Consider the following 288358-nt stretch of genomic DNA (forward strand, 5'->3'; position numbering starts at 1 on the left):
TTGTATGTCTTCCATTTTCTAATTATTGCTCCCACTGTTGATTTCTTCACTCCAAGCTGGTTGGCTATTGCAGATTCAGTCTTCCCAGCCTGGTGCAGGGCTACAATTTTGTTTCTGGTGTCCTTTGACAGCTCTTTGGTCTTCACCATAGTGGAGTTTGGAGTCAGACTGTTTGAGGGTGTGCACAGGTGTCTTTTTATACTGATAACAAGTTTAAACAGGTGCCATTACTACAGGTAATGAGTGGAGGAAAGAGGAGACTCTTAAAGAAGAAGTTACAGGTCTGTGAGAGCCAGAAATCTTGATTGTTTGTTTCTGACCAAATACTTATTTTCCACCATAATATGCAAATAAAATGTTAAAAAAACAGACAATGTGATTTTCTGGATTTTTTTTTCTCAGTTTGTCTCCCATAGTTGAGGTCTACCTATGATGTAAATGACAGACGCCTCTCATCTTTTTAAGTGGTGGAACTTGCACTATTGCTGATTGACTAAATACTTTTTTGCCCCACTGTATGTGTTTTTTTTTTTGTTCCACAGGCCCATTGACTTTCATTTTGGTGAGCTTGATCCATAACACAAATTAACATGTTTTAGTCTCTTCTTTTTTCTCAGACAATTGGTCAAACAAAAAAAACAGTCATGAAAAGGCTCATTCATTGTAATGGGTCCTTGAGCTATCCTCAAAAATAACAGAAAGCACATATAAAATAAAAACTGATGTGTGAAAGAGCCCTTAGAATAGTTGATGCATTCAATTGCAAGGTTCTACAGAAACAAGCAAAGTTTAAAGAAATCGTCTGGCTCAATAAAAGATACTCAAGAGGGGTCCTCTGCTAGTGACCCCCTTTCATGAGTTCTAACTCTTTCCTAACAATCACTTTACTAATATACTTTCTGTATGAGCCACATAATTCTTGCCATGTAGCCACTGTTTACTGCTCAGTTACTTCCGATCTGGTTACCAGAAAAGGACAAAATGACAGGAGGACACAACTGTTGGGTGTGGGCAGAGCTGCCTTTCAATGATTGACAGGAATTTGAGCACGCATGCTCAGGTCACAGACTTCACTGTCCTCCTTTGCACTGACCCTGCTGGTGCTTCGGACACATGACAAGCACTGTGATAAGCTGCTTGTCATGAAAAAGTATATCACAGCACTTGTCAGCTGAAAGGGTCAGCACTCCAAAGCATCAGCAGGGTCCATGCAAAGGAGGACAGTGAAGCATGATCTGAGCTTGGCGATGCGTGGTACATGATGCTTTGGTGCGCCTAATATGTTGTTTTTTTTATTTTGAAAGGGGAAAAATGAGGATAGTTTTAATTTTAATTTACTTTTCATTTTTTTTTAAATTTTTTTTAACTTTTCTTTTTTACTTTTCCTCTATTTTATTTTAGTTCCCTTAGGAATTGAACCTGCCATTGTCTGATCACTTATCTGTTATGCTGCAATGCCAACAGTAGAGCAGTATATAGCTAAACTTATGATCTCCTCTAAAGACCATTCAGCAGCTCAACTATAGAAGTCATGGGAGCCTTCATCAGGACCTCAACTGTCATGGCTTCTCACAACTACCATGAAGGTGTGGAGGGATGGGTGTCTGAAACAGCACCCCTTCAATGCCACTGTTGTAGAATGTCAGTGGCATTTAAGGGTTAACAGTACTGATTAATGTTCAGTTTAGCTCTATTCTCTACCGTAATAAACGCATGCCTCATCTGCTGGGTATGGCATGGGCTAAGCTCCTGAGGCCTTTTCATATTATGTACATTGGGGGAAATCATGGCGTACATGGTACAATGCCAAATACCAATATATCATGCAGTGGTTTAAGAAAAACTGCAGCATACCATAAAATCCACGCAGTGAAAAGAGGATGTTAGGGTTGGTGGAAAGCACCGAGTTCCGCCGGGGTCCACCGTGAAGGAGTGGAACCTGCTGCTAGTTAATGGCGGTACTACGCCAGAATAGACACGGGTTCTGTCACCCAGTCTGTATAGGAGCGAACTCTATTGCTTCACAGAGTCACAGGGAATTAAGGTAACTCTGTGCCCTGTTAGCAGTCACAGGGTGCAGCAAATGGATACTAGTGGGATCCCTGCAATTCACCCCCACTGTGCTGGTGATTGATCCCCCTCTGACCCTGGGTGGCTTTTGAGCCCGCGCCTGAGAACGCCCTGAGTCAGATGCTGGGATCAAGCGGGAGTTCTACACTGATGGATTGTCAGGAGAAACTGGAGATAGCCACACAGAGTGGGTACAGCACCACACTGGCGGTCAGTGCTGGTTAGACGCAGTATAGATTGTGCCTGGTGCTGGGTGGCACTATCTGGCGCTGGACAGCTCCAACATTCACGAACATTCATCAACTCTAGGGATGGGAATGATTCGGAGCTTTCACCAGAACAGGCATACATCCACACACACACTATTACTGATTTATACTAGCGCATGGCCGTGTGGCCATGCAAACCTTTTATAGAGGAAGCTCTCCGGGACCTTCCTAGAGGTCCAATAGGAGCAGCTACAGGACCTAAGCTCGTGACCCCGACCTCCAATGAGAGGTCGTCCCTTGGGCATGCTCAGTAGAAGAAAAGCAGGACTTAGTTCCAGGAGCGTCTGCTCGCCGCTGATCAGTGCTGGTTACAATGGCTGAGCCTGGAAGATCAGTAGTAACCAAGCACACAGTATCTGCCTGAGCTAGACGCTGGGACCGAGCAGGTTCCACTGTGGCTGGAGAAGAATGGGAGACCACAGAGGAGATGGTTTGAGATTCCCCCTGTGCAGCGGTGGGAACTCGGCAACTAACACAGGATTTCTTAAAATGTTAACACGGCCTAAAGGGACCTGTACTGGCGTCAGGTTCCTTTAAAAAGGTTTACATCAAGAAATATTGAGTGAAATCTTAATAAAAAGAATAAGACAGAGAAATCTGTAATTTCATGATTTGATTTTACACCTAGTGCTACACTTCCAGCTTTCAATTTCTCCAGTGACAATACCAGTGACCCCACCTATCTGTGGGTAACCCAACTGATGACCTCGGTGAAAAGTCAGCGAAGATACAGAACTTATAGAAAATGTGCATGAAACTAGCAAGCGTGAGCTGCAATATCCATGTTTGTGACTATGAATATATTTCCTGACAGAATAGGCAAGCATTGACTGAACCTCGGTCTACGCTGTCGTCTTCAGGATTAAATTAGCCGAGTGCTGCCGGTACTCCAGCTTGCATTTCAAGAGTAGGGAAAAGAGACGTGTCACTTTGGATTCAGACATAGTCACAGTCGCTTTATTTTTCATCAATATTATATATATTTTACACAATTTTTTTTTGTTCACATGGCTTGTCAGAGGAAGATGAATTGTCTGTACCCTGCAGCATTAATTCCAGCAGCAGAAGCCAACAGACTGTTGCGTTTAACCCTTGCCCCTGTTTGCTCCAGCTTCCTCGTTGCCAGTATACACTGAGGGTAGGCATGCAAAAAAATGGGATCCAAGGAACATCTCAGTTGGATTGTGGCAGCTGTGCAGAGACCTGTAGGATTGTTCTGCGACAGCACAACAGCTGTGGAACAATACTATTAATATCTCCAGTGGAAGAGGGGTCTACAAAACATTGCCAATTTGTATTCACAAGGACAAGGCTGGCGGTTCAGGGAGCCGCTGCTGATGTCTCCTACATGGAAATCTCTTCACTGCGTACAACCTTAATCTGAATTAATTTGGTATATTGTTCTTTCTTTGACAAATATCTAGGAATAAGACAACACTCAAGTAGCACCCATAGTGCCGGCTCTGATTCATTGTGATACCGATATGTCACACTTTACCCAGAGAGCCTCATTTGGAAACACATAGAACATCTGATAGATAATGCTTCTTTGCCTTGCACATAGCTTCACACCTTTTTTTCATATGTAGTTCCCAGGAAAGCCTTTCTGCATCTACTCTGCAGATTATGGATTAGATTAGTAATACATAGTCTGTAAGGAACAAAAATATCACAAACAGAAAGTCTGCCTCAGTAATACAGAAAAGCTCCTTCAACTGCGTCGTCAATTGGAATTACTTAATACTCAAATAAGCAATAAAAATAAGATTTTTAAATATTGTTTCCCTGTATAAGAAGAGAGAATGAAATGTTTGCTTTATGAATTGAATAGGGCCAATTCCATGCAAGAATAAATGTTTTAAAAATAGTGTGATATTCGGGCTCAGATTAAAAGGGACCAGACAAGTAAAAAACACTATTAGGCCACAATCACACGTTCAGTATCTGGTCAGTATTTTACATCAGTAATTGTAAGCCAAAACCAGGAGTGGGGCAATCAAAAGAAAATTGTAATAGAAACATGTCACCACGTCTGTATTTATCACCCACTCCTGGTTTTGGCTTATAAGTACTGATGTAAATTACTGACCAAATACTGAACGTGTGACCGTGGCCTTAAACTGCAGATATGGGGTTCATTTTCAGGTTAATAGTGCTTTAAAGCGGTGTGGCGGCTGCACTAAAAACCCGGCTACCAGGAGGAAATTAACATTATTCCTCCCACAGCCTTCATCTATGAGTCATAAATGCGGGTCTAGTGCAGCTTCTGCCACCAATTTCAGTAATTTGGAACCTAAAGAGACCATCTAACTTGCCATAAGTATGTAAATGTAATATTTTGGTTTATTAATAAGTATGTTTTACCCTGATGTAAATGTTGGCATTCTCGCGAATTTGACAGTGTTTATTTTATGTTCCTATGCCACTCCAGTCCACCTGGCTAGAAGGATAATATTTATATGCCAGTACTGTAAGAGAGGACCAAATGTTAGTAACAGAGACACAGAAACAAAAGAAAACACAAGTCGCAGGTGTGCCTGCACGATCACCGCTGAAGCTTGGCTTAAGTGATAGCCGACCAGTGTTTGTCACAGCCAGGGCTGCCTCGACTCTGTAGCCCTCAAAATGCCTCGATCAATAGTGATCCCAGCATTTAGAATACTGAGTCATCATGGGCTGTAATTCCTAAATTTCTGTTTTTTGCTCATTCCACCTCCCAAAAATCAGAATAGAAAGTGATCAAAAAATATTATGCGCTCGAAAATGGTACCAATAAAAACGTCAACTCGTTCACAAAAATCAAGCCCTCTCATGATTCTGGCGGCAAAAACTCAGACAAATTTTGTATCTGAAAATATGGCAGTGCAAAAGCTTTTCTTTGTAAAAATAAAGTGTTTTTTTTAGTGTGTGCGAGTAGCCAAATATATAAAACCGATATAAATCTAGTATCACTGTAATCACACTGACCCGAAGACGTTGTCTAATCACTTATACCACACGGCAATCGGCATATAAATAAAAAGAGAAAATTCTTGACTTGCCGTTGATTGGTGTATTCTGCCTACAAAATCTCACATTTAACCTGTACGTTACACTGAGCGCTTAAGTTTTTGTGCAAATCTCTGAAATATGTGATTCAGACTAAACCCCTGGGGGAAGATTCCCTATAATGAAGCATATGGAGACACTGTGGACTCTGACTGGCTAATGAGCCAGTGGTGTCCGTCTTTTTAAGTATGTATAAAAGCTGTTGGCCACAGTGTTGGCATCTCTGAAAAGGATACCACTGAACAGAGGCCAGATAGAGTCGAGAGTAGGGTTGAGCGACTTTTACTTTTATAGGATCGGGTCGGGTTTCACGAAACCCGACTTTTTCAAAAGTCAGGTCGAGTGAAATCGGCCGATCCTATAAAAAAGTCGGGGTCGGCCGAAACTCGAAACCCAATGCAGTGCATTGGGTTTCCAATGGTTCCCAGGGTCTGAAGGAGAGGAAACTCTCCTTCAGGCCCTGCGATCCATATTTAAGTGTAAAATAAAGAATTAAAATAAAAAATATCGCTATACTCACCCTCGGACGCGCCCTGGTACTAACCGAGAACCTTCCTTTCTTCGAATCAGCGCTTGCAGGACCTTGCGGTGACGTCGTGGCTTGTGATTGGTCGCGTGACCACCCATGTGACCGCTCGCGCGACCAATCACAAGCTGCGATGTCACCGCAAGGTCCTGCAAGCGCTGATTCTTAGGAAGGAAGGCTGCCGGAAAGAAGCAGGGCGCGTCCGAGGGTGAGTATATTCCTATTAGGTATATACTCACCCTCGGACGCTCCCTGCTTCTTTCTGGCAGCCTTCCTTCCTAAGAATCAGCGCTTGCAGGACCTTGCGGTGACGTCGCGGCTTGTGATTGGTCGCGCGAGCGGTCACATGGGTTGTCGCGCGACCAATCACAAGCCGCAACGTCACCGCAAGGTCCTGCAAGCACTGATTCGAAGGAAGAAAGGCTGCCGGTTAGTACCAGGGCACGACAGAGGGTGAGTATAGCGATATTTTTTATTTTAATTCTTTATTTTACACTTAAATATGGATTCCGATACCGATTTCCGATATTGCAAGCATATCGGAACTCGGGATCGGAATTCCGATACCAGATTCAGAAGATCGCCGACTTCATGGCCGACCCCACACAGGGGTCGGGTCGGGTTTCATGAAACCCGACTTTGCCAAAAGTCGGCGACTTCTGAAAATGGCCGACCCGTTTCGCTCAACCCTAGTCGAGAGTAACTCTTCTGCTTCATAATTAATGTATCCATCAGGAGTTTCATCTGAGCCATGTCATTTGGAGATTTAGATTTAGAAAATCCAATGTAAATGCTCAGCATAGAGAACAGACTATATGTGATCCAAAATGTTATGTAAAATATTCCCCCAAAAAAGCTTCAACTCAATCCACAAAAAAAGAAAGTCATCACTCATGTCCATCATCTGTCAATGGGAAAATAGGGGTTTCCACATTACTGGCAGTACAAAGGCTCTGGAAAAGCCCTATGGTTGCTCACCCCACAAAAAGAAAATCAAATTCTGCTCTCCCAAATCAATCCAATTGCCCCTCTCCCCTCTGGGCCCCTCTGTGCTTAAACCACATTTAGCATTCATGCTTGGCATTTCTATAGCGATGAGAGCCCACTTAATTTATGAGTGTGTGTCTCCAAAATCATTAGGTGGGCACTACAACGTACTGGATACTACAACGCACTGGGCACTACAATGTCAGTGTCACTGCACCTGTAGATTAATTCCCAGTGGGGTATCATTTACAAAATATGGTCACTTGAGAGTGCATATGCTCTTCTTGCAAAAAAGGGCTATGTATAAGGCCGGCTTCACACTCAGCGTATGAAAATACAGTCCGTATATTACGGCCGTAATACGCTGAAATGTCCCGAAAATAGTGGTCCGTAGCTCCTCCGTAGGCAGGGTGTGTCAGCGTTTTTTGCGCATGGCATCCTCCGTATGTAATCCGTATGTAATCCGTATGGCATCCGTACTGCGTGGTTTTCTCGCAGGCTTGCAAAACCAACATACCGCTATAGAAATGATCCATGTGTCCCAAAAAGAAAAAAATATATATATATACTGTCTATATATATATATATATATATATATATATATATATATATATATATATGTCATTAGACACATATATGTATATATATTAATATTTTTTCCAGCGCTATACAGCTTGAAAGCCGGTAATTCAATTACCGGCTTTTTCTTTCTCCTTCCTAAAACCCGACATGATTTGAGACATGGTTTACATACAGTAAACCATGTCTTCTCTCCATTTTTTTTTGCAGATTTCACACTACTAATGTCAGTAGTGTGTATCTGCAAAATTTGGCCGTTCTAGCTCTTAAAATAAAGGGTTAAATGGCGGAAAAAATTGGCGTGGGCTCCCGCGCAATTTTCTCCGCCAGAGTAGTAAAGCCAGTGACTGAGGGCAGATATTAATAGCCTGGAGAGGGTCCATGGTTATTGGCCCCCCCCTGGCTACAAATATCTGCCCCCAGCCACCCCAGAAAAGGCACATCTGGAAGATGCGCCTATTCTGGCACTTGGCCACTCTCTTCCCATTCCCGTGTAGCGGTGGGATATGGGGTAATGAAGGGTTAATGCCACCTTGCTATTGTAAGGTGACATTAAGCCTAATTAATAATGGAGAGGCGTCAATTATGACACCTATCCATTATTAATCCAATTGTAGTAAAGGGTTAAATAAAACACAAACACATTATTTAAAATTATTTTAATGAAATAAAAACAATGGTTGTTGGAGTATTTTATTCTACGCCCAATCCAGTCACTGAAGACCCTCGTTCTGTGAAAGAAAAAACATAATAAACCAACAATATACTTACCCTCCGCAGATCTGTAACGTCCAACGATGTAAATCCTTCTGAAGGGGTTAAAACATTTTGCAGCAAGGAGCTTTGCTAATGCAATGCTACTCCTCGCTGCAAAACCCCGGGGAATGAGTCTAAATATAGATCAATGAGCTATATTTAGCTTCATTTGCGGTGAGGCGCCCTCTGCTGGCTGTTCATAGATCGTGGGAACTTTCCTAGATCTAGGTAAGTTCCCACGATCTATGAACAGCCAGCAGAGGGCGCCTCACCGCAAATGAAGCTAAATATAGCTCATTGATCTATATTTAGACTCATTCCCCGGGGTTTTGCAGCGAGGAGTAGCATTGCATTAGCAAAGCTCCTTGCTGCAAAATGTTTTAACCCCTTCAGAAGGATTTACATCGTTGGACGTTACAGATCTGCGGAGGGTAAGTATATTGTTGGTTTATTATGTTTTTTCTTTCACAGAACGAGGGTCTTCAGTGACTGGATTGGGCGTAGAATAAAATACTCCAACAACCATTGTTTTTATTTCATTAAAATAATTTTAAATAATGTGTTTGTGTTTTATTTAACCCTTTACTACAATTGGATTAATAATGGATAGGTGTCATAATTGACGCCTCTCCATTATTAATTAGGCTTAATGTCACCTTACAATAGCAAGGTGGCATTAACCCTTCATTACCCCATATCCCACCGCTACACGGGAATGGGAAGAGAGTGGCCAAGTGCCAGAATAGGCGCATCTTCCAGATGTGCCTTTTCTGGGGTGGCTGTGGGCAGATATTTGTAGTCAGGAGGGCGCCAATAATCATGGACCCTCTCCAGGCTATTAATATCTGCCCTCAGTCACTGGCTTTACTACTCTGGCGGAGAAAATTGCGCGGGAGCCCACGCCAATTTTTTCCGCCATTTAACCCTTTATTTTAAGAGCTAGAACAGCCAAATTTTGCAGATACACTCTACTGACATTAGTAGTGTGAAATCTGCAAAAAAAATGGAGAGAAGACATGGTTTACTGTATGTAAAACATGTCTCAAATCATGTCGGGTTTTAGGAAGGAGAAAGAAAAAGCCGGTAATTGAATTACCGGCTTTTTGCTATATCGCGGCTGTATAAAGTAAGAATATATATACATATATGTGTCTCACTTACATATATATATATATATACCTATTCTATGTGTACATATTTATTCTACCTATTCTAATGTCAGCTGTCAGTGTGATTTTACTGTACACCGCACTGAATTGCCGGCTTTTCTCTCTAACACCGCTGCGTATTCCTCGCAAGTCACACTGCTGGTCCGTGTGTAATCCGTATTTTTGGGGCTTCCATAGACTTTCATTGGCGTTTTATTTGCGCAATACGGTGACAAACGCAGCATGCTGCGATTTTCTACGGCCGTAGAAAGCCGTATAATACTGATCAGTTTAATACGGCAGATAGGAGCAGGGGCATAGAGAATAATTGTGCCGTATTTTTTGCGAGTTTTACGGACGTAGTTTCTGCGCTCTTACGTCCGTAAAACTCGCAAGTGTGAAGCCGGCCTAAGGAGACCGCAAACTATTATACGAAAATTTGTTCTCGAAGAATCAAGTAGCATGTGGTAAATGTTATTTATTATCAATTTTGTAGGGTATAACTAATTTACAAATTTAAAATTGTTGGTCAAATTTTCCATATTTTCATAAATTATATAAACCAATATTTACTACTAACGTGAAGTACAGCATGTCACGTAAAACAATCTAAGAATCACTGGGATATATTGAAGTATTCCCAAGTTTTTACCTCATAAAGTGGTGGTCAGAATTGTAAAATTTTTCCTGCTCAAAAAGATAAAAACATGTTTTGTTTTGTTTTGCAAAATCTCGCTTTTCATCGCCATATTTTGAGAGCTATAATTCTTTTTGATGGCTTGTTTTTTTGCACGACAACTTGTAATATTTATTGGTGCTATTTTCGAGCACAAAACAATTTTTCATCGATTTTTATTCTGATTCTTGAATGGCAAAATAAACAAAAAACAGCAATTTGTGTGTGCGTGTGGAAAAATTGAAAAGACAGCTTTATTCTTCGAGTCATTATGATTACTGAGATACCACATTACTATCATTTTTTTTTGTTTTGGCGCTTTTACACAATAAAAATTTTTTTTATAGAAAAAAGAATTATTTTTGCATCACTGTGTTCTGAGAACTATAACTTTTTTATTTTTCCACTGGAGCTGTACGGCAGCTTAATTTTTGCATTTGTCCTTTTAATCATGTTTTATTCCACTTTTTGTTTGGCCTTATGATGAAAAAGCATCACTTCTTGCCTTGTTTTTTTATGGGATTCACTGAAGGGGTTAACTAGGGTGACAGTTTTATAGGGAGGGTTAATTATTATTATTATTATTATTAGGTACAATAAATTTTTCTTTTTTATCATTTAATGATTTAAAAAAAACGTTTTACAATTTTTTTTTATTTTTTTAATTAGTTCTCCTATGGGACTTTCACTTTTAGCCATCTGATCGTGATTATAATGCATTGTAATTAGTGATGAGCGAGTATACTTGTTGCTTGTGTTTTCCCGAGCACGCTCGGGTGGTCTCCGAGTATTTATGAGTGCTTGGAGATTTAGTTTTCATCGCAGCAGCTGAATGATTTACAGCTTCTAGCCAGCCTAAGTACATGTGGGGATTGCCTGGTTGGTAAGGAATCCCCACATGTAATCAAGCTGTCTAGTAGCTGTAAATCATTCAGCTGCTGCAATGAAAACTAAATCTCCAAGCACTCATAAATACTCGGAGACCCCCCTGAGCGTGCTCGGGAAAACACGAGCTACGAGTATATTCGCTCATCTCTAATTGTAATTCACTAGCATTGCCGTGCATTATAACTGTCAGTCCTGTTCTCACACAGGCTTGTTAGACCATGCTCTGTGCATGGTCTGACAAGCTTGATAGAACCTGGTGACTCGGATGTCGTTATGATGACCTCGATTCACCATGGCAATGATCGTACCCTCGCGATGACGTCTTGAGGGCACCGATCGGACTGGCCAAGAGCTCCCTTTTCCTGCCTTCGAAATGCTGCTATAGAAATCGATTGCAGCATTTAGTGGGTTAAACTGCAGGGAGTGTTGCTGACACCTCTCCTGGCAGTGAGAGACAGGTGTCAAGTGGGATGTTCGCTGAGCACCTGGTGGCGATCGAGCTCTCACAGCTTCTGTGCGCGCAAAACTGCCAGGACATATCAATACATCCAAGGTCTGTGAAGTCCTTCCCAACAGGACGTATGGATACGTCTAAGATTGAGAAGTGGTTAAATGAAAAAAAAATAAAAGTTATTGTGCATCTTTTCCTACAAAACTAGATATTCACCTGCCCACCTCACCAGTTCTATAATATGCCACCCACAAGGCACCATTTTCAATATGACAGGTTCCCTTTAAAAGAAAGACCTCTTGCCTTCCATCTTCAGATAGAATTATTTAGTTTTTGCTCCACTAATTACTTAATTATATTTTACTAAACCATTTCCCCGAATTAAAGTTTATTGCAGCTTTGTTCTAGTTTCAATTAGTCAACTCATGACGGTAATTGGAGAAAAAAATCTATCAGTATTACATTTTTGACTGTCATAGTCTATTTTTTTTCATAGTTATGAACTGACTAAAAGTTCTTTTCCAGACAATGTAAATTAGCTGCATATGTAAATCTGTATTACTGGCACAATGAAAAAAGAAATCCAGCATGGCAGTGGAAGATGAATATTCCAAACTTTACTTCCACATGAATAATCACATCCACTTGAGCTAAAAGGTTATTTTGTTTCAAATGTGTAATACTTGCATAGCTTTAACAATCTTTGCTTTCTTTCCACCATATGCAGTTGTTAGGAAAAGGAAAGGGTCCAACCGTTACCTATGTTTTGACTAACATGAAAGTACTCATAAACCTGACAGTAAAGAAGCAAATGGAAGCCGAAAAGAAAAAAAGATATAAAGAAAGGGGACATATGATCACGTGTCCGGGCAGCTGTTGTTGGTTGTGTTATATTGCTATGGCTGTTACTCGCTCTACTTTTATTTTCTGATATAGAAGTAATTATGATGGATAAAAGTTTGTTACCATGTTTACACGCTGCCCCACATTTCCTAATGTTGTCTCATAATTTGACGGCATAAATATAGTCCTGGAAGCCTGAAGATAAGCCATATATGTAATAGTGTTGCAAACTTCTAGCAGATCTAGCATATCTTGCTAGAAGTTAGAATCTTTCCTTTAAGTTATACCTAGTGTTGAGCATTCCGATACCGCAAGTATCGGGTATCGGCCGATACTTGCGGTATCGGAATTCCGATACCGATTTCCGATACTTCCCGCGTATCGGATACCGGAATCGGAAGTTCCCAGAATTCAAACTGAACGCAGCAGCCAATGAGGAATGAATGGAAGTGTGGGCACATCCTGTTTAGCATGGTGGGCATGTAAGTACTGGCAAGGCTTGGATTGGCTGCTGAAATGATGTCACTCTGCACTATAAAAAACGCTGCCGCCATTTTGCGCGCACTCTGCTGTGATTTCAGTTAGGGACAGGACGCTGTGTTCTAACTGAGGGCCAGTTGAGATAGCTAATTGCTTTATTTTCCTTTCCCAAGGCTAATTTAGCAAAACGCTGTGTGTTCTTCACTGTTCACCTTGCTCTTGCCTTGCAGCGCTGTTTTGACAGCGTTCTGCAAGGTCTTTGTGTGTGTGTGTGTGTGCAGCTCACTCTGTAGTCTGTGTGCAGCCATATACCCGGTTGTATTCAGCTCAGGGGGGGTTCACACTGCCTCACACAGTTGTCCTTTTTTGCTCATAGTGCAGCCTGCTGCACATTTTTCCTCAAATTTCCTATTAGTGTTTTTCCACCCGTCTCCAGCTAAATTGTGGAAAAACACTACATAGGATAACCTAGAGGGGTTTTTTTGGGCCTTGCAGCGCCGTTTACGGCTGTCTGCACGGTCTCTGTGTGAGCGCAGCTCGCCCTGTAGTCTGTGTGCAGCCATAGCCGGTTGGATTCAGCTCAGGGTGCGTTACTGCCTCATACCTTGAAAAAAAATTTCCTTTTTTTCAAATAGTGCAGCCTGTTTAAAATTTAAAAAAAAAAATTCCTATTAGTGTCTTTCCACCCGTCTCCAGCTAAATAGTGGAAAAACACTACATAGGATAACCTAGAGGAGGGTTTTTGGGCCTTGCAGCGCCGTTTACGGCTGTCTGCACGGTCCCCGTGTGAGTTAAACTTGCTCTGTAGTCCGATCTGCAGAAAAAAAAAAAAGGAAAGTTCACCAAACACAACTTAACACTTGTGTAGGCCACATTTGAAAAATAATAAAGTTTAGTCCACACTTTACAACATTAGTGTTTCTTACACCTGTTAGGAGGAGCATTTCAGGAATAAGCACACTAAGGCCTTAGTACTTTTCTGCTTATCTTTATCTGTCAACCAAGATGAAGAGGGCAGGGAGTAAGGCACGTGGGCGTGGGCGCGGAGCAGGGAGAGGAGCAGGGAGAGGACGTGGTGATTCTGTGCCTGCTGCGGGCACCGGTGACTCGTCGTCACTCAGTTTCAGCAGGGAACAGTCCTTCATGCGCAGCTTTGTCAGAGAGCGCCGTGCACCGCTGCTGCGTGAAGACCAAATTGAAGCCGTTGTCGGGTGGATGGCAGCTAACGCCTCGGCATCGACTTCAGTTAGTGCCACATCCTCTCAGGCACAGAGCACTGGAGAGCAGCCATCTGTCTCTTCACCACCTGCCAAATTGGCCAGGCAGTCAGAGAGCCCAGGACAGGAGCCGTCTCTACTTCTGTTCTCTGAATCTCTTGGCTTGGAAACAGGGGGCCAGCCAAGCAGCATTGGAGAAATGGAAGAAGAGGCAGTGTGCAGTGATGCCCAACAGCTTTGTCTCTCTGACTCTGAAGAGGCGGGTGGGCCAGTGCCTCCGGTGACCACAGCGCAGTACGCATCTGATGATGGAACTCAGGTGACGCTTTCTGGTGCGTACTGTGCTGCCGAGACTACCCAGGAGGAGCAGTTGGTGGCAGAGGGTAGTGGAGATGATGAGGTCGTTGACCCATCGTGGCGTGAGGAACAGGAAGGTGGTGGGAGCAGCTCTGAGGAAGAGATTCCCCTTACGGGCCAAAGAGGGAGAGGGAGGGGGAAGACTGCGGAGCCTGTAGCCTCCACTTTGGCACCCGTTAGGAGCCTGTCTCTTTCCAAAGCCAAAAAGGGCGCTCCCAAGACTTGCAGTGCCTGGTCCTTTTTTGACACAGTTGCAGATGACATTTGTTTTGTCAAATGCAAGCTGTGTCATCAGAAAGTAAAAAGAGGGAAAAATGTCAGCAACCTCAATACCACAAATATGTGGAAACATGTGCGGACCAGGCACGCGGTGGAGTTACAGAAACACACTGAAGATGTAGGCCAACCAACAGCGGCAGCTACCACCTCTTCAGCTCGTGTTGCCTCTTCCTCCAGCTCACGCACAGCTGGTTTGGCTTCCTCCCAGGATCGCCATGGAAGAACCTCTGGCACTGTTGTCCAGAGACCTTGTGTAATTCCACCCACAGCACCACCTTCCCAGTCATCCTCACACTCCCAGTCTACTCTACAGCCATCGGTAGTACAGGCATGGGAGAAAAGGCGGGCATTCTCGGCCAACCACCCCCGAACACAGGCTCTGAATGCAGGCATTGCCAAACTGTTGTCCCTGGAAATGCTCTCATTCAGGCTGGTGGAGACTGACAGCTTCCGTGACTTGATGGCATTGGCAGTCCAACAGTACAAGGTGCCCAGCCGCTTTTACTTCAGCAGGCAAGCTGTCCCTGCCCTGCACAGGCATGTTGAGGGAAACATAAAACATGCACTACTGAACGCCGTCAGTAGCAAGGTCCACCTCACCACTGATGCGTGGACCAGTCAGCATGGACAGGGGCGATACGTTTCCCTCACTGCCCATTGGGTTAATGTTGTTGAGCCAGGTACAGATCGTGCGAGTGGTGCAGGACGTGTCCTGCCCACTCCAAGGATTGCAGGAATCCAGTCTGTATGCATTGACTCCTCCTCTTACACAAGTTCCTCAGAATCATCTCTGCAGGATCCGTCACAGTCCACCTCCACATGGACCCGTGAACGTTTACCTATGACCGACATGAGCACAGCCGTGGCCAAACGTCAGCAGGCCGTCTTGAAACTAGTTTCATTGGGGAATCGAAGCCACACAGCGCAGGAGCTCTGGAATGCCATCAAGCAGGAGAGCGATGTGTGGTTACTGCCAGTGAATCTCCAGCCAGGCATGGTAGTGTGTGACAATGGCCGAAATCTGGTGGCAGCTTTGGCCCTTGGCAACCTCACTCACATCCCATGTCTGGCACATGTGCTTAATTTGGTTGTGCAGAGTTTTCTGAGGGACTATCCGGATCTTGATGCCCTGCTGCACAAGGTCCGCCTAGAGTGTGCTCACTTGCGGCGTTCCAGCTTGGCAAGATCCCGCATTGCTGCTCTGCAGCGCCGATTCCACCTTCCGGAACACCGCATCATATGTGACCTACCTACCCGGTGGAATTCCACGTTTCATATGTTGGAGCGGTTGTGTGAGCAGCAGCAAGCAGTTATGGAGTACCAGCTGCATCAGGCGCAAAGAAGTCGCAGTCAGCGCCGATCAGACTTCACAACCACAGAGTGGGCCACTATGAAGGATGTCTGCCAGGTTTTGCGTCCTTTTGATTATTTCTCGCGGATGGCAAGTGCAGATGATGCACTAGTCAGCATGTCTGTCCCCCTTATCTGCCTGCTTCAGCAAACTTTGCAAGGGTTAAGGGATGATGTTGTGGAAGAGGTGGAGGATGAGGAGTCACCTTTTCCATCAGCTTCTGGAGAGTCAGTGCCACGTGGTTCCTCACAAAGGGGTACGCAGGGGCCACTTTGTGAGGAGGATGAGGAGGAGTCAATGGAGGAGAAAGAGATCCGTCCAGAGGAGGGAGCGACACAATTGTCCAGTGGTCAGTGTGTACAGCGAGGGTGGGGTGATGACGAGCGGGCAGAGATCATGTCTCAAGCAGGGGACAGCGTTTCTGGGCCAGTTGGCAGTCTGCAGCACATGGTGGATTTCATGCTGCAGTGCCTGAGAAACGACCGCCGCATCGACCACATTCTCAACATGCCTGATTATTGGGTGTTCACCCTCCTCGATCCTCGCTACCGGGACAACGTCCAAAACCTCATCCCAGCGTTGACCCGGGAGCGTAAATTGCGGGAGTACCACGACACACTGGTGAATTCCATCATCTTCTCCAGTCCAACTGAGAGGAGTGCTGCTAGTGCTTTACAAAGCAGCTCAGTGCGTCGAGGCAGTGGGGGAGGCTCTGCACAAAGAGGGAGCAGAAGCAGTGCCTCTGCCCAAGGCAAGCCCAGTATGGCACAACTGTGGCAAACTTTTGTGTGCCCGCCCCAAATGTCTACACCATCACCGGCGGCTCCAGTCAGCAGGAAGCAACGGTTCCGTCAGATGGTGACAGACTACATGGCTTGCCCTCTTACTGTACTCCCAGACGGCTCTTCCCCGTTCAAGTTTTGGGTCTCTAAGCTGGATACATGGCCAGAGCTAAGCCAGTATGCATTGGAGGTGCTGGCTTGCCCTGCGGCTAGTGTCTTATCGGAACGTGTCTTTAGTGCCGCAGGTGGTGTACTAACAGACCGTCGCATGCGACTATCCTCCGATAACGTTGACCGGCTTACTTTCCTGAAAATGAACCAGGCCTGGATCTCGCAGGAATTTGCCACTCCTCTGCCTGATTAAGTAATTGGGTGTCATCCAGGTCTCCTGATGTGTTCATCTTTCTACCACCTGAACTGCTATTCCTGGGCTCCAACACCGCCAGTTGCGGCTCAGAAGTGCAGGCTGCACAGTAAAAACATACGAACCAGTGTTATTGGGTTTCAGTAACGTCTGCTGATCCCCAGCTGTGTAGCCGGCAATGTGTCCTGCGACCGCTACGCTGGCACAACAACCTAAATGTAAGGGAACCTGTCCCCCCCCCCCCCACCGGCGTTTGTTACTGAAAGAGCCATCTTGTGCAGCAGTAATGCTGCACAAGGAAAAGGTAGCTCTTTTATTTTAGCTCCTTGCACACGCAGAACTTAACACTTATAAAATGTGTTCACTGATACCGTTATACCGTCCCGGAGCTGGGACTTTCCTTCGTAATGTGACGCAGCACAGCCGTCATTCCTACGCCCTTGGTGCCAAGCGCTGCCTCCTCAGCGTTGTTTTAAGCTGTCACGGAGCCTGCACTGTTCTGTTATCCCTTGGGCATGCCCTATTTGCGCTGCCTGTCTTCTGACATAATTTGGTGTCAGGCTGGCTGCGCCTGTGCGGTCGCGCTGCCCGAGATCCCGCCTCGCAGTGTCTTCTGATTGAATCACACTGCGGGCCTTGGATCCATGGGCATGCGCAGTGCATATCTTCCCTCGGGCTCTCGCTCATCTCCCTCCGCCTTCTTTAGACTGTGCGCCGTCAGCTGATCCCTAATAGCATACCACGGCCGTGACACCGCACAGTCTGAAGAAGAGGGAAGGAGGGGAGTGAGAGTCGAGGATATGCACTGTGCATGCCCATGGATCAAAGGCTCGCAGTGGGATTACGTTAGACGACACTGCGGGGTGGGATCTGGAGCAGCGTGGACGCACAGGCACTCACAGCCTGACACCAAATTATGTCAGAAGACAGGCAGCGCTAATTGGGCATGGCCAAGGGATAACAGAACAGCGCAGGCTCCATGACAGCTTAAAACAACGCTGAGGAGGCAGCGCACGGCACCAAGGAGATAGGAATGACAGCTGTGCTGTGTCCCATTACGAAGGAAATTTGCACCTCCGTGACGGTTTTACGGTATAAGAGGACACATTTTTAGTGTTTACTTCTGTGTTTGCAAGGAGCATAATTAAAAGAGCAACCTTTTCCTTTTGCATCCTTAGTGCTGCACAAGATGGCTCTTATGGAAACAGGAACACAAGGGCTACTTGCACAGTGAACAAGTCTGTATGATCATGTTCACACACCACCAAGAAACCTGAAGACACAAAAGAGAATAGTAAAACCAAAAACACTCAGTTTGAAAAAATGTTGCAGTAATCCGCAAGTGCTAGTAAAAGATGTAAAAAACAGGGTATTTGGTTGATACGTTTTTTGCAAGAAATGTATACTAAGCTGCTCTACCAATCTTCACGGTATACCCTTATCAGAGCAGTCCTAACTAATGTATGCAATCCCTATCTGATGTATTTAAAAACCTGATGGCTCTTTCAGCTACAAACGTCTTGGGGGGGTTAAAGGTTCCCTTTCAACTTGCTCCAATCAGGCTTCGGCCTACACTCTGTTCCTCTGCTCCTCCTGCTGTCCCTGGGCTCTAACACCGCCAGTTGGTGCCTGGAAGTGCTGTCTGCACAGTCAACAGTCGCTCCTCTGTTATTGGGGTTCAGTAACGTCAGCTGATCCCCAGCTGTGTGTGCGGCAATACCTCCAATCTGCTCCTCCTGCTGTCCCTGGGCTCTAACACCGCCAGTTGGTGCCTGGAAGTGCTGTCTGCACAGTCAACAGTCGCTCCTCTGTTATTGGGGTTCAGTAACGTCAGCTGATCCCCAGCTGTGTGTGCGGTAATACCTCCAATCTGCTCCTCCTGCTGTCCCTGGGCTCTAACACCGCCAGTTGGTGCCTGGAAGTGCTGTCTGCACAGTCAACAGTCGCTCCTCTGTTATTGGGGTTCAGTAACGTCAGCTGATCCCCAGCTGTGTGTGCAGCAATACCTCCAATCTGCTCCTCCTGCTGTCCCTGGGCTCTAACACCGCCAGTTGGTGCCTGGAAGTGCTGTCTGCACAGTCAACAGTCGCTCCTCTGTTATTGGGGTTCAGTAACGTCAGCTGATCCCCAGCTGTGTATCCGGCAACGTGTCATGCGACCGCCACGCTGGCACAACTAAAATGTAAGGGGACCTGTCCCCCCCCCCCCTAGGTGTTTGTTACTGAAAGAGCCACCTTGTGCAGCACTAATACTGCACAAGGAAAAGGTCGCTCTTGAAATTATGCTCCTTGCAAACGCTGAACTACACACTCATGTAACGTGTCCCCTCACACCGTCAAACTGTCCCTGAGGTGGGACTTTCCTTTGTAATGTGACGCAGCACAGCCGTCATTGCTACCCCCTTGGCACCGTGCGCTGCCTCCTTAGCGTTGTTTGATTCCGTCCTGGACCCTGCGCTGTTATGTTATCCCTTGGCCATGCACAGTTTGCGCTGCCCGTCCTCTGACATCATTTGTTGTCGTCCTGGCTGCGCCTGTGCGTCCACGCTGCCCGAAATCCCACCTCGCAGTGTCGTCTAATGTGATCCCACAGTGGGCCTGGTATCCATGGCCATGCGCAGTTCATATACTAGCCTCTCACTCCCCTTCTTCACGCTTCTTCAGACTAGGTGGCGTCAGCTGATCCCTAATAGCATGCCACGGCCGTGACGCCGCACAGTCTGAAGAAGCAGGAAGGAGGTGAGTGAGAGGCGATGATATGCACTGCGCATGCCCATGGATCCCTGGCCCGCAGTGGGATTACATTAGATGACACTGCGAGGTTGGATCTCGGGCAGCTTGGACGCACATTCACTGCCAGCCTGACACCTAAATGATGTCAGAAGACGGGCACCGCTAACTGTGCATGGCCAAGGGATAACATTACAGCGCGGGCTCCGTGACAAAACCAAACAACGTTGAGGAGGTGGCGCACGGCACCAAGGGGGTTGGAATGACGGCTGTGCTGTGTCACATTACAAAGGAAAGTCCCACTTCCGGGACGGTTTGACGGTGTGAGGGGACACATTATATGAGTGTGTACTTCAGCGTTTGCAAGGAGCATAATTTTCGGAGCCACCATTTTCCATGTGCAGTATTACTGCTGTACAAGATGGCTCTTTCAGCAACAAATGCCTGGGGGGGGGGGTTAAAGGTTCCCTTTCAACTTGCTCCACTGCAGGCTTCGGAATAAACTCTGCTCCTCTTTGATTCCCTGGGTTTCAACACTGTCAGTTGCCACCTGGAAGTGTTGTCTACACAGAAAAAACACTAGCTGATGTGTCAGTGGGGTTCAGCACCGCCAGCTGTTCCCCTGCTGTGTAGTCGGCAACGTGTCCAGCACAAGCCACGCTGACACAACAGAACAAAAGCTGCCACCAGTGCAGGCTTCGGCCTATACTATGCTCCTCTCCTCCTCCTGCTGACCCTGGGCTCTAACACCACCAGTTGGGGCCCGGAAGTGCTAGCTGCACAGAGAAAAACACCAGCCAATGTGTTAGTGGGGTTCAGCACCGCCAGCTGTTCCCCTGCTGTGTAGCCGGCAATGTGACCTGCAAACGCCACGCAGGCACATGAAATGAAATTAAAGGGACCCTGCCACCCACTCCAAGGTGTTTCTATGTATAACAGCTACCTTGTACAGCAGTAATGCTGTATTTGTACAAGGTGGCTGACTTTTTCTCATTGCCAACGTGGAACTTAACACGTACAAAATGTGTCTCATTGAGACCATTCCACTGTCCCTGAGGTGTGACTTTCCTTTCTAATGGTACGCAGCACCACCCTTGGTAGCGCTGCCCGTCTTCTGACATCATTGGTTGGCTGCCTGTGCCTGTGCGTCCGCCCTGCCCGACACAACCCCCCTCGTTGTCTCATATATTTTGGCTGCGAGGGTGTGATTGATGGGCATGTGCAGTGCATATGTTCGCCTGTCTTAACTCATCTCCTTCCGCCTTCTTCAGACTGTGCGGCCTCATGGCCGTGGTAGGCGATAAGGGATCAGCTGAGGCCACCCAGTCTGAAGCAGGTGTAAGGACATGTGTGAGTGGCAAACATATTTACTGCACAAGGGCACAAATCCCAGCCACGCAGTGTGGTTTTTTGAAAACACACTGCGGGTCTGGGATTCATGGCCATTGCTAACCGCACCGGCCAACATGAAATGAGGTGAGAAGACAGGCAGCGCTCACAGCGCATGGCCAAGGGATCACAATAGCGCAGACTCCTGTACAGCAAATAACAACGCTCAGGAGGCTGCGCCCAGCACCAAGGCGTTATTTATGTGCACCTGTGCTGCGTCTCCTTAAAAAGACAAGTCACGCCTCCAATACAGTTCTACTGTTCAATGGGCTAAATTGTGTACGTCTTTCATTCAGCGTGTGCAATGAGCAAAACTTAAAGAGCAACCTTTAACTTGTGTAGTTTTACTGCTGCACAAGGTGTGGCTCTTCAACATTGTAACACCTGAGGGTGGGTTAAAGGTTACCTTTGAAATAGGTTCAATTAGGCTTCGGCCTACACTCTGCTCCTCCTGCAGACCCTGGGCTCTAACTACGCCAGTTGGGGCCCGGAAGTGCTGGCTGCACAGAGAAAAACACCCACCATTGTGTCAGTGGGGTTCAGCACCGCCAGCTGTTCCCCTGCTGTGTGTCCAGCACAAGCCATGCTGGCACAACAGACCAAAAGCTGCCACCAGTGCAGGCTTCGGCCTACACTCTGCTCCTCTCCTCCTCCTGCTGACCCTGGGCTATAACACCGCCAGTTGTAGCCTGGAAGTGCTAGCTGCACAAAGAAAAACACCCGCCAATGTGTTAGTGGGGTTCAGCACCGCCAGCTGTTCCCCTGCTGTGTAGCCGGCATCGTGTCCAGCACAAGCCACGCTGGCACAACAGACCAAAAGCTGCCACCAGTGCAGGCTTCGGCCTACACTTTGCTCCTCTCCTCCTCCTGCTGACCCTGGGCTCTAACACCGCCAGTTTTTGCCCGGACATGCTAGCTGCACAGAGAAAAACACCAGTCAATGTGTCAGTGGGGTTCAGCACCGCCAGCTGTTCCCCTGCTGTGTAGCTGGCAACGTGACCTGCAAACGCCATGCAGGCACCTGAACTGAAATTAAAGGGAACCAGCCCCCACCCCCCAGGTGTTTCTATGTATAACAGCCACCCTGTACAGCAGTAATGCTGCATTTGTACAAGGTGGCTGACTTTTTCTACTTGCCCACGTGGAACTCAACACGTACAAAATGTGTCTCATTGAGACCATTCCACTGTCCCTGAGGTGTGACTTTCCTTTCTAATGATACGCAGCACCCCCCTTGGTAGCGCTTCCCGTCTTCTGACATCATTGGTTGGCTTGTTGCGCCTGTGCGTCCGCCCTGCCTGAAACAATGCTCCTCGTTGTCTTACTTATTTTGACTGCGAGGGTGTGATTGATGGGCACGAGCAGTGCATATCTTCGCCTGTCTTAACTCATCTCCTTCCGCCTTCTTCAGACTGTCCGGCCTCATGGCCGCGGCAAGCGAGAAGGGATCAGTTGAGGCCGCCCAGTCTGATGCAGGTGTAAGGACATGAGTGACAGGCGAAAAAATTTACTGCGCAAGGTCACGAATCCCAGCCCCGTAGTGTGACTTAAAGAAAAGACACTGCGGGTCTGGGTTTCATGGCCATCGCTAACCGCACCGGCCAACATGAAATGAGGTCAGAAGACAGGCAGCGCTCACAGCGCATGGCCAAGGGATAACAAGAGCGCAGACTCCTGTACAGCAAATACCAACGCTCAGGAAGCTGCGCCCATGCACCAAGGTGTTATTTTGGACACCTGTGCTGCGTCTCCTTAAAAAGACAAGTCACGCCTCCACTACTGTTTGACAGTATAATGGGCTAAATAGTGTATGTGTTTTATTCAGCGTGTGCAAGGAGCAAAATAAATAGAGCAACCTTTTACTTGTGCAGCATTAATGCTGCACAAGGTGTGGCTCTTGTACCTTGCAACACCTGAGGGGGGGTTAAAGGTTACCTTTGAAATTGGTTCAACTAGGCTTCGGCCTACACTCTGCTCCTCTCCTCCTCCTGCTGACCCTGGGCTCTAACACCGCTAGTTTTTGCCCGGAAATGCGCGCTGCACAGAGAAAAACACCCGCCAATGTGTTAGTGGGGTTCAGCACCGCCAGCTGTTCCCCTGCTGTGTAGCCGGCATCGTGTCCAGCACAAGCCACGCTGGCACAACCGACCAAAAGCTGCCACCAGTGCAGGCTTCGGCCTACACTCTGCTCCTCTCCTCCTCCTGCTGCCCCTGGGCTCAAACACCGCTAGTTTTTGCCCGGAAATGCGCGCTGCACAGAGAAAAACACCCGCCAATGTGTTAGTGGGGTTCAGCACCGCCAGCTGTTCCCCTGCAGTGTAGCCGGCATCGTGTCCAGCACAAGCCACGCTGGCACAACCGACCAAAAGCTGCCACCAGTGCAGGCTTCGGCCTACACTTTGCTCCTCTCCTCCTCCTGCTGACCCTGGGCTCAAACACCGCTAGTTTTTGCCCGGAAGTGCTAGCTGCACAGAGAAAAACACCAGAAAAAGTGTTAGTGGGGTTCAGCACCGCCAGCTGTTCCCCTGCTGTGTAGCCGGCAATGTGACCTGCAAACGCCACGCAGGCACATGAACTGAAATTGAAGGGAGCCTGCCCCCCACCCCCAGGTGTTTCTATGTATAACAGCCACCTTGTACAGCAGTACTGCTGCATTTGTACAAGGTGGCTGACTTTTTCTCCTTGCCCACGTGGAACTCAACACGTACAAAATGTGTCTCATTAGAGACCATTACAATGTCCCTGAGGTGTGACTTTCCTTTTTAATGACACGCAGCCCCCCCATTGTTAGCGCTGCCCGTCTTCTGACACCATTGGTTGGCTGGCTGTGCCTGTGCGTCCGCCCTGCCCGACACAACGCCCCTCGTTGTCTCATATATTTTGACTGCGAGGGTGTGATTGATGGGCACGAGCAGTGCATATGTTCGCCTGTCTTCACTCCCCTCCTTCCGCCTTATTCAGACTGTGCGGCCTCATGGCCGTGGCAGGCGATAAGGGATCAGCTGAGGCCGCCCAGTCTGAAGCAGGTGTAAGGACATGTGTGAGCGGCCAAAATATTTACTGCTCAAGGCCACGAATCCCAGCACCGCAGTGTGACTTTATGAAAAGGCACTGTGGGTCTGGGATTTATGGCCATCGTTAACCGCATCGGCCAACATGAAATGAGGTCATAAGACGGGCAGCGCTAACAGGGCATTGCCAAGGGATAACACAAGAGCGCAGACTCCTGTACAGCAAATAACAACGCTCAGGAAGCTGCGCCAAGCACCAAGGCGTTATTTGGGACACCTGTGCTGCGTCTCCTTAAAAAGCCAAGTCACGCATCCACTACAGATTGACTGTAGAATGGGCTAAATTGTGTACGTCTTTCATTCAGCATGTGCAAGTAGACAAATTAATAGAGCAACCTTTCACTTGTGCAGCATTAATACTGCACAAGGTGTGTCTCTTGTACTTTGTAACACCTGAGGGGGGGGTTAAAGGTTTCCTTTGAAATTGGTTCAACTAGGCTTCGGCCTACACTCTGCTCCTCTCCTCCTCCTCCTGCTTCACCACGGGCTCTAACATCGCTAGTTTTTGCCCGCAAGTGCTAGCTGCACAGAGAAAAACACCCGCCATTGTGTTAGTGGGGTTCAGCAACGCCAGCTGTTCCCCCACTGTGTAGCCGGCAAAGTGTCCTGCAAACGCAACGCAGACACAAAGCTGCATCCAGTGCAGGCTTCGGCCTACACTCTGCTCCCCCTGCTTACCCTTTGCTCCAGCACCGCTAGTTGGGACTCTAGGAAGACAATCTTTAATAGGCAACGCATCTGGGTTCCAGCACCGCCAGCTGGTTCTCGGCAGTGTTTTTGTCACGGGTACTCCCTCGTGCCCAGCCTGGTTCCAGCACCGTCAGCTGTTTCCGGGTTGTGTCAAGTTCACTGAGACGCCTATGCTTGCCCCGTCGTGTTGCGGTCAGGTTAGCCAACTCCAGGGTGCCTCCAGTTTAGGAGCTTCCTATGTGGGCTGCATGAATTGGTAGTCAAGGCTGGTTCTGTAGTGCCAGTAGGCCCAGCTCCCCCTGTAGGACTGTTGGGGTTCGGTAACTGCGGCTGCCTCGCGGCCTAGCTGTTCTCTCCTCTCCTGTGGGCCTTCGGGTCCACCACCTGGTTCCAGCACCGTCAGCTGGTTCCGGGCCGAGCCTTTGGCTTAGGTGCCTCCTCCTGGGTATCCGAGTTCCGCCAACGCCTGGCGGTCCTCGGTAGTGCTTTTAAGCGCGGGCACCTACAGTTTAGTAACCGGGTTCCAGCACCGTCAGCTGGTCCTCTGTCGTGCCATTGGCTCTTGCACACTGGGGCAACGCATCCGGGTTCCAGCACCGCCAGCTGGTTCTCGGCAGTGTTTTTGTCACAGGTACTCCCTCATGCCAAACCTGATTTCAGCACCGTCAGCTGTTTCCGGGTTGTGTCAAACTCGCTGAGACGCCTATGCTTGCCCCGTCGTGTTGCGGTCGGGTTAGCCAACTCCAGGGTGCCTCCAGTTTAGGAGCTTCCTATGTGGGCTGCATGAATAGTCAAGGCTGGTTCTGTAGTGCCAGTAGGCCCAGCTCCCCCTGTAGGACTGTTGGGGTTCGGTAACTGCGGCTGCCTCGCGGCCTAGCTGTTCTCTCCTGTGGGCCTTCGGGTCCACCACCTGGTTCCAGCACCGTCAGCTGGTTCTCGGCAGTGTTTTTTGCTCTTGCACCTTCTGCTCCCCATCCTGGTTCCAGTACCGTCAGCTGGTTCCGGGCAGAGCCTTTGGCTTAGGTGCCTCCTTCTGGGTATCCAAGTTCCACCAACGTCAGGTGGTCCTTGGTAGTGCTTTCAGGCACGGGTACCTCCTGCTTAGTAACCGGGTTCCAGTAACGTCAGCTGGTCCTCGGTAGTTCCATTGGCTCTTGGACCTTCGGCTACCCATCCGGGTTCCAGTACCGTCAGCTGGTTCTCGGCAGTGTCTTTTGCTCTTGTACCTTCTGCTCCCCATCCTGGTTCCAGTACCGTCAGCTGGTTCCGGGCAGAGCCTTTGGCTTAGGTGCCTCCTTCTGGGTATCCGAGTTCCGCCAACGTCAGGCGGTCCTTGGTAGTGCTTTTTAGCATGGGTACCTCCTGCTTAGTAACCGGGTTCCAGTAACGTCAGCTGGTCCTCGGTAGTTCCATAGGCTCTTGAACCTTCGGGTAGCCATCCGAGTTCCAGTTCCATCAGCTGGTTCTTGGCATTTTCTCAGCCTTCTTGTACCTTCTGCTACATTTCCAAGTTGAAGACCCTAACGTCGACGACCAGAAAGACCACCCCGATGACGACGACGACGGCGGAGACGACGACACTGGAGACGACGACCCTGGAGACGACGACATGGAAGACCGAGAAGCAGAAGAACAAGAGGCTGCAGAACAAAGAGCAGAAGAACATTAAGCATAACACTTAATATCATAGCAAAAGATATTATCTAAATTATATGCAGAAGAAGACTAAGCAGTGTATGGGGGTGAGTCCGTTCCTCCTCGTGGTGCCCCTGGATAAAGCCTGATGCTGCAGGCCAAACTGAACGCGGACAAATGTAACTTTTGTGACTGGCAGAACGGAAGGTGTAATCTTCCAACTTTTATAGATAACAACTACGGGAATGCCTGTCACAAATGAGAATATGATGAAGAAGTAGAATAGGAAGAATAATAACAGTTGAATAAAATGAATATGTAGAATAGGAAGAATAATAATAGTTGAATAAAATGAATATGAAGAATGTAATAAAAAAAAAAAATAGGTAAAGGATGAAGAAGAAGATGAATAAGGTGAAGAAGAAGTTGATGTCAAAGATGCTGATGATGATGAAGATGAAAGTGTGGGAAAAGTAAAAAAAAAAGAAGGGGAAGGGCGTGGAATAGTGAAACATCAATATCTGACAAAATAAAAAAAAAATTTACATAGTCAATATCTTTGTCACTCCGAACGTCTTTAAAAAAAAAAAAAAAACATGCTATTCTATTTGATTGGGCTAAACCTCTATGACTTTAATGTCTCCGCCACCTCCCCAAATACATCCTGCATTATTCTTAGTTGTTTTCCTTCAAGTAGAATGAACTTACAAGGAAAGAAAGGGTTTATTTTAATTCCGATATTTTGGTCCCATTGACTTGCATTGGGATCGGGTATCGGTATCGGCGATATCCGATATTTTTTGAATATCGGCCGATCCTATCCGATACCGATACTTTCCGATATCGGAAGGTATCGCTCAACACTAGTTATACCATCTCTAACTTGGCTACTTATAGCCAATTCAATAAACTGGCAAAAGCCAAGGTTGCTAACTTGACTTTTTATTTTTCTGGGCAACTTATCAAAACATTATGGACTAACAATATTTTTTTATGGACACATTGGAAAAGCATAATCAATCATTATGATTTTAAGCGATATGTGTCTACATTCCTTAATTTTGATATGAAGACATTGGTTCTATTCACTGGAAATTGTAAAATTATGACAACTACAATAATCTGTATAAGTTTCTTCAGCTTCATAAAAATTATGGCAGTCATAAAAAAATGTTATGGGCAAGGCAAAGTAGTGCCCTATTTTATTATGGACTATCTTGGAATTTCTGCACAGTTGAAAACTAGTGATTAATGAGTACTATGGTCACTAATTGTTACTCGTGAAAGGAGGAAAGACGGCCGCGGCATGCCTTTTCCGGAACGAGTCCAGAACCATCGGTGCTGTCACCCGTGGTGCAGGGTGGTGAGTTTAGTTCCCCAGACAGACTTCTGAACTTGAGACCAGGGGACGCGGAGAACATAAAAGGGCAACAATACGAACCATATACAGTAAGTTTGGGCAGGAAGCATTAGTATGCGGGAACAGAGCGTGAGCCTTCCTGCACAGCACGGTCAAGACAAAGTAGGCCTAAGCCAGAGGGGCCTACGCCAGCTTACCAGAGACCACATGCGCAGATGCTTCCAGAAACCTCTGACCGTCCTGACTCCCGTAGCGTTACCGACTGTGAGTAATTCCTCCATTCAACAAGACCATAGAGGGCGCACTCCCATCTACTACTGGGTGCTTTTTTAAGTATGTTTGGGGTCATTGTCCTGCTGGAAGATCCATGATGACCTAAAATACATACAAAGCTTTCAAACCACAGGCACTACTTTGTAAACCAAAATCCTTTGGGAATCTTCACATTTCTTTAGACCTTGAGAGGGCAGGTAGCAGGATGCAGTAACGGAAGGAGTCAGAGCAAGGGTTAACGTTAATCTTTCCTTGAACAGGGGAATACTCCACATAGGGAGTAGAAAGGGGATACAAGAGTATGGCAGATGATATGAGCACAATAGGTGTGCTGAGGGAGGTAAAAATGGCAACAAGTATAGCAACTGTTCATTAAGGGTTAACTTATCAGTCCAACAGCTTCCTGACTGCAGAGTACTAGGTACAAACGATGGTGCCAATGCTGTTAGCACGCAATGATTCTGGTATTGTCCTGTAGGCGTTCATGATCCGATTTCTGGCGGAGACGGTGAGTCTTCAACGGCTTGTGTGGGGTCCTGGGTCCAGGGTTCGGGATGCCAAGTGAAGTGCAGTCTCTAACACTGCCAGAGTGTGACAAAGCTTAGCAGAAGTATGCGGGTGAGAAAGGGAACAGTTTTCGGTGAGTCACCCGGTCTTTCTTAGACAGCATGCGCATGGTATTTACTGACCTGTAGCGTTGGGTACCTTCAGCAGCGGGAGCCAACGAGCAAAAGGCAGTTCTCCGGTCACAGTCTCTGTAAGTGGCAGCAGGAATACTATAGGGCCTGCGTTGTCACGGTGCTCAGAAGACGGAGCACCAAACTTCCCCTGCTGCGCGCTGCGTTCTCTCGCCAAGTCTGTTTGCTTTTTCGAGCACTCTGTCCTTTTTAGCCTAGCTACGCTGTCGACTGCTGTCGAGTGCAAAGGTCAGTCCAGGTTTCTAAGCTTTGCCCCAGTCAATAAAGGTGACAGCCCCAACAGTTCCGGATCTGGAGCAAGAGAGGTAACCCCGGGCCTTCTTCTTACACTTGCACACAGTCAAGGCACCGAGGGCCAGAGGCAGGAAAACAACACTAATATTTCTTTGAACCACCTCCATGTTTGACTGAAACTACTGTGTTCTTTTATTTTAGGCCTCATTCCTTTTACAGTAAACAGTAGAAATATGTGTTTTACAAAAAAAACTCTATTTTGGTCTCTTTTGTCCACAAGACATCTGCTGGTCCTCTAAATATAGTGGGGGCTGCCTTCTGTCCCTCTATAAATTGTGAGGGCTTTCTTCTGGATTTCCAAGTTTCAAACTTTACAATATTAATATAAAAAAAACATTTGCCAACTTCAGATGGATAAATTATATTGCAGTAGCAATATACAGCTATGCAAAGCAAAAATGCTTAGTGAGGGCTGGCTGCTGGAACTTTAAAATTAGAGTGAGGGCCACTTGATGGCCCTCAACAAAGAGTGATGGCCACCTAATGGCCCTGAAAAACAAAAAAAAACGTGCAAAAATACAGCAAAAGCACCAGGTGTGAACATAGCCCAAAAGTGTGTAGGAGCTTTTTTTTCTCTCTTATTTATTTAAACTTATATGCAAGTTGTTATCCTGGAAAGAATGTTTCTTAACATTTTTTACAGTCACATCCACTCTAACTGCGGTTTTGTATGTTTTATTGTCCGTAAAAGTGGCATAATACTCTAGCCACATTGTTCCCAGCAGAGACCTGGGATTCGGAGATGCTTCCAGGGGTCTTCCTTATGCTGTTACCGTGCCATTTCAGTGGTGTTTCCATTATTTTCAGCAATTTTTAGACCTCCTACAGACTTAGGCTGCCTTCACACTAGCAGTATTTGGTCAGTATTTTACATCAGTATTTGTAAGCCAAAACCAGGAGTGGGTGATAAATCCAGAAGTGGTGCATATGTTTCTGTTATACTTTTCCTCTATTTGTTCCACTCCTGGTTTTGGCTTACAAATACTGATGTAAAATACTGACCAAATACTGCTAGTGTGACGGCAGCCTTACAGGGAGTTGCCGCAGGAAAAATGCTTGAGTATCTCATTGACTTCTATTCTACTCGTTACTGGGTTCAAGTACACAAGCACTGCAATTTGCTCGACTAAAGTACCTGAGCATTTTAGTGCTTTCTTATGACTGTTGAAAACCCTAAGTATAAGCAAATTAGATTAACACGGTCTGTATGAAATTGGGGCAATGCTCCACCACAATGCAGATATATTCACAACCACAGGTGTATAGCCTGGGGAAGGAGAGTTTCGATTGCATGGTTTGTTAAAAAATTGAATTTATAATTAATGAGTAAAATGTTAAAATAATAGTGAAAAAATTAGCAAATTGTCTCTTCAGAGAGGAAGAGGACTAGACTTGATTGGGCGTTGATCCAGGGAACCAGTCTGATTGCCGTATGTGGAGTCGGGAAGGATTTTTTTTCCCCAATGTGGAGCTTACTGTTTGCCACATGTTTTTTTTTTGCCTTCCCCTGGATCAACATGTTAGGGAATGCTAGGTTAAGCTATGGGTTGAAAAAGATGGACTTAAAGTCTTCCGTCATCCTATGCTACTATTTAGAACTCTAGTGCCGCCTATTGGAAGTAGCAATCCAAGAAGTCAATGGCGACCCTTTAACGAGCCTTGTCACATAACTTAGGAAAAATCTAAAACCAGAATCTAAATTTGCAGACACTGTGTTTCTGGGTATTGTCCCTCGTCAATGCAAAGTGTGAGACCTGGTTTGGCTGTGTAAGAGGCGTCTGAGTGGGATCTATATATCCTAGAGGAGCATTGTAGCTTTAAAGTGTGCTCATCTTGGCATGCTTGACATGCTGATGCATGGTGTTTGATCCACAGATAGCATGCGTTAGGTACTGGCTGCATGATTTCACCCATATACCGTATATAAATTCTGAAACGTTGCAGTATTACAGAGTAAAACATGGTAGAATAGCCTCTGTGGACCAAGCTATACAGAAGACTAATTGAACAGGCAGGTCCCCTGTGAATTCTTCCCACCTTAGAGTGACAAGTTTCTAAGCAAATGCATAGATATCTATAGTATAACGCTGGGAGCGTCACTCTGTCCGAAGCCTTTATAGACTGCGCAAGCACAAGCGCCGGCGCAGTCTGGACCCCACAGAGTGACGCAGCCCAAGAGATCGCGGTATGTGTAAGCACTGAACGCACACCGCGATCTCCAACGGAGAAGCAGGGACGTGCCAGGAGAGTGAGTATGCTATAGTCACCTGTCCCCGTTCCACCGCTGCGCGCCACTCCCGTCTTCCGGGTTCTCTGCCTGTGACGTTCAGAGGGCGCGATGACGCGCTTAATGCACGCTGCCCTCTGACTGAACAGTCACAGTCAGAGGACCCGGAAGATGGAGCGGCACGCAGCACTGGATCAGGGTCAGGTGACTATAGCAAGTGTCGGAGGCCTGAGCTAGCGGCGACTCCGGCACCTGACCCCCACAGCGCGCCGGTGTCCCCGCCTGCTCAGGCCCCCCAGCACTCGGCGCCCAGCGACGATAGGTGAGTATGTTATTTTTTTATATATATCGCAGCAGCATATGGGGCATATAATACCATGGAGCATTTTATTGGGGCCATCAACATTTATGGAGCAGCATACGGGGCATATACTATGGAGCATCTTATGGGGGCCATCAACCATAATGGAGCAGCATATGGGGCATATACTATGGAGCATGTTATGGGGGACCATAAACCTTTATGGAGCAGCATACGGGGCATATACTATGGAGCATCTTATGGGGGCCATCAACATTTATGGAGCAGCATACGGGGCATATACTATGGAGCATCTTATGGGGGCCATCAAAATTTATGGAGCAGTATACGGGGCATATACTATGGAGCATCTTATGGGGGCCATCAACATTTATGGAGCAGCATAAGGGGCATATACTATGGAGCATCTTATGGGGGCCATCAATATTTATGGAGCAGCATACGGGGCATATACTATGGAGCATCTTATTGGGGCCATCAACCTTTATGGAGCAGCGTATGGGGCATATGGATGGGAGCAGCAAATTACAGAATGGTGGCGCAGGATGGGAGCAGCACATGACAGAATAGGGCAGCACATGACAGAACGGGGGCGCAGGATGGCAGCAGCACATGACAGAACGGGGGTGCAGGATGGAAGCAGCACATGACAGAACGGGGGCGCTGGATGGGAGCAGCACATGACAGGATGGGGGCGCAGGATGGGAGCAGCAAATGACAGAATGGAGGCGCAGGATGGGTGCAGCACATGTCAGAATGGGGGCAGCACATGACAGGATGGGGGAGCAGGATGGGAGCAACAAATGACAGAATGGGGGAGCAAGATGGGAGCAGCACATGTCAGAGTGGAGGCGCAGGATGGGAGCAGCTCATGACAGGATGGGGAGCAGGATGGGAGCAGCAAATGACAGAACTGGGGTGTAGGATGGGAGCAGTACATGACAGAATGGGGGCTCAAGATGGGAGCAGCACATGACAGCATAGGGGCACAGGATGGGGCTGCACATGACAGGATGGGGGCGCAAGATGGAAGCAACACATACCAGGATGGAGACCATATACCAATATAAATGCTCGCCACCTGGGCATAGAACGGGTTCAATAGCTACTATATATATATGCATATATATGCACATATATATCTACTATATAATTGTCTAAGGGTCACTTCCGTCTGTCTGTCTGTCTTTCAGTCTGTCTTTGTTTTTGTCACGGATATTCATTGGTCGCAGCCTCTGTCTGTCATGGAAATCCAAGTCGCTAATTGGTCATGGCAAAACGCCCATGACCATTGCCACGACCATCAGCGATAGGCATAGTCCGGCGGCAAAATGGCAGCTCTTTCATCCCCGCAGTCAGTGTCCGCTCCATACTCCCCTCCAGTCAGCCCTCACACAGGGTATATGGCAGCGTTAATGGACCGCGTTATGCTGCTGTGTATCGCACTCCATTAACGCAGCTATTAACACTGTCTGACCAACTTTTTACTATTGATGATGAGTATGCAGCATCAATAGTAAAAAGATCTATGCGCGGTGTCCTCGGCAGTGCAAGCGGCAGGCTCCGGTGCCAAGGATGCTATGCGAGAAGGACCTTCCATGACGTCATGGTCATATGACCGTGACGTCATCACAGGTCCTGCACTCATACCAACCCTGGGACCAGAAGCTGCCGCGTGCACCGCACAAAAGCCCCAGGACTACAAGGGGCCCCACGGAAGGTGAGTATATGTTTATTTTTTATTTTAAGTCTTTTTTAACCTGTTACATACGTGTCTGGGCAATATAGTACGTGGCTGGGCAATATACTACGTGACTGGGCAATATACTACTTGACTGTGCAACATACTATGTGGCTGGGCAATATACTACGTCACTGGGCAATATACTACGTAGATGGGCAATATACTACGTCACTGGGCAATATACTACGTAGCTGGACAATATACTACGTGACTGGACAATGTACTACGTCACTGGGCAATATACTACGTAGCTGGGCAATATAGTACGTGACTGAGCAATATAGTACGTGACTGGGCAATATACTACATGACTGGGTAATATACTACGTGGCTGGGCAATATGCTACGTGACTGGACAATATACTACGTCACTGGGCAATATACTACGTAGCTGGGCAATATAGTACGTGAATGGGCAATATAGTATGTGACTGGGCAATTTACTACGAGACTGGGTAATATACTACGTGGCTGGGCAAGGGCAATATGCTACGTGGCTGGGCAATATACTACGTGGTTGGGCAATGTACTATGTGGGCTGTGCAATATACTACGTTGACATGCATATTCTAGAATACCCGATGTGTTAGAATCGGGCCACCATCTAGTATATATTTAGGGAAAGACCTATCACCCAAGTGGAGCAGGTGAGGACAATCCACCAAGAATCCGCCTATCCAACTAGTCTCCTATGCGTCTCGTTCACTTGCCAAGTTTTTCTCTGAAATACTGCAGCCTGCAAGTTGTCAGAGCTGAATATATATGGCTGAAATCATGCAGCCAGTATCTGATACATATCAGGTCCCCTTTAAGCATGTGCCACAACATTGTTCTTTTTGGTCTAAAACATTAAAAAATTTGCCAAAAAAGCGATGCATCTCAGTGTTGGTGCAAGGTACTCTAGAGAAAAGGTACAACAACCCTCAATGTGTATTATTGTCCAAATAGGAAATAATGCTATGAATTAGAGTAATAGAGTCCAGCTGCATCAGTCTGTGGAAGTAAACCAATGTGAATAGAGGAAAGATACAATTTTAGCTGGTTAGAAAATTGCATTTAAGAAAAGCAAATACCATATACCGGTACTGCAAAAAAAAAGTGTACATTGACTTGCAGTAAGCAGAATACAGTACTCCTTTTGTAAAAGCTTGCCACAGTAATCCATCTACCCTTGGACATTACACTGAAGGAGTGCTCCTATTTAATATAATATATGTGTTGTACAGCTTTTTTTATTGAATAAATCCAAGCTTCTTCAATATCTGTAGGATGTTTTCATAAAATGTATGGGCTTGTAATGTGAAGCAGGCATTTTGCAATTCATCATCGCAGTGCAGGCTCTTGGTGGAATACTTGAATTAGAGATATATGTTTGATATTTTGCTTCACCTCCAGAAAGCGATATGAATTTGTTCATTTAAATTAAAAATGACCAAGAAAAAGTTGTATCTGGATAATAAGTACACTAAACATATAAAAAAGTGCAACTTTTACAGTATGTAACATTAACGGAAAAAGAACTGTTAAAGAAAAAATTCCCATCTTAGGCATTGGTGGCATATCCACCTCTGAAACCTTCACCTACCGGAAGATTGAGGAGTTGCGCTTACCATTCGCTACTCCCTCCATACTCATTAAATAAAGTTTATGAGACTAGCCCTCTCTATTACTGTAAGTTGAAGATGTAGAATGTGCCATGCATGATGGGATTACACTAGTAAGATAAAAATGCACAAATGGACATTTGCTTAACATAAGACTTTAGGTTCACTATTCGCCTACAACGATGTAGCTACTACTACAGGGGTATGAGAGTAATGATTAATCACTAAAGAGTAACTGTCTTCCTCTAAAGTCTACTTTTACAATGTAAGAGTTAAGCTTTAAGTTAGGTTACCCTCCACAAAAGTATGTGTTATTTTCTGTTATTTTCAAAAAGATCCCAAACCTAGTTCAACAATTCTTGTGATTAGCGCAGCCTCTGCTGTGTCAGAGGAAAGTGACCATAGGCATGGAGTAGAGATGAACAGATATTTTGAAATTTGAATTTGCCAGCTTTGCTGAATTTTTTCACAGACATTTGATTTGTAGAGAATAAATATCTGCACATCTCAGTATTGGAAAGACACACGAGAAAGAATCTACCTGACCAAAAGATATTGCACTCTGTAAGAGAGATAGGACCCCGTTGACCATAAGAGAAAAGCCTTTACAGAAGAGAGTGCAAAATGACCACACTGACCATAAGATCTTAAACTCTACAGGAGAGAGACTTTGTCACAATTCTGTTGTCTGATAACCTGGGACCAGGGGCTCCTACCCTGTCCCTAATGCAAGATTAACACTGATGGTTAAGATACTGAGGCCACGTGGCTTCCTGTACTCCTGATTAAGCCCTTATCTGTCCCCTCTCCCACTTAGGGAAGTGGGGAGGAATAGTGTATGTAAATACACAACACAGAATAACAAGGAGGGACATACAGGGATAAATGAATATACCAATCATACAAAATATGAACTCACAGACAACATAGGGAAACACCTGAGATATTAGGAAGGTAAACAAAATAGGAACAACTCTCCAATATGCCTCTACCAAACACCAAATTCTCTACTCATCACAGGCAGTACAAGACTAAACACTGGCAATTCAGATTGCCAGAGGTGAAAATATATGGAAGAGGGGCCTGGCTGATACTGCACAGCTGATATGCTCCACATAGGAACTACAATGACTCCAAGATGTGTAGATTAACCCCTGCACTGCTGAAAGAAACCTGCTCTATTAAATATGAGAGAAAAGTGCTTCTACTCATACTCAGAGCAGGAGTAGATGAACTTAGATGCTGTGGTCTTCTGGCTCCTGTCTGTCATGGCAAACCTGTGACAGACTTACTCAGTGACTTTGGAGATTGACTCTGCCATACAAACAGTGTGTCATGTCCCAACAGGGGTCGGTACAGCGGGCAGCACAACATGCACAGTGAAATAGAAAAAGGGAGAGGAAGGCCCTAACAATAGGGAACGAAGGAGGGGGCACCTCTTGAAAAACAACCTGCGCCTATCCCTAAGTTCCCCTAATGCCCTATGGGGATCCTTTTTCCTGCCATCATCACGTGCCTAGTCTCTAGCTGTCACCTCACTATACCCTGGCTATTGCACTGGTCGGCAAGGATGCTGGCCTCACCACTGAAGATGGTACCAACACAGGGGGTTGTGACAAGCACGAGATAGACACAGAAAGGAACAATGAAAAACTAAGCTCAAGCTTTCACTGCAATTTCCACACAGCAGAAGATACGGAACCAGGACCTCAAGCAGCTGATACACTGATGGTACCAGAGAGCACGCAACTCCTCCGCTGGTGTCCAGAGAAAAACACTATTGCCAACAGTTAGCTGATGCATCATGTGGGTATTTAAAGGATAGTGGGAGTGGTTACCACACATAAGCTGGCCTACAACACAGCAGATGCCAGCAAGGAAACTAACATTAACCCTTGCTGGTCCAAAAGTAAGAACTACGTTTAAATTAAAGCAGAACCAGAGCTGTCATGACACCTAAAAATGAGTTGTGAAACTGGGCTCCACTGGGAACAGCTAACTTGTGATGATACAGGTGCTGACCACCACAGTACAAGGTATGATAATCCGATATATCTCACAGCTGCAGGACATTATGGAGAAGACCATGTGACCAAGCAAAAAGACATACAGTAGCCCACTCGCAGAAACTTTTATTATACCCTTAGAAGTAAAAGCTGCTACAGTTGTAGTTACAGGTTGAACAAGAAATGAATTATTGTTTGGGAAATGTACGGCACAGTGCAGAGAATAATGGCATGTGCACAAAAACTTTGGCAGTGCTTGATGGGGTGCAATATGAGACTGTACCTTTGTAATAAATGGAGCAAACATAGTAGGTGGCGGGTCATGCTACATCTTTTGCACTGAAGACCAGAAGCTTCAAGTTATACCTCTGTTGCCACTGTGGTCAGGGAAAAGTGCCACTTGCAGGCTTCCCATTAACAGAAAACAAGCAATTACTGGAAACTTTTGGCCTAACTATTGATGAGGGAATCCATTGAAAGGTTAGTTAAATGAACTCCGGTTCTTTTATTAATGTATAGTGCAGAGACAATTAACCAGTATTCCTATAATCTACAGCTTTTTAAGACTTTATACTGCTTTTTTGAGATGATATGACTAGTGATGGGCAAACCCCTGGATGTGTGGGTCTGGCTGAACATTTAAAAAAAGTTTGGTTCGGGTATCAGAACAGTACCCGAATCCAGACCCCATTCAAATAAATTGATGGCCTGAACATACGTTGTTTGCCACATTATCATCCGCATAACACTGCCTAATAGATGCGCCTTTTCTGGGGTGGCCGAGGGCTGCTATTTTTAGGCTGGGGGGGCAAAACCCATGGCCCCTTATCAGCCTGAAAATACTAGTCCCCAGTTGCCAGCTTTAGCTTGGCTGGTTATCAAAAATAGGGGTCCCATGCTGTTTCTTTAAACTATTTATTTAAATAATTAAAAAAAACGATGTGGGGACCCCTCTATTCTTGATGACCAGCCATGAGGCTTGTAGACCTCAGCTGTCGGTTATCAAAAATAGAACATACCTCATGTCATTTTTTAAAATATATTTATTTATATCACAGGTGCCAGATGATGAACACCCCCATCAGCCATGCGTGCACTCATTGTAATTAGCGGCAGCAGGCATAGGCTGATGGGAGAAGTAATCACGATGCTCTGTGATGGGAGGTAAAATTTTTACCGCTGGTCACAGCTGCTGACTGTGAACTAATGAACTGCAGCTCTTTGACTGGCAGTAATAATATTATCGCCAATCAGAGCCGGCCTTGTTTCTCACACTGTCATAACAGAGTGGGAAACACACGATATTTGGGGTGCTGAACCTGAAGAGTAACGAGGACTTCCTATAGAAGACTGTGCTCAGGGCCTGTGCCTAAAAAGTAGGTGTTCGGTACAGACCCCGCACTTTACTGTTCATGTTCGCCCATCACTAGATATGACTACTAGTGCTATATTTCTCCTCATTTACACACAATATATTTGCTTCATTTGAGGGCTTTTGTTTTGTTCATATTATTTAAAGCTGACAATTTTATACTGAAAATATGATATTATTTTACTATGTGTAAAACTGTGGTATACTGTTTGCTCCTTATTTTATGGTAGTAAGTGCTGTTAGTGACAACACCTACTGCAGCAAATCTAAAGCATAGTTTATGAGCTCTATATACTAAGTGGGTTCTACTGGTTTCTAAAAGCACATTTACTAGTACGAAGAAATAATAGATAAAAGGATCAAATCATCTGAATATCACAGAAGCTGGCTATATAGAAACAAAAATGGTGCAGCACTTTCTAAGAGAATGAAGCAAATGTGAACAGGTGAAAGCTGCAAAGAATACAGTTGCTCAAAAGGTGCACCCATATAAATGCAAATATTAAATATATGCATTTTAAATGGTTTTACTGCCATATAGAATATACTTGAGGTAAATAGCACACAAATTATCCAATGCATGCATGCCTAACAGCCACAATAAGGTGTACTTATTCCCTTCTAGCACTCTGGCACCACTCCAATCCATCCTAAACTCTGCTGCCCGACTAATCCACCTGTCTCCCCATTATTCCCCAGCCTCTCCTCTCTGCCAGGCCCTTCACTGGCTTCCTATTGCCCAGAGGCTACAGTTCAAAACACTAATAATGACATACAAAGCCATTCACAATCTGACTCCTCCATACATCTGTGACATGGTCTCCCGCTACCTACCTACACGCAACCTTCGATCATCTCATGATCTCCTACTCTACTCCTCTCTCATTTCTTCCTCCCACAACCGCATCCAAGACTTCTCCCGTGCTTCCCCCATACTCTGGAACTCTCTATCCCAACACATCAGGCTCTCACCTACCACGGAAACCTTCAAAAGGAACCTGAAGACCCAACTCTTCCAACAAGCGTACAACCTGCAGTGATCCCCAGTCTACTGAAGCGCCACATGACCAGCTCTACCCTCACCTAGTGTATCCTCACCCATCCCCTGTAGACTGTGAGCCCTCGCGGGCAGGGTCCTCTCTCCTCCTGTACTTGTGTGTGCCTTGTTTTACTCATGTTTATTGTACCTGTCTATATTTGCCCCATTCACATGTAAAGCGCCATGGAATAAATGGCGCTATAAAAATGAATAATAATAATAATAATACCTTTTTTTTTAATGAAGTCCTAACTTTTCTATCAAGCATATCCTTCTAAGCCAAAAGCTCAGGTATGAGCAGAAACTGCCCATAGTTATTTAGGTAAGCGATAATGCTTTATAGGCAAAGTTATACGAGTGCAATATGGTAGCATCTATGGTATAATCAACTAATTTTACCCAAAATGTTATTTTCTACAAATCGCAATATGAAAAGCCTCCAAATGCCATTAATAGAAATTAGTAATACTCGTAGGACTGTATCCACCCTTTCAAGCATTTTAACACAAACACAACCTTAGCCGCTTAACCCCAAGGGTGGTTTGCATGTTAATGACCGGGCCAATTTTTGCAATTCTGACCACTGTCCTTTTATGAGGTTATAACTCTGGAACGCTTGTATGGATCCCGGTGATTCTAACATGGTTTTCTCATGACATATTGTACTTCATGATAGTCATAAAATTTCCTCAACATTAATTGTGTTTATTTGTTTAAAAAAAATGGAAATTTGGCAAAAATTTAGAAAATTTTGCAATTTTCCAACTTTGAATTTTCATTCCCTTAAGTCACAGAGATATGTCACACAAAATACTTAATAGATAACATTTCCCACATGTCTACTTTACATCAGCACAATTCTGGAACCAAATTTTTTTTAGTTAGGAAGTTATAAGGGTTAAAATTTGATCAGCAATTTCTCATTTTTACAACACAATTTTTTTTAGGGACCACATCACATTTGAAGTCACTTTGAGGGGTCTATATGATAGAAAATACCCAAAAGTGACACGATTCTAAAAACTGCACCCCTCAAGGTGATCAAAACCACATTCAAGAAGTTTATTAACCCTTCAGGTGCTTCACAGGAATTTTTGGAATGCTTAAAAAAATAATATTTAACTTTTTTCACAAAAAAATTACTTCAGATCTAATTTTTTTTTTTTACCAAGGGTAACAGGAGAAATTGGACTCCAAAAGTTGTTGAACAATTTGTCCTGAGTACGCAGATACCCCATATAAGACGCCATGTCGTGTTTGGAGAGCCCCTAATTTGCCTAAACAGTGGAAACCCCCACAAGTGACACCATTTTGGAAAGTAGACCCCCTAAGAAACTTATGTAGATGTGTGGTGAGCACTTTGACCCACCAAGTGCTTCGCAGAAGTTTATAATGTAGAGCCGTAAAAATAAAAAATCATATTTTTTCACAAAAATTATTTTTTAGCACCCGCATTTTTATTTTCCCAAGGGTAACAGGAGAAAATGGACCCCAAAAGTTGCTGTCCAATTTGTCCTGAGTATGCTAATACCCCAAATGTGGAGGGGAACCACCGTTTTGGAGCATGGCAAAGCTCGGAAGGGAAGGAGCATTGTTTTAGAATGCAGACTTAGATGGAATGGTCTGCGGGCATCACGTTGTGTTTGCAGAGCCCGTGATGTACCTAAACAGTAGAAACCCCCCATAAGTGACACCATAGTAGAAACTAGACCCCCAATGAACTTATCTAGATGTGTTGTGAGAACTTTGAATCCCAAATGTTTCACTACAGTCCTCCCACAAAAATGATTTTTAGCCCCCCCAATTTTTAGTTTCCCAAGGGAGAAATTGGACCCCAAAAGTTGTTGTCCTATTTGTCCTGAGTACGCTGATACCCCATATGTGGGGGTAAACTCCTATTTGGGTGCACGGGAGACCTCGGAAGGGAAGGAGCACTGTTTTACTTTTTCAATGCAGAATTGGCTGGAATTGAGATCGGACGCCATGTCGCATTTGGAGAGCCCATGATGTGCCTAAAGAGTGGAAACCCCCCAATTCTAACTCCATCCCTAACCTGAACATACCCCTAACTCTAATCCCAACCCTAACCATAACACTAACCACACCACTAACCCAAACATGCCCCTAACCCTAATCCGAACACTAACCACACTCCTAACCCCAACAGACTCCTAACCACAACAGACCACTAACCCTAATTCCAACCATGACCCTAACCAGACCCCTAACCCTGACAAACCCCTAACCCTAATCCCAACCCTAATGCCAACCATAAATGTAATCCAAACTCTAACCCTAACTTAAGCCCTAACTTTAGCCCCAACCATAACCCTAACTTTAGCAGCAATCCTAACCCTAACTTTAGCGCCAACCCTAACCCTTACGTTAGCCCTAACCCTAAAGGGAAAATAAAAATAAATACATTTTTTTAATTTATTATATTTTCCTAAGGGGGTGATGAAGGGGGGTTGGTCTACTATTCATAGAGGGTTTCCATAGCAGGTTTTTGTTTGGCAGCTGTCACACACTAAAAGATGCTTTTTATTGCAAAAAAATAGTTTTTGCATCACCACATTTTGAGAGCTATAATTTTTCCATGTTTTGGTCCACAGTGTCATGTGAGGTCTTGTTTTTTGTGGGATGAATTGATGTTTTTATTGGTAAAATTTTCAGGCGCATGACATTTTTTGATCGCTTTTTATTACGATTTTTGGGAGGCAGAAAAAAGCAAAAAACAGCAATTCATGAATTTCTTTTGGGGGAGGCGTTAATACCGTTCTTCATGTGATAAAATTTATAAAGCAGTTTTATTCTTTGGGTTAGTACAATTACAGCGATTCCTCATTTATATTATTTTTTTATCCTTTGGCGCTTTTATACAATAAAAACTATTTTATATAAAAAATAATAAATTTTGCATCACTTTATTCTGAGTGCTATAACTTTTTTACCTTTTTGCTGATGACAATGTATGGTGGCTGTTTTTTGCAAGACAAGATGACGTTTTCAGCAGTACCATGTTCATTTATATCCGTCTTTTTGACCGCTTGTTATCCTAATTTTTGTTTGGCGGTATGATTATAAAGCATTGCTTTTTGCCTCTTTTTTTTACGGTGTCCACTGAAGGGGTTAACTAGTGGGATTGTTTTATAGGTCAGGTCGTAACGGATTCGACGATACTAAATATGTGTATTTTTATTGTTTTTTAATTTGCATAAAGAAATGTATTTTTTTGGAAAAATGATTCTTTATTTTTTTCTTTATTTAGGAATTTATTAAAAAATATTTTTACACATGTTAATTTTAGTTTTTTACTTTTTTACATTGTCCCAGGGTGTGACACTATATGGTCTGATCGACGTGTTCCGGGGGTTAAAGTGTTGGGAGCGGTCTGTGACCACTCCTGGCACATAGTGCCAGATGTCAGATAATCAGCTGACACCAGGACGCAATCCGCTGCGCTCCCCCCTGTGAGCGAGGCTGCTTGTGTATGACATACTATCCCATCCGTAGGAATTAAGTCCCAGGTCACATGGATGGGATAGTACGTCCAATGGCAGAAAGGGGTTAATAATGTCATAATGACCTGGCAGTAACCAACAGCCCATTTCATAACACAGTGCACTGACAGACATTTCAAACTTGTAAATGGTAAATTTTGGCTAGTAAAAATATGCAAAAAAATTGTTTGCAAGGCATATTTTGTTCATTAGACAGTTGAAGTTAAATCTGTGGATTTTGGTGAATTTATTTTTGCATTTTGTAAAAACAGTTATTCCTCCACTCACAAAAAGGGCTGCATGAGAAATGCAAAGGCATGGTAAGGAAACGCCTCAGATCTTAATCCTATTGAGTAACTATTATTCCTCAAATAGCAGGAGGTGTTATGGTTGGTGGAACGCACCAAATATATATTTATTAGAAGAAGTTGGTGCGTTCGCAACCCGGGATCCACCGTGCAGGAAAGCACCTGCTGCTAAATATGGCGGAACAAAAAGCAGTATAAACAGACTCTGTTACTTCACAGAGTCTGTTAGCAAAGATAACGCTGTGCCCTGTTTGGCTCACAGAGGAACACTGCTACTTAGTAGAGCAGATGGTGGTCATGCAGTCAAATGCAAATATGAAACTCCTCGCCGGAGGTGCCAGCATTCTAGGGGCTTATTTCAGCCGGGTCTCTGAATACACACACAAAACTCCTCGCCGGAGGTGCCAGCATTCTAGGGGCTTATTTCAGCTGGGTCCCTGACTGCATACAAACATGACCACACTGGCACTGAGCTCATACATAAATTGATACTAGCGCATGGCCGTGCAGCCATGTGAACCTTATGTAGCTGCAGCACATACAGGACCTTCCTAGAAGGACCAATGAGGGGCTGCCACAGAGCCTGAGGAACTTCAGGACCTTCCTGGAGAACCAATGGGTCTTGCTGCAGTATCTGAGCATGTGACCCTCGATCTCCAATGAGAGATCTTACCCTGGGCATGCTCAGAAGGGGAAAAGCAGGACTTAGTCCCAAAAGCGTCTGCTCGCCGCTGCCCAACACTGGCTTCAATGGCAGAAGCTGGAAAAGCAGCAGTAACCCTTTGCACAGAGTCAGACTGAGCAAAATGCTGGGACCGACATCTCCGCTGAGCAGGCTCCACCGCGGCAGGAGAAGAATGGGAGACCGCAGCGGAGATGACCCGAGATTATCCCCATGCAGAGGCGGGAACTCGACCCCTAACAGGAGGACAAACAGAAACACAGAAATTGTGATAAACTTCAAGCACCAATTAAATGTGAATGGGTTGCCATCATTCAGGATTTGGCCCAGAAGCTCATATCCAGCTGATGAAATCGAACTATAAAGTCATGAAAATTAAGAGTCAACACCGTCAATACTGAATCTTTACCTAAACTTGATTTGTCAGTGAAAGTGTAAAATGCTGATATTGCACTTCTGTAATCATAGAAACGTGGCTAAAATAACTAAAAACAATAGAGAAGCAAATTTTGTGAAAATCTAAATTTTTGTAAGTCGCAAAACTGTTGCCTAGTGTTGAGCGATACCGTCCGATACTTGAAAGTATCGGTATCGGATAGTATCGGCCGATACCCGAAAAGTATCGGATATCGCCGATACCGATATCCGATACCAATACAAGTCAATGGGACATCAAGTATCGGAAGGTATCCTGATGGATCCCAGGGTCTGAAGGAGAGGAAACTCTCCTTCAGGCCCTGGGATCCATAGTGAGGTGTAAAATAAAGAATTAAAATAAAAAATATTGTTATATTCACCTCTCCGGCGGCCCCTGGAACATCACCGCGAGGAACCGGCGTCCGGCAGGCTTCTTTGTTCAAAATGAGCGCCTTTAGGACCTGCGGAATGACGTCACGGCTTCTGATTGGTCGCGTGCCGCCCATGTGACCACCACGTGACCAATCAGAAGCCGCGACGTCATTCCACAGGTCCTAAAGGCGCTCATTCTAGGAATTTATCTGAGGAATGACGCCGCGGCTTCTGATTGGTCGCGTGGCGGTCACATGGGCGGCACGCGACCAATCAGAAGCCGCGACGTCATTCCGCAGGTCCTAAAGGCGCTCATTTTGAACAAAGAAGCCTGCCGGACGCCGGTGACTCGCGGTGATGTTCCAGGGGCCGCCGGAGAGGTGAATATAACAATATTTTTTATTTTAATTCTTTATTTTACACCTCCGATACCGATACCCGATACCACAAAAATATCGGATCTCGGTATCGGAATTCCGATACCGCAAGTATCGGCCGATACCCGATACTTGCGGTATCGGAATGCTCAACACTACTGTTGACCAAAACTGTAGTGCATTAGGAATAAAGAAAAAATGTGTCTTTGTAATTGAAATGTAGCAGTACAGCTGACAAGTACACCATATCAGTGACCAGGAACAATAAGTCTGACACTAGTGCAGCTAATATTTCTACTAGTTCTCTGTGCTATTCAAAGACTACTGCACTCATGTTCTTGAGTCCTGTAGTTGTACAACTCATTACTGTCAGGAATATTTGCCCATTATTTTAGGGTTATCTTCCAATCTCTATTGCTGAGCTGTGAGCTTTGATCATCGTAAATCCACCTGAAATGGCTGCTCTTTTCCCTGCCTCAGCTTTTATTGAATCTATGATAGTTCCTTCTAAATGGCTACACTATATCATTGATGTGATAACTGCAAAAGAAATTATGAAGAAGTCTAGGCAGCCTAGGTATGGTCACATCAGCCTTTTGCGCACTATCTAAAAAAAAGGGATAGGGAACTTTTTTAGCTATTGGTGACCCTCGCAAATTTCGAGAATTGCAAACTTCTTAAAATTCAATGCATATTTGATTAGCATTGACTTGATTTGCTCACCTATATTTTTTTACTACTAATACACAGATTAAACTTCTAAAGCCATATATTCATACAGTTGCATGCAATGCATCATGCCAGCTTAGAACCTATTAGTGACACCCAAACTATTAAATTAAATAATGTGCCTAATTCTTTATTTTTTTCTAAGAGTATCACACAAAGCACTGCCAACCCATTGTCATCAACATCATCATCATCATCAAGTCCAAACTATCTTCCATAAAATAATTCTTATGCAGCGTTAGCTGATATTTTGACCAAAAAATGCAAGCTCACAGCACATGTAATGGGCTCTCATAGTCTTGCAGGTCCCTTCACTGTCATTACAAAACAAATAACAGTAATAGGGATCAAATATACTTACAATGACTTGCAAAAGTATTCACCCCTTGACATGTTTCGTGTTTTACTGCCTCATAACCTGGAATTTCACTGTTTTTTTATGAGGGTTTGCATCAGTTCATGTAAAGAACATGCCCACAGCTGTGAACATTTGGTTTTCTTTTGATTGTGAAGCAAACAGCAAATAGAGCAAAATAATTGAAAACTTCTGCGTGCATAACTATTCACCCCCCCTAAAGTGAGTAATTTGTAAATCATCCTTTTACGGCAATTTCAGCTGCAAGTTGCTTTGCAAAAGTCTCTATGAGCTTTCCACATCTTGCCACTGGAATTTTGCCCACTCCTCCAGGCAAAACTGCTCCATCTCCTTCAAGTTAGAAGATTTCTTCTGGTGATAGGCAACCTTCAAGTCTGATCGCAGATTCTCAATTGGATTGAAGTCTGGGCTTTGACTAGGCCACTCCAGAACATTTACACGTTTCCCCTTAAACTACTTGAGTGTTGTTTTAGCAGTATGCTTTGGGTCACCGTCTTGAAGGTGAACCTCAGTCCCCTTATGCACATGTAAAGTATCAGTGTTCAACCTGCAAGTTTTGTGTCTCTGTACTTTTCATTAACAGCAAAGTGGGACATAATTATTGATATGGACAATATCTAGCTAGGATGGGATGAATAGTGTAATAGAAAAGTGTGTGAGAGACACAAAAGCTCTGCTGTACCAAGACAGCAGCAGAGTGTGATAGAGACATATAGTCACTAGTGTTGAGCGATACCGTCCGATATTTGAAAGTATCGGTATCGGATGGTATCGGCCGATATCCGAAAAATATCGGATATCGCCGATACCGATATCCAATACCAATACAAGTCAATGGGACACAAATATCGGAAGGTATCCGTAATGGTTCCCAGGGTCTGAAGGAGAGGAAACTCTCCTTCAGGCCCTGAGATCCATACTAATGTGTAAAATAAAGAATAAAAATAAAAAATATTGATGTACTTACCCTCGGACGGGCCCTGGTTGTCACCGCTGCAATCGCCATGCTTTTCTTCCTAAGAATGAGCGCTTTAATGACCTTCGATGACGTCGCGGCTTGTGATTGGTCGCTGAGCGGTCACATGACCGCTCAGCGACCAATCACAAGCCGCGACGTCATCGAAGGTACTTAACAAGCTCATTCATAGGAAGGAAAACATGGCGATTGCAGCGGTGACAACCAGGGCCCGTCCGAGGGTAAGTATATCAATATTTTTTTTTATTCTTTATTTTACACATTGATCTAAATCCCGATACCGATTCCCGATATCACAAAAATATCGGAACTCGGTATCGGAATTCCGATACCGCAAATATCGGCCGATACCCGATACTTGCGGTATCGGAATGCTCAACACTAATAGTCACCCAATATTCCCTAAAACACCCTATGTTCTAACTCCATAAGTAGGTTGCGAATGTGGGGCTCTCTAGACACCATTTCTATGGATGTCTGTATGAACCAGTACTCACACACAAAAAATTTCATAAGATAGCTTTACTCAACTTCAGAGGAACGTATGAAGATTCCAGAAGGTTTATTTGCCTGCTGAATTCTTATACTTATGCACAATTTCAGTAGGTAAAAAGACTATTCTATACCAGAGCTGTATAAATATTAACTTATCTGACATACACTATCTGAGGAAGAAGAAGAGAGGGGCCACCTACATTAGAGCTACAAGGAGAGAGGGAGGACAGACTTCTAAAAAGCAAACTGATTACAGAGAAGAGTAACAATACAATGACAATAAAGTACTGTATGATTTCCAATTTATTGACCATGACAACCTACAGAAATACAATGGGGAATAGGATGGAGTGTCATTGCAAACCATTGTCATACTTCATAGCCAGAAGGAATGTTAAGACCAGCATCATGCTGAGAGTTTTAGCCTAAAAGTAGAGTGGCATGAGGGCACCATAGAACACCAGAAGGGCAGCATCAGATCAAATAATAAAAATGGAAACGAGTGTAACGTAATGTTCATCGGTTCAAACACTAGTTGACAGTAAGATGCAGACAAACAACATACTATAAAAAATGTTTAAATGTAACATTTGGGAGGTGACTCATGAGTAGGGTTGAGCGAAACGGGTCGGCCATTTTCAGAAGTCGCCGACCTTTGGCAAAGTCGGGTTTCATGAAACCCGACCTGATCCCTGTGTGGGGTCGGCCATGAGGTCGGCGATCTTCGTGCAAAAGTCGCGTTTCATTCCGATACCGCAAGTATCGGATATCGGCCGATATTTGCGGTATCGAAATCCATATTTATGTGTAAAATAAAGAATAAAAATAAAAAATAGGGATATACTCACCCTCGGACGCGCCCTGGTACTAACCGCTGTAACCGGCAGCTTCCATTCCTAAGAATGAGCGCGTGAAGGACCTTCGATGACGTCGCGGCTTGTGATTGGTCACGTGAGCGGTCACATGAGTGGTCACGCGACCAATCACGAGCCGCGACGTCATTGAAGGTCCTTCACGCGCTCATTCTTAGGAAGGAAGGCTGCCGGTTAGTACCAGGGCGCGTCCGAGGGTGAGTATATCAATATTTTTTATTTTTATTCTTTATTTTAAACATAAATATGGATCCCAGGGCCTGAAGGAGAGTTTCCTCTCCTTCAAACCCTGGGAACCATTAGTATCCCATTACACTGCATTGGGTTTCGTGTTTCGGCCAACCCCGACCCCGACTTTTAAAAGGATCGACCGATTTCACTTGACCCGACTTTTGAGATAGTCGGGTTTCGTGAAACCCGACCCTAAAAAAACAAAAGTCGCTCAACCCTACTCATGAGCAATGTATTATGAACAGTTGGTCACCCGCATTTCATTCATTATACTTTTCACAGTAGCATAAAGCCACGTCTACATGTAATATGGTAGCAATTTATCATCCTTACTAGATGGTGGCCCGATTCTAACGCATCGGGTATTCTAGAATATGTATGTAGTTTATTTATGAAGTTTTCAGAATAGTGCAATTCATACACAGGATTCGGCCGGCCGGGCGCGACCAATTAGCAAAGTGTGGTTCAAATTCCAATCCAATTCACGGCCGGACTGCGCCTGTTGCTGATTGGTCACAACCGGCCGCGAACAATCAGTGAAGCCAGGGCCTGCTCCAGGTTTTTGAGGGCCCCGGGCGAAAGAGTCTCAGTGGTCCCCCTCTTTAACACATACCACGATTTATGATGCACAGATACAGCAGAGAAATATAGCACAGCCAAGTAGCATATAACACAGCCCACGTAGTATATAACACAGCCCACATAGTATATAACACAGCCCACATAGTATATAGCACAACCGCCATAGTATATAGCACAGCCCACGTGGTGTATAACACAGCCCACGTAGTATACAGCACAGCCCACGTGGTATATTGCCCAGTCATGTAGTATATAGCACAGCCCCCGTAGTATATAGCACAGACATGTAGTATATTGCCCAGCCATGTAATATATTGCACAGCCACGTAATATATTACACAGCGTATATAGCACAGCCACGTAGTATATAGCACAGAGATGTAGTATATAACACAGCCCATGCAGTATATAACAAAGGCCACGTAGTATAGAGCACAGCGATGTAGTATATTTCCCAGCAACGTAATATATACCACAGCCACGTAGTAAATAGCACAGAGAGGTAGTATATAACACAGCCCACGCAGTATATAACACAGCTCACGCAGTATATAACATAGCCCACGTAGTATATTGCCCAGCCACGTAATATATTGCACAGCCACGTAGTGTATAGCACAGCCACGTAGTATATAGCACAGAGACGAAGTATATAACACAGCCCATGCAGTATATAACACAGGCAATGTAGTATAGAGCACAGTGATGTAGTATATTGCCCAGCCACGTAATATATACCACAGCCACTTAGTATTTAGCACAGAGACGTAGTATCTAGCACAGCCCACATAGTATATAGCAATGTGGGCACCATATCCCTGTTCAAAAAAGAATAAAAAAATTAAAATAAAAAATAGTTATATACTCACCTTCCGTCGGCCCCCGCATCCAGCCCAGGCGTTTACCGTTGCTCCTCGCGACGCTCCGGTCCCAAGAATGCATTGCGGTCTCGCGAGATGATGACGTAGCTGTCTCGTGAGACCGCTATGTCATCATCTCGCAAGACCGCAATGCTTGGACTGGAGCATTGCGTGGAGCAGCGGGATGGGCGACGGAAGGTGAGAATATAATGATTTTTTATTTTTTTTATTATTTTTAACATTAGATCTTTTTACTATTGATGCTGTATAGGCAGCATCAATAGAAAAAAGTTGGTCACACAGGGTTAATAGCAACATTAATGGACTGCCTTACACCGTGGCATAACGCGGTGTAACGCAGCCATGAACCCTGTGTGAGCTCTGACTGGAGGGGGCACTGACAGAGAGTAGGAAGGGGCAAATTCGCAGCCTGACGGCCGCGACCAGTCAGCAACGCGGGATTTCCGTGACAAACAGACAGACGGAAGTACCCCTTAGACGATTATAAATATAGATTATGCCTGCAGAAATCTATCACATAGTCAAAATTTTACTTCAGATGCAGAATTAATTTCTCCATGGCCGCATCTGTATTTGCATAAATACTATACTGTACTAATTATTGTAATTAAACTTTATTCATTCCCCATAACTTGTGTGAAGTACAGCACAAAAAAACAAACACGGGCTGGTAGAAATGCAGCCCAGGATCCCTCCGCTAATAAAAATGTGCTATTGACAGACAATTACCAAGCTTCTTTGTTGCTTGATTATTGCGTTGGATACTTGTTGGATGGTGAACAAGACAATTTCATGTCAGAAAAGGAATTAGAGAGTAGGATGCAGGAATAATAATAATTTGCAACTTTTACCTACTTGTAGCACCAAAGTGCAGAATAAAAGCCCAAACATGAAATCATGGCCACATTAACGTCATTATTCCGTTCTAAAAATGTTTTCCAGCACAATACTCTATATTATTGTCATAAATGAAACCTTTTAAGGGCTCCGTGGCACTGCACTTATGGAATACAAACTAGTATGCCTGTTGGCATCAAGTCGGGCATATTCTGTCACGAAATCATCACTTATCATGAGATAAATTTCGGGCGCTGAGTCATTGAGGGAGGGAATTAGCTTGAATAGCCTTTGTTAGTGCCAATAAGGGACAAGTTCCCTGTAAGATCTGTAGATGGGCCTCTGGTTTAGCTAATTTTCCTGGTCATGTCGCAAGGTTTGTTATAGAGTCTCATATTGAATTATGATCTAGCACTAGCCTTCAATAGCTAATACTAATAAGATAATGCTATTTACAAGATGACTACAAAGAATTGAAACCAAGAGTGGGTCAAGCTGTCATGATGCCCTATGGTGGTTTTCAGAATGCTCAACCTTCTTCCATTCCTTATTCAATTTAGTTGCCCTCTGTTCCCCACCTTTCCCTAGAGTTCTCACTATACCCATCATCCAATGCTTGCACTAATGTTGGGTTATCAATACAATTCCAGCTGGGCATTAGTTGGGTCTGCTAAATCCTGCTGCTCTTGTTCCTCTCTTGTCAGTCACTTTCGATATGTAGAAAAATATTTAGAATTGAGAATCCTCAGTGGTTGACACCTTTTAATATGTAATTTTGATATGTAGGTCACCCAAACCTCCTTTACTTTTTCCAATAACTTTTCTATATTTAACAATGTAGAAAAAACGGCAGCACTCACCAGTCTTCACAAACAGGTACTTTATTGTGGAATGTCTTCACGGCATGGGGGTGCGTATAAAACAGATAGTGGCAGCCGAACGACGGCCGTTTCGCGCCCACCTGTTGAAGCGCCAGGTGGGCGCGAAACGGCCATCGTTCGGCTGCCACTATCTGTTTTATATGCACCCCCGTGCCGTGAAGACATGCCACAATAAAGTACCTGTTTGTGAAGACTGGTGAGTGCTGCCGTTTTTTCTACATTGCTATATCGAGGATGGTCGCTTCTCTGGCTTAGCACCCGAGGTCTGCCGGCTAGCTGCAGTTTGAGAGTCTGACGTGTTCTTGGTCCGGTGGAGCGGTGGTGCGGTCAGCTGTTTTCTACCCCGTGTTTTGTATATATAAATTGCATTCTTCTGATAATGGAAGAAAAACTATAGGGGAACCAGAGTGCACAAAACCATCAAGTGATACCCTTTTGGGTAATAGGAAAGTAAAAGGAAGGTGTTCACCAGAGCAGATTGTGTGTAGGCACAGCTCCTATGAACACCTGAAAATATCAGCTGGCTGATGGATGATCTCCTCCGGGATAGTTGACCAATTGGATGATGACATGATATCAGGCTACACTGCTGTAGTGAAGAATCCTTAGACCAAGATGAGTTGAATGTTTTTATTTCCACAACGCGTTTCAGACTAGAGTCTTTTTCAAGCAAAAAAAAACAATTGCAACTTTTTTTTGCAATTGGTTATTTCATTTGAAATAGACTCTAGTCCAGCGTTGAAACACATTGTGGAAATAAAAGCTGTTCAAATCCTTCTGATAATGGTACCCTAGAATGCCGCCTACTCTTTTTTCTTTTTTCCAAATGCAGAACATCCCCTGTACCGCCCCTGGCCAAAATTGTTTTTGGAAAAGGTCACATTCAACTGGCAGACGTCTCCTTAATGGTGGTTTTTCCAAGGCCCAATTTGTCCTTAATTATAATTGAGACCTTCCATCCAAATAATTGGTCAAGCTTCCCAGCTTTAAAGGGAATCTGTCTGCAGGTTTCTGCTGCCCCTGCCCACACAAGGCTCTGTATATAATGTCTAAAGATTGCGAGCTACTTATCATAGCAGAAGAAAGAGTTGGATTTGCGAGTGCGCCAGATAGTCACTGCAATGATAATGTCCTAGTAATAACAGCACACATGTTTGGTGATACATCGCTAAATTCTGTGTTCTAACCCCTTCCTCATGCTGTCCTCAGATTACATAGCAAAAACCTGCTGACATATTCTCTTTAAATCCATTCATCGCCATCCTTTCCACGGTCAGTCTACATACTACATTTCCACCTTGGATACTATAGAAATTGATGAATAGTGCATGGCATTAATTTTAGTCCAGGTTTTATCATTCCTTCCTGAGAGCCCTGGGGGTGGGGGATAGGGTTGAGCGAAACGGGTCGTTCATTTTCAAAAGTCGCCGACTTTTGGCAAAGTCGGGTTTCATGAAACCCGATCCGACCCCTGTGCGGGGTCGGCCATGCGGTACGCGACTTTCGCGCCAAAGTCGCGTTTCAATGACGCGAAAAGCGCCATTTCTCAGCCAATGAAGGTAAACGCAGAGTGTGGGCAGCGTGATGACATAGGTCCTGGTCCCCACCATCTTAGAGAAGGGCATTGCAGTGATTGGCTTGCTGTCCGCGGCGTCACAGGGGCTATAAAGGGGCGTTCCCGCCGACCGCCATGTTACTGCTGCTGATCTGAGCTTAAGGAGAGGTTGCTGCCGCTTCGTCAGAAGCAGGGATAGCGTTAGGCAGGGTCCATTAACCACCAAACCGCTTGTGCTGTAGCGATTTCCACAGCCCAACACCACCTTCGGTGTGCAGGGACAGTGGAAGCTACATTTTTTTTTTTTCCTCAGCGCTGTAGCTCATTGGGCTGCCCTAGAAGGCTCCCTGATAGCTGCATTGCTGTGTGTACGCCGCTGTGCAAACCAACTGCTTTTTTCAAAGCGCAAATCCTCTTGTTCCTTCCTTTCTGCACAGCTATCTTGTTTGTTTGTCCACACTTTTTATTTAATTTCTGCATCAGTCCACTCCTTATTGCTGCCTGCCATACCTGGCTGAGATTACTGCAGGGAGATAGTAATTGAAGGACAGTTCCTTTTTTTTTTTTTTTTTTTTTTTTTTTTGTGGGAGATTAAGATTGGCATTTCTGCTAGAGTGCCATCCCTGTCTGTGTCATCTCTCACTCAGTGGGCCATAGAAAGCCTATTTATTTTTTTGCTTGATTTGGGTTCTAAAATCTACCTGAAAAAATCACTACATCAATCAGTGGGAGAAAAATATTGGCCTCAGGGCTTGTGTGCCACTCCTTACTCCTGTGTGTGCCATCTCTCACTCAGTGGGCCATAGAAAGCCTATTTATTTTTTTGCTTGATTTGGGTTCCAAAATCTACCTGAAAAAATCACAACATCAATCAGTGGGAGAAAAATATTGGCCTCAGGGCTTGTGTGCCACTCCTGACTCCTGTGTGTGCCATCTCTCACTCAGTGGGCCATAGAAAGCCTATTAATTTTTTTGCTTGATTTGGGTTCTAAATTCTACCTGAAAAAATCAATAAATCAATCAGTGGGAGATTAATATTGGCCTTTGGGCTTGTGTGCCAGTCCTAAGCGTGCCATCTCTCTCTCTCAGATAGTGGGCCATAGAAAGCCTATTTATTATTTTTTTTATTGGGTTTATAAATTTTCCCTGGAAAAAAAAAAAAAAAGTGGGAGATTAATATTGGCCTCTGGGCTTGTGTGCCAGTCCTGAGTGTGCCATCTCTCTCACAAATAGTGGGCCATAGAAAGCCTATTTATTTTTTTGGTTGATTTGGGTTCTAAATTCTACCTGAAAAAATCAATAAATCAATCAGTGGGAGATAAATATTGGCCTCTGGGCTTGTGTGCCACTCCTGACTCCTGTGTGCGTCCTCTCTCACTCAGTGGGCCCTACAAAGCCTATTTTTTTTAAATTTGTTTTCTAAATTCTCCCTGAAACAATCATTTTATTTTATTTTGTTTCTAAATTCTTCCTGAAAAATTCATTTTTTTGTATTTTTTTTTCTAAAGTCTCCCTGAAAAAAAAAAAATAAATCAAATCAGTGGGAGATTAATATTGCCCTTTCTGCTTGTGTGCCAGTCTTGACTCCTGGGTGTGCCATCTCTCTCTCTCTCTCCAATTGTGGGCCATAGAAAGCCTATTTTTTTTTTTGCTTGATTTGGGTTCCAAAATCTACCTGAAAAAATCACTAAATCAATCAGTGGGAGATAAATATTGGCCTCTGGGCTTGTGTGCCACTCCTGACTCCTGTGTGCGTCCTCTCTCACTCAGTGGGCCCTAGAAAGCCTATTTTTTGTTTTATTTGTTTTCTAAATTCTCCCTGAAAAAATCATTTTATTTTATTTGGTTTCTAAATTATTCCTGAAAAAATCATTTTTTTTGTATTTTTTTTTCTCTAAAGTCTCCCTGAAAAAAAAGAAAAAAAATCAAATCAGTGGGAGATTAATATTGCCCTTTCTGCTTGTGTGCCAGTCTTGACTCCTGGGTGTGCCATCTCTCTCTCTCCAATTGTGGGCCATAGAAAGCCTATTAATTTTTTTGCTTGATTTGGGTTCCAAAATCTACCTGAAAAAATCACTAAATCAATCAGTGGGAGATAAAAATTGGCCTCTGGGCTTGTGTGCCACTCCTGATTCCTGTGTGCGTCCTCTCTCACTCAGTGGGCCCTACAAAGCCTATTTTTGTTTTATTTGTTTTCTAAATTCTCCCTGAAACAATCATTTTATTTTATTTTGTTTCTAAATTCTTCCTGAAACATTCATTTTTTTGTATTTTTTTTTCTAAAGTCTCCCTGAAAAAAAAAAAAAAATCAAATCAGTGGGAGATTAATATTGCCCTTTCTGCTTGTGTGCCAGTCTTGACTCCTGGGTGTGCCATCTCTCTCTCTCTCTCCAATTGTGGGCCATAGAAAGCCTATTTTTTTTTTTTTGCGTGATTTGGGTTCCAAAATCTACCTGAAAAAATCACTAAATCAATCAGTGGAAGATAAATATTGGCCTCTGGGCTTGTGTGCCACTCCTGACTCCTGTGTGCGTCATCTCTCACTCAATGGGCCATAGAAAGCCTATTTTTTTTTTATTTGTTTTCTAAATTCTCCCTGAAACAATCATTTCATTTTATTTGGTTTATAAATTCTTCCTTAAAAAATCATTTTTTTTTATTATTTTTTTTTCCTAAAGTCTCCCTTTTAAAAAAACAAAAACAAATCAGTGGGAGATTAATATTTACATTTGCGCTTCAGTGACAGTCCTGCGTGTGTGGCATCTCTCTCATTTGTTGCCACCAACAACAGAGTGTGTAACATTGTGCCTGATTTTCGTTGTGGTCTCACCCACCTGTAAAGGCGTAGCTAAATCATACTGAAGTTATAGCTCACCGTGTAAGTTGTGTGACAGCAACAAATACCGTTAGTTTGGTAACGGTTTTAAAACAATGAGGAAGACTGGTGGAAGAGGTCGTGGCCGGGGGCGTTCATTGTCAGCTGGTAATGAGGGTAGTGGTAGTGGTGGAGCATCAGGTGGTCGTGGGAAAAAAAATATTGCACCTAAGTCTGGAGCTGTGGAGCCAGGTTCGTCGTCTGGCTACACAAGGCCTCGAACGCTCCCTTTTCTGGGAGTAGGAAAACCGCTTTTAAAGCCGGAGCAGCAAGAGCAAGTTTTGGCTTATCTTGCTGACTCAGCCTCTAGCTCTTTTGCCTCCTCTCGTGAAACTGGTAAAAGTAAAAGCAGCGCGTCGTTAGTGGATGTTCACGGTCAGGGACAAGTCGCTTCCTTGTCCTCTTCAGCAAAAACAACAACAGAGAAGAATGCAGCAGGCGACACAACGGGTTACTCCATGGAGCTCTTTACACATACCGTCCCTGGCTTAGAAAGTGAAGCAGTTAACAGTCCATGCCCATTACAAGTTGAATCTGACATGGAGTGCACTGATGCACAGCCACAGCCAGACTACTATGCTGGTCCTTTGACTCAGACCACAACATTGCCCTCGCAGGGTGCTGATCAAGAATCAGACCCTGATGAGACTATGTTGCCCCATCACGAACGCTATACCACCGACCGACACGGTGACACAGACGAAGTTGCACACGAGCTACAAGAAGAGGTAATAGATGACCCAGTTCTTGACCCCGATTGGCAGCCATTGGGGGAACAGGGTGCAGGCGGCAGCAGTTCTGAAGCGGAGGAGGAGGGGCCGCAGCAGGCATCAACATCGCAACAGGTTCCATCTGCCGGGCCCGCATCTTGCCCAAAATGCGTGGCAAAGTCAAAACCTGTTGGATGACAGCGTGGCCATCCGGTTAAAGCTCAGTCTGCAATGCCTGAAAAGGTATCCGATGCTAGAAAGAGTGCAGTCTGGCATTTTTTTAAACAACATCCAATTGATCAGCGCAAAGTCATCTGTCAAAAATGTTCAACTACCTTAAGCAGAGGGCAGAATCTGAAAAGTCTCAATACAAGTTGCATGCATAGACATTTAACCACCATGCATTTGCAAGCTTGGACTAACTACCAAACGTCCCTTAAGGTTGTAGCACCCTCGGCCAATGAAGCTAGTCATCAACGCAACATCCCTTCCGGCAGTGTAGGACCACCATTTTCTGCACCACCTGCAGTATCTGTGCAGGTTTCTTTGCCAGGCCAAAGCAGTCAGGGTCAGGGAATCACCAGTTTCGTAGTAGGAAACACTGCATCTAGGGCACCGGCGGCAACAATACCATCTCCCACCGTCTCTCAGTCTGCCATGTCCACCGGCACCCCCGCTAGTTCCACGATCTCCAGCTCTCCAGTCCAGCTCACCCTACATGAGACTATGGTTAGAAAAAGGAAGTACTTAGCCTCGCATCCGCGTACACAGGGTTTGAACGCCCACATAGCTAGACTAATCTCGTTAGAGATGATGCCCTACCGGTTAGTTGAAAGCGAAGCTTTCAAAGCCCTGATGGACTACGCTGTACCACGCTACGAGCTACCCAGTCGACACTTTTTTTCCAGAAAAGCCATCCCAGCCCTCCACCAGCATGTTAAAGAGCGCATCGTCCATGCACTCAGGCAATCTGTGAGCACAAAGGTGCACCTGACAACAGATGCATGGACCAGTAGGCATGGCCAGGGACGTTACGTGTCCATCACGGCACATTGGGTAAATGTGGTGGATGCAGGGTCCACAGGGGACAGCAAGTTTAGGACAGTTCTGCCTAGCCCACGGTCTAGGAAACAGTTGGCTGTAGCCGTTCGCACCCCCTCCTCCTCCTCCTCGTCCTCCTGCAGAAGCGAGACCTCGTCCACAGACCGCAGTCGCACAACCACTCCATCCGCAGCTGCTACTGTTGCACACCAGGTCTCCCATTATGGGGCAGCTACTGGCAAACGTCAGCAGGCTGTATTGGCTATGAAGTGTTTGGGCGACAACAGACACACCGCTGAAGTTCTGTCCGAGTTCTTGCAGAAAGAGACGCAGTCGTGGCTGGGCACTGTAGATCTTGAGGCAGGCAATGTAGTGAGTGATAACGGAAGGAATTTCATGGCTGCCATCTCCCTTTCCCAACTGAAACACATTCCTTGCCTGGCTCACACCTTAAACCTGGTGGTGCAGTGCTTCCTGAAAAGTTATCCGGGGTTATCCGACCTGCTCCTCAAAGTGCGTGGACTTTGCTCACATATCCGCCGTTCGCCCGTACACTCCAGCCGTATGCAGACCTATCAGCGTTCTTTGAACCTTCCCCAGCATCGCCTAATCATAGACGTTGCAACAAGGTGGAACTCAACACTGCACATGCTTCAGAGACTGTGTGAACAGAGGCGGGCTGTTATGTTTTTGTGGGAGGATACACATACACGGGCAGGCAGTAGGATGGCAGACATGGAGTTGTCAGGTGTGCAGTGGTCGAAGATTCAAGACATGTGTCAAGTCCTTCAGTGTTTTGAGGAATGCACATGGCTGGTTAGTGCAGACAATGCCATAATAAGCATGAGGATCCCCCTAATGCGTCTGCTGATGCAAAGTTTGACGCACATAAAGGACCAGGCGTCTGCAGCTGAGGAAGAGGAAAGCCTTGATGACAGTCAGCCATTGTCTGGCCAGGGCAGTGTACAGGACGAGGTAGCGGGCGAACAGGAGGAGGAGGACGAGGAGGATGATGGGGATGATTATATTTTTAATGAGGAAGCTTTTCTGGGGCCAGTGGAAATTGTTGGCGCTGCAAGGCCGGGTTCTGGTTTTTGGAGGGACACAAGTGACATGGATTTGCCTGAAACTGCCCCTCAACCAAGCACAACCACAGATTTGAGAACTGGAACTTTGGGCCACATGGCAGATTATGCCTTACGTATCCTCAAAAGGGACACACGCATAACAAAAATGATGAACGATGACGATTACTGGTTGGCCTGCCTCCTTGATCCTCGCTATAAAGGCAAATTGCAAAATATAATGCCACATGAGAACTTGGAACTAATATTAGCAACCAAACAATCAACTCTTGTTGACCGTTTGCTTCTGGCATTCCCTGCACACAGCGCCCGTGATCGTTCTAACACGAGCTGCAGGGGCCAGCAGACCAGAGGTGTTAGAGGGGCAGAAATCAGAAGTGGCGTTGGCCAGAGGGGTTTTCTGACCAGGTTGTGGAGTGATTTTGCTATGACCGCAGACAGGACAGGTACTGCAGCATCAATTCAAAGTGACAGGAGACAACATTTGTCCAGTATGGTTACTAACTATTTTTCATCCCTTATCGACGTTCTCCCTCAACCGTCATTCCCATTTGATTACTGGGCATCAAAATTAGACACCTGGCCAGAATTGGCAGAATATGCATTGCAGGAGCTTGCTTGCCCGGCAGCTAGTGTCCTATCAGAAAGAGTATTCAGTAGTGTTGAGCATTCCGATACCGCAAGTATCGGGTATCGGCCGATATTTGCGGTATCGGAATTCCGATACCGAGATCCGATACTTTTGTGGTATCGGGTATCGGTATCGGATACATAGAGATGTGTAAAATAAAGAATTAAAATAAAAAATATTGATATATTTACCTCTCCGGCGGCCCCTGCACTCAGCGCGGGTAACCGGCAGGCTTCGTTGTTCAAAATCAGCGCTTTTAGGACCTGAGAATCACGTCCCGGCTTCTGATTGGTCGCGGGCCGCCCATGTGACCGCCACGCGACCAATCACAAGCCGCGACGTCACCGCAAGCTATTAACGCGCTCATTTTTAAAAATGAGCGCGTTAATGGCTTTCAAAGACGTAGCGGCTTGTGATTGGTCGCGGCCACGCGACCAATCACAAGCCGCGACGTCACCGCAAGCTATTAACGCGCTCATTTTTAAAAATGAGCGCGTTAATGGCTTTCAAAGACGTAGCGGCTTGTGATTGGTCGCGGCCACGCGACCAATCACAAGCCGCTACGTCTTTGAAAGTCATTAACGCGCTCATTTTTAAAAATGAGCGCGTTAATAGCTTGCGGTGACGTCGCGGCTTGTGATTGGTCGCGTGGCCGCGACCAATCACAAGCCGCTACGTCTTTGAAAGCCATTAACGCGCTCATTTTTAAAAATGAGCGCGTTAATAGCTTGCGGTGACGTCGCGGCTTGTGATTGGTCGCGTGGCGGTCACATGGGCGGCCCGCGACCAATCAGAAGCCGGGACGTGATTCTCAGGTCCTAAAAGCGCTGATTTTGAACAACGAAGCCTGCCGGTTACCCGCGCTGAGTTCAGGGGCCGCCGGAGAGGTAAATATATCAATATTTTTTATTTTAATTCTTTATTTTACACATCCCTATGGATCCCAGGGCCTGAAGGAGAGTTTCCTCTCCTTCAGACCCTGGGAACCATGAGAATACCTTCCGATACTTGATGTCCCATTGACTTGTATTGGTATCGGATATCGGTATCGGCGATATCCGATATTTTTCGGGTATCGGCCGATACTATCCGATACCGATACTTTCAAGTATCGGACGGTATCGCTCAACACTAGTATTCAGTGCTGCAGGTTCAATACTAACAGAAAAAAGGACTCATCTGGCTACCCAAAATGTAGATGATCTAACCTTCATTAAAATGAACCACTACTGGATTTCGAAATCTTTTGCCCCACCTTGCCCGGCTGACACCTAGCTTTCCTATGTAAAGGTCTTGCCTGTGGACTATTCTGAACGACTTTTCCAATCTCGTAATTTGCAGCACCTGATTGTCCAGCATCCGACATGTTAACACCTCCCTAAATGGCCAAAGTCCCCACACGGGGCCGTGGTATCGCCACTTGGCGCCAGCACCCGTGAGAGTACTGTTTGTCTGAGGAGGTGGGTGTGCCCACTTTTGGTCGACGGCACTGCCACTAGGTCCCTCATAGTACAATAAAGTGTCTGGCGGTGGTGGTGCGCACCCAACGTCAGACACACCGTTGTAATATGAGGGGCCCTGGGCCTGTACCGCCGGCCACAAGACAGTCCCCCCCCCAGCTCAAACAGTGCTCTACCACTTGCAAAATTTTCTCTCACAGCTCCACCAATGTTTAGTCTATGCGCTGACATCCTTCAATGCCTGGCACTGTCAATACCATTGTATTGACATTATTCTTATGTTAGGCCTTCGAAGCCTGTCTGCGGTCACTCCTTCCACTAGGCCTCCACTGACCTGTCTACTGCTGCCCGTGTTCCCCTGGAACCAATTTTAAATTGCCTACAGCCCAATTTTTGTTATGTTAGGCCTTCGAAGCCTGTCTGCGGCCCGTTCTTTCCACTACTACTACACTGACCAGGCCACTGCTGCCCGTGTTCCCCTGGAACCAATTTTAAATTGCCTACAGCCAGCCCAATTTATTATGTTAGGCCTTCGAAGCCTGTCTGCGGTCCCTCCTTCCACGAGGCCTCCACTGACCTGTCTACTGCTGCCCGTGTTCCCCTGGAACCAATTTTAAATTGCCTACAGCCCAATTTTTGTTATGTTAGGCCTTCGAAGCCTGTCTGCGGCCCGTTCTTTCCACTACTACTACACTGACCTGGCTACTGCCGCCCGTGTTCCCCTGGAACCAATTTAAAATTGCCAACAGCAAGCCCAATTTATTATGTTAGGGCTTCGAAGCCTGTCTGCGGTCCCTCCTTCCACTAGGCCTCCACTGACCTGTCTACTGCTGCCCGTGTTCCCCTGGAACCAATTTTAAATTGCCTACAGCCCAATTTTTGTTATGTTAGGCCTTCGAAGCCTGTCTGCGGCCCGTTCTTTCCACTACTACTACACTGACCTGGCTACTGCCGCCCGTGTTCCCCTGGAACCAATTTAAAATTGCCGACAGCAAGCCCAATTTATTATGTTAGGGCTTCGAAGCCTGTCTGCGGTCCCTCCTTCCACTAGGCCTCCACTGACCTGTCTACTGCTGCCCGTGTACCCCTTGAACCAACATCAGAAAATATAAAAATAAGTATTTTGCTTATAAAAAAGAAAATACTGGAGAGATATCAAATGCAGACATTTTAACATTAAAAATAAACACATACAACAAAAATCTGGTACAGTACTAAAAATGGCCACCAGCTACAATAACTTTCTCCTGCAAGTAGTTAACTGAAAGTTTTTTTCAATTTAAAACACAGATATGGCATCCACCGAGTGTTGTCCTGTCGCGTCTTCTTTATATTATTGCCAAGAAGATGCAAAACAATGAAAATAATAAAATCATTATTTACCAAAAAAATAGAGTAAGTCAAAACCACATTGCAAATAAACATTCATTACAAATAAAGAAGCAGGGCGCGTCCGAGGGTGAGTATATACCTAATAAGAATATAATCACCCTCGGACGCGCCCTGCGTCTTTCCGACAGCCTTCCTTCCTAAGAATCAGCCCTTCCGTGGTGTAGAGAGAGGGTGTGTTACACTCCAAGGTGTTCCCCAGGTTGCCTTTCCTGAGCTTCGATCTTCATGCTCTCGATTAGTAGTTGTCGGAAAGTAGGCTGCATTAGGCCTACAAATTGGGTATGGGGTGGAGAGAGATGGTGTGTTACACTACAAGGTGTTCCCCAGGTTTCCTTGCCATTGCTTCGGTCTTCCGACTCTCGTTTAGTAGTTGTAGAAAACTACACTGCATTAGGCCTACAAAATGGGTATCGGGTGGAGAGAGATGGTGTGTTACACTCCAAGGTGTTCCCCAGGTTTCCTTGCCATTGCTTCGGTCTTCCGACTCTCGTTTAGTAGTTGTAGAAAACTACACTGCATTAGGCCTACAAAATGGGTATCGGGTGGAGAGAGACGGTGTGTTACACTCCAAGGTGTTCCCCAGGTTTCCTTGCCATTGCTTCGGTCTTCAGACTCTCGTTTAGTAGTTGTAGAAAACTACACTGCATTAGGCCTACAAAATGGGTATCGGGTGGAGAGAGATGGTGTGTTACACTCCAAGGTGTTCCCCAGGTTTCCTTGCCATTGCTTCGGTCTTCCGACTCTCGTTTAGTAGTTGTACAAAACTACACTGCATTAGGCCTACAAAATGGGTATCGGGTGGAGAGAGATGGTGTGTTACACTCCAAGGTGTTCCCCAGGTTTCCTTGCCATTGCTTCGGTCTTCCGACTCTCGTTTAGTAGTTGTAGAAAACTACACTGCATTAGGCCTACAAAATGGGTATCGGGTGGAGAGAGATGGTGTGTTACACTCCAAGGTGTTCCCCAGGTTTCCTTGCCATTGCTTCGGTCTTCCGACTCTCGTTTAGTAGTTGTAGAAAACTACACTGCATTAGGCCTACAAAATGGGTATCGGGTGGAGAGAGATGGTGTGTTACACTCCAAGGTGTTCCCCAGGTTTCCTTGCCATTGCTTCGGTCTTCAGACTCTCGTTTAGTAGTTGTAGAAAACTACACTGCATTAGGCCTACAAAATGGGTATCGGGTGGAGAGAGATGGTGTGTTACACTCCAAGGTGTTCCCCAGGTTTCCTTGCCATTGCTTCGGTCTTCCGACTCTCGTTTAGTAGTTGTACAAAACTACACTGCATTAGGCCTACAAAATGGGTATCGGGTGGAGAGAGATGGTGTGTTACACTCCAAGGTGTTCCCCAGGTTTCCTTGCCATTGCTTCGGTCTTCCGACTCTCGTTTAGTAGTTGTAGAAAACTACACTGCATTAGGCCTACAAAATGGGTATCGGGTGGAGAGAGATGGTGTGTTACACTCCAAGGTGTTCCCCAGGTTTCCTTGCCATTGCTTCGGTCTTCCGACTCTCGTTTAGTAGTTGTAGAAAACTACACTGCACTAGGCCTACAAAATGGGTATCGGGTGGAGAGAGATGGTGTGTTACACTCCAAGGTGTTCCCCAGGTTTCCTTGCCATTGCTTCGGTCTTCAGACTCTCGTTTAGTAGTTGTAGAAAACTACACTGCATTAGGCCTACAAAATGGGTATCGGGTGGAGAGAGATGGTGTGTTACACTCCAAGGTGTTCCCCAGGTTTCCTTGCCATTGCTTCAGTCTTCCGACTCTCGTTTAGTAGTTGTACAAAACTACACTGCATTAGGCCTACAAAATGGGTATCGGGTGGAGAGAGATGGTGTGTTACACTCCAAGGTGTTCCCCAGGTTTCCTTGCCATTGCTTCGGTCTTCAGACTCTCGTTTAGTAGTTGTAGAAAACTACACTGCATTAGGCCTACAAAATGGGTATCGGGTGGAGAGAGATGGTGTGTTACACTCCAAGGTGTTCACCAGGTTTCCTTGCCATTGCTTCGGTCTTCAGACTCTCGTTTAGTAGTTGTAGAAAACTACACTGCATTAGGCCTACAAAATGGGTATCGGGTGGAGAGAGATGGTGTGTTACACTCCAAGGTGTTCCCCAGGTTTCCTTGCCACTGCTTCGGTCTTCCGACTCTCGTTTAGTAGTTGTAGAAAACTACACTGCATTAGGCCTACAAAATGGGTATCGGGTGGAGAGAGATGGTGTGTTACACTCCAAGGTGTTCCCCAGGTTTCCTTGCCATTGCTTCGGTCTTCCGACTCTCGTTTAGTAGTTGTAGAAAACTACACTGCATTAGGCCTACAAAATGGGTATCGGGTGGAGAGAGATGGTGTGTTATACTCCAAGGTTTTCACCAGGTTTCCTTGCCATTGCTTCGGTCTTCAGACTCTCGTTTAGTAGTTGTAGAAAACTACACTGCATTAGGCCTACAAAATGGGTATCGGGTGGAGAGAGATGGTGTGTTACACTCCAAGGTGTTCCCCAGGTTTCCTTGCCATTGCTTCGGTCTTCCGACTCTCGTTTAGTAGTTGTAGAAAACTGCACTGCATTAGGCCTACAAAATGGGTATCGGGTGGAGAGAGATGGTGTGTTACACTCCAAGGTGTTCCCCAGGTTTCCTTGCCATTGCTTCGGTCTTCCGACTCTCGTTTAGTAGTTGTAGAAAACTACACTGCATTAGGCCTACAAAATGGGTATCGGGTGGAGAGAGATGGTGTGTTACACTCCAAGGTGTTCCCCAGGTTTCCTTGCCATTGCTTCGGTCTTCCGACTCTCGTTTAGTAGTTGTACAAAACTACACTGCATTAGGCCTACAAAATGGGTATCGGGTGGAGAGAGATGGTGTGTTACACTCCAAGGTGTTCCCCAGGTTTCCTTGCCATTGCTTCGGTCTTCCGACTCTCGTTTAGTAGTTGTACAAAACTACACTGCATTAGGCCTACAAAATGGGTATCAGGTGGAGAGAGATGGTGTGTTGCACTCCAAGGTGTTCCCCAGGTTTCCTTGCCATTGCTTCGGTCTTCCGACTCTCGTTTAGTAGTTGTAGAAAACTACACTGCATTAGGCCTACAAAATGGGTATCGGGTGGAGAGAGATGGTGTGTTACACTCCAAGGTGTTCACCAGGTTTCCTTGCCATTGCTTCGGTCTTCAGACTTTCGCTTAGTAGTTGTAGAAAACTACACTGCATTAGGCCTACAAAATGGGTATCGGGTGGAGAGAGATGGTGTGTTACACTCCAAGGTGTTCCCCAGGTTTCCTTGCCATTGCTTCGGTCTTCCGACTCTCGTTTAGTAGTTGTAGAAAACTACACTGCATTAGGCCTACAAAATGGGTATCGGGTGGAGAGAGATGGTGTGTTACACTCCAAGGTGTTCCCCAGGTTTCCTTGCCATTGCTTCGGTCTTCCGACTCTCGTTTAGTAGTTGTAGAAAACTACACTGCATTCGGCCTACAAAATGGGTATCGGGTGGAGAGAGACGGTGTGTTACACTCCAAGGTGTTCCCCAGGTTTCCTTGCCATTGCTTCGGTCTTCAGACTCTCGTTTAGTAGTTGTAGAAAACTACACTGCATTAGGCCTACAAAATGGGTATCGGGTGGAGAGAGATGGTGTGTTACACTCCAAGGTGTTCCCCAGGTTTCCTTGCCATTGCTTCGGTCTTCCGACTCTCGTTTAGTAGTTGTACAAAACTACACTGCATTAGGCCTACAAAATGGGTATCGGGTGGAGAGAGATGGTGTGTTACACTCCAAGGTGTTCCCCAGGTTTCCTTGCCATTGCTTCGGTCTTCAAACTCTCGTTTAGTAGTTGTAGAAAACTACACTGCATTAGGCCTACAAAATGGGTATCGGGTGGAGAGAGATGGTGTGTTACACTCCAAGGTGTTCCCCAGGTTTCCTTGCCATTGCTTCGGTCTTCCGACTCTCGTTTAGTAGTTGTAGAAAACTACACTGCATTAGGCCTACAAAATGGGTATCGGGTGGAGAGAGATGGTGTGTTACACTCCAAGGTGTTCCCCAGGTTTCCTTGCCATTGCTTCGGTCTTCAGACTCTCGTTTAGTAGTTGTAGAAAACTACACTGCATTAGGCCTACAAAATGGGTATCGGGTGGAGAGAGATGGTGTGTTACACTCCAAGGTGTTCCCCAGGTTTCCTTGCCATTGCTTCAGTCTTCCGACTCTCGTTTAGTAGTTGTACAAAACTACACTGCATTAGGCCTACAAAATGGGTATCGGGTGGAGAGAGATGGTGTGTTACACTCCAAGGTGTTCCCCAGGTTTCCTTGCCATTGCTTCGGTCTTCCGACTCTCGTTTAGTAGTTGTAGAAAACTACACTGCATTAGGCCTACAAAATGGGAATCGGGTGGAGAGAGATGGTGTGTTACACTCCAAGGTGTTTACCAGGTTTCCTTGCCATTGCTTCGGTCTTCAGACTCTCGTTTAGTAGTTGTAGAAAACTACACTGCATTAGGCCTACAAAATGGGTATCGGGTGGAGAGAGATGGTGTGTTACACTCCAAGGTGTTCCCCAGGTTTCCTTGCCATTGCTTCGGTCTTCCGACTCTCGTTTAGTAGTTGTAGAAAACTACACTGCATTAGGCCTACAAAATGGGTATCGGGTGGAGAGAGATGGTGTGTTACACTCCAAGGTGTTCCCCAGGTTTCCTTGCCATTGCTTCGGTCTTCCGACTCTCGTTTAGTAGTTGTAGAAAACTACACTGCATTAGGCCTACAAAATGGGTATCGGGTGGAGAGAGATGGTGTGTTACACTCCAAGGTTTTCACCAGGTTTCCTTGCCATTGCTTCGGTCTTCAGACTCTCGTTTAGTAGTTGTAGAAAACTACACTGCATTAGGCCTACAAAATGGGTATCGGGTGGAGAGAGATGGTGTGTTACACTCCAAGGTGTTCCCCAGGTTTCCTTGCCATTGCTTCGGTCTTCCGACTCTCGTTTAGTAGTTGTAGAAAACTACACTGCATTAGGCCTACAAAATGGGTATCGGGTGGAGAGAGATGGTGTGTTACACTCCAAGGTGTTCCCCAGGTTTCCTTGCCATTGCTTCGGTCTTCCGACTCTCGTTTAGTAGTTGTAGAAAACTACACTGCATTAGGCCTACAAAATGGGTATCGGGTGGAGAGAGATGGTGTGTTACACTCCAAGGTGTTCCCCAGGTTTCCTTGCCATTGCTTCGATCTTCCGACTCTCGTTTAGTAGTTGTAGAAAACTACACTGCATTAGGCCTACAAAATGGGTATCAGGTGGAGAGAGATGGTGTGTTACACTCCAAGGTGTTCCCCAGGTTTCCTTGCCATTGCTTCGGTCTTCCGACTCTCGTTTAGTAGTTGTACAAAACTACACTGCATTAGGCCTACAAAATGGGTATCGGGTGGAGAGAGATGGTGTGTTACACTCCAAGGTGTTCCCCAGGTTTCCTTGCCATTGCTTCGGTCTTCCGATTCTCGTTTAGTAGTTGTAGAAAACTACACTGCATTAGGCCTACAAAATGGGTATCGGGTGGAGAGAGATGGTGTGTTACACTCCAAGGTGTTCCCCAGGTTTCCTTGCCATTGCTTCGGCCTTCCGACTCTCGTTTAGTAGTTGTAGAAAACTACACTGCATTAGGCCTACAAAATGGGTATCGGGTGGAGAGAGATGGTGTGTTACACTCCAAGGTGTTCCCCAGGTTTCCTTGCCATTGCTTCGGTCTTCCGACTCTCGTTTAGTAGTTGTAGAAAACTACACTGCATTAGGCCTACAAAATGGGTATCAGGTGGAGAGAGATGGTGTGTTGCACTCCAAGGTGTTCCCCAGGTTTCCTTGCCATTGCTTCGGTCTTCCGACTCTCGTTTAGTAGTTGTAGAAAACTACACTGCATTAGGCCTACAAAATGGTATCGGGTGGAGAGAGATGGTGTGTTACACTCCAAGGTGTTCACCAGGTTTCCTTGCCATTGCTTCGGTCTTCAGACTCTCGCTTAGTAGTTGTAGAAAACTACACTGCATTAGGCCTACAAAATGGGTATCGGGTGGAGAGAGATGGTGTGTTACACTCCAAGGTGTTCCCCAGGTTTCCTTGCCATTGCTTCGGTCTTCCGACTCTCGTTTAGTAGTTGTACAAAACTACACTGCATTAGGCCTACAAAATGGGTATCGGGTGGAGAGAGATGGTGTGTTACACTCCAAGGTGTTCCCCAGGTTTCCTTGCCATTGCTTCGGTCTTCCGACTCTCGTTTAGTAGTTATAGAAAACTACACTGCATTAGGCCTACAAAATGGGTATCCGGTGGAGAGAGATGGTGTGTTACACTCCAAGGTGTTCCCCAGGTTTCCTTGCCATTGCTTCGGTCTTCAGACTCTCGTTTAGTAGTTGTAGAAAACTACACTGCATTAGGCCTACAAAATGGGTATCGGGTGGAGAGAGATGGTGTGTTACACTCCAAGGTGTTCCCCAGGTTTCCTTGCCATTGCTTCGGTCTTCCGACTCTCGTTTAGTAGTTGTAGAAAACTACACTGCATTAGGCCTACAAAATGGGTATCGGGTGGAGAGAGATGGTGTGTTACACTCCAAGGTGTTCCCCAGGTTTCCTTGCCATTGCTTCGGTCTTCAGACTCTCGTTTAGTAGTTGTAGAAAACTACACTGCATTAGGCCTACAAAATGGGTATCGGGTGGAGAGAGATGGTGTGTTACACTCCAAGGTGTTCCCCAGGTTTCCTTGCCATTGCTTCGGTCTTCCAAATCTCGTTTAGTAGTTGTAGAAAACTACACTGCATTAGGCCTACAAAATGGGTATCGGGTGGAGAGAGATGGTGTGTTACACTCCAAGGTGTTCCCCAGGTTTCCTTGCCATTGCTTCGGTCTTCCGACTCTCGTTTAGTAGTTGTAGAAAACTACACTGCATTAGGCCTACAAAATGGGTATCGGGTGGAGAGAGATGGTGTGTTACACTCCAAGGTGTTCCCCAGGTTTCCTTGCCATTGCTTCGGTCTTCCGACTCTCATTCAGTAGTTGTAGAAAACTACACTGCATTAGGCCTACAAAATGGGTATCGGGTGGAGAGAGATGGTGTGTTACACTCCAAGGTGTTCCCCAGGTTTCCTTGCCATTGCTTCGGTCTTCCGACTCTCGTTTAGTAGTTGTAGAAAACTACACTGCATTAGGCCTACAAAATGGGTATCGGGTGGAGAGAGATGGTGTGTTACACTCCAAGGTGTTCCCCAGGTTTCCTTGCCATTGCTTCGGTCTTCCGACTCTCGTTCAGTAGTTGTAGAAAACTACACTGCATTAGGCCTACAAAATGGGTATCGGGTGGAGAGAGATGGTGTGTTACACTCCAAGGTGTTCTCCAGGTTGCCTTTCCAGAGCTTCGATCTTAATGCTCTCGTTTAGTAGTTGTTGGAAACTACACTGCATTAGGCCTCCAAATTGGCTATGGGGTGGAGAGAGATGGTGTGTTACACTCCAAGGTGTTCACCAGGTTTCCTTGCCATTGCTTCGGTCTTCAGACTTTCGCTTAGTAGTTGTAGAAAACTACACTGCATTAGGCCTACAAAATGGGTATCGGGTGGAGAGAGATGGTGTGTTACACTCCAAGGTGTTCCCCAGGTTTCCTTGCCATTGCTTCGGTCTTCCGACTCTCGTTTAGTAGTTGTAGAAAACTACACTGCATTAGGCCTACAAAATGGGTATCGGGTGGAGAGAGATGGTGTGTTACACTCCAAGGTGTTCCCCAGGTTTCCTTGCCATTGCTTCGGTCTTCCGACTCTCGTTTAGTAGTTGTAGAAAACTACACTGCATTCGGCCTACAAAATGGGTATCGGGTGGAGAGAGACGGTGTGTTACACTCCAAGGTGTTCCCCAGGTTTCCTTGCCATTGCTTCGGTCTTCAGACTCTCGTTTAGTAGTTGTAGAAAACTACACTGCATTAGGCCTACAAAATGGGTATCGGGTGGAGAGAGATGGTGTGTTACACTCCAAGGTGTTCCCCAGGTTTCCTTGCCATTGCTTCGGTCTTCCGACTCTCGTTTAGTAGTTGTACAAAACTACACTGCATTAGGCCTACAAAATGGGTATCGGGTGGAGAGAGATGGTGTGTTACACTCCAAGGTGTTCCCCAGGTTTCCTTGCCATTGCTTCGGTCTTCCGACTCTCGTTTAGTAGTTGTAGAAAACTACACTGCATTAGGCCTACAAAATGGGTATCGGGTGGAGAGAGATGGTGTGTTACACTCCAAGGTGTTCCCCAGGTTTCCCTGCCATTGCTTCGGTCTTCCGACTCTCGTTTAGTAGTTGTAGAAAACTACACTGCATTAGGCCTACAAAATGGGTATCGGGTGGAGAGAGATGGTGTGTTACACTCCAAGGTGTTCCCCAGGTTTCCTTGCCATTGCTTCGGTCTTCAGACTCTCGTTTAGTAGTTGTAGAAAACTACACTGCATTAGGCCTACAAAATGGGTATCGGGTGGAGAGAGATGGTGTGTTACACTCCAAGGTGTTCCCCAGGTTTCCTTGCCATTGCTTCAGTCTTCCGACTCTCGTTTAGTAGTTGTACAAAACTACACTGCATTAGGCCTACAAAATGGGTATCGGGTGGAGAGAGATGGTGTGTTACACTCCAAGGTGTTCCCCAGGTTTCCTTGCCATTGCTTCGGTCTTCCGACTCTCGTTTAGTAGTTGTAGAAAACTACACTGCATTAGGCCTACAAAATGGGTATCGGGTGGAGAGAGATGGTGTGTTACACTCCAAGGTGTTTACCAGGTTTCCTTGCCATTGCTTCGGTCTTCAGACTCTCGTTTAGTAGTTGTAGAAAACTACACTGCATTAGGCCTACAAAATGGGTATCGGGTGGAGAGAGATGGTGTGTTACACTCCAAGGTGTTCCCCAGGTTTCCTTGCCATTGCTTCGGTCTTCCGACTCTCGTTTAGTAGTTGTAGAAAACTACACTGCATTAGGCCTACAAAATGGGTATCGGGTGGAGAGAGATGGTGTGTTACACTCCAAGGTGTTCCCCAGGTTTCCTTGCCATTGCTTCGGTCTTCCGACTCTCGTTTAGTAGTTGTAGAAAACTACACTGCATTAGGCCTACAAAATGGGTATCGGGTGGAGAGAGATGGTGTGTTACACTCCAAGGTTTTCACCAGGTTTCCTTGCCATTGCTTCGGTCTTCAGACTCTCGTTTAGTAGTTGTAGAAAACTACACTGCATTAGGCCTACAAAATGGGTATCGGGTGGAGAGAGATGGTGTGTTACACTCCAAGGTGTTCCCCAGGTTTCCTTGCCATTGCTTCGGTCTTCCGACTCTCGTTTAGTAGTTGTAGAAAACTACACTGCATTAGGCCTACAAAATGGGTATCGGGTGGAGAGAGATGGTGTGTTACACTCCAAGGTGTTCCCCAGGTTTCCTTGCCATTGCTTCGGTCTTCCGACTCTCGTTTAGTAGTTGTAGAAAACTACACTGCATTAGGCCTACAAAATGGGTATCGGGTGGAGAGAGATGGTGTGTTACACTCCAAGGTGTTCCCCAGGTTTCCTTGCCATTGCTTCGATCTTCCGACTCTCGTTTAGTAGTTGTAGAAAACTACACTGCATTAGGCCTACAAAATGGGTATCAGGTGGAGAGAGATGGTGTGTTACACTCCAAGGTGTTCCCCAGGTTTCCTTGCCATTGCTTCGGTCTTCCGACTCTCGTTTAGTAGTTGTACAAAACTACACTGCATTAGGCCTACAAAATGGGTATCGGGTGGAGAGAGATGGTGTGTTACACTCCAAGGTGTTCCCCAGGTTTCCTTGCCATTGCTTCGGTCTTCCGATTCTCGTTTAGTAGTTGTAGAAAACTACACTGCATTAGGCCTACAAAATGGGTATCGGGTGGAGAGAGATGGTGTGTTACACTCCAAGGTGTTCCCCAGGTTTCCTTGCCATTGCTTCAGCCTTCCGACTCTCGTTTAGTAGTTGTAGAAAACTACACTGCATTAGGCCTACAAAATGGGTATCGGGTGGAGAGAGATGGTGTGTTACACTCCAAGGTGTTCCCCAGGTATCCTTGCCATTGCTTCGGTCTTCCGACTCTCGTTTAGTAGTTGTAGAAAACTACACTGCATTAGGCCTACAAAATGGGTATCAGGTGGAGAGAGATGGTGTGTTGCACTCCAAGGTGTTCCCCAGGTTTCCTTGCCATTGCTTCGGTCTTCCGACTCTCGTTTAGTAGTTGTAGAAAACTACACTGCATTAGGCCTACAAAATGGTATCGGGTGGAGAGAGATGGTGTGTTACACTCCAAGGTGTTCACCAGGTTTCCTTGCCATTGCTTCGGTCTTCAGACTCTCGCTTAGTAGTTGTAGAAAACTACACTGCATTAGGCCTACAAAATGGGTATCGGGTGGAGAGAGATGGTGTGTTACACTCCAAGGTGTTCCCCAGGTTTCCTTGCCATTGCTTCGGTCTTCCGACTCTCGTTTAGTAGTTGTACAAAACTACACTGCATTAGGCCTACAAAATGGGTATCGGGTGGAGAGAGATGGTGTGTTACACTCCAAGGTGTTCCCCAGGTTTCCTTGCCATTGCTTCGGTCTTCCGACTCTCGTTTAGTAGTTATAGAAAACTACACTGCATTAGGCCTACAAAATGGGTATCCGGTGGAGAGAGATGGTGTGTTACACTCCAAGGTGTTCCCCAGGTTTCCTTGCCATTGCTTCGGTCTTCAGACTCTCGTTTAGTAGTTGTAGAAAACTACACTGCATTAGGCCTACAAAATGGGTATCGGGTGGAGAGAGATGGTGTGTTACACTCCAAGGTGTTCCCCAGGTTTCCTTGCCATTGCTTCGGTCTTCCGACTCTCGTTTAGTAGTTGTAGAAAACTACACTGCATTAGGCCTACAAAATGGGTATCGGGTGGAGAGAGATGGTGTGTTACACTCCAAGGTGTTCCCCAGGTTTCCTTGCCATTGCTTCGGTCTTCAGACTCTCGTTTAGTAGTTGTAGAAAACTACACTGCATTAGGCCTACAAAATGGGTATCGGGTGGAGAGAGATGGTGTGTTACACTCCAAGGTGTTCCCCAGGTTTCCTTGCCATTGCTTCGGTCTTCCGACTCTCGTTCAGTAGTTGTAGAAAACTACACTGCATTAGGCCTACAAAATGGGTATCGGGTGGAGAGAGATGGTGTGTTACACTCCAAGGTGTTCTCCAGGTTGCCTTTCCAGAGCTTCGATCTTAATGCTCTCGTTTAGTAGTTGTTGGAAACTACACTGCATTAGGCCTCCAAATTGGCTATGGGGTGGAGAGAGATGGTGTGTTACACTCCAAGGTGTTCTCCAGGTTTCCTCGCCATTGCTTCGATCTTCCGACTCTCGTTTAGTAGTTGTAGAAAACTACACTGCATTAGGCCTACAAAATGGGTATCGGGTGGAGAGAGATGGTGTGTTACACTCCAAGGTGTTCCCCAGGTTTCCTTGCCATTGCTTCGGTCTTCCGACTCTCGTTTAGTAGTTGTAGAAAACTACACTGCATTAGGCCTACAAAATGGGTATGGGGTGGAGAGAGATGGTGTGTTCCACTCCAAGGTGTTCTCCAGGTTGCCTTTCCTGAGCTTCTATCTTCAGGCTCTCGTTAAATTGTGGTTAAATGGAACAACTGCATTTGGCGTACTAGTTGGTTTGGGGCCTACTAACAGTGTCTGCCGCTCCTTGCTGTTCTCCTGGTTTCCTGTCCTGAAATTCCATTTTCAGGCTCTTGTTAAGTAGTTGTTAATGTTAGACTGCATTTGGCCTACTAGTTGGGTTGGGGCCTACTATCGGTGTCTGCCACTCCTTGCTGTTCTCCTCCACTGAACAAAGCTGTGCCGCCTGTTTACGACGGTTGCCAATTTTGAACTGCATTTCGACTACTTACTGATTTGGGCCTACTCTCTGTGTCAGCCTCTCATTCCAGTTGTCCTCCACTGCAATGCCCCCTGGTTATTCCTGTGTTACCAATTTTGAACTGCATTTAGCCAACTTTATTCTTTGGGCCTATATCTGTGTTTCCTCCTCATCCTGCCCATTGCCCAGCCAGTGATAGATGAGTCTGCTGGTACATTGACCCATAACACAACATTCCCCGTGCACGCTACACAACAACATTGTGACCCTGCTGAAAGTCAGGTTGCTCTTCCCGCATACCATACCACCTTACACGGGGACAAAGAGGAAGGTGCAGATGAAAGTGCAGGTTCCTTCATCAGGTGGGGGGAGGAATACTAGTTGGCGACGTCACTGGCACAGGGCCTCTCATAGTACGCAAAAGTGTTGCTGCCGGTGGGAGGCGCCCCCGCCGTGCAAACACACCGCTGTACTTTGAGGGGCCCTGTGCCAGTGCCAATGCCAACGAGTGGGCCCCCCCTGCTTGCTCAGGTTCACAGCACTTGCAAAGTTGAAATACTTACCTCTCCCTGCTCCACTGCCGTGACGTGGTCCAGATTTCCTGGGCCGCTAATTACTTGAACCAGCCCTACCCACCACAACTTTAGCCAAATGACCCCCAATTTCAAATGCCTTCCAATTATTATAAGGTAAATTACGCTTGACAAGCTTCATTAAGAAGAATGGATGGTTTTGACATTAAAATGAGCACTCTAGGTGTTTTCCTGGCCCCCACTTACTGCCGACTATGCTGCCCCATTGACTTGCATTGGGTTTCGTGTTTCGGTCGATCCCGACTTTACGTCATAATCGGCCGATTTCACTCGACCCGACTTTTGAGATAGTCGGGTTTCGCGAAACCCGGCTCGACTCTAAAAAGGTCAAGGTCGCTCAACTCTAGTGGGGGATAGTCAGCTATTTTAACCCTTGAAGCTTTGACTCCCACTGCTAGTCAATAGCATTGCTGTCCAGATTTATACTGATGTGCCCTTGTTTGCTTGTTTTGATCATTGACCTCAGCATGATTTTTAATCATCCTTTTGTTTTAAGATTCTGTTCCCATAGTGACCACTTGGCTTTGACCCTGCTTGGCGACCCTACCTGCCTCTCGTTCTCTTCTTCCGTCATCAGCCCATCCATGGAAATAATCCAGGGGACACAATTGTAAGGCCAGATCCCTGTACAGGGATTAAAGGGTGAAGATTGGAGCCCCTCCAAAATCTGTCACACAGCCTCTGATAGTAGCGACACAGTCTATAATACAAACAGTACTTTTACTGATGGAGAGAAAACAAGGCAAACAATACATCTTTGGTTACTTCACCTGTTTCTTCACGTTTACCGGTCTCATTCAACAGTAGGACATTCTTCTTATCAGGTCCTCTGCCTTCCTTGGACTAACTTCTGACACGGTGAAGACAGTGTGACTGTAGTCCTACACTGCCCAGGGTCACAGACACACCTCAGTTTAGGTCTTGCAGCAATGTATTCTCATTACTGGTCTCTTCTGCTAGGCCTCTCTGGGTGGGTCACATCCTCATCTCACACAGGTGGCACCGTCTTCACCTTTCAGACCGTCTCGCTTCAAATAGCAAACCTCATGTCTCTCTTCAGGTAAAAACTACTCATCTTCATTCCGCTGTCATTTTTCCTCTCTCACAAATATGTGGTATTTCCATCTCTGATCCATACAGGTGGGCTAGTCTCCTTACACCAAAGACATCACGGTGGCTCAGTGGTTAGCACTGCAGTCTTGCAGCGCTGGAGTCCTGGGTTCAAATCTCTCCCTGGACAACATCTGCAAGGAGTTTGTATGTTCTCCCTGTGTTTGCGTGGGTTTCCTCCAGGTTATTCGGTTTCCCCCCACATTCCAAAGACATACAGATAGGGAATTTAGATTATGAGCCCCATCGGGGACAGTGATGATAATGTGTGCAAAACTGTAAAGCGCTGCGGAATATGTTAGCGCTATATAAAAAATAAAGATTATTGTCACATAGGTACGTCACTTTCACGCACGCACATTCTGGCACCTTCATATCTCTTTCTAACCTTGAGTGTGGACTATACCCTACATTCCTTCACGCAAGCTTATTGTAGACACTAGGTGGCTCCTGCCCTCTCATCTGTCTGCTGCCTACTCCCTATTAGGCCGGAATCACACATACGCGAGATACGGCCGAGTCTCGCAGGTGAAAACCAAGCTCTGGCGCTGGCACTTCAGAGGGGAGCGTGCAGCTCCATGTATTGCTGAGTGGCTGCACGCTCCGCTCCAGAGTGCAGGCGCCATAGCTGGGTTTTCACCTGCGAGACTCGGCCGTATCTCGCGTATGTGTGATCCCGGCCTAACTTGCAGGAAATCACGCCTGGGTATTTTTGCTAATGCTGGCCCTTGAGGTATGATACCTTCTCAATTCTTTACATTTATTATTTTAATTGCTTCAACAGTACCATTTTAATAATTTTTTTTTTCAATTTCACAGAACCGGAAATAAAAAGACTTACAGAGATATTACAGTTCACATACATTTGCAGAAAAAAAATAATAAGTGTTATGGCACAATTACAAACCTTAATTGTATTTAACATCTTTAAATTCCACAGTGAGCACATTAATGCATCATTCTACTGTTTTTTCACATTTTAACATATTTAGTAATCATGCCTAGGTTTATTTCTATTTTACAATGCATCACCTGTTTCACCACTTGGAGGCAATAGTATTGTTGTGTGACTTGAGCATAAATAAATAACTTTTTGCTTCCAGTTGCACTTGCGCAAGTTTTCTCGTAACAGTACACAATGTGGCCAATTTAGGTACTGCAAGCAAAAAAAGTTCTTAATGAGTTATATAATTACGTGAGCTGTAAATCTGCAAACTGACAAAATTGTAAACTCCTCAATGACAATTTTAAGTCTACTATTTACGTACTTAGGACTTGTCTTACTTTGCAGTATGTCAGATTAACTTTATAGTCAATATCTCAATTTACTATTCCTTAGCTGTTTACTCAGCAAGTGTTTCTAATGTTTGGCCTGAGCTAGGAAGAAATTAGCAATTCCAAGAGCTGCAATGACATTAATTCTCCATCATCTTCTGTATATCCAAAAGGCTTTGGAAACATATGGCTGTATTTTAACATTGATTATAACGTAGAAGGGGAATGGAAGTCAGGAGAACACGATTTGTGAAATTGTCGGCCCCGGTAATAGAGGCGATTCTGCCATTGTAATGCTATATTACAACCATTATGACCCTGGCCAGAAACCTCACTTTGCCAACTTCCCAGTTCAATCAGATACAAAATGGGGTTTTCAATCTTTTTCATATGCCCATAAAACCATTTTTGGAAGGAGAACACTACTTTTGAAAATAAACTGAGGAGTTAAAAATGAAAAAAAATATCACTCACTCCCTACTCTGGCTCGCATCCTCCTTAGGCCGGCGTCACACTTAGCGTAGGGAAATACGGTCCATTTTTTTACGGCCATAATACGCAGAAAAGCTCCTGAACACTGATCCGTATTCAATGCGAGGATGCGATTTTTTTCTCCAAAAATTATCCGTGTGTCATCCGTATGGCATCCGTATGGCGAGATTTTCTCGCCAGCTTGCAAAATGGACATAGAATGGATCCATGGGCTCAAATATTCGTGAAATTAGCCCCCCGACTAAAAACATCTGCCCTCCCCAGAAAAGGCACATCTGTAAGATGCGCCTATTCTCTGACACTTAGCCACTCTCTTCCCACTCCCATGTAGCAGTGGGATATGGGGTAATAAAGGGTTAATGTCACCTTGCCATTGTAAGGTGACATTAAGCCTGTTTAATAATGGAGAGGTGTCAATAAGACACGTATCCATTATTAATCCAATATGGATAAAGTGTTAAAAAAAACACACATTTGGAAAAAAGTATTTTAATGAAATAAGTGCACATAGTGTTGTAATATATTTATTATACGCTCAATCCAATTGAAGACCCTTGTCACCTGAAACAAAGTTAAAATAAAAAACAACAATATCCCATATCTCTCCGGCGACCAGTCATGTCCCACGCTGTAAATCCATCTGAAGGGGTTAAATAATTTTACAAGCAGGAGCCTGCTAATGCAGCTGTTGCCCCTGCCAGTAAAAACTTGGGAATGAATGAAATGCAGGGGAATGTAGCATTGTATACTTGCGGTGCTGCGCCCTCTGCTGGTCCCTCTCTAGGATATTAATATCTACCCTCAGTCACTGGCTTTCCCACTATGGCGGAGAAAATTGCGCCAGAGCCCACGCCAATTTTTTTCCGTGATTTAACCCTTTATTTTAACAGCTAGAGCCATAAAATTTTACACACAGACACTTCTAACATTAGTAGTGTGGAATATGCAAAAAAAAAAGGGATATGAGATGGTTTACTGTATGTAATCCATGTCTCATATCCTGTCGGGTTTGGGAATGAAATAGCAAAAGCCGGCAATTGAATTACTGGCTTTTCTGCTATCTAGCGCTATATGAAATATAAGTAAATATACATATATATATATATATATGCCTCAATGATACATATATATATATATATATATATATATATATAAATATATATACCTATACCTATTCTATGTGTAGACATTTATTTTAGCTATTCTATTCTAACCTGTCAGTGTGATTTTACTGTACATGAAAAAAGAGAAGAGAAAAGCAGCGCAAATAGAGTGCACACACAACCTATATAGCAACCTGACGAAGCTACCTGGAGTAGCGATACGCGTTGGGAGCCAACATGCTCTACCATTCCTAGTGAGTATTATTGTTTATGTATTTAAATATGTGTTATATGAGCTGTGCACTGTGGGACATGACTCCGGTGAGGGGCATCCCCATTAGCATTTTGTAGAGTTATTGTTCAGCGTCGACTATCGAGGGTCAGCGCTGTATAATTTACCTGCTTTATATGGCATGATTGAGTACCTTGCTTGTTTATGAGAGATACTGCAGTAGGCCAGTTTCACACGTCAGTGTCTCCGGTACGTGAGGTGACAGTTTCCTCACGTACCGGAGCCACTGACACACGTAGACACATAAAAATCAATGCATCTGTGCAGATGTCATTGATTTTTTGCGGACCGTGTCTCCGTGTGCCAAACACGGAGACATGTCAGTGTTCGTGGGAGCGCACGTATTACATGGACCCATTAAAGTCAATGGGTCCGTGTAAAACACGTACCGTCCGTGTGCCGTGCAGGAGACAGCGCTACATTAAGCGCTGTCCCCCCCACTGAAGCCGCGATTCATATCTTCCCTGCAGCAGCGTTTGCTGTAGAGAAGATATGAATAATAGTGTTTAAAATAAAGATCTATGTGCCCCCGCCCTCCCACCCCCTGTGCGCTACCCCACCCCCTGTGCGCCCCCCCCCCCCCCCGTTCTGAAAATACTCACCAAGCTCCATCGTTGGCTGTCGCTGCTTCCTGTTCTGGCCGCATCTTCTCCTGTATGCGGTCACGTGGGGCCGCTCATTTACAGTAATGAATATGCGGCTCCACCTCCCATAGGGGTGGAGCCGCATATTCATTACTGTAATCGGCGGCCCTACGTGACCGCATACAGGAGAAGATGCGGCCAGAACAGGAAGCAGCGACAGTTTTTGCGCCTCTTATACATCCGTAAAACTCTCTAGTGTGATGCTGGCCTTACAGTTTCAGTGTTCTCTTCTATTTTCAGTCTTCTTCACTCTTGGTGCTTCTCATACTGACAAGATCACAGGCATCATGATGATGTGAGTCGCCCCACGGAATCCTTATCAATCATAATCAAGGCCTAACTAGCAAAAAGACCAGCATCGGAGAGAGAATGTGAGTCAGTGGGGGATTTGGCTAGAAGATAGAGATTTTGAGGTGAGTTATGAGGAGAGAATTAAGTTGCTGTTTTTCCTTATTTCTTTAAAATTTACCTGAAATGATGACAATTTTTTTAAATATTCGGAATAACTTGTTTAGTGTAAAGGACCCTTCATGGCAAAGTTTGCTTTACGGTTTTTAGTTGCCCACCAGGGCATGGGGGTACTCGGTACCGAGTCTGTTTGCAATTAAAGGGGTTGTCATGGTGGCATCGACCCGGTCCGTGGCCCAGGACTCCCAAGTAAAAGGGGAAAGGTCTTTTAAGGGAGTTGTAGGAATAAAGGTTGTATTCGTGACGCCACCTATGGTTCTCGATCAGAGGGGACCGACGCTGCTTAAAGGTGTCCTCTGGGGTGATGTTACTGCAGCAAAGATGGTTACGCTTCCCAAAGGAGAAGCGGGGTCCCCAAAGCTCCCGGTGTGTTTGGAAGGGATGATGATTGCCAGAAAATAAATGGAGGACACAGGGTTGCAGTCTTTAGCTGGTTTTGCTGATGTTGTACAGCCTCAGTCCAGGGTACTGGCAAGAGGTGTTGATGGAGTCCAGGCAGCCTGAAGACAAGAGGAAATCCATTTGCCTGGTCAGTTTGGGAGCCTTCCGCTTTGCGTTAATTACTAGGGTTGAGCGAAATGGGTCGGCCAGATTCAGAAGTCGCCGACTTTTGGCAAAGTCGGGTTTCATGAAACCCGACCCGACCCCTGTGTGGGGTCGGCCATGAGGTCGGCGATCTTCTGATCTGGAATCGGAATTCCGATACCGAGTTCCGATATGTTTAAGATATCGGGAATCGGTATCGGAATTCATATTTATGTGTAAAATAAAGAATAAAAATGAAAAAATATTGATATACTCACCCTCGGACGCGCCCTGGTTCTCACCGGCAGCCTTCCTTCCTAAGAATGAGCACCTGAAGGGCCTTCGATGACATCGTGGCTTGTGATTGGTCGCGTGAGCGGTCACATGGGCGGTCACGCGACCAATCACAAGCCGCGACGTCATCTAAGGTCCTTCAGGTGCTAATTCTTAGGAAGGAAGCGTCCGAGGGAGCGTCCGAGGGTGAGTATATTCCTAATTGGTATATACTCACCCTCGGATGCGCCCTGGTTCTAACCCGCAGCCTTCCTTCCTAAGAATCAGCGCCTGAAGGACCTTAGATAACGTTGCGGCTTGTGATTGGTCGCGTGACGCCCATGTGACCGCTCACGCGACCAATCACAAGCCGCGACGTCATCGAAGGTCCTTCAGGCGCTCATTCTTAGGAAGGAAGGCTGCCGGTGAGAACCAGGGCGCATCCGAGGGTAAGTATATCAATATTTTTTATTTTGATTCTTTATTTTACACTTAAATATGGATCCCAGGGCCTGAAGGAGAGTTTCCTCTCCTTCAGACCCTGGGAACCATTAGAAACCCAATGCACTGCATTGGGTTTCGTGTTTCGGCCGACCCCGACCCCGACTTTTCTATCGGATCGGCCGATTTCACTCGACCCGACTTTTGAAAAAGTCGGGTTTCGTGAAACCCGACCCGATCCTATAAAAAGAAAAGTCGCTCAACCCTACTAATTACTAGTTCCTTGCTGCCTGTAGTGTCCTGACAAGGTCCTCGGTTACTCTCTGTCCTGGAATAGTCCCAGCATGGTAAGCAACTTGAGTCGTTCACTTGGGGTCTCTATACACGGAGACTCAGGGCTCTGGATGTTTCTGTACCTCAGATATGTAGGTAAGTCACTTTTAGCTTCCAGCCCTCTGGTTCTACTGTGGGACTGGCAGTTCCACATAGCCTCAGGCTCCCAGTGCCCGCTTTCTGCGCTCCGCTTAGAGGGGCCCAGTTGCAGCCCTCCTCTAGCTCTTAGGTCCTTAGGTGCCCCTTCACTGTCTGCTACCAACTGACTAACTCCTCCTCCAGACCAGGATGTATATAGGGAAGTTCCCCTTAACCCGGGTTTAGAGCTCCCTTTTCTGGAGTGGAATCAGAAAGTTTTGCATGTAAGATTACCTGCCAAATGGATCCCTCCTGTCTCCAGGCATGGCATCACACTCCCCAAGAGGTCAGAATGTGAAAAATCTAAATACAAGTTACATTCCTTCCCTCACTGTAAGCCCACCGTTTACCACACCACCTGCAGCAAATGTGGAGGTTTCATCGCAAGGCCAAAGCAGTCAGGGAATCACCAGGTTCATGGTAGGAAACACTGTATGTAAGCCAACTGCAAGAATACCATCATCACCAACCCTCTCTCAGTCTGCCATGTCCACCATCACCCCCGCTAGTTCCACCATATGCAGCACTCCAGTCCAGCTCACCCTAAAAGAGACTCTCCTTAGGAAAAGGATGTACTCATCCTCTCATGCACGTACACAGGGTTTGAACGCCCACATTGCTAGACTAATCTCGTTAGTAGTGTTGAGCATTCCGATACCGCAAGTATCGGGTATCGGCCGATACTTGCGGTATCGGAATTCCGATACCGAGATCCGATACTTTTGTGGTATCGGGTATCGGTATCGGATACATAGAGATGTGTAAAATAAAGAATTAAAATAAAAAATATTGATATATTTACCTCTCCGGCGGCCCCTGGACTCAGCGCGGGTAACCGGCAGGCTTCGTTGTTCAAAATCAGCGCTTTTAGGACCTGAGAATCACGTCCCGGCTTCTGATTGGTCGTGGGCCGCCCATGTGACCGCCACGCGACCAATCACAAGCCGCGACGTCACCGCAAGCTATTAACGCGCTCATTTTTGAAAAATGAACGCGTTAATGACTTTCAAAGACGTAGCGGCTTGTGATTGGTCGCGGCCACGCGACCAATCACAAGCCGCGACATCACCGCAAGCTATTAACGCGCTCATTTTTAAAAATGAGCGCGTTAATGGCTTTCAAAGACGTAGCGGCTTGTGATTGGTCGCGTGGCCGCGACCAATCACAAGCCGCGACTTCACTGCAAGCTATTAACGCGCTCATTTTTAAAAATGAGCGCGTTAATGACTTTCAAAGACGTAGCGGCTTGTGATTGGTCGCGGCCACGCGACCAATCACAAGCCGCTACGTCTTTGAAAGTCATTAACGCGCTCATTTTTAAAAATGAGCGCGTTAATAGCTTGCGGTGACGTCGCGGCTTGTGATTGGTCGCGTGGCGGTCACATGGGCGGCCCTCGACCAATCAGAAGCCGGGACGTGATTCTCAGGTCCTAAAAGCGCTGATTTTGAACAAAGAAGCCTGCCGGTTACCCGCGCTGAGTTCAGGGGCCGCCGGAGAGGTAAATATATCAATATTTTTTATTTTAATTCTTTATTTTACACATCCCTATGGATCCCAGGGCCTGAAGGAGAGTTTCCTCTCCTTCAGACCCTGGGAACCATGAGAATACCTTCCGATACTTGATGTCCCATTGACTTGTATTGGTATCGGATATCGGTATCGGCGATATCCGATATTTTTCGGGTATCGGCCGATACTATCCGATACCGATACTTTCAAGTATCGGACGGTATCGCTCAACACTACTCGTTAGAGATGATGCCCTACCGGTTAGTTGAAAGCAAAGCTTTCAAAGCCCTGATTGCCTACACTGTACCACGCTACGACCTACCCAGTCGACACTTCTTTGCGAGAAAAGCCATCCCAGCCCTCCACCAGCATGTAAAAGACCACATTGTCCATGCACTCCGGCAATCTGTCAGTAGAAAGGTGCACCTCACAACAGATGCATGGACCAGTAGGCATGGCCAAGGACGTTACGTGTCCATCACGGCACACTGGGTTAATGTGGTGGATGAAGGGTCCACAGGGGACAGTCAGATTGGGACAGTTCTGCCTAGTCCATGGTGTAGGAAACAGTTGGCTGTAGGCGTTGCCCCCCCTCCTCCTCCTCTTCGTCCTCCAGCAGAAGCGAGAGCTCGCCAACAGACCGCAGTTGCACGACCTCTCCATCCGCAGCTGCCACTGTTGCACCTGAGGTGTCCCATTATGGAACAGCGAGTGGCAAGCGTCAGCAGACTGTGTCGGAAATGAAGTGTTTGGGCGACAACAGACACATCACGGAAGTTCTGTCCGAGTTCTTGCAGCAAGAAACTCAGTCATGGCTGGGCAGTGTACATCTTGAGGCAGGCAAGGTAGTCAGTGATAACGGAAGGAATTTTATGGCTGCCATAGCCCTTTCACAACTGAATCACATTCCTTGCCTGGCTCACACCTTGAACCTGGTGGTGCAGTGCTTCCTGAAAAGTTATCCGGGGTTACCCAACCTGCTCCTGAAGGTGCGCAGACTTTGCTCGCAAATCTGCCATTTACCCGTACAATCCAGCCATATGCAGAACCATCAGCGATCTTTGAAGCTTCCCCAGCACCGCCTAATCATCGACGTTGCAACAAGGTGGAACTCCACACTGCACATGCTTCAGAGGCTGTGCGAACAGAGGCGTGCTGTTATGTATTTGTGGGAGGATACACATACACGGGCAGGCAGTTGGATGGCAGACATGGAGTTGTCAGGTGTGCAGTGGTCGGAGCTACAAGACCTGTGTCAAGTCCTTCAGTGTTTTGAGGAATGCACAAGCCTGGTTAGTGCAGATGATGCCATTATAAGCATGAGCATCCCCCTAATGCGTCTGCTGATGCAAAGTTTGACGCACATAAAGGAGCAGGCGTCTGCAGCCGAGGAAGAGGGAAGCCTTGATGACAGTCAGCCATTGTCTGCTCAGGGAACTCTACTGGACGAGGTGGCGGGCGAAGAGGAGGAGGACGAGGAGGATGATGGGGATGAATACTTTTTTGATGAGGAAGCTTCTCAGGGGGCAATAGAAACTGGTGGCGTTGCAAGGACAGGTTCAGGGTTTTTGAGGGAGACAAGTGACGTTGATTTGCCAGAAAGTGCTCCTCAACCCAGCACAAGCAATGAATTGACAACTGGAACATTGGCCCACATGGCGGATTATGCCTTGCATACCCTAAAAAGGGACCCCCGTATTATAAAAATGATGACCAATGACGTTTACTGGTTGGCCTGCCTCCTGGATCCACGCTATAAAGGGAAATTGCAAAATATCATGCCACATGAGAACCTTGAACAAATATTGGCAACAAAACAAGCAACTCTTGTTGACCGTTTGGTTCAGGCATTCCCAGCACACAGCGGCGGTGATGGTTCTCACACGAGCTGCAGGGGGCAACATGGCAGAGGTGTTAGAGGTGCAGCACGGTAGCGCAGTGGTTAGCACTGCAGCCTTGCAGCGCTGGGGTCCTGGGTTCTAATCCCACCCAAGGACAACATCTGCAAAGAGTTTGTATGTTCTCTCCGTGTTTGCGTGGGTTTTCTCCGGGCACTCCGGTTTCCTCCCACATTCCAAAGACATACTGACAGGGATTCTAGATTGTGAGCCCCATTGGGGACAGTGATGATAATGTGTGCAAAACTGTAAAGTGCTGTGGAATATGTTAGCGCTATATAAAAAATAAAGATTAAAGATTAAATCAGAAGTGGCGTTGGACAGAGGTGTTTTCTGACCAGGTTGTGGAGTGATTTCGCAATGACCGCAGACAGGACAGGTACTGCAGCATCATTTCAAAGTGACAGGAGACAACATTTGTCCAGTATGGTTACAAACTATTTTTCCTCCCTTATCGATGTTCTCCCTCACCCATCATTCCCATTTGATTACTGGGCATGCAAAATAGACACCTGGCCTGAATTGGCAGAATATGCATTGCAGGAGCTTGCTTGTCCAGCAGCTAGTGTGCTATCAGAAAGAGTATAAAGTGCTGCTGGTTCAATACTGACTGAAAAAAGGACTCATCTGGCTACCCAAAATGTTGGTGATCTAACCTTCATTAAAATGAACCAATCATGGATTTCTAATTATTTTGCCCCACCTTTCCCGGCTGACACCTAGCTTTCCTGTAAAAAGTTCTTGCTTTTGGACTGGTCTTACTGACTGTTCCAATTTCTCAATTTGCAGCTGCTGTATGTCCAGCATATGACATTTTTAAACCTCCTAAATGGGCCGACTCCCCCCATGGGGCCATGGTAAGCCACCACTTGGCACAAGCACCCATGAGAGTGCTGTTTGTCTGAAGAGGTGGGTGTGCCCACTTTTCAGCGACGGCACTGGCACAGGGTCCCTCATAGTACAATGAAGTGTCTCTGGCGGTGGTGGTGTGCACCCAACGTCAGACACACCGTTGTAACATGAGGGGCCCTGGACCAGTACCGCCACCAACGAGAGAGTGTTCCCCCCCAGCTCAAACAGTGCTCTACCACTTGCAAAATTATCTCTCACTGCTCCACCACTGTTTAGTCTATGCAGTTAAATCCTTCAATGGCACTTCCAATAACAATTTGTTAACATGTATGATGCTAGTAAAAATATTCAGGGGCCCTATCCTACATTTACACCAGTTAATACTTTGCACCAAAAACCAATGCCTGCAAGTCAGCAGAGGAGCCCAACCCTGTACCTAGGTATGCCACCTGTTTATTTATTATTATTTTTTTTGGCGAGACATTAACATGTATTTATTATTTTGGAGTACTAACTGTGTCAGGCACTCATTCCAATTGTCCTCCGCTGACCACACCAATGCTGCCTGTGTACCCCTGCAACATAATTAACCCTTTAATCCCATATGACGTACTATTCCGTCGAGATGGGGTGGGCCTTAATTCCCACCGACGGGATAGTACGTCATAGCGATCGGCCACGCTCACGGGGGGAGCGCGGCCGATCGCGGCCGGGTGTCAACTGACTATCGCAGCTGACATCCGGCACTATGTGCCAGGAGCGGTCACGGAACGCTCCCAGCACATTAACCCCGGCACACCGCGATCAAACATGATTGCGGTGTGCCGGCGGTACAGGGAAGCATCGCGCAGGGAGGGGGCTTCCTGCATGCTTCCCTGAGATGATCGGGACAAGGTGATGTGCTCACCTTGTACCGAGCGTCTTCTCCCTGCAGTCCCCGGATCCAAAATGGCCGCGGGGCTGCATCTGGGTCCTGCAGGGAGTACTTCCGGGTCAACTGCAGGTGCTGGTAAGCCTGCAGCGATGTGAGTGAGATCGCCGATCTTACAGAGTGCTATGTAAACTGTAAGATCGGCGATCTGTGATGTCCCCCCCCTGGGACAAAGTAAAAAAGTTAAAGGGAAGGTGCCATCAAAGAAATTTTTTTTTCAGAAATTGTAAAAATGTAAAGAATTAATGATTACATTTTCTTAAAAAATATTATCATTTGTTTATAATTTAGTAAAATATGAAAAATAATTTGAAAAGTTTTGGAATTTCCACTTTTAAACACTAGGGGGAGCAGCTGCTGAAATTTCAGAAAAACCTAGTGTACAACTAGCTCACATTACTGCACTGCAGTAATTATGGGCGGAGTCTGCTGACGTGTGTGATGTCTCCTCTCCTCCCCTTCTGGGTGTTTGCTAAGGGATTAGAGAGGATGATATTCAGGAACCCAGTGAGCAGCCATTTTGTTGGTGACTGCAGAGTATGGCTGCCGTCACACTATCAGTATTTGGTCAGTATTTTATCTCAGTATTTGTAAGCCAAAACCAGGAGTGGAACAATTAGAGGAAAAGTCTAATAGAAACATATGCACCACTTCTGCATTTATCACCCACTCCTGGTTTTGGCTACAAATACTGAGGTAAAATACAAACCAAATACTGATAGTGTGAAGGCAGCCTTATACTGACAAGTAGACAGTCACCGAGGATGGCAGGAAGCAAGGATTCTAGGAGATATGTGGTGGAGGGAGCAGGGTGACAGCAGCACAGAGTATTTCAGGAGAGCAGTGTGCTGGTCTATGGGGGCCCCCTGTTCGGTGCGCAGAGCAGCCAGGGATTGTACATAGAGCGCTGTCTTTTATACACATGGATGGACAGTCTGCTCCACAGAAATCTAGGAAACATTTCTGCGGACTGATGGCCTGGTCTGATCCAGACTTTGCATGCAGACCCCATTACCCTCCTCAGATCCTGTCTTCTCCATCCTGTCCTGGCGATGTGTGAAAGCGAGGTGACAGGCGAAGTACAGGGTGACGCTGGGAAGGAAATGTAGCCATATAGTAACGATAAAAATGAGACCCCTCTCTTCAGCTGCCTCACCAGCCTTCCCCTGACTGCACCTAACTGGAGGTCACGCTGTCCCCTCTATTACCCCAGACCCGCGTGCAGGTGCTCAGCCAGAACCACCATAGAATGGGTCCGCTTTCTGAAGATAATACTGCCATAGTGTTCTCACATAATACCGCCATATAGATCACACATAATACCGCCAGTGTTCTCACATACCACCATATAGATCACACATAATACCGCCAGTGTTCTCACATACCACCATATGCTTCTCACATAATACCGCCATATAGATCACCCATAATGCCGCCACATAGATCTCACATGTATTGTAAATAAAGACTCGGCCAGAATAAAGTCCTTTATTAATCTTTTTTATACCATACCGAACGCATAATCCTCGACTCCCTCATCTCCCACAACAAAAATAATAAACCACAATGGGGAAAGACACGCAGGGGGGAGAGGAGTGCATAGGAGAGGATTAGATACTGACTGCTGAGCCGTGTATCTAATCCTGTCCTGTGTGATACTGTGCTGCGCCGTGTATCTAATCCTATCTTGTGTGATACTGTACACAGGACAGGATTAGCTACACAGGACAGAGGTAGCAGTGGTAGATGGTATATAGAGGCAGGCAGCAGTGGTAGATCGTATATAGAGGCAGGCAGCAGTGGTAGATGGTATATAGAGGCAGGCAGCAGTGGTAGATGGTATATACAGGCAGGCAGCAGTGGTAGGTGGTATACAGAGGCAGGTGGCGGTGCTATACAGAGGCAGGTAGCGGTGCTATACAGAGGCAGGTAGCGGTGCTATACAGAGGCAGGCAGCAGTGGTAGATGGTATATAGAGGCAGGTAGCAGTGTTAGGTAGCATACAGAGGCAGGTAGCGGTGGTATACAGAGGTAGGCAGCAGTAGTAGATGGTATATAGAGGCAGGCAGCAGTGGTAGGTGGTATACAGAGGCAGGTAGCGGTGGTATACAGAGGCAGGTAGCGGTGGTATACAGAGGCAGGTAGCGGTGGTATACAGAGGCAGGTAGCAGTGGTATACAGAGGAAGGTAGCGGTGGTAGGTGGTATATAGAGGCTGGTAGCAGTGGTAGGTGGTATATAGGGGCTGGTAGCAGTGGTAGGTGGTATATAGGGGCTTGTAGCAGTGGTATATAGGGGCTGGTAGCAGTGGTATATAGGATCAGGTAGAAGTGGTATATAGGGACAGGTAGCAGTGGTATATAGGGGCAGGTAGCAGTGGTATATAGGGGCAGGTAGCAGTGGTATATAGGAGCAGGTAGCAGTGGTATATAGGAGCAGGTAGCAGTGGTATATAGGGGCAGGTAGCAGTGGTATATAGGGGCAGGTAGCAGTGGTATATAAGGGCAGGTAGCAGTGGTATATAGGGGCAGGTAGCAGTGGTATATAGGGGCAGGTAGCAGTGGTATATAGGGGCTAGTAGCAGTGGTATATAGGGGCTAGTAGCAGTGGTATATAGGGGCAGGTAGCAGTGGTATATAGGGGCAGGTAGCAGTGGTATATAGGAGCAGGTAGCAGTGGTATATAGGAGCAGGTAGCAGTGGTATATAGGAGCAGGTAGCAGTGGTATATAGGAGCAGGTAGCAGTGGTATATAGGAGCAGGTAGCAGTGGTATATAGGGGCTGGTAGCAGTGGTATATAAGGGCTGGTAGCAGTGGTATATAGGGACAGGTAGCAGTGGTATATAGGGGCAGGTAGCAGTGGTATATAGGGGCAGGTAGCAGTGGTATATAGGAGCAGGTAGCAGTGGTATATAGGAGCAGGTAGCAGTGGTATATAGGGGCAGGTAGCAGTGGTATATAGGAGCAGGTAGCAGTGGTATATAGGAGCAGGTAGCAGTGGTATATAGGGGCTAGTAGCAGTGGTATATAGGGGCTAGTAGCAGTGGTACATAGGAGCAGGTAGCAGTGGTATATAGGGGCAGGTAGCAGTGGTATATAGGAGCAGGTTGCAGTGGTATATAGGGGCTAGTAGCAGTGGTATATAGGGGCTGGTAGCAGTGGTATATAAGGGCTGGTAGCAGTGGTATATAGGGACAGGTAGCAGTGGTATATAGGGGCAGGTAGCAGTGGTATATAGGGGCAGGTAGCAGTGGTATATAGGAGCAGGTAGCAGTGGTATATAGGAGCAGGTAGCAGTGGTATATAGGGGCAGGTAGCAGTGGTATATAGGAGCAGGTAGCAGTGGTATATAGGAGCAGGTAGCAGTGGTATATAGGGGCTAGTAGCAGTGGTATATAGGGGCTAGTAGCAGTGGTACATAGGAGCAGGTAGCAGTGGTATATAGGGGCAGGTAGCAGTGGTATATAGGAGCAGGTTGCAGTGGTATATAGGGGCTAGTAGCAGTGGTATATAGGGGCTAGTAGCAGTGGTATATAGGGGCTAGTAGCAGTGGTATATAGGGGCAGGTAGCAGTGGTATATAAGGGCTGGTAGCAGTGGTATATAGGGGCAGGTAGCAGTGGTATATAGGGGCAGGTAGCAGTGGTATATAGGGGCAGGTAGCAGTGGTATATAGGGGCAGGTAGCAGTGGTATATAGGGGCAGGTAACAGTGGTATATAGGGGCAGGTAGCAGTGGTATATAGGAGCAGGTAGCAGTGGTATATAGGGGCAGGTAGCAGTGGTATATAGGGGCAGGTAGCAGTGGTATATAGGGGCAGGTAGCAGTGGTATATAGGGGCTAGTAGCAGTGGTATATAGGGGCAGGTAGCAGTGGTATATAGGGGCTAGTAGCAGTGGTATATAGGGGCTAGTAGCAGTGGTATATAGGGGCTAGTAGCAGTGGTATATAGGAGCAGGTAGCCGTGGTATATAGGGGCAGGTAGCAGTGGTATATAGGGGCTAGTAGCAGTGGTATATAGGAGCAGGTAGCAGTGGTATATAGGAGCAGGTAGCAGTGGTATATAGGGGCTAGTAGCAGTGGTATATAGGGGCTAGTAGCAGTGGTATATAGGGGCTGGTAGCAGTGGTAGATGCATAAGAAAATAAAAACTCTGTACTTACCTTCAGTCCTCTCCCAGGAAGTGCTGAGTCATGTTCAGGGCAGAGCAGTGTGACGATCTCCCTGCTCTGCTCTGAACAGGTCGGCAGTGAGCAGTGATTGCAGCCTGTGCTGTAATACTAAGTACAGACTGCAATCACAGCTCCTGGCTGCAGATACTCACCCCGAACCTCGCTCCCAGCAGCAGCTTCTCCCTGGCAGCTCCTGCTATGATCGCACACACTGAGCTGTGTGTGCGATGACAGAGGAAACAAACAAAATGGCCACGATCTCCTCTCACAGCTGTGACGTAGCAGCCCAGGGGGCGTGCCCAAGTCACAGCTGAGAGGCAGAAGGAGCGGTCGGAGCCTGACTGTTGGCTCCTATGCCCATGGCTGCCGTAAGTGAGGTGTGCAAGTGTCGTGCCCAGACACTTACACCCACACTAATGAAAATGGCGGCCTCCAGTGGCAAAAGTAAAAATGAATAAATAAAAAAGTATTAAAGTACTACATTTACTTTTGTATTAAAAATAATTGATTATATAATCAATAATTATTAATACAAAAACTAAAATCACGGCACCCTCCCTTTAAAAAAAAAAACTCTACATGTGTAAAAAAAAAATTAAAAAAAAATTACTAAATAAATAAATAAGTAAAAAATATTATTCCCATAAATACATTTCTTTATCTTAAAAAAAAAACAATAAAAGTACACATAATTAGTATCGCCGCGTCCGTAACGACCCAACCTATAAAACTGTCCCACTAGTTAACCCCTTTCAATGAACACCGTAAGAAAAAAAAAACAAAAAAACGAGCCAAAAAACAACGCTTTACTATCATACTGCCAAACAAAAAGTGGAATAACACGCGATCAAAAGACGGATATAAATAACCATGGTACCGCTAAACACGTCATCTTGTCGCACAAAAAACGAGCCGCCTAAAAGCATCATAAGCAAAAAAATAAAAAAGTTATAGTCCTCAGAATAAAGCGATGCCAAAATAATTATTTTTTCTATAAAATAGTTTTTATCGTATAAAAGCGCCAAAACATAAAAAAAATGATATAAATGAGGTATCGCTGTAATTATACTGACCCGACGAATACAACTGTTTTATCCATTTTCCAAACGTGGAACGGTATAAACGCCTCCCCCAAAAGAAATTCATGAATAGCTGGTTTTTGGTAATTCTGCCTCACAAAAATCGGAATAAAAAGTGATCAAAAACTGTCACGTGTCCAAAATTGTTACCAATAAAAACGTCAGCTCGTCCCGCAAAAAACAAGACCTCAGATGACTCTGTGGACCAAAATATTGAAAAACTATAGGTCTCAAAATGTGGAGACGCAAAAACTTTTTTGCTATAAAAAAGCGTCTTTTAGTGTGTGACAGCTGCCAATCATAAAAATCCGCTAAAAAAAACGCTATAAAAGTAAATCAAACCCCCCTTCATCACCCCTTAGTTAGGGAAAAATAATACAATTAAAAAAATGTATTTATTTCCATTTTCCCATTAGGGCTAGGGTTAGGGTTAGGGCTAGGGTTAGGGCTAGGGTTATGGCTAGGGTTAGGGCTAGGGTTGTGACTAGGGTTGGGGCTAGGGTTGGGGCTAGGGTTAGGGCTAGGGTTAGGGTTAGGGCTAGGGTTGGGGCTAGGGTTAGGGCTAGGGTAAGGGTTAGGGCTAGGGTTGGGGCTAGGGTTGGGGCTAGGGGTAGGGCTAGGGCTAGGGTTAGGGCTAGGGTTGGGGCTAGGGTTAGGGCTAGGGTTAGGGTTAGGGTTGGGGCTAGGGTTAGGGCTAGGGATAGGGTTGGGGTTGGGGCTGGGGTTGGAGCTAAAGTTAGGGTTAGGTTTGGGGCTAAAGTTAGGGTTAGGGTTGGGGCTAAAGTTAGGGTTAGGGTTGGGGCTAAAGTTAGGGTTAGGGTTTGGATTACATTTAGGGTTGGGATTAGGGTTGGGATTAGAATTAGGGGTGTGTCAGGGTTAGGGGTGTGGTTAGGGTTACCATTGGGATTAGGGTTAGGGGTGTTGTTTGATTAGGGTTTCAGGTAGAATTGGGAAGTTTCCACTGTTCAGGCACATCAGGGGCTATCTAAATGCGACATGGCGTCTGATCTCAATTCCAGCCAATTCTGCGTTGAAAAAGTAAAACAGTGCTCCTTCCCTTCCGAGCTTTCCAGTGCGCCCAAACAGGGGTTTACCCCAACATATGGGGTATCAGCGTACTCGGGACAAATTGGACAACAACTTTTGGGGTCCAAGTTCTCTTGTAATTCTTGGGAAAATAAAAATTTGAGGGGCTAAAAATCATTTTTGTGGGAAAAATAAGATTTTTTTATTTTCACGGCTCTGCGTTGTAAACTGCAGTGAAAGACTTGGGGGTTCAAAGTTCTCACAACACATCTAGATAAGTTACATGGGAGGTCTAGTTTCCAATATGGGGTCACTTGTGGGGGGTTTGTACTGTTTGAGTACATCAGGGGCTCTGCAAATGCAACGTGATGCCTGCAGACCAATCCATCTAAGTCTGTATTCCAAATGGCGCTCCTTCCCTTGCGAGCTCTGCCATGTGCCCAAACAGTGGTTCCTCCCCACATATGGGGTATCAGCGTACTCAGGACAAATTGGACAACAACTTTTGGGGTCCAATTTATCCTGTTACCCTTGTGAAAATACAAAACTGGGGGCTAAAAAATCATTTTTGTGAAAAAAATGAATTTTTATTTTCACGGCTCTGTGTTATAAACTGTAGTGAAACATTTGGGGGTTCAAAGCTCTCAAAACACATCTAGATAAGTTCCATAGGGGGTCTGCTTTCCAAAATGGTGTCACTTGTGGGTGGTTTCAATGTTTAGGCACATCAGGGGCTCTCCAAACGCAACATGGCGTCCCATCTCAATTCCAGTCAATTTTGCATTGAAAAGTCAAATGGCGCTCCTTCCTTTCCGAGCTCTGCCATGCGCCCAAACAATGGTTTACACCCACATATGGGGTATCACCGTACTCAGGACAAATTGCACAACAACTTTTGTGGTCTAATTTCTTCTGTTACCCTTGGGAAAATAAAAATTGGGGGCAAAATTATCATTTTTGTGAAAAAATATGATTTTTTATTTTTATGGCTCTGCATTATAAACTTCTATGAAGCACTTGTTGGGTCAAAGTGCTCACCACACATCTAGATAAGTTCCTCAAGGGGTCTACTTTCCAAAATGGTGTCACTTGTGGGGGGTTTCAATGTTTAGGCACATCAGGGGCTCTCCAAACGCAACATGGCGTCCCATCTCAATTCCAGTCAATTTTGCATTGAAAAGTCAAATGGCGCTCCTTCCTTTCCGAGCTCTGCCATGCGCCCAAACAATGGTTTACACCCACATATGGGGTATCACCGTACTCAGGACAAATTGCACAACAACTTTTGTGGTCTAATTTCTTCTCTTACCCTTGGGAAAATAAAAAATTGGGGGCAAAATTATCATTTTTGTGAAAAAATATGATTTTTTATTTTTATGGCTCTGCATTATAAACTTCTATGAAGCACTTGTTGGGTCAAAGTGCTCACCACACATCTAGATAAGTTCCTCAAGGGGTCTACTTTCCAAAATGGTGTCACTTGTGGGGGGTTTCAATGTTTAGGCACATCAGGGGCTCTCCAAACGCAACATGGCGTCCCATCTCAATTCCAGTCAATTTTGCATTGAAAAGTCAAATGGCGCTCCTTCCTTTCCGAGCTCTGCCATGCGCCCAAACAATGGTTTACACCCACATATGGGGTATCACCGTACTCAGGACAAATTGCACAACAACTTTTGTGGTCTAATTTCTTCTCTTACCCTTGAGAAAATAAAAAATTGGGGGCAAAATTATCATTTTTGTGAAAAAATATGATTTTTTATTTTTATGGCTCTGCATTATAAACTTCTATGAAGCACTTGTTGGGTCAAAGTGCTCACCACACACCTAGATAAGTTCCTCAAGGGGTCTACTTTCCAAAATGGTGTCACTTGTGGGGGGTTTCAATGTTTAGGCACATCAGGGGCTCTCCAAACGCAACATGGCGTCCCATCTCAATTCCAGTCAATTTTGCATTGAAAAGTCAAATGGCGCTCCTTCCTTTCCGAGCTCTGCCATGCGCCCAAACAATGGTTTACACCCACATATGGGGTATCACCGTACTCAGGACAAATTGCACAACAACTTTTGTGGTCTAATTTCTTCTCTTACCCTTGGGAAAATAAAAAATTGGGGGCAAAATTATCATTTTTGTGAAAAAATATGATTTTTTATTTTAATGGCTCTGCATTATAAACTTCTATGAAGCACTTGTTGGGTCAAAGTGCTCACCACACATCTAGATAAGTTCCTCAAGGGGTCTACTTTCCAAAATGGTGTCACTTGTGGGGGGTTTCAATGTTTAGGCACATCAGGGGCCCTCCAAACGCAACATGGCGTCCCATCTCAATTCCAGTCATTTTGCATTGAAAAGTCAAACGGCGCTCCTTTCCTTCCGAGCTCTGCCATGCGCCCAAAAAGTGGTTTACCCCCACATATGGGGTATCACCATACTCAGGACGAATTGGACAACAACTTTTGTTGTCTAATTTCTTCTGTTACCCTTGGGAAAGTAAAAAATTGGGGGCAAAAAATCATTTTTGTGAAAAAATATGATTTTTTATTTTTACGGCTCTGCATTATAAACTTCTATGAAGCACTTGGTGGGTCAAAGTGCTCACCACACATGTAGATAAGTTCCTTAAGGGGTCTACTTTCCAAAATGGTGTCACTTGTGGGGGGTTTCAATGTTTAGGCACATCAGGGGCTCTCCAAACACAAAATGGCGTCCCATCTCAATTCCAGTCAATTTTGCATTGAAAAGTCAAATGGCGCTCCTTTCCTTCCGAGCTCTGTCATGCGCCCAAACAGTGGTTTACCCCAACATATGGGGTATCAACGTGCTCATGACAAATTGTACAACAACTTTCGGGGTCCATTTTCTCCTGTTTCCCTTGGTAAATTAAAACAAATTGGAGCTGAAATATATTTTGCGTGAAAAAAAGTTAAATGTTCATTTTTATTTAAACATTCCAAAAATTCCTGTAAAACACCTGAAGGGTTAATAAACTTCTTGAATGTGGTTTTGAGCACCTTGAGGGGTACAGTTTTTAGAATGGTGTCACACTTGGGTATTTTCTATCATATAGACCCCTCAAAATTACTTCAAATGAGATGTGGTCCCTAAAAAAAATGGTGTTGTAAATATGAGAAATTGCTGGTCAACTTTTAACCCTTATAACTCCCTAACAAAAAAAAAATTTGGTTCCAAAATTGTGCTGATGTAAAGTAGACGTGGGAAATGTTACTTATTAAGTATTTTGCATGACATATCTCTGTGATTTAAGGGCATAAAAATTCAAAGTTGGAAAATTGCGAAATTTTCCAAATTTTCGCCAAATTTCCATTTTTTTCTCAAATAAACGCAAGTTATATCAAATAAATTTTACCACTATCATGAAGTACAATATCTCACGATAAAACAATGTCAGAATCGCCAAGATCCATTGAAGCGTTCCAGAGTTATAACCTCATAAAGGGACAGTGGTCAGAATTGTAAAAATTGGCCCGGTCATTAATGTGCAAACCACCTTCGAGGCTGAAGGGGTTAAACCTGCATTGAGCCTAATTTTTTATTTTAGGCCTACTAAGTCTGTCTGCGGTCCCTCCATCCAATTGTCCTCCGCTGACCACACCAACGCTGCCTGTGCACCCCTGCAACCTAATTAAACCTGCATTGAGCCTAATTTTTTTTTATTTTAAGCCTACTAAGTCTGTCTGCGGTCCCTCCTTCCAATTGTCCTCCGCTGACCACAACAATGCTGCCTGTGCACCCCTGCAACATAATTAAACCTGCATTGAGCCTAATTTTTTTTATTTTAGGCCTACTAAGTCTGTCTGTGGTCCCTCCTTCCAATTGTCCTCCGCTGACCACACCAATGCTGCCTGTGCACCCCTGCAACCTAATTAAACCTGCATTGAGCCTAATTTCTTTGTTATTTTAGGCCTAGTAAGTCTGTCTGTGGTCACTCCTTCCAATTGTCTTCCGCTGACCACAGCAATGCTGCCTGTGTACCCCTGTAACCTAATAAAACCTTCATGGAGCCAACTTTTTTAATTTAATGCCTAGTAAGTCTGTCTGCGGTCCCTCCTGCCAATTGTCCTCCGCTGACCACACCAATGCTGCCCGTGTACCCCTGTAACCTTTTTTAAACTTGCATCGAGCCAACTTTGTGGTGTAAGGCCTACTACCAGTGTCTGTCTGCGCCACTCAATACAGCTGTCCTCCTCTTAAAAAAGCTGAGCTGCAATTGTCAGGTTCTACAAATGGTGTCTGCCGCTCCAAGGTGTTCTCCAGGTTTACTTTCCCTTCAATGTTCAGGCTCTCATTAAGTAGTTGTTAATATAACACTGCATTAGGCCTACTAGTTTGGTTGGGGCCTACAAACGGTGTCTGCCGCTCCAAGGTGTTCTTCAGGTTTACTTTCCGAGCTTCAATCTTCAGGCTCTCATTAAGTAGTTGTTAATATAACACTGCATTAGGCCTACTAGTTTGGTTGGGGCCTGCTAAAGGTGTCTGCCGCTCCAAGGTGTTCTCCAGGTTTACTTTCCCGAGCTTCAATCTTCAGGCTCTCATTAAGTAGTTGTTAATATAACACTGCATTAGGCCTCCTAGTTTGGTTGGGGCCTACTAATGGTGTCTGCCTCTCCAAGGTGTTCTCCAGGTTTACTTTCCTGAGCCTCAATCTTCAGGCTCTCATTAAGTAGTTGTTAATATAACACTGCATTAGGCCTACTAGTTTGGTTGGGGCCTACTAACGGTGTCTGCCTCTCCAAAGTGTTCTCCAGGTTTACTTTCCTGAGCCTCAATCTTCAGGCTCTCATTAAGTAGTTGTTAATATAACACTGCATTTGGCCTACTAGTTTGGTTGGGGCCTACAAACGGTGTCTGCCGCTCCAAGGTGTTCTTCAGGTTCACTTTCCGAGCTTCAATCTTCAGGCTCTCATTAAGTAGTTGTTAATATAACACTGCATTAGGCCTACTAGTTTGGTTGGGGCCTGCTAAAGGTGTCTGCCGCTCCAAGGTGTTCTCCAGGTTTACTTTCCCGAGCTTCAATCTTCAGGCTCTCATTAAGTAGTTGTTAATATAACACTGCATTAGGCCTACTAGTTTGGTTGGGGCCTACTAACGGTGTCTGCCTCTCCAAGGTGTTCTCCAGGTTTACTTTCCTGAGCCTCAATCTTCAGGCTCTCATTAAGTAGTTGTTAATATAACACTGCATTTGGCCTACTAGTTTAGTTGGGGCCTACTAACGGTGTCTGCCGCTCCAAGGTGTTCTCCAGGTTTACTTTCATGTGCTTCAATCTTCAGGCTCTCATAAAGTAGTGGTTAATATAACACTGCATTTGGCCTACTAGTTTGGTTGGGGCCTACTAACGGTGTCTGCCGCTCCAAGGTGTTCTCCAGGTTTATTTTCATGTGCTTCAATCTTCAGGCTCTCATTAAGTAGTTGTTAATATAACACGGCATTTGGCCTACTAGTTTGATTGGGGCCTACTAACGGTGTCTGCTGCTCCAAGGTGTTCTCCAGGTTTACTTTCCCGAGCTTCAATCTTCAGGCTCTCATTAAGTAGTTGTTAATATAACACTGAATTTGGCCTACTAGTTTGGTTGGGGCCTACTAAAGGTGTCTGCCGCTCCTAGGTGTTCTCCTGGTTTAATTTCCTGAGCTTCTATCTTCAGGCTTTCGGCCTATATTAGATATTTAACTGCATTTGGCCTACTAGTTTGGTTGGGGCCTACTAACGGTGTCTGCCGCTCCAAGGTGTTCTCCAGGTTTACTTTCCCGAGCTTCAATCTTCAGGCTCTCATTCAGTAGTTGTTAATATAACACTGCATTTGGCCTACTAGTTTGGTTGGGGCCTACTAACTGTGTCTGCCGCTCCAAGGTGTTCTCCAGGTTTACTTGCCTTAGCTTCAATCTTCAGGCTCTCATTAAGTAGTTGTTAATATAACACTGCAGTTGGCCTACTAGTTTGGTTGGGGCCTACTAACGGTGTCTGCCGCTCCAAGGTGTTCTCCAGGTTTACTTGCCTTAGCTTCTATCTTCAGGCTTTTATTAAGTAGTTTTAAAATTACACTGCATTTGGCCTAATAGTTTTGTTTGCCCTACTAAGGGTGTCTGCCGCTCTTTGCTGTTCTCCTCCACAGAACAAAGCAGTGAAACCTGTTTACTACTGTTACCAATTTTGAACTGCATTTAGCCTACTTACTGATTTGGGCCTACTCACTGTGTCAGCCTCTCATTACAGTTATCCTCCACTGAACAAAGCAATGCCGCCTGATTAGTCCTGTTACCAATTTTGAACTGCATTTAGCCCACTTTATTCTTTGGGCCTGTATCTGTGTTTCCTCCTCATCCTGCCCATTGCCCAGCCAGTGCTAGATGAGTTTGCTGGTACATTGACCCAGACCGCTACATTCCCCTTGCACGCTACACAGCCAGAATCTGACCCTGCTGAAAGTCAGGTTACCCTTCCCGCATACTTTACCACCTTACACGGGGACAAAGAGGAAGGTGCAGATGAAAGTGCAGGTTCCTTCATCAGGTGGAGGGGGCATACTCGTTGGTGATGTCACTGGCACAGGGCCCCTCATAGTACACAAAAGTGTTGCTGCCGGAGGGAGGTTCCCCCGCCGTGCAAACACACCGCCGTACTTTGAGGGGCTCTGTGCCAGTGCCAATGCGAATGAGTGCCCCCCCCCGCTTGCTCAGGATCACAGCACTTGCAAAGTTGAAATACTTACCTCTCCCTACTCCACTGCCGTTACGTGGTCCACGTTTCCTGGGCCCACTAAATACTTGAACCAGCCATACACCCCACAACTTTAGCCAAATTACCACCAATTTCCAATGCCTAACTATTATTATAAGGTAAATTAAGATTGACAAGCTTCAGTAACAAGAATGGATGTTTTTGCCATTAAAATGGGCACTGTAGGTGTTTTCCTGGCCTCCACTCACTGCCGACTATGCTTCCCCATTGACTTGCATTGGGTTTCGTGTTTCGGTCGATCCCTGACTTTTCGCGATAATCGGCCGATTTCACTCGACTTGACTTTTGAGATAGTCGGGTTTCGCGAATCCCGACTTGACCCTAAAAAAGTAAAAGTCGCTCAACTCTAGTTAGGACTACATGTCTGTGTATCTTTTGCCATTGCAAGAACACCGCTCTATTTTTCTCATGCGCAAAAGCAAGCAAATTGAGGTTTCTCAATCATCTCCTAGCATCTTGTTATGCAAGTAGCACACTCACACAAGGGTAAAGGAAGTATGGAAGACTTCGTATAGAGAGAAGCCGCACAGGCACCCAATTGGCCACTGTACAGACTAGTCAATCCATAGCTGTACAACTTAAAACACGGCCTCGACCCTGACTCACTTAAATGCAGTGGCTTCTCGTGCCTCCTGAGGAACAAGAGAGGAGGCCGCAACACACTGTCAACGAGGGCATAGGAAGGTGTACAGGTGGAGACGAAGACACAGAATGAGAAACTAAAAGCACATTCAGAACAGGAGAGAGAGGGAATAGTAGGGAGAAAAAAAATTAAATTAAACTAGAATAACATAAAAGTGGTAAAAGAAAAAGGTGCTGGTAAAGTATAAAACTGACACACCTGTAGCATATAAGCAGTGAAGGTCTAGCAGGGTAAAAGCCTTCGCTAAAGTCCTGAAACTCCTTAGCATAAATTCACCTTTAAGTATAGCCAGCAAGGAAGTACGGTGAAGGGATAATATATAAAACCCCACCAAGAAATGATAGGGCAAACCAAAATGGGAAAATGGAAGACACATGAAAAGAGGAAACTATGAAGGGAGAAAAAAGACAATAGGAACAATCAGCATTTGAGCTGGGAAGGAAAAGAGCAATAACTCAACAGACAGAAGAACCAACCACAAAGCAACAGGTCACCAGATCAAATCCCCAATCAAAGCCATGACACATTCAATTTGTTTATGCTATTTTCCATGGACACATTCACCTAAATTTGAGTTCTGTAGGCACAAAGGAAAAGAGCAAGACATGTCCCCATATTCACTTGAATAAGAGCTGAGCTGGAGTGAGAACAATTACTACACCATGAAAGGATCTGCACAATTTAGGCTGCATATACTGTTGTTACATTTCTTTGCTGCAGAAGCTGTCAATGGCTGATCAATGTGAGTGCTTGGTGTTAGACCCCACCTGTCTTATATTGATGACCTTTCCTAAGGATTAGTCATCGACATAGTAAGAATGGAAATCCCCTTTAAGCTCCATCCAAGACACATCTACAAATTCCTTGAACTGTGAGAGGGTTTGCAGCAGCTCTATCATTTTGTCTTCTTCTTGCATGGTAAATGAGTATTTGCTTTATTTATCTATGTATTTATTTATTTTTATAACATTATTTATCTTTAAAAGCATAACTTCTCCTTGCTGAAGATATTAATATACAGTGTGTCAGTAAAGTCATGGTGCACTTTTGACAAGTCACTGGAAAGCAACAAAAAATGTTAGAAATGTGAAATCTGCTCCAAATAAAAGAAAAACTCTCCCAGTTTCATACCTATCACCTTATCATGCATCAGACCACACCACAAGTTCACTTTAGGGGTGTTACATTCTTACTCAACGTAGGCATATGGATGGTCAGCAGCCCATATTTGGACGTTATGGCGATGAACATGTCCACTGATATGGAAGGTTGCCTCATCACTAAACAATTCTGTTTTTTCTGGCTCTTGAGCTTTAAAGGGGTCTAGAGTATATATTTTTTGTTGGTTTTCTCTCATCACTAAACACAATCTTCTGCAAAAATCTTGCATCATTGTCAATCTCATGAAGCATATCTGTGGCAAACGCACATCGTTAGAGTCTATACGCTGGTTTGCTGGCATGCAACAGCCGCAATTTATACCCCGTAAAACAGAGATGTTTCTTTAACACCTTATGAACTGTAGTCTTGCTTAGGTGTAATTGTTGAGCATACGCACAGATATTTTAGGGCTCCTTAGGTAGCTCTTCCGTAAAGCCTCTAGAGATTCGTCACTGACTGATGGCCTACAAGAACAGGGTTTCTCCACCAAACTGCCAGTTTCCTTCAACTGCTTATCCCACCGAGTAATGTTATTCCTATGTGGTGGTGCTTCGTTATAAACGTGCCCATATTCATGTAGCACTGTGGCCACGGATTCGAATTTAGCGAGCCACAGAATACACTGAACTTTCCTCTGTACCATCCACATCTCAACTGGCATAGAAAACCTTACAGCTGGCATAAGCCTGTGGTTGCATGATGTCACAGACCTGGCAGTGTATTAATCAGAGATCAGTTTATCAGGGGTTAATCTAACAGGGGGCTTAGCAACAGCTTAAATGAGTTTGTGTTGTTTGATTGGTTCTTGTTATCTCTCCTCATGAGCAGGTCTGATATGATTGGGCCAGAGAAAGGGCACCAAAATGTAAACTATAAAAGTGTGCCATGACTTTACAGACACACTGTATAAAGGTACCTTCACACTAAACGACGCTGCAGCGATCCAGACAACGATCCGGATCGCTGCAGCGTCGCTATTTGGTCGCTGGAGAGCTGTCACACAGACAGCTCTCCAGCGACCAACGATGCCGGTAACCAGGGTAAACATCGGGTTACTAAGCGCAGGGCCGCGCTTAGTAACCCAATGTTTACCCTGGACACCATCCTAAAAGTAAAAAAAAACAAACGCTTCATACTTACCTTCCGCTGTCTGTCCCCGGCACTCTGCTTCTCTGTACTGGCTGTGAGCACAGCGGCCGGAAAGCAGAGCGGTGACGTCACCGCTCTGCTTTCCGGCCACTGTGCTCACAGTGAGTGCAGGAAAGCACAGCGCCGGGGACAGACAGCCGAAGGTAAGTATGAAGCATTTGTTTTTTTTTTACTTTTAGGATGGTAACCAGGGTAAACATCGGGTTACTAAGCGCGGCCCTGCGCTTAGTTACCCGATGTTTACCCTGGTTACCAGTGAAGACATCGCTGAATCGGCGTCACACACGCCGATTCAGCGATGTCAGCGGGAGAGCCAGCAACCAAAGAAAGTTCTGGCCCTCTAGCCCCGACCAACGACATCACAGCAGGATTCTGATCGCTGCTGCGTGTCAAACTGAACGATATCGCTAGCGAGGACGCTGCAACGTCACGGATCGCTAGCGATATCGTTTAGTGTGAAGGTACCTTAATATATAATAAAATAATATATAATTTATAATACATACAATATTGGAATAGGGCATTATCATTTAGGGCAGCAGGGTGGCTCAATGGTTAACATTACAGCACTGGGATCCTGGGCTCAAATCCCACCAAGGACAACTGCAAGGAATTTGTATGTTCTCCCCGTGTTTTAGATTGTGAGCCCCAATAGGGACAGTGATGAAAATGTCTGTAAAGCGCTGTGGAATATGATTGTGCTATATAAGCAAAGCATAATAAATAAATACATTTTGGAAATGTATGGAATATCTTCAGGAAGAAAGAATTAAAACCTCAGGGATCCTCCTCCCATCAACAAATCCCAGGACCGGGACCTACAGATCATTACAAGTCTCACGTCTGGGACCCACAGATCTATAGAACAGTTGTTGCCCAACTACTTTACTGCTTGAGGTCAGGGGCACTGGAAATGAATTGATGGCTGTTGTGGGAAGGTTGAGAAACCTCTATGCACATCAGATTGTTTTTTCCAGGATTGATTATCAATTGCAAGGTCTGTAATAAACTTTAGGTTAATTATTATGAAAGTCCTTTTCTAAATTACAGAGGTATTCCGGGCTCTAGTACTAGGACTACTGGGCATTAGTTCGGTTTTTTGTGTTCTTTTTCTTTCGTACTAGGACTACTGGTATAGTCATTTTGACTACTTGCACTTTTTATTTCTCTTCTGTGACTACATTTTTCGGAATTCCGGCTTGAGACTCGATGACTTTTCCTCAAATAGGATGTGAAAAAAGATTTTGTGACAATAAATAATTTTGGTGAAAAAATTGTGCATTTATCTTTAACTACTAAAGGTAGTTATTTTGACTACCTACTATATTTTGCTGTCCTTTTGTCACTAAATGTTGCTGTAAAGTTTTAGCATAATTTTTTCACTGTATCTTATTTACCCTGATGTTCATATAGATGTAGTTCAATTCAGATGTCAACTTTTCACATTTTCCTTGTGTTACCTGGTTCTATTACTGTGTAATGCTGAACTGAAAAGAGCTTGTTTGTAATACTGTAGGCTCTTATCTTATGCTAAAGAAGGGTGTTGTTTTTCTCTGGTCCTAGCAGTAGACAGTAGTCTGGATAGTAAGTTTACTTTCAGTTCAGCTGAAGAGACAAAGAGAACACATGCTGACATAAGAGCTCAAAAACTCATACAAGTATATAGCAGATACAACATTTTATTGTCATATTATTCGATTATTTTGTACTGTATAGTGTTGAGCAGCAATTTTTTTGGGGGAAAAACTATTTGCATACAGCTTAATGTTATTAGTTATAGTTTACTGCTAGAAAGAATATTTTTTTTATCTGCAAATGGGCAATATGCATGAATATAGCCATAATGCAATGTAATTATTATTATTATTATTTATTGTTATAGCGCCATTTATTCCATGGCGCTTTACATGTGAGGAGGGGTATAATTAATAAAAACAAGTACAATAATCTTAAACAATACAAGTCATAACTGGTACAGGAGGAGTGAGGACCCAGCCCGCGAAGGCTCACAATCTACAAGGGATGGGTGAGGATACAGTAGGTGAGGATAGAGCTGGTCATGCAGCGGTTTGGTCGATCGGTGGTTACTGCAGGTTGTAGGCTTGTCGGAACAGGTGGGTCTTCAGGTTCTTTTTGAAGGTTTCGATGGTAGGCGAGAGTCTGATGTGTTGTGGTAGAGGGTTCCAGAATAGCGGTGATACGCGAGAGAAATCTTGTATACGATTGTGGGAAGAGGAGATAAGAGGGGAGTAGAGTAGGAGATCTTGTGAGGATCGGAGGTTGCATGTAGGTAAGTACCGGGAGACGAGGTCACAGATGTATGGAGGAGACATGTTGTGGATGGCTTTGTACGTCATGTTTAGGGTTTTGTACTGGAGTCTCTGGGCAATGGGGAGCCAGTGAAGGGATTGACAGAGGGGAGAGGCCGGGGAATAGCGGGGGGACAGGTGGATTAGTCGGGCAGCAGCGTTTAGAATAGATTGGAGGGGTGCGAGAGTGTTAGAGGGGAGGCCACAGAGCAGGAGGTTGCAGTAGTCAAGGCGAGAGATGATTAGGGCATGGACTAGGGTTTTTGCAGACTCATGGTTGAGGAATGAACTGATTCGTGAAATATTTTTGAGTTGAAGTCGGCAGGAAGTGGAAAGGGCTTGGATATGTGGTTTGAAGGAGAGATCAGCGTCAAGGATTACCCCGAGGCAGCGAGCTTGTGGGACTGGGGAAAGTGGGCAGCCATTTACTGTAATGGATAGGTTCGTTGGGGGGGTTGCTTGAGATGGGGGAAAGATGATGAATTCTGTTTTGTCCATGTTAAGTTTCAGAAATCTAGCAGAGAAGAAGGATGAAATAGTGGACAGACATTGAGGGATTCTGGTTAGAAGGGAGGTGATATCTGGTCCAGAGATGTAGATCTGTGTGTCATCAGCATAGAGGTGATACTGAAAGCCATGAAATTCTATGAGCTGTCCCAGGCCAAAGGTGTAAATGGAGAAGAGCAGGGGCCCAAGAAATGAACCTTGTGGGACTCCGACAGATAGAGGGCGAGGTGAGGAGGTGGTGTGTGAGTGGGAGACACTGAATGTCCAGTCTGTTAGGTATGATGAGATCCAGGATAGGGCCAAGTCTGTGATGCCAAGGGATGAGAGGGTCTGTAATAATAGGGAATGGTCCACTGTGTCAAAGGCAGCCGACGGGTCGAGGAGGAGGAGGACAGAGTAGTGTCGCTTGCTCTTGGCGGTTAAGAGGTCATTGGTGACTTTAGTTAGGGCAGTTTCAGTGGAATGGTGTGACCGGAAGCCAGATTGTAGGCGGTCGAAGAGGGAGCAAGAAGAGAGATGGGAGGACAGTTCAAGGTAAACGTGTTGTTCCAGTAGTTTGGAGGCATAGGGGAGAAGTGATATAGGGCAATAGCTAGATACAGAGGATGGGTCAAGAGAAGGCTTTTTGAAGATAGGTGTGATGGAGGCATGTTTAAAGCTTGAGGGGAAAACACCAGTTGTTAGTGATAGGTTGAAGAGATGGGTTAGGGTTGGGATGAAGACTGTGGTGAGGTTTGGGATGAGGTGGGATGGGAGCGGGTCAAGTGCACAGGTGGTGAGATGCGATCTTGAGAGTAGAGTGGAGAGTTGATCTTCTGTAATGGTGGAGAATTTGGTTTTGGAGGTGGAGGGCTGGGAAGTCGGGAGGAAGTGCTCTGGGGGTTGTTGACCAAAACTGTCTCTAATGCTATCAATCTTCTGCTTGAAAAATGAGGCAAAGTCTTCAGCGGAGATAAGTGGGGAGGGAGGAGGTGCTGGGGGACAGAGGAGAGAATTGAAGGTGTTGAATAACTGTTTAGGGTTGTGAGACAGAGAGGATATGAGAGATGAGAAGTAGGTTTGTTTATCTGTGGTGAGTGTGGTCTTGAAAGTAGTGAGGGACTGTTTGAATGCGATGAAGTGCTCGTTAGAGTGGGATCTTTTACATCTGCGCTCAGCAGCCCTGGAAGCTCGCCTCAGTTCTTTGGTCAGGCTGGTGTGCCAGGGCTGTCTGTTGATTTTGCGAGCTTTGGTATGTGTAAGTAGGGCAGCAGATTCCAAATCTACAGCTATTGTGGTGTTATATAGAGTGGCAGCATCATCTGCATTGTGTAGGGAACTTATGTCTGTGAGAGGGAGGAGGGATTCAGAGAATGAATGTAGGTCAAGATGTTTAAGATTTCTGCGAGGGTGTGAAAGTTTGTGGGGTGGGGATTGTAGACATGGAGTGGAGAGAGATGAGAATGTGAGAAGGTTGTGGTCAGAGAGTGGAAGAGGTGAGTTAGAGAGGTTAGATAGAGAGCAGAGGCGGGTGAAGATGAGGTCCAGTATGTGATCGTCTTTGTGAGTGGCTGCAGAAGACCATTGAGTGAGGCCGAAGGAGGAAGTGAGAGATAGAAGTTTAGTGGCAGCTGAGAGGGAAGTGTCAATGGGGATGTTGAAGTCGCCCATGATGATAGTGGGGATGTCCGCAGAAAGGAAATGAAGTAGCCAGGTGGTGAAGTGGTCAAAGAAGGTGGTGGCTGCCCCTGGGGGGCGGTAGATGACAGCCAGTTGGAAGATGGAGGGGGAGTAGATGCGCACAGAGTGCACCTCAAAGGAAGGGAGGGTAACAGAGGGTGGCAGTGGGATTGGGGTGAAGGAGCAGTTATCTGACAGGAGAAAACCAACTCCTCCGCCATGTTTGCTGCTGGGGCGGGGTGTGTGGGAAAGGTGGAAGCCACCGTAAGAGAGTGCAGCAGGGGAGGCTGTGTCAGAAGGGGTGAGCCAGGTTTCGGTGATGGCAAGGAAGGAAAGTTTGGTAGTAACAAAAAGATCATGGACGTAGGAAAGCTTGTTGCAGACAGAGCGAGCATTCCACAGAGCTCCTGTTAGTGGGACTGGGGAGGCGGGGGCTGGGCGAATGTAATGGTTTATAACGCGAAAACGATAAAAATTACGTGGTTTTTTTTTTCATTTTTCTTTTATTTATGATCAAACATGTTCACATGCAGTATAATTCTGCGAAAAAATGTATAAATTAGCTAAAACATCAAAACTTTTATAGGTCCAGTCAAAAATGAACGAACATTATACTTGTATAGTGGTAGCGAACAGAACAGCAGGGATATGTTACCTGTGATTCTCATTGTATGCTGTGTTATATGAATATATATTGTATATATGTCCAGTACTGCTATTTTCTGTTGTAGTTTTACAATGATCCTAGCAATAAAAGTTGTAAAGGACCCCCTGCATCTACCTCAATGAATTGTTAGGAAAGAGTTTAGCTGTCTGTCAACTGATTCAGCCCACCTACGTTTGAAGGTGGCAGAACTGTTATTATTTCTTTTAGTTTTCATTTAATTTCTATTTTTTAGCAGTGAACCAGTGAACTCTCGAGTGGAATTTGTGAAGAATACGGCTGCAATTTCTCCAATTGCTAATATGGCTAGAAGACGTGCGCTAAAGCCTCAAGATATTCTGGCTATTTTGCATTCCATTCCGGAGGATGATTGTGAATCCGAATCTCGGGAAAATCAAATTGATACTGACAGTGATGAAGATTTCAATCCTCAAAACATTTCTAGTGAATATGAAGACTCAGAAGGATCAAATCCAGAAGGTAAGTAGATATGTGTATTTATTTCTTCTTCCACACACTGAGTTACAAAACAAAAATTCTAAATATTCATCAACTTTTTTCCAGATGTTGCAAGCTCATCAACTGGGGATCAGGCTCATGCGGTGATGTTGCCTCACGACCATCCTCCCGGTCGTGGACAGAAAAAATCTGCAAAACGTCCCAGAAATGTATCCACAACAGATAACGATGGCGGCGAAGGCGATGCAGCAACCAACACCACAGAAGGCGAATCTCCAGGAATACTTGTTTCAGCTGATGGTATTCAATGGAAACCTCTTGAGATTGGAGAAAACTTACCTGGTAGGCGTGCAAACCAAAACATTCTTAGAGAAGCACCTGGCCCTACAGGATACGCCAGAAGGAATATAATTAGTGATAGTCCTTTGAGTGCATGGCGATTATTTTTTGATTAATTTATCTTGACTCACATAAAGAACTGAACAATTGCAGAAGCACACGGGGACAATAATGAAGAGTTTACTCTTTCTAATGAGGAGCTAGATGCATTTATTGCCATATTTTATTCTCGTGGAATATCGGGCACGAGCCAGCACTCTATTGCCAGTATTTGGTCAAATGACTGGGGAATGCCATTTTGCAAAGCGACAATGTCTAGGGACCGTATTGTACAAATTTTGCATTTTCTCAGATTTGATGAGAAGTCCAATCGATCGCAGAGACTGCAAACCGACAAGTTTGCTCTCTTTTCTATTGTGTGGGACAGGTTTATTTATAATTGCATTGCTTGTTACAAACCTGGCCCATATATGAGTGGTCCTTATGTTATATCTAGGGGAAAGGGTGGCATGTCCCAAGTTGCTACATCTTCAGATGTGATGCTTCAAAAAAAATGTTGCCAGATAAAAGAAAAATGCAAAAATAATAGATCTGTTGGCTATTGTATGACTTGCCGTAAGTCTTTGTGTGGGCAATGTACCGCCGTAAATGAAAGACGATGCCTGAAATGCGAATCAACAAATGTTTAGAAGGTCAATTATGCCGTACTTTTTAGGGGGAGAAGGAAAATGTAGAATTGGAGCTGAATCTCAATAAAACGTTATTATGAAGTACAACCGGTATCGACCCAACGGCCTTCTTCAGGTACTGAGGAGAAGGAGCACTGACTGACCTAGTAGTCATTTTCTCTGCTTGTTGTTCTTGAGTTGTTGATTATATGTGTGCACTTTAATAATAAATGATTGTAAAACGTCTATTATTATTGTTTTACTTAGTTTACTTTTGTTATTTCCTGTAGAAAAATATGAAAAATCAGAAAGAAAAAAGCATTACTGTTGGTTCTCACAATAATAATACATTAACAAATATAATTATTAATACATTATTATTATTATTTATTTATATAGCACCATTGGCTCCATGGTGCTGTACATGAGAAGGGGTTACATAGAAATTACAGATATCAATTACAGTAAACAAACTAACAATGACAGACTGATACAGAGGGGCGAGGACCCTGCCCTTGTGGTCTTACATTCTACAGGATTATGGGGAAGGAGTCAGTAGGTTGAGGGGTGCAGGAGCTCCGGTGTTGGTGAGGCGGTAGCTTCGGTAGTGATGAGGTGGCAGTGGGGCCAGGGCAGGCTGTAGGCTTTCCTGAAGAGATGGGTTTTCAGGTTCCGTCTGAAGGATCCGAATGTGGTTCATAGTCGGATGTGTTGGGGCAAAGAATTCCAGAGGATGGGGGATATTCGAGAGAAGTTTTGGAGGCGGTTGGATGAGGAGCGAATAAGTGTGGAGGAGAGAAGGAGGTAACCACAAATGAAACTCTAAAAATAAACGAAAACAAGTCAGTAGTCAGAATGACTACATTCAGTAGTTCTAGTCGGGGTCACGAGTCCAGTAGTCCGAGTGCTAGACAAATCTTTGCAGTTAATCTATCTATGCTATTGAAGATTGTTACAGCATATAATGTACACACTGCCATGATTTCTTTATATTCCCAGTGTGACTAGTGATCTTGCGGTTCTATTTAGAGAAGTGAATGAGAATCTAGTCAGTACATCACCTCAAGTCTGAAGATCACATATATGAGAACATGTGACTGCTCGCTCTGCAGACACATTACAATCATGACAGTGTGCTCATTTCACATTGTTATGATTTTGCAACATGCGGTCAAATACACTGACCACGGAGATTTGTTTAGAAGCCAGAAAACATTTGTAAAGGGGTTGTCTGGCCTCAGGTTACAAGTCTGCTGTCACTATATCGGGTGCACTGTGCATTATGAGAATTCTACAGTGCCAGCGTAGCTATGTGATTTGTATACATTTGTTAATTAATGTGCCGACTAGACATGCATGGCCTTGCTCTATGCAAATGTATTGAGGGAGGTCGTGAACATCTAGTCGGAATGTGGCCGGTAGTATACATATTATTTACATGCAGTCACGCGACTGTCCACTCTCAATGCCGGCACCGGAGTATCCTCAGAGCGCGCAATGTGCGCAATGTAAAGATTCTCAAATCTGAATTCATATACAGTGACCACAGACTTATACCCAAAGCCGGACAAACCCTTTAAGTGTAAAGTTCCAGTCCTGTCATACTGGAAACAGAAAACTGGTAATCCCATCAGGGAACTCACTTCATATTGAATTTTTATGATCCACTTGAATTACTCTGCTTTCTAAGATACAATATTTTCTAAAATTTTCCATATCTTGAATATATGCCCCTGAGATAAGGGAATATGATTGAAAGCTCCATTGGAGACTATGACCAATGTGAATAAATAGATTCTGCTCAGCGCTGCAGGATGTAAAATAATTTACTGCTGTCAAAAATAAGTGTTTGGTGACTTTTTTGCTCCTGTTTTTCTGTGCAGTCAAAACAGCGGGGCAGGCTGAGATTATTTTAAGATATTTGGGGTCAAATAGTAAATTATTGATATGTTCCTGTCATTTCACATTTTCCAGTTCTTGAGTTGTTGCTGTTTTGTGCAATGCAAGTTAACAATACAAAAAAAAATCATGTATTCATTTAAAAATACATTTTTTATTACCATTTTCTTACTATTTTACTATCAGCGGAAAATGGAGCTGCTACAAAAATTAGAATGTAAAATAACTCAATATCCTACTAAAACATAAAACTGCACTAGTCTTAGTAGAGGGGCTGATAAAACATCAATGCACATCCAAAAACATTAATTCCACGGAGATCAAGGCTACTTTCTTGCATTTTCAATCCAACCAACCATCCACAAAGGAGATTGGAGCCAGTCAACCAGTCTGGAACCTTCTCCTGCTTTGTTTGACGGTTTGTTTATACTTTTATATCACTGAAAAGATGTATCCATTTATGAAAAGGGTGTTTGACTATCCATCTAGGTTACCTTGCAATTATGGATAACAGTGTAGCATTAGCCTTCTAGCTTATCACTTATGTCCAGAGGCATAGCTAAAGGTACCTTCACACTGAGCGACTTTAGAACGATAACGATAGCGATCCGTGACGTTGCAGCATCCTGGATAGCGATATCATTGTATTTGACACACAGCAGCGATCAGGATACTGCTGTGAGATCGCTGGTCGGAGCTAGAAGGCCAGAACTTTATTTCGTCGCTGGATCACCCGCTGACATCGCTGAATCGGCGTGTGTGACGCCGATTCAGCGATGTCTTCACTTGTAACCAGGGTAAACATCGGGTTACTAAGCGCAGGGCCGCGCTTAGTAACCCGATATTTATCCTGGTTACCATTGTAAATGTAAAAAAAAAACACTACATACTTACATTTCGGTGTCTGTCGCGTCCCCCGGCGTCCGCTTCCCTGCACTCCTCCTGCATCCTGTGTCAGCGCCGGCCGGCCGTAAAGCAGAGCACAGCGGTGACATCACCGCTCTGCTTTACGGACGGCGCTTACACAGTGCAGGGAAGCTGAAGGCGGGGGACGCGACAGACAGCGGTAGGTAAGTATGTACTGTTTTTTTTTTTTTTACATTTACAATGGTAACCAGGGTAAACATCAGGTTACTAAGCACGGCCCTGCGCTTAGTAACCCGATGTTTACCCTGGTTACCCGGGGACTTTGGCATCGTTGGTCGCTGGAGAGCTGTCTGTGTGACAGCTCTCCAGCGACCACACAACGACGAAACAGCGATGCTGCAGCGATCGACATCATTGTCTATATCGCTGCAGCGTCGCTTAATGTGACGGTACCTTAAGGGCTCAACTCGGAGGGAGGAAAATATCTGAGTGAGCCCCTAACCAGTAATCCTGATCGTGGCACACTGATATTACCGCCATATGGTGACATAGAGGTAGAGACCAGTCCTGCAGAACATACAAGTGGATTACAGTACAGTTATATATAGTAACTTACAGCAGACATTCATTCTGATGGAATTGTTCCCTTTTCCCGTCTTTACCACCTGGCCCAGACCGACATAACAACTACTCCAGTCATGACTCGGCTGCAGAGATTTTAACAAAGACACATCTGACTTCTAACATTTCTAGCACCATCCCCATCTATTCCCAACCTGCACAAAAGCCTCACCATGCTGATACCCCAATGCTGAGCCGCTTATGTCGTATGTGTCCCTATATCTGCCCCTGCTGTTTGGTACAATAACTGCCCCATAAAATAATGCCACCACTGTGCCCCTTACATAGTAATAATGCCCCCTTTGTGTCTTCTAGATGGTAAAATTTACCACTAGAAAATATTAATGACCTGTGCAAATGTCTCAAAAATTTGACGGCCACAATACTCTGAGTGCCCTTATAGCAAAAATGCTTCTTACATGCCCACTTAACATTTAATAATATTCACTGAGTCCCCCATTGTACGTCTCCTCTATACACACTATGGTTGGCCCATAGCTCCTTTATGCAGAGTTTGAAGTCCCTACAGCTCCCCTATACACAGTATGATGGGACCGCAGCTCCTTTTTATAGAGTTTGAAGTCCCTACAGCCTCCCTATACACAGTATGATGGGATCACAGCTACTTTATACAGAGCTTGATGTCCCCACAGATCCCCTATATACAGTATGGTGGGCCCACAGCTGCTTTATATAGAGTATGATGTCTTCACAGCTCTTTTATACAGAGTTTGAAGTCCCCACAGCTCACCTATACACAGTATGGTGGGCCCACGACTCTTTTATATAGAGCATTATGTCCCCACAGCTGCCCCACACACACAGTATGGTGGGCTCAAAGCTCACAGTATGAGGGTCCCATAGCTCACTTATACACAGTATGGTGGGCCCATGACTCCGCTATACACAATATAGTGGGTCCACAACTCCTTTATATAGAGTATGATATCATCACTACTTCCCTATGCACAGTATGATGTCCCCACAGCTAATCTATACAAAGTGTGGTGGGCTGATAGCTCCTATTTATAGAGCATGATATCCCCACTACTCCTCTATACACAGTTTGGTGAGCCCACAGCTCCTTTATGCAGGAGTTTGATGTCCCCACAGCTCCCCTATACAAAGTATGAAGTCCCCACAGCTACTTTATACAGGAGTTTGATGCCTCCACTGCTCCCCTATGCACAGTATGCTGGGCCCACATCTACTTTATGCAGGAGTTTAATGTCCTCACTGCTTCCCTATACACAGTATGGTGGGTCCACAGATTCTTTATACAGAGTATGATGTCCCCACAGCTCCTCTATGCACAGTATGGTGGGCCCACATCTCCTTTATGTCGGAGTTTGATGTCCTCACAGCTCCCCTATACACAGTATGGTGGGCCCACATATCCTTGAGATAGACTATGATGTCACCACTAGGGTTGAGCGACCTTCACTTTTATAGGATCGGGTCGGGTTTCACGAAACCCGACTTTTGGAAAAGTCGGGTCGAGTGAAATCAGCCGATCCTATAAAAAAGTCGGGGTCGGCCGAAACTCGAAACCCAATGCAGTGCATTGGGTTTCCATGGTTCCCAGGGTCTGAAGGAGCGGAAACTCTCCTTCAGGCCCTGGGATCCATATTTAAGTGTAAAATATAGAATTAAAATAAAAAATATCCTTATACTTACCCTCTGATGCGCCCTGGTACTAACCGGGAACCTTCCTTCCTTAGAATCAGCCTTCCAGGACCTTCGGTGACGTCGCGGGTGACGTCGCGGCTTGTGATTGGCCGCGCGGCCAATATATTAGGCCAATATATTAGGTATATACTCACCCTCGGAAGCGCCCTGCTTCCTTCCGACAGCCTTCCTTCCTAAGAATCAGCCCTTCCAGGACCTTCGGTGACGTCGCGGGTGACGTCGCGGCTTGTGATTGGCTGTCACATGGGCGGCCGCGCGGCCAATCACAAGCCGCGACGTCACCGCGACGTCACGGCAAGGTCCTAGAAGCGCGGATTCGAAGGAGGAAGGCTGCTGGTTAGTACCAGGGCGCGTCAGAGGGTAAGTATTGCAATATATTTTATTTTAATTCCACCCAGGAAAACATACTCAGAAGGGAGGTAAGAACATTTCTAAAACAATCCACAGTGAGGAGATTGGAACAAAACAAAATCCTCTGAACTGCATGCTCGCAAACGCCAGAAGCCTGACAAACAAGATGGAAGAACTAGAAGCAGAAATATCTACAGGTAACTTTGACATAGTGGGAATAACCGAGACATGGTTAGATGAAAGCTATGACTGGGCAGTTAACTTACAGGGTTACAGTCTGTTTAGAAAGGATCGTAAAAATCGGAGAGGAGGAGGGGTTTGTCTCTATGTAAAGTCTTGTCTAAAGTCCACTTTAAGGGAGGATATTAGCGAAGGGAATGAGGATGTCGAGTCCATATGGGTTGAAATTCATGGAGGGAAAAATGGTAACAAAATTCTCATTGGGGTCTGTTACAAACCCCCAAATATAACAGAAAGCATGGAAAGTCTACTTCTAAAGCAGATAGATGAAGCTGCAACCCATAATGAGGTCCTGGTTATGGGGGACTTTAACTACCCGGATATTAACTGGGAAACAGAAACCTGTGAAACCCATAAAGGCAACAGGTTTCTGCTAATAACCAAGAAAAATTATCTTTCACAATTGGTGCAGAATCCAACCAGAGGAGCAGCACTTTTAGACCTAATACTATCTAATAGACCTGACAGAATAACAAATCTGCAGGTGGTTGGGCATTTAGGAAATAGCGACCACAATATTGTGCAGTTTCACCTGTCTTTCACTAGGGGGACTTGTCAGGGAGTCACAAAAACATTGAACTTTAGGAAGGCAAAGTTTGAACAGCTTAGAGATGCCCTTAATCTGGTAGACTGGGACAATATCCTCAGAAATGAGAATACAGATAATAAATGGGAAATGTTTAAGAACATCCTAAATAGGCAGTGTAAGCGGTTTATACCTTGTGGGAATAAAAGGACTAGAAATAGGAAAAACCCAATGTGGCTAAACAAAGAAGTAAGACAGGCAATTAACAGTAAAAAGAAAGCATTTGCACTACTAAAGCAGGATGGCACCATTGAAGCTCTAAAAAACTATAGGGAGAAAAATACTTTATCTAAAAAACTAATTAAAGCTGCCAAAAAGGAAACAGAGAAGCACATTGCTAAGGAGAGTAAAACTAATCCCAAACTGTTCTTCAACTATATCAATAGTAAAAGAATAAAAACTGAAAATGTAGGCCCCTTAAAAAATAGTGAGGAAAGAATGGTTGTAGATGACGAGGAAAAAGCTAACATATTAAACACCTTCTTCTCCACGGTATTCACGGTGGAAAATGAAATGCTAGGTGAAATCCCAAGAAACAATGAAAACCCTATATTTAGGGTCACCAATCTAACCCAAGAAGAGGTGCGAAACCGGCTAAATAAGATTAAAATAGATAAATCTCCGGGTCCGGATGGCATACACCCACGAGTACTAAGAGAACTAAGTAATGTAATAGATAAACCATTATTTCTTATTTTTAGTGACTCTATAGCGACAGGGTCTGTTCCGCAGGACTGGCGCATAGCAAATGTGGTGCCAATATTCAAAAAGGGCTCTAAAAGTGAACCTGGAAATTATAGGCCAGTAAGTCTAACCTCTATTGTTGGTAAAATATTTGAAGGGTTTCTGAGGGATGTTATTCTGGATTATCTCAATGAGAATAACTGTTTAACTCCATATCAGCATGGGTTTATGAGAAATCGCTCCTGTCAAACCAATCTAATCAGTTTTTATGAAGAGGTAAGCTATAGGCTGGACCACGGTGAGTCATTGGACGTGGTATATCTCGATTTTTCCAAAGCGTTTGATACCGTGCCGCACAAGAGGTTGGTACACAAAATGAGAATGCTTGGTCTGGGGGAAAATGTGTGTAAATGGGTTAGTAACTGGCTTAGTGATAGAAAGCAGAGGGTGGTTATAAATGGTATAGTCTCTAACTGGGTCGCTGTGACCAGTGGGGTACCGCAGGGGTCAGTATTGGGACCTGTTCTCTTCAACATATTCATTAATGATCTGGTAGAAGGTTTACACAGTAAAATATCGATATTTGCAGATGATACAAAACTATGTAAAGCAGTTAATACAAGAGAAGATAGTATTCTGCTACAGATGGATCTGGATAAGTTGGAAACTTGGGCTGAAAGGTGGCAGATGAGGTTTAACAATGATAAATGTAAGGTTATACACATGGGAAGAGGGAATCAATATCACCATTACACACTGAACGGGAAACCACTGGGTAAATCTGACAGGGAGAAGGACTTGGGGATCCTAGTTAATGATAAACTTACCTGGAGCAGCCAGTGCCAGGCAGCAGCTGCCAAGGCAAACAGGATCATGGGGTGCATTAAAAGAGGTCTGGATACACATGATGAGAGCATTATACTGCCTCTGTACAAATCCCTAGTTAGACCGCATATGGAGTACTGTGTCCAGTTTTGGGCACCGGTGCTCAGGAAGGATATAATGGAACTAGAGAGAGTACAAAGGAGGGCAACAAAATTAATAAAGGGGATGGGAGAACTACAATACCCAGATAGATTAGCGAAATTAGGATTATTTAGTCTAGAAAAAAGACGACTGAGGGGCGATCTAATAACCATGTATAAGTATATAAGGGGACAATACAAATATCTCGCTGAGGATCTGTTTATACCAAGGAAGGTGACGGGCACAAGGGGGCATTCTTTGCGTCTGGAGGAGAGAAGGTTTTTCCACCAACATAGAAGAGGATTCTTTACTGTTAGGGCAGTGAGAATCTGGAATTGCTTGCCTGAGGAGGTGGTGATGGCGAACTCAGTCGAGGGGTTCAAGAGAGGCCTGGATGTCTTCCTGGAGCAGAACAATATTGTATCATACAATTATTAGGTTCTGTAGAAGGACGTAGATCTGGGTATTTATTATAATGGAATATAGGCTGAACTGGATGGACAAATGTCTTTTTTCGGCCTTACTAACTATGTTACTATGTTACTATGTTACTATATTTTACACTTTAATCTGAATTCCGATACCAATTCCCGATATCTTAAACATATCGGGAATCGGGATCGGAATTCCGATTCCAGATTCAAAAGATCGCCGACTTCATGGCCGACCCCCCACTGGGGTCGGGTCGGGTTTCATGAAACCCGACCTTGCCAAAAGTCGGCGACTTTTGAACAATTTCGACCCGTTTCGCTCAACCCTAGTCACCACTGCTCCCCTATACACAGTATGGTGGGTCAACAGCTCCTTTATACAGAGTTGGATGTCCCCACATCTCCCCAATGATGGGCCACAGCTTCTTTATATGGAGTATGAGGTCCTCACCGCTCCCCTACACAAAGTGTGGTGGGTCCACAGCTGCTTTATATAGAGTATTATGTCATCACAGATCCTTTATACAGGCATTTGATGTCCCCACTGTTCCCTTATACATATTATGGTGGGCTCACAGCTCCTTTATGCAGAGTTTGAAGTCCCTACAGTTCCCTTATACACAGCATTATGGACCCATAGCTCCTTTAAATAGAGTATCATGTCCCCACAGCTCCTCTATGCACAGGATGGTGGGCCCACAGCTCCATTACACAGGAGTTTGATGTCCCCACTGCTTTGCTATAGACAGAATGGGGGTCCACAGCTCCTTTTTATAGAGTATGGTGCCCCCACATCTCTCCTATATGTAGTATTGTGGATTCACAGCTTCTTTGTACAGAATTTCATTTTCCCACAGCTCCCCTATACACAGTATAGTATGCCCACAGCTCCTTTATATAGAATATGAGGTCCCAAATTCTCCCCTATACACAACATGGTGGGTCCAGAGCTCCTTTATATAGAGTTTGAAATCCCTAAAGCTTCCACATACACAGTATGGTGGGACCACAGCTTCTTTATATAGAGTATGATTGTCGCGATATATATATAACGACCCCACAGGGGGCCGGTCAGCGGATGGCTTGACACACTCAAAGGGATGGTATAGGGGCGAGGATGGCCCTACCGATAGGGAATGAGGGATGATCACCACCTGAACTCAAACCTGAGCCTGTCCCTGCGCTCCCCTAATGCCCTAAGGGGGTCCTTCACCTCACTGCTGTCAGGAACTTCGTCCCTCGCTGTCACCTCACACTGCCCTGGCTAGTGCACTGCCCGGCAAGAGTGCTAGTCTCACCACTGCAAATGATAAGAAACACAGGGGACAGTGACAAACAAGAGAGGGACAAGGGTTAAACACAACACTTAGCTTCCAGACTCCGCTGCCAGATAACACATAAACAGGGCTCAAAACCTCCAGAAATAGCTGACACCAGAGAGCTGAAACTGCATGTCTGGTCTTCACATACACAGTATGGTGGGTCCACAACTTCTTTATACAGAATTTGATGTCCCCACAGATCTGCTATTCACAGTATGATGGGCCCTCAGCTCCCTTATACACATTGTGGTGACCCACAGCTTACTTGCTGACATGAGAATACCCAATAAAAGGATACATTTCTAAATTACCAACTTCGATGCTATGATCTAAATTGACGGTGGCATCTAAGGTGTAAAAAGTCCAAATTCTGCTGTAAATCTTGTATAGAATAACCATATTATTTTGTTCTGCTGCAGTTACAGTCATTTACAGGTTTCTTATTGTTTCACCTACTCTGGCAGTCTACAGTACAGTGACGCTCTTGTAATTATTGTGGTTGATGTGGCTCATCATTACCAAGAGTTGCACACTTTGTCTCGTCCTAGAACCCCCATTGCCCACTCCACTCTTCGGTGCTCCCTGTGCTGCCAGCTCTGCCTTGAAAGAAAAATAGCTTGTCACTCATAATAAACAATAATTTAGAGCAGCTCGCGTTACATCTAACGATCGGGTCTCACAATGGAAGGCTGTAATTTTATTCATACAAATAACCCTGCCCTGACTTTCACATGTCACTGTTGCTGATATTTCTGCTTCAGCTTAACCTGCTGTGTTCGAATGAAATAGTAGTTTTGTTAACAGGCAAAACAAATTGTGGCTCTGCCGTGGTGATGTAATATTTAAGAAAGAAGTTACATGGTGAAATACATGATCTTTTGTACATCAATGGAAGATCAAGGCATTCTGCTAAGTAGTGGTAGGTTGCAGCTGTTAGGGGATGTTCACATGGAGCTTTCTCATGTGGATTTTTCTGGCTAAAAAAATTCACATCTAAATACCGCTACTTAAAACACGTGGTGTTGAGCGCAGGAAACAGATTTGAATACATTTATCAGGCAGCAGACGATTCTGCCCTGTAAATTTAAGGGCTCATGCAGACAAGCGTATTAATCGGTTGTGTGTTGTCCAATTTTCATTCAGATAGCACACGGACAGCACAATAACCCATGATATTCTACAGTGCAATTCAGATGAACAATATTTTTCTCAGTCCCACTGTCCATGAGAAAAAAATATTGCAACTTGCACTACTTTCTTCTTTGGGGGTTTACAAAAACGGATCCCACACAGAACATCTGAGTTTTAAGACATATCTACTATATAATTGTCTAAGGGTCACTTCCGTCTTTCCGTCTGTCTGTCCTTCTATCTGTCACGGATATTCATTGATCGCGGCCTCTGTCTGTCAAGGAAAACCAAGTCGCTGATTGGTCATGGCAAAACAGCCATGACCAATCAGCGATGGGTACAGTCCGGGAGAAAATGGCCGCTCCTTACTCCCCGCAGTCACTGCCCGGTGCCCGCATACTCCCCTCCGGCCCTTGCTCACAGGGTTAATGCCGGCGGTATTGGACCGCGTTATGCCGCGGGTAACTCACTCCATTACCGCCGCCATTAACCCTGTGTGACCAAGTTTTTACTATTGATGCTGCCTATGCAGCGTCAATAGTAAAAACATCTAATTAAAAATAATTAAAAAAAATAAAAAATCATTATATACTCACCTTTTGCGATGCTGCGGTGATCGCTCCATGCAAGCGGCAGGTTCCGGTGCCAAGGATAAGGATGTCATCACAGGCCCTGCACGAGAAGGACCTGCCATGATGTCACGGTCATGTGACCGCGACGTCATCACAGGTCCTGTGCGAGAAGGACCTGCCATGACGTCACGGTCATGTGACCGACCTAAAAGGGGCCCTCGGAAGGTGAGTATATGTTTATTTTTTATTTTTTAACCTGTGACATATGTGGCTGGGCAATATAATACGTAGCTGGGCAATATACTACATGACTGGCCAATATACTACGTGGCTGGGCAATATACTACGTGGCTCTGTGCTGTATACTACGTCACTGTGCAATATACCACATGGCTCTGTGCTGTATACTACATCACTGGGCAATATACTACGTAACTGGGCAATATACTACGTGGCTGGGCAATATACTACGTAGCTGGGCAATATAGTACGTGGGTGGACAATATACTATGTCACTGGGCAATATACTATGTGGCTGGGCAATATATTACATGGCTCTGTGCTGCATACTACGTCACTGGGCAATATACTACGTGGCTGGGCAATATACTAAGTCACTGGGCAATACACTATATACTACGTGGCTGTGCAATATACTATGTGACTGGGCAATATACTACGTGGCTGGGCAATATACTACGTGGCTGGGCAATATTCTACGTGGCTGGGCAATATACTACGTGGCTGGGCAATATACTATGCGACTGGGCAATATACTACGTGGCTGGGCAATATACTACGTGACTGGGCAATATTCTACGTGACTGGGCAATATACTACGTGGCTGGGCAATATACTACGTGACTGGGCAATATACTACATGGCTGGGCAATATACTACATGACTGGGCAATATACTACGTGGCTGGGCAATATACTACGTGGCTGGTCAATATACTACGTGGCTGGGCAATATACTACGTGGCTGGGCAATATACTACGTGGCTGGGCAATATACTAAGTCACTGGGCAATACACTATATACTACGTGGCTGTGCAATATACTATGTGACTGGGCAATATACTACGTGGCTGGGCAATATACTATGTGGCTGGGCAATATACTACGTGGCTGGGCAATATACTACGTGGCTGGGCAATATACTATGCGACTGGGCAATATACTACGTGGCTGGGCAATATACTACGTGACTGGGCAATATTCTACGTGACTGGGCAATATACTACGTGGCTGGTCAATATACTACGTGGCTGGGCAATATACTACATGACTGGGCAATATACTACGTGGCTGGGCAATATACTACGTGACTGGGCAATATACTACGTGGCTGGGCAATATACTACATGACTGGGCAATATACTACGTGGCTGGGCAATATACTACGTTACTGGGCAATATACTATGTGGCTTGGCAATATACTACGTGGACATGCATATTCTAGAATACCCGATGCGTTAGAATCAGGCCACCATCTAGTTTTTATTATAAACCTAGAAAACTGTACTTGATAGTGTACATCTTAGTGTAGGTGTATGAAAACAGAACGCACACAGAAAGCATATCAACATCCCATGGATGTCAGTCACACAGACGAAATCAATTGATACACTGATGGCACAGGAATGAAAATTGGTTGAAACTATAAAAAAACTGACCATGTTTTCTGGATGAAACTCAGGCAATTTTTCATGCACTAGTCTACAGCCAGCCTAAGATCCACACACTTTTTACAAGGACTCGTTCAAATGAGCATATAATGTAGACGAGTGCTGTCCGAGTAAAAATTGGGCAGCACATTGAGCAATGTTATTTAATATGGCTGTTCAGATGTGTCCATAGCAGGATATTGCTTCTCTTCCTAGTTTCATACAAAACTTGCCCATTCAAGTCTATTGGTGTGTATCATGTGTGTTGACATACTGTATATGCAAGATGACCAGTTTACAAAAATAATAGTGTAATTTCTCGATACTTTGCTAGGAAATGTTTATGCTATGTATGTCTATGTGTGGCGGTCCAACCTGTGAAGTATTTTGTTGGTATGTCACAATAATGTATTATATTTGTATCAAGATAAATTGGAGTCCTTAGGCTATGTTCGTATTACACCTTACCCTCAAATCATTGGCTCCATATAGACATATACGGTATCTGCACAATTGTTAAAATGGGGTTTAGGGCATAAGCACTGACGGAACCATTAACTGAAATCATGCAGACATCAGTGACATCCCTGTATGCTGTTGAATATCATTTTCGACAATATCCACTTATGTGATGTGGACACCTGCAAACAGTCGACCACGTCAGGATGCCCATCTCAAATAGACAGATACCGCCAAAAATCATGTCCAACAAAGCACTCAGTGAATCTGTCTGCATCATTACAGTCAATGGCCCCACATCAGCACATACGCCTGAATTACGTGTTCCAGGACTTCAGATGCAAGACCTGACGGAGAACAAATGCAATATGAACATAGCCTTAGCAAAATTTACAGATAGGCAACAATGACAACATGTGTATCTAGATTAGAAGTTTTGTCCTGTGTAAACTTAGTGTACACATTTAACAGAAAGAGCCGTGTAAGTCCCCACTCACATGTGCATTTTAAAAATCACAGCTGGCATCAAGCCCTTGCGTTAGTAATGAAGACATGTTTACCAGACACCCCCATTACTAACGCTGTAATAAAAAAACACACACAAAAAATACTTTATTTGAATAAACACTTCCTCACACTTTCCCTGGATAGGCAATTAATAAAAAAAAAAACACTCAAGCCCTATGTAGTCCTAAGTCCGACGTAATCCGACGTAGGCTACTAATGGAAATGTGAAACAACATGAAAAGAGAGAAATAAAAACAATACACTGTCACCAACTTGTGTTCCCACACAAGGTCCAATGCAGTCCAGGGAGGACGTACTGGGCCACAGACCTTCAAAGGGAGGACGACATGACAGGGTTGAGAGGACATACAGGGAGTGGAACAGGGAATAAAGGGGGCGTGTTAGTATGGGCTAAGGGGATTTGAATAGCAGGATAGGGATTGGTCTGTTGAATAGGTAAGGGGGCAAGGGGTGGAGTTGTAGGGGCCGTTATAAAAGAGAATTGCCACCTTAGTGGGGCAACCATTTTAGGTGCCCCTTCAGAGTTTAAACAAGCTATAGGGTGCATGTGCGATGGAGGTTGAGGTAATTTTACAGCAGCTGAGGGATGCCACTGCTTCAAGCGCGGTATCTGACCTCGGACGTACTATCCCATCCGAGGTCAGAAAGAGGTTAATAAATTGATGAACCAGAAAAAAATGTGGGGAAGTCTTTATTCAAATAAAGTATTTTTCAGTGCGTCTGAATTTTTTTCTGCTGAGTTAGTAATGGGGGTGTCTAATAGACACCTCTCCATTGCTAACACCAGGGCTTGATGCTAGCTGTGATTTTGGACAAATCATAACTGGCTTCAAACCTAAGCTCCAATGCCCCAGGGCAATCAAGAAGATGAAGCACCAGAATTCGGGTGCATCTAATGTAATGCATCACTTCTGGGGCAGCAGCCGGCTGGTATTTTTTGCCTGGGAAGGACCCATAACTATGTTCACTTCTTCATGAATCGGGGCTTCTGACTTTGGCAAGTCCCCATCAAGACTGGCATGAATGCATCTCCCTTCTTTATTTTTATGTGGACGGTGTCATAATTGTTGCTTTATTACATTTGGAGGGGACACTCATTGATCCTTATTTTTTAAGTGGGCACTAAAGGGACAATAATATTTTTTAAAGGAGGCACTCAGATGGTAACATAGTAACATAGTAACATAGTAACATAGTTAGTAAGGCCGAAAAAAGACATTTGTCCATCCAGTTCAGCCTATATTCCATCATAATAAATCCCCAGATCTACGTCCTTCTACAGAACCTAATAATTGTATGATACAATATTGTTCTGCTCCAGGAAGACATCCAGGCCTCTCTTGAACCCCTCGACTGAGTTCGCCATCACCACCTCCTCAGGCAAGCAATTCCAGATTCTCACTGCCCTAACAGTAAAGAATCCTCTTCTATGTTGGTGGAAAAACCTTCTCTCCTCCAGACGCAAAGAATGCCCCCTTGTGCCCGTCACCTTCCTTGGTATAAACAGATCCTCAGCGATAGTAGATGGTGTTATTTGTTTTATCAGGAATCGGATTTTGCTATTTACCCTGAGAGCAGTATAATGTAGAGGCAAAGACCCTGATGCCAGTCATGTGTCACATACTGGTCTGCTTGCTGCTATTTCAATAAATCAGTGTTTTATTAGCAGGAGATGATTAGTAGAGGACTAGTTGTCTCGGGTCATGTAGTCCTCCTTCTCCACGTTTCCTCACCACTACCACTGATAAGCAACTTTCTTCAATGTACAGTATACAAAGAAAGCTGCTAATCAGTGATGTGGGAAGGCTTATGTAAAAGCTCAGCATTCAGAGCACTGCTAGATATGCCTATTTTTTTCAATGGTGAGTTCTCCTTCAATGGAAGTCTTGAAACAGAGACTGTCTGATATTGCTTAGCGAATCCTGCATTGAGCAGAGGGTTGGACACGACAAGCTTGGAGGTCCCTTCCAATTCTAACATTCTAGGATTCTGGATCTGCAGCAAAAAAAAACTGTGATTTTATCTAAACTACAAAGCAACCCTGTAAGTGACACATTGCTGGAATCAGGGTCTCTGCCCCTACATCATGCTACTCCCAGATAACTCAGCACAAACCTTGTGACAGATTCACTTTAGGGGGGCACATAGGAGACCTGGGGCACTGACAACGTACTATACACCACTGGATTATTGTGCTGTTTGCAAGAAGAAAAGAGCAGAGCGCTACTAAACTGGGTGGAGAAGGTGGCAGTATAATATGTACTCAACGGCTCCACAGAGACTAATGAAGGATCTGCATATGGAAGTTATGTTTTCATGGAAGGAGATCATTACTGAATGTGAGCAGAGCAATATAATAAATAATATATGTCATATTCCATATACTGCACAGGATGGAAAGGCTTAAAACAATAAGGAAGAGGACGAATACATCAGCGTCATATAAGTTTTATTGTTTGCAGACTTTAGATGTTTTTTAATAGACGGCAGATTCTCCATTTAGAGAACCATCACCCAAAAGACAGGTAATATGAAAGGCATCGAGTATAAGAGACGCCCGGTTTCTGTGTAGTCCTTGAGTGAACAGACTGTGGGTGGTGTAGTATAGCGCTCCGGAGTGAGGCGCGGGGTTATTCGAGTCGCCCCCGCCAAATGATGAACCGCTTATGTTATATGCACCGCCATACAAATTTTCCTTTCATAAATTATTAAGTTGATTTCGCCTCCGATAGCTTTAGGCGTCATTTGTGGAAGCATAAATGAGATTAGGAAATCACAAAACGCGTGAATCGAGGTGCGTGCCGCACGTGCATGCAAACACGAGCCCTGCGCTATGTATCGTATCCCTCGAATGGAGCGTCCCTTTGCCATTGAAGAGGTTAAAGCACCGATAGCTTGCAGTGGGCCCTGCGTCGCCATGGAAACTAAGGGCCCTCCGCGAAATACAGTTAAAGCAGCAGCCAGTGGGTAATAAATTCTGTTTAAAAAGTGATTTTTTTCTGTCACCTCATCTGCTGATGTAAACATCATTAAAAACAAATGACGGCAGCGCAATGAGGTCCCTACTCCTCCTGGCGAAAAAGGAAATTATTGGAGAGAAATATAAAAAAAAAAGGCTGCAAAACCTGGGCCTGATCCAGATAGCTGCTAAATTATTTACTAAGGCAAAGCTTAAAAAATGCATTAAATGCGCTGAAACTGAGGCAATTCACAGTGCGTGTTATTACCTATGGCTCTTTAGCATGAGAGAGGGTCAGCTGCAGGGGGCAGTATAGGAGATCATGATCTACAAGACCCAAATGTGATAAGATGTGTGATAAGGGGGAAGGCAGAGTAGGCACTTGGCTAAGGCGCCATTGTACGGAGCAGAACAAATTATGGTCCCCCCAAAAAAATGTGTAGTAGATTTATTAAGACTGATTTAGGCAGATTTTCAGCACCATTTCCTCACCTATTGGCTAAATTAGGTAACTTGCATTTTTGTCACTGTGTTACATAGTTTCTGTAGGTCTTTTTTCAACCAAGGTCCATCAAGTTCAACCTTTCTCGACCAATTGCTATTTTTTTGTCACAGCCTGACTGCTCTAACTGTAAAGAACCCTTTCCTATTTAGGTGCCAAAATCGATTACTTCCACCCATAATGAATGCCCCCTGGTCCTTAGTATGGTCCTTGGAAGGAATAAGTCATGGGCCAATCCTTTATACTGACCACACCTATATTTATACATATGAATACTATCCCCTCTGAGGGGTCTTTTTTCTAAACTAAACAAGTTCAATTTTTTTCAATCTCTCATCATACGAAAGGCCTTGCATCCCTTGTAATAATCTAGTTGCCTGTCTTTGAAACTGACTCTAATTTCTAAATGTTCTTTTTTAAATGTGGGACCCAAAACTGGATCCCATATTCTAGATGTGGCCTCACAAGCGATTTATAAAGGGGTATCAAATAGGCTAGTTTCACATTAGCGTTTACCTGATCTTCCCCGGGCTGCGGACTTCCTCCGTGAAGCCCCGCCCTCGGCCGCACCTCCGCCGCTAGCTCCGCCTACCTCTGCATGCGGCCTGCATGCGGCCTGCGTACCTATCTTTAATATTAGGTACGCAGGTCGTGCGGCTGCTTCTGCATGCGTCGTTTTGACGATGCAGCGACCAGCATAGGACGCAGCCTGTAGCAATTTTTTTTCTCCGCATCGTCAAAACGACGCATGCGGTAGCATCCACTTACAGCCGCACGACCTGCGTACCTAATGTTAAAGATAGGTACACAGACCGCATGCAGGTTGCATGCAGAAGTAGGCGGAGCTAGCGGTGGAGGTGCGACCGAGGGCGGGGCTTCACGGAGGAAGGCCGCAGCCTGCCGCAGATTAGGTAAACGCTAGTGTGAAACTAGCCTTAGTGATGAGCGAGCACTAAATTGCTCGGGTGCTCATTGCTCAGGTCCAGCAAATTGCAATGCTCGGTTGCTCGACCCGAGCAAGGAGCCCATTGTAAGTCTAGCGAAACTCAAGCATTTTTCCGGCAGCCCCCCCGACGGTCTGCAGAGGGACTAGAAATGGCAGAAATCGATGGGAACAGCGCTCAAATGACATGGGAACAGCATGGGGAAGACCCCTGGAAGCATTTCTGACTACCAGGTCACTGCTGTGAACAAAGTTGTCAGAGTCTTACGCCACTTTTACAAACTCACAATAAAACATACAAAAACGAAACCAAATGGATTTTCCTGTGAAATATGTAAAGGAACATCTTTAAGGCAAAATAAATAACCAAAACCAAAAATGCTTCTCCACACCTATGTTCACACGTAGCTATGTGCTATGTGGCTATGTTCACACGTAGTGTTTTTGATGCGTTTTTGAACTTTAACATTGCTTTCAACCAAGACAAATGCATTCACTAGGAAAAGTCATTTTAACATTTTAGAACCTTTTCTGGCTATGTGGTGTGTGACACATCATCAGACACATCCTGTTTCATTTATGAAGGAGGGACTCTGAAAGTCACAAAGCCTATATTTATAGGGCCATCAGGTGGCCTTTACTATTCTTAAAGGGCCAGCAGTCGGCCCTCACTATTCTAAGAGAGCCATCAGCCGGCTATGCTTTGTTGTTCCCATTATTAAACAGTGGGTCTGCTATACTGTTATTGCATATGCAGTGAGTGGCAGGGCTGCCCAAAATTTGTACGCAACCCAATACCCCTTTGAAAACAATGTTCCCATTATTAGGAAGTGGGTCTCCCACACTGTTTGTCTATGCAGCGAATGCAAGGGCTGCCAAAGATTTCGACCTACTCCAATGCCGCTTTGAAAGGATGTAGAGGTATATACTCACCCTCGGACGCGCCCTGCTTCTTTCCGGCAGCCTTCCTTCCTAAGAATCAGCCCTTCCAGGACCTTCGGTGACGTCGCGGTGACGTCGCGGCTTGTGATTGGTCGCGCGAGCGGTCACATGGGCAGCCACGCGGCCAATCACAAGCCGCGACGTCACTGCGACGTCACCGCAAGGTCCTGGAAGGCTGATTCTAAGGAAGGAAGGTTCCCGGTTAGTACCAGGGTGCGTCAGAGGGTAAGTATTGCGATATTTTTTATTTTAATTCTTTATTTTACACTTAAATCTGAATTCCGATACCAATTCCCGATATCTTAAACATATCGGGAATCGGTATCAGAATTCCGATTCTAGATTCAAAAGATCGCCGACTTCATGGCCGACCCCACACAGGGGTCGGGTCGGGTTTCATGAAACCCGACCTTGCCAAAAGTCGGCGACTTTTGAATATTTTCGACCCATTTCGCTCAACCCTACTCCTCACCTCACGGCCTGTGCGATGGGAGGGTCTGAAAAAACTCTCAGAACTTTGCCAATGTTCCCCTGCCTCTGCCAGATTGGAGTTGTGTTATGACCTCTGCTGCCAGCATTTTCAGATCGGAATTTTTTTTAATAATTATGCAACAAGGGCCTTCTGGTACTGCCCCATTTTAGTAGACCTGTCCACCTCGGAAATAAGAGATAAAAAGTTCTCCTTGTCGCATGGGTCATCAACCAGTAATAACTGTCACCCAAAATTTTGAGAGCGCAAGAGTCATTGTCAAGACAGCGTAACATAAACTCAGCCATGCATGCTAGACTGCTAACAGGCAAGACTTCCGTGTCCTCACCAAGAGGACGATTGTCCATGCTCTCCTCCTCCTCCTCCATGTCCTCAGGCCATACATGCTGAACAGACAGTATGACAGCTGTGCAGGGAGTACCATCTATAGCGCATGAAACTATTTCCTGTTCTTCCTCCTCCTCTTCCTCATTGTCACCCAATCCACGTTGGGATGAGATGAGGCTGGGCTGTGTGTAATCACCCTGTTTGGTTCCTTGCTCCATCTCATCATGCTCTGCCTGCAATGCATCCTCATTGATTGTGAGCAGAGAGCGTTTCAGAACACAGAGAAGTGGGATGGTGATGCTAATTATGGCGTCATTGACACTCACCAGCTTGGTGGAGTCCTCAAAGTTTTGTAGGATGGCACATATGTCTGACATCCTTGTCCACTCCTGAGGTCTTATATCTGGAGATTGAACTGAATAACAATGGCCATGTTGATACTGGTAGTCAACAACTGCCATCTTCTGCTCACAAATCCTTCCCAATATCTGCAGTCTAGAGTTCCAACGCGTGGGGACATCACACACCAGTCGGTGAGCAGGAAGCTGCAAATGCTGCTGAAGCACGGCAAGGGTGACAGAAGCTGTAGCTGACTTTCTGAAATGGGCACACAGGTGGTATGCTTTGGCACGCAGATCGGCAGCTCTGGGTAGCTTTTGAGAAACAGCTGAACCATGAGGTTAAGCACATGGGCCAGGCATGGTACATGTGTGAGATCACCTCACCTTAGAGCCGCCACCAGGTTCCAGCCATTTTCACACATGACCATGCCTGGCTGTAGGTTCAGCGGTGTCAGCCACAGATCTGCCTACTCTATCAGAGCTGTCCACAACGCTTCAGCATTGTGCAGTTTGTCACCTAAGCATATTAGCATCAGCACAGCCTGTTTCCGCTTGGCTGAGGCAGTGCAGCAGTTCTTCCAGCATGTGATTGATGTGGTCATTTTGGAGATGAAGGCTGAAGAGGAGGAGGAGGAGGTGCAGGAGCTGTAGACTGTGAGGGAAACCCTGATTGATCTAGGGCCCCCAACTCTTGGCATCATGAGAACATGTTCCATCCCAAGGTCATGGCTTCCACTATGTCAACCCAGTGTACCATCAGCGACCGTCCCTGCCCACAAGCACTTGTCCATGTGTCCATGGTTAGTGTTATGATCTGGTGACCTAGGAGCTGCATGAGAACTTTCACTGGAGAAAGTGGCCACTGTACTGACCGCAATCCTGAGCTTTACACCGCAACTAGAAGTAGCCGTGGAGTGTACCTAACACACCTAGACACCTCGTCACAGCCGGAGAACTAAATACCCCTAAAGATGGAAATAGGAATACTATCTTGCCTCAGAGAAAATCCCCAAAGGATAGACAGCCCCCCACAAATATTGGCGGTGAGTCGGAGAGGAAAAAACATACACAGGCAGAAAAACAGGATTAGCACAGGAGGTCACTCTAGCTAGATAGGACAGGATAGGACAGAGTTCTGTGCGGTCAGTATAAAAACCCTTCAAAACATCCACAGCAGAATATACAAAAACTTCCTACATCTTTACTAAAAGATGTAGGTGCGTAAATCTGCAACTCCAGTGAATCCTACAATCAGAGCAGGAACAAAACTGAAACAAGCACACTGGCAGTGTGCCACAGAAACAAAAACCAAACACTTATCTTTGCTGAAATAGGCAGCGAGCAGGAGAAGCCAGAAAGTGAACCAACACTTCACAAGGAACATTGACTACTGGCAAGGGCTAAAGGATCCTGCCCACTAAAATATCCCAGACAGAATTGTAATCATCCGATACACCTGGCCAGGTCTGTGACTCAGAGACAACTGCATTCCCACCTACAACCACTGGAGGGAACCCAAGAGCAGAATTCACAACAGGTTAGGTGGACTTTCCCAGTAACTGCATTGTTGAGGACACGGCAAATGTTATGGAACATGTGCTTGGGTAATGCGGGGATGGCACACAGGGACAAACAGTGGCAGCTGGGTACAAAGGGACGGCCGCCGCCATGAGGTTGCGGAAAGCTTCCGCCTCCACGAACTTAAAAGGCAACATTTCAAGTGCAAGCATTTACAAAATGTGTGATTTTAGTAGTGTGGCCGATGGGGTCTTGGCTGCGTATTTGCACTTGCATTCCAAGGACTGGAGTATGGACAACTGAAGCCTCGACTTGGACAAGGATGTGGACATGCTTGCTGATGGTGCTAATTAAGTGTGTGCAACAACAGGTGCAGGGCAGGAGGCATCTTTGCATGCACCATGGACAGGGAATTGGCTTGCATGCACAACAGTGGAAGAAGCAGTGGTGTCACCTGTGGACACTTTTCCTGGACCCTGGGGTTTGGCCCACAAAGCTGGGTGCTTTGCTGCCATGTGCCTTTTCATGCTGGTGGTGGTCAGGCTGGTAGTTTTGCTACCCCTGCTGATGCTGGCCTGACAGGTGGTGCAAATAGCCTTTTTTGGGTGGGTTATTGGCAAAGTCTTTAAAAAGTAACCAGACTCAGGAAGACCTAACAGTTGTACTGGCAACTTCCGTTGTGTTGGTGTTATGGGGAATGGTTGTCCACCTTCTGTCTGCGCCCACCACACTGCTTCTTCCTGCCTGTTGGGGTGCTATGCCTCCCCCCATGTGTGCTGCTGCCCTCGCTCTGCTTGTCCTCCTGACAGGTTGGGTCAGTTCCTATATCATCCACCACCTCATCTTCCACTTCCACACCTTGGTCTACCTCCTGACTTTCTGGCAATTGGGTCTCATCATCATCCACCTCTTGTGACACTTTCCCACCATCACCTTCATGTGACCGCGGCTACTCAAACATTTGGACATCACGCAATCTCCTCTTGCCCTACTTCAAGTGGCCTGGGAGAGAGGCCCGAATCTATAAATGGAAAAGTGAACAGCTCTTTGGAGTGTCCAAGTGTGGGATCAGTTGTCTCTGGGCACTCGGGATGGTGGGAAGAAGGTGGATCGAGGTGAGGAATATGCAGTCCAGACTCATGGCTACTGAGACTGGACCCTGTGGAAGATAGGGTGGTGGTGGTGGCAAAGTGACTGGAAGCATTATCCTCTATCCAACCAACAACCTTTTGACACTGATCTGGTTCAATAGTGGTGTGCTGCAGTCTCCTAATAATTGGGACAGGAAGGTCAGGTGGGAAGATGTGTGTGTTTGTTGTGGCACAATTTCACTCTAAATCCTCAATTACCCCAACTTTCTCCCTCTCTATATCTACTCTATCCATTTTTAGCACATCTACCCTCCCTCCCCCCTGATTCTAATTTAAAAGCTCCATCCATCTGATCATTTTTTTTCCACAAGCACAGCTGCATCCACCCCATTGAGGTGTAACCGTCCCTACCATAGAGTCTGTAGCAGATAGAGAAGTTGGCCAAGTTCTCCATGAACCCAAACCCTTTCTTCCTGCACCAATTTCTAAGCCACTTATTTATCTCACAAAGCTCCCGCAGCCTTTCTAGTGATGCTTTGGAGCACTGGCAGTATTTCTGAAAACATTACCTTGGAAGTTCTGGCCTTCAGCTTCTCTCCTAGTTCCCTGTAATCATTTTTAAGGACCTTCCACCACCCTCTAACTTTGTCATTGGTACCGCTGTGTACCATGACCTCTGGGTTTTTCCCACCCCCTCCCAGTAATCTGTCTGTCCAAATCACAATATGCCGAACCCCAGCATGAGGCAGACAATACACTGTTCGGCATTCACGGTCTTGGCGGCAGATGACCTTGTGTGCTCTCCTAATTATAGAGTCCCCTACCTCCAACATCTGTCTGGTCTTTGCTGCACTCCTATGTCCCTTCTTCCTACAGCAGTTGTTTTCCTGGTTGCTAGGAGCAACTTCTTGCTTCAGTGATTCCAGTCCTGGGCTTGCATTCCTAATATCAGGCAAACCGGTATATTTATGTGCCAGATCATGACTGAGCTCCCTGGCACTTTTCCTTCTAACATTTATTGTAACAATTACCCAGCTACGTATTTCTCTGTCCTGATCTTTCTTACCTCCACCATCCTCCATATCACTGGCCCCAGGCAGCGCAAGTTCAGTGAGCTCTAAACTCCTCTCCAGGTTTGCAATGCACCTGACTGTTGCAAGCTGAATATTTTGATCCATTACCTGGGCTCCCAAACATGTAATTTCCAAAGATTGAGTGCAGATATATTCACCCTCAAACAGCTGTTCAAGGCATGCATACATCTCACAACATAGTAACATAGTAACATAGTAAGGCCGAAAAAAGACATTTGTCCATCCAGTTCAGCCTATATTCCATCATAATAAATCCCCAGATCTACGTCCTTCTACAGAACCTAATTGTATGATACAATATTGTTCTGCTCCAGGAAGACATCCAGGCCTCTCTTGAACCCCTCGACTGAGTTCGCCATCACCACCTCCTCAGGCAAGCAATTCCAGATTCTCACTGCCCTAACAGTAAAGAATTCTCTTCTATGTTGGTGGAAAAACCTTCTCTCCTCCAGACGCAAAGAATGCCCCCTTGTGCCCGTCACCTTCCTTGGTATAAACAGATCCTCAGCGAGATATTTGTATTGTCCCCTTATATACTTATACATGGTTATTAGATCGCCCCTCAGTCGTCTTTTTTCTAGACTAAATAATCCTAATTTCGCTAATCTATCTGGGTATTGTAGTTCTCCCATCCCCTTTATTAATTTTGTTGCCCTCCTTTGTACTCTCTCTAGTTCCATTATATCCTTCCTGAGCACCGGTGCCCAAAACTGGACACAGTACTCCATGTGCGGTCTAACTAGGGATTTGTACAGAGGCAGTATAATGCTCTCATCATGTGTATCCAGACCTCTTTTAATGCACCCCATGATCCTGTTTGCCTTGGCAGCTGCTGCCTGGCACTGGCTGCTCCAGGTAAGTTTATCATTAACTAGGATCCCCAAGTCCTTCTCCCTGTCAGATTTACCCAGTGGTTTCCCATTCAGTGTGTACACCAAGATGTACACCAGGTAGCATTTTCCATGGAGCACATATTTAATGGGAATAAATTGCACAGATAAACACCAAACTATGATATTGTGTTTAACTATGTACTCACCTGCAGCCCTGAACTTAAAACAGCCATCTCTCCGCTCAGCAGCCCTCACTTGGAGTACCTGTGCTTGCCTTCGAGCAACAAGCACAGGTGTTTAAGTATGATATTTTACATGCGTTTTTAATGTTGTGGTAGGTCGGCTCACTCAGCTGATCCCCAGGGTAGACACAGGAACACTTGGTATAAAAGTTTCTATGTGATTTATTGCTTCATAAGCCACAAAACTTAAATAGTAATACAAAACAGCCTTTCTGGCCCAAATGAAAACAAGAAGACCATACAGAAGTCCTCACCAGCGTGGCTCCAGCCTCCTGGGACACAACACACTTCAACTCCCACCAGAACTTGAGCCTGAAGACTTCCTACCTCCAAACACACAGCAGAGAAAAAACACAGTATCTGGACATTTAACACCCCCCAACCACACCCTTGAGGTGGAGATCTTGAAATGTTGTGGATTTCTAAGACGCAGGTCACTTTAGGCCACATGCTTACTTTGAGTACTTGGTCAGTATTTTACCTCAGTAATTGTAAGACAAAACCAGCAGTGGAACAATCAGAGGAAAAGTATAATAGAAACATATGCACCACTTCTGCATTTATCACCCACTCCTGGTTTTGCCTTACAAATACTGATGTAAAAACTGACCAAATACTGAATGTGTGAACACGGCCTATAAATTACTCTGCATAAAAAAGGCACAGTGGACATGAGATTTTTATAAATCCCATCCACTTTGCTGGGACTGTAATTCACCTTCACTTGTTCACTATTTGGTCAGTATTTTACCTCAGTATTTGTAAGCCAAAACCAGGAGTGGGTGATAAATACAGAAGTGGTGAATATGTTTCTATTATACTTTTCCTCAGATTTTTCCACTCCTGGTTTAAGCTAACAAACATTGAGGTAAAATGCTGACCAAACACTCAACGTGTGAATCTTACCTAAGATGCTGCTTTTATTGTGCAGTGAAAATATGTAGCATCAAAAACTCACTGAAAACTCGTTGTAAGAACTTAATCTTAATATTTTGGGGGGCGGGAGATAGATATGCTGAAAGTATTTCATGTCACAAGCCGCCTACATATAATAAACTAGCACCCTTTAGTGACGTGGCACTAAATGGTGTTCAGCCTTATTAAACCTATTAAATACATTTTAAAAAATGACATTGGGTTCTCCGTATTTCTTATAACTAGACAAAAAAAATGAATGGTGAAAAAACCTTCTGAAGTTTGTATAAAGCATTTTTGGTTTGTATCATCATTTCCCAAGCAGGTAACATTTTAACTTTTCCATCAATGGAGCTGTGTGAGGTCTTGTTTTTTGCACAGCAAACTGATGTCGTTATAACTATAATTTTAGAAATTTGACAACTTTTTGGTCACTTTTTGTTGTGTTTTTATTTTAGATGTGTGGTGGCCAAAGTAAAGCAATTCGAACTTTCCATTTTTTTCTATTTTCAGCACGTACTACATATTTATGTATTATATGTTTTGTACTCAACTTTCCCAGGCAGATCAGCAAGTATTTGATGCTGTTCCCAGTATCTTTTACTGAACGCTGACGCCACATCGGGGCATTACCATGTAGACGTAGCTCACTGATTGGCTGCTGTTGTTTATGTGATATCAACTAGGGTTGAGCGAAACGGATCGGAAAAAGTAAAAAATCGCCGACTTTCGGCAAAGTCGGGTTTCATGAAACTCGACCCGATCCTAGTGTGGGATCGGCTATGAGGTCGCTGATCTGCGCGCAAAAGTCGCGTTTCGTATGACGCTTTCAGTACCATTTTTCAGCCATTGATGGAGGACGCAGAATGTGGGCAGCGTGATGACATAAGTCTCGGTCCCCAACATCTTAGAGAAGGGCATGACAGTAATTGGCTTGCTTTTTTCGGCATCACAGGGGCTATAAATGGGCGTGCACGCAGACCGCCATCTTACTTCTGCCGATCGTAGCATAGGGAGAGGTTGCCGCAGCTTCATCAGAAGAAGGAATATAGTTAGGGAGGGAAGATTAACCCCCAAACTGCTTGTGCTGTAGCGATTTCCACTGTCCAACACCACCATTTGTTTGCAGGGACAGTGGAGGCTATATTTTTGTGCATCAGCGCTGTAGCTTATTAGGCTGCCTTATAAGGCTCCCCGATAGATGCATTGCTGTTTTCACGCCGCTGTGCAAACCAACTGCTTTTTTAACAGCAAAAGTCCTGTTGGTTGCTCCTTTCTGCACAGTTATCTTGTTTATTTGTCCACACTTTTGTGTGCAGCAGTCCTTTTTATTGCTGCCATACTTGTCCTGAGATCATTGTAGGGAGATTGAAATTGTACTACAGTCCTTGTATTTTTTCATATATCTTCCAGCCACTTTCTGCCACTTACGAACAAAAAAGTGCCAAAGGTGCAGCACCGGTGCTGAGCAATAGTATACCATGGGTAGAAATGCCCAGAGAGGACATGAGACAGGCTAAGGGGTAAGGCAAGAGCCCCACGCATATCGCTGCAGACGCAGCTTCGTCTCCCCCAAAAAGGTTTGGTTTATTCTCCCCCCAAAAAAAGTGAGATTCAAATTATCACAAAGTGGATATATTTCAGTCCTGTTAGTTTGTGGTATATCAGCCAGCCACTTTCTGCCACTTACATTGTGTTGTTATATACACTGGGCCTAAGTTGTGGTTCAGTCTCCCCCCAAAAAGGGGAGATTCAAATTCTCACAAAGTGGATATACTTCTGTCCTGTTAGTTTGTCGTATATCAGCCAGCCACTTTCTGCCACTTAGATTTCATTGTTATATACACTGGGACTAAGTTGTGGTTTAGTCTCCCAAAAAAAAGAGGGAGATTCAAATTCTCACAAAGTGGAAATACCTCTGTCCTGTTAGTTTGTCGTATATCAGCCAGCCACTTTCAGCCACTTACATTGTGCTGTTTTTTTGCACGGGGCCTGATTTCTTGTTCAGTCTCCCCCCAAAAAAGGGAGATTTAAAATCTCAACACGTTTATATACACCTTCTACCTTGTTTTACAGTACCAAATAACGGTTGTTATTTTGGTTAGATTTTTTAAAAAATGAGGAAGTCAGGTGGAAGAGGCCGTGGGCGGTGGTTGCGAGCTGGTACTGATGGTGGTGGTGGTGCATCTGGTGGTAGTGGCAAAAGCACAATAGCACCTAAGGCTGGAGGTATTGAGCTAGCATCATCGTCTGGCTACACAAGGCCTCGAAAGCTCCCTTATCTGGGAGTAGGAAAATGGCTTTTAAAGCCGGAGCAGTAGGAAAAAGTTTTGGCTTTCCTTGCTGACTCAGCCTCTAGCTCTTTCGCCTCCTCTTCAGAAAGTTCCAAATATAAAAGCAGCGATTCGTCAGTGGATGCTCCCAGTCAGGAACAGGCGACACTACAGGTTACTCCATGGAGTTCTTTACACATACCGTGCCTGGGTTAGAACGGGAAATTGTTAACTGCCCATTACAAGATGAATCGGACATGGAGTGCACTGATGCACAGCCACAGCTAGATTATAATGCTGTTCCATTGACTCAGATCACTACAGTGCCCTCGCAGTGTACTGAGCCAGAATCTGACCCTGATGAGACTATGGTGCCCCATCCCGAAAGCTATCGCACCTTACACGGTGACACAGAGGAAGGTGCACATGACATCGAAGAGGAGGTTATAGAAGACCCAGTTGTTGACCCAGATTGGCAGCCATTGGGCGAAAAGGGTGCCGCTGCCAGTAGTTCAGAAGCGGAGGAGGATGATCCGCAGCAGCCATCTACATCGCAAAAGCTGTCATCTGGCAGCCCCGTATCAGGCCAAAAACGTTTGTCAAAAACAAAAACAGTTTTAGGACAGCGTGGCAATCCGGTGAAAGTAGCACAGCGTGCAATGCCTGTAAGGTATTCCATAGTAGGAAGAGTGCAGTGTGGCAATTTTTTAACCAATATCCGAATGATCAGTCAAAAGTTATCTGTAAGAAATGCTCAAAGACCTTTAGCAGAGGGAAGAATCTTCAAAATTTAAATACAACGTGCATGCTTAGACATTTAACCAGCATGCACTAGCAAGCCTAGACTAACTACCAAACGTCCCGTACTGTTGGTGCACCTGCTCAGAAAGAAGGTAGTCAGCAACGCTACATTGCTTCCCTCACTGTAAGCCCACAGGTTAGGACACCACCAGCAGCAAATGTGGAGGTATCGTGGCAAGGCCAAATCAGTCAGGAAATCACAAGGTTATTGGTAGGAAACACTGTATGTAGACCAACATTGAGAATACCATCACCAACCCTCTCTCAATCCGCAATGTCCACCACCACCACCACCGCTAGTTTCACCATATGTAGCTCTCCAGTCCAGCTCACCCTACAAGAGATTCTCGTTAGGAAAAGAAAGTACTCATCCTCTCATCCGTGTACACAGGATTTGAACTCCCACATTGCTAGACTAATCTCGTTAGAGATGATGCTCTACCGGTTGGTTGAAAGCAAAGCTTTCAAAGCCCTGATGGCCTACGCAGTACCACGCTATGACGTACCCAGTCGACACTTCTTTGCGAGAAAAGCCATCCCAGCCCTCCACCAGCATGTCAAAGACCACATTGTCCATGCACTGAGGCAATCAGTCAGTAGAAAGGTGCACCTCACAACAGATGCATGGACCAGTAGGCATGGCCAGGGACATTACGTGTTGTGAATTCTGTTGTCGAGCTCCCTCCTGTGGTCGTGAATGGTACTTCGGTGAGTTCTGTCCGTGGGCTCCCTCTGGTGGCTGTGAGTGGAGCTGCTGCTTCTGAGGTTCCTTACACAGGTGACGTGGTTTATCCTTTGGTTGGCTGCTCTATTTAACTCCACTCAGATTGTTACTCCATGCCAGCTGTCAATGTTTCTGCATTGGTTCAGTTCGCTCTTGGATCTTTCTGGTGACCTGTCTACTCCAGCAGAAGCTAAGTTCCTGATAGTATCTAATTCGTTCATTGTTTTCTTGTCCAGCTGGATATCATGATTTTGTCTTGCTAGCTGGAAGCTCTGGGATGCAGAGTGGCATCTCCGCACCGTTAGTCGGTGCGGAGGTCTTTTTGCACACTCTGCGTGGTCTTTTGTAGTTTTTTGTGCTGATCGCAAAGCTACCTTTCCTATCCTCTGTCTATTTAGTAAGTCTGGCCTCCCTTTGCTGAAACCTGTTTCATTTCTGCGTTTGTGACTTTCATCTTTACTCACAGTCAATATATGTGGGGGGCTGCCTTTTCCTTTGGGGAATTTCTCTGAGGCAAGGTAGGCTTTATTTTCTATCTCTAGGGCTAGCTAGCTCTTAGGCTGTGACGAGGCACCTAGGGAGCATCAGGAGCGCTCCACGGCTATTTCTAATGTGTGTGATAGGATTAGGGATTGCGGTCAGCAGAGCTCCCACATCCCAGAGCTTGTCCTGTGTGAGTTTTAACTATCAGGTCATTCCGGGTGCTCCTAACCACCAGGTCATAACAGTACAGCTGGCCCAAAGTATTAATGCATCTCAATAGAGGGATACGAGAAGTTCTGAGACCATTTTTTTTTCTTTGCACTGTGTTTTGTCTTTCTTTTCTCCTAAATCTTTGGGTGGTTCAGGACACAGGTGTAGATATGGACATTCAAGGTCTGTCCTCTTGTGTGGATCATCTCACTGCAAGGGTACAAAACATTCAAGATTTTGTGGTTCAGAATCCGATGTTAGAGCCTAGAATTCCTACTCCTGATTTACTTTCTGGGAATAGATCTAAGTTTCTGAATTTCAAAAATAATTGTAAACTGTTTCTAGCTTTGAAACCCCGCTCCTCTGGTGACCCCGCTCAACAAGTAAAAATCATTATTTCTTTGTTGCGTGGTGACCCTCAAGACTGGGCATTTTCCCTTGCGCCAGGAGATCCTGCATTGCGTGATGTTGATACGTTTTTTCTGACGCTTGGATTGCTTTATGATGATCCGTGGATCAGGCAGAGAAAATCTTGCTGGCATTGTGTCAGGGTCAGGATGAAGTGAAGGTGTACTGTCAGAAGTTTAGAAAGTGGTCTGTGCTTACTCAGTGGAATGAATGTGCCCTGCCGGCAATTTTCAGAAAGGGTCTTTCTGAAGCCTTTAAGGATGTCATGGTGGGATTTCCCACGCCTGCTGGTCTGAATGAGTCTATGTCCTTGGCCATTCAGATCGATCGGCGCTTGCGTGAGCGCAAAGCTGTGCACCATTTGGCGGTGTTCTCTGAGAATAGGCCTGAGCCTATGCAGTGTGATAGGACTTTGACCAGAGCTGAACGGCAAGAACACAGACGTCGGAATGGACTGTGTTTTTACTGTGGTGAATCCACTCATGCTATCTCCGATTGTCCTAAGCGCACTAAGCGGTTCGCTAGGTCTGCCACCATTGGTACGGTACAGTCTAAATTTCTTTTGTCCGTTACTCTGATTTGCTCTCTGTTGTCCTATTCTGTTATGGCATTTGTGGATTCAGGCGCTGCTCTGAATTTGATGGACTTGGAGTTTGCCAGGCGCTGTGGTTTTTCCTTGGAGCCCTTGCAGTATCCTATTCCATTGAGAGGAATTGATGCTACGCCTTTGGCCAAGAATAAACCTCAATACTGGACGCAATTGACCATGTGCATGGCTCCTGCACATCAGGAGGATATTCGCTTTTTGGTGTTGCATAATCTGCATGATGTGGTCGTTTTGGGGTTGCCATGGCTACAGGTCCATAATCCAGTATTGGATTTGAAATCTATGTCTGTGTCCGGCTGGGGTTGTCAAGGGGTACATGGTGATGTTCCATTGTTGTCAATTTCGCCTTCCACTCCTTCTGAAGTCCCTGAGTTTTTATCAGATTACCGGGATGTATTTGAGGAGCCCAAATCCGATGCCCTACCTCCTCATAGGGATTGCGATTGTGCAATTAATTTGATTCCCGGTAGTAAGTTCCCTAAGGGACGACTGTTTAATTTATCTGTGCCAGAGCACGCTGCTATGCGGAGTTATATAAAGGAATCCTTGGAGAAGGGTCATATTCGCCCGTCTTCGTCACCATTGGGAGCAGGGTTCTTTTCTGTGGCCAAGAAGGATGGCTCTATAAGACCTTGTATTGATTACCGCCTTCTTAATAAGATCACAGTCAAATTTCAGTATCCTTTGCTGCTGATGTCTGATTTGTTTGCTCGGATTAAGGGGGCTAGTTGTTTCACCAAGATAGATCTTCGAGGGGCGTATAATCTTGTGCGAATTAAACAGGGCGATGAATGGAAAACAGCATTTAATACGCCCGAGGGCCATTTTGAGTACCTGGTTATGCCATTCGGGCTTTCTAATGCTCCATCTGTGTTTCAGTCCTTTATGCATGACATCTTCCGAGAGTACCTGGATAGATTCATGATTGTATATTTGGATGACATTTTGGTCTTTTCGGATGATTGGGAGTCTCATGTGAAGCAGGTCAGAATGGTGTTCCAGGTTCTTCGTGCGAATTCCTTGTTTGTGAAGGGGTCTAAGTGTCTCTTTGGAGTTCAGAAGGTTTCATTTTTGGGTTTCATTTTTTCCCCTTCTACTATCGAGATGGACCCTGTTAAAGTTCAGGCCATTTATGATTGGACTCAGCCGACATCTGTGAAGAGCCTACAGAAGTTCCTGGGCTTTGCTAATTTTTACCGTCGCTTCATCGCTAATTTTTCTAGTATTGCTAAACCGTTGACTGATTTGACCAAGAAAGGTGCTGATGTGGTCAATTGGTCCTCTGCGGCTGTAGAGGCTTTTCAGGAGTTGAAGCGTCGTTTTTCTTCTGCCCCTGTGCTGTGCCAGCCAGATGTTTCGCTCCTGTTTCAGGTCACGGTTGATGCTTCTGAGATTGGAGCAGGGGCTGTTTTGTCGCAAAGAAGTTCTGATGGCTCGGTGTTGAAACCATGTGCCTTCTTTTCTAGAAAATTCTCGCTTGCTGAGCGCAATTATGATGTTGGCAATCGAGAGTTGTTGGCCATGAAGTGGGCATTCGAGGAGTGGCGACATTGGCTTGAAGGAGCTAAACATCGCGTGGTGGTCTTGACAGATCACAAGAATTTGACTTATCTCGAGTCTGCCAAACGGTTGAATCCTAGACAGGCTCGATGGTCGCTCTTTTTCTCCCGTTTTGATTTTGTGGTTTCATACCTTCCGGGATCTAAGAATGTGAAAGCTGATGCCCTGTCAAGGAGTTTTGTGCCTGACTCTCCGGGTGTTCCGGAGCCGGCGGGTATTCTTAAAGAGGGGGTAATTTTGTCTGCCATCTCCCCTGATTTGCGGCGCGTGGTGCAGAAGTTTCAGGCTGATAGACCTGACCGTTGTCCAACGGATAAACTGTTTGTCCCTGATAGATGGACTAGTAGAGTTATCTCTGAGGTTCATTGTTCGGTGTTGGCTGGTCATCCTGGAATCTTTGGTACCAGAGATTTGGTGGCTAGATCCTTTTGGTGGCCTTCTTTGTCACGGGATGTGCGTTCTTTTGTGCAGTCCTGTGGGACTTGTGCTCGGGCTAAGCCCTGCTGCTCTCGTGCCAGTGGGTTGCTTTTGCCCTTGCCGGTCCCGAAGAGGCCCTGGACGCATATTTCCATGGATTTTATTTCTGATCTCCCTGTTTCTCAAAGGATGTCGGTCATTTGGGTGGTTTGTGATCGCTTCTCTAAGATGGTCCATTTGGTACCCTTGTCTAAATTGCCTTCCTCCTCTGATTTGGTGCCATTGTTTTTCCAGCATGTGGTTTGTTTGCATGGCATTCCGGAGAGCATCGTCTCAGACAGAGGTTCCCAGTTTGTTTCAAGGTTTTGGCGGTCCTTTTGTGCTAAGATGGGCATTGATTTGTCTTTTTCTTCGGCTTTCCATCCTCAGACTAATGGCCAAACCGAACGAACTAATCAGACTTTGGAAACATATCTGAGATGCTTTGTTTCTGCTGATCAGGATGATTGGGTGTCCTTCTTGCCTTTGGCTGAGTTCGCCCTTAATAATCGGGCCAGCTAGGCTACTTTGGTTTCTCCTTTTTTCTGCAATTCTGGTTTCCATCCTCGTTTCTCTTCAGGGCAGGTTGAGCCTTCGGACTGTCCTGGTGTGGATACTGTGGTGGACAGGTTGCAGCAGATTTGGACTCATGTGGTGGACAATTTGACATTGTCCCAGGAGAAGGCTCAATGTTTCGCTAACCGCCGGCGCTGTGTTGGTCCCCGACTTCGGGTTGGGGATTTGGTTTGGTTGTCATCTCGTCATGTTCCTATGAAGGTTTCCTCTCCTAATTTTAAGCCTCGCTTCATTGGGCCATAAGATTTCTGAAGTTCTTAATCCTGTGTCATTTCGTTTGGACCTTCCAGCTTCTTTTGCCATCCATAATGTGTTCCATAGGTCGTTGTTGCGGAGATACGTGGTGCCTATGGTTCCCTCCGTTGATCCTCCTGCCCCGGTGTTGGTCGAGGGGGAGTTGGAGTATGTGGTGGAGAAGATTTTGGATTCTCGTGTTTCAAGAAGGAAACTCCAGTACCTGGTCAAGTGGAAGGGTTATGGTCAGGAAGATAATTCCTGGGTTTTTGCCTCTGATTTTCATGCTGCCGATTCAGTTTGTGCCTTTCATTTGGATCATCCTGACCGGCCTGGGGGCTCTGGTGAGGGTTCGGTGACCCCTCCTCAAGGGAGGGGTACTGTTGTAAATTCTGTTGTCGAGCTCCCTCCTGTGGTCGTGAATGGTACTTCGGTGAGTTCTGTCCGTGGGCTCCCTCTGGTGGCTGTGAGTGGAGCTGCTGCTTCTGAGGTTCCTTACACAGGTGACGTGGTTTATCCTTTGGTTGGCTGCTCTATTTAACTCCACTTAGATCGTTACTCCATGCCAGCTGTCAATGTTTCTGCATTGGTTCAGTTCGCTCTTGGATCTTTCTGGTGACCTGTCTACTACAGCAGAAGCTAAGTTCCTGATAGTATCTAATTCGTTCATTGTTTTCTTGTCCAGCTGGATATCATGATTTTGTCTTGCTAGCTGGAAGCTCTGGGATGCAGAGTGGCATCTCCGCACCGTTAGTCGGTGCGGAGGTCTTTTTGCACACTCTGCGTGGTCTTTTGTAGTTTTTTGTGCTGATCGCAAAGCTACCTTTCCTATCCTCTGTCTATTTAATAAGTCTGGCCTCCCTTTGCTGAAACCTGTTTCATTTCTGCGTTTGTGACTTTCATCTTTACTCACAGTCAATATATGTGGGGGGCTGCCTTTTCCTTTGGGGAATTTCTCTGAGGCAATGTAGGCTTTATTTTCTATCTCTAGGGCTAGCTAGCTCTTAGGCTGTGACGAGGCGCCTAGGGAGCGTCAGGAGCGCTCCACGGCTATTTCTAGTGTGTGTGATAGGATTAGGGATTGCGGTCAGCAGAGCTCCCACATCCCAGAGCTTGTCCTGTGTGAGTTTTAACTATCAGGTCATTCCGGGTGCTCCTAACCACCAGGTCATAACAGTTACGTGTCCATCACGGCACACTGGGTTAATGTGGTGGATGCAGGGTCCACAGGGGACAGCCATTGTGGGAAGGTTCTGCCTAGCCCAAGGTCTAGGAAACAGTTGACTGTAGGCGTTCGCCACCCTTCCTCCTCCTCCTCCTCCAGAAGCGAAAGCTCGTCCACAGAGTGCAGTCGCACGACCACTCCATCTGCAGCTGCCAGTGTTGCACACAAGGTGTCCCATTATCGACCAGCTAGTGGTAAGCGTCAGGAGGCTGTGTTAGAAATTAAGTGTTTGGGTGACAACAGACACACCGCGGAAGTACTGGCTGGGTACTTGCAGCAACAAACTCAGTCATGGCTGGGCAGTGTACATCTTGAGGCAGGCAAGGTAGTCAGTGATAACGGAAGGAATTTTATGGCTGCCATAGCCCTTTCAGAACTTCAACACATAACTTGCCTGGCTCACACCTAGAAACTGGTGGCGCAGTGCTTCCTCAAAAATTATCCAGAGTTACCAGCCCTGCTCCTGAAGGTGCAAAGACTTTGGTCGCACATCCGCCGGTCGCCCGTACACTCCAGCCATATGCAGAACCATCAGCGATCGCTGAATCTTCCCCAGTTCTGTCCGAGTTCTTGCAGAAAGAAACTCAGTCATGGCTGGGCACTGTACATCTTGAAGCAGGCAAGGTAGTCAGTGATAACGGAAGGAATTTTATGGCTGCCATAGCCCTTTCAGAACTTAAACACATAACTTGCCTGGCTCACACCTTGAACCTGGTGGTGCAGTGCTTCCTCAAAAATTATCCGGAGTTACCAGCCCTGCTCCTGAAGGTGCAAAGACTTTGCTCGCACATCCGCCGGTCGCCCGTACACTCCAGCCATATGCAGAACCATCAGCGATCGCTGAATCTTCCCCAGCACCGCCTAATAATCGAAGTTGCAACAAAGTGGAACTCCACACTGCACATGGTTCAGAGGCTGTGGGAACAGAGGTGTGCTGTAATTAATTTGTGGGAGTATACACATACACGGGCAGGCAGTTGGATGGCTGTCATGGAGTTGTCTGGTGTGCAGTGGTCGAAGCTCCAAGACCTCTGTCAAGTCCTTCAGTCTTTTGAGGAATGCACATGGCTGGTAAGTGCAGACAACGCCATACGGTCATAAGCATGACCATCCCACTAATGCATCTGCTGATGCAAAGTTTGACGCACATTAAGGAGCTGGCATCTGCAGCCGAGGAGGAGGGAAGCCTTGATGACAGTCAGCCATTGTCTGCTCAGGGAACTCTCCTGGACAAAGTGGTGGACGAAGAGGAGGAGGAGGAGGATGATTGGGATGAATATTTATGGGAGGAGGATGCTTCACCGGGGGCAATAGAAACTGGTGGCTTTGAAAGGTCAGGTACATGGTTTTTGCAGGACACAAGTGATGTTGATTTCCAAGAAAGTGCTCCTCAACCCAGCACAAGCAGTGAATTGATACCTGGAACATTGGCCCACATGGCTGAGTATGCCTTGTGTATCCTAAAAAAGGGACCCCCGCATTATCAAAATGATGACCGATGACGATAACTGGTTGGCCTGACTCCTGGATCCACGATATAAAAAAATTACAAAATATCATGCCACATGAGAACCTTGAGCAAATATTGGCGACCAAGCAAGCAACTCTTGTAGACCGTTTGGTTCAGGCATTCCCAGCACACAGCGGCGGTGATCGTTCTCAAACGAGCCGTAGGGGGCAACATGGCAGAGGTGTTATAGGTGCACAAATCCGAAGTGGCGTGGGACAGAGGGGTTTTATGACCAGGTTGTGGAGTGATTTCGCAATGACCGCTGACACGACAGGTAGTACTGCATCGATTCAAAGTGACAGGAGACAACATTTGTCCAGTATGGTTATGAACTACTTTTCCTCCCTTATCGATGTTCTCCCTCACAGGTCATTCCCCTTTGATTACTGGGCATCTAAACTAGACACCTGGCCTGAATTGGCAGAATATGTATTACAGGAGCTCGCTTGCCCTGCTTCTAGTGTGCTATCAGAAAGAGGCTTCAGTGCTGCTGGTTCAATACTGACCGAAAAAAGGACACGTCTGGCTACCCAGAATGTTGATGATCTAACCTTCATTAAAATGAAGCAATCATGGATTTCAAATTATTTTGCTCCACCTTCTCCTGCTGACACATAGCTTGCCTGAAAAATGTCTTGCTTTTGGCCTCCTCTTACTGACTTCTCCAATTTCGCCATTTGCAGCTGCTGAATGTCCACCATAGGCCAATTTTATACCTCCCTAAATGGGCTGACCCCCCCCACAGGGATGTGGTCACCACCTGGTGCAAGCACCCGTGCGAGTGCCATTTGCATGGACAGGTGGGTGTGCCCACTCTTGGGCGACGGCACTGGCACAGGGTCCCTCATAGTACAATGAAGTGTCTCTGACGGTGGTGGTGCACAACTAACGTCAGACACACCGTCGTAATATGAGGGGCCCTGTGCCAGTACCGCCGCCCACGAGAGAGTGTTCCCCCAGCTCGAACAGTGCTCTACCCCACTTGTAATACTTACCTCTCCCTGCTCCACCACTGTTTAGTCTGTGCTGTTAAAACCTTCAATGGCACTGCCAATACAAATTTGTTGAAATGATAGATGATAGTTAAAATATACAGGGGCCCTGGCCTCCATTTAGATCAGTTAATACTTTGGGCCTACTACCACTGTCTGCTACTCAGCAGAGGAGCCCAACCCAGTACCTAGCTATGCCGCCTGTTTAGTCTTGTTACCAATTTTGAACTGCATTTAGCCTACTTTTGTATTTAGGCCTACTAACCGTGTCTGCACTACTCATTACAGTTGTCCTCCATTGAACAAAGCTAGGCCACCTGTTTAGTCCTGTTACCAATTTTGAACTGCATTTAGCCAACTTTTTTATTTTGGGCCTACTAACTGTGTCTGCGCCACTCATTACAGTTGTCCTCCACTGAACAAAGCTAGGCCACCTGTTTAGTCCTGTTACCAATTTTGAACTGCATTTAGCCTACTTTTTTAGTTGGGCCTATTTACTGTGTCTGCGCCACTCATTACAGTTGTCCTCCACTGAACAAAGCTAGGCCGCCTGTTTAGTCCTGTTACCAATTTTGAACTGCATTTAGCCTACTTTTGTATTTGGGCCTACTAACTGTGTCTGCGCCACTCATTACAGTTGTCCTCCACTGAACAAAGCTAGGCCGCCTGTTTAGTCCTGTTACCAATTTTGAACTGCATTTAGCCAACTTGTTTATTTTGGGCCTACTAACTGTGTCTGCGCCACTCATTACAGTTGTCCTCCACTGAACAAAGCAATGCCGCCTGTTTAGTCCTGTTACCAATTTTGAACTGCATTTAGCCTACTTTTGCATTTGGGCCTACTAACTGTGTCTGCGCCACTCATTACAGTTGTCCTCCACTGAACAAAGCAATGCCGCCTGTTTAGTCCGGTAACCAATTTTGAACTGCATTTAGCCTACTTTTGTATTTGGGCCTACAAACTGTGTCTGCACCAATCATTACAGTTGTCCTCCACTGAACAAAGCTATGCCGCCTGTTTAGTCCTGTTACCAATTTTGAACTGCATTTAGCCTACTTTTGTATTTGGGCCTACTAACTGTGTCTGCGCCACTCATTACAGTTGTCTTCCACTGAACAAAGCTATGCCGCCTGTTTAGTCCTGTTACCAATTTTGAGCCTACTAACTGTGTCTGCGCCACTCATTACAGTTGTCCTCCACTGAACAAAGCAATGCCGCCTGTTTAGTCCTGTTACCAATTTTGAACTGCATTTAGCCTACTTTTGTATTTGGGCCTACTAACTGTGTCTGCGCCACTCATTACAGTTGTCCTCCACTGAACAAAGCAATGCTGCCTGTTTAGTCCTGTTACCAATTTTGAACTGCATTTAGCCTACTTTTGTATTTGGGCCTACAAACTGTTGCTGCACTAATCATTACAGTTGTCCTCCACTGAACAAAGCTAGGCCGCCTGTTTAGTCCTGTTACCAATTTTGAACTGCATTTAGCCTACGTTTGTATTTGGGCCTATTAACTGTGTCTGCGCCACTCATTACAGTTGTCCTCCACTGAACAAAGCTAGGCCGCCTGTTTAGTCCTGTTTCCAATTTTGAACTGCATTTAGCCTATTTTTTTATTGTGGGCCTACAAACTGTGTCTGCGCCACTCATTACAGTTCTCCTCCACTGAACAAAGCTATGCCGCCTGTTTAGTCCTGTTACCAATTTTGAACTGCATTTAGCCAACTTTTTTATTTTGGGCCTACTAACTGTGTCTGCGCCACTCATTACAGTTGTCCTCCACTGAACAAAGCTATGCCGCCTGTTTAGTCCTGTTACCAATTTTGAACTGCATTTAGCATACTTTATTATTTGGGCCTGTATCTGTGTTTCCTCCTCATCCTGCCCATTGCCCAGCCACTGCTAGATGAGTCTGCTGGCACATTGACCCAGACCACTACAATCCCCTTGCACTCTACACAGCCAGAATCTGACTCTGCTGAAAGTCATGTTCCCCTTTCCGCATACTATACCACCTTACATGGGGACAAAGAGGAAGATGCAGATGAAAGTGCAGGTTCCTTTATCAGGTGGGGGGGCATATTCGTTGGCGACGTCACTAGCACAGGGCCCCTCATAGTACGCAAAAGTGTCTCTGGCAGTGGGAGGCGCCACCCGCCGTCAAACACACCGCCTTACTATGAGGGGCCCTGTGCCAGTGCCAAGTGCCAATGAGTGGGGCCCCCCTTCTTGCTCAGTATCACAGCACTAGCAAAGTTGAAATACTTACCTCTCCCTGCTCCACCGCCGTGACATATTCTGCGTTTCCTGGGCCCACGAAAATCTTGAGCCAGCCCTACCCCCCCACAACTTTAGCCAAATGACCTCCTGTTTTCAATGCCTAACTATTATTATAAAGTAAATTAAGATTGACAAGCTTAAGAAATAAGAATTGATGTTTTTGGCATTAAAATAGACACTGTAGGTGTTTTCCTGTCCTCCACTCACTGCCGACTTTGATTCCCCATTGACTTACATTGGGTTTCGTGTTTCGGTCAGCCCCCGACTTTTCGCAATAATCGGCCGATTTCACCCGACCCGACATTTGACAAAGTCGGGTTTCGCAAAACCCGACTCGATCCTAAAAAAGTAAAAGTCGCTCAACTCTAATATCAACGCCATAGCCAATGTCAGACACTGGGAACAGCGTCAAAGATTCACCGGTGCACCCCGGAGAAGGTGAGTAGAGCAGGGTTTTTTTTTCTTTTTTTTAATAGCAAATGACAGCTATGAGAGAAATATAATCGAAAATGAACAACCTCTTTAATAAATGTATCCAAAACGTGAATACCTTGCTTACTCAATTGTGACAATGTTCACATATGCAAGCTTTTGCACAAGATATGGATTTGATGCATATTTTCTGCTACACATCCGCAACTTATCTGCTGAGCTTCCGCAACATTTCCACTGCATTTTCACATCAAAATCGGCACAAACAGATTAAGTTGAGAATTTGACCCCATGCATTGCAGGAGTGAAGACAGCAATTACAGTACAGTAATCTGCACAAAGCATTGATATGTTGCACAGCAGGGTTATTCATGTCCAGAATATTTCTGCATTGTGTACATGTGATTTATACATTTCATTAACTTAGCATTAGATGATTTTGTCCATGAAAATCCGTGTGGAAAATCAGCTCCAAATATGAATGGTGAGCATTTAGCTTAAAACTGGAAAACAATCCATTGATAAATGTGGGCCTATAGTCTGGTTAAATAAGGAAACAGAGTCTGTGTTCACACTGGGCATTACAACCTCAGCAGCCTAGTGTTTCTTGGGTCTTTCCATTGTTTTTCTGCACATTCATTTTATCTTGCAGGAAAATAACAGTTTCAACTGCAAAAAACTGTGGCACTATTATTATCATATGTACAGTCAAGCAGGTGAAATATAGGGATTAAAAGATGAAATAGTGAAAAACCTGCATAGGCCCCAGGCTTTGTAAGTTTTCAGCCGTAGTGTGACCGTTGCATGTAAACACAGTATTAGGAGCAGAGATTAAAACACCCAGGGAAATTAATGAATAACTGTCCATACTCCGTTACCATGCTGAATTCAAAGGCTGACGGTAAAGAGAATGCTTATGACATCACTTCCGACTTTGTTCTGCTCCATGCTAGTCCTCAAACAGCAACCGGGTTGTTCTGCTAGTTTCAATCCTGAAATGGAAAAACAAACTGCTCGAAATTCTTGTTTCAGTCTGACTATCTATTTTGTGATTAAAGGGAGCCTGTCTTAAAAAAATATCTTGATTTACCTGTAGCCATAGTGGTAATCTGCAGGTAAATATCAATTTAACGTTCAGCAGTCTAAACAGACGTGTGGCTGCAGTGAGAAAATTAATTTATATTCTCCCTGCAGCCACTCGCTTTCTGTCATCGGAGCTGTGAGCAATAAATGCAGGTACAAACGTATCATTGGTGAAACCTGCATAGCTGAACATGGGCCCAAAAGGTAAGGGGATCCACCACTACCTCCAAAGCAGGTGGAATTGTGGATTATGATTAGTTATTAATCTGCAAAAGGCCATATACTGTTCTCCTACAGGGGAACTCTCCTGTCTGTAAGTCCGCCAGTGAGACAGTGTTAACTACAAAAGCACTATAAACCCTCCCCTGCTATTTGATTTACATACTCCTCTGCACATACACATGCTGCACACACATGCTGCACACACATGCTGCACACACATGCTGCACACACATGCAGCAGAGCAGGCTGTCAGTCAAGAAGCGGTGGGTGTGATTATAGCATGCTCACTGTATAGTGAGAGGTGACTGATCACAGCCCTAGTACTGCCCCAATGACTGGAAATGAGTGGCTTTTGGAAGAATATAACTTAATTTTTCCTTATAGCCATACTTTCAGTTGGACCTGGTTACTTAAGCCCCACAAAGCTGGATCTGATGCCATTTTTTTTTAGGGAAAATAGACCTCCTGTTTCTACACAGAGCTTAGAAGTACTCAGCCAGTCAGTTTTTTGTCACATGATATCATAGACCTTATGGAAAACAGAAGAATTAGCTGGGTAGAAAGGCAAAATGAGCAATTGTAAGTACACAGTGCTATATAATATGATGACTGCAATATATTAAAAGGATAGGCACTTTGATGGGAGTACTTCTTTAAAATCATAGTTCTCAGAAGTGCATCAACATGTGAAAATAGGAAATGTGCTGCTGATAATGATGATATTCTGTATTCACAGAATTTTTGCCGTAAAAGAGTTGTGTGAGACATTGACAATGATGGCCTATCCTTAGGATAAGTAATCAATGTCTGATCAGTGGGAGTGCTACACCCGGCACCGATGTGGCTGTTGCCAGTGTCGCTGGTGGCTAGAACTGCTCACTTACAGAACTGCACAGCACAGCTCTGTTGGAGAAGTGGTTGTGGCTGATTACTGCACATTTAACCCCTATTGATTTGAACAGGGAGGTGGAATACCCATCCGCGGCCGTTATACAATCAATGGAGTTGTGCTGTGCAGCTCCGTAACTGAGCAGTTCCGCCAATGCCGGGAACAGCTGTCCAGCAGGGGTGCTGGATGTTGCATCCCCACCAATCAGACATTGATGACCTATCATAAGGATAGGGCAAGAATGTTAAAGTCCTGGATAACTCCTTTAACAATTATCGTGTGTGCATAAAATTCTCATCAGCCAGGAAATGACCATTGGTTGGCTTGTATGTAGCACCTATAAATGCGCCAGGGCCTATACTATCTGCATGCCCTTAGGTAGAATAAACCTGTTCTGAGTTCTAGTTTCTTTGAATGAGGGATTTGATGATGGGACATTTTCTCTTTTACTACTGTAGATTCAGAAAACTGTAAGTGCTTATTAAAATTTCAAAACATTTCGAAAGACTGAAAATGTTTCTAAATATTCCTATAAGCCATGGAGTTGTTAATAGTCATATGTCATGCTATGGAAGGCCATGGCATGATAGTGTGATTTATATATTTTTGTATTTACTTGTCCAGCCAAAATCATTCTCTTCACTTTGAGGCAGAAACAATTCCATTTCAAGGACAGTTACTCTGCCTAAAGCCGTAAACAGTGAGCACAGTCTGTTTTACAGTAAACTTTCAAACTCATAAAACCTTGTTCCGCTGCATGCATTAAGTTGGTACAGTACACGGAGTATACACACAGAAATAATTATGATTATCTCTTTGAGAATAAAAGATTTAGAGGTGAGAAGTGCGATGAAGGATTGGTTTAATGCGCTAATCCCTTTATTCGCAAAGTAAGCTGTACATTCTTTTTTTTTTTTCCCTCTTCACATAAACCACATTTTAAGACTCCACTGCCGGTGTAGAGATATTTTCAGGTACAGACGGCTCACAATATAAATCATTTTAACGACAATTTATTAAAAGGCAAATGAATTATTCTTGGATTTGATGGGTCTTTTTTTATCGCCTCCTTAACAGCTCTGATAAAACGTTCTCCTGCGTTATGTTTTATCGGAAGTTTTATGGCGTCAGGTAATTTACTGGTTTTGCATTTTAGGGTACAAGGAAAAAATGCAAAAGATTACAATCTTCTTGATTCCGTCCAAGGAAATATGACCCCATTCTGAGAGCTAAATGGCACTGAAATATCTCGTGTAGAACTACTGCACGATTGTGACATTAAGTGGAAACGCTTCTTCAGTGAATGACGCACATGGTATATCAACTTTAATAATTCTTCATGGTCTATTATGCATTGATAATGGAAGGTTTAGCAGCCGATCACAACCTGCTTTAATAAAAATAATAATGGACAAGTAGCACCGCTAGTGTTATCATGAGACAAGCCCATAAATTGGCAAAACATGAAGCCTTCGGAATTACTTGGCTGTAGATGTACTAATCATTACTGGTCCTGAATTTACAGATGTATCATTCGCCAACATACAGCACAATGCCTTACGTTTATAGTGACATGTTATGCGAAAAATATATTCATGCTACACTGTGGCATAAAGCAGCCATGACATCGGTGTCTACCACTTCTGTACAGTTCCACTGCTTGGAGACACAAAGTGGCTAGTGTCTTAAACTCCTCCATTCAAAGAAGGGACATGTCCAAAATTTTAAAAGATCAAGGGCACAGACTCCAAGAAATATATTTTTTTGTCTGTACCCAAAAATATAAATCAGAAGCAGCAAATATATGAGACAACTGTTGTAACATAGCTGTCCTAGATACAGAGGTTTAACTCAATGTAGGATAGAATACATCTAAATAGCGCAGTCACCAAATTATAGTCAGATATGAGTTCTCAGCTGCAGAAACTGAATATAGTAAGGCTAAATCTGGAAACTCTTAGGCGATGTTTTCTATCAATGTAATCACTCAATTCTCTCTCCTCTGGCATGTATATCAAGTCAGAAAAGACAGAAATGTTTTTAATAGCAGGAACACTTTTTTAATGTAATTGCCATTTTTCATTGAATAACGGTGATTGCATGATTGGGGACGGAAAAAACGTCCATGATCATGTTCTCCATGGTTTCAGCTACCCAGAGAATTTTCAATGCTGGGGAGAGCTATACCCTTATTTCCAATCTCCATTTTAAAACGGCAATGAGGGAATAAGGCCCTTTAACAGCTGCCGCTTTAATGCATATCGTTGGTCATTAAGGGGCTAAAAGGAACTTGTGACCATAAAATGCAGTCCAATTTGTAGGCACCATGTTATAGAGCAGGAGGAGCTGAGAAGATTGATATGGAGCCCCATACAGTACTAATGCTTCCTTTTGTGCCCCACAAAGGGTTAACTCACACACACAGTAATAATTTCCTGATGGTGGCTATGTGAGGATGTGATAATTGTGTCAATTCATGATTAGTGATGGGCGAACCAGAAAAGCAAAGTTCGGGTTCCATACCAAATACCTAGTGTCCATACAAGGATCCCGAAGACGGACTTCTCCAGGAACACAATCTTGCTGGTGATCAGAGCCTGTGTTTGTCATGCAGATGCAGTGGGGCTAACAATGGATGTTCAGGTCTGACTTGCATCTAAATTGGGTCCAGGTCCGAACTTTTTTTAAATGATCGGTCGAACCCACTGTACCTGAGCATCCATGGGTTTGCCCATCACTAGTCATGATGAGCAGAGGAGGTCAAATCCCATGCAAAAAGCATTACGTGCCCTGTTACCTGACTTTTCCCTGACCAACTAAGGTGTCCACATCCTGCATCCCGATTGCCCAGTGCTAATGATGTCAATGCAAGTAGGACACACCTCAAGTCATCTACATTTGCATGTAAGCAATGATGAATTTGTTATATTAACGAAGAACTTAATCATGCAAGCATTATAGAGATTTTATTTCATAAAAACAATAAACTGTGTCTCCAAAATTTGACATTTTGTCCTTTATATAGGCCTTTTCAGAACAGATTGAAGATATGTATAAAGACTAATCAATAGACGAATCATAGTTACAGCGCTGGGGGTATACAAAGTGGTGCTGTGGAAAGAGTGCTCATTAGACAGCACTATTTTGCAAACCCACTGTAGCTATATTTCTCCTATTACTTGGTTGTTATACAGCTCTGGCAAAAATTAAGAGACCGCCACATCAAAACGCTGTCATGGGCAGCCCAATCTCCTGACCTGAACCCCATTAAAAACCTATGGAAGGTAATCAAAAGGATGATGGATAGTCACAAGCCATCAAACAAAGAAGAACTGCTTCCTGAGTTAAAACATTAGTATTGCTGTTTCTAAATGATTATGAACTTGTTTTCTTTGCATATTTTGAGGTCTGAAAGCACTGTTTTTAGGGGTTTTTTTTACCACTTTTCTTTGTCAGAAAAAAATACAAAATGTATTGCTTGGAAATTCAGAGACATGTTGTCAGAAGTTTATAGAATAAAAGAACAATTTACATTTTACTCAAAATATACCTATAAAGAAAAAAAATCAGGCAAACTGAAAATTTTGCAGTTGTCTCTTAATTTTTGCCAGAGCTGTATATAAATTTTCAATACTTTTTGATGAGGGTCAAAACGTCAAATTTTGTACATACAGTTGATTGCTTCCATTAAATTAAATCTCTCGCAATTTTGGAGCGCCAGATCTTGGCTCATCTTACTTGTGGAGTGCAATCATACTCGAGCATCATCTCATAGGAATGCCAAGCATGTATATGATGAATTAGTTGTCAGTAACTGATAGATAAATTCCCACATTTTTTTAAATTCTTACAATTTTTCTACAATAAATTTGGAAACACACACGGGGTTTAAAACGACAGCTCGAAAATAGCTGAGAGTTTTTCACATTTTACACTTGGGAAAACAGTCTCTAGTAATACTTCATAATGTTTTTACTGTATGAGAATGTCTGATGGTTTCCTCTTCCCATCCGGAATGAGAGAATACCCTAGAGTAACCTCTATGTACTTCTCACACTATGTTAGGGCTAGCGGAATGCACCAAATAATAAAGGAATTGATACGAGGTGTGTTCGCAGCCTGGGGTCCACTCTGCAGAGATGGTACCTGATGCTATGTAATGGCGGATGGACACTTAGCTCACACGTGGGTTAGGCTTCACCCCGTGTGAAATGGTAGCGAGCTCTGCTGCTTCACAGAGTCGCACAATACGCTGCACCCTGTTAGCAGACATAAGATGCAGCTGCAAGACACTTGTGGGATCCCTAAGAATCACCCCTACTAATCTGGTGATTGAAGTGGCTCTGACCTTTTATCGCAGCAGTGCTACGGGACCTTCCAGATGGTCCAATAGGAGTCGCAACAGGACCTGAGCATGTGACCCCCAATCTCCAATGGGAGGTCATCCCGTAGGCATGCTCAGCATGGGAAAAGCAGGACTTAGTCCCAGAAAGACCTGCTCGCTGCTGATCAGTGCTGGAAGGGCAGCAGTGACCAGTTGCACAGTATCAGCTTGAGCCAGACTCTGGGACTCTGGGACCGATGTCTCCGCTGAGCAGGCTCCACTGCAGCTGGAGAAGAATGGGAGACCGCAGCGGAGATAGTTAAAAATTCCCCCTGTGCAGAGGCGGGAACTCAACACCTAACACACTATATTCCAAAGTAACTGATGCTAAATGAATGTTCCATGTCTACAAAATTCATGACTGATGTTTTTTTTGGAAGTAAACACATTAAAAACATATACTAGGATAGGAGGCAGGTCGGATGTTATGAGTTTTTCAGCCAATACCCATGGGCAAGAAGCTATAGTGTTCATCATCGAAACTACATGATATGGTACGCCTTTCTTCCTTATTAGCAGAATGTATAATAAGAAACATTAATGATAGAGTAAATTAAATTTAATCATACTGTACATGTAGCATTCTAATCCTGGCACGTGATTTATTTCTCAAAATTTCTGATGTATTACCAGATGATATCTATTACCAAGCCAATAGAATGACTTTCAATCCTACCACAGTAGCTACAGAAAGTATTCAGACCCCTTTAAATTTTTTACTCTTTGTTTCATTGCAGCCATGTGGTAAATTCTAAAAAGTTCATGTTTCCTATCATTAATTTACACTTTGCACCCCATCTTGACTGAAAAAAACTGAAATGTAGACATTTTTACAAATGTATTAAAAAAATCACATGGTTATAAGTATTCAGACCCTTTGCTCAGTATTGAGTAGAAGCACCCCTTTGAGCTAGTACAGCCATGAGTCTTCTTGGGAATGATACAAGTTTTTCACACCTGGATTTGGGGATCCTCTGTCATTCTTCCTTACAGATCCTCTCCAGTTCCATCAAGTTGGATGGTGAATGTTGGTGGACAGCCATTTTCAGGTCTCTCCAGAGATGCTCAATTGGGTTTAGATCAGGGCTCTGGCTGGGCCAGTCAAGAATGGTCATAGAGTTGTTCTGAAGCCACACCTTTGTTATTTTAGCTGTGTGCTTAGGGTCATTGTCTTGTTGGAAGGTGAACCTTCGGCCAAGTCGGAGGTCCAGAGCACTCTGGAGGAGGTTTTCATCCATGATATCTCTGTACTTGGCCACATTCATGTTTCCTTCAATTGCAACCAGTCATCCTGTCTCTGAAGTTGAAAAACACCCCCATAGCATGATGCTACCACAACCATGTTTCACTGTTGGGATTATATTGGGCAGGTGATGAGCAGTGCCTGGTTTTCTCCACACATACCACTTAGAATTATCACCAAAAGGTCTATCTTCATCTCATCAGACCAGAGAATTTTATTTCTTATAGTCTGGGAGTCCTTCATGTGTTTTTGTTTAGCAAACTCTATGCGGGCTTTCATATGTCTTGCACTGAAGAGAGGCTTCCGTCTGGCCACTCTGCCTTAAAGGCCCGACTGGTGGAGGGCTGCAGTGATAGTTGACTTTGTGGAAATTTCTCCCATCTCCCTACTACATCTCTGGAGCTCAGCCACAGTGATTTTGGGGTTCTTCTTTACCTCTCTCACCAAAGTTCTACTCCCACGATTGCTGAGTTTGGCTGGAAGGCCAGGTCTAGGAAGACTTCTGGTGGTCCCAAACTTCTTCCATTTAAGAATTATGGAGGGCACTATGCTCTTAGGAACCTTGAGTACTGCAGAATTTCTGTTGTAACCTTGGCCAGATCTGTGCCTTGCCACAATTCTGTCTCTGAGCTCCTTGGCCAGTTCCTTTGATCTCATGATTCTCATTTGGTCTGACATGCACTGTGAGTTGTGAGGTCTTATATAGACAATTGTGTGCCTTTACAAATAAAGTCTTATCAGTTTAATTAAACACAGCTGGACTGGAGTAGAACCATCTCAAGGAGGATCACAAGGAAGTGGACAGCATGTGACTTAAATATGAGTGTCTGAGCAAAGGGTCTGAATACTTATGACCATGTCATATTTTGGTTTTTCTTTTTAAAACGGTAAAGCGAAGGGCGCAATAGCGCCATTACCAAATTAACAATTAGTTTGCTATAAGGTAAAATTGTCACCTTTAGAAGTTGTGAGTATGCGACTTTATGTCCGGACACAATTCATTGGCCACGGATGGGTATTTGTATTTTGCACTGCTCTGCTTAATAATCTACACGATGAATTCCACCTTCTGCACTGTGACTGCTGGAGACCAACGAAACCTTAAAAATACTATTTTATTTTTTAATTCTATAAAGTTTTTGCAAAGATCGTTATCAGGTTGATTGTGGTTTACCATATGTTTGTATGTACCTGAGGAAGTGAACGGGACGTCCACGAAACGTGTGGTTTTATAGCCTTGAATAAAGGATGCAATTCTTCTGAACTCTGTGGTTCCCTTGCTTCATTCTGGAGGAGCGTGGAATGTTCGGCATCTTGAATATCCTACCCAATACTTCCTAAATGACTACATGTGATGCCATTCAGAAATTTACAAGTTGTGCTAATTTTTTTCTCTTTATGATTCCCATCAATGATGTGTGGTGAGGAGCAACCCATTATACTGGACTTGTTTTGCTCTTAGTTGCCAAGAGTCACAAGAACTGAAGGGCAAAAGCGATTGTTTGATTCTGGTATTGAGCATTCATAGTAGCTGGGCTTAAATTTCCCAATTTTATCAATTAGAATGTTAGGAAGTTAGGTCATCTGAGTCTAAACTTCCCTAACGTTTCAGTGGCTTTCCAGGCTTTTAAATGGCCCCCCAAAAACCTAATAGATGCTTTTCATATCTGCCACATTAAGCCATCATCTCTTTTCAATATTGCACCACTCTACTTGTTTAGCATTTGACGAGGGACGTAGCTCTATATAAAGCAGAGGTAGCAATCATGCTTTAGCCCTGGCAATTGAGGTGTTCCTGAAAGGTCATATTCTTCATAATAAAAAGAATTAGAAATGGTTCAAGGTATGAGGATGTCCTATTAGACTTTATATTAGGGCCTAACGGCTTTAATATTTTCATCTGCCTTTGAGATGTATTGCCATGATTTCAATAGGAATGGCTATGTACAAGTCATATGAAGTCAAAAGTAATACATCTCCATTTATTTGTATGGGTGATTCTTTATGAGGTTGATGGTACTTGTGCAAATTATTGTAATAATTATCATCCATTTTCAGTTCACGCTTAAATGCATCTTATGTGTTCATAGCTGTGCTATGGGCTATAGACACAATGTGCCTTGAAAAAGTATTCACACCCTGTGAACTTTGTCACATATTTTCACATTCTTAGCCTCAAACTTAAAGTGGTATTACCATGTCCAAGACCCTATCCCAATATGCAGTAGGTGTGATAATAATAATAATGTTAGCAAACACCTTCAATTAGAAATATAGTATAGTTTTTCTGATTCGCTATGTCCCTTTCCTCATGTGCAGGCATTGCAGAATCTTAGGTCTCCATGATTATGACCACTAGCTACTAGCTAACTGTCACTATATTGGTGGCTGCAACCATGGCTATCTCAGGTCCTGCAATGCCTGCATATGAGGAAAGAGATAAAGCGAAATAGAAAAACGATACTACATTTCCAATTGGAGGTAATTTCCAATATAGGACTAACCACAACTTACACAGTTTTAGGCGCTCCCCTAAAAACACATCTGTTTAGGGAGGCCTATCACATTCCCTAATCAAAGTCCTTATATATATAAAGATATATACATTATATATATATATATATATATATATATATAGTCCATTCTCTGCTTCTCTGATCATAATCCTCCATCAAACTCCACCGCTGCACAAAGCACTACAAAGAATGGGTGGTGAGCAGCTCATTATCTACCCCAATTCCTGAAGATGGCTGGACCATCATTGTAAATAAGCCCCTGTACTTTGTGTCACCCCCAAACTCTTTGCAGATTGCAAGCTGTTACGTTCAGGGTCGTCATTATCTTTGCATTAATATTCTATTATCGTTAACTTTCCTATTACTGTTGTATATGAACTGTTGACTTGTAAAGCGCTGCAGAATATGTTGGTGCTATATAAGTAAAGATTATATTTTTTATTATTATTATTATTATTATTACTAGTATTGAGCATTCCGATACCGCAAGTATCGGGTATCGGCCGATATTTGCGGTATTGGAATTCCGATACCGAGTTCCGATATTTTTGTGATATCGGGAATCGGTATCGGGATTAAGATTCATGTGTAAAATAAAGAATAAAAATAAAAAATATTGATATACTTACCCTCGGACGCGCCCTGGTTGTCACCGCTGCAACCGCCATGCTTCCCTTCCTAAGAATGAGGGCGTTAAGGACTTTCAATGACGTCGCGGCTTGTGATTGGTCGCTGAGCGGTCATGTGACAGCTCACGTGACCAATCACAAGCCGCGACGTCATCAAAGGTCATTAACGCGCTCATTCTTAGGAAGGGAAGCATGGCGGTTGCAGCGGTGACAACAAGGGCGCGTCCGAGGGTAAGTATATCAATATTTTTTATTTTTATTCTTTATTTTACACATGAATATGGATCCCAGGGCCTGAAGGAGAGTTTCCTCTCCTTCAGACCCTAAGACCATAGAGGATACTTTCCGATATTTGTGTCCCATTGACTTGTATTGGTATCGGATATCGGTATCGGCGATATCTGATATTTTTCGGATATCGGCCGATACCATCCGATACCAATACTTTCAAATATTGGACGGTATCGCTCAACACTAATTATTACACGTACTACACATTGGGATAGAATCTTGGAGATGGAAATACCCCTTTAAATGTATTTTATTGTGATTTTATGTGATATCCAACACTATGAACTGATACATGGTCTTCTAAATATTTTAAGAATAAAAATCTGAAAATTGTTATTTGCATTTGTATTCAGCCCCCCCTGAGCCAGTACGTTGTAGGACCACTTTTCATTGCAATTACTGCTGCAAGTCTTTTGGGGTATGTCGCTACCAGCTTTCCATATCTAGAGGCTAACCTTTTTTGTCATTCTTCTAGGAAAACTAGCTCTAGCTCAGTGAGATTGGATGGAGAGCGTCTGTGAACAGCAATTTTCATGCCTTGCCACAGATTCTCAATGGTATTTAGGTCTGGACTGAGACTGGGCCTTTCATATATGAATATGATTTGATCTTATCCATCCATTGTAGCTCTGGAAGTATGTTTAGGGTCATTGTCCTACTGGAAGGTGAGCATTTGTCCCAGTCTAAAGTCTTTTGCAGCCTCTAACAGGTTTTCCTCCAGGATTGATCTGTATTTAGTTCCATCCATTGACCCATCAACTAACCAGTTTTCCTGTTCCTTCCGAAAAAAAGCCTCCTCACAGCATGATGCTGCTATTACCATGTTTGATGGTCGGGATGTTGTTTCAGGGTGATGTGCAGTCTAAATTTTCCGGCACACATGGCGTTTTTCATTCAACCCAAAAAAATTTACTTTCATCTCATCTGACCAGACAACCTTCTTCCACGTGCTAATTAATTGTGTTTCTTACCCCTGGAAGAATGAGCAAATAATGTCAGCCTGTAGATGTACTAAGCTGGCAGAGACAGACACCAAAAGACTTGCAGGAGTAATTGCAGCGAAAGGTGGCCCTACAAAATATCAGAGTACAGGGGGCTGAATACAAATGCACATCACAATTTTCAGATTTATAGTTTGTAAATATTTAGAAAACCATCTATCATTTCATTTGCACTTCACAAGTACTTGCTACTTATCGTGGGTATTAAACTAAATCTCAATAAAATAAATTTAGAATTCGGGGGTAAGTAAAAAAATGTGGCAAAGTTCATGGGTTATGAATACTTTCTCAAGGCACTGTATATCACTTGTAATCTGTACACATTTTGATTTTCCAATGTATTTGTAAAAAATGTTCACTGTTTATGATTTTTTCCTAAACTGTTCAGAATAAAAGTAAGGATCAGATTCACTAAAAAATCTAATGTGCGACTCTGCTCAAATTAAAATGTTGCACTCACTTGAATTCAGATGGGAAATTCAATTTGCATTTCATTTGTTTGAGGCAAATCAAATGTCCATTGTTATGCAACCCACACCTCTCCCTCCATGCACCATGGCTAGGTTCTGGTCTTTTTCTTTTTGGTCCAGTCAGGTCTTGAGTAGCTTGTTTGGTGCCTATAATGCATTGATTCTTCATCACCTCTGGCGCTTACTAGGCCATTTGGTGCCATGACATTGTGTAAGGTCTACTCTCTACATTAGGCACCATGATGTGCAAAGCCTAAATGAATTCCTAGGACAGCGAGAATACAATATGTGCAGAATCTGGTCGCTTTTGACTTTATGACAGATCTTCTTTAATTTTGTTTTCCTTCATTTCTTTTTATCAGAATTCATTTATACTTTTCCGTTACAGCTCTTTAGATTCACAGTCATTAACAACTGGAATTGCAAAACTGCATTATTTTCTATTTTATACTTTGTGTGACAATATAGAAGGTTGATACTCTTTTCATTCCGTAATTAATTAATTCTGAGCAACTTTTTTACGGGATCTGTTGGTTTCAATGTTAAGAATATGAACCTCACGCATCACATCTAGTCATTGTGGCTGCTACATGGATTATAAAGGTAACTTTCACTTTGGTACTTCGAAAGGGCTTTGAAGGCCACTATGCAATATAAAAATAGAAAAGTATTATAATTGCCATATATTGCATTGGGACAAAGGAGCATCTAGCTAAGTCTCTGCATGTTTGATCATAAAAGTACAAAATAGACATGGAAATATGTCTCCATTTTCCCCATTAAAGTAAAAAAAAAATTAAACAATTACATATTTGGTATTGTTGTGTCTCAAAAATCTGATCTATCAAAATATAAAATTAATGAAGTCAAACGTTAAACATCAAGAAGACAAAAAATGGAATTGTCAAAATTGCTGTTTTTCAGACTACGCATTTGGCCGCTTCAGAAAAACAATAGAAACCATTGGATGTACCCTAAAATGGTATCAATAAAAACTGCTCAGTGCATGAAAAACAAGCCCTTACCTAGTTCCGTAAATTGAAAAATAAGATTAAGATTTCAGACTTTTTACAGATTTTTTTTTACAGATTTCAGAAACTTTTTTTCACCCCTTAATTATTATAAAAATGAAACAATTTTGGCATTTCTGTAATCATACTGACCTGAAGAATCATGTTGCCCAGTTATTTTTACTGCACAAAGAATATATTAAAATCAAAACCTCTCAAAAATAACAGAATTACATTTTTTTCACTATTTTAACAATTTTTTTCCTCCATTTCCCAGTAAATTATTTTGTAAAATGAATGGTGTCATCTGAATCTACAACGTGTCCTGCAACACACAAGACCTCATTTGGCTATGTGGGCAGAAAAATAAAAAAATGATAGCTTTTGGAGAAAAAAATAATAAGAAAATAAAATTTGAAGATTCCTGAGTCATTAAGATGATAAATCACCCTAAATTTCCTTAGTTAAAAATGAATAAAAATAAATAAATATAAACTAATGTGTTAATGCCTCATGGGGTAAAAAGGTGCCAGCTCACCCTTCAATTGATTTAATCCATATGGAAGCTAGCTATCAACGCCACTGCTCAGCATATAATGAATGCAGGAGAGGAAGAAATGACTCAGCTTCTGAAGCTTCTGGTCCAAGGTATGTATAAAAATGTTCTTTTCATTTTGAAGAAATTAAAACATTACAGTAATATGCACATTGAAATCTACAGGTGTGAAGGGGGACTTGGGATACTTATAGGGGTATCCAGATACAATTTGAATGGTTCCTGCAAGAATAATCCTTTTTGAACATCTAGTCACCCCAGCGCTGAGCCTACACCTTTTCGGGCACATGTCACCTGATATACACAGCTGACATGTGCCCACAACAGCCGTGGGTGTAATTAAGATCCACATGTGGCTGTTAACTAATTTAATTCTCTGACAGCGGCATTTAACTCGCGCTTGTTGAAAGCGCATCGGAAATCCCGCCCATCTGTGACCCCATCACATGATTGCGGGTCACTGATGGGTCGGCATGACATTCAGCTGTGTGTAGCAAAGGCGAACGAAATACTGCAGCTTCTAGTCTCCCATGGATACTATTGAAGAATGCAAAAAGTTGCAAAAAGCGTTTTTAAAAATATAAAAAATAAAAACAATATAAAAGTTACAATCACCCCCTTTCGCCAAATTCAAAATAAAACAACAAAAAATCAAATATACACATCTTTGATATTGCCGAGTTCAGAATCACCCAATCTATCAATATAAAAAAAAATTAACCTGATCGCTAAACGATGTAACAAGAAAAATTTCAAAATGTCAGAATTACATTTTTTTGGTCTCCGCCATATTTTAATAAAATGCAATATCAGGCAATATCAGGCAATCAAAAGATTGTATCTACACCAAAATGGAATTGTTAAAAATAACAGATCAGCACCCGAAACATAAGCCCTCACCCAGACCCATATCACGAAAAATGGAGATGCTACAATTCTCGGAAAATGGCGCCATTTGTTTTTTCAAAACTGTGGATTTTTTTTTCACCGCGTAAAACAAAAAGAACCTAGAAATGTTTGGTGTCTATGAACTTGTAATGACCTGGAGAATCATAGTGGCAGATCAGTTTTAGCATTTAGAGTACATGGTAAAATAAAATAAAAAAACAACTGTAGAATTACTTTTTTTTGCAATTTCACCGCATTTGTATTTTTTTTCTTATTTTGAAGTACAAACCAATAGACAATAGTGTCTATAAAAAATACAACTCGTCCTGCAAAAAAATCAAGCCCTCACATGGCCATATTGACCAAAAAATTTGAAAGTTATGGCTTTGGGAAGAAGGTGAGCAAAAAAAGCAAAAAGGCAAAAAGGAAAATACCTCTGGTCGTGAAGGGGTTAAATATTACGCTAGATTTATTGATGACCTTTTATTTGTCTGGAATGGACAGGAATCTGATATCCTATCTTTTATGGCTTATCTAAGCTACTATCAATTTAATCGACAGTTTACCAGTTTTTCGGACAGACATTCAATCACGTTCTTGGATCTATAACTAATGTCTTTATCAGTAGTAAAACATATAGAAAACCAAACTCTGGTAGCACAATTTTACACGCAGTTTCCATCAACCCCACATCATCAAGGCCATCCTGGTTGGCGAATTAACCAGAGCCAAAAGAGACTGCAGTAATTTAGTTTTATTCCATGAGGAATCTAAACACATTATTTCTAGAACATTCTATCACTCATGGTCCTTAGTCTGTGTTACTAAAATTGTGGATTGCAAAGCAAGAAACTATTTGGTCAACAAAACTAGTAAAACTCATAATGTGAACAACACTGCCCCAAATACTCCCACTTTGGTACTTATACACATTTTTCAGCAGTCTCTAATATTGTTAAACTTACATATCTTGAGAGATGATAATATTATTGATTTAATTTTGGAGAGGGTCATTAGAATTGTTTCCTGTTAAGCACCCACCATAGGTAATCGTCTATCACCTAGTTTATTTAATCCGCAAATAAATACCGGTCATACTTGTAATTGGTTGTCTGTGAATGGTTTCCATAAATGTGGAGAAACTTATTGTAAAACATGTCCACATGTTACAAAATCCTATTCATTCACCAACAATTATAGTATCAAAACATTCAAAATCAATAGCTTCCTGAATTGCAATTTGGACCGCGTGATTTACGTTAATGAATGTAGTGAATATAAATTAAAATATATTGGGTCAACTAGTAGAAATTTCAAATCCAGAATTAGGGAACACTTATATGACATTCTTCATCCATCCAATTGCTACACTAACAAAGCATCAACGCATTACATAAACAATCACAACAGAGAAATTAACAGTTTTCTCCTCTATGCTATTGAACACGTCTCTAGACACATTTGTGGCGGTGATCGGGAAAGAACGTTCCATAACAGGGAGGCTTACGGGATCTTTTCTCTAAATACCAGGGTCCCCTCAGGATTAAATCTCAGGAGAGAGTTGATGCTACACTATTAACAATTAAATTATCAATTCTTGGTTTATTGTATATTTTTAATTTTCATGAGTTGTTTTTCAATTTAATGTACTGCTTTTGTCTTACACACCTATTGCACTTGTATTATCCCTCCCCTTCCTCTATAATTAATATTCTCTTTCTAGTTTCACACCGGCACTTTAATTTATCGAATCAATCATATATTTAAGTTTCCTTCCTATGCTTAGGAAAGCAAGTTTAAGAGTGCAGGAAGCACTCAAAATGTGTATGGTTACCAGTAAGAGAATCCCATCTCCCCCCTCACACCTTTAGATTCCTGGTGTGCATATTCATCTCGTGTTTTACCGTATTTTTCGGACTATAAGACGCACCGGACTATAAGACGCACCCAGGTTTTAGAGGTGGAAAATAGGGAAAAAAATATTTGAAGCAAAAAAGGTGGTAAAATATTTAATAACATAAACATACTATTATATGTGTTGTAACTATATATAATAGTATGCTATTATGTTGGAAGCTGCGGGTAGAAGATGGTGCTGCGGGACCAGTGTGGTGTCTGAAAAGTACTGTGTGAAGATGCTGGAGGGTGAGTATAAGAATGGGGGCACAGGGCTTATATTTAAAGCACCACTTAAGCACTGAAAAATAACACTGGAGTGCTGCTTTGAGATCCCATTGGGAGAACTATAACTCCCAGCTTGTCCTGCAGAACCTATGACATGCTGGGAGATATAGTTCACCACAGAACTGGCAGAGTGCTTTATTGTGCATTGTGACTAACCTTTTAATTGTGGCAGCCAGCCTCACTGTGGTGAGGTAAAATGCTGGAGCATCCCATGACACCACAGAGCGCTCCCTCTTGTTGCCTCTCCACAGCACAGGAGTAAGCTTGCAGATTGTAGTGTGGTGTCTGCAGGACCTGTGATGACATCAGAAGAGGGAGGGCTCTGTGCTGCCATGTGATGCTCCAGCCCGCCCTCTTCATGACATCACACAGGTCCTTGTGCTGGAGCACTCAGCATCCAGCACAGCCCTGGCAGGCAGGTATACAGCGATCTTGTGTCCCCTCTGGCCTCCTCCACCAGACACACAGATCTCCTTAGCTGTTGCAGGAATCCAGAGCTGGGGAAACCATGTGTGTCCCTGTGAAGGACTATTCATTTGCTGCTCTCACTCACTGCTCAGCTGACAGGTGGGCGGGAAGCAGCTAATGAATATTCACTGCACTTTAATGATCGGGACCATGTGGTTTCCCCAGCACTGATTCCTGAAACCCTGCAGGGACATTTTTATGCCTCCTGCCTCCCAGTGCAATCCCACTCGCTGCTGCCCCCTCCCCACGTTACATCCCTACCACAAGATGCACCCACACTTTCCTCTCAAATTTGGAGGAAAAAAAGTGTGTCTTATGGTCAGAAAAATACGGTAGTTTCTTAAAAAAAAATAGAAATTTTTTTTTTGCATACCTTGGACCGGAAGCTGGATCATTTCTTCCTTCCCTGCAGTTATTGCATCATCCATAAAAGTCAGATCTATAAGAATAACTGTAATTTAATGAACTGTCCTTTAAAAGTTAAACAAGGTGGAAAAAAGCCAGAATTGACATTTTTTTGCTTTGAGTGGAGATTCAAAATGCAATAAAAAGGAACCGAATTCGTGTTGTGTAGCCCAAAATCATGTTAATAATAATGTAAGAAGAAAAGCAAACTTTTTGTGTGTGCAAAGTTCTGGATATTTTTTTACAACTCAAATATACAGTAGAAAATCATAAGGTTAAGACTTGGATTTTTTCCAAATTCCTGTGATTAACTACTTCCCATACAGTTCCTGCTCCCATATGTAACTGCAAGCCTGATGCTGCTTTATCTGTGCTACCCGCTCTGCTTCTTTTTCTGCCGTCCTGCATACTATGTTAGTTTGACCTTGCTGATCCAAATGTGGTCTGTCAAAACCTGTTCTGCTCACACAGACCTCCCGCTTAGGGATCACTCACATGATCATGCAACACGGCCAGGTGCTATCCGATATTTTATTGGATAATAATTGGCCCAATGTTATATTAAGTGCAGATCTATGATTCATCTAAACCAGCAGGTGTACCTGATGATCAGATCACGTGCACCCATACGTGTTTATGGGTGTGCGTGTGTGAAACATCGGACACCACTTGGATGTCATCCGAATTCAGTCCAATTGCATTGGACACAGAGAATGGAGAAGAGGAAGAACTTAAATTCTCCATCTTCTCCACCCCTGTGCTTCCAATCTCTCATGCAAAATAATCAGATCACATTACGGTGACACTCGGATCAAACTCTGATAGAGTTTTATCCAAGTGACATTAGCATAAATGACCCGATCTTCTTGCATGTGACACCAGCCTTAGAGAATTTACCTAACTATGTGAGCCCTAGCTACCTGGTTTGTGAAAGCCATTTGTAAAGCTTACCATTGTACAGTAGCATCTTCTGGCCAGTACTGGTCTATCCATCTTCTGCCAGTTAAATTTTTGTCAACTTCACACAAAGCACACAGATATCTTTATAAACTATAATTAAATATGAACATGAGAATATAAGATAACTTTTTTGAACGACATGAAGTGGATAAAATATACAGGAACGTTCACAATAGGATGTTTTTCACAAGAGATACTGAGTGATAAGTCAAGGCCACAGAAGAGCAATGATGGCAATAAATGGATTTTATAGTTTTTCGTCAATTCTGAAGAACACAGAGAAGGTATGCAAGGTTAACAGATAAACGAAGATCAAAAGAAACATTGTACAGATTATAGTTTAATGTCTAAAAGAAACATTTTCTCGCTATAAATGAGACTTAAAGGGAACCTGTCATCTGAATTTGGAGGGACCAGTTTTTGGTCATATGTGTCAGGTGTCGAGTTCCCGCCTCTGCACAGAGGGAATCTCGAACCACCTCTGCTGCGGTCTCCCATTCTTCTCCAGCTGCAGTGGAGTCTGCTTAGCGGAGACATCAGTCCCAGCGTCTAGCTCAGGCTAATACTGGACAACTGGTTACTACTGCCCTTCCAGGCTCTGTTCTTGTAGCCATCAATGTTCAGCAGCGAGCAGGTCTTTCTGGGACTAAGTCCAGATTTTCCCTTTCTGAGCATGCCCACGGGATGATCTCCCATTGGAGGTCGGGGGTCACATGCTTAGATACTGAAGCTAATCCCATTGGTCTTCTAGGAAGGTCCTAAAGGTGTTCTTCTGTGGCAGACTCCCATTGGTCCTTCTCGGAAGGTCCTGTACTTGCTGCAGCTATAAAAGGTTTGCATGGCCGCACAGCCATGCGCTAGTATACAATTGTTATCGTGTGTGTGTTGATGAGTGCAAGTCGTTCCTTAAAAAACCCATCCTTTGTGTATGACTGTTCGCGTAAGGTGTATGACTGCAATCTAGCGCCCGGCTGAACTCACAGCTTTAACACACAAAACAGCGTCTAACTGCTGTGACCGCCAGTGCAGCGCCGTGCGCTATTATAGCGCTTACTTTACCCAAGTCTGGGTGGTTAGTGGCGTCCGCTAGTGTGGCACAGCATGCACTTCTGTGCATATTAGTTACCTCTGATACCCCAATTGTGGTGTCGATTGCAAGAGGTCTACACTAACTCTAATCCTGTGTCCTGGGATAGAGTTCTGTGGTTCCTTGCTTGTGCTCTCTGTGCGGTACCACGACCCTGTGACTTAACAGGGATCGCTTTCTTCATACAGGGTGAAGTTAACCCATATGTGGTGTATCCTCATTGTACCGCTATATAGTCCGTCATTACTTAGCAGCAGGTTCCATCTCTGCACGGTGGACCCCGGGCTGCGAACGCACCTTATTATATCTATTTAATTATTTGGTGTGTTCTGCTAGCCCTAACAATATGGGCGGAGTTTTCAGGTGTTTGATTCACCCTTTCCTTACCCGCTGGCTGCATGCTGGCCGCAATATTGGATTGAAGTTCATTCTCTGTCCTCCGTAGTACACGCCTGCGCAAGGCAATCAAACACCCGAAAACTCCGCCCATATGACCAAAAACTGGTCGCGCCAAATTCAGGTGACAGGTTCCCTTTAACAACAAATGTTCGGTAATAAAACCTTAATTTCTAGTTTAAGTCTTGAATGTGTTAAAAATTGTAATTTGCATTACTTACAGAACAGATGTCTGGACCTGCAACATTTATGCCCCTTTCCGGTTATTACATTTGTGTGAAATTAGTTTTATATGCAGGCAATGGCAGACATATCATTTTTTGCAACCTGCGCAGCCATACAGCGGCCTAAGAGGTGAGGGGGCCACATCCACCTCCAAAGCAAATGGAAATAAGGATTTTAAAGGGAACCTGTCACCCCGTTTTTTGAGATTGAGATATAAATACTGTTAAATAGGGCCTGCGCTGTGCGTTACTATAGTGTATGTAGTGTACCCTGATTCCCCATGTATGCCGAGAAATACATTACCAAAGTCGGCGTTTTCGCCTGTCAATCAGGCTGGTCTGGTCAGGTGGGCGTGTTCACAGCGTTCTTTTCTTCCCCAGGTTTCCGTTGGTGGCGTAGTGGTGTGCGCATGTCCAAGGTCCGGATTCCCTGTGCCCACGTGAAGACACAGCGCGCGATCTGCGCTGTCATTCCTTTCATCGGTGCGGGCGGCCATCTTCCTGGGGCCGCGCGTGCGCAGATGTAGTGCTCTGCTGCACGGGGCTTCAGGAAAATGGCCGCGGGATGCCGCGCGTGCGCAGAAGAGATCGCGGCGGCCATTTTCCCAAAGCCGAGATGCAAACTCGGCTTTGGGAAAATGGCCACCGCGATCTCTTCTGCGCACGCGCGGCATCCCGCGGCCATTTTCCTGAAGCCCCATGCAGCAGAGCACTACATCTGCGCACGCGCGGCCCCAGGAAGATGGCCGCCCGCACCGATGAAAGGAATGACAGCGCAGATCGCGCGCTGTGTCTTCACGTGGGCACAGGGAATCCGGACCTTGGACATGCGCACACCACTACGCCACCAACGGAAACCTGGGGAAGAAAAGAACGCTGTGAACACGCCCACCTGACCAGACCAGCCTGATTGACAGGCGAAAACGCCGACTTTGGTAATGTATTTCTCGGCATACATGGGGAATCAGGGTACACTACATACACCATAGTAACGCACAGCACAGGCCCTATTTAACAGTATTTATATCTCAATCTCAAAAAACGGGGTGACAGGTTCCCTTTAAGGAGCTATTGGACTGCAAAGGTTCGAGATATTTTTCTTGCACAGGGGCCCTCTTTTGACTTTGTTCACCAGTGTATAGAGGTACATTAGAAAGAGTATTTCAGCATCACTACAGCAGTGCATTTATTTGGGTCTTCAGCAAGGGCGTAACTATAGCGTAGCGAACACAGGTGTTGCAGTTGCACCAAGGCCGTGGAACGTGTATGGACCCAAATTTATCTTTGGTATCTGTGATCAAATTCCTACTATTAACCCCTTCATGACCCCAGCTTTTTTCGGTTTTGCGTTTTCATTTTTTGCTTCCCTCCTTCCCAGAGCCATAACTTTTTTATTTTTCCATCAATATGGCCATGTGAGGGGTTATTTTGTTCAGGACAAGTTGTACTAAGTGTGGTGAAATTGCAAAAAAAAAGTGCAATCCCACACTTGTTTTTTTGCTAGGTTCACTAAATACTAAAACTGACCTGCTATTATGATTCTCCAGGTCATCACGAGTTCATAGACACCAAACATGTCTAGGGTATTTTTTATCTAAGTGGCAGAAAAAAATTCCAAACTTTGCCAAAAAAAAAAAAAAAATTGCCTTATTTTCCGATACCCAAAGCCTCTCCATTTTTCGTGATCTGGGTCGGGTGAGGGCTTATTTTTTGCGTGACGGGCTGGCGTTTTTAATGATACCAACTTGGTGCATATAAGTTCTTTTGATCGCCCGTTATTGCATTTTAATGCAATGTCGCGGCAACAAAAAAAACATAATTCTGGCTTTTAGAATTTTTTTGTCACTACTCTGTTTAGCAATCAGGTTAATCCTTTTTTTATTGATATTTTGGGCGATTCTGAATGCGGAGATACCAAATATGTTTATATTTCTTTTTTTTATTGTTTTATTTTGAATGGGACGAAAGTGGGATGATTTACACTTTTATTTTTTCTCTATTTTTTTCATGTTTTTTAAAACTTTTTTTTACTTTAGCCATGCTTCAATAGCCTCCATGGGATGCTAGGAACTGGCACAACTTGATCGGCTCTGCTTCGGACGAGCGAAGCTCAGACAGCTCCTATGTAGGAGGATTACAGCATTGCTAGGAGCACCGACCACAGGGTGGCGCTCACAGCAATCCGGCATCAACAACCATAGAGGTCTTCAATAGACTTTTGGTTGTCATGCCGACGCATCGCTGAACCCTGATCATGTGACCCGGGTCAGTGATGTGCTCATTTCCGGCCCTATGGCCGGAAGCGCTAGTTAAATGCCACTGTCAGCATTTGACAGCGGCGTTTACCTAGTTAATTGTGGAAGGTGGATTGCGATTCCACCCGCCGCTTTTTATAAAGCTGCGATAGTTGGGGGCCTCGTTGGAGACTTTTTCCACGCGCCACAAGTTACGTCATTGATAGAGATGAAAAAACTTGTTAAGAAAACGTTCACCAATCTCAAATGGGGCACGAACATAGCTCATTCGGATTTGCTGTCAAATTTCCTTGAAGTCGACTAAATTCGGGTGCAATTCGGTAAATGATTGCGTTTCCACTAAAGCTTTTGTTAGGAATTTGGCTAGGATAGTGGTTCTGTTTGATGAGTGTGGAGGGACGTGTTTTATGAGGGGATGGGTTGTGTATAGGTCAGAGGAGTGATGGAGTGTAATTTTTTTAAAATTACAGTAAATTAATTAAATGTGCGTACATTTTAGCAGCCAATCAGTATGCTGAAACCATCTACAATGTCCAGACTAGAGATGAGCGAACCCCTGGATGTTCGAGTTCAGTGAGTTTGCTGAACAGTTAAAAAACAAAACAAAACAGTACCTGAACTGGAACCTAGACCCCATTCACTTGAATAGGGTAGCCAGAACATCCAGTGTTTGCCTCCGCTAGCACAGTGAGAAAAAGTGAGAAAAATGTTGCATCTTCACACCATCTAGGTTGAAAACTGTTTATCTGCAGACATGGATTACGGCATGGGACAAAATGATGGACAGGTGACGGATATGGTTATTTTTTATTACAGGAGATTTGGGGCTCAATGAAATGGCCTTTATATGAGGATAACTGTATTTGTTATCTTTAAATAAAAATGGAAGTGTTTTGTTTTTATTTAAAATAATGGACTTTGTACTTGCTGTGTGTTTATTTACAATATAACTAGAGGATTAGCAGTGGATAGATGCCTCTCCATTACTATGCCACGTGCTTGATGTCACCGGACAATATAAAGGTGACATCAACCCCACAAATATGAACCCAACTTGCCACTGCCAAATGGCAGGTGGAAAGAGCTAGACAAAGGGCCACAATTAGCACATCTAATAGATGTGCCTTTTCTGGTCTGCTGCGGGCTGCTATTTTTAGGTTGGGAAGTGGCCAACTTGCATGGCCTCTTACCAGCCTGAGAATACCAGTTTCCAGCTGTCTGCTTTAGCTTCGCTGGTTCTCAAAATGGGGGAAGATTCCACAATGTTTTTTTAAATTATTTATATAATTTAAAAAAAAAACGGCATGGCAACTCCTCTATTCTTGATAACCAACCTTGCTAAAGCTGACAGATGAGGGTTGCAACCTACAGCTGTCAGTCTTGCCTGGATGGTTATCAAAAATACAGGAGAACCCACATCGCTTTAATTTTAAATTAATTATTTAGTGCGCAGGCACCGACTGATGAATACTCCCATCAGCCGCCACCTGCTTTAGCTGCTATTAGAGGCAGCAGGCATCGGCTGATGGGAGTAGTAGTCCCATCAGCTGATGCCAGTGACCAGAGGTAATCTTTTTACCTCAAATCACAGTTGCAGGCTACTGCTGTATTTGACAATGTGGGAACCGAGGCTCTCTGACTGGTGGTAATGATTTAAGGTACCGCCGTTCACAGTCACAGCTGTGGGGTCATCCTGACACCTAACAGCATGTCCCCGCAGTGCTCTGACCAACAGTAACAATTTTACCATGATCAGAAATGCCGGTGTGATCACAGCCTTAGTGGAAATGTGATAATTTATCGAATTTTGCGGACAATGCTAGGAAATCTGAGCACGAATCAGGGTGTGCTATATTCTTGCCAACTTTGAGCTTGGCAAATGTTTTCCAAACAAGTTTGCTCTTCTCTAGTCCAGACACAAGGGCTTCTGTCATTGGCTACCCAAGTCACATGTTTCTCTCTATATGAAAAGCAGAAATGCCATTTTGCTGGCACCATTTTTTCAGTGTATCAGCCCAGAGAGGCTGCTACTGCAAGTTGTCATATAGTTAGATTGGATCCAGTCCTGTGTGAAATCAACCTTCCAGCATCTAAATAGTTTGTGCTAATAGTGTTGTGTATGCAGAAGTCCACATTTCCTACTCAGAATTGTTTGAACTAACATTGTGTTGCAGTCAGGACTAGTGTTGAGCATTCCGATACCGCAAGTATCGGGTATCGGCCGATATTTGCGGTATCGGAATTCCGATACCGAGTTCCGATATTTTTGTGATATCGGGAATCGGTATCGGGAGTAAGATTTATGTGTAAAATAAAGAATAAAAATATTGAAATACTTACCCTCTGACGCGCCCTGGTTGTCACCGCTGCAACCGCCATGCTTTCCTTGGTAGAATGAGCGCTTGAAGGACCTTTCGATGATGTCGCGGCTTGTGATTGGTCGCGGTAGCGTCATGTGACCACTCATGCGACCAATCACAAGCCGCGACGTCATCGAAAGTCATTAACGCGCTCATTCCTAAGAATGAGCGCGTTAAGGACCTTTGATGACGTCGCGGCTTGTGATTGGTCGCGTGAGCGGTCACATGACGCTACCGCAACCAATCACAAGCCACGACATCATCGAAAGGTCCTTCAAGCGCTGATTCTTAGGAACGAAGGCTCCCGGTTACAACCAGGGCGTGTCCGAGGGTGAGTATAGCAATATTTTTTTTTTTTATTCTTTATTTTACACATGAATATGGATCCCAGGGCCTGAAGGAGAGTTTCCTCTCCTTCAGACCCTGGGAACCATTACAGGATACCTTCCGATATTTGTGTCCCATTGACTTGTATTGGTATCGGATATCGGTATCGGTGATATCCGATATTTTTCGGATATCGGCCGATACCATCCGATACCGATACTTTCAAATATCGGATGGTATCGCTCAACACTATTCAGGACTCAAAAAGTCACATTTAGGCAAATCAAAATTGCTCGGGCTAATATCGGGGTGCATGCACCAGGTCCCATTTCCTAACCAAAATCTTTTAGGCTAATATTAGGGTGCAGGCAGCAGGCACCATTTCCTAATCAAAATCGTTTACTCTAATATTGGGGGGCAGGCATGAGGTGCCGCTTCCTAATCAAACTAGTTTTGTCTGATATTGGTGTGCAGGCAAGAAGCCTGATTTCTAATCAAAATCCTTAGGGCTAATATTGGGGTGCATGCACAAGACCCCATTTACTAATCAAAATCGTTTGGGAGACCTATTGTTGTGCAGGCACACTATCTCATGAAATAATTACTGATTTTTAATTTAGTGACAGGTGACTGACAGGTCTGGGCCTAGGGCTGTGAAACAGTTGTTTAAAAGAAGGGAAGAGTACATCAACATAAGTGGGAAAAAGCAAGCTTAAGGTGGGAGGAGGAATAGGCTTTGTGTTCGACATGTACATGATTTAGGTGTTAATGTAAATGAAAGCTCAACTGAACAAACACCGTCTCGTCCTATCCAAAGACAACTGACAACATCTGCTACTGGCCAGCCTACTCGACTCCCATTCTTTGGCAGTGTTACGCCTTGTAAACGAGTGCCAGAAAGAGCATGTGCTCCAGTTGATGGCAAATGCTACATCAAGTGGCTTTTCCTCCTATACCTCAACTTTAACATCACACACATTACAATGCTCAGAGGTGGCACCCCAATTACCCTTGTTTCCCCCACCTCACAAATTTCCAAATGCCCAACTTACTGTGGGGAAACACAGATGGCCGAGTCTGCAGAGCTGTTCACACATTCTTTATCATGGACATTAGAGGTCTACTTCAAAAAATCACAAAATCCAAGAGGAGGAAAGCATCTGCACCAATGCCCCAAATTTTTTCCAGTTGGATCTGGGGCCAGACAAAGTAGACTCTGAGCAGAATCCAGACCATCATCACCAGACGTTAACTACTGGGGCAGGAAATGATTTTGATACCAGAGGTGCATGTGGACTGTACTGTGCATTCAGGGCAGTAAGAGAAGGAGGGTGACTCAGGGTGAGGAGTAGGAGAATAGAGAGGATGACAGTGAGGATTTAGTGTTTGGTGTGAACCTAGAGGCAAGTAGTTGAGCACCTCAGTAGAGAAAGTGAAGGAAGAAGATGAGGAGCTTACATTGCGGCTTGCCGCATAGACATGGAGTGATGCAACAATGAAAAGCACTGCATCCTCAGCCACAACTCTGGCTGTGCCAGCATATGTCATGAGTCTGCAGTTCGCCGGTCCAGCAAAGGGTTGCCTTTTTGAGATTGCAAAGGATGACTCAACTCACATTATAATCTGTCAACTTTGCAAAAAACTACTCAGTAGAGGCAAAAATTGCAATAATTTGACTTGTACATGCGTGAATCGGCACAGGCGCGATCAACATGTCTTAGTCTGGGAATCGCACTGCACTAAAATGTGGACTACATCTGCAGCTTCTTCCTTCTGCATCACCGTGGAAAGTGTTTTCACACAGGTCTCTAGCCGCAGAACTTCCACTTGTTTACCTAATACAGTCAGGGTGAGTGAGAAACCATCAGCTGTTATGGAACTAAAGATGCCTGCTGTTTTTGTTTCACAAAGCACACCACCACATCTGTATCAAACCACCATAACATCTCCGCCTACTCATCACTCACAGTCCAGTAGTTTGTCCTGTTCACCCTACTCCCTCCTCTGTCAACACAGCAGTCAGCCCTCGGTCCCAAAGCTGTGGTCACATAAAAAAATTTTCCTTCTACACATGCCAAAGCTAAGATCTTGAACACTACCATTTCCAATCTGGTTGCAATGGAAATGCTGCCTTTCTGCCTGTTGGATGCAGACAGTTTCCAAAAGCCGATGACCACTGCAGTGCCCCAGTACCAGTTGCCCAGTCACCATTACTTATCTAAGAAAGCTATGCCTGTACTACACCAGAATGTCACAGACATCATCACTGATTCCCTGAAAAAATGTAAGTCTACAAGGGTGCATTTAACCACTTACAATTGGATGAGCATACATGGACAGGAGCATTACATCTTGCTGACTGGTCACTGGGTGAATCTGGTGGCTGTGGGAGCAAGCAGTCAAGGGGCTGCTCCGCAAGTTTTTGAATTTCCAAGGTTTGCAGAACAAATCTCTGTATCTAACACTTCCTTCACTGCTTCTGCCTCCTCCACCTCCTCTAGGGCTTCAACCTGCACCCTCAACCTCTACCTTAATGAGACATACATTCCAACAGTGCAATGAGAATCTCCCCACCTCCGTATTGCGCAGCCAGGGAAAAACAAAATCAAGCAATGTTTAAATTAAAATGCTATGGAGAACGCAGAAACACAGCTTAAGCGTTGTGGACAGCTATCCAGGCTAAGTTTGGGCAATGGCTGTCCCGAGTCAGCAAAGGCTCATAGCGATAACAGTGCGAACCTGGTAGCAGCCCTATGCTGGGGCAACCTCACACACGTGCCTAGCATGCCTCGTCATGGTGGTACAGCAATTTCTCCACCACTAAAGCATGGTTGCTGTGTGCTCGCTTCCACCATTCAAACACCGCAGATCATCAACTTGCATCGCTAAAGAGGTCTTTCATCCTACTCGTTAATCATTTGATTTGCGATGTGCCAACATGTTGGCATTACACTCTGCACATGTTGCAGGAACTGCGGAAGCAGCGGTAACCCCTGGTGCAGTATGTCCTTTTGCACTGCCTGGGCCGATGCCTGGGCCGATGCAGTGCAGACATGGTGCAAATCACGCTTGTGGAAGTGGGCATAAATGAAAAGCCTCTGCACCCTTCTACACATTTATGAAATGGCTACTAAGATGGTTAGCGCTAATTATGCCATCATGAGCACCACTTTTCTGGATCATCTACATGCTGGAGCACAAATTGAGTAGTCTGCGGAGAAAGTGGTGGTCCCAGAGGAAAGAGTGAAAGTATAGAATGATGCAGAAGGGATAACAATATCTTTAAGTTCCAGACTGTCATCGCACGGGCGAGTGCTATGGGAGGATGGATTACAGTGATCGAAGGAACCTCAAGGCACCAGACAAATTGTTAGTGAAGATGCAGGAGCCGAAGAACAAATGGAAGATGGGTGTGCAACAGTCAGGAGATGAAGAGGATAATAATCCCTTTTCTGTTGTCCATTGTAGTAGGGAGGGGACAGCCGAAGCAAGCTTGAGTGTTACCCTACCACCAGTACACCGTTGACTTGGACCTCATGGAAGCATCTGACATATGAGCACCATCTTGCTGCACTATCGACAACATAATGCCCGTATTGATTAGAAATAGTGCTGACTACTGGGCTGCCACTCTGTTAGATCCATGGTGCAAGAATTAATTTTGCTTCCACCCTCATAAGGGACGTGCGCATGCTGGAGTATCAAAACACGCTTGTAGACAATCTTAAAAGAGGTTTTCCCCAATACAGCAGTGAGACACAGAGTATGCCTCGCAGGTATCGACTTCTAATTCTGGGCACGTTGAGTCATCAACACAAAAACATTAGCAGCAGCAGTGTAAGTGGCATAAGCAATTAACTGTATAACAAAAGTCTGATGTGCCATTTAATTTCTCTCTCCTCTGATGTGATCGCACATCAGAGGAGAGAGAAATAGGGTCCCCGATCCCCCCGGTACCTCCCAATGCTACTCGGCCCTCCTGCTTCCCCTCTTGGGCACCACCATCTTTTTCTGAGAAGAAAATGGCGGGCGCATGCGCAGTGCGCCCACCGAGATCTGTCGGCCAGCACCCGGCAACAATAGTAAAATCTTTCCTACTAGTTCATTTTGGTCACTGTGATAGACCCTATCACAGTGATCTAAATAAAAAATAGTAAATAACCCCCCTTTATCAACCCCGTTAGTTAGGAAAGAATAATAAAATAAAGAAAATGTATGTATTTCCATTTTCCAATTAGGGTTACAGTTGGGCTAAAGTGAGTTGGGCTAAAGTTAGGGTTGGGGTTGGGGCTAAGGTTAGGATTGGGGCTAAAGTTAAGGTTAGGGTTGGAATTAGGGTTTGGATAAGGGTTAGGGTTGAGATTAGGTGCTGGGTTATGATTAGGGTTAGGTTTGTGGTTAGGGTTATGGTTAGGGTTGGAATTAGGGTTAGGGGTGTGTTGGGGTTAGGGTTGTTATTAGGGTTATGGTTAGGGTTGGGCTTAGGATTAGGGGTCTGTTGGGGTTATGGTTTTGATTAGGATTATGGTTAGAGTTGGGATAAGAGTTAGTGGTGTGTTGGGGTTAGGGTTGGAGTTAGAATTGGGGGGTTTCCACTTTTTAGGTACATCAGGGGGTCTCCAAACGCAACATGGCTTCACCATTGATTCCAGCCAATTTTGTGTTCAAACAGTCAAATGGTGCTCCCTGAGCTCTGCTGTGCACCCAAACAGTGGTTTACTCCCACATATGAGGCATCAGCACACTCAGAACAAATTGGACAGCAACCTTTGGGGTCCAGTTTCTCCTGTTACCCTTGGAAAAATAAAAAAAATTAGGGGCTAAAAAATCATTTTTGTGGAAAAAAAAGATTTTTTATTTTCACGGCTCTGCATTATAAACTTCTGTGAAGCACATGGGCGTTCAAAGTGCTCATCACACATCTAGATTAGCTCTTTTGGGGGAATCTAGTTTCCAAAATGGGGTCACTTGTTTGGGGTTTCTACTGTTTAGACACATCAAGGGCTCTGTAAACGCAACATGACACCCGCAGACCATTGCATCAAAGTCTACATTCCAAAACATCACTCCATCCCTTCTGAGCCCCATCATGTGCCCAAACAGTAGTTTTCTCCCACATATGGGGCATCAGCGTACTTAGGACAAATTGAACAACAACATTTGGGGTCCAATTTCTCCTGTTACCCTTGGGAAAATAAAAAATTGGGGGCTAAAAAATCATTTTTGTGGAAAAAAATGATTTTTTTATTTTCACGGCTCTGCATTATAAACTTCTGTGAAGCACATGGGCTTTCAAAGTGCTCACCACACATCTAGATAAGCTCTTTGGGGGGTCTAGCTTCAAAAATGGGGTAACTTGTGGGGGTTTCTGCTGTTTAGGCACATCAAGAGTTCTCCAAACGCGACGTTGCGTCCGATCTCAATTCCAGCCAATTCTGCATTGAAAAAGTCAAACGGCGACCCTCCCATTCTGAACTCTGCCGTGCGTCCAAACAGTGGTTTATACCCACATATGGGGTATCGGCGTACTCAGGACAAATTGCACAACAACATTGTGTTCTAATTTCTTCTGTTACCCTTGAAAAAAATAAAAATTGGGGGCAAAAAAAATATTTTTGTGGAAAAAATAAGATTTTTTATTTTCACGGTTCTATGTTATAAACTTCTTGAAGCACTTGGCGGTTTAAAGTGCTCACCACATATCTAGATAAGTTCCTTAAGGGGTCTAGTTTCCAAAATGGTGTCACTTGTGGGAGGTTTCCACTGTTTAGGCACATCAGGGGCTCTCTAAACACGACATGGCGTCCAATCTAAATTCCAGCCAATTCTGCATTGAAAAAGTCAAATGGCACTCCTTCCCTTCCGAGCTCTGCCATACATTTTACACATGTGAAAATAAAAAAAAATTGGTTCTGAAGTAAAATGTTTGTAAAAAAAAGTTAAATGTTAATTTTTCCTTCCACATTGCTTCAGTTCCTGTGAAGCACGTAAAGGGTTAATAAACTTCTTGAATGTGGTTTTGAACACCTTGAGGGGTGTAGTTTTTAGAACGATGTCACTTTTGGGTATTTTCTGTCATGTACACCCCTCAAAGTGACTTTAATTGTGAGATGGTCCCCCAAAAAAAAGGTTTTGGAAATTTGGTTGTAAAAATCAGAAATCGCTGGTCAAATTTTAACCCTTATAACTTCCAAACAAAAAACATTTTGTTTCCAAAATTGTGCTGATGTAAAGTAGACATGTGGGAAATGTTATTTATTAACTATTTTGTGTGACATATCTCTCCGATTTAAGGGCATAAAAATTAAAAGTTTGAAAATTGTGAAATTTTAAAAATGTTCGCCATATTTCCATTTTTTCATAAATAAACGCAAGTAATATCAAAGAAATTTTACTACTACCATAAAGTACAATATGTCATGAAAAAATAATCTCAGAATCACCGGGATCCGTTAAAGCGTTCCAGAGTTCTAACCTCATAACAGTGACAGTGGTAAGAATTGTAAAAATTGGCCTGGTCATTAAGCTGCAAATTGGCTCTGTAACTAAGGGGTTAAGCTAAAAATGCTGGTCCCATGCATTCATGCTGCACATTATACTGTTTGTATTCAGGGCCAATTGATGCCACTTTTCCTGGTATCTTCCCCAAATGTGAGCTATTTGGGAAGCTTGTTGGTCCCACTTAAAGTGTTGTCTATTAGTTTAGTTTTGCCTCTCATAGAATTTAATGGAGTTTGGGTATGTTTGACGAACTGTTCAGCAAACATCAGGACGTTCGCCGAACCGAACCTTAAAAGGTTTGCTCATCTCTAGTCGTTAATGTTCACAGTGATATGTGTCCATAATTTCACATGACTACACAATGAACACATATTTGGCTACCTCCTAACGTCAATAATTCATTACTTAAAATATTAGTTATTCTTTAATTGAAAAATATTTTTGCAATAATACTGGGTAGGAAATAGAAACTGTTGTAGGTTTACACAATTATTTATGAAGCAAGATCACATAAAATAATATAGATATAAATATTCCGCATAAATTAATTCTTTGTTCTAAAACCAAATCGTGTTAGGCTACGTTCACATTAGCGTTACGCTAATGTGCGTCGCTGTTGCGTCGGCGACGCAGCGGCGACGCGCCCCTATGTTTAACATAGGGGACGCGTGCGTCTTTTTGCACGCGTTTTCCGACACGTGCGTCGTTTTAGACGCTAGCGTCGGACGCAAGAAAATGCTACAAGTTGCATTTTCTGTGCGTCCGATTTCGTCAAAAAACGACGCACGCGTCGCAAAACGCGCGCGTTTTTGCGCGCGTTTGCGCGCGTTTTTCCGTGCGTCGCCGCTGCGTCGCCAACGCAACAGCGACGCGACGCTAATGTGAACGTAGCCTTACAACAAGTCAATTGCTGTCACCCTGTAGTAACAATAAATCAGCCAAATGAGAGACCACCTAAAAATCTCTAAAATATACATCAGTAATATTTTTCCATCATTCCTGATCCCCTTCATTTGTCCAAAGTCTCCCAATTATCACTGCCAGATACAATGTCCTCAATTTAAATGGTTTATTTTTTGTGTTAATTAATTTACTTCTTCTATAGTGCCAATAAATTCCTCAGGGCTTTACAGACACAGTTTATTCAACCTCATGTCTTGACAGAAGTGAAACAATAAATGGGATTCTCTGCATTTAATTGATTCTATGATTTAGGGAACTAAGCGATACATTGGCTTATACGAGGTACATCTGTCTACAAATACATCTGTAGTAAACGCACGTTTGCCACCTTCGTAACTATGGGTAATATTATCCTCCTTTAGGAAGAATTTTCTGACTCTCATCCCGATTTCTCTGGGTGGAACAATGAATTAAGATTTTTTAATGCGCCCTGGAAAGACTGATGTCTCTGGGTGGAACAATGAATTAAGATTTTTTAATGCGCCCTGGAAAGACTGATGTCTCCAAGAGAATTTTTGATGGCATCTCGGTCAATCTGCAATTCTACCAGTAACAATGGGTGACAAAGGAGGATAAAAATATATAAGGCATGATTACATTTCTTTAAATGTTTCTCCCTCATGATGTGGAAAATGAAGACTATACATGAATGTCTCCATTTCTTCCATAATGTGTTTCCAAGTATTGTGTCTGCGCACAACCGAAGGAACACCACAGCTGTTGTCAAACATCTCACTGTGTGGAACATACATGCTTTATTATGGTTTTCTTTGCTCTCTTGTTAAATCTCTAGTATAGTCTCCTTCCATCCATGTCTCCTAAAAGCCTGTAGGCTTTGCTTAATTAATTGGCCTAACTCCACTTACATATTTGTCTTCTATAAATCACTACAACTGTGTTAAAAATTTATAAGCAATTTGTATTTTTATTTATTGATTTTACTGTTGAATAACTACATTGCTGTCAGTCAATCCAAAAGGGTAAAAAACACCGTCACTTTTTCTTAAATATTAACTTTTAATTTGAGAAGGTCCCACAAGTTCTCAATAGGATTTACATCAGGTGAGGAAGGGACTGTGTTATTATTCTTTCATCATTAAAGGGAACCTGTCACCCCCAAAAGCGATGGTGAGGTAAGCTCACCATCATTAGGGGCTTATCTACAGCATTCTGTAATGCTGTAGATAAGCCGCCGATGTTACCTGAAAGAGGAGAAAAAGACGTTAGATTATACTCACCCAGGGGCGGTCCTGCTCCGATGGATGTCTCAGGTCCGCTCCGGCGCCTCCCATCTTCATTCCATGACGTCCTCTTCTGGTCTTCACGCCGCGGCTCCGGCGCAGGCGTACTTTGTCTGCCCTGTTGAGGGCAGAGCAAAGTACTGCAGTGCGCAGGCGCCGGGCCTCTTTGACCTTTCCGGCGTCTGCGCACTGCAGTACTTTCCTCTGCCCTCAACAGGGCAGACAAATACTCCTGCACCGGAGCCACGGCATGAAGACCAGAAGAGGACATCATGGAATGAAGATGGGAGGTGCCGGAGCGGACCTGAGACACCCATTTGACCAGACCGCAGCGGGACCACCCCTCGGTGAGTATAACCTAACGTCTTTTTCTCCTATTTCAGGTAACATCGACGGCTAATCTAAAGCATTACAAAATGCTGTAGATAAGCCCCTGATGATGGTGAGCTTACCTCACCATCGATTATGGGGGTGACAGGTTCCCTTTAAGGCCTTTAGACTTCAATGCATGCAACTGAGAATTGTGCTACATACAAATCGTGGTTTTCTTGGAAGATGCAGATCTTTCTTATACCACTGCTTGAAGAAAGTGTTTTCTAAATTTGCAGTAGATTTGAGAGTGGATTTTGATTTCATCTAGAAATTGAATGTCGAAATAGCTCATCTTCATCTTCAAGAGTCATCATATCATCAGTACAAGGAAGCTTTGAAAAACTTGTCTTCTGATATTTCTTGACCCTGTCTTGATGTTTCCCCTTCTGTGTCTTGTTCACGGGTGGTCAGGTTTCAGCCTTCCTTATTTTAGCCATGACTCTACGCACTGGCCAACTTGCACTTGTGAGCACTCCAGGGAGGTTGCAGGACTGGAGTGTGACAGCACTTGAGGATATTTTTCTTCCTGGTCAGTTGATGTTTTATTCTTATCAAATTTTAGAAGTTAATGTTCAGCTTTTTTCTCAAAACACTTTTTTTGCGAGATTGTTGACTATTTGCCAAAAAACTTTTGATGGTTCTGTGATCGTGCCCCAATATCTTAGCAATTTCAAGAGTGCTACATTCAGGTACAGAAGGACAGGCAGAGACATGAGGCAAACAGAGTAAAGAGAGTATAGAAGCGAGCTTTAGAAAGCCATCCTAGGGGTTAGTGAGCAGCATAAACATGGAGCAAAGGTAAGGTCAGAATACAAAGGCCACATCATTGCCATTTTTTAGGTGATTTTTCTTTATTGTCTTGAGATTTTCATATTTATTTTTTGCGCCAAATTCATCAAAGCGGCACACTTGGGTGGATGAATATTACTTAATATCAGACATGTGTTTTTTTTTACTTTTTTCCACCTTTTAGAGCAAAAAGTTGCATAATGCATTAAAATGCCGTATATTAGTCTTAAACCGCATAAAGCTAAAATTAGACAGATTTTGTATTAACATTTTGAAAAATCCCAAAACATTTGGATAAAGAAAATCTGGCCCACATTGTCAAAAAAAACACAGACGAAACTAACTAGACCAATTTTTACTCTACAAATATGACAAAGATGATGAATTGGGACCAAAGAATCCATCGAAAGTAAGTGCACCAGATAAGTAACACTTATGGCATTGGGGCTAAGTGAAAAATAATTGCTGATTAAGTTGTATATCCAAATACACTACTTTTATTCATATAATGTATATGCTACTTCTATAAAGCACAATTATTTTATTGCAGGTGTCCGAGAATCGATCGGGTTTGGGCCAGTGAGTTCTGGGTGCGCTGCGTCTTCATCTTCCATAAATAATCTGAAGACATGAAAATCTTTATACTATGTTTCTATGAGTAGACTATTACAAATGAGCCAATGTTCACCCCCATTACCATCGTCTGGTCCTAATATGAACTGATACTATATTCTGGAGGACGTCGGGTTTGTGCGGTGACTTGTATTTATATGCAGTAAAAGGTTTCTGCAGTTCATTTGGAATCTCTTGCTAAAGGCTTCAGACTGTCGTCTGCTGTCAGCATGATTAATGGCCAGGGTATCCTGCTCTTCCTGCTTTATCAATCACTAATTATTTTTATGATAATTTGGGGAGAGGATCTCCTTTCTCTGGGACAAGTTTGGTCACTACAGTGTAAAAAAATAATAACTTAAAACTTTCCTGTTTTATAATTGCTTTTTCATTGCAAATTTTCTACAGTTTATTAGGGAAACCTAAGATATATTAAAATCTTTTTATTTCAGGGGAAAAAATAAAATTGCCATAAGGCAACATAATGAATGAATTATCAAAATGTGATTGATGAAGACAGCTGATCATTAGAGATATGTGTTATAGGATGAGTATATGCTGCTATATTCTTTATTAATATATGATGCATTCACTCTAGAAAAAGAGCTTCTTACAGTTTGGAGAAAATAAGATCTTGATAATGTTAGGTTTCAATTGCTTTTAATTTAATTATTCACTAAATGAGTTTCATAATCCAATGTTCAGTTGAAATATCCATCTATTTGAACACGTCACACCTTCCTGCTCCAGAAGAAGCCAAACCAATCATCTATGAGACAAATACCAATTACAAATTAAAGGGGTTGTCTGGGGCTTTAACATTAGGGTTGAGAGACCTTTACTTTTATAGGATCGGGTCGGGTTTCACGAAACCCGACTTTTTCAAAAGTCGGGTCGAGTGAAATCGGCCGATCCTATAAAAAAGTCGGGGTCGGGGTATGCTGAAACCTGAAACCCAATGCAGTGCATTGGGTTTCCATGGTTCCCAGGGTCTGAAGGAGCGGAAACTCTCCTTCAGCCCTGCGATCCATATTTTAGTGTAAAATAAAGAATTAAAATAAAAAATATCGCAATACTTACCCTCTGACGCGCCCTGGTACTAACCGGGAACCTTCCTTCCTTAGAATCAGCCTTCCAGGACCTTGCGGTGACGTCGCGGTGACGTCGCGGCTTGTGATTGGCCGCGCGGCCGCCCATGTGACCGCTCGCGCGACCAATCACAAGCCGTGACGTCACCGAAGGTCCTGGAAGGGCTGATTCTTAGGAAGGAAGGCTGCCGGAAAGAAGCAGGGCGCGTCCGAGGGTGAGTATATTCCTATTAGGAAGCAGGGCGCGTCAGAGGGTAAGTATTGCGATATTTTTTACTTTAATTCTTTATTTTACACTTAAATCTGAATTCCAATACCAATTCCCGATATAAACATATCGGGAATCGGTATCGGAATTCTGATTCTAGATTCAAAAGATCGCCGACTTCATGGCCGACCCCACACAGGGGTCGGGTCGGGTTTCATGAATCCCGACCTTGCCAAAAGTCGGCGACTTTTGAATATTTTTGACCCGTTTCGCTCAACCCTATTTAGCATTATTTGCCTATCCTTAGGACAGACCATCAATGTGTGATCTGTGGGGGTGCAAAAAACGGCAACCCTGACGATCAAGTGTTTCCAGTGTCACCGACGGCCAGAACGGCACCGTTGTAGAGGTGCACAGCACAGCTCTATCAATGGAATAGTGGCAGCCGGGTATTGCACCCTATTGATTTGAATACAGTACGTGACAGACATGCAGTACCCAACCGCGGCCACTAAACAGTCGCCGGAGCTGTGCTGTGCAACTGAGAAGTTCTGGCCACCACTGACTGGGGACAGCTGCTATGTTCAGTGTTAAATTCCTGGACAACCCCTTTAATTTTAGTGTACTGCCCTTTTATGTTCTATATTAAGGTATGCATTGTTTTCTTTAGGTATCCGAGTTCTGAAATGATCTTTTTACGGTTCAAACCCGAATGTGTCATCGATTACAATTATGGAGAAAACTTCTTTCCTAGCAGACCCAGTTCTTTACTGGGCCATTACCTCCTTCCATCAGGCACGCTTTCGTGTTTCATCATACATGCAGATAATAGAGGAAGATGTAACAAAAAAAATAGGAAATTTTTTTTCACTTTTTGAATTTTTTTTTACAACCGCTAAAAACATTTTAGATTATGTTCCACTATTCATTGCTTCTGCTTATCAATTTACAATCCTCCTCAAAGTTGAGATGAAGCCTTGTCGGCATTATGCCATCAGAACATCCTTTCCCTCACTTCCCATATTACATTGAGTTATCTTCAGAAAAGTGCACATTGCTTCACAAGTCATGCACAAACTAATATTCATGTAATACCCAACATCTAACATGGTGACTCAGTGGTCAGCACTGTTGCGTTGTATTTCTAGAGTTCTGGGTTCCAATCTCACTAAGGACAAATTCTGCGAAGAGTTTGTATGCTGTCCAAATGTTTGTGTGAGTTTCCTCTGGGTTCTCCAGTTTTTTCCCACCCTCCAAGGGCATACAGATATTGAATTTATATTGAGAGCCCCACTGGGGACAGCAAAGATGATGTCTGAAAAGTGCTATGGAATTAATGGCACTATATAAGAAAGTTAAATAATAATGGCAGAGGTCTCCAGTATTCTCCTGATACAATGGAATGTCTGTTGCTGTGGCTGGATCACTACTACGTAAATATCTACAGGCTGGAGAGGGGAGCTTGCTACAGCTAAGGAAAAACACGACCCCCACTTCCTTCAGTCCATCTCAGAGTTTATGTTAGTAGAGATGGACTTTACCTAATAACGGGCAGTGAACAGCAAAGCCAAAAGATGTGCAACCCCTAGTGACCAGGTTTACGGTGTTACTTAATGCTTTAACATCAAAATTTTGAAACAAAGTAAAATTGATGAGCTGGCTGTCAGTCAGTGCCATGGGCGTGGTTACAGTTGATGCTCACTATGCACTGAGTGGTAACTGATGTAATGCCCGCCCTAAGACTGAAAGCCCTTGGCTGCCGGGAGAAAAAAAGTTTAGTTCTGGCAGCGGGGCTCTCAGTGCAGGCACCAAGCATCTTCAGAACACTGTTAAACAGCAAAAGTACTCACACCAGAACCACGGTACCCTCATAAGAAGTACTGACATAAGGTGACAACTACAGTGCCACCACAATGCCCTCACAACAGAAGCCAAATGCCCCTAAAAAAGTGTGAGTTACAGTGACCCCCATAACGGTGACAACCACAGTGCTTTAATGATACAAGTGTTGTGTCTCCAGTCTACTAACAATTAGCTGGTGATCTTTAAAGTATCAAACCATATTGATATCATGCTCAGTAATAAGAATTTCACTGTGTCTCTTTTAAGTCATCTTCATAAGGAATTTTCTTTATTGAACTGAATTACATTATCTTACGTTACAAGCCCATACTTAATCTTACTCTGCGTTTTCTAATACTCTTGATAACCCTATTGCATTTTTGCTTTTATAACACTACTTCTCCTTTATTAGATATATTTGTGTGCATCTGCAAATACCATTTCCTGCAGATTAGTTTTAGGCAACATTCATATTTTCTATTTCTATTTATAATTGCACAGTAAAATAAAAAGTTGGAAAAATAAGCTATTTAGTCTTTTCTTAGGTTTGTCTGCTTTTAGCAAAGCTCAATAAAATCGCCATGCCTGCCAATGGAGCTTCAACAAGGCCTAGGTTTAATAGACATTTGCTAGTTCTTTGTTGACAACCTGTTCTCCTATTGATCTTGTGCAAAAAAAACAATATGAAGAGAAAAAAAAGCCATGTTTATATTATCACTGGCCAGTGCCAGGCAGCAGCTGCCAAGGCAAACAGGATCATGGGGTGCATTAAAAGAGGTCTGGATACACATGATGAGAGCATTATACTGCCTCTGTACAAATCCCTAGTTAGACCGCACATGGAGTACTGTGTCCAGTTTTGGGCACCGGTGCTCAGGAAGGATATAATGGAACTAGAGAGAGTACAAAGGAGGGCAACAAAATTAATAAAGGGGATGGGAGAACTACAATACCCAGATAGATTAGCGAAATTAGGATTATTTAGTCTAGAAAAAAGACGACTGAGGGGCGATCTAATAACCATGTATAAGTATATAAGGGGACAATACAAATATCTCGCTGAGGATCTGTTTATACCAAGGAAGGTGACGGGCACAAGGGGGCATTCTTTGCGTCTGGAGGAGAGAAGGTTTTTCCACCAACATAGAAGAGGATTCTTTACTGTTAGGGCAGTGAGAATCTGGAATTGCTTGCCTGAGGAGGTGGTGATGGCGAACTCAGTCGAGGGGTTCAAGAGAGGCCTGGATGTCTTCCTGGAGCAGAACAATATTGTATCATACAATTATTAGGTTCTGTAGAAGGACGTAGATCTGGGTATTTATTATGATGGAATATAGGCTGAACTGGATGGACAAATGTCTTTTTTCGGCCTTACTAACTATGTTACTATGTTACTATGTTACTATGTTACTAGATGGTGGCCCAATTCTAACGCATCAGGTATTCTAGAATATGTATGTATGTATGTATATATCAGCCACATAGTATATAGCAGAGGCCACGTAGTGTATAGAAAATACTACGTGGCCTGTGCTATATACTATGTGGCTGCTATATACATATATACATATTGTAGAATACCCGATGCGTTAATACAGGCCACGCAGTATATAACAGTGCCAAACAGTATATAACACAGCCCACATACTATATAACACAACCCACGCAGTATATAGCAGCCACGCAGTATATAGCACAGGCATTGTAGTATATAACACTGGGCATGCAGTTTATAGCACAGCCCATGCAGTATATCACACAGCCCACGGAGTATATAACACAGCCCACGCACTGTATAGCACAGCCCACACAGTATATAGCAGCCGCGCAGTATATAACACAGGCGGCGCAGTATATAGCAGCCACGAAGTATATAACACAGGGCACATAGTATATAGCACAGCCCACGGAGTATATCACACAGCCCACGGAGTATATCACACAGCCCACAGAGTATATAACACTGCCCATGTAGTATATAGCAGCCACGCGGTATATAACACTGCCCATGCAGTATTTAGCAGTGTGGACACCATATCCCTGTTAAAAAAATAAAATAAAAAATAGTTATATACTCACCCCCTGGGATCCAGCGAAACTCTGGTGATGCATGCGCGGCTTCTGCCATTTTCCGTTCCCAGGATGCATTGTGAAATTACCCAGATGACTTAGCGGTCTCGCGAGACCGCTAAATCTTCTGGGTAATTTCGCAATGCATTTCTGGCAACAGAAGATAGTGCATCGTCGGACAACAGAAGGTGAGCATAGCAGGTTTTTTGTTTTCTTATTATTTTTACCATTACATCTTTTTACTATTTATGCTGCATAGGCAGCATCAATAGTAAAAAAGTTGGGGACACACAGGGTTAATAGCAGCGGTAACATAGTGCGGTACCCGCGGCCCGTTACCGCTGGCATTAACCCTGTGTGAGCGGTGACTGGAGAGGATTACGGAGCGGGCGCCGGGCACTGACTGCAGGGGAGTAGGGGACGGTGACTGGAGGGGATTACAGAGCGGGCGCCAGGCACTGACTGCACGGGAGTAGGGGACGGTGACTAGAGGAGATTACGGAGCGGGCGCCAGGCAGTGACTGCGGGGAGTAGGGGAGGGACTAATCAGACTGTGCCTGTCGCTGATTGGTCGCGGCAGCCATGACAGGCAGCTGGTGAGACCAATCAGCGACGCGGGATTTCCATTACGGAAGTTGCCGAGAGAAAGACGGAAGTACCCCTTAGACAATTATATATATAGATGTATATAATATAACATTATCATTCCATTTAATAGTAAAATGCTGCGGTATATGATGGGGATATATAAAATAAAATTGTTATTAAAATTATTATCTTGTATCAGACTATACGGCAGTTGTATTTTATAAGTTCTGATATGTTCTTCAACATAGTGACCCAAGCAACCAGAAAATGGACATGTACGGTCCAGCATGAACATTTGAATAATCACTAGCCACGTTGGCAAAGAAACTGCAATAGTAATCTATGCATAGAGCCAAGGAATATGTGGGGCTATATTAGCAATAGAAAAACAAAAATTACAAAGCTTTTGTAGAGGGCACATGACTTGCTCCTAGTCAGAAACCATAAGATAATGAAGAATATACTGTATATTAAATTTGCTACAATTAAAATAGATATGAAGTACTCACCTGTGATAAGCTACGACTAAAATTAGATGTAACTCTAAGGATCTGATTAAAAAAGGAGTAAAGGCCTTCCATAGCAGCAGAGCTCACAGCTTCAAGGCCCATAAGCTGAGTGGGACTGCCCATTCCCCCCACCTACTGTATATTGCACAATTTTCATGGTGTCTGCATCCACAGGGTATACATGCAGATGAATAGAATTGTGCAGCAGGGAGCCATCACCACCATTCTTTCTGTGTGTTTGAGTACAGCAGGTGCTATGAGATTATTAGATCATAGTGCGATGTAACCCTTTAGGGGAACAAGGGATGTATTATTCATAAATTAATTAATTTTTTTAATTGCCAGTACTTGGGGAATCTGTGGTGGATATACTGCTGTGTGGGCAGATGTGGGTCTATCATACTGAAGGGAAGGAGGTTGTTGAACAAAATCTCACGACACATGAACCCATCCATTTTCCATTCAGTACGGTGCAGTCCTGTCCCATTTTTCTGAAAAGCATCTCCAAAGTATGATGTTTTCACCACCATGCTTCACGGTTGGGATGGAGTTCTTGGGGTTGTACTCATTCTTCCTCTTCCTCCAAACACGATGAGTGGAGTTGATACCAAAAAGTGCTATTTTGCTCTCATCTGACCACATGACCTTTTCCCATTCTACCTCAGGATCATCCAGATGGTTAATCATGAACTTCAAACTGGCCTGGGCATGATATGGCATGACCAGGGGGACCTTGCAAGCCCTGCAGGATTTTAATACATGATGGCATAGTGTGTTACTAATGATAAAGTTTGAGATTGTGGTCCCAGCTTTCTTCAGGTCATTGACCAGGTCCTCTTGTATAGCCCTAGGCTGATTCTTGACCTTTCTCAAAATCATCCATCCCTTACAATCATCTTGTGTTTCTTCCATTTTCTAATAATTGTGCCAACAGTTGTTGCCTTCTCACCAAGTTGCTTGCCTATTGTCCTTTAGCCAATTCCAACATTGTGCAGATCTACAATTTTGTCCCTGGTGTCCATAGGCAGCTCCTTGGTCTTGACCATGGTGGAGAGGTTGGAGTGTGATTGAGTGTGTGGACAGGGGTCTTTGATACAGGTAATGAGTTCAAACAGGTGCAATTAATAGAGGTAATGAGTGCAAAGTAGGAGGGCTTTTTAAAGAAAAATTAACAGTTCTGTGAGAGCTGGAATTCTTGCTGGTTGTTAGGTGATCAAATACTTCATGCAATAAAATGCTATTTAATTATTTTAAAATCATACAATGTGATTTTCTGATTTTTATTTTTAGATTCTATCTCTCACAGTTGAAGTGTACCTTGAAGTGTACAGCCTACCATTCTTTGTAGTTGGGAAAACTTGCAAAATTGGCAGTGTATGAAAGACTTATTTTCTTCACTCTATATAAATACGCACTTTTTGGTATGCTCTATGTTGATCCCCTTTTATTTTGACGGTGCCCCTTAATCTGTTTTCTCAGGGCATGTGTATTAGTATCATCTCCTTTTTTTGAGAGTTAAGTTGTGGGGAGGGGGGCTTAATTAGGACTTTTGTAATGGGACCCTGTGATTTTCATGTACATCACTGATGGAAAGCACGTACAAAAAAGTTTGCACTAAATTTAAATAATATGAATCTGTTTTATATAACAAACATAAAATCCTAGATAAAACAATTAAAGACATTTAAAAATGTGTTTCCAATACCACAATCTGGTACTAGCATATAACAGATATGACCAGCAAGATAACTGTCTCCTTCCCCATTATCCTGTAGCATGAAAGCCCCAAAGAGCAAGACCCTTTCAATTATGTGTCAGTCTGTCATTGTTAGTTTGTTCATTGTAATTTATATTTGTATCTTGCACATAACCCCTCCTCATTTAAACACTGTGGAATCAAGGTTGCTCTAAAAAAAATAATAATAAGTTAATAACTAGTGATGAGCGAAAAGCGAAATATTCGGATTCAGGAAAATCGGTACAATTACTTTCTAATATCCGTGTATCCGTACCAAATAATGGATCCAATGCAAATCAATGGGAAAGCCGAATATTTTTCTGCTGGACCCAATAAACAGGTCTGGAGGCATGAGAAAAAAGCTAAAATGGATGGGATAGATAGATAGGTAGATAGATAGAAAGATAGAAAGATAGATAGATAGATAGATAGATAGATAGATAGATAGTTGATAGATAGATAAGCAAAAAAATGATCAGCACCTCCTAATGTGAACACGTGCAAGCTGCAAAAACTGCATAATATAGACAAATAAGAACACAGCAGCACATATGCATGAATTTAGGCCATGTGAAAACACAGAAAAACATTAAATTTAGATTAAACTTCGCAAAATTTTCCTTCACAATTTTTTTTTTACATTTTTTTTACTTACAGTAATAGATGAAAAATGAAGGTGCACAAATTGGCCAATTCATGTAAGCCCATCAATCACAGCAAGGTGACCTCCCTCTGATGGGTCCCTGCTCTACAATATAAGCCATGTCTGGACCACCAGCCTACAATTTTGTACAAACATGTCACTACTGGGCTAAGCCTACAATTTATGGGCAGTGTGGTGCGGTGACCCACGTTACAGCCAGGGGGCGCTGCGTGTGCACTTCAAGATGCATTTGGAGGAATAGTTGTGATGAGACAAAGTCCGGCAGAATTGTAGATGGCCGGTATGTGTGTCACAGAGGAGGACACTCTGCGCTGTCAGTCTAAAGTGTGGTTGGTGTTCTGGGACTTGTAGTCCCACAAGTAATTGTGTAGTTCTAATGGGAGATTGGCAGGGCTAGTCGTGACAGATGGGACGGTCAGACTAGTCACACACACCCACACTCCCACCCTGGGAGTGGTTACAGGTATGTAATGTGACCAGGGTGTGGATCACATGTTCCTGGGTGGTTCCTGTGTATGGATCCGTTTGGTCCATGTGCTGTAGGTCCTGGATGGTCAGTGTTGGAGGCTCTTGGGATTGGAGTCGTCCTGGAAGCACTGTGAGACCATCAACCTGGACGGTCAGTGTTGGAGGCTCTTGGGATTGGAGTCGTCCTGGAAGCACTGTGAGACCGTCGACCTGGACAGGTCACCTGTGGTGAGGACCATGGACTGACGAGGAGTCAGCCTGTGGAGCAGGAGCTCCTACGAGGTAACCTCGGATATGGGGAATGGACTATGTACCTTAATGAAGGTCAGCTACTGAACTGTGCGGCATGCAGTCACCCAGGACAACTGGACAAAGTATGGTCCTGCATGTTTACTGACTATACTTCAAAGCCGTATGCTGTGAAGTGCTAAGTGTTATGTGAGGTCTGTGATGTGGAACATGGCCTTCCGTGGTTTATGCTGAGTGAATAATAAACCACATGGACTATTTATGTGAAAAAACCGTGCCTGTCTATGTTTATCCTGCTGCCAAGCGAGAGTCCCCCAAGACACGTAGTGGGTGAAACGCTACAGCAGGTAGAGGTTATATCGTAGATCAGGGACTCATCAGAGGGAGGTCACTTTGCCATGGTTGATGGGCATACAAAAATTGGCCAATTTGTGCACTAAACCTTCACTTTTCATATATTACTGTAAGTAAAAAAAAATGTAAAAAAATGAATGAGGGGGAATTTTGAGAAGTTTAATCTAAATTGAATGTTTTTAATGTTTTTCTGTGTTTTCACATATCCTAGATTCATGCACATGTACTGATGTGTTCTTTTTTGCCTATATTATACAGTTTTCGCAGCTTGCACATGTTCACATTAGGAGTGCTGATCATTTTTTTGGTTATTTAGTTACTGGATGTGGCTGCCTCCAGTCTGATCTTGCATTCCTCCCATTGGCCTTGCAAGTGCCGTTATCATCTCTACCTGCCCATAAATGGTAGGCTTACCCCGGTAGTGACATGATTATCCAAAATTGTAGGCTGGTGGCCCAGAAGTAGCTTATATTGTAGAGCAAGGACCCATCAGAAGGAGGTCACCTTGCCGTGGTTGATAGGCTTACATGAATTGGCTAATTTGTGCACTAAGAACCTTCATTTTTCATCTATTACTGCAAGTTAAAAAAGAATTAAAAAATAATAATTTTGGAACATTTTGAGAAGTTTAATCTAAATTTAATGTACTTATTGTTTTTCTGTGTTTTCACATGGCCTAGATTCATGCACATGTGCTGCTGTGTTCTTTTTTGTCTATAGAGAGATAGAAAGATTGATATATTCTTAGATAGATAGATAGATAGATAGATAGATAGATAGATAGATAGATAGATAGATAGATAGATAGATAGATAGATAGATAGATAAATAGATCAATAGAGTGAAGGAAATAATTATTTGATCCCTTGTCAGGGACAAGATCATAGACCTGCACAAAGCGGGAATGTGCTACAAAAGACGCTGGGTGAGAAGGAGACAACTGTAGGTGCAATAGTAATAAAATGAAAGAAATAGAAAATGCTGTTGCTGCCCAGTGTCTCACGGTGAAAATGGTAGGACCTGTCTGATGTCACTATGAGCGGGAGAAAGTTCTCACGCTCCTGGTGCCATCAGAAAGGTCCTGGGAGTTCACTTAACCTAAGTGACGTCAGAATGAGCGCTGATAGAAATTTTCCCCATGGTGCTCGCGCGCTAATGTCAAATCGGTACCAGAGATGTCAGTGTCTGTGCGTGTAATATGTGTGGGACAAGTGTGGCAACCGTGTGCTGCATCAGTACCAGATGGCGGGCACCAGGGAAGCAGCAGTACAGTAAGCACTGTTCCCCGGGGCCTGGTACTGAAGACAACTCTCATCATTCTCCCCTGCTCTGCCGGAAATTAGGACGAGCAGGGGAGAATGATGAGAGATGTATTCATCTGCTGGCACTAATAACAGAGAGAGTAGGATATGGATATTTACCCCCCAGCCTAAAAATAGTGGCCTGCAGCTGTCCAGAAAAGTCACAGCTTTTAGATGCACCAATTCTGGAGCTTTGCCGGCCTCTTCCCACTTTCCTTGTAGCGGTGGCAAGTGGGGTTCAGATTTGTGGGGTTGATGTCACCTTTGCTTTGTCTGTTGACATCAAGCCCATGGATTACTAATGTAGAGGCGTCTATAAGACACCTATCCATTACTAATCCTAAAGTTATATGGTAAATAAAGACACAGCCAGAATAAAGTAATTTATTAGAAACAAAACAAAACACAGTTTTCCATTTTTATTTAAAAATAACAAACACAGATATACGAATACCTAATTCCATGGAATTTCTCGTCTCTTGTAAGAATACAAATATAAAAAACAAAAATAAGCCTCACATATCCGTTATTCTTATGGTGATCTACTGTGAAGACGCTGAGCTTGAACTGCGGTGATATCATCACTGGCTTTTTCCCATGGAGCTTAGATCAGCGCACTTCAGCCCACCTTGGAACACAGCCTCAGTGATCAGAGCTGACAGCTGAGGGTTGCAGCCCCCAGCTATGAATTTTGCTTGGCTGTCACGTGGTCTCCGATCAAAAGGCAGAGGGGCTTTCTTCCTTTTGCCTGCTCGCTAAATGCTTCAGTCACAGCGATTGCAGCATTTAGGAGGTTCAAGTGATGGGAGCTGTGCTGGCACCACTCCTGGCACAGAGAGCTGGGTGTCAGCTGCCTGAAACAGCTGACACCCGGTGGTGATCCTGAACGCACAGCCTTTCTGCACACAAAATCACATGGACATACTCAGTACGTCTAAGGTCGGTAAGCACCAGACGGCCATGATGTATCGAGTACGTCCAAGTTCAGAAAGGGGGTAAAAAATAACTAGCATTTATGTAGAAACACAAGGTCAGTTTTCCCTGTATGAGTCATAAGTCACTGCAAAGTCCCTGGCATGGAAAGGAGGGAGCAGCTAGGTTAGGAGTTGAATGATAAATTCATGGACAAGAGACTTCCTGTTTCTAAATAGAGCAAATAAAACAATAGTATTAGCTGGGAAGAAAGGGAAAATGAGCAATTGTAAGTACACAGTGCTATATAATATGATTATTGCAATATATTAAGAGGATAACAAACTTTTTGGAGAGTGCTTATTTAATTTACAACTGTAAGCATACTTTTATTTTTTTTACGAAAGCAACTTGCCAACCACTCAACATATAAAAATGTTGAGGCAGATTTCAACGTGACTCTCCTTTGAAATGTACTAGATGAGGAAGCAAATGCATGGAGAAAAAAAAAGGCAGAGAGGGTTTATCACTGCCTCTGCCTTCCTGAGTGCTGCATACACAACACTGTGTACAAAGTTTAGGAAATAGCTATAGCTATTCTTCCTCCCACCCTAGCAATCATGTGTTTACCAGGTTACAGAAGAGAGTATAAACTGGTAGATCTCAGATTACCTCTGATGTGAACCAAGGAGGCTGAAGTTTCTCTTTTATGGGGATACTTGGCCTGTGAAGGTTACAGGGGGAATTATGAAATTCAAAAATGTATCGTATATACTCGAGTATAAGTCGACCCAAGTATAAGCCAAGGCACCTAATTTTGCCACAAAAAACTGGGTAAACTTATTGACTTGAATATAAGCCGGGTATGCATTGTCCCCTCATCCCTATTCTGGTATGCATGACTCTCCATCCCTTACTTGTATGCATGGCTACCCCGTTCCTGTCCTTGTATGCATGGCTCCTCCATCCCTGTCAATGTATGCATGGCTCCCCTGTCCCTGTCCTTGTATGTATGGCTCCCCTGTCCCTGTCCTTGCATGCATGGATCCTTATCCCCTATCCTTGTATGCACAGCTCCTTATCTTCTATCCTTGTATGAATGGTTTCATTAAAAAAACAAAAACACATCCTACTTACCTCCCTGGGCACTTTAGCCACATCTCGTTTCAATGCCAGCAGCTCTTCCTGCCAAGCGATCACGTGGCCCCGCTTAGTAAGGTAATGAATATTCACTCCACACATATGAGAGTGGAGATGCAGGAATATTCATCACCTTAATGAGCGGGGCCACGTTACGTAATTGCTCCGCTGGAAGAGCTGCTGGCCCCGGAACGAACGAGATGCGCACAGGGAAGGTAAGCAGGATGTGTGCTGGAAGCTGGCGGCTGCAGTTGCAACTGTGCGTGCTATAAGAGAAATGAATATTCACTGCCAGCATAGTGAATATTCATTTCTCTTTAGCAGCGGGCACAGGCTTTAGCTGCAGCCACCGGCCTCTGCCTCTGTGAACCTTTGCTCCGCAGATGTCCCTCTCCCACAAGCTTTCTGAGACAATAACTTGTGTATAAGCTGAGTTGGGACATTTTCACAAAAAAAATGAGCTGAAAAGCTCAGCTTAAAGATGAGTATTTACGGTACTTTATTTTAATGTTAATATGCCCCAAAAGGTCCATTATGACCTTGCAGAGAAGACAATTTGTGAAATTGAGACAAAACAAGGAAAATTTAATGAAAAAATGGATAAATAAAACAAAAATGTAAAAGTTGAAATTTAGTCCGAAAGGCTGTTCATATCAACAACTCAAAAATTGTATAAAAAATATACACATTCAAAACCTTTTTACTTTACATTTTCCTTGATTTCAGCATAATAAATAACGAATACGCATTGTGTAATGCCCATGATTGGTTGCGATCGGCGGTCTTGCAGTGATTGGGATCCTCACACACCTCTCTGCTTTGCAATGGTGACATCATCAGGACCTTATTGGCTCAGGTCCCGATGATATTATTCCAGTGTTATCTTATAGTTGCCACGATTGCTGCATTAAGAAGATTGTGAGAGGGAGTGTGTTCCCTCTCTCACCCCTCCGACACCCCCTTGATGTGATCATGGGGAGTCAAGTGTTGTAATGGCAGTCGGAAGTCAAATTATGACCTCTGGGTCTGCGAGTTACAGTGATCCAGCAACATGATCTAACAGGTGATCTGCCAGTGTAAGGCTCACAGGTCTGATGCATTGCAATACATATGTGCAATGCATGAAAACAGTAATAAGAGAAATAAAAGTTAAAGTCCCATAGAGGGAAAAAGTGAAACTGTAAAAAGTTTTTTTTTATTTTTTTTAATCTATTTAAAAAACTGAAAAAAAATTATACCAATAAATCTGTTGAGATTAAGGTTAGGGATGTGTTGGGGTTAGGGTTGGAACCCCATGGGCTCTCCAAATGCGACATGGTGTCCAACCTCAATAGCAGCCAATTCTGCTTTGAAAAAGTCAAACGGCACTCCTTCTCTTCCAAGCTTTGCCGTGCACCCAAACAGTGGTTTACTCCCACATATGGGGTATCGGCATGCTCAGGATATATTGCAGAACAAATTTGGGGGTCTAATTTCTCCTATTACCCTTGTTAAAATAAAAATTTAGGGGTGAAAAATCATTTTTGTGTGAAAAATAGGATTTTTTATTTTCATTGCTCTACGTTATAAACTTCTGTGAAGCACTTGGGGGTTCAAAGTGCTCAAAACACATCTAGATAAGTTCCTTGGGGAGTCTAGTTTCCAAAATGGTGTCACTTGTGGGGAGTCTCCACTGTTTAGGCACATCAGGGGCTCTCCAAACACGACATGGCGTGCGATCTCAATTCCAGCCAATTCTGCTTTAAGAAAGTCAAATGGCGCTCCTTCCATTCTGAGCTCTGCCGTGCGCCCAAAAAGTGGTTTACCCCCACATATGGGGTATCGGCGTATTCTCTTTTTACACTTGTGAAAAATAATAAATTGGTTTTGACGTAAAATGTTTGTGAAAAAAAGTTAAATATTCATTTTTCCCTTCCACATTGCTTCAGTTCCTGTGAAGCACGTCGTAAAGGGATAATTAACTTCTTGAATGTGGTTTTAAGCACCTTGAGGGGTGCAGTTTTTAGAATGTGTCATTTTCTGTCATATTGACCCCACAAACTCACTTCAAATGTGAGGTGGTCCCTAAAGCAAATCATTTTGTAAATTATGTTGAAAAAATGAGAAATTGCTGATCAACTTTTAACCCTTATAACTTCCTAACAAAAAAATTATGTTCTAAAAATTGTGCTGTAATGTATCCAAAATTGAAATGTTATTTATTAACTATTTTGTGGGATATGACTCTCTGATTTAAGGGCATAAAAACTAAAAGTTTGAAAATTGTGAAATTTTCAAAATTTTCACCAAATTTCCATTTTTTTATCAAATAAACAAAAATCATAGCAAAGAAATGTTACCACTGTCATAAAGTACAATATGTCACAAGAAAATGTACTCAGAATCACCAGAATCCATTGAAGCGTTCTAGAGTTATGACCTCATAAGGTGACACTGATCAGAATTAAAAAAAATTGTCCTGGTCACAATGGGAAAAACAGGCTCTAGCACGAAAGGGTTAAACTCAATCCACAAAAAAAAAATTCCCATTCAGGCGCATTATCTGTTAATGAAAATAAAGGGGCCTTCCATTTTACTAGTAAAAAAGAAATCCAGCAAGACCAAATGCGCCCCTACCTTCTGAGCCCCAAAGTGTGCTTAAACCATGTTTAGCGTCCATATGTTTGGCATCTCTGTAGCAATGAGAGCCCGCTTAAATTATGAGTTGCGTATTCTCAGTTGTAAGAGGTAAGAGCTGGGCACAACATAATGGGCACTACAATCCAACATCCATTGTTGCTATTATCGCGAAAAATCTGATAGAGTTAAAATTGGCACTACTCCCATCGATAATTTCCCAGAGGGGTGTAATTTCTAAAATAATAGCACTTTAGGGGAACTTTGGGTCTCTGTATTCTGTGAAAATTTTTCTCTGAGAGTCAAATAGCGCTCCATCCCTCCTAAGACTTGCCGTATGGCTAAGCAGTACTGTACAGGCACTTATGAGGTAAAGAAATTTTTTGATGGTAATTTTTTTTTCTTTACCGCCCAATGGTATAAAATTCTATGACACCCGTGTGGTGTCAATATGACCACTGCACCCCTACATCAATTGATTGAGGCGTGTAGTTTTTAAAATTAGGTTTCTGCTGTTCTGGGACCTCAGAGGCTCTGCCAATGTATGTGACATGGTGGACAGGGTGGATTCCAAGCCTTGACTGCACCTGAGGTCTCACATTCGGCTTCAGTTGAAACCTATGAATGGGTCTCAGAGGCACACGCAGACGTACTAGTGTCATAATGCTTATGTGTCTGTATGGGTCTCTGCACCAGTGGGATCTCTGTATGCATGTGCTCAGGGTCGACTGTAAGCCATTAGAATTCCGGCATATCCGGAGACGAGTTGTTGAGTGCATGCGCTCTTTAAGAGATCACTGAGTGTCCTCTATCCCAGTGTTCCCCAACTCCAGTCCTCAAGGCCCACCAACAGATCATGTTTTCAGGTTTTCCTTTGTTTTGCACAGGTAATGCAATTATCACCTGGGCAATACTAAGGAAATCCTGAAAACATGACCTGTTGGTGGGCCTTGAGGACTGGAGTTGGGGACCCCTGCTCTATCCTGCCACAGGACTATGACTCCCTGTTAGGTTAACAAGGGTTGTGTCTAGCGCCATATCTTCTTAGTTGCAGTAAGCTCCACCGTTCTGTGCAGAGGCTGTTTTGATACTGTGTGCAAGGGACACAGCTCTATAGCAGAGCATCTGTTCCGCTACTGTGTTCACCTCTCTAAGCAGTCATCAGAGTAGGGAAATTAATACCCAGTTCTCACGGAGTGACATTTAACTCAGTTTGTACTTTGATTTCACTCGCCTGACGGTCTCACCATTACCTTAGCTGCAGGTTACCATCTCTGCATGGTCGACCCTGGGTTGTGATAGCACTATATTATATTTTTATTTACTGCAATCCGCTAACAGTAACACATGGAACCCTCAAACCATAACAGCAAAATCTGCAGTAGAATATTGAGCTCCTTCCCTTCTGAGCTTTGCACTGTGTTTCCAAAGTATTTTTTACCACATATGCTCACTACTCCCCTACATGAATTCCTCAAGAAGCATAGTTTCCAAAATTGTTTCACTTATGGAGGTTTCTGCTGTTTTGACATGCCAGGGGCTGTTCAAATATGGCATCTGCAATCTATTCCAGCCAATATGGCGATTCTTCCCTTCCAAGCCATGTTGTGCCCCCAAACAGTAGGTTTTTGCCAAATATGGGATATCAGTGTACTCAGGAGAAATTGCTCAACAAAATGTATGGTCAATTTTCTCATGTGACCCTTGTTAAAATAAATAATTAGGGGCTAAATAGACTTTTTTTGTGAGAAAAATGTGAATTTTTATTTTCACTGCTCAACGTTACAAAATTTTGTGGAGCACATGTGGGTTAACAGTGCTCTCTACACATCTAGATACAGTCACTGAGGGGTGTAGTTTCCAAAATAGGGATGCTCTACAAACGTGACATGGCGTCTGCCACCTATTCCAGCCAATTTTGTGTTCCAAAGGTCAAATGGTGCTCCTTTCCTTCTCAGCCATGTTGTGCACCTAAACAGTAGTTTTCAACTACATATAGGGTATCGTTGTACTCATGAGAAATTGCACAACAAATATTGTGGTCCATTTTCTCCTGTTACCCTTGTAAAAATGCAAAATTTGGGTCAAAAGTAACATTTTGTTTCCTTTGACGTTGCTTTAATTCACGTGAAGCACATGAAGGGTTAATAAACATCTTGAATGTGGTTTTGAATACTTTGAGGGGTGCAGTTTTCAGAATTGTTTCACTTTTGGGTATTTTCTGTCACATAGGCCCCTCAAAGCCACTTCAAATGTAATGTGGTGCCTAAAAAATTGGTTTTGAAAATTTTGTTGGAAAAATGATAAATTGCTGATAAACTTTTAATCCTTCAATTTCCTAACAAAAAAAATTATGTTTCAAAACGGATTCTTATATAAAGTAGACATATGGTAAATATTATTAATGAACTATTTTGTGTGATGAACCTCTCTGGTTTAAGGGCACACAAATTAAAAGTTTGGAAATTGCAAAATTTTTAGAACTTTCTACAAATTTCTTATATTTTCACAAATATTGCCACAAATATTGACCTAAGTTGACCACTTGGATAAAGTAAAATGTGTTGTAAAAAATATTCTGCAAATAACTGGAAAATGTTTTAGCGTTCCAGAGTTATTTTCTCATAAAATGACACTGGTCAGAATTGAAAAAAGATGTCCGGGTCAGAAAAGTGAAATCATCGAACACAAAAAAAGTACAGCTCCTAAAACCACAAATATGTTAAAAAAAAGACCAAGATATGTCTGGTCAGAAGCAGGAGAAAATTGCCTTGTCTTAAATTGATTTATGTTATCATTGTCATAGAAATATTAAGAATATTAATTTATCTAAAGGTACTAAGAATATTAGTCTGACATATCTAAAAACTAAAACAGTAGATGAGCAGGAGTGCGGATTACAATTTTGTGCAGAACAGGAGAATCCCAGTAAATTTTATCTCTATATTCTGTCTCTTCAAAGTTTTATGCACACTCATCGAAGAAAATAATGTAGAAGATGAGGCAATACAAGAGAAGTTACAAGGGAAGTTTATACAGATTAATAGGAGGAATTCTAGAGGTCATGTAGAGTAATAGAATAGCTGAGCAGCGTTGTATGAATGTTTATATGAAATAAATGAGAAAATAAAGGCAGAAGAACACAAGGGAAATCAAAAAGAAAAGTCTCGGTGCAGCCAGTATGGCAGTTACACATAGATTTTCTCTACTGCTTGGTCTAACTTTAGAGATAGAATTACATTCAATTTTTTCACATCTGTCGCTGGCAAAATTAGTTGATATTTAACGGGTATTATTTAAGAAATGTGTAGCTCGTTTGTGGCTATTGATTAGAGATGAGCGGTGTTCGTGTCGAACTGTTCTCCAATCTCAAATTCGAGCTGTTTTGGGCTGTGCAGTCTCTCAGCCTATCAGCAGTGCGCACACACAGCAATGTGCATGTGATGCACACAAGCAAGGGCATGTGTCATTGGCTGTGTATGTCACATGTCCTTGCCCTATAAGAACCTGCCATTTGCCCCGTCGCCACCATTTCCTCACTGCTGCAGCTTAGTGTTAGATGGCACCACTGCCGCTGTGGGCGCTACGCAGACAAAGAGTATTTTTTTGGAGCGAATTGTCAGAGAGATAGGTTTAGGGAGTCGGGAGGAGTCGGGACTAGATGTAATATCAGCCCTTTTCAGGGTAGGTTACAGCAATTCATAGCACTGCTTGCCAGGCAGGCCTGTGCCAGTGCTGTGCAAGTGTTTGTCACATCATTTCATGTAATCTACCTCAGTCAATCCTTTTGGGCTAGTAGCATTGTCTGATAGTCATCTGAGTAGCCCGCTTGTGAAGTTAATTACACAGCCTGTGTATCTCAATTTTTACTGCATCTAATCTAGTAAATAGTTTAGGGCCTAGGAGCAGTGTCTGCATGTCAGCAGAGTAGCCCACCTGTGAAACAAACAATACTGCCTGTACAGTTAAGTCCATATATATTTGGACAGAGACAACATTTTTCTAATTTTGGTTATAGAGATTACCACAATGAATTTTAAACAAAACAATTCAGATGCAGTTGAAGTTCATACTTTCAGCTTTCATTTGAGGTATCCACATTAAAATTGGATGAAGGGTTTAGGAGTTTCAGCTTCTTAACATGTGCCACCCTGTTTTTAAAGGGACAAAAAGTAATTGGACAATTGACTGCAGGGCTATTTCATGGACATTTGTGGGCAATCCCTTCGTTATTTCATTCTCAATTAAGCAGATAAAAGGCCTGGAGTTGATTTGAGGTGTGGTGCTTGCATTTGGAAGGTTTTGCTGTGAAGTAAACATGCGGTCAAAGGAGCTTTCCATGCAGGTGAAACAAGCCATCCTTAAGCTGTGAAAACAGAAAAAACCCATCTGAGAAATTGCTACAATATTAGGAGTGGCAAAATCTACAGTTTTGTACTTCCTGAGAAGGAAAAAAAGCACTGGTGAACTCATCAATGAAAAAGACCTGGGCGCCTACGGAAGACAACAGTGGTGGATGATCGCAGAATAATCTCCATGGTGAAGAGAAACCCCTTCACAACAGCCAACCAAGTGAACAACACTCTCCAGGAGGTCAGCGTATCAATATCCAAATCTACCATAAAGAGAAGACTGCATGAAAGTAAATACAGAGGGTTCACTGCACGGTGCAAGCCACTCATAAGCATCAAGAATAAAAAGGCTAGACTGGACTTTGCTAAAAAACATCTAAAAACGCCAGCACAGTTCTGGAAGATCATTCTTTGGACAGATGAAGCCAAGATCAACCTCTGCCAGAATGATGGAAAGAGAAAAGTATGGCGAAAGCAAGGTACAGCTAATAATCCAAAGCATACCACATCATCTGTAAAACACGGCGGAGGCAGTGTGATGGCTTGGGCATGCATGGCTGCCAGTGGCACTGGGTCACTAGTGTTTATGGATGATGTGACACAGGACGGAAGCAGCAGAATGAATTCTGAGGTATTCAGAGCCATACTGTGTGCTCAGATCTAGCCAAATGCAGCCAAACTGATTGGTCGTCGTTTCATACTACAGATGGACAATGACCCAAAACATAAAGCCAAAGCAACCCAGGAGTTTATTAAAGCAAAGAAGTGGAATATTCTTGAATGGCCAAGTCAGTCACCTGATCTCAACCCAATTGAGCATGCATTTCACTTGTTAAAGACTAAACTTCAGACAGAAAGGCCCACAAACAAACAGCAACTGAAAACCACTGCAGTGAAAGCCTGGCAGAGCATCAAAAAGGAGGAAACACAGAGTCTGGTGATGTCCATGAGTTCAAGACTTCAGGCAGTCATTGCCAACAAAGGGTTTTCAACCAAGTACTAGAAATGAACATTTTATTTAAAATTATTTAATCTAATTACTTTTGGTCCCTTTAAAAACAGGGTGGCACATGTTAAGGAGCTGAAACTCCTAAATCCTTCATCCAATTTTAATGTGGATACCCTCAAATGAAAGTTGAAAGTCTGAACTTTAACTGCATCTGAATTGTTTTGTTTAAAATTCATTGTGGTAATGTCTATAACCAAAATTAGAAAACTGCTGTCTCTGTCCAAATATATATGGACTTAACTGTATAACTCTATTTTCACTGCATCTAATCCAGTTATTAGGTTAGGGCCTAGGAGCAGTGTCTGCACGTCAGCAGAGTAGCCCACCTGTGAACCTAACTACACCGCCTGTGTATCTCTATTTTCACTGCAGCTAATCCACTTAATAGTTTAGGGCCTAGGAGCAGTGTCTGCACGTCAGCAGAGTAGCCCGCCTGTGAAGCAAACTATGCCGCTTGTGTATCTCTATTTTCACTGCATCTAATCCAGTTAATAGTTTAGGGCCTAGGAGCAGTGTCTGCACGTCAGCAGAGTAGCCCGCCTGTGAAGCAAACTATACCGCTTGTGTATCTCTATTTTCACTGCATCTAATCCAGTTAATAGTTTAGGGCCTAGGAGCAGTGTCTGCATGTCAGCAGAGTAGCCCACCTGTGAACCTAACTACACCGCCTGTGTATCTCTATTTTCACTGCAGCTAATCCACTTAATAGTTTAGGGCCTAGGAGCAGTGTCTGCACGTCAGCAGAGTAGCCCGCCTGTGAAGCAAACTATACCGCCTGTGTATCTCTATTTTCACTGCATCTAATCCAGTTAATAGTTTGGGGCCTAGGAGCAGTGTCTGCACGTCAGCAGAGTAGCCCGCCTGTGAAACAAACTATACCACCTGTGTATCTCTATTTTCACAGCATCTAATCCACTTAATAGTTTAGGGCCTAGGAGCAGTGTCTGCACGTCAGCAGAGAAGCCCACCTGTGTAATAAACTATACCGCCTATGTATCTCTATTTTCACTGCATCTAATCCAGTTATTATTTTAGGGCCTAGGAGCAGTGTCTGCACGTCAGCAGAGAAGCCCACCTGTGAAATAAACTATACCACCTGTTTATCTCTATTTTCACTGCATCTAATCCAGTTAATAGTTTAGGGCCTAGGAGCAGTGTCTGCACGTCATCAGAGACCCACCTGTGAAATAAACTATACCGCCTCTGTATCTCTATTTTCACAGCATCTAATCCAGTTATTATTTTAGGGCCTAGGAGCAGTGTCTACACGTCAGCTGAGAAGCCCACCTGTGAAATAAACTATACCGCCTGTGTATCTCTATTTTCACAGCATCTAATCCACTTAATAGTTTAGGGCCTAGGAGCAGTGTCTGCACGTCAGCAAAGTAGCCCACCTGTGAAACAAACTATACCACCTGTGTATCTCTATTTTCACAGCATCTAATCCACTTAATAGTTTAGGGCCTAGGAGCAGTGTCTGCACGTCAGCAGAGAAGCCCACCTGTGCAATAAACTATACCGCCTATGTATCTCTATTTTCACTGCATCTAATCCAGTTATTATTTTAGGGCCTAGGAGCAGTGTCTGCACGTCAGCAGAGAAGCCCACCTGTGAAATAAACTATACCACCTGTTTATCTCTATTTTCACTGCATCTAATCCAGTTAATAGTTTAGGGCCTAGGAGCAGTGTCTGCACGTCAGCAGAGTAGCCCGCCTGTGAAACAAACTATACCGCCTGTGTATCTCTATTTTCACAGCATCTAATCCACTTAATAGTTTAGGGCCTAGGAGCAGTGTCTGCACGTCATCAGAGACCCACCTGTGAAATAAACTATACCGCCTATGTATCTCTATTTTCACAGCATCTAATCCAGTTATTATTTTAGGGCCTAGGAGCAGTGTCTACACGTCAGCTGAGAAGCCCACCTGTGAAATAAACTATACCGCCTGTGTATCTCTATTTTCACTGCATCTAATCCAGTTATTAGTTTAGGGCCTAGGAGCAGTGTCTGCACGTCAGCAGAGTAGCCCGCCTGTGAAACAAACTATACCACCTGTGTATCTCTATTTTCACTGCATCTAATCCAGTTAATAGTTTAGGGCCAAGGAGCAGTGTCTGCACGTCAGCAGAGTAGCCCGCCTGTGAAACAAACTATACCGCCTGTGTATCTCTATTTTCAGAGCATCTAATCCAGTTAATAGTTTAGGGCCCAGGAGCAGTGTCTGCACGTCAGCAAAGTAGCCCACCTGTGCAACAAACTATACCACCTGTGTATCTCTATTTTCACAGCATCAAATCCAGTTAATAGTTGCAGTGTCTGCACGTCAGCAGAGTAGCCCGCCTGTGAAACTAAGTATACCGTCTGTGTATCTCTATTTTCACTGCATCTAATCCAGTTAATAGTTTAGGGCCTACGAGCAGTGTCTGCACGTCAGCAAAGTAGCCCGCCTGTGAAACAAACTATACCGCTTGTGTATCTCTATTTTCACAGCATTTAATCCACTTAACAGTTTAGGGCCTAGGAGCAGTGTCTGCACGTCAGCAGAGTAGCCCGCCTGTGAAACTAAGTATACCGTCTGTGTATCTCTATTTTCACTGCATCTAATCCAGTTAATAGTTTAGGGCCTACGAGCAGTGTCTGCACGTCAGCAGAGTAGCCCGCCTGTGAAACAAACTATACCGCCTGTGTATCTCTATTTTCACTCCATCTAATCCAGTTTATAGTTTAGGGCCTAGGAGCAGTGTCTGCACGTCAGCAGAGTAGCCTGCCTGTGAAACAAACTATACCACCTGTGTATCTCTATTTTTACTGCATCTAATCCAGTTAATAGTTTAGGGCCTAGGAGCAGTGTCTGCACGTCAGCAGAGTAGCCCGCCTTTGAAACAAACTATACCGCCTGTGTATCTCTATTTTCACAGCATCTAATCCAGTTAATATTTTAGGGCCTAGGAGCAGTGTCTGCACGTCAGCAAAGTAGCCCACCTGTGAAACAAACTATACCACCTGTGTATCTCTATTTTCACAGCATCTAATCCAGTTAATAGTTGCAGTGTCTGCACGTCAGCAGAGTAGCCCGCCTGTGAAACTAAGTATACCGTCTGTGTATCTCTATTTTCACTGCATCTAATCCACTTAATAGTTTAGGGCCTAGGAGCAGTGTCTGCACGTCAGCAGAGAAGCCCACCTGTGAAATAAACTATACCACCTATGTATCTCTATTTTCACTGCATCTAATCCAGTTATTATTTTAGGGCCTAGGAGCAGTGTCTGCACATCAGCAGAGAAGCCCACCTGTGAAATAAACTATACCACCTGTGTATCTCTACTTTCACTGCATCTAATCCAGTTATTAGTTTAGGGCCTAGGAGCAGTGTCTGCACGTCAGCAGAGTAGCCCGCCTGTGAAACAAACTATACCGCCTGTGTATCTCTATTTTCACTGCATCTAATCCAGTTAATAGTTTAGGGCCTAGGAGCAGTGTCTGCACGTCAGCAGAGTAGCCCGCCTGTGAAACAAACTATACCGCCTGTGTATCTCTATTTTCACAGCATCTAATCCAGTTAATAGTTTAGGGCCTAGGAGCAGTGTCTGCACGTCAGCAAAGTAGCCCGCCTGTGAAACAAACTATACCACCTGTGTATCTATATTTTCACAGCATCTAATCCAGTTAACCCTGCTGTTCTGTTCGGTCTGGGGAGACCTATTTTGAACTTTGGTATTTTTTGGGGTGTTCAAGATGCGGTTCTGAAACTTGTGGTTAATTGACTTAAATGAGGATGGGTCGGTCGGCCATGGGTTTCAGAGCCGCATCTTGAATATTTTAAAGAATATTGAAGTTCAAAGTCGGTCATTTTTGACCAACAGAACAGCAGGGTTAATAGTTGCAGTGTCTGCACGTCAGCAGAGTAGCCCGCCTGTGAAACTAAGTATACCGCCTGTGTATCTCTATTTTCACTGCATCTAATCCAGTTAATAGTTTTGGGCCTAGGAGCAGTGTCTGCATGTCAGCAGAGTAGCCCGCCTGTGAAACAAACTATACTCCCTGTTTATCTCTATTTTCACTGCATCTAATCCACTTAATAGTTTAGGGCCTAGGAGCAGTGTCTGCACGTCAGCAGAGTATCCCGTCTGTGAAACAAACTATACCGCCTGTGTATCTCTATTTTCACTGCATCTAATCCAGTTAACCCTAGAGCGCATACCTGGGGCCTCGCAGGCCTGCCAGGTTACTTGTTTTCTATTTTCTGTAAAAGTACTTTAGTTAGAATTTTGAAAATCTAGGTAATCCTCAGGTATATAGTTGTTTGTAATTTCCAGTTATTCATGTATTTTTATGTTACAGACATTTCGGTATAACAACCTTTTTTTGGGACTACCCCATTTTCACGCACCTGGGGCCTTTTAGGCCTGTACTAGGTTTACATGTGATACTCAGTCTTTTTGCTGGGGAAGAACTTTTATGACTCTAAAACACTTGCTAAAAACTCTCTAAACACTCTAAAAACACTTGGTTTACCAATTTTCAATTCAGGAAAAAATATTACAATGGATAATTACTTTACCAATTTTGAAATGGCCAACTTTTTGCTTCAAAAGCAACTTACACTTGTTGGTACTATGAGGCCAAACCGCCACGAAATTCCTCCAATCATGAAGCACAATGCACAGCGAACAATCTACGAGAGAGTATTCGGTTTCTGCAATCAAGCAACAATGGTGTCTTATAAAGCCAAGAAAGAAAAATCTGTGATATTACTGAGTACAATGCATCATGATGGAAGTATTGACACCAATGACAGGAAAAAAAACCTGAAATCATACTGTATTATAATAAGACAAAAAGAAGTGTTGACAAGGTGGACGAAATGATTGGAGAGTATTCGTGCAAAAGGCAGACTAAACGTTGGCCTGTTGCCTTTTTCTCCAATATCCTTGATATGTCAGCCCTCAATAGCTACATTGTTTATTGTCAAACTAATACAGAATTCCATGCCAACAGGAAAGACAAGAGACGTCTATTTTTGACAGAACTTTGTTATGAACTTTTGATGCTTACTATGATGGAGAGAAGCAGCATGATATGCTTATCAAGGCAAATTACGGAGGCAATGATCCGATGTGGAATACGCTTTCTGGAACATCCAGAGCAAAGAGAAAAAAAAAGAAAGTGCTGCTATATTTGTCCAGCAAAGAAGGAAAGAAAATCGGAGCGTTTCTGCTCTACTTGCGGACAAAATGAATGCAAGGAACATTCAGCCGAAAAAATAATATGCGAGAATTGTCGGGGAAATATGTAAATTTACAAATAAATATTCCTGCACCAAGTTTGCTACAACCAAAAAATGTTTTCATAACAAAATTGCATATAGAATGCCTATATTTGGCATGCCCGTTTACTTACTTTTTTGTTGTTTTATGCACATAATTATGTTTTGAAATATACACATCTTAGGCTTTGTTCCCAGTAGTGCTGGGGTTCGCCAGAAGGGGATCCATAATGAATCTGACCTCCTGGTAACTCCAGCTAAGGCTGCCGGAATGGCGGGATTCCGCCTGCCTTAGCTGGAGTCACCAGGACGTCAGATCCATTACGGATCCCCTCCTGGCGGACCCCAGCACTAGTTGGAATGCATCCTTACCTTGCAATTGTAAAATACATTTTGAAAAGTATTTTTATTTGAGTTATTCCATGTTATTTGCACACAGGCTTAAAAGGCTCCAGGTGCGTGAATATGGGGTAGTCCCAAAAAAAGGTTGTTATACCGAAATGCCTATAACATAAAAATATATGAACAACTGGAAATTACTAACAACTATATACCTGAGGAATACCTAGAGTTTCAAAATTCTAACTAAAGTAATTTTACAGAAAATAGAAAACAAGTAACCTGGCAAGCCTGCGAGGCCCCAGGTATGCGTCCGCCAGCCTTAGCTGTGGTCACCAGGAGGTCAGATCCATTGCGGAATCCCATCCTGGTGGACCCCTGTGCTAGTGGGAATGCATCCTTACTTTGCAATAAACTTTGAAAAGTATTTTTATTTGAGTTATTCCATGATAATTGTAAACAGGCCTGAAAGGCCCCAGGTGCGTGAATGTGTAGTTTTCTATGTGTATGCGTTCTAGGGTTAATAATTTGGAGCCTAGGAACAATGTCTGCACGTCAGCAGTGTAGCCTGCCTGTGAAACAAACTATACCGACTGTGTATCTCTATTTTCACTTCATCTAATCCAGGTAATAGTTTAGGGCCTAGGAGCAGTTTCTACACGTAAGCAGAGTAGCCCACCTGTGAAACTAGATGCAGTGAAAATTGAGATACACTGGCGGTGTAGTTAATCATGTTATTAGGTTTGGGCTTAGGAGCAGTGTCTGCATGTCAGCAGAGTAGCCCACCTGTGAAACAAACTATACCGCCTGTGTATCTCTATTTTCACTGCATCTAATCCAGTTAATAGTTTAGGGCCTAGGAGCAGTGTCTGCACGTCAGCAGAGTAGCCCGCCTGTGAAACTAACTACACCGCCTGTGTATCTTAATTTTTACTGCATCTAATCCTGTTATTATGTTTGGGGCTAGGAGCAGTGTCTGCACATCAGCAGACTAGCCCGCCTGTGAAACAAACTATGCCACCTGTGTATCTCTATTTTAACTGCATCTAATCCAGTTAAAATTTAGGGCCTTGAAGCAGTGTCTGCACGTCAGCAGAGTAGCCCGCCTGTGAAACTAACAACACCGCCTGTGTATCTCTATTTTCACTGCATCTAATCCAGTTATTAGTTTAGGGCCTAGGAGCAGTGTCTGCACGTCAGCAGAGTAGCCCGCCTGTGAAACTAACTACACCGCCTGTGTATCTCAATTTTTACTGCATCTAATCCTGTTTTTAGTTTTGGGCCTAGTACCACAGTTTGGCCACTCAGTTCTGCTCGGTTTTCATCCATCGGTTGTTGTGCCAACCTATGCACCCTCCTGCATAGTTTTGAAATAGCAACGAAGATGTTTAGTGCTGACGATGCCATTATCAGCATGACCATTTTGGTGATTTACATGCTTGAGCACACCTTACACAGTGTTCGGAGTCAGGTGGTGGAACAAGAGGAGGAGGAGGGGGAGGAACACGGGGAGTCGTATGCGGAAGGGATCATACATCCAAGGTCAAGAAGGTTGGCAGCACCAAGGTGGCTGGCATTGGAGGCTGGGGAGAGGGTGCATGGTCGCAGCCAAACTGTTGAGGAAGGTGCAGGAGGCGAGAAAGAAGTGGAGGACGAACTGGTGCTGGGCATGGAAGACTCATCAGATGAGGGAGACCTTGATCAAATTTCTGTTGTGCGAGGTTGGGGGAGAGGGCAGACGAAGGAAGCATGATTCTCACCTCTAGTGTTGAGCATTCCGATACCGCAAGTATCGGGTATCGGCCGATACTTGCGGTATCGGAATTCCGATACCGAGTTCCGATACTTTTGTGGTATCGGGTATCGGTATCGGATACATAGAGATGTGTAAAATAAAGAATTAAAATAAAAAATATTGATATATTTACCTCTCCGGCAGCCCCTGGACTCAGCGCGGGTAACCGGCAGGCTTCGTTGTTCAAAATCAGCGCATTTAGGACCTGAGAATCACGTCCCGGCTTCTGATTGGTCGCGGGCCGCCCATGTGACCGCCACGCGACCAATCACAAGCCGCGACGTCACCGCAAGCTATTAACGCGCTCATTTTTAAATATGAGCGCGTTAATGGCTTTCAAAGACGTAGCGGCTTGTGATTGGTCGCGGCCACGCGACCAATCACAAGCCGCGACGTCACCGCAAGCTATTAACGCGCTCATTTTTAAAAATGAGCGCGTTAATGGCTTTCAAAGACGTAGCGGCTTGTGATTGGTCGCGGCCACGCGACCACTCACAAGCCGCGACATCACCACAAGCTATTAACGCGCTCATTTTTAAAAATGAGCGCGTTAATGGCTTTCAAAGACGTAGCGGCTTGTGATTGGTCGCGGCCACGCGACCAATCACAAGCCGCGACGTCACCGCAAGCTATTAACGCGCTCATTTTTAAAAATGAGCGCGTTAATGGCTTTCAAAGACGTAGCGGCTTGTGATTGGTCGCGTGGCGGTCACATGGGCGGCCCGCGACCAATCAGAAGCCGGGACGTGATTCTCAGGTCCTAAAAGCGCTGATTTTGAACAAAGAAGCCTGCCGGTTACCCGCGCTGAGTTCAGGGGCCGCCGGAGAGGTAAATATATCAATATTTTTTATTTTAATTCTTTATTTTACACATCCCTATGGATCCCAGGGCCTGAAGGAGAGTTTCCTCTCCTTCAGACCCTGGGAACCATGAGAATACCTTCCGATACTTGATGTCCCATTGACTTGTATTGGTATCGGATATCGGTATCGGCGATATCCGATATTTTTCGGGTATCGGCCGATACTATCCGATACCGATACTTTCAAGTATCGGACGGTATCGCTCAACACTACTCACCTCGCCACCACCAAGACAACAAGGAATTGGTCCTCCTGGATGCGCAAGACACATGAGTGCCTTCTTGCTGCACTACTTGCAACATGATCCTCGGATTGTCAGAATCCGAAGTAATGCCGACTACTGGGTTGCCACACTCTTAGATCCCCGGTACAAAAGCAAATTTGGCAAAATAATTCCTGTCATAGAAAGGGATTCACGCATGCAGGAGTATCAGCAGAGACTGTTACAGAATCTAACATCTGCTTTTCCACAAAACACTAGTGGTGCACGTAGTGAATCTCTGAGTTCTAACTTGCCAACCGTGGGACTATCGAGTCATCACTCAAACTGTAACAGTAACATCGTATCTGGCGGTAACAGCAATTTTTTCCAATCAATTCAAGATTTTTTAGACCATACTTTGCAAGGCCACAGGAGACAAGAAGTCTGACGCACAGCCAACGCCTAGAGAGGATGGTACAAGAATGTCTCCAAGTTAACATCGATGTCATGACTGTGGAACTGGACCCTTGCTCATTTTGGGCTTCCAATCTTGAAAAATGGCCTGATCTCGCCACTCACACCTTGGAGATCTTGTCGTGCCCCGCAGCCAGCGTTTTCTCTGAACGTGTGTTCAGAGCTGCTGGTGGTGTGCTGACAGATAAGCACACACGGCTGTCCAGTGACAATGTAGACAGAATAACGTTTATCAAGATGAACAAATCCTGGATCCGCAAGGACTTTTCTACCCCTGTGTCATCTTGGGTAGACTAAAAACTTGATGATTTTTGAAAATCACCTCACCAACCATTTTAAAAAACTCTGGCGAAATTGATGCCACTTAAGTGGTGCCTGTGTCCGAATTTTTGGAAAAAATGGAGACTCTTCTATTTAGTCCCCTTGCTGAGTTTTACATGACGTTGCCATCGTTAATTCCAGGTGGGTGGGGTCATCTGCAGAGTTTTTTCCTCATACTATGGCCTGGGATTCAGAGGTCTGCTCCAAAGCTTCAGTGTCTGCTGGTCAGCAGAGTAGCCCAGCCACCCACAGTCTGTTTACCTAAGTACTATATTTAACGGCATGTAGCCTACGAAATCCTTTTGGGCCTAATAAAATTTGGTGCTACTCAGCAGTGTACTTCACCCATGAAGCAAGCTAAACCGCCTGTTTACCTAACTTCTATTTTGTAACGGCATCTAACCCAGGAAATCCTTTTGGGCCTAGTAGAATTTAGTGCTACTCAGCAGCATACCCCACCCATGAAGCAAGCTACACCGCCTGTTTACCTAGCTACTATTTAGTAATGGCATCTAGCCCAGGAAATCCTTTTGGGCTTAGTAGAATTTAGTGCTACTCAGCAGCGTACTCCACCCATGAAGCAAGCTACACCGCCTGTTTACCTAACTACTATTTTGTAACGGCATCTAGCCCAGGAAATCCTTTTGGGCCTAGTAGAATTTGGTGCTACTCAGCAGCATACCCCACGCATGAAGCAAGCTACACCGCCTGTTTACTTACCTACTATTTTGTAATGGCATCTAGCCCAGGAAATCCTTTTGGGCCTAGTAGAATTTGGTGCTACTCAGCAGCGTACTTCACCCATGAAGTAAGCTACTACGCCTTCTTCCTTTCTCAATCTAACCCCTCTGCTCTGGGGTGTCCACTCTCCCTCCAGCTCTCTCCTTCTCACAGGTGGACTACCGCGTGTTTTCACACTGTGGCGAATCTTTTGGGCCCAGGCATAAGAAGTCGTCGAGGTAATGGATAGTATGTGCCGCCTTACAAACGTCCATGACGACACATTCGAGGAAGCAACTAAACGGCTCAAATAGTGAGCAGGATATGGAGCACATCATGGGCAAACAGCGATCTATGTAATATGCTCCTTCACAGAAGCAGCCCAATGGGAGGACACTATTCGGAGGCACAGGTAGTAACCGGAACGCCCCCTCAATGTCTGCTTTGGCCATTAGGGTGCCCCTTACCAACTTCTTGACCCGCCTGATTGCCTCGTCAAAGGAGGTACAGTACATAGTACTGTTCTTCATTCCACGTCGATGTTGTCTTTTACTGACCTGCCCCTTGGATATGACAATTGATGGATTAGTCTGAATGTGTTGGGTTCATTTTTTGGCACAAATCCCAACGGGGGTACCACTACATCTTCTAAGGAAAGTGTTCTGAATGGACCCACCGCCATTCTACCTAAAGATATTTATTTTTTAAATTTTTTTGTCAAGATGTCTGGGTGTTGGTAGAGTGAGTTTAGCTTTTACTCCAGCCTTTCTTGATTTTAGAAGGGAATGGCATGCCTATATCTGTGACTCCGCCTCCTTTTACTCCTCCACCTCTTTTCTTTTCACATGACTATATGTAGTTGTGACTTTTCCATGTGTTTGTTGTGTCTTCTGAGCAGTTTATCAGCTTTTGGACACCTTTTGAGGTGTTTTCTATGTGTTTTCCATGTCTTTGTATGTGTTTGTTTTTGCCTGCCATTGGTTTCAATGGGGTTTGACAGTGTTCGTCGAACGTTCGACAAACAGTTCGGCGAACACCTCCCTTTTTGACGAACCGAGCCGAACCCGAACACAAGGGAGGTGGCTCAACACTACTATTGATGCCTCAACAACAACAAAATTATAGAATATTTGATCTACCTGATATTGCAATGAAAGGGGTTATTTGCCTCCTCTTGTTACATGGGTCTCACCATGATAACCTGATCACATGGCGTCTTGTGGGTAGGAGATTAGCTATAATCTGTGATGAAACCTGACGTCCAATTGCCCTATATAAAAGCCACAGGTAAAACGAAGCTTTACAATCCGGTGAGACCTGTTGTAGACAATCTCCACCTTAGTTAATACAGTAAATTTGAGTTCTGAATTTGAAAATCTTCTATTTATTTCCAATTCCTTGCAAATTTTATATTATTTTTATTAAACCAGAAAACCCCAGCTAACACCTTATAATTGACTTCCTTATTGATATATTCACTAGAAATTGGTCTTCGAAGGATCGAGTTAGAGTTGAACTTCCTGAGGTTTGCGGTTTCATGCGAATTCAAACATTTTGAGATTTGATTTGCGGTTTGCAAAAAAAAAAATATTGCTGGATACCATTTCACACCCTGCTGATGCATCTAAAATGATTTTGTTTTGCCGTACGGGCTTCCCCATAATGCCTTATAGCTGTGATTTCTAGTGGATTATCATTCCTTGTAGAGTAGTGGTCAGTAGGGTTGAGCGACCTTGACCTTTTTAGAGTCGAGTCGTGTTTCGCGAAACCCGACTATCTTAGAAGTCGAGTCGAGTGGAATCGGCCGATTATGGCGAAAAGTCGGGTATCACCCGAAACACGAAACCCAATGCAAGTCAATGGGGGAGCATAGTCGGCAGTGAGTGGAGGCTAGGAAAACACCTACACTGCCCAATTTAATGGCAAAAACATCCATTCTTGTTACAGAAGCTTGTCAATCGTAATTTAGCTTATAATAATTGGAAGGCATTTGAAATTGGGGGTCATTTGGCTAAAGTTGTGGGGGGTAGGGCTGGTTCAAGTAATTAGTGGGCCCAGTAAATCTGGACCACGTCACGGCAGTGGAGCAGGGAGAGGTAAGTATTTCAATTTTGCAAGTGCTGTGATCCTGAGCAAGCATGGGGGGGCCCACTCGTTGGCATTGGCACTGGCACAGGGCCCCACAGGGTCCCACCGGCAGCAACACTTTTGCGTACTATGAGAGGCCCTGTGCCAGTGACGTCGCTAACTAGTATTCCTCCCCCACCTGATGAAGGAATCTGCACTTTCATCTGCACCTTCCTCTTTGTCCCCGTGTAAGGTGGTATGGTATGCGGGAAGAGGAACCTGACTTTCAGCAGGGTCACAATCTTGCTGTGTAGCGTGCACGGGGAATTTTGCGTTATGGGTCAATGTACCAGCAGACTCATCTATCACTGGCTGGGCAATGGGCAGGATGAGGAGGAAACACAGATATAGGCCCAAAGAATAAAGTTGGCTAAATGCAGTTCAAAATTGGTAACACAGGACTAACCAGGGGGCATTGCAGTGGAGGACAACTGGAATGAGAGGCTGACACAGAGAGTAGGCCCAAATCAGTAAGTAGTCGAAATGCAGTTCAAAATTGGCAACCGTAGTAAACAGGCGGCACAGCTTTGTTCAGTGGAGGAGAACAGCAAGGAGTGGCAGACACCGATAGTAGGCCCCAACCCAACTAGTAGGCCAAATGCAGTCTAACATTAACAACTACTTAACGAGAGCGTGAAAATGGAATTTCAGGACAGGAAACCAGGAGAACAGCAAGGAGTGGCAGACACCGATAGTAGGCCCCAAACCAACTAGTACGCCAAATGCAGTTGTTCCATTTAACCACAATTTAATGAGAGCCTGAAGATAGAAGTTCAGGAAAGGCAACCTGGAGAACACCTTGGAGTGGAACACACCATCTCTCTACACCCCATACCCAATTTGTAGGCCTTATGCAGTGTAGTTTTCAACAACTACTAAACGAGAGTCGGAAGATCGAAGCAATGTGGACGAAACCTGGGGAACACCTTGAAGTGTAACACACCGTCTCTCTACACCCCATACCCAATTTGTAGGCCTAATGCAGTGTAGTTTTCTACAACTACTAAACGAGAGTCAGAAGACCGAAGCAATGTGGACGAAACCTGGGGAACACCTTGGAGTGGAACACACCATCTCTTTACACCCCATACCCAATTTGTAGGCCTAATGCAGTGTAGTTTCCAACAACTACTAAACGAGAGCATGAAGATCGAAGCAATGGACAGGAAACCTGGGGAACACCTTGGAGTGGAACACACCATCTCTCTACACCCCATACCCAATTTGTAGGCCTAATGCAGTGTAGTTTCCAACAACTACTAAACGAGAGCATGAAGATCGAAGCAATGGAGAGGAAACCTGGGGAACACCTTGGAGTGGAACACACCATCTCTCCACACCCCATACCCAATTTGTAGGCCTAATGCAGCGTAGTTTCGAACAACTACTAAACGAGAGCCAGAAGATCGAAGCTCAGGAAAGGCAACCTGGAGAACACCTTGGAGTGGAACACACCATCTCTCTACACCCCATACCCAATTTGTAGGCCTAATGCAGCGTAGTTTCCAACAACTACTAAACGAGAGCATGAAGATCGAAGCAATGGAGAGGAAACCTGGGGAACACCTTGGAGTGTAACACACCATCTCTCTACACCCCATACCCAATTTGTAGGCCTAATGCAGTGTAGTTTCCAACAACTACTAAACGAGAGCCGGAAGATCGAAGCTCAGGAAAGGCAACCTGGAGAACACCTTGGAGTGGAACACACCATCTCTCTACACCCCATACCCAATTTGTAGGCCTAATGCAGCGTAGTTTTCAACAACTACTAAACGAGAGCCAGAAGATCGAAGCTCAGGAAAGGCAACCTGGAGAACACCTTGGAGTGGAACACACCATCTCTCCACACCCCATACCCAATTTGTAGGCCTAATGCAGCGTAGTTTCCAACAACTACTAAACGAGAGCATGAAGATCGAAGCAATGGAGAGGAAACCTGGGGAACACCTTGGAGTGTAACACACCATCTCTCTACACCCCATACCCAATTTGTAGGCCTAATGCAGTGTAGTTTCCAACAACTACTAAACGAGAGCCGGAAGATCAAAGCTCAGGAAAGGCAACCTGGAGAACACCTTGGAGTGGAACACACCGTCTCTCTACACCCCATACCCAATTTGTAGGCCTAATGCAGCGTAGTTTCCAACAACTACTAAACGAGAGCATGAAGATCGAAGCAATGGAGAGGAAACCTGGGGAACACCTTGGAGTGTAACACACCATCTCTCTACACCCCATACCCAATTTGTAGGCCTAATGCAGTGTGGTTTCCAACAACTACTAAACGAGAGCCGCAAGATCGAAGATCAGGAAAGGCAACCTGGAGAACACCTTGGAGTGTAACACACCATCTCTCTACACCCCATACCCAATTTGTAGGCCTAATGCAGTGTAGTTTCCAACAACTACTAAACGAGAGCATGAAGATCGAAGCATTGGCGAGGAAACCTGGGGAACACCTTGGAGTGGAACACACCATCTCTCTACACCCCATACCCAATTTGTAGGCCTAATGCAGTGTAGTTTCCAACAACTACTAAACGAGAGCATGAAGATCGAAGCATTGGCGAGGAAACCTGGGGAACACCTTGGAGTGGAACACACCATCTCTCTACACCCCATACCCAATTTGTAGGCCTAATGCAGTGTAGTTTCCAACAACTAGTAAACGAGAGCATGAAGATCGAAGCAATGGAGAGGAAACCTGGGGAACACCTTGGAGTGGAACACACCATCTCTCTACACCCCATACCCAATTTGTAGGCCTAATGCAGTGTAGTTTCCAACAACTACTAAACGAGAGCATGAAGATCGAAGCAATGGAGAGGAAACCTGGGGAACACCTTGGAGTGGAACACACCATCTCTCTACACCCCATACCCAATTTGTAGGCCTAATGCAGTGTAGTTTCCAACAACTACTAAACGAGAGCATGAAGATCGAAGCATTGGCGAGGAAACCTGGGGAACACCTTGGAGTGGTACACACCATCTCTCTACACCCCATACCCAATTTGTAGGCCTAATGCAGTGTAGTTTCCAACAACTACTAAACGAGAGCATGAAGATCGAAGCAATGGAGAGGAATCCTGGGGAACACCTTGGAGTGGAACACACCATCTCTCTACACCCCATACCCAATTTGTAGGCCTAATGCAGTGTAGTTTCCAACAACTACTAAACGAGAGCATGAAGATCGAAGCAATGGAGAGGAAACCTGGGGAACACCTTGGAGTGGAACACACCATCTCTCTACACCCCATACCCAATTTGTAGGCCTAATGCAGTGTAGTTTCCAACAACTACTAAACGAGAGCATTAAGATCGAAGCAATGGCGAGGAAACCTGGGGCACACCTTGGGGAGGCAGACACCGTTAGTAGGCCCTACCAAAGTTGTACCCCCAATGCAGTTTTAAAATTCCTAGAGGCTGAAAACAAGACTATTGACGCTCAGCTTTTTTCAAAGGAACACAGCTGAATTGAGTGGCGCAGACAGACACAGGTAGTAGGACTTAAACCAAAAATGTGGCTCACTGCAGCTTAAAAAAGTTACAGGGGTACACAAGCAGCAGTGCTCTGGGCAGTGGAGGACAATTTCAATAGTGGACCGCAGACAGACTTTGTACGCCTACTATTGAAAAATGGATGCTCTATGCAATTAAAAATAGGTTCCAGGGGTCCACGGGCAGCAGTGGTGTGGTCAGTGGACGAGTATTGGAAGGAGAGACCGCAGACAGGCGTAGTAGGCCTAACATAACAAAATTAGGCTGTAGACACTGTAAAATTGGATCCAGGGGTACACGGGCAGCAGTGGTGTGGTCAGCGGAGGAAAATTGGAATTAGGGACTGCAGACAGACTTTGTAGGCTGTCCCCTGTGGACCATGCATCCAACACATTAACCCAGTGCGCCGTAATGGACACGTAACTTTTTGTGGACATGCCTACTGGTCCATGCGTCTCTTGTCAGGTGCACCTTTCTACTGTTTGATTGCCTGAGTGCTATGACAATGCAGACTTTTTCATGCCGCTGGAGGGCTGGGATGGCTTTTCTCGCAAAAGAAATGTCGACTGGGTAGCTTGAACCGTTGCACAGCGTAGTTCATCTGGGCTTTCTAAATATAAAACAAAGAAAAAAAGGAGGCTACATGCACTTTCAGCTGGGTTCCAGGGGTACACGGCCAGCATTGGTCTGGTCAGTGGAGAACTATTGGAAGGAAGGACCGCAGACAGGCTTCGAAGGCCTAACATAATAGCAGATGGCTGTAGGCAATTTTAAATTGGTTCCAGGGGTACACGGGCAGCAGTGGTGTGGTCAGTGGAGGCCTAGTGGAAGGAGTGACCGCAGACAGGCATCGAAGGCCTAACATAATAACAGATGGCTGTAGGCAATTTTAAATTGGTTCCAGGGGTACACGGGCAGCAGTGGTGTGGTCAGTGGAGGCCTAGTGGAAGGAGTGACCGCAGACAGGCATCGAAGGCCTAACATAATACCAGATGGCTGTAGGCAATTTTAAATTGGTTCCATGGGTACACGGGCAGCAGTGGTGTGGTCAGTGGAGGCCTAGTGGAAGGAGTGACCGCAAACAGGCATCGAAGGCCTAACATAATAACAGATGGCTGTAGGCAATTTTAAATTGGTTGCAGGGGAACACGGGCAGCAGTGGCCTGGTCAGTGTAGTAGTAGTAGTAGAAAGAACGGACCGCAGACAGGAATTGAAGGCCTAAAATAAAAAAATTGGGCTGGCTGTAGGCAATTTTAAATTGGTTCTAGGGGTTCACGGGCAGCAGTGGTGTGGTCAGTGTAGTAGTAGTAGAAAGAACAGACCGCAGACAGGCTTCGAAGGCCTAACATAATAAAATTGGGCTGGCTGTCGGCAATTTTAAATTGGTTCCAGGGGTACACGGGCAGCAGTGGTGTGGTCAGTGGAGGCCTAGTGGAAGGAGGGACCGCAGACAGGCTTCGAAGGCCTAACATAAAAAAATAGGGCTGTTGGCAATTTAAAATTGATTCCAGTGGTACAAGGGCAGCAGTACAATGGTCAGTGGAGGCCTAGTGGAAGGAGGGACCGCAGACAGGCTTCGAAGGCCTAACATAAAAAAATAGGGCTGTTGGCAATTTAAAATTGGTTCCAGGGGTACACGGGCAGCAGTACAATGGTCAGTGGAGGCCTAGTGGAAGGAGGGACCGCAGACAGGCTTTGAAGGCCTAACATAAAAAAATAGGGCTGTTGGCAATTTAAAATTGGTTCCAGTGGTACAAGGGCAGCAGTACAATGGTCAGTGGAGGCCTAGTGGAAGGAGGGACCGCAGACAGGCTTCGAAGGCCTAACATAAAAAAATAGGGCTGTTGGCAATTTAAAATTGGTTCCAGTGGTACAAGGGCAGCAGTACAATGGTCAGTGGAGGCCTAGTGGAAGGAGGGACCGCAGACAGGCTTTGAAGGCCTAACATAAAAAATAGGGCTGTTGGCAATTTAAAATTGGTTCCAGGGGTACACGGGCAGCAGTACAATGGTCAGTGGAGGCCTAGTGGAAGGAGGGACCGCAGACAGGCTTCGAAGGCCTAACATAACAAAAATGTCAATACAATGGTATTGTCAGTGCCAGGCATTGAAGGATGTCAGCACATAGACTAAACATTGGTGGAGCTGTGAGAGATAATTTTGCAAGTGGTAGAGCACTGTTTGAGCTGGGGGGGGGAACTGTCTTGTGGCCGGCGGTACAGGCCCAGGGCCCCTCATATTACAACGGTGTGTCTGACGTTGGGTGCGCACCACCACCGCCAGAGACACTTTATTGTACTATGAGGGACCCAGTGGCAGTGCCGTCGACCAAAAGCGGGCACACCCACCTCTTCAGACAAACAGCACTCTCACGGGTGCTGGCGCCAAGTGGCGATACCACGGCCCCGTGTGGGGAGTTTGGCCATTTAGTGAGGTGTAAACATGTCGTATGCTGGACAATCATGTGCAGAAAATTACGAGATTGGAAAAGTCATTCAGAATAGTCCACAGGCAAGACCTTTTCATAGGAAAGCTAGGTGTCAGCCGGGCAAGGTGGGGCAAAAGATTTCGAAATCCAGTTGTGGTTCATTTTAATGAAGGTTAGATCATCTACATTTTGGGTAGCCAGACGAGTCCTTTTTTCTGTTAGTATTGAACCTGCAGCATTGAATACTCTTTCTGATAGGACACTAGCTGCCGGGCAAGCAAGCGCCTGCAATGCATATTCTGCCAATTCTGGCCAGGTGTCTAATTTGGATGCCCAGTAATCAAATGGGAATGACGGTTGAGGGAGAACGTCGATAAGGGATGAAAAATAGTTTGTAACCATACTGGACAAATGTTGTCTCCTGTCACTTTGAATTGATGCTGCAGTACCTGTCCTGTCTGCGGTCATAGCAAAATCACTCCACAACCTGGTTAGAAAACCCCTCTGGCCAATGCCACTTCTGATTTCTGTCCCTCTAACACCTCTGGTCTGCTGGCCCCTGCAGCTCGTGTGAGAACGATCACGGGCGCTGTGTGCAGGGAATGCCAGAAGCAAACGGTCAACAAGAGTTGATTGTTTGGTTGCTAATATTATTTCCAAGTTGTCCTGTGGCATTATATTTTGCAATTTGCCTTTATAGCGAGGATCAAGGAGGCAGGCCAACCAGTAATCGTCATCGTTCATCATTTTAGTAATGCGTGTGTCCCTTTTGAGGATACGTAAGGCATAATCTGCCATGTGGGCCAAAGTTCCAGTTCTCAAATCTGCGGTTGTGCTTGGTTGAGGGGCAGTTTCAGGCAAATCCACGTCACTTGTGTCCCTCCAAAAACCAGAACCCGGCCTTGCCGCGCCAACAATTTCCAGTGGCCCCGGAAAAGCTTCCTCATTAAAAATATAATCATCCCCATCATCCTCCTCATCCTCCTCCTCCTCTTCGCCCGCTACCTCGTCCTGTACACTGCCCTGGCCAGACAATGGCTGACTGTCATCAAGGCTTTCCTCTTCCTCAGCTGCAGACGCCTGATCCTTTATGTGCGTCAAACTTTGCATCAGCAGACGCATTAGGGGGATGCTCATGCTTATTATGGCGTTGTCTGCACTAACCAGCCGTGTGCATTCCTCAAAACACTGAAGGACTTGACACATGTCTTGAATCTTCGACCACTGTACACCTGACAACTCCATGTCTGCCATCCTACTGCCTGTCATGATCCCAATGGCAGGGGATCACAAAAAGGACAAGCACAGATACAAACAAGCTCTAGGGCGATGGAACCTGAGCTGACCGCGACCCTGAACCTAACACACAAATAAAAGTAGCCGGGGAACGTGCCTACGATGATCCTAGACGTCTCGCTCCAGCCGAAGATCTCACTTCCCCTATCAGAAGAAACACAGACCTCTCTTGCCTCCAGAGAAATACCCCACAGCAAATAGCAGCCCCCCACATATAATGACGGTGAAATGAGAGGAAAGCACATACGTAGTATGAAAACAGTTTCAGCAAAATGAGGCCCGCTAAAGCTAGATAGCAGAGGATACAAAAGTGAACTGCGCGGTCAGCGAAAAACCCTTCAAAAAACCATCCTGAAATTACTTGAACTCATGTGCCAACTCATGGTACATGAAAAGCAATTTCAGCCCACTAGAGCAACCAGCAGCAGAGAATCACATATCTGCAGGCTGGACTAAAAACCAAATTAAGCAAAACACAAAACAGGAAAATCCAAACTTAGCTTGTCCAGAAGGTTCTAGGAGCAGGGAGCAGAGGTAACAAGACACACTGGATACATTGATAACCGGCGAGGAAATGCCAGCAAAGCCAGGTTAAATAGGAAACTCCCATATGCTGATGGAACAGGTGGAACCCAGAAACCCAGGAAAGACAAGTCACCCAGTACCATCAGTAACCACCAGAGGAGCCCAAAAACAGAACTCACAACAGTACCCCCCCCTTGAGGAGGGGTCACCGAACCCTCACGAGAACCACCAGGGCGACCAGGATGAGCCCTATGAAAAGCGCGAACCAAATCATCAGCATGAACATCCGAGGCAACCACCCAAGAATTATCCTCCTGACCATAACCCTTCCACTTGACCAAATACTGGAGTTTCCGTCTGGAAACACGAGAATCCAAGATCTTCTCCACAACATACTCCAATTCTCCCTCCACCAGCACTGGAGCAGGAGGCTCAAGAGAAGGAACAACAGGTACCTCATACTTCCGCAACAACGACCGATGAAACACATTATGAATAGCAAACGTTGCCGGGAGATCCAAACAAAACGACACAGGGTTAAGAATTTCCAAGATCCTATAGGGACCGATGAACCGAGGCTTGAACTTAGGAGAAGAGACCTTCATAGGAACAAAACGAGAAGACAACCACACCAAGTCACCAACAAGAAGTCGAGGACCCACGCGGCGACGGCGATTAGCAAACTGCTGAGCCTTCTCCTGGGACAACTTCAAATTGTCCACCACATGACTCCAAATCCGATGCAACCTATCCACCACCATGTCCACTCCAGGACAATCAGAAGGTTCCACCTGACCAGAGGAAAAACGAGGATGAAACCCCGAATTACAAAAGAAAGGAGAAACCAAGGTAGCAGAACTAGCCCGATTATTAAGCGCAAACTCGGCCAGCGGCAAAAAGGTAACCCAGTCATCCTGATCAGCAGAAACAAAACACCTTAAATAAGTTTCCAAGGTCTGATTAGTTCGTTCAGTCTGGCCATTCGTCTGAGGATGGAATGCAGACGAAAAGGACAAATCAATGCCCATCTTAGCACAGAAAGTCCGCCAAAATCTAGACACAAACTGGGATCCCCTGTCAGAAACGATGTTCTCAGGAATCCCATGCAAACGAACCACATTCTGAAAAAACAGAGGGACCAACTCAGAGGAGGAAGGCAACTTAGGCAAGGGTACCAGATGAACCATTTTAGAAAAGCGATCACACACAACCCAGATGACGGACATTTTTTGAGAGACAGGGAGATCCGAAATAAAGTCCATGGAAATGTGCGTCCAAGGCCTATTCGGGATAGGCAAAGGTGACAACAATCCACTGGCCCGAGAACAGCAAGGCTTAGCCCGAGCACAAACCTCACAAGACTGCACAAAAGAACGCACATCCCTCGACAAGGAAGGCCACCAAAAAGACCTGGCTACCAAGTCTCTAGTACCAAATATTCCAGGATGACCTGCCAACGCAGAAGAATGGACCTCGGAGATGACTCTACTGGTCCAATTATCCGGAACAAACAGTCTCTCAGGCGGACAACGATCAGGTTTAGCCACCTGAAACTCCTGCAAAGCACATCGCAAGTCTGGGGAGACAGCAGACAAAATCACCCCATCCCTAAGGATACCAGAGGGCTCAGAATTTCCAAGGGAGTCAGGCACAAAACTCCTAGAAAGAGCATCCGCCTTCACATTCTTTGAACCTGGCAGGTATGAAACCACAAAATTGAAACGAGAGAAAAACAGTGACCAACGAGCCTGTCTAGGATTCAGACGCCTGGCAGACTCAAGGTAAATCAAATTTTTGTGATCAGTCAAGACCACCACACGATGTCTAGCACCCTCTAGCCAATGACGCCACTCCTCAAATGCCCACTTCATGGCCAAAAGTTCCCGATTACCAACATCATAATTCCGCTCAGCCGGCGAAAACTTTCTAGAAAAAAACGCGCATGGCTTCATCACTGAGCCATCGGAGCTTCTCTGTGACAAAACCGCCCCCGCTCCAATCTCGGAAGCATCAACCTCAACCTGAAAAGGGAGCGAAACATCTGGCTGACGCAACACAGGAGCAGAAGAAAACCGGCGCTTAAGTTCCTGAAAGGCCTCCACAGCCGCAGGAGACCAATTAGCAACATCAGCACCCTTCTTAGTAAAATCCGTCAAAGGCTTAACAACACTAGAAAAATTAGTTATAAAACGACGATAGAAATTAGCAAAGCCCAAGAACTTCTGTAGACTCTTAAGAGATGTAGGCTGCGTCCAGTCACAAATAGCCTGAACCTTGACGGGATCCATCTCAATAGTAGAAGGGGAAAAAATATACCCCAAGAAAGAAATCTTCTGGACTCCAAAGAGACACTTTGAGCCTTTTACAAACAAGGAATTGGCCCGCAGGACCTGAAACACCTTCCTGACCTGCTGAACATGAGACTCCCAGTCATCAGAAAAAACCAAAATATCATCCAAATACACAATCATAAATTTATCCAGATATTCACGGAAAATATCGTGCATAAAGGACTGGAAGACTGAAGGAGCATTAGAAAGTCCAAAAGGCATTACCAAATACTCAAAATGGCCCTCAGGCGTATTAAATGCGGTTTTCCACTCATCACCTTGCTTTATTCGTATAAGATTATACGCACCCCGAAGATCAATCTTAGTGAACCATTTAGCCCCCTTAATGCGAGCAAACAAATCAGTCAACAATGGCAAAGGATACTGATATTTTACGGTAATCTTATTCAAAAGACGATAATCTATACAAGGCCTCAAGGAACCATCTTTCTTGGCCACGAAAAAAAAACCTGCTCCCAAAGGGGACAAAGATGGACGGATATGTCCCTTTTCCAAGGACTCCTTAACATAATCCCGCATAGCAGTATGCTCTGGCACTGACAGATTGAACAAACGACCTTTAGGAAATTTACTGCCCGGAATTAAATTTATAGCACAATCGCAATCCCTGTGAGGAGGAAGCGAACTGAGCTTAGGCTCCTCAAAAACATCCCGATAGTCAGACAAAAACACAGGAATCTCAGAAGGAGTACATGAAGCGATAGAAATCGGAGGTGCATTATCATGAACCCCCTGACAACCCCAGCTTAACACAGACACTGATTTCCAGTCAAGGACTGGATTATGAGTTTGTAACCATGGCAGACCAAGTACTAGAACATCATGCAAATTATACAGTACCAGGAAGCGAATCACCTCCTGATGAACGGGAGTCATACGCATGGTCACTTGTGTCCAGTACTGAGGTTTATTCATAGCCAAAGGTGTAGAGTCAATTCCCTTCAAAGGAATAGGGACTTCCAGAGGCTCCAGACTAAACCCACAGCGATTGGCAAATGACCAATCCATAAGACTCAGGGCAGCGCCTGAATCCACATAGGCATCGACGGAAATGGATGATAATGAACAAATCAGAGTCACAGACAGAATGAACTTAGACTGTAAAGTACTAATGGCAACAGACTTATCAACCTTTTTTGTGCGTTTAGAGCATGCTGATATAACATGAGCTGAATCACCACAATAAAAGCACAACCCTTTTTTCCGCCTATACTTTTGCCGTTCACTTCTGGACTGAATTCTATCACATTGCATTATCTCAGGTGACGGTTCAGACGACACCGCCAAATGATGCACAGGTTTGCGCTCCCGTAAACGCCGATCAATCTGAACAGCCATAGTCATAGACTCATTCAGACCAGCAGGCGCAGGGAACCCCACCATAACATCTTTAATGGCCTCAGAAAGGCCATCTCTAAACTTTGCAGCCAGAGCGCACTCATTCCACTGAGTAAGTACCGACCACTTCCGAAATTTTTGACAATAAATTGCTGCTTCATCTTGCCCCTGAGAGAGGGCCAACAAAGCTTTTTCAGCCTGAATCTCTTGGTTAGGTTCCTCATAGAGCAAACCCAATGCCAGAAAAAACGCATCTGCATTAAGCAACGCAGGGTCCCCTGGTGCCAATGCAAATGCCCAATCCTGAGGGTCACCCCGCAGGAAAGATATAATTATCTTGACTTGCTGAGCAGGGTCTCCAGAGGAGCGAGATTTCAAAGAAAGAAACAACTTGCAATTGTTCCTAAAATTCAGAAAACGAGATCTATCTCCAGAAAAAAACTCTGGGACAGGAATTCTAGGTTCAGACATAGGAGCATGTACAACAAAATCCTGTATATTTTGAACCTTAGTGGCAAGATTATTCAGGCTGGAAGCCAAACTCTGGACGTCCATGATAAACAGCTGAGATCAGAGCCATTCAAAGATTAAGAGGAGGAGGAAGTAGCCAGGCTGCAATAAGGCTAGGCAGCAAACTCTGAGGGGGAAAAAAAAAAAAAAAAAACTTCCTCAGACTACTTATCCTCCTACTTCAGCCAATACAATTAACACTTTGTGGGCCGGTTATACTGTCATGATCCCAATGGCAGGGGATCACAAAAAGGACAAGCACAGATACAAACAAGCTCTAGGGCGATGGAACCTGAGCTGACCGCGACCCTGAACCTAACACACAAATAAAAGTAGCCGGGGAACGTGCCTACGATGATCCTAGACGTCTCGCTCCAGCCGAAGATCTCACTTCCCCTATCAGAAGAAACACAGACCTCTCTTGCCTCCAGAGAAATACCCCACAGCAAATAGCAGCCCCCCACATATAATGACGGTGAAATGAGAGGAAAGCACATACGTAGTATGAAAACAGTTTCAGCAAAATGAGGCCCGCTAAAGCTAGATAGCAGAGGATACAAAAGTGAACTGCGCGGTCAGCGAAAAACCCTTCAAAAAACCATCCTGAAATTACTTGAACTCATGTGCCAACTCATGGTACATGAAAAGCAATTTCAGCCCACTAGAGCAACCAGCAGCAGAGAATCACATATCTGCAGGCTGGACTAAAAACCAAATTAAGCAAAACACAAAACAGGAAAATCCAAACTTAGCTTGTCCAGAAGGTTCTAGGAGCAGGGAGCAGAGGTAACAAGACACACTGGATACATTGATAACCGGCGAGGAAATGCCAGCAAAGCCAGGTTAAATAGGAAACTCCCATATGCTGATGGAACAGGTGGAACCCAGAAACCCAGGAAAGACAAGTCACCCAGTACCATCAGTAACCACCAGAGGGAGCCCAAAAACAGAACTCACAACAACTGCCTGCCCGTGTATGTGTATCCTCCCACAAAAACATAACAGCCCGCCTCTGTTCGCACAGTCTCTGAAGCATGTGCAGTGTTGAGTTCCACCATGTTGCAACGTCTATGATTAGGCGATGCTGGGGAAGGTTCAAAGAACGCTGATAGGTCTGCATATGGCTGGAGTGTACGGGCGAACGGCGGATATGTGAGCAAAGTCCACGCACTTTGAGGAGCAGGTCGGATAACCCCGGATAACTTTTCAGGAAGCACTGCACCACCAGGTTTAAGGTGTGAGCCAGGCAAGGAATGTGTTTCAATTGGGAAAGGGAGATGGCAGCCATGAAATTCCTTCCGTTATCACTCACTACCTTGCCTGCCTCAAGATCTACAGTGCCCAGCCACGACTGCGTTTCTTTCTGCAAGAACTCGGACAGAACTTCCGCGGTGTGTCTGTTGTCGCCCAAACACTTCATAGCCAATACAGCCTGCTGACGTTTGCCAGTAGCTGCCCCATAATGGGAGACCTGGTGTGCAACAGTGGCAGCTGCGGATGGAGTGGTTGTGCGACTGCGGTCTGTGGACGAGCTCTCGCTTCTGCAGCAGGACGAGGAGGAGGGGGTGCGAACGGCTACAGCCAACTGTTTCCTAGACCGTGGGCTAGGCAGAACTGTCCCAAACTTGCTGTCCCCTGTGGACCCTGCATCCACAACATTCACCCAGTGTGCCGTGATGGACACGTAACGTCCCTGGCCATGCCTACTGGTCCATGCATCTGTTGTCAGGTGCACCTTTGTGCTCACAGATTGCCTGAGTGCATGGGCGATGCGCTCTTTAACATGCTGGTGGAGGGCTGGGATGGCTTTTCTGGAAAAAAAGTGTCAACTGTGTAGCTCGTAGCGTGGTACAGCGTAGTCCATCAGGGCTTTGAAAGCTTCGCTTTCAACTAACCGGTAGGGCATCATCTCTAACGAGATTAGTCAAGCAATGTGGGCGTTCAAACCCTGTGTACGCGGATGCGAGGCTAAGTACTTCCTTTTTCTAACCATAGTCTCATGTAGGGTGAGCTGGACTGGAAAGCTGGAGATCGTGGAATTAGCGGGGGTGCCGGTGGACATGGCAGACTGAGAGACGGTGGGAGATGGTATTGTTGCCACCGGTGCCCTAGATGCAGTGTTTCCTACTACGAAACTGGTGATTCCCTGACCCTTACTGCTTTGGCCTGGCAAAGAAACCTGCACAGATACTGCAGGTGGTGCGGAAAATGGTGGCCCTACACTACCGGAAGGGATGTTGCGTTGATGACTAGCTTCATTGGCCGAGGGTGCTACAACCTTAAGGGACGTTTGGTAGTTAGTCCAAGCTTGCAAATGCATGGTGGTTAAATGTCTATGCATGCAACTTGTATTGAGACATTTCAGATTCTGCCCTCTGCTTAAGGTAGTTGAACATTTTTGACAGATGACTTTGCGCTGATCAATTGGATGTTGTTTAAAAAAATGCCAGACTGCACTCTTTCTAGCATCGGATACCTTTTCAGGCATTGCAGACTGAGCTTTAACCGGATGGCCACGCTGTCCTCCAACAGGTTTTGGCTTTGCCACGCGTTTTGGGCAAGATATGGGCCCGGCAGATGGAACCTGTTGCGATGTTGATGCCTGCTGCGGCCCCTCCTCCTCCGCTTCAGAACTGCTGCCGCCTGCACCCTGTTCCCCCAATGGCTGCCAATTGGGGTCAAGAACTGGGTCATCTATTACCTCTTCTTGTAGCTCGTGTGCAACTTCGTCTGTGTCACCGTGTCGGTCGGTGGTATAGCGTTCGTGATGGGGCAACATAGTCTCATCAGGGTCTGATTCTTGATCATTACCCTGCGAGGGCAATGTTGTGGTCTGAGTCAAAGGACCAGCATAGTAGTCTGGCTGTGGCTGTGCATCAGTGCACTCCATGTCAGATTCAACTTGTAATGGGCATGGACTGTTAACTGCTTCACTTTCTAAGCCAGGGACGGTATGTGTAAAGAGCTCCATGGAGTAACCCGTTGTGTCGCCTGCTGCATTCTTCTCTGTTGTTGTTTTTGCTGAAGAGGACAAGGAAGCGACTTGTCCCTGACCGTGAACATCCACTAACGACGCGCTGCTTTTACATTTACCAGTTTCACGAGAGGAGGCAAAAGAGCTAGAGGCTGAGTCAGCAAGATAAGCCAAAACTTGCTCTTGCTGCTCCGGCTTTAAAAGCGGTTTTCCTACTCCCAGAAAAGGGAGCGTTCGAGGCCTTGTGTAGCCAGACGACGAACCTGGCTCCACAGCTCCAGACTTAGGTGCAATATTTTTTTTCCCACGACCACCTGATGCTCCACCACTACCACTACCCTCATTACCAGCTGACAATGAACGCCCCCGGCCACGACCTCTTCCACCAGACTTCCTCATTGTTTTAAAAACGTAACCAAACTAACGGTATTTGTTGCTGTCACACAACTTACACGGTGAGCTATAACTTCAGTATGATTTAGCTACCCCTTTACAGGTGGGTGAGACCACAACGAAAATCAGGCACAATGTTACACACTCTGTTTTTGGTGGCACCAAATGAGAGAGATGCCACACACGCAGGACTGTCACTGAAGCACAAATGTTAATATTAATCTCCCACTGTTTTTTTTTATTTATTTTTTTTTTTTTCATGGAAACTTTAGAAACAAAATAAAATAAAATGATTTTTTCAGGAAGAATTTAGAAACCAAATAACATAAAATGATTTTTCCAATGACAATTTAGAAACCAAATAAAAAGAAAAAAAAAAAAAAAAAAAAGGCTTTCTATGCCCCACTGAGTGAGAGATGCCACACACAGGAGTCAGGAGTGGCACACAAGCCCAGAGGCCAATATTTTTCTCCCAATGATTGATGTAGTGATTTTTTCAGGTAGATTTTGGAACCCAAATCAAGCAAAAAAAATAATAGGCTTTCTATGGCCCACAATTGGAGAGAGAGAGAGAGATGGCACACCCAGGAGTCAAGACTGGCACACAAGCAGAAAGGGCAATATTAATCTCCCACTGATTTTTTTTTTTTTTTTCAGGGAGACTTTAGAAAAAAAAATAATAGAATAAAATGATTTTTTCAGGAAGAATTTAGAAACCAAATACAATAAAATGATTTTTTCAGGGAGAATTTAGAAAACAAATAAAACAAAAAATAGGCTTTCTATGGCCCACTGAGTGAGAGATGACGCACACAGGAGTCAGGAGTGGCAAACAAGCCCAGAGGCCAATATTAATCTCCCACTTTTTTTTTTTTTCAGGGAAAATTTATAAACCCAATAAAAAAAATTATAAATAGGCTTTCTATGGCCCACTATCTGAGAGAGAGATGGCACGCTTAGGACTGGCACACAAGCCCAAAGGCCAATATTAATCTCCCTTTTTTTTTTCAGGGAGAATTTATAAAACCAACAAAAAAAATAATAAATAGGCTTTCTATGGCCCACTATCTGAGAGAGAGAGATGGCACGCTTAGGACTGGCACACAAGCCCAAAGGCCAATATTAATCTCCCACTGATTGGTTTATTGATTTTTTCAGGTAGAATTTAGAACCCAAATAAAGCAAAAAAAAAAAAATAGGCTTTCTATGGCCCACTGAGTGAGTGATGATGCACACAGGAGTCAGGAGTGGCACACAAGCCCTGAGGCCAATATTTTTCTCCCACTGATTGATGTAGTGATTTTTTCAGGTAGATTTTAGAACCCAAATCAAGCAAAAAAATAAATAGGCTTTCTATGGCCCACTGAGTGAGAGATGGCACAGACAGGGATGGCACTCTAGCAGAAATGCCAATCTTAATCTCCCACAAAAAAAAAAAAAAAGGAACTGTCCTTCAATTACTATCTCCCTGCATTAATCTCAGCCAGGTATGGCAGGCAGCAATAAGGAGTGGACTGATGCACAAATTAAATAAAAAGTGTGGACAAACAAACAAGATAGCTGTGCAGAAAGGAAGGAACAAGAGGATTTGTGCTTTGAAAAAAGCAGTTGGTTTGCACAGCGGCGTACACACAGCAATGCAGCTATCAGGGAGCCTTCTAGGGCAGCCCAATGAGCTACAGCGCTGAGAAAAAAAAAAAAATGTAGCTTCCACTATCCCTGCACACCGAAGGTGGTGTTGGGCTGTGGAAATCGCTACAGCACAAGCGGTTTGGTGGTTAATGGACCCTGCCTAACGCTATCCCTGCTTCTGACGAAGCGGCAGCAACCTCTCCCTAAGCTCAGATCAGCAGCAGTAACATGGCGGTCGGCGGGAACGCCCCTTTATAGCCCCTGTGACGCCGCAGACAGCAAGCTAATCACTGCAATGCCCTTCTCTAAGATGGTGGGGACCAGGACCTATGTCATCACGCTGCCCACACTCTGCGTTTACCTTCATTGGCTGAGAGATGGCGCTTTTCACGTCATTGAAACGCGACTTTGGCGCGAAAGTCGCGTACCGCATGGCCGACCCCGCACAGGGGTCGGATCGGGTTTCATGAAACCCCACTTTGCCAAAAGTCGGCGACTTTTGAAAATGAACGACCCGTTTCGCTCAACCCTAGTGGTCAGTATCTGGACCATCACAGATCAGCTGCTCCTAGCAGAGCACAGTTTGTACAGCAGAGCCATTTTCCATCTTCAAAGTCACTGGGTAAGTCACCCTCTTCTTTAATGTGTCAGCTCTTGTGGTCATTCTGGTCTCTTCTGTAGATTGTAGCATCTTATGATCAGGGGGTTCTCTCCCCTTTCTGTAGTGGGTAAGCTCTTGTTGTCAGTGGGGTTCTAGCACTTCTCTCCCCCACATGTGTTTTCAGAGCAACTACAATATTTCTAGTATTGAGATTCACACCAATTTATTTAACCAAAGTCAAATTTATTGGGGAATAATGGTGAAGTCAAATTTCAAAAGATCTTCTCATCTCTAATATGCTCTCATTTACCTCCTGATAGGCATTCTCACTCTGTCAGCTATCCCAAAATTGGATAGAAATAAAGTTTAGAATGACTCCAAAGTTTCATATTTTTTTTATATTGCTTGCCTTATTCACTTGAATACTTACAAACTGGATATCTAAATACCATTGTTGGCTATTTTTTTAAAAAAAGGATCCCCCAGAAGAGTGTCAACTGGAAGGCAGAATGTGTTGTGAACCCCTTTTTATGGGTGTTATTGCTTATGTGTTATGTGTTAATGCTTATGTTCATTGTCATATGCAGTATATACCAAAATTCATAGTAATTTATGGAACATGAATATCTATCTCTGAATAAAAATCAGGCAGCGAACCAAAAATAGCAAAGAAAAGAGTGGACTTTTATTATCACATACGGCGTGGTGACGTTTCGGTTACAAAGAACCTTTCTCATTACTTGCCGATCTGGTCAACTTATAATTTTTGTATTTTGTATTTTTTTTAATTAATCCCAGTTTACTTCAATATACTGGTCATTAAGAACTACTAAATCATAATATAATTGCAAGGTAGATACAGTGCCTTGCGAAAGTATTTGGCCCCTGGAACTTTTCAACCTTTTCCCACATATCATGATTCTAACATAAATATACCAAATGTAAATTTTTGGTGAAGAATCAACAACAAGTGGAACACAATTGTGAAGTTGAACGATATTTATTGGTTATTTTAAATTTTTGTGGAAATTTAAAAACTGAAAAGTGGGGCGTGTAATATTATTCGGCCCCTTTACTTTCAGTGCAGCAAACTCACTCCAGAAGTTCATTGTAGATATCTGAATGATCGAATGCTGTCCTAAATGCCTAATGATGATAAATATAATCCACCTGTGTGCAATCAAGTCTCCGTATAAATGCACCTGCTCTGTGATAGTCTCAGGGTTCTGTTTGAAGCACAGAGAGCATTATGAAAACCAAGGAACACTATAGGCAGGTCCGTGATACTGTTGTGGAGAAGTTTAAAGCCGGTTTGGGATACAAAATGATTTCCAAAACTTTAAACATCCCAAGGAGCACTGTGCAAGCAATCATATTGAAATGGAAGGGGTATCATACCACTGCAAATCTACCAAGACCTGGCCGTCCCTCTAAACTTTCATCTCAAACAAGGAGAAGACTGATAAGAGATGCAGCCAAGAGGCCCATGATCACTCTGGATGTACTGCAGAGATCTACAGCTGAGGTGGGACAGTCTGTCCGTAGGACAACAATCAGTCATACACTGCACAAATCTGGCCTTTATGGAAGAGTGGCAAGAAGAAATCCATTTCTCAAAGATATCCATAAAAAGTGTCGTTTAAAGTTTTCAACAAGCCATCTGAGAGAAACACCAAACATGTGGAAGAAGGTGCTCTGGTCAGATGAAACCAAAATCGAACTTTTTGGCAACAATGCCAAACGTTATGTTTGGCGTTAAAAAAGGCAACACAGCTTATCACTCTGATCACACCATCCCCACTGTCAAACATGGTGGTGGCAGCATCATGGTTTGGGCCTTCTTTTCTTCATCAGGGATAGGGTAGATGGTTAAAATTGATGGGAAGATGGATCGAGCCAAATACAGGACCATTCTTGAAGAAAACCTGTTTGAGTCTGCAAAAGACCTGAGACTGGGACAGAGATTTGTCTTCCAACCAGACAATGATCCCAAACATAAAGCAAAATCTACAATGGAATGGTTCACAAATAAATGTATCCAGGTGTTAGAATGGCCAAGTCAAAGTCCAAACCTCAATCCAATCAAGAATCTGTGGAAAAAACCGAAAACTGCACAAACCATCTCCATCAAACCTCTCTGAGCTCGAGCTGTTTGCCAAGGATAAATGGGCAAGAATTTCAGTCTTTCGATGTACAAAACTGATAGAGACATACCCCAAGCGACTTGCAGCTGTAATCACAGCAAAAAGTAGCGCAACAAAGTATTAAGTTAAAGGGGCCGAAAAATATTGTACACCCCACTTTTCAGTTTTTGAATTTCCACAAAAATGTAAAATAACCAATAAATTTTGTTCAACTTCACAATTGTGCTCTACTTGTTGTTGATTCTTCATCAAAAATTTGCATTTGGTATCTTTATGTTTGAAGCATGATATGTGGGGAAAGGTTGAAAAGTTCCAGGGGCCTGAATACTTTCGCAAGGCACTGTACATTGTATATTTGCTTTAATTCCATATACAGATGCGATTGAATTATGTAACTTTGGATTTTTCTAGTTTTTATTGTCATCTTATCTTCCTCACCATTCCCTTCCCTTCCCCTCCCAGTTATACCTTCCCCTCCTCCCACTTCCTTGTTTCCTTCCCTTTTCCCCAACCACATCCCTCCCCTTTTAAAATTTTAAAGTCAATAAACACAGTTAAAAAAAAGAACCTCACTCAATCTGTCTATCTAAAAGAATAAAGGTAGGCAGCACTCCAATAGTTACCAAAACAAGTGGACTTCATTTAGCACATATGGCATACTGAGATTTCGGCTCAAATGAGCCTCTCTCAAGAAAGAATGGACCATTCGAGTGCCAATGTTGCCTTTGAAGTGCTGCCTACCTTTTCTTCCTCTACAGTACAGACCAAAAGTTTGGACACACCTTCTCATTTAAAGATTTTTCTCTATTTTCATGACTATGAAAATTGTACATTCACACTGAAGGCATCAAAACTATGAATTAACACATGTAGAATTATATACTTAACAAAAAAAGTGTGAAACAATTGAAATTATGTCTTATATTCTAGGTTCTTCAAAGTAGCCACCTTTTGCTTTGATAACTGCTTTGCACACTCTTGGCATTCTCTTGATGAGCTTCAAGAGGTAGTCACCAGGAATGGTCTTCCAACAATCTTGAAGGAGTTCCCAGAGATTCTTAGCACTTGTTGGCCCTTTTGCCTTCACTCTGCGGTCCAGCTCACCCCAAACAATCTCTATTGGGTTCAGGTCTGGTGACTGTGGAGGCCAGGTCATCTGGCGTAGCACGCCATTAATCTCCTTCTTGGTCAAATAGCCCTTACACAGCTTGGAGGTGTGTTTGGGGTCATTGTCCTGTTGAAAAATAAATAATGGTCCAACTAAATGCAAAACGAATCGCATAGCATGCAGCTGCAAGATGTTGTGGTAGCCACGCTAGTTCAGTATGCATTAAATTTTGAATAAATCCCCAACAGTGTCACCATCAAAGCACCCCCACACCATCACACCTCCTCCTCCATGCTTCACAGTGGGAACCAGGCATGTTGAGTCCATCCGTTCACTTTTTCTGCGCTGCACAAAGACACGGTAGTTGGAACCAAAGATCTCAAATTTGGACTCATCAGACCAAAGCACAGATTTCCACTAGTCTAATATCCATTCCTTGTGTTCTTTAGCCCAAACAAGTCTCTTCTGCTTGTTGCCTGTCCTTTACAGTGGTTTCCTAGCAGCTATTTTACCATGAAGGCCTGCTGCACAAAGTCTCCTCTTAACAGTTGTTGTAGAGATGTGTTGGCTGCTAGAACTCTGTGTGGAATTGACCTGGTCTCTAATCTGAGCTGCTGGTAACCTGCGATTTTTGAGGCTGGTAACTCGTATAAACTTATCCTCAGAAGCAGAGGTGACTCTTGGTCTTCCTTTCCTGGGGCGGTCCTCTTGTGAGCCAGTTTCTTTGTTGGGCTTGATGGTTTTTGCCACTGTACTTGGGGACACTTTGAAAGTTTGCCCACTTTTTCAGACTGACTGACCTTCATTTCTTAAAGTAATGATGGCCACTTGTTTTTCTTTACTTAGCTGATTTTTTCTTGCCATAATACAAGTTCTAACAGACTATTCAGTAGGACTATCAGCTGTGTATTCACAAGACTTCTGCACAACACAACTGATGATCCCCACCCCATTTATAAGGCAAGAAATCCCACTTATTAAACCTGACAGGGCACAGCTGTGAAGTGAAAACCATTCCCGGTGACTACCTCTTAAAGCTCATCAAGAGAATTCCAAGAGTGTGCAAAGCAGTCATCAAAGCAAAAGGTGGCTACTTTGAAGAACGTAGGATATAAGACATATTTTCAGTTGTTTCACACTTTTTTGTTAAGTATATAATTCTACATGTGTTAATTCATAGTTTTGATGCCTTCAGTGTGAATGTACAATTTTCATAGTCATGAAAATACAGAAAAATCTTTAAATGAGAATGTGTGTCCAAACTTTTGGTCTGTACTGTATATACGTTAACAAAATCTGGATGTTTTTTGAGAGTCGCTTGTTTTGCACCGACATTGCATTTGTCAAATGTGCTGTTCCATTTTTTTTATTTTTGATATGTATCTATGTCTTGTTACCCTGAGAAGTTCAAAGATTATTATTTGTCTTGTCTCTCTGACTTTATTAAGACATTAATAAGAGTCATTATATATATATATATATATATATATATATATATATATATATATATATATTGGAACAAATTTGTCTCCACCACTTTATATCATAGGCATACATACTGTACCAGCACTACGAGGTATAGGAACATTTCCCACCCCCAGTTCCGAACCAGAACACCATTGACCCTTCCTGCAGTGCCCCCAACTGTCTGTATTTTCCCACTTTGGAGTGATCTGACACAAACTCCTCCCATGTTTAGTAGACAAAAGCCTTACATTTCCCAGGACTGTAACTGAAAAATTGGGACAGTCTAAAAAATATGGGCTTCTTGTCAGGTATATATTGCTGATGTGTAACTGCAACAATTTTTTAAGTCATGACTTTTCAGGCCAATCTATCTAAAAATTGCTTCCCTTTCAGTACCTGTCCATAGGAAATAATAAAATTCTATGTGCCGCCTGCTATAACGTGCCGTCTTAGGCACTGGTCTGCAATGCCCAGTAGCATGTATGTACCTGTATGTGATTTTCTTGACACAGGAATATCTTGAGTATAACTCAATAAAACCTTGTTCAAAAAAGGAACATCCTAATTTAATTAAAAAATAAATAAATATAAAGAAGAGTGACATTTTGGGTTTTCCTTCAGCTTTCTACCAATATTTGTGTTCGGTCCGACATGAACTCCAAACATTATCTTTCAGGTTCGCTCATTCCTATATGAATTCTGATTTTTCCAACTATACATGACTGGTTTATTGTTTCATACAGAGAATAATGATGCTGGAAAGGCAGAATAAGAGTTCTAAAAAGCCTGTGTAAGCCATGTGACATCTCACATGGCAGATAGTTTATCAAATGTCTATTTTTCTGTAAAGAGCCTAGCACAGGAGTAGGTCTCACTTGGTAATAACTCTTGCCATTATCACACAAGGAGTCTGCTGCTGCTATGAACATAAAGTAGCTATTAGCTAATTATTTTCAATTTAGCTATGTCTTCCTTTGAAACACAATGAAAAGCTAATACAACCTTGAGAACTACAGAAGAGCATAAAAAGTGCATGTAAGTCTAAGCCTATTGTTTGAAAAAATGTTATATAAACATGTACTTGTAGGACAAATGATGAATTAATTTCACATTTTTTTAATATATACTTAAAATATCTAAAAGGGAACTCTATTTTGTTAGAAGAGTCCATTGACAGTACGCCTAACCTGAAATATCCTCCTTGTTGGACCTCTAGCGATCATCTGTATTCTGTTACATTTTCTTGAAGTAGTACCAAAAGGAAACTAGGCAGTATGTATTGCTTATTAAAATGACCATCTCATAGACAATTGTTCCACCTTGGAAGTTGTGGCTAATTGTGCAATTGCCCTGCACACTTTCAAAATCTGAAAATACAAGCTACCTCTGTACAGAAATGGACTGACCACTTGGGCCTTGGGCCGTTTTGGTCAATGCTGACAAAACAGAACTAAAAATGCAAAAGTGAGCAAGTTGAAGGAGTGATGAAGGAGTCAGTGACTCTGAAACGCGTAGGATTATTTGGTCCTGTGTGCTATTTGTAGCTCCGTAGCTCCGCAGCTCCGCAGCTTTGCAGCTGGTCACGTGTACACATCACGTGACTGTGACGTCACACAAGGTCCTGCACCTTGTCGGCTTCAGCTCCATACTAGCGGCCGCCACTGCCTGTGCACGGCAGTTACCAAGCTCTGGGGGAGTACGCTAGTCACCGGCCGGGACAGCGTCTCCTATACTACTGTTTGCTCTGCAACATATTGGATATTTCCGGAACAGAAATTCAGTGAAGGCTTCAGATACCAACCTTTCAGCACATGAGTGAAGGACCTTTCCGCATGTCAGCACTGGACACAGATTTCCTTTTCTCTGATATTAAGGTAAACACATCTTGTTAATCACAGTCCTGTATGGGGAACCTTGTTTATGACATTTCCTAGTATTTTAACTATTTATGGCTTCATATAGGTGAACTTAGCGCAAATATCACATATAGTTTTCTTTGATTAACCACTTCTGGGACGATTGGGAGTGATTTCGTCCATATATTTGCTGCTTATTCACCTGAAGCAACTAAGCAGCGCCTTATGGTTCATTTTTAGACATAATTGTGCAATTGCCCTGCACACTTTCAAAATCTGAAAATACAAGCTACCTCTGTACAGAAATGGACTGACCACTTGGGCCTTGGGCCGTTTTGGTCAATGCTGACAAAACAGAACTAAAAATGCAAAAGTGAGCAAGTTACATAGTTACTTGAAAAAAGTTTGAAAAAAGGTTGAAAAAAAGACCTAGGTCCATCAAGTTCAACCTTTCTCCACTAATTATACACTTTGTCACTAAATGATCTAAAACCCACAATGTTATGTGTGCTGAGGAAATCATCCAGCCCTTTTTTAAAAGCTGTTTTAGTATCTGCCAGTAGGGTTGAGCGAAACGGATCGGTCATTTTCATAAATCGGCAACTTTTACGCAAAGTCAGGTTTCATGAAACCCGAACTGATCCTTCAGTGGGATCGGCCATGCGGTACACGATCAGAGCGCCAAAGTCGCGTTTCATATGACGCTGTCACTGCCGTTTTTCATCCAATGAAGGAGGATGCAGAGTGTGGGCAGCGTGATGACATAGGTCTCGGTCCCCACCATCTTTGAGAAGGGCATGACAGTGATTGGCTTGCTTTCTGCGGCATCACAGGGGGTATAAAGGGGCGTGCACGCCGACCGCCATCTTACTTCTGCCGATCTGAGCATAGGGAGAGGTGTTGCTGCAGTTAGTCAGAAGCAGGGACAGAGTTAGGGAGGAAACATAAACCCCCAAACCGCTTGTGCTGGAGCGATTTTCACTGTCCCACACCACCTTTTTGTGCAGGGACAGTGGAGGTCGTATTTTAGTGCAGCAGCTGCATAGCTGTGTGCACGGTGCTGTGCAAACCAACTGCTTTTTTTAAAGCAAAATTCCTGTTGCTCCTTTCTGCACAGTTACCTATCTTGTTTATTTGTCCACATTTTTTGTGTTAAGCAGTCCTTTTTATTGCTGCCATACTTGTCCTGAGCTCATTGTAGGGAGCGTGTTATTTTTTTAATTTTTAATTTTTTAAATAATAATTCCAGCCACTTTCTGGCACGTTCATAGTGTTGTGTTATACCACTGGGTCAGAGTTGTGGTTCTGTGTCTCCCCCCCAAAAAAAAGGGAGATTAAAATTCGCACACAGTGTATATTCTGCTGTACTGCTAGTGTGTCGTATATATCAGGCAGACACTTTCTGCCACGTTCATAGTTTACTGTTATACCACTGGGCCAGAGTTGTGCTTCTGTGTCTCCCCCCCAAAAAAAGGGAGATTAACCCCTTAGTGACGGAGCCAAATTTTTGAAATCTGACCAGTGTCACTTTATGTGGTAATAACTCTGCAACGCTTCAACAAATCCCAGTGATTTTGAGACTGTTTTTTCGTGACACATTATACTTTATGATAATGGTAAATTTATGTCAATATGTTTTGCGTTTATTTATAAAAAATATCAAAAATATGAGAAAAATGTTGAAAAATTAGCAATTTTCAAAGTTTGAATGATTATCCCTTTAATCTAGATGGTCATACCACAGCAAAACATTAATAAATAATATTTCTCTCCTGTCGGCTTTACATCAGCACCATTTGTAAAATGTTATTTTATTTTGTTAGCATTTTAGGAGGTTTAAAAATGTAGCAGCAATTTTTCATTTTTTTCAAGGAAATTTACAACATTTATTTTTTTAGGGAACTATCCATGTTTGAAGTGACTTTAGGGGTCTCATATATTGGGAAACCCCCAAACGTGATACCATTTTAAAAACAGCACCCCCTGACATATTGAAAACTGCTGTAAGGTAGTTTATTAACCCATCAGGTGCTTTACAGGAATTAATTCAAAGTGGTATGACAGAAATGAAAATGTGTATTTTTACCACCTAAATGTCGGTAACTTCTGAACAGGTTACAACAGCCGACAGACTCTAAGGCCACTATTTGGTCGTGAATTGCCATCGCAAATATCAGGACCACACAATCATGATCTGAGGGCACCAATTGGGATATAGAGGAAGCCCCCACACTCTGTTAACCATTTATAATGATGGAGTCACTATTGACAGCAGCATCTAAGGGGTTAAACAGATATGTACGGTGCCAACACTGATCGTGGCTGATACAGCAAGTTGTCAGCTATAGTGTACAGCCGACAGCTCCTGGATTATCACCTGTATGAGGAGGCTATTCTCTTATATCTCAGGTCAGTTAAAAGACGTATTGGCTGTCATTAAGGGGTTAAAATTCGCACACAGTGTATATTCTGCTGTACTACTAGTGTGTCGTATATATCAGGCAGCCACTTTCTGCCACATTCATAGTTTACTGTTATACCACTGGGCCAGAGTTGTGCTTCTGTGTCTCCCCCCAAAAAAAGGGAGATTAAAATTCGCACACAGTGTATATTCTGCTGTACTGCTAGTGTGTCGTATATATCAGGCAGCCACTTTCTGCCACGTTCATAGTTTACTGTTATACCACTGGGCCAGAGTTGTGCTTCTGTGTCTCCCCCCAAAAAATGAGGAATTCTGGTGGAAGAGGCCGTGGGTGGGGGTTGTCAGCTGGCACTGATGGTGGTGCTGCATCTGGTGGTAGTGGCAAAAGCACAGTAGCACCTAAGGCTGGAGGTGTTGAGCCTGCGTGATCGTCTGGCTACACAAGGCCTCGAGGGCTCCCTTACCTGGGAGTAGGAAAACAGCTTTTAAAGCCGAAGCAGCAGGAAAAAGTTTTGGCTTTCCTTGCTGACTCAGCCTCTAGCTCTTTGGCCTCCTCTTCCCAAAGTTCAAAATGTCACAGCAGCCAGTCGTCAGTGGATGCTCCCGGTCAGGAACAAAACGTTTCCTTGTGTCCTTCTCCCAAACCAAAAGTGAAGGATGCATCAGGCAACACAACAGGTTACTCCATGGAGCTCTTTACACACACCGTGCCTGGGTTAGAAAGGGAAATTGTACCCTGCCCATTACAAGAAGAATCGGACATGGAGTGCACTGATGCACTGCCACAGCTAGATTATGATGCTGTTCCATCGAGTCAGATCACTACATTGCCCTCGCAGTTTGCTGAGCCAGAATCTGACCCTGATAAGACTATGGTGCCCTGTCCCGAACGCTATAGCACCTTACACGGTGACACTGAGGAATGTGCACATGACATTGAGGAGGAGGAGGTGGTAGATGACCCAGTTGTTGACCCAGATTGGCAGCCATTGGGGGAAGAGGGTGGCGCTGCCACTAGCTCAGAAGCGGAGGAGGGTTATCAACAGCAGCACCAATCTACATCGCAACAGCTGTCATCTGGCAGGTGCGTATCAGGCAAAAAACGTTTGACAAAACCAGTTTTAGGACATAAGTAGTTTTTAGGACATAGTAGAAAGAGTGCAGTGTGGCATTTTTTTGACCAAGATCCCAATGATCAGTCAAAAGTGATCTGTAAAAAATGCTCAAAGACCTTTAGCAGAGGGAAGATTCTTAACAATTTAAATACAACGTGCATGCGTAGACATTTAAACAGCATGCACTTGCAAGCCTGGACTAACTACCTAACGTCCCGTACCATTGGTGCACCAGGTCTGAATGAAGGTAGTCAGCACTGCAACATTGCTTCCCTCACTGTAAGCCCACCGGTTAGGACACCAGCAGCAAATGTGGAGGGATTGTCGCTAGGCCAAAGCAGTCAGGGAGTCAGAAGGTTATTGGTAGGAAGCACTGTATGTAGGCCAACATCACCAACTCACTCTCAATCTGCCATGTCCACAACCACCACCACCACTAGTTCCACCATAGGCAGCTCTCCGGTCCAGCTCACCCTAGAAGAGACTCTTGTTAGGAAACGAAAGTACTCATCCTGTCATCCGCGTACACAGGGTTTGAACGCCCACATTGCTAGACTAATCTCGTTAGAGATGATGCCCTACCGGTTGGTTGAAAGTGAAGCTTTCAAAGCCCTGATGGCCTACGCAGTACCACGCTATGACCTACCCAGTCGCCACTTCTTTGCGAGAAAAGCCATCCCAGCCCTCCACCAGCATGTCAAAGACCACATTGTCCATGCACTGAGGCAGTCTGTCAGTGGGAAGGTGCACCTCACAACAAATGCATGGACCAGTAGTAGGCATGGCCAGGGACGTTACCTGTCCATCATGGCGCATTGGGTTAATGTCATGGATGCAGGGTCCACAGGGGACAGCAATAGTGGGACAGTTCTGCCTAGCCCACGATCTAGGAAACAGTTGGCTGTAGACGTTCGCCACCCCACCTCCTCCTCCAGAAGCGAAAGCTCATCCACAGAGCGCTGTCGCATGACCACTCCATCCGCAGCTGCCAGTGTTGCACACGAGGTGTCCCATTATGGAACAGCTAGTGGGAAGCGTCAGCAGGCCGTGTTTGAAATGAAGTGTTTGGGCAACAACAGACACACCGCGGAAGTTCTGGCCGAGTTCTTGCAGCAAGAAACTCAGTCATGGCTGGGCAGTGTACATCTTGAAGCAGGCAAGGTAGTCAGTGATAATGGAAGGAATTTTATGGCTGCCAAAGCCCTTACACAACTCAAACACATACCTTGCCTGGCTCACACTTTGAACCTGGTGGTGCAGTGCTTTCTTAAAAATTATCCAGAGTTACCAGCCCTGCTCCTGAAGGTGCGAAGACTCTGCTCGCACATCCGCCGGTCGCCCGTACACTCCAGCCGTATGCTGAACCATCAGCGATCGCTCAATCTTCCACAGCACCGCCTAATTATCGATGTTGCAACAAGGTGGAACTCCACATTGCACATGGTTCAGAGGCTGTGTGAACAGAGGCGTGCTGTTATGTATTTGTGGGAGGATACGCATACACGGGCAGGCAGTTGGATGGCAGACATGGAGTTGTCTGGTGTGCAGTGGTCCAAGCTACTAGACTTCTGTCAAGTCCTTCAGTGTTTCAAGGAATGCACACGGCTGGCAAGTGCAGACGACGCCATCATAAGCATGAGCATCCCACTTATGCGTCTGCTGATGCAAAGTTTGTTGCACATCAAGGAGCTGGCGTCTGCAGCCGAGGAGGAGGGAATCCTTGATGACAGTCAGCCATTGTCTGGTCAGGGAACTGTCCAGGACAAGGTGGCGGTCGAAGAGGATGAGGAGGAGGATGATGGGGATGACTATGTATAAGAGGAGGATGCTTCTCAGGGGCCACTTGAAACTGGTGGCGTTGCAAGGTCAGGTACAGGTTTCTTGCGGGACACTTGTGATGTGGATTTCCAAGAAAGTGCTCCTCAACCCAGCAGGACCAGTGAATTGACACCAGGAACATTGGCCCACATGGCTGAGTATGCCTTGCATATTCTAAAAAGGGACCCCCGCATTGTCAAAATGATGACCGATGACGATTACTGGTTGGCCTGCCTCCTGGATCCACGCTATAAAGGGAAAATGCAAAACATCATGCCACATGAAAACCTTGAGCAAATATTGGCTACCAAACAAGCAACTATTGTAGACCGTTTGGTTCAGACATTCCCAGCACACAGAGGTTGTGATGGTCCTCACACTTGCCGTAGGGGGCAACATGGCAGAGGTGCTAGAGGTGCAGAAATCCGGAGTGGCATTGGACAGAGGGGTTTTCTGACAAGGTTGTGGAGTGATTTTTCAATGACCGCTGACACAACAGGGACTGCTGCATCTATTCAAAGTGACAGGAGACAGCATTTGTCCAGTATGGTTACAAACTATTTTTCATCCCTTATCGATGTTCTCCCTCACAGGTCATTCCCCTTTGACTACTGGGCATCTAAACTAGCCACCTGGCCCGAATTGGCAGAATATGCATTACAGGAGCTTGCTTGCCCTGCTGCCAGTGTGCTTTCAGAAATAGTCTTCAGTGCTGCTGGTTCAATACTGACCGAAAAAAGGACACGTCTGGCTACCCAAAATGTAGATGATCTAACCTTCATTAAAATGAACCAATCATGGATTTCAAATTCTTTTGCCCCACCTTCCCCTGCTGACATGTAGCTTGGGTGATAAATGACTTGCTTTTGCCCTCCTCTTACTGACTGTGCCAATTCCTCCATTTGCAGCTGCTGAATGTCCACCATAGGCCATTTTTATACCTCCCTAAATGGGCTGACTCCCCCCACAGGACCGTGGTCACCACTTGGCGCAAGCACCCATGCAAGTGCTGTTTGCCTGGACAGGTGGGTGCGCCCACTCTACCTCTACTAAACAAAGCTGAGTTTCAATCTACAGGCTTTCGGCCTCTATCAACAATATGAAACTGCATTTGGCCTGGTTCTTGGTTTGGGCCTAGTGACGTCTGCTGCTGCCTCTTGGTTTCCTCAAAAAAACAAAGCTGAGTTTCAATCTACAGGCTTTCGACCTCTATCAACAATATGAAACTGCATTTGGCCTGGTTCTTGGTTTGGGCCTAGTGACGTCTGCTGCTGCCTCTTGCTTTCCTCAAAGAAACAAAGCTGAGTTTGAATCTACAGGCTTTCGGCCTCTATCAACAATATGAAACTGCATTTGGCCTGGTTCTTGGTTTGGGCCTAGTGACGACTGCTGCTGCCTCTTGGTTTCCTCAAAGAAACAAAGCTGAGTTTCAATCTACAGGCTTTCGGCCTGTATTTAGAATTTGAAACTGTATTTGCCCTACTAGTTTGGTTGGGCCCTACTAACAGTGTCTGCTGCTGCTTGTTGTTGTCCTCCACTAAACAAAGCAATGCTGCCTGTTTACTCCTGTTACCAATTTTTTTCTGCTTTTAGCCTCCTTTTTTATTTTGGGCCTATATCTGTGTTTCCTCCTCATCCTGCCTATTACCCAGCCACTGCTTGATGGGTCTGCTGGTACATTGACCCAGACCACTACATTCCCCTTGCACTCTACACAGCCAGAATCTGACCCTGCTGAAAGTCAGGTCCCCCTTCCCGCATACTATACCACCTTACACGGGGACAAAGAGGAAGGTGCATATGAAAGTGCAGGTTCCTTCATCAGGTGGGGGGCATACTCGTTGGCGACGTCACTGTCACAGGGCCCATCATAGTATGCAAAAGTGTCACTGCCGGTGGGAGGCGCCCCCGCCGTCAAACACAACACCATACTTTGAGGGGCCCTGTGTCAGTGCCAATGCGAACAAGTGGGCCCTCCTGCTTGCTCTGGATCACAGCACTTGCAAAGTTGAAATACTTACCTCTCCCTGCTCCACCGCCGTGACGTATTCCACATTTCCTGGGCCCAAGAAAAAATTGAGCCAGCCCCCCCCCTCCCCCACAACTTTAACCAAATGACCCCCAATTTTCAATACCTAACTATTATTATAAGGTTAAGAATTGATGTTTTTGACATTAAAATGGGTTCTGTAGGTGTTTTTCTGTCCTCCACTCACTGCCGACTTATTCCCCATTGACTTGCATTGGGTTTCATGTTTCAGTCGGCCCCCCCGACTTTTCGCATTGATCGGACGATTTCACCCGACCCGACTTTTGACAAAGTCGGGTTTCGCGAAACCCGACTCGCTCCTGAAAAAGTAAAAGTCGCTCAACCCTATCTGCCATTACTACCTCTTGCGATAGAGCATAGGAGAATAGCTCCCTAATAGTGTTGAGCATTCCGATACCGCAAGTATCGGGTATCGGCCGATATTTGCGGTATCGGAATTCCGATACCGAATTCCGATACTTCCCGCGTATCGGATACCGGAATCGGAAGTTCCCAGAATTCAAACTGAACACAGCAGCCAATGAGGAATGATTGGAAGTGTGGGCACATCCTGTTTAGCATGGTGGGCATGTAAGTACTGGCAAGGCTTGGATTGGCTGCTGAAATGATGTCACTCTGCACTATAAAAAACGCTGCCGCCATTTTGCGCTCACTCTGCTGTGATTTCAGTTAGGGACAGGACGCTGTGTTCTAACTGAGGGCCAGTCGAGCTAGCTAATTGCTTTATTTTCCTTTCCAAAGGCTAATTTAGCAAAACGCTGTGTGTTCTTCACTGTTCACCTTGCTCTTGCCTTGCAGCGTTGTTTTAACAGCGTTCTGCAAGGTCTCTCTGTGTGTGTGTGTGTGTGCAGCTCACTCTGTAGTCTGTGTGCAGCCATATACCCGGTTGTATTCAGCTCAGGGGGGGTTCACACTGCCTCACACAGTTGTCCTTTTTTGCTGTTAGTGCAGCCTGCTGCACATTTTTTCTCAAATTTCCTATTAGTGTTTTTCCACCAGTCTCCAGCTCTATTGTGGAAAAACACTACATAGGATAACCTAGAGGGGGGTTTTTGGGCCTTGCAGCGCCGTTTACGGCTGTCTGCACGGTCTCCGTGTGAGCCCAGCTCGCCCTGTAGTCTGTGTGCAGCCATAGCCGGTTGGATTCAGCTCAGGGTTCGTTACTGGCTCATACCTTGAGAAAAATTTTACTTTTTTTCAAATAGTGCAGCCTGTTTAAAATTTGAAAAACAAAAATTCCTATTAGTGTCTTTCCACTCGTATCCAGCTAAATAGTGGAAAAACACTATATAGGATAACCTAGAGGAGGGTTTTTTGGCCTTGCAGCGCCGTTTACGGCTGTCTGCACGGTCTCTGTGTGAGCGCAGCTCGCCCTGTAGTCTGTGTGCAGCCATAGCCGGTTGGATTCAGCTCAGGGTGCGTTACTGCCTCATACCTTGAAAAACAATTTCCTTTTTTTCAAATAGTGCAGCCAGTTTAAAATTTGAAAAAAAAAATTCCTATTAGTGTCTTTCCACTCGTATCCAGCTAAATAGTGGAAAAACACTATATAGGATAACCTAGAGGAGGTTTTTTTGGCCTTGCAGCGCCGTTTACGGCTGTCTGCACGGTCTCCGTGTGAGCCCAGCTCGCCCTGTAGTCTGTGTGCAGCCATAGCCGGTTGGATTCAGCTCAGGGTTCGTTACTGCCTCATACCTTGAGAAAAATTTTACTTTTTTTCAAATAGTGCAGCCTGTTTATAATTTGAAAAAAAAAATTCCTATTAGTGTCTTTCCACTCGTATCCAGCTAAATAGTGGAAAAACACTATATAGGATAACCGAGAGGAGGGTTTTTTGGCCTTGCAGCGCCGTTTACGGCTGTCTACACGGTCTCCGTGTGATTTAAACTAGCTCTGTAGCCCGATCTGCACCAAAAAAAAAGTTAAGTTCACCAAACACAACTTAACACTTGTGCAGGCCACATTTGAAAAATAATAAAGTTTAGTCCACAATTTACAACATTAGTGTTTCTTACACTTGTTAGGAGGAGCATTTCAGGAATAAGCACACTAAGGCCTTAGTACTTTTCTGCTTATCTTTATCTGTCAACCAAGATGAAGAGGGCAGGGAGTAAGGCACGTGGGCGTGGGCGCGGAGCAGGGAGAGGAGCAGGGAGAGGACGTGGTGATTCTGTGCCTGCTGCGGGCGCCGGTGACTCGTCGTCACTCAGTTTCAGCAGGGAACAGTCCTTCATGCGCAGCTTTGTCGGAGAGCGCCGTGCACCGCTGCTACGTGAAGACCAAATTGAAGCCGTTGTCGGGTGGATGGCAGCTAACGCCTCGGCATCGACTTCAGTTAGTGCCACATCCTCTCAGGCACAGAGCACTGGAGAGCAGCCATCTGTCTCTTCACCACCTGCCAAATTGGCCAGGCAGTCAGAGAGCCCAGGACAGGAGCCGTCTCTACTTCTGTTCTCTGAATCTCTTGGCTTGGAAACAGGGGGCCAGCCAAGCAGCATTGGAGAAATGGAAGAAGAGGCAGTGTGCAGTGATGTCCAAAAGCTTTATCTCCCTGACTCTGAAGAGGCAGGTGGGCCAGTGCCTCCGGTGACCACAGGGCAGTACGCATCTGATGATGAAACTCAGGTGCCGCTTTCTGATGCGTACTGTGCTGCCGAGACTACCCAGGAGGAGCAGTTGGTGGCAGAGGGTAGTGGAGATGATGAGGTCCTTGACCCATCGTGGCGTGAGGAACAGGAAGGTGGTGGGAGCAGCTCTGAGGAAGAGCTTCCCCTTACGGGCCAAAGAGGGAGAGGGAGGGGGAAGACTGCGGAGCCTGTAGCCTCCACTTTGGCACCCGTTAGGAGCCTGTCTCTTTCCAAAGCCAAAAAGGGCGCTCCCAAGACTTGCAGTGCCTGGTCCTTTTTTGACACAGTTGCAGATGACATTTGTTTTGTCAAATGCAAGCTGTGTCATCAGAAAGTAAAAAGAGGTAAAAGTGTCAGCAACCTCAATACCACAAATATGTGGAAACATGTGCGGAACAGGCACGCGGTGGAGTTGCAGAAACACAGTGAAGACGTAGGCCAACCAACAGCGGCAGCTACCACCTCTTCATCTCGTGTTGCCTCTTCCTCCACTGTTGTCCAGAGACCTAGTGTAATTCCACCCACAGCACCACCTTCCCAGTCATCCTCACACTCCCAGTCTACTCTACAGCCATCGGTAGTCCAGGCATGGGAGAAAAGGCGGGCATTCTCGGTCAACCACCCCCGAGCACAGGCTCTGAATGCAGGCATTGCCAAACTGTTGTCCCTGGAAATGCTCTCGTTCAGGCTGGTGGAGACTGACAGCTTCCGTGACTTGATGGCATTGGCAGTCCCACAGTACAAGGTGCCCAGCCACTTTTACTTCAGCAGGCAGGCTGTCCCTGCCCTGCACAGGCATGTTGAGGCAAACATAAAACATGCGCTACTGAACGCCGTCAGTAGCAAGGTCCACCTCACCACCGATGCGTGGACCAGTCAGCATGGACAGGGGCGATATGTTTCCCTCACTGCCCATTGGGTTAATGTTGTTGAGCCAGGTACAGATCGTGCGAGTGGCGCAGGACGTGTCCTGCCCACTCCAAGGATTGCAGGAATCCAGTCTGTACGCATCGACTCCTCCTCTTACACCAGTTCCTCTGATTCCTCTCTGCAGGATCCGTCACAGTCCACCTCCACATGGACCCGTGAACGTTTACCTATGACCGACATGAGCACAGCCGTGGCCAAACGTCAGCAGGCCGTCTTGAAACTAGTTTCATTGGGGCATCGAAGCCACACAGCGCAGGAGCTCTGGAATGCCATCAAGCAGGAGAGCGATGTGTGGTTACTGCCAGCGAATCTCCAGCCAGGCATGGTAGTGTGTGACAATGGCCGAAATCTGGTGGCAGCTTTGGCCCTTGGCAACCTCACTCACATCCCATGTCTGGCACATGTGCTCAATTTGGTTGTGCAGAGTTTTCTGAGGGACTATCCGGATCTTGATGCCCTGCTGCACAAGGTCCGCCTAGAGTGTGCTCACTTGCGGCGTTCCAGCTTGGCCAGATCCCGCATTGCTGCTCTGCAGCGCCGATTCCGCCTTCCGGAACACCGCATCATATGTGACCTACCTACCCGGTGGAATTCCACGTTACATATGTTGGAGCGGTTGTGTGAGCAGCAGCAAGCAGTTATGGAGTACCAGCTGCATCAGGCACAAAGAAGTCTCAGTCAGGGCCGATCAGACTTCACAACCACAGAGTGGGCCACTATGAAGGACGTCTGCCAGGTTTTGCGTCCTTTTGATTATTCCACGCGGATGGCAAGTGCAGATGATGCACTAGTCAGCATGACTGTCCCCCTTATCTGCCTGCTTCAGCAAACTTTGCAAGGGTTAAGGGATGATGTGGTGGAAGAGGTGGAGGATGAGGAGTCACCTTTTCCATCAGCTTCTGGAGAGTCAGCGCCACGTGGTTCCTCACAAAGGGGTACGCAGGGGCCAATTTGTGAGGAGGATGAGGAGGAGTCAATGGAGGAGGAAGAGCTCCGTCCAGAGGAGGGAGCGACACAATTGTCCAGTGGTCAGTGTGTACAGCGAGGGTGGGGTGATGACGAGCGGGCAGAGATCATGTCTCAAGCAGGGGACAGCGTTTCTGGGCCAGTTGGCACTCTGCAGCACATGGTGGATTTCATGCTGCAGTGCCTGAGAAACGACCGCCGCATCGACCACATTCTCAACATGCCTGATTATTGGGTGTTCACCCTCCTCGATCCTCGCTACCGGGACAACGTCCAAAACCTCATCCCTGCGTTGACCCGGGAGCGTAAATTGCGGGAGTACCACGACACACTGGTGAATTCCATCATCTTCTCCTGTCCAACTGAGAGGAGTGCTGCTAGTGCTTTACAAAGCAGCTCAGTGCGTCGAGGCAGTGGGGGAGGCTCTGCCCAAAGAGGGAGCAGAAGCAGTGCCTCTGCCCAAGGCAAGCCCAGTATGGCACAACTCTGGCACACTTTTGTGTGCCCGCCCCAAATGTCTACACCATCACCGGTGGCTCCAGTCAGCAGGAGGCAACGGTTCCGTCAGATGGTGACAGACTACATGGCTTGCCCTCTTACTGTACTCCCAGACGGCTCTTCCCCATTCAAGTTTTGGGTCTCTAAGCTGGATACATGGCCAGAGCTAAGCCAGTATGCATTGGAGGTGCTGGCTTGCCCTGCGGCTAGTGTCTTATCGGAACGTGTCTTTAGTGCCGCAGGTGGTGTACTAACAGACCGTCGCATGCGACTATCCTCCGATAACGTTGACCGGCTTACTTTCCTGAAAATGAACCAGGCCTGGATCTCGCAGGAATTTGCCACTCCTCTGCCTGATTAAGTAATTGGGTGTCATCCAGGTCTCCTGCTGTGTTCATCTTTCTACCACCTGAACTGCTATTCCTGGGCTCCAACACCGCCAGTTGCGGCTCAGAAGTGCAGGCTGCACAGTAAAAACATACGACCCAGTGTTATTGGGTTTCAGTAACATCAGCAGATCCCCAGCTGTGTAGCCGGCAATGCGTCCTGCGACCGCCACGCTGGCACAACAACCTAAATGTAAGGGAACCTGTCCCCCCCCCCCCCGTTGTTTGTTACTGAAAGAGCCATCTTGTACAGCAGTAATGCTGCACAAGGAAAAGGTAGCTTTTTTTTTAGCTCTTTGCACACGCAGAACTTAACACTTATAAAATGTGTTCACTGATACCGTTATACCGTCCCGGAGCTGGGACTTTCCTTCGTAATGTGACGCAGCACAGCCATCATTCCTACCCCCTTGGTGCCATGCGCTGCCTCCTCAGCGTTGTTTTAAGCTGTCACGGAGCCTGCGCTGTTCTGTTATCCCTTGGGCATGCCCTATTTGCGCTGCCTGTCTTCTGACATAATTTGGTGTCAGGCTGGCTGCGCCTGTGCGGCCGCGCTGCCCGAGATCCCGCCTCGCAGTGTCTTCTGATTGAGTCACACTGCGGGCCTGGGATCCATGGGCATGCGCAGTGCATATCTTCCCCTCGGGCTCTCGCTCATTTCCCTCCGCCTTCTTTAGACTGTGCGCCGTCAGCTGATCCCTAGCATGCCACCGCCGTGACACCGCACAGTCTGAAGAAGAGGGAAGGAGGGGAGTGAGAGTCGAGGTTATGCACTGTGCATGCCCATGGTTCCAAGGCCCGCAGTGGGATTACGTTAGACGAGACTGCGAGGTGGGATCTGGAGCAGCGTGGACGCACAGGCACTGACAGCCTGACACCAAATTATTTCAGAAGACAGGCAGCGCTAATTGGGCATGGCCAAGGGCTAACAGAACAGCGCAGGCTCCGTGACAGCTTAAAACAACGCTGAGGAGGCAGCGCACGGCATCAAGGGGATAGGAATGACAGCTGTGCTGTGTCCCATTACGAAGGAAATTCGCACCTCCGGAACGGTTTAACGGTATAAAGGGACACATTTTTAGTGTTTACTTCGGTGTTTGCAAGGAGCATAATTAAAAGAGCAACCTTTTCCTTTTGCATCCTTAGAGCTGCACAAGATGGCTCTTTCAGCTACAAACGTCTTGGGGGGGGGGTTAAAGGTTTCCTTTCAACTTGCTCCAATCAGGCTTCGGCCTACACTCTGTTCCTCTGCTCCTCCTGCTGTCCCTGGGCTCTAACACCGCCAGTTGGTGCCTGGAAGTGCTGTGTGCACAGTCAACAGTCGCTCCTCTGTTATTGGGGTTCAGTAACGTCAGCTGATCCCCAGCTGTGTGTGCGGCAATACCTCCAATCTGCTCCTCCTGCTGTCCCTGGGCTCTAACACCGCCAGTTGGTGCCTGGAAGTGCTGTATGCACAGTCAACAGTCGCTCCTCTGTTATTGGGGTTCAGTAACGTCAGCTGATCCCCAGCTGTGTATCCGGCAACGTGTCATGCGACCGCCACGCTGGCACAACTAAAATGTAAGGGGACCTGTCCCCCCCCTCCTAGGCGTTTGTTACTGAAAGAGCCACCATGTGCAGCACTAATACTGCACAAGGGAAAGGTCGCTCTTGAAATTATGCTCCTTGCAAACGCTGAACTACACACTCATGTAATGTGTCCCCTCACACCGTCCAACCGTCCCGGAGGTGGGACTTTCCTTTGTAATGTGACGCAGCACAGCCGTCATTGCTACCCCCTTGGCATCGTGCGCTGCCTCCTTAGCGTTGTTTGATTCCGTCATGGACCCTGCGCTGTTATGTTATCCCTTGGCCATGCACAGTTTGCGCTGCCCGTCCTCTGACATCATTTGTTGTCGTCCTGGCTGCGCCTGTGCGTCCACGCTGCCCGAAATCACACCACGCAGTGTCGTCTAATGTGATCCCACAGTGGGCCTGGTATCCATGGCCATGCGCAGTGCATATACTAGCCTCTCACTCCCCTTCTTCACGCTTCTTCAGACTAGGCGGCGTCAGCTGATCCCTAATAGCATGCCACGGCCGTGACGCCGCACAGTCTGAAGAAGCAGGAAGGAGGTGAGTGAGAGGCGATGATATGCACTGTGCATGCCCATGGATCCCTGGCCCGCAGTGGGACTACATTAGATGACACTGCAAGGTTGGATCTCGGGCAGCTTGGACGCACAGGCACTGCCAGCCTGACACCTACATGATGTCAGAAGACGGGCACCGCTAACTGTGCATGGCCAAGGGATAACATTACAGCGCGGGCTCCGTGACAGAACCAAACAACGTTGAGGAGGTGGCGCCCGGCACCAAGGGGGTTGGAATGACGGCTGTGCTGTGTCACATTACAAAGGAAAGTCCCACTTCCGGGATGGTTTGACGGTGTGAGGGGACACATTATATGAGTGTGTACTTCAGCGTTTGCAAGGAGCATAATTTTCTGAGCCACCATTTTCCATGTGCAGTATTACTGCTGTACAAGATGGCTCTTTCAGCAACAAATGCCTGGGGGGGGGGGGGTTAAAGGTTCCCTTTCAACTTGCTCCACTGCAGGCTTCGGCCTACACTCTGCTCCTCTTTGATTCCCTGGGTTTCAACACTGTCAGTTGCCACCTGGAAGTGTTGTCTACACAGAAAAAACACTAGGTGATGTGTCAGTGGGGTTCAGCACCGCCAGCTGTTCCCCTGCTGTGTAGTCGGCAACGTGTCCAGCACAAGCCACGCTGGCACAACAGAACAAAAGCTGCCACCAGTGCAGGCTTCGGCCTACACTCTGCTCCTCTCCTCCTCCTGCTGACCCTGGGCTCAAACACCGCTAGTTTTTGCCCGGAAGTGCTAGCTGCACAGAGAAAAACACCAGCCAATGTGTTAGTGGGGTTCAGCAACGCCAGCTGTTCCCCTGCTGTGTAGCCGGCAACGTGACCTGCAAACGCCACGCAGGCACATGAACTGAAATTAAAGGGAACCTGGCCCCACCCCCCCAGGTGTTTCTATGTATAACAGCCACCTAGTACAGCAGTACTGCTGCATTTGTACAAGGTGGCTGACTTTTTCTCCTTGCCCACGTGGAACTCAACACGTACAAAATGTGTCTCATTGAGACCATTCCACTGTCCCTGAGGTGTGACTTTCCTTTCTAATGATACGCAGCACCCCCCTTGGTAGCGTTTCCCGTCTTTTGTCATCATGGTTAGCTGGCTGCGCCTGTGCATCCGCCCTGCTAGAAACAACGCCCCTCGTTGTCATATTTATTTTGTCAGCGAGGGTGTGGTTTATGGGCACGAGCAGTGCATATGTTCGCCTGTCTTAACTCATCTCCTTCCGCCTTCTTCAGACTGTGCGGCCTCCTGGCCGTGGTAGGCGATAAGGGATCAGCTGAGGCCGCCCAGTCTGGAGCAGGTGTAAGGACATGTGTAAGCGGCAAACCTATTTACTGCACAAGGCCACGAATCACAGCCACGCAGTGTGATTTTTTGAAAACACACTGTGGGTCTGGGATTCATGTCCATCGCTAACCGCAACGGCCGAAATGAAATGAGGTCAGAAGACAGGAAGCGCTCACAGCGCATGGCCAAGGGATCACAATAGCGCAGACTCCTGTACAGCAAATAACAACGCTCAGGAATCTGCGCCCAGTACCTAGGTGCAAATTTTGACACCTGTGCTGCTTCTCCTTAAAAAGACAAGTCACGCCTCCACAACTGTTTGACAGTATAATGGGCTAAATAGTGTACGTGTTTTAGTCAGCGTGTGCAAGGAGCAAAACAAATAGAGCAACCTTTTACTTGTGCAGCATTAATGCTGCACAAGGTGTGGCTCTTGTACCTTGCAACACCTGAGGGGGGTTAAAGGTAACCTTTGAAATTGGTTCAACTAGGCTTCGGCCTACACTCTGCTCCTCTCCTGCTGACCCTGGGCTCAAACACCGCTAGTTTTTGCCCGGAACTGCTAGCTGCACAGAGAAAAACACCAGCCAATGTGTTAGTGGGGTTCAGCACCGCCAGCTGTTCCCCTGCTGTGTAGTCGGCAACGTGTCCAGCACAAGCCACGCTGGCACAACAGAACCAAAGCTGCCACCAGTGTAGGCTTCGGCCTACACTTTGCTCCTCTCCTCCTCCTGCTGACCCTGGGCTCAAACAACGCCAGTTTCTGCCCGGACATGCTAGCTGCACAGAGAAAAACACCAGCCAATGTGTTAGTGGGGTTCAGCACCGCCAGCTGTTCCCCTGCTGTGTAGTCGGCATCGTGTCCAGCACAAGCCACGCTGGCACAACTGAACAAAAGCTGCCACCAGTGCAGGCTTCGGCATACACTTTGCTCCTCTCCTCCTCCTGCTGACCCTGGGCTCAAACAACGCCAGTTTCTGCCCGGACATGCTAGCTGCACAGAGAAAAACACCAGCCAATGTGTTAGTGGGGTTCAGCACCGCCAGCTGTTCCCCTGCTGTGTAGCTGGCAACGTGTCCTGCAAACGCCACGCAGGCACATGAACTGAAATTGAAGGGAGCCTGCCCCCCACCCCCCCAGGTGTTTCTATGTATAACAGCCACCTTGTACAGCAGTACTGCTGCATTTGTACAAGGTGGCTGACTTTTTCTCCTTGCACACGTGGAACTCAACAAGTACAAAATGTGTCTCATTACAGACCATTACAATGTCCCTGAGGTGTGACTTTCCTTTTTAATGACACGCAGCACCCCCATTGTTAGCGCTGCCCGTCTCCTGACATCATTGGTTGGCTGGCTGTGCCTGTGCGTCCCCCCTGCCCGACACAACGCCCCCCGTTGTCTCATATATTTTGACTGCGAGGGTGTGATTGATGGGCACGAGCAGTGCATATGTTCCCCTGTCTTCACTCCCCTCCTTCCGCCTTCTTCTGACTGTGCGGCCTCATGGCCGCGGCATGCGATAAGGGATCAGCTGAGGCCGCCCAGTCTGAAGCAGGTGTAAGGACATGTGTGAGCGGCGAACATATTTACTGCACAAGGCCACGAATCCCAGCACCGCAGTGTGACTTTAGGAAAAGCCACTGTGGGTCTGGGATTTATGGCCATCGTTAACCGCACCGGCCAACATGAAATGAGGTCATGAGACGGCCTGCACTAACAGGGTATTGCCAAGGGATAACACAAGAGCGCAGTTTCCTGTACTGCAAATAACAATGGTAAGGAATCTGCGCACAGCACCTAGGTGTAAATTTGTACACCTGTGCTGCATCTCCTTAAAAAGACTAGTAGACTAGTCACGCCTCCACTACTGTTTGACAGTATAATGGGCTAAATAGTGTACGTGTTTAATTCAGCGTGTGCAAGGAGCAAAATTAAATAGAGCAACCTTTGACTTGTGCATCATTAATGCTGTTCAAGGTGTGGCTCTTGTACCTTGCAACACCTGAGGGGGGGGTTAAAGGTAACCTTTGAAATTGGTTCAACTAGGCTTCGGCCTACACTCTGCTCCTCTACTCCTCCTGCTGACCCTGGGCTCAAACACCGCTAGTTTTTGCCCGGAACTGCTAGCTGCACAGAGAAAAACACCAGTCAATGTGTTCGTGGGGTTCAGCACCGCCAGCTGTTCCCCTGCTGTGTAGTTGGCATCGTGTCCAGCACAAGCCACGCTGGCACAACTGAACAAAAGCTGCCACCAGTGCAGGCTTCGGCCTACACTTTGCTCCTCTCCTCCTCCTGCTGACCCTGGGCTCAAACAACGCCAGTTTCTGCCCGGACATGCTAGCTGCACAGAGAAAAACACCAGCCAATGTGTTAGTGGGGTTCAGCACCACCAGCTGTTCCCCTGCTGTGTAGCTGGCAACGTGTCCTGCAAACGCCACGCAGGCACATGAACTGAAATTGAAGGGAGCCTGCCCCCCACCCCCCCAGGTGTTTCTATGTATAACAGCCACCTTGTACAGCAGTACTGCTGCATTTGTACAAGGTGGCTGACTTTTTCTCCTTGCACACGTGGAACTCAACAAGTACAAAATGTGTCTCATTACAGACCATTACAATGTCCCTGAGGTGTGACTTTCCTTTTTAATGACACGCAGCACCCCCATTGTTAGCGCTGCCCGTCTCCTGACATCATTGGTTGGCTGGCTGTGCCTGTGCGTCCCCCCTGCCCGACACAACGCCCCCCGTTGTCTCATATATTTTGACTGCGAGGGTGTGATTGATGGGCACGAGCAGTGCATATGTTCCCCTGTCTTCACTCCCCTCCTTCCGCCTTCTTCTGACTGTGCGGCCTCATGGCCGCGGCATGTGATAAGGGATCAGCTGAGGCCGCCCAGTCTGAAGCAGGTGTAAGGACATGTGTGAGCGGCGAACATATTTACTGAACAAGGCCACGAATCCCAGCCACGCAGTGTGATTTTTTGAAAACACACTGTGGGTCTGGGATTCATGTCCATCGCTAACCGTAACGGCCGACATTAAATGAGGTCAGAAGACAGGAAGCGCTCACAGCGCATGGCCAAGGGATCCCAATAGCGCAGACTCCTGTACAGCAAATAACAACGCTCAGGAATCTGCGCACAGCAGCTAGGTGTAAATTTTGACACCTGTGCTGCATCTCCTTAAAAAGACTAGTAGTCACGCCTCCACTACTGTTTGACAGTATAATGGGCTAAATAGTGTACGTGTTTTATTCAGCGTGTGCAAGGAGCAAAATTAAATAGAGCAACCTTTGACTTGTGCATCATTAATGCTGTTCAAGGTGTGGCTCTTGTACCTTGCAACACCTGAGGGGGGGGTTAAAGGTAACCTTTGAAATTGGTTCAACTAGGCTTCGGCCTACACTCTGCTCCTCTACTCCTCCTGCTGACCCTGGGCTCAAACACCGCTAGTTTTTGCCCGGAACTGCTAGCTGCACAGAGAAAAACACCAGTCAATGTGTTAGTGGGGTTCAGCAACGCCAGCTGTTCCCCTGCTGTGTAGTCGGCAACGTGTCCAGCACAAGCCACGCTGGCACAACAGAACAAAAGCTGCCACCAGTGCAGGCTTCGGCCTACACTTTGCTCCTCTCCTCCTCCTGCTGACCCTGGGCTCAAACAACGCCAGTTTCTGCCCGGACATGCTAGCTGCACAGAGAAAAACACCAGCCAATGTGTTAGTGGGGTTCAGCACCGCCAGCTGTTCCCCTGCTGTGTAGTCGGCATCGTGTCCAGCACAAGCCACGCTGGCACAACTGAACAAAAGCTGCCACCAGTGCAGGCTTCGGCCTACACTTTGCTCCTCTCCTCCTCCTGCTGACCCTGGGCTCAAACAACGCCAGTTTCTGCCCGGACATGCTAGCTGCACAGAGAAAAACACCAGCCAATGTGTTAGTGGGGTTCAGCACCGCCAGCTGTTCCCCTGCTGTGTAGCTGGCAACGTGTCCTGCAAACGCCACGCAGGCACATGAACTGAAATTGAAGGGAGCCTGCCCCCCACCCCCAGGTGTTTCTATGTATAACAGCCACCTTGTACAGCAGTACTGCTGTGTTCCTGTTTCCATAATTGTTCTCTTGTGTCTACAAGACTGGGGAGTTCCACCACTCCTCTTGGGCTATCTGCACAATAGCTGTTCTACCCTGTATGCACACATGGATTTTTCCTCTCTGAACCCTGTTCACACAGGTTATATACAGATGATCAGGTTTTTTAAATACATCAGATAGGGATTGCATACATTAGTTAGGACTGCTCTGATAAGGGTATACCGTGAAGATTGGTAGAGCAGCTTAGTATACATTTTTTGCAAAAAACGTATCAACCAAATACCCTGTTTTTTACATCTTTTACTAGCACTTGCGGATTACTGCAACATTTTTTCAAACTGAGTGTTTTTGGTTTTACTATTCTCTTTTGTGTCTTCAGGTTTCTTGGTGGTGTGTGAACATGATCATACAGACTTGTTCACTGTGCAAGTAGCCCATGTGTTCCTGTTTCCATAATTGTTCTCTTGTGTCTACAAGACTGGGGAGTTCCACCACTCCTCTTGGGCTATCTGCACAATAGCTGTTCTACCCTGTATGCACACATGGATTTTTCCTCTCTGAACCCTGTTCACACAGGTTATATACAGATGATCAGGTTTTTTAAATACATCAGATAGGGATTGCATACATTAGTTAGGACTGCTCTGATAAGGGTATACCGTGAAGATTGGTAGAGCAGCTTAGTATACATTTTTTGCAAAAAACGTATCAACCAAATACCCTGTTTTTTACATCTTTTACTAGCACTTGCGGATTACTGCAACATTTTTTCAAACTGAGTGTTTTTGGTTTTACTATTCTCTTTTGTGTCTTCAGGTTTCTTGGTGGTGTGTGAACATGATCATACAGACTTGTTCACTGTGCAAGTAGCCCATGTGTTCCTGTTTCCATAATTGTTCTCTTGTGTCTACAAGACTGGGGAGTTCCACCACTCCTCTTGGGCTATCTGCACAATAGCTGTTCTACCCTGTATGCACACATGGATTTTTCCTCTCTGAACCCTGTTCACACAGGTTATATACAGATGATCAGGTTTTTTAAATACATCAGATAGGGATTGCATACATTAGTTAGGATTGCTCTGATAAGGGTATACCGTGAAGATTGGTAGAGCAGCTTAGTATACATTTTTTGCAAAAAACGTATCAACCAAATACCCTGTTTTTTACATCTTTTACTAGCACTTGCAGATTACTGCAACATTTTTTCAAACTGAGTGTTTTTGGTTTTACTATTCTCTTTTGTGTTTTCACATTTGTACAAGGTGGCTGACTTTTTGTCCTTGCCCACGTGGAACTCAAAACGTACAAAATGTGTCTCATTGAGACCATTCCACTGTCCCTGAGGTGTGACTTTCCTTTCTAATGATACGCAGCACCCCCCTTGGTAGCGCTTCCCGTCTTCTGACATCATTGGTTGGCTTGTTGCGCCTGTGCGTCCGCCCTGCCTGAAACAATGCTCCTCGTTGTCTTATTTTGACTGCGAGGGTGTGATTGATGGGCACGAGCAGTGCATATGTTCCCCTGTCTTCACTCCCCTCCTTCCGCCTTATTCAGACTGTGCGGCCTCATGGCCGTGGCAGGCGATAAGGGATCAGCTGAGGCCGCCCAGTCTGAAGCAGGTGTAAGGACATGTGTGAGCGGCCAAAATATTTACTGCTCAAGGCCACGAATCACAGCACCGCAGTGTGACTTTATGAAAAGGCACTGTGGGTCTGGGATTTATGGCCATCGTTAACCGCACCGGCCAACATGAAATGAGGTCATAAGACGGGCAGCTCTAACAGGGCATTGCCAAGGGATAACACAAGAGCGCAGACTCCTGTACAGCAAATAACAACGCTCAGGAAGCTGCGCCAAGCACCAAGGCGTTATTTGGGACACCTGTGCTGCGTCTCCTTAAAAAGCCAAGTCACGCATCCACTACAGTTTGACTGTAGAATGGGCTAAATTGTGTACGTCTTTCATTCAGCGTGTGCAAGTAGACAAATTAATAGAGCAACCTTTCACTTGTGCAGCATTAATACTGCACAAGGTGTGTCTCTTGTACTTTGTAACACCTGAGGGGGGGTTAAGGGTTTCCTTTGAAATTGGTTCAAATAGGCTTCGGCCTACACTTTGCTCCTCTACTCCTCCTCCTGCTTCAACACGGGCTCTAACATCGCTAGTTTTTGACCGCAAGTGCTAGCTGCACAGAGAAAAACACACACCATTGTGTTAGTGGGGTTCAGCAACGCCAGCTGTTCCCCCACTGTGTAGCCGGCAAAGTGTCCTGCAAACGCAACGCAGACACAAAGCTGCCTCCAGTGCAGGCTTCGGCCTACACTCTGCTCCCCCTGCTTACCCTTAGCTCCAACACCGCTAGTTGGGGCTCTAGGAAGACAATCGTTAATAGGCAACGCATCTGGGTTCCAGCACCGCCAGCTGGTTCTCGGCAGTGTTCTTGTCACAGGTACTCCCTCGTGCCAAGCCTGGTTTCAGCACCATCAGCTGTTTCTGGGTTGTGTCATGCTCACTGAGACGCCTATGCTTGCCCCGTCGTGGTGCGGTCGGGTTAGCCAACTCCAGGGTGCCTCCAGTTTAGGAGCCTCCTATGTGGGCTGCGTGAACTGGTAGTCAAGGCTGGTTCTGTAGTGCCAGTAGGCCCAGCTCCCCCTGTAGGACTGTTGGGGTTCGGTAACTGCGGCTGCCTCGCGGCCTAGCTGTTCCCTCCTCTCCTGTGGGCCTTGTGGTCCACCACCTGGTTCCAGCACCGTCAGCTGGTTCCAGGCCGAGCCTTTGGCTTAGGTGCCTCCTCCTAGGTATCCGAGTTCCGCCAACGTCAGGCGGTCCTTGGTAGTGCTTTTAAGCGCGGGCACCTACAGCTTAGTAACCGGGTTCCAGCACCGCCAGCTGGTCCTCGGTCGTGCCATTGGCTCTTGCACACTGGGGCAACGCATCTGGGTTCCAGCACCGCCAGCTGGTTCTCGGCAGTGTTCTTGTCACAGGTACTCCCTCGTGCCAAGCCTGGTTTCAGCACCGTCAGCTGTTTCCGGGTTGTGTCAAGCTCACTGAGACGCCTATGCTTGCCCCGTCGTGGTGCGGTCGGGTTAGCCAACTCCAGGGTGCCTCCAGTTTAGGAGCTTCCTATGTGGGCTGCGTGAACTGGTAGTCAAGGCTGGTTCTGTAGTGCCAGTAGGCCCAGCTCCCCCTGTAGGACTGTTGGGGTTCGGTAACTGCGGCTGCCTCGCGGCCTAGCTGTTCTCTCCTCTCATGTGGGCCTTGTGGTCCACCACCTGGTTCCAGCACCATCAGCTGGTTCCAGGCCGAGCCTTTGGCTTAGGTGCCTCCTCCTGGGTATCCGAGTTCCGCCAACGTCAGGCGGTCCTTGGTAGTGCTTTTAAGCGCGGGCACCTACAGCTTAGTAACCGGGTTCCAGCACCGCCAGCTGGTCCTCGGTCGTGCCATTGGCTCTTGCACACTGGGGCAACGCATCTGGGTTCCAGCACCGCCATCTGGTTCTCGGCAGTGTTCTTGTCACAGGTACTCCCTCGTGCCAAGCCTGGTTTCAGCACCGTCAGCTGTTTCCGGGTTGTGTCAAGCTCACTGAGACGCCTATGCTTGCCCCGTCGTGGTGCGGTCGGGTTAGCCAACTCCAGGGTGCCTCCAGTTTAGGAGCTTCCTATGTGGACTGCGTGAACTGGTAGTCAAGGCTGGTTCTGTAGTGCCAGTAGGCCCAGCTCCCCCTGTAGGACTGTTGGGGTTTGGTAACTGCGGCTGCCTCGCGGCCTAGCTGTTCTCTCCTCTCCTGTGGAACTTCAGGTCCACCACCTGGTTCCAGCACCGTCAGCTGGTTCCAGGCCGAGCCTTTGGCTTAGGTGCCTCCTCCTGGGTATCCGAGTTCCGCCAACGTCAGGCGGTCCTTGGTAGTGCTTTTAAGCGCGGGCACCTACAGCTTAGTAACCGGGTTCCAGCACCGCCAGCTGGTCCTCGGTCGTGCCATTGGCTCTTGCACACTGGGGCAACGCATCTGGGTTCCAGCACCACCAGCTGGTTCTCGGCAGTGTTCTTGACACAGGTACTCCCTCGTGCCAAGCCTGGTTTCAGCACCGCCAGCTGTTTCCGGGTTGTGTCAAGCTCACTGAGACGCCTATGCTTGCCCCGTCGTGGTGCGATCGGGTTAGCCAACTCCAGGGTGCCTCCAGTTTAGGAGCTTCCTATGTGGGCTGCGTGAACTGGTAGTCAAGGCTGGTTCTGTAGTGCCAGTAGGCCCAGCTCCCCCTGTCGGTCTGTTGGGGTTCGGTAACTGCGGCTGCCTCGCGGCCTAGCTGTTCTCTCCTCTCCTGTGGGCCTTGGGGTCCACCACCTGGTTCCAGCACCGTCAGCTGGTTCCGGGCCGAGCCTTTGGCTTAGGTGCCTCCTCCTGGGTATCCGAGTTCCGCCAACGTCAGGCGGTCCTTGGTAGTGCTTTTAAGCGCGGGCACCTACAGCTTAGTAACCGGGTTCCAGCACCGCCAGCTGGTCCTCGGTCGTGCCATTGGCTCTTGCACACTGGGGCAACGCATCTGGGTTCCAGCAACGCCAGCTGGTTCTCGGCAGTGTTCTTGACACAGGTACTCCCTCGTGCCAAGCCTGGTTTCAGCACCGCCAGCTGTTTCCGGGTTGTGTCAAGCTCACTGAGACGCCTATGCTTGCCCCGTCGTGGTGCGGTCGGGTTAGCCAACTCCAGGGTGCCTCCAGTTTAGGAGCTTCCTATGTGGGCTGCGTGAACTGGTAGTCAAGGCTGGTTCTGTAGTGCCAGTAGGCCCAGCTCCCCCTGTAGGACTGTTGGGGTTTGGTAACTGCGGCTGCCTCGCGGCCTAGCTGTTCTCTCCTCTCCTGTGGAACTTCAGGTCCACCACCTGGTTCCAGCACCGTCAGCTGGTTCCAGGCCGAGCCTTTGGCTTAGGTGCCTCCTCCTGGGTATCCGAGTTCCGCCAACGTCAGGCGGTCCTTGGTAGTGCTTTTAAGCGCGGGCACCTACAGCTTAGTAACCGGGTTCCAGCACCGCCAGCTGGTCCTCGGTCGTGCCATTGGCTCTTGCACACTGGGGCAACGCATCTGGGTTCCAGCACCACCAGCTGGTTCTCGGCAGTGTTCTTGACACAGGTACTCCCTCGTGCCAAGCCTGGTTTCAGCACCGCCAGCTGTTTCCGGGTTGTGTCAAGCTCACTGAGACGCCTATGCTTGCCCCATCGTGGTGCGGTCGGGTTAGCCAACTCCAGGGTGCCTCCAGTTTAGGAGCTTCCTATGTGGGCTGCGTGAACTGGCAGTCAAGGCTGGTTCTGTAGTGCCAGTAGGCCCAGCTCCCCCTGTAGGACTGTTGGGGTTCGGTAACTGCGGCTGCCTCGCGGCCTAGCTGTTCTCTCCTCTCCTGTGGGCCTTAGGGTCCACCACCTGGTTCCAGCACCGTCAGCTGGTTCCGGGCCGAGCCTTTGGCTTAGGTGCCTCCTCCTGGGTATCCGAGTTCCACCAACGTCAGGCGGTCCTTGGTAGTGCTTTTAAGCGCGGGCACCTACAGCTTAGTAACCGGGTTCCAGCACCGCCAGCTGGTCCTCGGTCGTGCCATTGGCTCTTGCACACTGGGGCAACGCATCTGGGTTCCAGCACCGCCAGCTGGTTCTCGGCAGTGTTCTTGTCACAGGTACTCCCTCGTGCCAAGCCTGGTTTCAGCACCGTCAGCTATTTCCGGGTTGTGTCAAGCTCACTGAGACGCCTATGCTTGCCCCGTCGTGGTGCGGTCGGGTTAGCCAACTCCAGGGTGCCTCCAGTTTAGGAGCTTCCTATGTGGGCTGCGTGAACTGGTAGTGAAGGCTGGTTCTGTAGTGCCAGTAGGCCCAGCTCCCCCTGTAGGACTGTTGGGGTTCGGTAACTGCGGCTGCCTCGCGGCCTAGCTGTTCTCTCCTCTCCTGTGGGCCTTGGGGTCCACCACCTGGTTCCAGCACCGTCAGCTGGTTCCGGGCCGAGCCTTTGGCTTAGGTGCCTCCTCCTGGGTATCCGAGTTCCGCCAACGTCAGGCGGTCCTTGGTAGTGCTTTTAAGCGCGGGCACCTACAGCTTAGTAACCGGGTTCCAGCACCGCCAGCTGGTCCTCGGTCGTGCCATTGGCTCTTGCACACTGGGGCAACGCATCTGGGTTCCAGCACCGCCAGCTGGTTCTCGGCAGTGTTCTTGTCACAGGTACTCCCTCGTGCCAAGCCTGGTTTCAGCACCGCCAGCTGTTTCCGGGTTGTGTCAAGCTCACTGAGACGCCTATGCTTGCCCCGTCGTGGTGCGGTCGGGTTAGCCAACTCCAGGGTGCCTCCAGTTTAGGAGCTTCCTATGTGGGCTGCGTGAACTGGCAGTCAAGGCTGGTTCTGTAGTGCCAGTAGGCCCAGCTCCCCCTGTAGGACTGTTGGGGTTCGGTAACTGCGGCTGCCTCGCGGCCTAGCTGTTCTCTCCTCTCCTGTGGACCTTCAGGTCCACCACCTGGTTCCAGCACCGTCAGCTGGTTCCAGGCCGAGCCTTTGGCTTAGGTGCCTCCTCCTGGGTATCCGAGTTCCGCGAACGTCAGGCGGTCCTTGGTAGTGCTTTTAAGCGCGGGCACCTACAGCTTAGTAACCGGGTTCCAGCACCGCCAGCTGGTCCTCGGTCGTGCCATTGGCTCTTGCACACTGGGGCAACGCATCTGGGTTCCAGCACCGCCAGCTGGTTCTCGGCAGTGTTCTTGTCACAGGTACTCCCTCGTGCCAAGCCTGGTTTCAGCACCGCCAGCTGTTTCTGGGTTGTGTCAAGCTCACTGAGACGCCTATGCTTGCCCCGTCGTGGTGCGGTCGGGTTAGCCAACTCCAGGGTGCCTCCAGTTTAGGAGCTTCCTATGTGGGCTGCGTGAACTGGTAGTCAAGGCTGGTTCTGTAGTGCCAGTAGGCCCAGCTCCCCCTGTAGGACTGTTGGGGTTCGGTAACTGCGGCTGCCTCGTGGCCTAGCTGTTCTCTCCTCTCCTGTGGACCTTCAGGTCCACCACCTGGTTCCAGCACCGTCAGCTGGTTCTCGGCAGTGTCTTTTGCTCTTGTACCTTCTGCTCCCCATCCTGGTTCCAGTACCGTCAGCTGGTTCCGGGCAGAGCCTTTGGCTTAGGTGCCTCCTTCTGGGTATCCAAGTTCCACCAACGTCAGGTGGTCCATGGTAGTGCTTTCGGGCACGGGTACCTCCTGCTTAGTAACCGGGTTCCAGTAACGTCAGCTGGTCCTCGGTAGTTCCATTGGCTCTTGGACCTTCGGCTACCCATCCGGGTTCCAGTACCGTCAGCTGGTTCTCGGCAGTGTCTTTTGCTCTTGTACCTTCTGCTCCCCATCCTGGTTCCAGTACCGTCAGCTGGTTCCGGGCAGAGCCTTTGGCTTAGGTGCCTCCTTCTGGGTATCCGAGTTCCGCCAACGTCAGGCGGTCCTTGGTAGTGCTTTTTAGCACAGGTACCTCCTGCTTAGTAACCGGGTTCCAGTAACGTCAGCTGGTCCTCGGTAGTTCCATAGGCTCTTGAACCTTCGGGTAGCCGTCCGCGTTCCAGTTCCATCAGCTGGTTCTTGGCATTTTCTCAGCCTTCTTGTACCTTCTGCTACATTTCCAAGTTGAAGACCCTAAAGTCGACGACCCGGAAAACCACCCCGATGACGACGACGACGACCCGGAAGACCACCCCGATGACGACGACGACGACGGCGGAGACGACGACGGCTGAGACGACGACGGCGGAGATGACGACACTGGAGACGACGACCCTGGAGACGACGACATGGAAGACCGAGAAGCAGAAGAACAAGAGGCTGCAGAACAAAGAGCAGAAGAACATTAAGCATAAGACTTAATATCAGAGCAAAAGATATTATCTAAATTATATGCAGAAGAAGACTAAGCAGTGTATGGGGGTAAGTCCGTTCCTCCTCGTGGTGCCCCTGGATAAAGCCTGATGCTGCAGGCCAAACTGAACGCGGACAAATGTAACTTTTGTGACTGGCAGAACGGAAGGTGTAATCTTCCAACTTTTATAGATAACAACTACGGGAATGCCTGTCACAAATGAGAATATGATGAAGAAGTAGAATAGGAAGAATAATAACAGTGGAATAAAAAGAATATGTAGAATAGGAAGAATAATAATAGTTGAATAAAATGAATATGAAGAATGTAATAAAAAAAAAAAATAGGTAGAAGATGAAGAAGAAGATGAATAAGGTGAAGAAGAAGTTGATGTCAAAGATGCTGATGATGATGAAGATGAAAGTGTGGGAAAAGTAAAAAAAAAAAAGAAAAAAAAGAAGGGGAAGGGCGTGGAATAGTGAAACATCAATATCTGACAAAATAAAAAAAAATTTACATACTCAATATCTTTTTCACTCCGAACGTCTTAAAAAAAAAAAAAAACATGCTATTCTATTTGATTGGGCTAAACCTCATTGCCTTTAATGTCTCCGCCACCTCCCACAATACATCCTACATTATTCTTAGTTGTTTTCCTTCATGTAGAATGAACCTACAAGGCAAGAAAGGGTTTATTTTAATTCCGATATTTTGGTCCCATTGACTTGCATTGGGATCGGGTATCGGTATCGGCGATATCCGATATTTTTTGAATATCGGCCGATCCTATCCGATACCGATACTTTCCGATATCGGAAGGTATCGCTCAACACTACTCCCTAACACAAATGTAAACACATTTCTGAACAATATTTGAGAGAAAAAGCCATTTTGTGCGCATTGAATGAGTCTTAGATCTTTGAGTTTATCTCGCGAAAAATGCTAACAAAACCAAAAGAGTTGTGTTTATATTTTTGCTCAATGCAATTTGATTCTTTATGTTTGGTATGTGATTTCCAATTTCACTTGCAGTATAGAATGGTTCAAGCATGGAAACAGTGGTAAGGCCATTTTTCCAAAGTGTCCCAGGAACTGCTTGTAAACACGACAATACTAGGCTACATATTGATTTTGCTGCAGTAAGCAGTCTGTGCTAACATGGCCTTCAAGGTCGCCGGACTTGCCTCCTTTTGAACATATCAGATACGTCATTAGATGGCAATTGCAAAGCGACCTGCCAGCAGTGGATCTTGATTTTTTGTATAGCCAAGTTCATTCAGCATAGCCGAGACCTCCTCAAACAATCATTAATAATATCACTGATAGGAGTCAAGGAGTGTAATTGCTTGTATTTTTACACGTAGTGCTCACACTCAATACTGAATAAATTAAAATGCTTTGAAAATTTGGTTTCCATTTTTTCCCACTTACATATAATTATCAGGTCTATCAATCCTGTATTTCGAGAATAGCATGACTCTTCCTTCCTGGTGTTGCAGGTTCATGTATCACTACATAAACACATTTGTTCAGAGCGGCCTATCACGTTCCCTAATCAAAGTCATGTTATGTTTGTGTGTGTGTGTAGCCCATTCACTATCTCCATCTGTCCCCCACCCCCTGAAGATGGCTGGACCCTCATTGTAAATACACACCTGTGCTTTGTATCTCCCCCACCTCATTGTAGATTGTAAGCTCTCACGAGCAGGGGCGTCTTATTTTGCTTTAATTATTGTATTGTTAACGTTGTTACTTATGACTGTTGTGTTTGAAACTGTTAAGCTGTAAAGCGCTGCGGAATATGTTGATGCTATATAAATAAAGATTAATATTATTAATATTAATATATATACAATATATTTAACGATAATTACCTTTACAATAGGGATTGAACATTATGCGCTACTTTTAAACAACTGTTCACGTGCCACTTATCTCCAAGGTTTTCATATGTAAAGGTGTCATTGTAATATTTATTATTTATTATTGCTATTATTATTGTATTTTTATTTATTACTGTAATATTGTAATTTAGAAATATAATTTCATTAGGAGTTAAACCGAATATACCTAGTAAACTATGTGCAGTGTAAAACATTCACAATGCATGCAAATAACCCAGGAGTGTCATTTGCATCATCCATGAAAAATTAGAAAGGGAAATGTGAAAATTGGAATTTTTAATGCTCGGAATATCCCGCAACAAGCTTCATTTTAGCAATTTTGCCTCCTCCCATAATGTACCAGAATGAAACATTCCTTTTCATGAAAAAAAAAGGAAAATTGCAATTTAAGAAAAAGAAAGAAACGGCGCAAAGTACAGCACTCTACAGCTTTCATCCAAAACCCCCATAGTGTGTCATTGATTTCTCTCTTCTTATAATGAGAATGGCGAATAGAGCTCCCCACTAACAGTCAATGTACAGAAACTCTTTGTCATGGACAATGGAGCCGCAAGCAGAAAATAAAGCATTGTCTCAAGACAACGGCTTATCATAGAGTTACTAGGACACCTCCGTGTAAGCAGGGCACAAAGGAAGAAAGGAGGAAATTACAAACTCAAGAGAGAAGGAGGTAAAGGAAGAAAAGACGAAAGAACGGGGTATTAAAAGTCATGTACCACACACGCCCCTCACTGAGCTCCCTGTCAATAGATGTTACTGAGCGCGCCACATGCTTCACTCGAGGTGCAGTTAACAGTCTCAGCATGGGAAACACTGTCAAATTTCTTACATCAGTTAAGACCCCAGTGAAAAGGATTAAGCCCAAGACTATTTTCCACCTCAGTAACTCTTAATGGGCTTGCTACAGGTTTTTTAATGGTGAGAAACTGGATGCTTAGAGAAGAGACGAATTGCTGAGGTTGCATTGATTAGAGATGTAGACGACGCGTTTCACCTTCCCGGTACTAAACTGAATATTATGGTTTGTTAAACCTTCATCTGAATGAAGAAATGACGTGGACATTGATCTTTATTTCATCAAAGATCACTGAAATATGTGAGCTGGGAGCAGGCCAAGGTGGCATAAAGGGTTATATGCCAGCCTAGGAACTGTAGCTTGGACACTTCTCAGATTTAGAGGGTTTATAACAAATGCCTTTTCAGAGCTGACAAGACCATGAATATAGATCAGAATTATAGGCTTAACTAGGCCATAGCCAGGGCTTTCTGCTTAAATTGGATTCCAGCATGATTTTCCACTTCAGGGATGTGTGTTTGAATCCTCCTGGTTGGATTTCCCGGTGCTCAGTTCCTGATTCTGCAAAGCAATCGCCTAAAGAAAAGGAAGGAAGAAGAGGATGAGGGGGGAGGACAACGTCATCCGTAACTGAATAAATAACGAGGCAGAGGCTACAGGGTATGGGAATTTAATCAGTGGTAAATCAAGTGACTGATTCCAAATGACTGTAGATCCCAATCCTTATTAGTAAGAGACACCGGAGTAACATTTCTGGAGAGGAGCTCATTATTATGTAATGCTATTACATCTTACTCTACCCTTTCCCAATAATGATAACATGTGATAATGTTTCCAATTCCTAGCAGGGGAGGAGAGAAAGAGTTCACTCAATAAAAGGATCAGTCCTATTTCAATTAGTTTTTTTTGCACAATTTAATTAAAGTATTATACAATGTCCTCTGATAACACTTGTATGTACACAGATAAAAAGCCTATTTGGTATAAAATAAATGAACTGAGTCTATAGGTATTCGTCAAGAGTCAAATATTCACAAGTAAAATATAATTAAGAATGTATTGGAATTTACAGTTATTTATGATCACATATTGAAGAATATTAGTGGAAGATACAGAGGAACTCTACATAACCCAGATGATGCATTGAAATCAATGGAGCTGGGTTTGGGCTGGAGGGAAGAGGTAAGTTCGAATTTATTTTCATATAGTCCGTAGAGTTCAATATAGAGAGTCATAAGCAATTTTGGGTCTATTCTGTGGAGTTGTCATACATCCTTTTAAATGTTTTTCCATCCCCCAAATTCTGGCAGTGCATTTAATGAAAAATCCAATATCCTAAATCCATTACGATGTTTGCTACTATTTCAATACACTATGCTAAAATAGATCATCCAGCCATTGGCTTCACACAAAGTTGCCCAAATTTCTCTACAAATACATATATATAATATATATACAGTACAGACCAAAAGTTTGGACACACCTTCTCATTTAAAGATTTTTCTGTATTTTCATGACTATGAAAATTGTACATTCACACTGAAGGCATCAAAACTATGAATTAACACATGTGGAATTACTGTATATACTTAACAGAAAAGTGTGAAACAACTGAAATTATGTCTTATATTCTAGGTTCTTCAAAGTAGCCACTTTTTGCTTTGATGACTGCTTTGCACACTCTTGGCATTTTCTTGATGAGCTTCAAGAGGTATTCACTGGGAATGATCTTCCAACAATCTTGAAGGAGTTCCCAGAGATGCTTTCACTCTGCGGTCCAGCTCACCCCAAACATCTCGATTGGGTTCAGGTCTGGTGACTGTAGAGGCCCGGTCATCTGGCGTAGCACCCCATCACTCTCCTTCTTTGTCAAATAGCACTTACACAGACTGGAGGTGTATATACAGTCACTGTCCTGTTGAAAAATAAATGATGGTCCAACTAAACGCAAACCGGATGGAATAGCATGCCGCTGCAGGATGCTGTGGTAGCCATGCTGGTTCAGTATTCCTTCAATTTTGAATAAATCCCCAACAGTGTCACCAACAAACAACCCCCACACTATCACACCCCCTCCTCCATTCTTCACGGTGGGAACCAGGCATGTAGAGTCCATCCATTCACCTTTTCTGCGTGGCACAAAGACACGGTGGTTGGAACCAAAGTTCTCAAATTTGGACTCATCAGACCAAAGCACAGATTTCCACTGGTCTAATGTCCATTACTTGTGTTCTTTAGCCCAAACAAGTCTCTTCTGCTTGTTGCCTGTCCTTAGCAGTGGTTTCCTAGCAGCTATTTTACCATGAAGGCCTGCTGCACAAAGTCTCCTCTTAACAGTTGTTGTAAAGATGTGTCTGCTGCTAGAACTATGTGCGGCATTGACCTGGTCTCTAATCTGAGCTGCTGTTAACCTGTGATTTCTGAGGCTGGTGACTCGTGACTGGGCCTTGTGGGGCCACAGAAGCCTGTGACATTACAATCTCTGCTGAAGGAAGAAGAACAAAGAACAGAGAAGACAAGACAGAAGAAAGACAACAGTAAGTGTCTTGATCCTGATCCCTGCCCGATCTCTCCTCATCCAACCCAATATCCCCTTTCCCTTTTCTTTTCTCTTTTTACCCTCTATCCACCTTTGCGCCACCTCCGTGCACGCATCCAGCAGCTGCCGAGCATTGATTTGTGACGCAGTAGACCAATCATCACTCATGCTCGCTGTTTTCCACTTCTCTTTTTCACCCCCCTTTGCGCCACCTCCGTGCGCACATTCAGCAGCTGCTGAGCGTTGATTGGTGATGCAATTCATTCATCAGAGCTTGTGCCTGCTGTTTTAGACACTTTTCATTTTCGCCACCTCTGTGCGCACATCCAGCAGCCGCCGGCCTTTGATTAGTGACGCACTTCACTCATCACAGCTCGTGTCTGCTGTTTTCCACTTTTCTTTTTCATCCCCCTTTGCGCCACCCCATGCGCACATCCAGCAGCCACCGGCCTTTGATTAGTGACACAGTTCACTCATCAGAGCTCGTGCCTGCTGTTATCCACTTTTCTTTTTCACCCCCCTTTTGCGCCACCCTCGTGCGCACATCCAGCAGCCATCAAGCTGTTATTAGTGATGCAGTTCACTCATCAGAACTCATGCCTGCCGTTTTAGATACTTTTCTTTTTTGCCACCTTCGTGTGTATATCCAGCAGCTGCTGAGCTTTGATTAGTGACACCGTTCGCACATCAGAGCTCATGTCTGCAGTTTTACACTTTTCTTTTCACTGACTTTTTTTTCCTGACTGCTGCTTTTTCTCTTTTAGCTTTTCCTTTTCAAACAAGAAAGTTTCCACCAAGCACTATCTCACACACGCACACACGCACACACACACACACACACACACACACACAAATAAAGTACTGACACAATCACTACATATACAAAAAAAGTCCTGTTCGTCCAAAAGCGATATTCAGTGGTGGAGGCATACACTTTTCTTTCCTCTGACACTGATAGCGAGGGAGAGGATCACACATTTCTTTATTTTTTCAGATTCGTCCTCCTCATCTTTGTCCTCTTCCTCCTCGTTTTCCTCCTCATTTTCCTCCTCAGGTGCAGCTGAACCACCACGCAGATGTCCAAAGACAGAAGGTGAAGCAGAGCCCCACATTCCAGAAGGTGAACCAGCACCCCTCATTACTGACCCCATATTGACCTTGCCCCCTGAAAATTTTGTGCCACTGATTCCTGATTTTGTGGCAGAATCCGGAATCAATTTTGGCACCACCAGCCTCACAGTGCTAGACTTTTTAAAAGTCTTTTTCTTTGAGGATTTTGTTAACCTCATGGTGGGCCAAACTAATTTGTACGCTCATCAATTTTTGGTACAAACCCACGATTCATCATTTTCTAACTTGTCTCCTGTAGGCGCAGTTGAAATGATGCAGTTTTGGGGTCTGGTCTTTCACATGAGGATCGTGAAGAAGCCAGAACTTTGGCAAAATTGGAGTGTTAATGTTTTATTCAACACTCCAGTGTTCCGAATGGTCATGGCCTGGGCATGTTTGAGGCAATCCACAAATTCCTACATTATACCGATATTGCAGGGTGTCATCCCCGAGATGACCCTAGCTTTGACAGTCTGTTGAAAGTTCGGCCAGTGATCGAACACTTCAACAAAAAGTTTGCTGAAGTGTATGTGCCCCAATTGGACATCTGTGTGCATGAGTCCCTAATTCATTTCAAGGGGAGGCTCAAATTCTGTCAGTACCTGCCCAGCAAGAGGGCCAAATAGAAATTAAATATGCTGTGAGAGAGTACCTCAGGGTACACACACAGCTTTAGAGTTTATGAAGGGAATGACACCCAGATTGAACCCCTTGAACCCCCTGAATGCTCCCATGTCTTGGGAGTGAGTGGGAAAATTGTGTGGGATTTGGTGCACCCACTGCTGGATAAAGGTTATCACCTCTATGTGGACAACTTTTATACCTCTTTATGTCCCTCTCTGCGCAAGGTACCACAAAAATCAGAGAGGCCTCCCAAAAATGCTAATTAGGCAAATGCTCAGAAGGGGTGACAGCAGAACCCAATGTAGTGACCACAAGCTGGTGGTCATGTACAAGGACAAGAGTAATGTCATTTTCTTGACTGCATGCATGGTGATGGCAGAACCCTCAGCACTGTAGGAGGTACCTCTGCACAGCTCTGCAAACTGGACTGTGTACTGGGGTACAACAAAAACATGGGGGAGTTGATCTCTCTGATTAAGTCCTCCAAACGTACAGTGCTTGAGAAAGGCCAAGGTGTGGTACAAGAAGCTGGCCATGCACATCGTACAGATGGCAATGCACAACGCTTTCCTGCTGTCACGATGTGCATGCCAGACCACAACATCATACGTTCAGTTCCACAAGGTAGTGATCAAAGCCTTAATCTTTGGAAATCACAAAGGTGCGGGTGCCAGTGCTTCTGGAACTGAAGGTGCTCGTATCGTAACACGTTAACATTTCCCAGAGAGAGGTCCCGCAAAGTGGAAAAACAGGAAGGTCACAAAAGTGGTGCAGAGTGTGTTATAGAAGGGGAATACGCAAGGACTCCATTTATCAATGCGACACCTGCCCCAACAAATCTGACCTGTTTATGAAAGATTGCTTTAGACTGTGCCACACCTCCATGCACTACTAAATTCATTTCTGACTTACAAAACTGACGTATGACAACCGGACGAACTCTAAACAACGGACGTATGCCACAACATTATAAAATTCACATATCAGGAAACAGTAGATTAGTTAAAAAGGGGGCACTTTCTGGGCATAGCCACTGTTTAGGCACATCAGTGGCTCTGCAAACGCAACATGTCACCTGCAGACCATTCTATCAAAATCTGCATTCCAAAGCGTCACTCCCTTCCAATCCCCGACGTGTGACCTAACAGTAGTTTTCTCCCACATATGGAGAATCAGCGTACTCAGGACAAATGGTACAACAACTTTTTGGGTTCTATTTCTTTGGTCACCCTTAGGAAAATAAATAATTGGGAACTAAATTATAATTTTGGTGGAAAAAATATGATTTTTTATTTTCACGGCTCTACATTATAAACTTTAGTGAAACACTTGGGTGTTCAAAGTGATTACCACACATCTAGATAAGTTCCTTGGGGGATCACGTTTCCAAAATCGGGTCATTTGTGGGGGGTTCCACTGTTTAGGCACATCAAGGGCTCTCTAAACGTGACAGTGTCCAATCTCAATTCCAGCCAATTTTGCACTGAAAACGTCAAACGGTGCTCTTTCTCTTCTGAGCTCTGCGGTGTGCCTAGACACAGTTTTTTCCCAATATATTGGGTATTGGCATGTTCAGAAGAAATTGCATTATAAATTGAGGGGTTAATTTTTTCCTGTTACCCATGTGGAAATAAAAAAAATTAGTCTAAAGTTTCATTTTAGTGAAAAAAAGTTAAATGTTCCTTTTTTTCCTTTCTCATTCTATTAATTCCTGTGGAGCACCTGAAGGGTTAATAAACTTCTTGAATGTGTTTTTGATCAGCTTGAGGGGTGCAGTTTTTAGAATGGTGTAAATTTTCGGTATTTTCCGCCATATAGACTCCTCAAAGTGACTTCAAATGTGAGGTGGTCCCTAAAAAAATGTTTTTTTTGTGCATTTTGTTGTAAAAAATGAGAAATAGCTGGTCAAATTTTAACATTTATGACTTCCTAACCAAAAAAATTATTTTCAAAATTGTGCTGATGTAAAGTAGACATGTGAGAAATGTTATTTATTAACTATTTTGTGTGACATATTTCTCTGTTTAAGGGCATAAAGATTCAAAGTTTGAAAATGTCAAAATTTTCCAAATTTTCACCAAATTTTCATTTTTTACACAAATAAATGCAAGTTATAGCGAAGAAATTTTACGCCTAACATGAAGCACAATATGTCAGAATCTCCAAGATCCGATGAAACGTTCCAGAGTTATTACATCATAAATGGACAGTGGTCAGAATTGTAAAAATTGGCCTGGTCATTAGCGTGCAAACCACCCTCGGAGGTAACGGGGTTAATTTTATCCTCAATATACCAAAATATAACGGGACAAGCGTTGCATTTACACTTTTGCTCATTGCATGTAGCTAGTACAGTTGGGAATAGGGTAAATAGTAAGACCCTGATCGACTGCAGGAAATGACAATAACTTCTTTAAGTGATTCTTTTTTAATGAGGAGCCGACTGCTGTGAGATAATTAAAAGCCGATGTGTTTCTTTGGAAATTGACTCTCACTGAGCATCATGTTGTGTTGTTCTGAGACAGAGCATGACAGAGCGATGCTTCCAGATAGAACCATGTACCAAGTGACAACTTGCCATATGCTACACATGTAAATATATAGCAAGTCAATCATCTTTGTAGCCGGTGTCCAGCAATAACCTTGTCCAATGTTCTGCAGCATGCTCAAGGTACAATATGCAGAGACTAAGGAACAAATGATAACAACATGTTATAGGATTGTGTACGAGTAATCCTTCGCCATTGTGGCCATGACCTACATTGCAATAGCTACATACTTTATTTAGTCCTAAAGTGCCCAATATATTACTTTAGGGATGATCTGTATTCACTGAAGAATTTTGTGAATTTTGAGAATGAATGAAAGATCAGTCCAGGAGGGAATGAACCGCATTTCTCTATTAAGATATTTTGCATAGTTTCTTATTCTCATGTCTACGATTGATTTATAGAAAGAAAAGTGCAGGTTACAGTTTTAAAGATTCCTTTGACCCCTAGGAGAAGATCAATGCTATTAAAGGCCTTTGGTAGTCAAGGGTTATTTTGAAGATCTTGCACTGGGACCACAAAATTACACCACTTCCTGTGATCATATATTTAAAGGGGCTGTCTGGCCTTAAGCTACAAGTATGCAGCCACTTTATAAGACTGCAGACTTGTGAATCCAGACATAGCAAGCACTGCGCGCTGTTAGGATTCTCCGGCGTTGGCTTTGGGAACGGTCTGCAGAAAAGTATGTGTTTTGCATATGTATGGTCACAAGTTGACTAGACGGGCGTGACCACACTCAATGCAAGTGTATTGAGTGAGGTTGAACACAGTCTAGCTGTAATGTGGACGGAAATATGCAAGTCGCGTACTTGCAGTCACATGACCGACCACTTCCAGGAATAGAGGGAGAATTTTCATAGTTAGCAATGTGAGCATTCAGAAGGCTGCAATCACATAGCGTGCCTGCAGACTTGTAGCTTAAGGCTGGACAACCCCTTTAATAGCTATATTGCACATACGGTAGTTGATATCTTTATTTTGACTGTATAGGACAAATTGATCAATTCATATTGAACTAGTTCACCTGTTCATACAGTACATATGGGTAATTAGAAGAGGGCATGGAAAGGTAAACAGACCATACTGGATATTAAGTGGGTCATCATACACCATACATATCTGTCTTCTATACCTTGTACCAGAAAACAAACACTGTGGTGCTGAGAAGAAAGGGATAGAAGGCAGTGAGAGCGAGCCGCCAGCAGTGTGCATGTTCTCACTGCCATTAATATGATAATTTATTTTTAATGCTAAGCTGGCTGTAAGTAGGCAATTTCCTCCCGGGTGTTTGCTTAGAGATTGCGAGATAATTATCTCTCCGAATGCAACCTAATTACTGCCAACAGACTGAAAACCATTCTCTCCTCTCCATTTCCACTCTGCTCTTTGGCAGGAACCGGACAGCTCCCACTATTTAGACTTGGGATGGAAAACAAAATATTTTTGGTAGTGACAGGTTTAGGACATACACGAGGACAGAGTGAGAGATGATTTCTATTTTCCCAGATAATTGTTTGTAGAGTTGACTTTAGGTTTAATATGACCTCCTCGGAATTTCGAGAACTTTGAGTTCAGCTCTAAAAAGTTTAAGTCTATAGTCGTAGAAGTGAATAAATCCTCCACCGCAGATGAACACAATCCCCACATTTTACTTGTTTCTTATGGATACAAAGTCAAGAGAGATCTATAGTTTCCATTACCAAAATATTGCTTAACGTTCTGTGATTCCCACAAGTAGCTGAATACGCTTTTCATTGGCAAGAACTTTTCATTCTTACCCACAAAATTCTCCACAGTGCTGCACCATTCTAAATCTCCTCCATCTCTTTCTACCAACCTACTCTATGTGTTATCAATGATCTAAAACAAGTAGCCTCCTCTTATAAGAACCTCCCACTGCCATCTCCAAGACTTTTCTTCTGTTGCACCAGTTCTCTAGAATGCACTACCCCAGACAGTCAGGGTAATTCCGTAATTCTGTGTACTTCTCTTCTGGTTTTACCCAAAAGATGTAGCTGCAATTTTTCTAAAACGATGATAAGCAGAGCTTGTTATTGTCTTCGCTTGAAAAGGTCAGGCAAATTTGGTAACCAATCCACTCCACACACAATCCAATCCACTCTTCCTCCCGACTCTGCGACCTTGATTTCCAAATAATATGCGAAATTTACTTTCATTAGCACACTGGACCACTGAGCAACAGTCCAGCTCCTTTTTGCCTTGGCCCAGGTAAGACACTTCTGGTGTTGCCTATTGATCATGAGTGGCTTGACACAAGGAATGCGACACTTGTAGCCCATGTCCTGGATACGTCTGTGTGTGGTGGCTCTTGAAGCAATGACTCTAGCCACAGTCCACTCTTTGTGAATCTTCCCCAGTGACAGGGCCAAAAAATAATATATATCACAAAATTAGTTTTACAGGAAATGAAATCGGACACTTTGAGGGTAATTGAACCATTGCGAAGAGGATTCCGGGTATCGTGCAGATGGCAGTTCCCACATTTAAAGTTACCCTTTAGCTTGTTTGTCTTTAACCAGTTTTGATCAGAGGGCAACAGACGATTGTGGACTAATATGTCACCTAGATTGCATGTTCTATGATATGAAAACATAGATTTAACAAAGCTGATTTTATCTCCTTGTAGGAGTTTCCAATTTTTTTGTATGGCCGCATGAACAATATTTTTGATTGGATTATGCTTGAAATTAAAAATAAATTTCATTGTTTCTTCACCCACTAATTTTTTTTAATTTTATTTCTATTCCTATCGCGGTATAGTAGCTCTTTTTGTGAATTTTTTTTTTACTTAGTTATGTGCTTCGTTTAGCATCATTGATGGATAAGCTCTTTTTAAAAATCGATTTTTAATTCTTCTATTTTTTCTTCATTGTTTTCCATTGTTATTTATCTTTCTTAGTCTTTAAATGTGGGAACTGTATATGCTGCCCCCTGCATGATACCCGGAATCCTCTTTGCATTGTTTCAATTACCAAAAAAGTGTCCGATTTCATTTCCTGTAAAGCTACTGTTGTAGTTTATATTATTTTTTGTCCCTGTCACTTTTTTTATATAGGGAGACAATCAGACCATTATTCACCAGGTTTCGTGAGCATTATTGCTCCATAAAATCAGGGAAAATGGCGGAAGCGACACACACAAAAAAGTTACATTGAACTTTTTTTGTGATGACGGTCCGCCAAAACACGACGGATCCGTCGCACGACAGACGCGACGTGTGGCAATCCATCGCGATCTGTCGCTAATACAAGTTTATGGGCAAAAAACGCATCCTGCGAGCACATTTGTAGGATCCATTTTTTCCCCTAAATGACGGATTGTGACTGATTCAAAAAGACGGAAGTGTGAAAGAGGCCTAAGGCTGATACGCCACATACAGGAAAAGCATGATTCAAATCCAGAAATGTTTGCAGGATTTGAAGTCGTGCAATATCCTCCTACAAGACGGAAATCATATTAACATTTTGTTAAGACATAAAGTACATTGGATATTAAAAACTAATGGACAGGGACCGCTCAGTCTAAACGATAGGACTGATTTTTCGGTATTCCTCTAAGAATAAATTTGATAAATTATTGTAAGCTGCTATTAGATAGAAGTTACTACTTTTGTTGATATATTATTGTTTTTTTTTCTTTTTTACTGTTGTATCTGTAAACTTTTGAATGCTAAAATGATTGTTTTTAGGAAATGACCTCATGTAATTGCTCACCTGGACCCGTTGAAGCGTTCAGTCGCGAAACCGCCTTTGTCCACTTTTTCTCCGTCTGCATGCCTCTTTGAATCTGCACATCCACATCCACATGTCGCTTGAACACACTGTGAAGGGTGGACTGAATATTTGCTTTCAAACTAATGAGTGCTGATGTTTTTCTTTTTTGGATGCCTATGAATTTTTCTTCAGCTGAAGCACCATCTTCACCATCTTTGAATTTAAGCTGTGATATTTCCGTTATTAAAAGGATCCACATCTATAACAGTGCTTGAAGCTATTGCCCTGGTGCAGTTCTTTCCTCTAAATACATCACTTTGTGTGTAATGATGCTATATAATATATGAGTTTCACTTTTTGTTTTGAAGAACTGAAATAAATGAATATTTTGATGATATTCTAATTTAGTGAGACACACTTGTCCATATCCATCACTTGACAGTTGCGGGTATATAAAGCTGGCTTCAGACATAAGCTATCAGAGCTGTTGATTGCTGCTGTTTAGCCACTTATATTCCGCTCTCAATCTCTGGTAATGGCATTTATGCAAGACTTGGTACTGTAAGGCTGGGTGCCCACTTTCCAGAACTAGCAGTGCTTTGGACACAGCGCACGTTCACTGCATCCAAAGAACTGCCACCTATTGAACGCAGGTGAATCTGTGTGTGTTCAATGAACCATGCGGATTCACTGCGTCCAATATATTCTATTGATGTAATTTGTCTTGCGGGAGACTCGAGTATCTGCAAGAGAAATTGACATGCTGAGGTCTGGAGAGACGCGCCACATGTCAGTGTCTGCGGGTGACATCTGTGGACACATAGTAGGCATGGGATTTCTTGTAATCCCATCCACTATTCTGTAACATCTGGCTGCTGCAGGTTTGATGCTTGTAGGGTGAATATAAAAATGGCTATTTTGAGTCCATATTGAAATATACAGAATGCATTACAAAACAGCATTTCTGGTCATACATTAAAGACAGACAATGCTCACAGTGACACACTCTTGAGAACTGTTAACTTATTGTCTGAAAGCGTTTACCCCACAAAAAGTCCTAAGTTTCCTTATGTTTGTTGTTTGTTTTTGCAAATGATGGAGGTTTAGTTAACCTCTGTCTGTGGTAGTTTTATCTAATCCTGGCTTCTATATTCAGGGTTTATTGCCCATCTATGATGTTCACCTGGCTTCTCTGTTTCATCTTATCTTAAAAGCTGGCCACTGAAAGGGCAAGGTGAAATCAAAGTTACTACATAGTGTAAATCATTACATAAGGCCAGAGAGAAAGCAATGTGAATACTTTTCTGCCCAATGATGACAGAAGTATCCTAGGAGTGATACCTTTATTGGCTAACCAGAAAATAATATGTTTGCAAGCTTTCAGAGCACAGAGGCTCCTTCTTCAGGCAAGATTACAAAAATCAATAAGATAGAAGCAGAAACTTATGTACGTGTAAGTACGTGTACAGTGTTGTGATACCTGCATAAGTGGGAAAGCCCATGCAGTGTTGTGAATTTCCCAGGGGTTCTCTCTCTTGGTGTTGCTTCTCTGATATTCCAGATGGATGATGTTTAAAAGCCTCTTGGTAATGATGTGAGTATATGTAGTTAATCTTTATATGTACTTAATCATTATGTGTATTTATCTTTGTATGTTAAAATATACAAAAGTATACGCATTCATACTATTCCTTTAATTTTGTACTTTAAAATAAAATTGCATTATATAGCATGTAGTAGCCTTCTTTAACCCCTTAATCCCATTGGATGTACTATCCCGTTGAGGTGACCTGGGACTTAATTCCCAGTGACGGGATAGTACGTCCAGAGCGATCAGCCGCGCTGCCGGGGGGAACGCGGCCGATCGCCGTCGGGTGTCAGCTGATTATTACAGCTGACATCTGGCACTATGTGCCAGGAGCGATCACGAACCGCTCCCGGCACATTAACCCCCGGAACACGGTGATCAAACATGATCGCAGCGTTCCGGCGGCACAGGGAAGCATCATGCACGGAGTGGGCTCCCTGCATGCTTCCCTGAGACCCTCGTAGCAATGCAATGTGATCACATTGCTCCGAGGGTCCTCCACTTTCTCCTCCCTGCAGGCCCCGGATCCAAAATGGCTGCA

The sequence above is a fragment of the Ranitomeya imitator genome, chromosome 5 (genome assembly GCF_032444005.1).
Source record: "Ranitomeya imitator isolate aRanImi1 chromosome 5, aRanImi1.pri, whole genome shotgun sequence".
Taxonomy (NCBI): Eukaryota; Metazoa; Chordata; class Amphibia; order Anura; family Dendrobatidae; genus Ranitomeya; species Ranitomeya imitator.